The sequence below is a fragment of the Channa argus genome, chromosome 6, assembly GCF_033026475.1.
Source record: "Channa argus isolate prfri chromosome 6, Channa argus male v1.0, whole genome shotgun sequence".
In the NCBI taxonomy this organism is placed as follows: Eukaryota; Metazoa; Chordata; class Actinopteri; order Anabantiformes; family Channidae; genus Channa; species Channa argus.
In genome coordinates, this window is record NC_090202.1 from 4,438,844 (window position 1) to 4,711,499 (window position 272,656).

Consider the following 272,656-nt stretch of genomic DNA (forward strand, 5'->3'; position numbering starts at 1 on the left):
CTTAAAACATTCAATCAAGATAATATTTTGTTGTGAAGAATTAATTACATTTTCTAACTTGATGTAATGATTTGACTTTCACCTATTATTTTGCTTTTCTTGGAAATACTGGCTCATGCTAACATATTAGCATAAACAAAGACTTAGCATCGACACACATTTGTTGGTTGAGTCACTGCACTTTTTTATTTTTTTTATACGTAGCTGCACCTTTTGAACACAGTACAGTGCAGGAAGAACAACACGGCAGGAAGTTAACATCAATGAAGCAACCTCACCACAAAACTAACTGTTAAGGAAGCAGATAAGGATGCTGGAAATAGAAGGCAGCATGGCTGTATGCTCTGATGTTTGATGCTTTGGTGCAGGTACAACCTCTTTTTTTTCAGCAGTCGAAGAGGCCAGACACTCTGCAGAATTTAGTGAGGGGTGGCTGCTCTGCAGGTGAGCAGAACTGACAGTAACTACACGGGGGTATGAATAATGCACCCCCACAGAGATGACGCACAGCTTCAAAATACTGAGTCAAGCCTGAACATCTGATGGCAGGACACTTTCCAACTTCAAGCTAATGTTTCACATAATAATATATTATCATATAATCTTAACAATCTTAACAATGCTAACGCATTAAGATTGTTGTAATAGTTATGCATGTTAATACATGCATAACTATTAAGTTGAGCAATTAAAAGAAAAAATCTCTTAGTCCGTGTATTTAGTAAATAATCAAATCATGTGTCATCTTTCTGTTGTGTTCATTTAACCTTGTCCTGCCTCCCTCAGTGATTCATTACATTTCCAAGAATTACTTCCGACACAGTTCCTGTCTGGACATGTTAAAGCTGCAGAGTTTGGTTTTACTTTAGATAAAGTAAATAGAAAACATTTAGAGCTGATACAGCAAATAGAGAGATTTGAGAACTGATATTTTCTTACTGTGAAAATAGTCATACAATTTGCCCTAAATTTGGGGACAATTGGGGCTGTTATTAAACAAAAAGTTAATAGATTTAGTTCGATTTTTGGATGGATGAAGTACCCACAATAAGCTGATGGTCCTTATTTGTTAATGTTAGAAACTTTCATCAGAGGTGATCTCTACATACTGTGTGATCTACATACAGCAAGAGGCATCACTAAAAAGAAAAACTACATTTTAGATAAATGGATCCTGTTCCACCCTTTGTTTGGGTAAGGTGTGCCATACAGTAAGTGTACAGTACAGCACTGTAATAATCTTATAATTTAAATTAAAACTTTTTCAGTATTGTACAGTGTTTCTCTTTGCTAACATTTAAAAGATTAATTGAATAAGTTGAGCAATGGACATAGAACGTTTGTGTTAATAATGAGAGATTAAAATTTATAATAATTTAATAATTTAAAGGACATTTTAATAAACAGAAGCTAAGCATTGCAAGTTATACCTATATGGTATATTTTGATTTCCTTCTGTATTCACTATTGGTAACTATCATTCAGTATTTAATTAATTACTTTTAAAATTAAAGTATTTTGCATTTTTTTCAACTATGTGATTTATGACTGTAAATAGGTTTTCCATTACCAACTGTTTTAATATGAATGATAAACAGTTATCAGAATTCATATCAGAGTTATTATATATGTATTTTCATACTAAGCACAAACTACATGATCAAATCTTTCAAAAATAATAACAATAAAATCAAAATCTAACAAAATCCATTCTCTGTCCGTTTAACTTTGGTTCACTCTGCCTGTAAATCCATGCTGAGATTTGGCTCATATACGCTGAAGCTCTCTGCAGCTAAAAGTAGGCCAAAAGCCATCTGAGGACAGAGCACAGAGAGAGAAAGGAAGAGAGGCAAGGAGGAAGAGACAGACAGCTAAAGGGAAACTGAATGAATATAAATAATGGAGGACATGAAGAAGGACATTACTTAGATCACTTCGCACCTTCCGACCCTGTTTGACTATTTAACATTTTGTAAGATTACACAGAAGATTAATAGTTTTTTTTTTCTTGTTAATACTGGAACTGACGATTTCTACAAGCTGATTTTAAGTTATATTTGCCATTCCTACTTCTGCCATTTTAAAACAAAACAGCATTGAGACAATAATATGATGAATTGAAATTATGCACAGAAAGAAATTTTAGTAACATTACTTGGGACAGTTCAGGTCTGGAACATTAATCCTAAAGCTGCTCCATAATCTGAACAAATTTAAAATCCCTTGTCCTTATTATTATGGCTTTTAATTTGAAACATATTAAAAACAAGCTTTTATGGGCCTGCATGCAAATTAACTTCTTTAAATGATCTTATCCTCATGCTTTTAAAGGATTCTTTGAAAATTACGCACTTGTTATTTTCTTTAGGCTCAGCAACATATTGTGTAAACAAGGTTGCATTCTCTCACCGTTTTCATATTTTCATCATTTAAATATTGTAGCCTCTCTTTGCCCCCTTAAGGCTTTTCTCTACATGTTTTACCACCAGAATATCTAGATAATTTGCGATCACTGCTTTTCTGTCTGAAGGGGAACTTCTCCTAAACACATCTCTACACAAATCAGACTAATCCTCACATATATATATCAAATAAACTAGAGATCACAACAACAGCTGATTACTGCTGCTAATCTCAGAGTCTTCAAATTGCACAAGAGACATGTTCAAGTCAGCTGAGTTTTTTTAAACTGAACAAAAAATTTTGGTCCTTACTCACTTAAATTTTTCCTAAAAATTAAAACAAACAGTATTACTATACATGAGACATTAATAACAACACTTTGGATTTGACAGTGGAATTATGGGCAGCATAACATCATAACATAACATTTTCATTAAATTCTCTACTTTTCTCTGATGTCCACATTGTTTCCTTAACAGGAAGCAAAGTCTTCATTTTACCTGGTTTTAATTTTACATTCTTCAATTCTGAATTACACCCTAAACTTTTCACTGAATTATAGACATTTTACCTCCTGAAGAGAAACAAAATACTTTAACAAATTTACTTTAATGACTTGAATAAATAAATAAATATACAAAATATGTATTTTTACTTTTACTTATTTTAAGACTGTTTTGCAAGAGTTAAGTAGTGTTTATTCTGACATTCAGAGTTTTAGTAGTTAGGGGAAACCTAAATCATCCTAAAGCCAGTTTGAAATATATATGTATATTTGCAGAACGATTATTCTTTAGTTTCTTTTTTTATGTGTAAATCTGAAACTTTAATAAATGATGAAAACCTTCTCTGGGTATATTAGGTTCTTTCTTTCACAGTGTTAACAATAGTCACCATGATAAGGTTTATGTTAAAGTCAGTGCCTCAGGGACTTTAACATAATGCTTATATGGGAACAGCCCCATCAGTGCTATACTGATGCACCTACATGCCAACTACAAAGTTTTAGGTAAACATGTACATCTAATTAATGTTTTGTGTTGATACAATTTAATTTTGTTTATTGTTATCTTGTATAAAAACTCAGAGTTAACAGGTTCCAATAGAGTCAACTGATCCAGGTTAGGCATGTGTTGCTACAGTACATTGATGTACAGTACAAATTATGTTTTCATATTGGAAGTGCACCAACAGCAACAACATTAAATCCACCTGGTGATTTCAATGTTCAGTGTCAGTTTTCTTTTAATTGGCGACATTCTGTTTCATCTGCTGCCTGAATTGTTCACCTGATGCCTTTTTCTTGGCATTTTAGTTTGCTGCTGCTACTATAGGTAAACTGATTGCAATATGCAGTACATGGATCTTTGTCTTACAAGTTTGGTGACTCTGAGAGCTCGACACACATAGCAATGCAAAAAATAAAAAAAGTGAAATTTTTAGGAAAAAACGTTGCTCATACAGAAATACAAAGAACAACTGCAAATAGCAGAAAACAACAATAGAAATGTTTCTAAATTGAACATCTATATGTATCTATATGTAAATCACAGCATTGGAAGGGAGTGGACAAAAATTTGAAAGACTCAGCTGGGATGAAATTGTTGCTATGGTGAGTTCTCCAAACTTACCCAAGAACTAAGAGTTCTTATAGTTTTAACGTTCTACTCTCTATCAACGAACCCTGAACTCATGGGATAAGGAGGAAGGACAAAAAAAAAAAAAAAAAAAAAAACTCTCTATCATCTGTGTTAATTGCAAATCATTTCTGTATTTTTAACATACTTTATTTTTCTTTTTATTTGTAAATGCTGCACCTGCAGTCAAATTGGTGAAATTGTTATTATGTGCTTGTGTTTTATCTATTTGCATGTGGTTTTATATATATAAGCAGCTGTTCCTCCGCTATCATAAGACCAACAGAAGACATATATTAATGGACCAATAAGACAATGATGCCTCATTGACTAGTGTACAGTTCGACCTACAATAGTCATAATGAAGTCCGTGTAGAGTAGATCCAATGTCAAGCCAATTGTCAGTGTCCACTATTGGTAAAAAAAAAGTCCAACACTTCAGGAGCTGAGGCCAAACAATAGAAGTGTGCTGTGCAGATTACTTTGCAACTTTACATTTTCTTACCCTGACATGGAAACAAAAAAGATCTTGGCAACGCTAATTTTAACTGATCCTGTAGCATTGCACCCAAAAAAAACCACTGGCCTCAGTCAGATCACTGGTGTTGTCATGTGATTCAAGGAGAGCCATCTAAACCCCATTACATTCATTTGACTTCACACATCACTCTTTGCTCCCAAAGGTAAACGGGAGGCCTGACCTCTGTGTCCGTCCCTGCTTCTCTCTTTCTCTTACTCCCTCCCTGAAGTCAGATCCCATCAAAATAAATGATGGTTGAGGATAATAGCCTGCAGTTGCCATAGAAACCAGAGGCAGATCTCGCATTACTCTGCTTTCTCTCTCTCTCTTTCTGTCTCTCTGTGCTGGAAATTGACAGTCAAATGTGAACTCTGTGTCCTTCCTCCACCTCCCTCGCTTCACCTCCCCAGCTCTCCTTTCTCACCCTTTTGCAGCTTTCCTTCCCCTCCCACTGTGATCCTCCTTTTCTTTCACCCTAACATACACACATTCTTTTTCACTTCTATATTTTTTATGTCTCACTCACTTTATCTCTCCCCTTCCCTTCCCTTTCCTCTGTTCCCCATACTAGCTCAGCCCCCACACTGAGTCTCTTCTAATCTTGGCTGGCTGAGAGTGCTGCACATGCAGAAAGCAGGGTCATGTTGAGTTTATGCTTGTGTTTGCGTGCTTGCATTTGCCACCATCATATTCAAGGCATTAGGGCTGAGTAGAATTAATAGTGATTATATGATAACAAAGAATGAAAAAATTCCCCCCACTCCCCTCAAGCCCCCAGCCCTCCAGCTGCTGATGGTATTGTCATGTGGACATTTCTTCTACTGGTTCCTCCATCCAAAACAGCCTGATGGTGTCTGTGTCACTTTTAAGTTTCAGGGGGAACTTTGTGTGTTCCTTCCAGCACCACATAATGTATCATCAAAGCTGGGATTAAAAGGTTTTTTTTCCTCCTTTTTTTGTGGAGGAGCAGCTTTGGCTGCTGGAAGATTTAAGCTTATTAGCTTAAAGAGCAAGGGAAGGGCATTCTATAGCAGACTTCAAAGATTGTTTAATCTATCTGGCTTCCTCTAACTAGCTCAGGGTTTTCTGTTTGTCACTATGTCTATACAGCTGAGATGGCTCTTCCTGCATGTTAACATCATTTCCCCTGGCTAAAACACACTTAAGGTGTTTTAGCTTCTGTGAATGATTTAAGTACAATATGTTTTGATGTACGTAAGACATATTTTGACATTCAGCATATTGCATAAGAGACACCAATTTCTAATGGTGCAAGTGAAAAGCAAAGGCAGCTGGAAGCAAATGCTGTTGTAACCCTAGTAAACATTTATGTATTTTTTCACTCTAATTCTTGTTTTCTATATTTTCCTTTGAAATATTAGTTTAGCTCTGCTTAGACAAGTTAAATAGAAGCTCTGTTGTATCCTATCCCATTATTAAGGCAGTGCTGTTTTCACTTCCCATATTTATTTGTGATTACCACAAACAGCAGATGTTGGCATGATTAATAGCCATCATTATGGATTACAAAGTGAATCCCTGGTAATACACAGTCCCGATTCATCTATGCTTAGCAGGAGACTTTTAATGATCGCTTTTCATGATATATTATGGAGTTTTCCTCTGGATTACTGTGAAGATTAAGGTGCAGAGTTACTTTGCAAACATATGATGATGGGCTATGAGCCGAGAAATTTGTACCTCAGTAGTTTAAGTATGAAAGGTCTTTACACATCTTTGGTTTGATTTAAGTGTAAAACAAAAATCACTGTATGTAATGTTCTGTGATTTAAGCCTGTAGTTAGTTTAAAATATTTCATTTTTGTTTTCATCCATTAAGATGTTTTAAAACTATTTTAGATAAAAATTTAAATAGAAACACTGTAATGTCTTTTAATAAACTGAACTAGTAATAACAGAATTGAAGTTTAAGGACATTTCACACAGCTATTCAATTAAAGTAAAGGGTAGAAGAAAATTTCAATAATTTGAGTTTTGGGATGTAATAGTGACACTGAAAAATAGTAATATGGAAAAATAGGTGGATGTATGGAAGTAGTATAAGTCTGGAAACAAAGTGACGGGGGTGTCGTTGACTGCTAGATGGACTAACCCTAACTCTAACCCATCTCCACGTAGTTGCGGTCGTGATGGTTCATCTGTATTTTACCTGTCAGCAACGATCATTGTGCAGGGTTCCCTCCAATCAAATGTTTCTACATCATACCGCAAGGGAACACCTCCTTTAAGTGCGTATATAGTTTTAAAAAGTAGCCGGGTATTATCCTAACTATTGCTGTTGCTGTTGGTGCATTTAAAAAACTAGCCAGGCATTATAATAGCTTTTGCTGCTGCTGCTGCTGCTAATATTTTTCTATCTCCTTTTGGACATTTTTCCTACGTGATGACATTCTGATCTGCTGGTATGTCTCACGGAGATCTGTCTACTATTGAACCTGTTTTGGATGCAGGAAGTGGGAAGTATAAGAAGTTACAAACAAGATCGAATCATCCAAGGATATATGATATTTGGCGTCATTGAAAACACAGCAATAATAATAATAATAAGCCATATTTGTTAAAATAACATTAGATACTACTAGGTATAAAGCAAAGTATGCATTGAATTTTTTTGTTATAATTGATGTGAAGAAAAAAAGAAAAGAGGCTCTCTATGCGATAGCGGCTGAAATATCATTATGTGATCAATAACTCCATATGATTGTATGTATATGTCATTAACTAAGAAATAAAAAGAGACGTTAAAAGAAGTATTGGTCCATATGTGTTTTCTGAAGCGAACATGGAAAGCTCTCTGCAAAAAATTTATTATGATCCGTCCCACCCCAGAGGCCTTGGAAGTATACAGAATTTATCTAATGCTGCAAGAGCAAACACAGGGGTACAGCCATTGCTCTCAGAAGGCAAACAGTATTTACTGAAACAGGATGCATATACTTTTCACGCCAATGCAGCCAAACATTTTCCAAGAAACAGGATCTTGGTCATCAGTATAGACAAACAGTTTCAAGCTGATTTGGTGAACATGTCTGCTTATTCAGAGGAAAATGACAATGTGAGGTACCTGCTGACATGTATCGATGTTTTCTTCAAGTATGCATGGGTGAGGTGTTACAGACTGGGAGTCTCAAACAAAGGCATTTCGGGACATTCGGAGCGAGAGGCGGATTCCTCAAACTCTGATGACAGATTCAGGTACAGAATTCTATAATAAAGCTTTCCAGAGGATGTTAAAGTCTGTTAAAAGGATGAGTTGCAGAGCAGTTTAATAGAACTTTACGCACTAAAATGTGGCGCTTCTTTTATTCTGTTAATTTACGGCAATACATAGAAATCATACAGGACCTTGTTGGTGCCTATAATAATTCTCACCACAGATCAATAAAGATGGCTCCCATAAATGACTGTAAAGACTAATGAATCTGTGGTTTTTAAAACTCTTTACAAAACAAAGCCCCGGAGCAATCTCCGTTTCAAGTACAATGTGGGGGATACTGTAAGGATATCGAAACCGGATATGAGGATATGAACAGACCTTCAGGAATGATTATTCCACAATATCTGAATGTATAGCACAAGAGCCACAGTGTACAGATTAGTGGACTGTGCTGGTTAAATATAGAGGACATTTTATGAAAAAGTTACAGGGGATGATATTCGATAGTGCTTAACAGAAGGATACGCTACTTTATGTAAGCATTACATAGTGTGCGGCTTTAAGGAGCAGACTTTGTTTAACCATCATGGACAAAAATGGATTTTACAGCATGCTCCCCAGCAACTCATCATCACATATATCACAAGTACCATCATATTCTGAAATAAACAATGGCGCTGATTCACAGCCAGTCACAAGAGTGTATAAAGAGCCATACCCTATATACAGACAACTAATGAGAAATCCACGTATGTTGAAATTCCACCCCTCTGTGCGATCACGTCCAACGGACCTCTGGAATTCTACATTTCATCAAGATAACCTATAAGATTACCTAGACTTAAACAATACATACCTGTACACCAGGTTCAAAATCACTAATCCTGACGGATCAAATATTGCAAATGTGGTATTTGTGAATTATCCGGGAGCATCCCTTTTTTCACAGGTTGATATAACACTGGGGGACATACTTATAGCACAGCCCTTCAACACTTATCCATATAGAGGCATTCTGGAACTGCTTACAAACACATGACATCTACAGACACATGACATCTACACTTAGTTCATCGCCCTATTTTTTTCCGCCAGTTTATCTATCAAAAAAGTAGCAGTGTCTCCCAGTGTGAGACTGGCCCACAGCAGGTTCCTGCAACAGACTCATGCAAAATATGCTATAGACAGAGTGTGTGTAAAAACCTTTTCTGTACCCGCTGGTACAAGAGTGCATAAGCAGGAAAATCTTTTATAGGTCAAATCCCTAAATTTGTCATAATTGCATTGACAACGTGGTTTATATATATGGGTACAACTAACATTCAACTCCCTGCACATTCTTTTTACCAGATCGTATATGTGCGAACCTTTCAAAACCTCCCCATTAACAACAAGCTCCCGCTTACCAGTGCACGAGTTTTTAGCCATGGTGTCTAATATGTGCTGTGCATGTCTCTTATGTTTAACGGGCATGTGTTTTAGAATGTGACAAAGCTAATTGCAAGACGACAAAAACCAAAGGAGTCTACCGAGAAGCCGCCACTAAGGGGGTACTTAGCGTGACCGCTGGCGTCAGCATCACTGACCTGTGCGACATTAGGAAATATACCGCTGCTGTTTTCACCACCAGATAGTGTCAAGGTGATCATACTTTTTTCACGGTCACCCTGTTTCACCAGTGGCAAGTACTGCTGTAGAACACCAGTGTACTTTTTGGCCTTTTCATGAAAATGAGTGACAGGCAGACTAAAAGTATTGGCATTGCTTTATCTAGCTCATTTTCCACCGACTGTCTGATAGACCCTTTATTTGATTCTAGTGATGCTGTTTTAAAGTATCCAGCTGCTCCAGGATAAATCTGCTATAACTGAGGAATATCTGTCTAGCCAATAATGTGATCTGGTATTTGTCACGCAGATTTATTTATTATTTATTTAACACTTGATAGTTTGTATTTATACTGATGGTCCTACTTGAATTACTCTAAATAAAAAGATTCTAAACCAGGTACAAACAGCTAAGAGTTCTATGATGAACATATTTAGTGAAAACCTTTTGTACTTCTACATTGTTGCTGGCATTGTTCATTAAATCATGTATAATTGGTAGATTTGTCCTTATGCACATTGTCATATAAGTAGTCTGGCAGTCCGGTACAAAATGAATTTCTCTTACTGGTCATAAAGGTTGCCAGCACGAATATATGTACACAAAATTATCTATTTCCTCTGAAATTATTGTTCAATAAGAACAAATAAAGTTTATCCACAGTTTGAAGAGCCGCTTACCACTTTACTAGAAGGGTGTTCCAACCTAGGGGTCAAATTTCTACCAGGTCAATAGCCATAAAGGAGGGTTGAATAATCAGGCAGCACTCTCAGCTTAGTGTAAACAACCTGCAAGCAACGGGAAAGTGTCGAATTATTTAGGGCAAAGGCCTTTACAATTATTTCAGATTCAGTGGTCAGGTGATCATTAGAAACCACAATGGCCACAAATGAATTAACAAGACTGGGCAGTGATTGATGTGTGACGACAGATGCATTTAGAGTGATTCCTTCACATTTCACCGGCATCATTTCATCTGCACCACATTTGGTGACCTATGCGTAACACTTAGGACCCCCCTAAACAAACTCCATGATAAAGTCTTCTTCAGGCAGTCCACACACATCACCATCATTTATTTCATCAGTTAGGTCACCCAGATAGGGGCCCAGTGGTGGCAGCTATGCTCGATGTGGGGTTTGACAGCACCCATAGCTGCATAGCTATGGGTGCTGTAGCATAGCATAGTTGCTTCATACAGCCTATTAAAAAAAGTCTCAGAGCACCTACATCTTTTATGACTTTGAAACTAAAATTCATGATGGATAAAAGAATATTATTTAAGATATCTACACACTGAACACAACACAGTGTAAGTGTAAGAAAAATAACCATCCATGCTCTAAATAAGTTGAGAGTAGCAGCGACTGGGTCGTACACACCTGTCGTTATCACACACGCTAATGCCTCACCCACTACGCATCCGAACTGGCCTGTTGAAGGAGGCCTTTAGCAAAACACATTTTTCTTTTCTTATATAAAGAAAAGTAAAATGTGTTATATTCAATGTGTGTTAAATAAAAATCTATACATCTTTTTAAAATATATGCTTAAGTATTAAATTGTAAAATAGATTATAAAAAACACTCACCTGTAATATATGCCATTTTTTCCAAAGGTTTTAAAAATGTAAGGGGATAGAAAAATATAATCATCAGCAACAGCAGCAGCCATATCTAGGATAATATCCGGCTACTTTTTAAAACTATATACGTGGGGGATGTGCAGTGGGGAGGAGTGCCAGGTGAAGTAAAGCTTGAGAGCAGGGCAAAGCAGTGAAGAATAATTCAGTCTCAGATTATGTGTAGCTCTATCTTAAATTGCACACTGTAAATTATTTCTGTAATCATTGATGCAATACAATGTAGGCCAATTTTTAAAGTAGTTTGACAACAGAGGCCTACTTGCTAAGAAACCAATTAACAAAATTATAATTGTATTTATTTTCTTATATTGAGCCTTGTTACCCTGCTGGTAATATTTCATTCATCAATCTTTTTTTTTCTTTATTTAAAAAACTTGTGTCTTTAAACTCCTCTGTACTCTTGATTTTCACCTTAGGAGCACCCAAAAGGCCTTGGATGCTTTGTGAATAATGTTTTTTTACCAGGATCTAGTGTTCAAAATCAACCGCAATGGGACACAAGCCAGTGTCTTCTTGTGCCAGTCCCAAGTTTGGACAAAAGCAGAGGGTTTGTGTCAAAAAGGGCATCTGACGTAAAACACATGCCAAATTAAAAATACCAATCATGACAATGACCTCCATACCGGATCGGTCAGAGCCCGGGTTAAGAACGACTGCCACCGGTGCTGTTTACCTACAGGGTACCGGTGGACATTGGACTACTGTTGGTCGAAGAAGGAGAGGAGGAAGGTGTGTTGGTAGGCAGAGAGAGAAGAGGAAAGCTAAGAATGTAGGACTGACAGTAGGGACTTTGAATGTTGGGACTATGACAGGGAAGGCTAGAGAGTTGATTGACATGATACAGAGAAGGAAGGTGGATATGCTGTGTGTCCAGGAGACCAGGTGGAAAGGTAGCAAGGCTAGAAGCTTAGGAGCAGTTTCAAGTTGTTCTATCATGGGTCAGATAGGAAAAGAAATGGAGTAGGATTTATCCTGAAAGAGGAGTTTGTGAGGAATGTTCTAGAGGTGAAAAGAGTATCAGACAGGTTGATGAGTCTGAAGCTGGAAATTGAAGGGGTGATGTTCAATGTTGTGATTGGTTATGCCCCACAGGTAGGATGTGAGTTAAAAGAGAAGGAGAAATTCTGGAGTGAGTTAGATGAAGTGATGCAGAGCATCCCAGAGGTGAGAGAGTGGTGATTGGTGCAGATTTCAATGGGCATGTAGGTGAAGGCAAGAGAGTTGATAAGAATGTGATGGGCAGGTTTGGTCTTCAGGACAGGAACACAGAAGGACAGATGGTGGTAGACTTTGCAAAGAGGATGGAAATGGCTGTAGTGAACACTTTCTTCCAGAAGAGGCAGGATCGTAGGGTGTCGTATAAGACGGGAGGTAGAAGCGCTCAGGTGGACTACATCTTGTGTAGATGTTGTAATCTGAAAGAAACCAGTGACTGTAAAGTATTGGTAAGGGAGAGAATAGCCAGACAACACAGGATGGTGGTAAAATGACTGTGGTGGCGAGGAAGATGAAGAGGACAAAGGCAGATAAGAGGATGAAGTGGTGGAAGTTGAAAAAGGAAGAATGTCATGTAGTTTTCTGGGAGGAGCTGAGACAGACTCTTGTTTATTCAGGAAGTGCTTCCAGATGACTGGACCACTACAGCTAATGGGATCAGGGAGACAAGTAGGTACTCGGTGTGTCATCTGGAAAGAGGAAAGTGGACAAGGAGACTTGGTGGTGGAACGAGGAAGTTCAGGAGTGTATACAGAGAAAGTATACACTCTAGCTAAGAAGAAGTGGGACAGTGAGAGGACCGAAGAGAGTAGACAGGAGCACAGGGAGATGTATCGTAAGGTGAAGGTAGAGGTGGCAAAGGCGAAACAAAGAGCATGTAAGGACTTGTATGCCAAGTGGGACACTAGAGGGAGAGGTGGATTTGTACAGGTTGGCCAGACAAAGAGATAGAGATGGGAAGGATGTGCAGCAGGTTAGTGTGATTAAAGATGAGGATGGAAATCTATTATGTACAGGTGCCAGGAATGTGATGGGAAGATGGAAGGAGAACTTTGAAAAGTTGATGAATGAGGAAAATGAAAGGGAACAAAGAGTAGAAGAGGTGACTGGTGTGGAGCAGGAAGTAGCAAAGATTAGTAAGAGTGAAGTGAGGAAGATGTTGAAGAGGATGAGGAGTGGAAATGCAGTTTGTCCTGATGACAAACCTGTGGAGGTATGGAAGTGTCTAGGAGAGGTAGCAGTAGAGTTTCTGACTAGTTTGTTTAAGAAGATCTTGGAGACTGAGAGGATGCCCGGGGAACGAAGGAGAAGTGTACTGGTGCCCATTTTTAAGAACAAGAGAGATGAGCAGAGCTGTGGTAACTACAGAGGAATAAAGTTGATGAGCCAGAAAATTAAGTTGTGGGAAAGAGTAGTGGAAGCTCGGCTAAGGGCAGAGGTGAACATTTGTGAGCAGCAATATGGTTTCATGCCTAGAAAGAGTACAACAGATGCAGCATTTGCTTTGAGGATGCTGATGGGAGAAGTACAGAGAAGGTCATAGGGAGTTGCATTTTGAATTTAGGAAAGGTGTTCAAGACGTTGGACATGAAGAGGACATGAAGTTAGTTGGTGTGAGAGAAGAGGATGCAGAGGACAGGGTTAGATGGAGGCACATGACTCGCTGTGGCGACCCCTGTAAGGGAACAGCGGAAAGGAAAAGAAAAAGAAGACCAGGATCTAGTCTTCACTAAGGAGACATTCTTAGAAAACAGCATAACTCTGAGACTTGTATTAGAATTTTGTCCCTAGTAGCAAGTCTTTTTGAATACTGAATAAGCTGATTAGCTTAATTGTTTGTGCCATAGACCTCTCAGTTGACTTACATAAGATTTATTTCTATGTGAATGTACAATATGTTCAGCACTGATATTTGGTACTGAAGCTCTGATCACTTTTACCACAAAGAAAGTTCACTTACTGTTAAACACAGTTCCCAGGTCTACAGGACAACTGTGCACGCTTGTACATGCACTTGTTCTCAGGCTAAATAATTTCTTCTCTCTGTAGCTCTGAGACTAAGTTACAGTTTTCAAAAGAAACTGATTACAGTAAAGCGACTGAGGAATGTACAATATCTTCAACATCATAAAAGCTAACCATTGGAATTTGGACATGAACTTGTGTCTGTGTGTTTGTGTGTGTGTATATGTACTTGTTGGAAGCCAGGGATGGGAATGCTGTGTGTGGCAATTGGACTTCTTTGATCTCGCCCCTCTCCCTTGTCCCATTTCAAAAGAACCCCTTAAGAAAGAAGTGTGTGTGCTGGAGGGGAAGGAAAAAAGGTAGGGGGAGGAAGAAGAGGAGGAGGAGTGAGCGGAGGGGGTGAGGACTACTGAAGTGTGAAGAGTGTGCAACTTTCTGTTCTTTCACTGTCTTTTATTGCTCTCTCTCTCTCTCTCTCTCTCTCCCTCTCTTTCTTCTCAGTTTCTCCATATAGGAAGCTAGTTCCCACAGGTTGAACAATACATTAGCCAAGCAGAGGACCATTGTCTGAGGGAGGATTTGGTGCAACTGAAACTATGCAACCATACAGGAGCTGCCTATGGCTGCAGGGGACATACAGTGAAAGCTCTACAATGAGAGAAACAGCTGATATGCTTTTGAAAAGGTTAAGACTGACTCTACCTGTTAAAGCTAGCAAACTTTCTGACGAAAACACAAAAACAGAAAATACATGTATTCCAAATGTGTGTTCAAACCAAAGTCAATTTGTGTAATCCTCTGTGTGATGATTACACAAAATTGTAATCATCAAAATTATTTTTGTGATGGATACTATTAGTACTATTACTATTTGTGTTTATTTGCCCATACAGAAGATTGCACAAAATAGTACTTACTTAGTAATCGATTACTCTTTCTTTCAAGGACAAGCATACTTATTAGTCAGTACAAAAAGTGATAAATGACTTCACTAATTATATTACTGCTCCTAAAACAAAATGGTGTGTAGTTTATTTCAGATCTACTACATCGACACACAATTAAAACAAAACTAAATCCACTTTAAAAGCAGAGTAAATAACCCTACAGCAAATGTTAATTCAAACTCTGCTTGTCTTTAAAAGTACTACTCATTGATCTAAGGGACTTCAAGTGTCAGTGGTAATATATCACATACGAGCAGTTATATCTTTGGAAGACGTCCAGTGCTGTAGTGATCAGCTTCATAAACATGCAGGACTCCTTTGATTCATTCTGACAAAGCTACAACTTAGTCAAAAGTCAGTAAGATGAATCTGAATCTGTTCTTTATCCCCATATAACCACACAGTATGTGTGCACACATTTGTAGGAGACCCCATTTCAGGACAAACTACAACTCACATTCAAGTAGTAAAGTAATGCAACATTATTTAGAATCCCAGTTTGCATCCCTTATCTGGACATGGCAAAACGAGTAAAACAAAGAATTTGTCTTCATCTTCATAATATTTATTGCATGTTTGGTTTATACAGATATTCCTTTATTGGAAATTAAAGTTACATATTAATTTAACTATTAAGGGGGATGCAAACTTTTGCTCTGGTATTATTTTAATACTTAGAATTTATTAATTATAATATATCATTTTTGTTACTTCTGACAATGAAAGCAACAGCATATATGCCATTTCAATGTATCCCTAATTGTGGCATGAAGGAGAACAAAATGGTTAAGGTAAGTTATAGAATAATAAAAAAAATTATCAGAGGAAAAGTTTGCACCCGCCTTTATAAAATAATTATTAAGTAAATAAATGTTAATGTAAGTTAAATTCTGATGAAGGAACACTTATGCCACAAGCTCTACTTTTTACAAGGTTATCATTTCTTAGTTTTTAAGTTGAAGTTGTCTAAATGACAATTCTATGTGTTTGTTATTATAGAGGAGTCATGAGTGCATATATTAGGAGGTGGGTTTAATGTTTTGCTTTCCCTATTTACAATAATGACGCAAAAAATATTAGAACCACAACTTCATGGCAGAGCTGTACAGGATTGCATTAAATTGTACAGGTGTACCTAATAAAATGACCATTAAGTCTGTATGTATATATAGTAAAATAAAATATGCCCAATACTGCTAGCAACAGATTCAGCAACTGTATATGGGAGAGAAGAAATTTGAGCTCTTTCTGTTATTTCCCTTAGTCTCTTTCATTTTTCCTCTTGTCTCTCGTCATCCACCACATTTGTGTTTCATGATTTATGGTGCTTGTGATCTCACCAGCGCATTTTTTCTTTTGGTCACATATTATGTATCTCTCTCTTATATCTCTCTAGTCAATTTCATTAGATTTTCAGCCTAATGAGTAATTGATGGTAGTAAAAGTTCTTTGCTTCATATTGATGGTTAACAACAACAGGTTCTAAATGCAAAAGCCACACTTGCAATCAGATCTAAACTCTGTTCATTTGTTAAGAATAAAAAACATATATGATGATCTACAAATAAAATATTTGTACACTGTTTATTCAACCAAACCTTAAACGTAAAGCTGAGTCAAACCCATTGTTGTGAACTACAGATCCACAATGGTGCAAAACTGAACTATAGCTCTACAGTACCTTTACTGTTTACCTATTGATCTACTTCTCTATTCATTCTATTCCTTGCACATTTTTACTTTTTAAACATACTGGGTTTTGTTCTTTATATTAAAGACAGGATTTTCAAATCCTAAGAGCAGCATGTGAGGGACCCCCTACTGGCTGCTGTGAATGGAGGGATGCATACCTTGCTGACTGCCATTTGTGCAGCAGCCCATGGCAAAAGAAAGAGCAGAGAATAGTAGAATCACAGGAACAAGAGAGACAGGGAGAGAGGTTGAGGGGAAAGGAGGGAGGGTGAGAGCAGGGAAAAAAACCTGTTCTTCAGCTTGGCTGATAACATCTGTAATTTCCGCTTCCATTGTTCCTCTCTATGTATCAGTCTCGGGCTTATAACTGGCTGGCCCTGCCTCGCTCCTGACCTGGCTGCTGTGAGCCAGAGTGTAATGGAGAGAGTGAGAGAGATGAAAATTGCATTTCTTCCTAAAAGTCTTTGTAAAGAGCTTTCAGGGTGAACCACAGAGCATCATAGTGCTGTTCTATAGCCACCATCGGGTCCTTCATTACAAACCCTATACACTAATATGTAATGCTGAGCCCACAAAACCTTATCACGATAAACAGTATTTTTTCATATTGAATAAAGAGACAGGAAATTTGAATTGAGCAAGTGTAGTCTTTCTGTTTTCCACTTGCCTGTAAATAATTGATGTACTGTAAAAGTATCTGCCAGAAAAAAGCAGACAGAAATGTACAATACAACAATTATTGGCAGGCTAATGAACAAAGATATTAAATATTACTTTTTCTATGAACTATGAACCAGGACGTTCAGTTAGACATTGGATAGCCAGATCTCTGAGTTTGAAGGCTCATCAGACTCCAACTGGATAGTGTTATCTTATTTTGAGGCAGGATTTCACAACTTTTCAATTTGCATTATAAAATGATCCACCAGGAAATTGAACTATCGTGTATTTGACTGCAGCTAGGTTGTGTGTTTCCTTCCCTATTGGTTTTATGTGTGCACTGTCAATTTTTCCACAGCAGCCACCACAACTTCACAAGGACAGGAGCTGGTATTGTGGAGTAAACAATGACTTTTACTCTGAGCTCCAGTTCCACAGAAGGTGTCCCATGGACTGGAATAAGGACAATGCTGACACTGGTCCTTTCTTTATAAAACAAAGTAAGTTAACATTTTTATTATGCCAACTTTTCCAGATAAAATGCAAGGATACTTTAATATGCATATAGTCTACTTTGCTATCAGCATGTACACAGCATGTACATTTTATTGTACTACAAAAAGGTGCAAAAAGTGCAACACTAATGTAGTTAATATATGAAAGTTACTACTATTATTCCCTCTATAGTACTTCTGTGTACTTATAATATAATGAATATAATTATATTAAAATATCATTAAAATAAAATGTTTTCAAGGCACTGCTAAACTGAAAACTGCACACATAGCTGAATAATGTGTTTAAATACTGTGTCCAATACTTGTTGGCAGCCACAAAATATATTTATTTAGTAACTACTACTGCAATAAAAAATATTCACATTAAATGGTCTTAAAGAGTACAAATCTACTTTAAGTTGATCCACATTAGCACACAAAAATGCACTTGACAAACACGAAATACTTAATTGTATTTCGTGTTTGTCAAAAAAGCAAACCAGCAAACAAGTATATCATTACTGTGGCTGCAAATATTTTGCACTTTAATATGCTTTGGCATGCTACAACTTAGGATATATAACATACTGTTTTTATTTCAGGCTTGTAAAAGGATGAACAAATATTTGGGAATTGGAATCATGATAACCTCCCTCGAAATGAGAAAGTGGAATCTCGACGAAGGTATTGTTTGGTCCCAACTAGACTTCTTCTACTGTTCTAACAGAGTGATATATGGTATTTAGTCTTTATGGAATGTGGGTTTTCATATCTTATCTTTCATACCATAAATGGACATTGTCGTCTTCAAGAGTCTGTTGTCTCTAAGATGCAGGTTGTGCTGTGCCTGTGAAGCACTTATTTTGTCTGTGTATCGCTCACTGCCCTGAACTGCATTTACTGCTTTGCTCTGCTTATGCTTGGAGTTCTTGTTACTTTTAGAAGAGGTCAACAGAAAATTATTTTACAAGTGGAGTAAGTTTATCTTTTGATCCTTGTGTATACACCCTATTTCTACACCATAAAAAAAGCATACTCCAACACTCCTGTCTTTTTCATACAGTTTCCAATGTCCTGTTCTTTTCAAGCTTTTTTCATCTCCTTCTAGAGCAGGGGGCCTGGCACTTCTGTGGCCTTGCAGCTGCATTCTGGGCTTTCTTACCAGTTCTCAAGCGACAAATTAAAGCCTATTATATCTTTGAGGGAGGGCCACATTCAGGCTGTCATGCAGACTCTCTGATTAAACACTGCAAACACACACAATCACAGGCTACTACAGTATAAATGAACTCTCAACCAGGTTGTTCAAAAACCTTTTTTTTCCAGATTGGTGAATTTACTTCTGTACAAACTCTCAGAACTGAGTGTGATGTGTAGAATAAGAAAATGTTGTCGCTGAAGTTTTATGTGAAAGCTTGGGGTTGTTCATGTTTAAACTGAGAAAGTGCAGGCTTCCTGTTCATCATCATTCTACAGGCGGGACACAGTTTAAGCCTGCGTTCTCCTGATTTATGACTTATGAATTATTCTCTGTGACACTATAATCATTCATTGAGAAACATAGAGATAGAGAAATTCCCTGTCCATAAGATGCTATGTGCCATTAGAGATATTGTTATGTCTTTTCTTAAATCAGTTACCTATTGATTTGTGTTTGACTTTGTTTCTATTAAAACAGTCTATTTTTAATTTTGACACATACTTCTAGTACATTATTTTATTACCCAAGCCACACGCATAAAAGATGGAACAAACCTATTATAAGGTCAGAACAGTTTGATGTATTTCCAACTTCCTTATCTTACAGCATGAGAAAATTATTCTTCGCAAGCCATCAAACTGTGCTACGTCCTTTCACGTATCATACTGAAGCCAGTACCCTTTGACGTCAGTATTGGTTAAGGCCGAATCATGCTTCTCTGTCAAAATACGTAAACACATGTTCACACATGTTTTTTTTTATACTTGCACAGTACATGTATGTATCCAGAAAAGAGTAGTACCGCATTTAACAAAAAATGAAGAACCAATCCAGAATAGAAATTAAATGTGCATATTATACATTTCACACTCAGAATCTGTGAAGATAAACACAGATTTCAATGACCTGATGATTTTTTTCTAGACTCCTGCAGGAATGGTTCTTTGGCAGGATATTCTGCTAAGGCAGTAGAGAGCAGAAAAATTATTATTAAAGTGTGTGAAGCCTCTGGAGCTCCCTTGTTTTCTGCATTTATTGCTCAGATGAGGATAGGATGTATTTAAATGTTCTGTACTTTGTTATTTTATAAATTTATGAATATTGTGAGAGATATCAAGTCATTTCAAAGACCAAATTGTAAATTGTGAAAGTATTTCAGTTTTTAATAACCAAATAGTTTGTGTCCCATGTGAAGTATAGTACTGCTATCAAACCCAGCGTTTTCTTAGCCTTTTTGGAAATAAAAAGTCATAAGTTGAAATACACATCTCAAGTGGGACCCTGTTCTAATAAAAGTCTATAATAAATATTATATAAATCAATGTGAAAATCTAGACAGGTATGAACGGCTACGCTTCTTCTTCTACTTTTTCGTTCGTCTTTCCAGTCCAATTCCCATTTCTATCCCGACTTTTGACATTATCCAATCAGCTTTTTTATCCCACATCTCCACACAACACATAGTTAATATTTGGGATGTGTGCATGTCGGGGCCTGTCCAAGCCTCTGTGTGCTATAATTACTCATCTTGTGTTCTTGTACCCCTGGAACTGTTACTGAACCAACAAAAAAAGCATCAGAAGCCAAATTAAAATATAAATTACAGGACATTTATGAGACAATTATGTCTCTGTGTTTTATTTACTAGAATGCACTATTATGCCTTATCAGGTTTGAAAAACAAAATTGAATTTACATCATTTTATAAAACCGTTATCTAGTTTTGAATCATTTATTGAATTTGTCTTCAAATGGGAGAATTTGTAGCAAAAGTAAAAAATAACTAAAACACGTTGTATCTGTATTTTTTGTTGATTGAGAAAGCAGAATGAAAAACTACTGATTACAACCTGTGATAAAACCAGAAATAGTGGTTCTCTTCTATCTTTGGCTAAACCTTTGTAGTTTAAATGTTTACATTGACATGGTATGGAGCGTTGACTAGCATGTAAATTCCTTAGTTCGCATTGTTGTTGTTTTTTTGTTTTGTTTTATTCCTGAATTATTTCATCCCGCAATGATTATTGTAATTCAATTTTTACCTGACTGGATTGCTTACAGGTGGTTGAAATTTCTGCAGCTCAGCTCCAAACAAAATCATCTAAAAGGTCCCATGTCATGCATATTATTATTTTGTTAAACTGGCTTCCAGTGTTATTCAAATTCCAGTTTACCAGTGAATACATTTAAAGCCATGCATGGTCAAGCCCCTGCCTACATAACAGAGCTACTGCAGCCATACACCACCAGTAGACATCGCAGGTCCTCTAAATGAGGGATTGTTAGTTGTCCCTCAGTGAAGACTCAAGACAAAAGGAGAAGGAGACAAAAGGTTCTTTTACTCTGAATTTACCACTGTGGATGTCTTTAAAAAGCAGCTAAAAACCAATTTGTTTAGATGTGCATTTGTTTAGCTTTGGTATTTTTTATATGTTTTATTTGTTTTTTTTAATCTTTCATTTTTATGTTTGTTTTATTTGATTGCTTTTTCTCTCCCAGAAGAATAAGTCCTATTCCTCTTCATTAGCTGGTTTTCACTTTTACTTTTGTCCTCCCTTAGGGGCCCTCTACTAGTCTGGGGCCCGAGGCAATTGCCTGCCTTGCCACAGACTGCCTCTGCATCCCTCCATCAATTATCTGTAACTCTGTTCCTGTTCAGGGTCACTGGGGGCTGGAGCCTATCCCAGCTGTTACTGGTGACCCTTGGACAGGTCTCTAGTTAATCTCAGGGCCCACACAGAGAGACATACACAGACAGACAACCATATACATTCACACCTACATACAATAGAATCACCAGTTAATCCAACATATGCATGTGTTTGGACTATGGGAGGAAACCAGAGTACCCAGAGGAAACTCATACAAGTACGGGGAGAACATGCAAACTCCAGACAGTCCACAACCAGGAGGTGGATTCAAACTGGGGACCTTCTAGCTGTGAGGCGCAGTGCTAACCAGTATACCACCATCCTGCCCCATTTTACATGGTATAAATTCTCTTAACTGTCTAGATCTAGACTATTTCCAGGTTTACATAAAATATCAGTGGTTTCTCATATCATCTCAGACACTTTACTGTTAATTAGGTTTAAAAGTACAGGTACTCCAAAAAGAGAACAGGTTATATTTACTGGGCCCATGTTGCTGATCAGACTGGCGTTGGCAATCAAAGTATTGTGGTGTCTCAATTCTGGTTCGGATGTTCATTTCTTCAAGTTTTAAAATAGGTTCAGAGATTCTTTCTATGCAGCATTAGATTCTACACAGACGTTATTTTTTACCAGAATAAAATTAAAATATGAGATCTTGATGATTTTTAAAAAAGCAGTTTGGCTGGTAAACCAATCGTACACCCAGAGATAAACTGAAAAAGAAAAATCACCCTAAATAGATTTAAACTGAAGATATGTGTCTATAACCACTGTCTCTATCTACCATCTTTGCAGTCTGTTTCTTTCACATACTGTTAATCCTCTAGCAGATTTTGTACATTAAGCTATTTGCTATTTTGAATCTGATGTGTCATTTAAATATAAATATAGAAGTTGATTATGTAAGGTGCATTTGTCTCGGTGTCTTACAGTTTAAGTTTGTCGTGTTGATAACAGTTTTAGCAGTGTGACTGTGGCCACCCACATACAAGCCATTCTGTGCAGTAGATGGCTATAGCCAGCTGCCAACTGACATGCTGCAGTCGTCTGCACTTAGTTGCGAATGCTGACTGTTTTCTTTTAGAGAGGTGCTGAGTTGTTTAACGCTCAGATGAACAATGCTGCCGGATACAATTACTTTGTGTATGTACAGCAAAGCAAATCCAGCACCACCAAACCACCAAAAGCCTCAAATTACAAACTATTTATAACCAAATGTGCATAAAAACATAAACAGTCTTTATCATAAGTGTTTTTGTAGCCTTTTTTATCTTAATGTGCCTTTTTAACCAACCCACAAAAAGATAAGTTCAATCCCTTATCATTCATTTGAAAGGAAACACACAGGAACTTTATCCAAACAGCCACTTGGTTACTGCTCATCTGTTATGCCAACAATATAGACTACCATTGTAACAATATTGTTCATTTTACCAAAAAAGATATGAATGGTCTGTAAAATGTACATAATGGACTCCACAAACTTATAATAATTTGCTTTATTCATTTAATTTTATTTTGTTCCCTGGTTTAGTCAAGTATTGTAGATGATTCTGCAGTAACAAACACGTTTAAAGTCTTCTTCTTTTCCTTTCGTCTGTTCCCTTTCAGGGGTTGCTGCAGCGAATCATGTGTCTCTATCTAACCCTGTCCTCTGCATCCTCTTCTCTCACACCAACTAACTTCATGTCCTCTCTCACTACATCTATAAATCTCCTCTTTGGTCTTCCTCTAGACCTCCTGCCTGCCAGCTCCAACTACAGCATCCTTCTACCGATATATTCACAGTCTCTCCTCTGAACATGTCCAAACCACATCAATCTGGCCTCTCTGACTTTATCTCAAAAACATCTAACATGAGCTGTCCCTCTGATGTCCTCATTCCTGATCCTGTCCATCCTTGTCACTCCCAAAGAGAACCTCAACATATTAAGCTCTGCTACCTCCAGCTCTGCCTCCTGTCTTTTCTTCAGTGCCACTGTCTCTAAGCTGAACAACATCGCTGGTCTCACCACCGTCTTGAACACCTTTTCTTTCATTCTCGCTGATACTCTTTTATCGCACAACACACCTGACACTTTTCTCCACCTGTACCAACCTGCTTACACTCGCCTTTTTTTCACACTCTCCGTTGCTCTGAACCGTTGACCCTAAGTGCTTAAAGTCCTGCACTTTCCTCACCTCTGCTCCTTGTAACCTCACCGTTCCACCTGGGTCCCTCTCATTGACACACATGTATTCTGTCTTACTGCGGCTAAGCTTCATTCCTCTGTTTTCTAGAGCAAACCTCCACCTCTCTAGATTTTCCTCTGCTTGCTCCCTGCTCTCACTACAAATCACAAAGTCATCTGCAAACATTATAGTTCACGGAGATTCCTGTCTAACCTAATCTGTCAACCTGTCCATCACCAGAGTAATCAAGAAGGGGCTCCGAGCTGATCCTTGATACAGACCCATCTCCACCTTGAACTCCTCTGTCACACCTACAGCACCTCACCACGGTCTTACAGCTCTCATACATGTCCTGCACCACTCTAACATACTTCTCTGCCAGTCCTCTCACTCTCCAAGTTCTTGTTAAACAAACTAGTCAGAAACTCTACTGCAACCTCTCCTAGACACTTCCATACCTCCACAGGTATGTCATTAGGACCAACTGCCTTTCCACTATTCTTCCTCTTCAACATCTTCCTCACTTCACTCTTACTAATCTTTGCTACTTCCTGCTCCACACCAGTCACCTCATCTACTCTTCGTTCCCTTTCACTTTCCTCATTCATCAACTCTTCAAAGTTCCCCTTTCATCTTCCCATCACACTCCTGGCACCTGTCAATGGATTTCCATCCTTATCTATAATTACACTAACCTGCTGCACATCCTTCCCATCTCTATCTCTTTGTCTGGCCAACCTTTACAAATCCACCTCTCCCTCTTTAGTGTCCAACCTAACATACAAGTCCTCATATGCTCTTTGTTTGGCCTTTGCCACCTCTACCTTCACCTTACGCTGCATCTCCCTGTACTCCTGTCTACTCTCTTCAGTCCTCTCAGTGTCCCACTTCTTCTTAGCTAACCTCTTTCTCTGAATACACTCCTGAACTTCCTTGTTCCACCACCAAGTCTCCTTGTCCACTTTCCTCTTTCCAGATGACACACCGATTACCCTCCTACCTGTCTCCTACCTCCTACCTCCTACCTAATCACATTAGCTGTAGTGGAAGAAGCACTTCCTGACCACACAGAGCCTGTCTCACAGCATTCTTCCTTTTTGAACTTCCACCACTTTGTCCTCTGCTCTGCATTTGTCCTCTTCATCTTCCTTACCGCCAGAGTCATTTTACACACGGCCATCCCCTGTTGCCTGGCTACCTCCGCTCTTATATGTTACCCTATGTTCCTGCCTTTTCAGGAAGAAAGTGTTCACTACAGCCATTTCAATCCTCTTTGCAAAGTCTACCAACATCTGTTCTTCTGCGTTCCTGTCCTGAAGACCAAATCTGTCCATTACATTCTCATTACCTCTGTTCCCTTCATCTACATATCCATTGAAATCTGCACCAATCACCACTCTCTCACTTCTGGGGATGCTCTGAATCACTTCATCTAACTCACTCCAGAATTTCTCCTTTTCTTCTCACTGACAACCTACCTGTGGGGCATAACCACTAATAACAATGAACATCAAAACAATTTCCAGCTTTAGACTCATCAACCTGTCTGATACTCTTTTCACCTCTAGAACGTTCCTCACAAAGTCCTCTTTCAGGATAACTTCTACTCCATTTCTCTTCCTATCTGACCCATGGCAGAGCAACTTGAACCCTGTTCCTAAGCTTCTAGCCTTGCTACCTTTCCACCTGTTCTCCTAGACAGACAGCATATCCACCTTCCTTCTCTGCATCATGTCAATCAACTCTCTAGCCTTCCCTGTCATACTCCCATCATTCAAAGTCCCTACTGTCAGTCCTACATTCTTATCTTTCCTCTTCTCTTTCTGCCTACGAACACACCTTCCTCCTCTTGTTCTTTGACTTTGACCAACAGTAGTCCAATTTCCACCGGTACCCTGTAGGTCAACAGCACCTGTGGCGGTCGTTCTTAACCCTGGCTCTGATCAAGACAGAACAGAACAGCCTTTATAAGGTCTGGATTTATGCTATTCTCACATTTAGGTATAGCTGTCCAAACGTTTTTTACTTCAGTTACCGTAAAATAGCTCTCTTATATGTTCACTTTTTACAAATTTTAACAAACAGGCTGCATACTGTGTACCTACCTGGTGGTCAACATGGCAAATTACCTTAAAACAACAGAACGTGGCTAATTTGCATTAGATGAATTAACTTATAACACTTTTTTAGTGACAACTATAGTGACTGTGACAACTAATTTTATAAACTAATCTCAAATCTTCCTTTTATTGGTAAAAATATTGACATCTGATTTGATTTAGATGAACAATGTTTTTGGACAGATTTACAAATGGTAAATTACCACGTATATAGCACTGTTATCCAAAGCACTGTACAATGTTGATTCCCATTTACCCATTCACACACAGACTCACACATCGATGCAAATGGCTGTCATGGAAGGTGCTCACCTGACCAACCAAGTGCAATCTGGGATTCAGTGTGGTCCCTGTTTTCCATGGACAACTGCTTTACCAACTGAGCTACAGCCGCCCCACTCGCTTTGTGGTTTGACACTGTTAGTTTCCACATTGAAATGGCCTTACACTGTGCAGATGAGTGAGCCTGGGCCAGTCTTTGGAGTTGTCTGGGAAAACTAAATCCTCATGAAGTTCAAGAGGAGCACTGAGTCAAGCATCACTTTCTGACACATGATCCTCTTATCTTTTCATACTCCAGTAGCAACCATTAACTACAAGGTAAAAATGAGAAATGATCTAGTGCTTAAAAGTAGCTTTTGTCAGATGATTAATCATTAAAGTTTTTTTTTTTTCCTTTCGGGTTATCCCGTTAGTTCAGGGTCGCCACAGCGGATCATTATCCGCATGTTGATTTGGCACAGTTTTTACACCGGATGCCCTTCCTGACGCAACCCTCCCCATTTTCTGCCGGGCTTGGATCAGCACTGCACAGCTGGGGATGGGAATGGGCTGTTAGGGTTCAGTGTCCTGCCCAGAGACTCTACATACCCAGAGACACATATAGCCGGGACTGGGGATCAAACCACTGACCCTGTGGTCCTTGGACGACTGCCTTACCAACTGAGATACAGCCCCCCCTTAATCATTCAAGTCATTAATGAAACAAAAAAGCCAAACATTAGCTGCTTCTAGTTTTATTGCTTTGTATGGAGATTTCATAAATGGGAGATAGTACAATAAACCATAGTTGTAATTCTGGTTTATTGTCTCCCATTTATCCCAGGTGCAGTATGTGTTGTGATATAAATGCCATTCAGTAAATTCCATACAATCCTAAAAAAAAAAAAAAAAAAAATTTAATCAATGTTCATAGTCATCAAATGACAAAAATGGCACAGTCATACACAGCTCACTGGATGTGGGAGGCTACATTGATACACACACATATGTAAACCGGGAAAAGCTTATTAGAGTAAATGTTGCCATTTGTACCAGCCAGCAGTACTTAGATAACATTATCAGGAATGATTATGTTATCTATTCAGACAGATCTCTGGGGGTAATATCTGAAGCCATAAACCTGCCTCTACGTGTTTGTATGTGTATCTGCATGTCTGGGTGACATTGCTGAGCGCAAAGAGCCATGGCATCTGATGGCTAATAGTGTAGGGAGAACACATTCCGGAACTGGCCAGCCAATACAAACACTCGACTTGCTATAATGAGCTGTGACTAGGCTGTTCTATTACCATAGAGACCCTCAACAAGCCATTGGCACGTTCCTTCCCCAATGTTTTTTTCTCACTTTTAATTGTCCATGTTTTATTTATGGGCCCAAACAGGGCCCATATAATTTGCAGGGTGGATTAAAGATTTAAGAAGTAAAATAAATTATTTTTTAAATTTCTTTTTGAAAATCATTCTGAAAAATTCTCAAATGCTTTCAAATACAATTGTCAAATGCGAGCTACTTTCTGCTGACAACCACCTGGCAAGGCCCCAATGAGTGGATCGTTCAAACCCCATGTATCCCACAATTCTTTTCACCTGTTAATTCAAGTGCCATTGGTAGCTAGCTAGCTGCTATGCAAACAGTTTTTACAAAACTTAAATTTTCAACTTGCTTTTTATGGCTTAAGTCTAGGGTGTAAATGGAGATTAATGCTTTCAAAATTCCCTCAGACATACCAAAGATAAAATATTTATCTGCTTCTAGCCGAAAAAATCCTCCAGTTGACATCACTCTGAGGAGATTTTTGATTAGTTCATCAGTTCAGATAATGTCATCTGGAGGAGCTCTGGAAAAGCAGGTTGACCATGTTTACAAACTCCATAGTATGAGCAACGAGAAGACATAATCTGAACTGAAGGTTCCTCTAAGTGATAATATATAGGAAAATACGCGGGAAGTTTTATGCCATTTATTTACGTGTACTACCTTAACCAGTAGCAAAATAAGCAGGTTCAAAATCAGTGAAGGCATCCTTTAAGTTACGTGACATTAACAATGTCAGCTAACAAACTCAGGCACTCAGCTGCCCACATCCAATGGAGAACAGCTGGTGATACAAACAGTAAAGAATTTGTGTACCAGATAATCTCATTTTGGTTTGACCTTCACTAAAGTCCTTTTTTTTCTTTACAGAAAGTCAAATACTGGTATCACAGTATTGACAATAATATTCAGTCGTATGGGACTACATACTACATTAAATTATATTACACAAAATAATTTAAACACAACGATTTTTGTTATGCTAGTTTAGACTCGTTTTTATTCTTTTTATGTCTTGTCATGTTGTATCTTTTTTATAATTTCAACCCTTTTAAATGAGCTCTGCTACTTTTAAATCGCAAATATTAACCATCAGATGTATTGGGTGCAAGGGACCTGTGGCGTTTTAGGCCCCTGGGCCTGTGCCCAGTAGATCTACTCAGTGGGCCTTGTTCAGCAAACAATATGTATGCTCAAATAAAATCCAGAAAAGTAAAATAGGTTTCGATCCCAAACAATGTTTGGATCATTGCGACTGGTCTTAATGCTTATATAATTTAATGAATAAATATTTGAATATTATAGACCAGCTTCGGCTCACTGTCCTGATTTGTATGATTTGCATAGTACATCTTTGGCACCTGCTTCAGATATTTCAAGCAGTGCTATTTCTTCCACAGTTTTGACTTGACTCTTCTTGACTCTTCTCATCAATCTTTGTCAGATACATCTAAATTGAACTGATCAAGCCAAGCTACACCAGGATAAGCCAGTGAAAGTTTTATTCCATCAGGTACTGTCCATCCTCTTGGCCAGTCTTGTGTTTATTTCCAAGGAAGGCTTCTTTCCCAGGTCTCTTTTGGCCTCAAAGCAAAGGCTTTTGGCTGAGGTCCATGCTCCACAAAGGGCCCGAGCATTCCAGCTATCTGCCTTTAATCCAGTGTGTCAGCTCGTGTTAATGTTGCAGCGTGAAATCTGAGGCACAAAGCGGCATGGAATATTTACAAGAAAAGACCCATACGAATTCCTCTGCAAAAGGCCACCAAGCATTGAACTAGATGGACTGCTGTCCGCTGGTGGTGCAGTTGATGGCTGGTGTATATGGTAAGTTGGGTATGTGTGTGTTTGTGTGTGTGTAGGTTTAGAAGCTTACCAAGCAGGTGGTAAAAAGGTGACATACAGGAGATATTTCTAAATGGAAGCAGCTAACCCTAATGGAGCGATGCTCGTCTAATCAAAAGGGAAAGAGGGTGCAAAAAAGAGAAGCCCTTGGATAATTTGAGACTAAACCAGCATTTCCGCCTCTCATCGGAACCCCTGGGGTTTGCTCTGACACACAATAGGGGAATGACACGCTTCTGTGGATAGTTAATTATCTCAGACACACACTGACACCCACTTCCACACACAGCACACGTGCATGGATCAAAGACACAAATAGAAGTTTGTATGCATATGCCACAAAAAAGACACACACAAACATCTAAGTTTGTATATGGACATGCACACACCAATAAACATATTTATTTCACACCCCGCCTGTGTTACCTAACTTGCTTCCACCCAAATCCAGCTGCACTCATTGTCATGGTATTTGCTTCGAGCAAATTGACATACACCCAATTGACATACACGCAAGTTGACAGTGCGTGTATGTATGTTTATGTGTGTGTCACTTAGTTATAGACTTGATACATAGATGTAAATAGAAGCCCCATAGAAAACAAAAAATAGACTTGACATGCAAGTTTCTTTCAGGTGACCTCACCAAATCTTGGTGCCACCCACACTGATGTTTTTATTGTCTCCAGTGGCAGTGGCAAAGTTGGATGCTTTAACATTCACATTTGAGACAGAGAATTGACATGTACTTTATTGCAAATAAGGAATAACATTTTCTTTTAAATCCAAATGCAAGGTCGAATATGTAACCATACTATAGATTTGTATAATGACTATCAATTATCCAGAAAAGAGGCAGCTAACAATATATATGTATAAAACCAAAGGTATTCTGCATCTTCTATATGTTGTATATAAATATTTACATTTTTGGAGGTATGTACAATGCCATTTTAGCAGCTCTGTAATGAATTCTACTTTTATGTTTTTTATTTGAAACTGTCAGTGAGAAGATAATTCTGCTATGGATTTATTATTGAGGTCAAAGCGGGTAATGGACTCCTAAACTCCAATATGACTCCAGCCTATTAAGAGGTGGTTCTAACGTTTTGGCCCACTCATTCATTTTAAATAGTGTGGCCACTTTTCCACTGTGCTCATATGATTTGACTAAAAAAAATAAAACTATTTGAGGAGGAGAACGTATGAGACGTTCAGGTGTTTCAGACAGTCTTCCAGGCTAATTAAATTCTTTATTTACAGACATTTGGTTTTCTGATGACATCATTTCTGTGAAAACTTTTTTTCTCTTTCTGTTCTCAAGGACCCACTGGTCAAGGTTGCAGTATCCTCTGTTTTCATCCAAAAACAGATCATACATATAAAGCAGGAGCCATTAATACTAGTTCAAAGTTATGAGACAGCTCCATTATTTGTTTGTGTGATTGGTATAACAATGTCAGGGCAGGTGTTCTGTGTAATGCACACTTCCTAAATATCATCAGTATACTCTTAGGTGTTTAACAGGTTAAGTGCCTGCTCATGCAGCAGAACTCACGTGGCCAGTGCAGAGGAGTTTCATTTCACTGTACAAATGCTTCACTTGAAATATAACGGTGGCCTCATTCCACATCCCTGAATCACTGGCCCGCTTTTTAGAGTTGGTCCAGTCACTCAGAGGTCTAGTGTCACACTGTCAGCAGTACATCCCATAGAATAACTGAGCCAATCAGTGCACAGGGAGGCAGGACTGAGGTCTGTGAAACATCAGGCAGCACCTTAGCGACAGGAGCAAGGGGACTGGTCAGACTTGAAGAAAGGATGAATCCAGCCAAATACAGAGAAGTGCTAGAGGTTAACAGGCTCCATAGTATACACTGTTCTACATTATCACCACCTGGTGGTTTTAACATAAAAAATATGTAATATGAACTAATAAATTCAGATGTATTCCTATGGGTTCCCCACCTGTCAGTACATAAAGTGATGGATAATGAGTCATGCTGACCAATGTCAGCCATGATTTTCTTTTAAGAACACCAGTAAGAATGTTGTAGCCAAATGATGTATGAAAAAAGTACAAATTTAAAAAATACCTGTATGGTTTGTAGTACTAAACAGTGTCAACAGTAAGCACAATACAATAATCCTAACGGGGAAAATTTCAGAAAATTGCAAACAAAGCTGAAGGACAAAGTTGTCACAGTGCTCAAGTGAATGAAGTAAATTTAATGTTGTAAGGCTTTTTAATTATATGGTGGGCAGTTAGTTTGGTAACATATAAAAGCAGAGTAGGTGGAAGAATGCAAAGGTTGTTCAGGTCAATGTTAGACTTCAGAATGTTAGCTTTTGAATACTTGCAGGAGACAGTATATACAATACCAGTATAAAATCATTGTGTAAAATTGTGTAAAAAATAGCAGGAAAAAATAGACATTTGTGCATATTGAGCAAGCACTATTACAGTGTGCTTCCCCTGCATCTCCTTCACCTACTAGCAGGCAGGCTTAATAGACTGCTAATTGAGCATATATGGTTAAGGTAAAGATAGTAGTTAATTAAATGGTTATAGCTGTTCTGTATTGACAGAACAGCTATTGACTTAATATGAACATATCTGCCACTGGCCTGCCTTTGTCACACATTTGTTCTGATTATAGTCTGTTGTCCAAAGGCCCAGTCTAATCTAGGACTTGATTCTACAACAAGAGAAGGAGGTGTGCTGCACCATTGGCATAAAGGATTACATCAGTCATAAATTATATTTTAAACAACCCCTGTAGTGACACAACACATTTTCTCTATTCATGGGTAATGTTTTCATCCTGGTTGCAGCCTTACAAACATCCCACAAGTAGAGTTGTTGCTTTTAGTGTCTGCATGGAAATTGTTAAAAATACAATTCATTTTAGAAATGACAGAAGTAATTCTTTGACAGAAGGTGGGTAGACTGATCTACAAAATATCAATACTGATATGACGTTTTTGTTTTGTTTTTGGTATTGATCATAGTGCCAGTAGCATTGATGCTAAAAAGCAGTCACCATTAGGCACACGCTATAATCAGCTGAACAGCTCTACAGGTGGAGAAGCACCAAAAAGTTACTTCTCTGGTTTTAATAACTTTTCTTTTCTATTCTTTATGTGAACTTTCTTTGCATGATTAAAATTATGGTGACAAGTCCTCTACTAACTTTCACTATTCCTCTTCAAATGGTTGCATTGTACCAAGCACCAGACAGGAGACAGACTATGGATTGAAAACAAATGCACTCTTCATATTGAAGCTTTCAGATTGTAATTCGAGTGTGTGCTGCTGTCGTTCTAAAGCATTTACCACTTAAGACAAATTTTTATTAACAACAATTCACAATAAGTTACTCAAATTATTCTACTAGGTCATTCAGAGGGATATTGGAAGTGTTTCTGTCAGGGATGAATCAATAATGAAATTGTTTGAGATTGATGTGTTATTTATGCTTCATTTTGTGCAGAGAAAAAAAATCGGATCGGATGGTTTCCCTTCTCTCTGAAATTAGTCTAACAAACTGGAGACTAGTCAGACTATTAAGATTTCCCATGTGGATTTGCTTCAGTTTATACCGTGCATATTCTCAGGACGAGCATTCTTTAATATTCATCTGGATGGAGAAGCAAACATTCAGCGCAGGAGAGTGGGGAGCATAGGACAAGGCTGAGCAAGTCAAAATATTTCTACTGTGAAAAAAAGTTTTACCCATTTTAAACAAATAAACTAAACATTTTAAACTAAATTCGGCTATAGTGGGCCACAAAAGTCTAGGTAATTAATGCTAAGCACAGCAGTATAATGTAAAATAAAACAGTTTAAAAGGGCCAAATAATTAAAAAAAAAATGATAAATACCATCTCATTTGCCAATAGGCTGAACACAGCTTTTGTAGACACATTTCTAACTTGTACTACACATTCTTTGATCGCTGCTCTTTTTATAGATGTCAAAACAGAATACAAGCTGGTTTTACACAAAAAAGTACCAAAAAAGTAAATTTCAGGCAAAAATTAAAGCATATCAATCCTTTACATTTTAATATTTATTAATTATTTGTGTTTTCTGTTGTTTCCCTTCCTTTCCTTGATGTCCTTTTTCATCCACTTTGAAGAGCAACTTAAAGTAGTTTCTTTCAAGTTCATACCACCCTCCAGCTCTTTGTGTCCTGAAGGTTAAGAGAACAGCCTCAAAAAGTTTGTTCTTGCACCGTCTGTTATCTGGGCCTCTCATCTCCACCTGAGATGCTATATCCATGCAAGCCAACCTGCTCTGAACAAAATAAAGTAGAAGATGAGGAGTAAAAAAATAAAGAAGGGATGTGGAATGTGAGGGAAAGAAAGAGAGCCAGACAGGACAAAGCTGGGAGTGGGTAGAAACTGAACACAGTGTTTGTTGTGTGTATGAAGGGAGGACTTGGCACAAACACTGGCCTATCTGTAAGAGTATCCTGTGCTGCTCCCTTCTCCATGCCTGCCTCTTCAATACTGCCTTTGTCCTGCCACTGTGCACAGTGACACTGAGAATCCACATAGCAACACCTGGCCCCCTATAATGCTCTGTGTCAAACAGGAAGAGGCAGGACAGATCAGGACAATGTAAGATAAAACAAGATAGCAAAGAACAGGACAGAGTACCAAATACAGGAGACGGTCCTCAACTTTTTCCAACATCTATGTGTATAATTTTTTGATAAGCAATAATGAAAGTAGTAGCATGACCACAACCACATCTATTAGGAGCCCCAGGCATTAGAGATTAATTTAACACGTACCCTACATAGATTTTTTCCCCTTAAATGTTGTTTAAACAAGTTTAGTACATCTGTATTGGCAGAGGGTTATAGATTTATAGATTGTATTAGTTGGATCAATGGGTTTAAAAGAAATGTGCATTATGAAAAGTTGTGCCTCCAGGATTGAGCCTCGTGAACCGCACTGCTAGTGATGACCATGTCTGGACAAAAGTGTTTGAGTTGTTGCTGCAGTCGCAGCAAGACAACAGTAGATATCATCTGTATTTTTTAGACTTCAGTCAGCTCCACACCCATATAAGCAGACAATTTACACCCCTACAATGTTATCTCAGTTTTACATTTGACCAAGATGAGCTGCCTGGTATTTTCAGATATAATACTGCTGTAGGATAAGCAGATCCAACTCCACTCCACTTAAAACTTTCATTTTAAATCAAATCCCTTCAGTGAACTAGTCTGTGGGGCTTGTTTAACTGTGGATTCAAGGCAGTGAAACTTAAAAACTACCTGACCATTCTCATTTGTTGAATGGAAAGTTTGCTAATGGATTCTGGAGGAATGTACAAGGTTAACTTGTATAAGCAATTTTAGGTTTTTCTATAATGCTACCATGCTGTGGAAAAGTGAATTGATTGGAATTAGTAAAAAAAAAAAAACTTTCCACATTACAGGACATAAGCTAAGTAACACTTTGCCAACTATGACATAGCTTCAAAAGTCCACCTCCTGGAAGGGTCTTCCGGCCTTTATGGTAGATGGACTGGATGGAAGTAACTTTAAGTTTTTAAATAGTATTTATAGAACTTGGATTGCACAAGGAAAACATTTTCATCCTTAGATTAAAGTATAAAAACCTCACATCAACTGGCTTAAACCAGTGAAGTAAAGCATAGTTGCAGCATCATATTGCACTTCTCAGGGACAGCAACAGGGGGACAGGACAGACACGAAAGAAGGGTGATTGAAGCCAAATGCAGAAAACTAATTGAATAAAGCAATACTGCAGATAAGACTAGAGTTGTTTGTTGTCTTGCAGTATAACAAATATGCATTCAGCTAAGAATGGTGGAGCTGTTTGGAGTCTCTGACTGTCCTTGAGCCGAGTCAAAGACTTAGCCGCGCTGTGACGAGACTATCCAAACAAGTTGAAGGAACAAACTTTTTTTTCATTTAACAATATTGCAGCTATTCAGAGGAAATTAAGACCAGACATTGGTATTACACAGCTAAAGATCTCGTACACTCAAAAAGTCAAAATCAAATATATTGTCTTCTCATTGTTTAGTTTAATACATGTGCAGATCTCTGCCGAGGCTGCCAGATCTCTGCTAAAAATGTCTAAATTGTGGAGAGATCCCAAGAGCACAGTAGATGCAGACCTGCCTTCAGTTCCTGGTTAAGTCTCTCAGATTGACCGTTTGACAGTGGATGAAAACCGGAGGAGTGGATGACTGAGATTCCCAACAGATGAAAGAAATTGGCTGTGAATTGGGGTCCTCGATCTGAGACAATGTCACGGGGGAGGCCATGGAGAGGATAACATGGGTGAGGAGAATGTCAGCAGTGTCCTTGGAGGTGGGCTGCTTGGGATGGGGTATAAAATGTGCCATTTTTGAGAAATGATCAACAACGGTAAGGATTGTGGTCATGCCATTTAAAAGGGGGAAGTCTAGTAACAAAATCCATGGAAATGTGGGACCAGAGTGTTTTAGGAAGCGGTAAGGGGCAGAGGAAACATTGCTGGATGACGGGGAGAGTCCAGGACACACAAGGGTGAGATGTTAAATTAAATGCATGCAACCAATGAATAATCTTGGAGTGTAGGTTCTCAGGAACATAGAGAAGGTGAGGAGGACAAGCAGGGGTTGCTGGTGCTTGGGTGAGGGGTTAAATGACTTCCTCTTCTAGGTCAACCTTAGCTGCGGCAAGACGAACAGAAGAGGGTATAATGTTGTCGGGACCCTGAGATTGATATCCGGGTTGTGCATGCGGGATAGAGCATCTGCCTTGCAGTTCTTGGAGATGGTATGAAAGGGTGAAGGTGAAGCGACCGAAGAAGATGGGCCTGAAGTGGGTTTAGGCGTTTGGCAGAGGAGAGGTAGTCCAGATTCTTGTGATCCGTTAGAACAAGAAAGGGCTGTCTTGCTCCCTCCAACCACTGTGGCCATTCCTCCAGGGCTAGCTTAACTGCCAAGAGTTCTCTGTTGCCAACATCATAATTCATCTCTGCTGCTGAAAGGTGGAGGGAGAAGAAAGCACTTTATTTTCCTGTGCTGTGACAGTACAGTACAGCCCCAACCCCTGTGTTGGAGGAATCCACCTCAACAATGAATGGGACGTCAGGGTTGGGCAAGGTGAGTATGGGGGCTGTGGTGAAACGTAATTTGAGTTTATCAAAGGCTGTAGAGTGGACTACGTTAACTTGACCTTGGAGGAGGTTAGCCAGTGAAGAGGTGCTGCTCTAGAGCTGTATCGTTTAATGAAGCGGCAGTAAAAGTTGGCGAATGCTAAGAATCTTTGGAGTTGTCATCGGTAGTCAGGTGTTGGTCAATCTTTTACTGCCTGCACCAGAGGTCCGCTCTTACATGGTGGACATGATCTGTCTCAGATCGGGAGAAAAAGAGAATATCATCAAGATATTTGTTCACCATATCTCCCAACACATCACTGACTAGATTTTGAAACAGAGCCGGGGCTTTGTTCAAGCTAAAGGGCATGACCAGGTATTCGTAATGGCCAGCCGGCGTGTTGAAAGCAGTCTTCCATTTGTCACCCTAAAATATTCTCACAAGGTGATAAGTGTTGCGTAAGTCTACTTTGTTGTGGATGGTTGAGACTTGCAGGAGTTCAATAGCTGAGCAAATTAGTGGGAGTGGATATCTGTTCTTGACCGTTATTTTGATGATTCCTCTGTAATCAATGCATGGTCCTAAACCGCCATCTTTCTTGCCCACAAAGAAAAACCCTGGCCCAGCTGGTGAGAATGACAGGCAGATAAAGCCAACGGCCAGTAAATCTGTGATATATTTCTGCATGGCTTGATGTTCTGGGCTTGACAATGAGAAGAGGTGGCCAGCCCAGAATCTTGCCGGTTTGCCAGTCTATGGGGGGTTATGTAATTCTAACCATGGTATGCCAAGGACCAACGGAAGAAGAGGTGAATCAATAAGATGGAACACAAGACTTTTTAAATGGTTATCAACGACTATGGAAACTGGCTTAGACTTAAACTGTACTTGATGTAGTAACTGATTATTGAGTGAACGGACCTGGAGGGGTGGAGGCAATGGGGTGAACTAAAGTTTGAGCTGATGACCCAAGTGTCTGTCAATAAAGTGAAGTCAGCCCCAGAGTCCATTAGACCAGCTACTGGAACTTGGGAACAGGAACAGGCGAGAGCGACCAAGCTGCATGTATATTATTTTTATTATAAAATAATATAGTTGGCAAAGCAGGATGGGGATGTAGTAAGTCCTCCGACTCGCTAGGTTGTGCTGAACTCCTGTCTATGAGCAAGGACAAACAGATGAGTAACTTAGTAATTGTGGGACTTGTGGGATTTGGACTCTAAACATGAAACAAGACTTACTACAGAGACGAGCAGAGTCTGGAGGAGATGCGGGGCTCTTATGGGGAAGAGTGGAGTATGGTCCTGGCAGTGTAGATAGATCCTTAGAATCAGCAAGGATGAGTAACTTGAAGAAAGGGTAGGGAAAGGCTGGGAGGAGTGTCCACTGGGGAAGAGGTAGTGGTCTGTATCTGTAACACAGAGACAGGCCTGGTAGTGCGTGGATTTTAGCCATGGTGAATCTCCAATCACCGATTTGAAAAGAACTCCAAATTCCTCTTAGTTACTCAATATCTAAAAAACTCCAAAATGGAGCCTCCAAAACTCCAAACAAAAGAAGGTGCACTAGGCCAATAATAGTCCTTTAGTTCTGGGCTCCATAATTACCTCTTATGACTTTAAGTTCTTAAATAGTATTGTTTATAATATTGACATACATGACAATCCTTCAGTTAATATTTACTTGGCATTACTGGAGAAGTCCTTGATACAGGTAACCAGAGAATACCTGAACAAGTGGTGGACACTCGAGTCCTGTATAAAGTAGTAAGCAGATAATCACATGGCTTGATAAAAATGTCTGCATGGCATGATAAAAGCATAGACATAGCATGGTAAATCCTTTTCTCCTGCGTTCTCTGCAGCATCCTTCTCCTATTAATGGAGTGGTTACAAATGAATTCAGTGAAGGCTGGAAAGTCACGGTGAGAATGAAGACGGTGTGGCAGGTTGGTAAGGGGAACTGAGGAGGTATATAAGTAGAGTAGTGAGAGCAGGTGAAACTGATTACCAGTGATTAGTGAAGCGGAGTGAATGTGAAGGGACCAGGAACCGGAAGTGGCTGTAAAATAAAAGCCTGAAGGAGGAAGTAAGTTTACTGATCCTGATATTAATTGTATCTGGAACTGCTCATGAGCTGATTTGTTATTTTTTGCATGTCGCAATTATTATACAAGAATTTGATGTCAGATTAGTGATACTCAACCACCAGCTTTGCACTCTACCAATGCATCAGTCCTCACTTTAATGTGTATTACACTTAAGTTAGTGTAAAATAATAATTTGGGTTTTCTTTCTTAACATATATTAAAAAATTTAAGATTTGTTTGTGTTCTTTTTTATTGTAATTATTTCTATCAGAGTAAAGGGTCCCCAGACCATGTATGTCTGGTCTGGTAATGCAGGATGGGCACGTTTACAGCTGGCAGGAGGGTGTACCCTGCTTGCTGATGTGCCCTGATACTGTAAGAAAGTTACCAAAGTAATAACTGAGCAGGGCACAGTGCAGCGAGAGGTTACTCTAAAAGCAGTGACACCCAACTTCACTTTCAATTGGAGAAAGCTGCAGGAGCTCTGCTCTCTTCTTTTATGGGTGTTTGTTGAATGAAGTGCCAATGCTGGGTAAGATGTTACACTGGTGGAGACTATTGCGACTAAACCTTCCCTCTCTCCACAGTATTGACTTATATTCTAGGAAATTAAATCTAGTTCCTATTGGAACAGAAACTCTCATTAAAGGATGCCTACACTGATATTGAACTTGCTTCTCTAAATGAATGCCATTAAACTCCCCACTATATTAAGATATCCATGGTTTTCTAATGAAAAAATTTAGGATAACACCACTTGGAGGAGCCTTCAGTTCAAATGTCAAATCATATGTCATCTCGATGCTCATACTATGGAGGTTGTAATCACGGTCAACCTGCTTTTCCAGAGTTCCTCCAGATGAAATCATTTGAACTCCTAAAGACGAAAAACTCCAAGTGATGTAATTCTGTAGGAGGTTTTTAGCTAAAACAGAAAAAAATTAATATAGGGAAGTCAGAGGGGAGTTTAAATGCATTAATGTACATTTATACCCTAAACTAAAGACATAGAAAGCACTTTGAAAATTGGTGAAGTTGCCCTTTAACAACCATTTTCACCATCAATTTGATTAGTCATTACACTATCTTTTAGCCTAAGAAACAAATTGGTTGAGCCTTTCTTCACAACTACAGGGTCAGTGGTTTGGCTATACCTACAAGTGTCTTAGGGCGAGGCTCTGGACCCTCCAGGTTGCATCCAGTGTGTGTGCTACTCACTTGTAAGTCTCTTTGGATAATAGTGTGATGTAAATTCCTTCTTGTATTTGTAAAATGGGAAGATTTTGATCAGATTTCCTCAATTTTAAAGTTGCATCTTCCATTAATTATTGTTACAGCATTGTTACAGTAAAATGAGCATGTAATGTCCCACAGTTTTTTACCTCTAAACTCAGACAAAACTGAAATCATAGTATATGGGTCCAAAAATCTCAGAAATATGATGTCCAACCATATCGTTACTCTAGATGGCATAAGTCTGGCCACCAGTACTAGGTGTTACTAAGGGTTATTTTTGACCAGGATTTGTCCTTTACCTCATATGAAACAAATCTCTAGAAAAGCCTTCTTCCACCTACGGAACATTGCCAAAATTAGGAGCCTCCTGTCTCGAAATGATGCCGAAAAACTAGTCCATGCATTTGTTACTTCTAGGTTGGACTACTGTAATTCCCTACTTTCAGGATGCCCCAGTAACTCCCTAAAGAGCCTGCAATTAATCCAAAACGCTGCAGCAAGAGTGCTGACTGGAACTAGCAAGCAAGATCATATTTCACCTTCACTAGCTTCTCTCCATTGGCATCACATTAAATTTAGAACAGAATTTAAAACCCTGCTTACATATAAAGCTCTGAATGGTCAGGATCCATCATATATAGAAGACCTCATAGCACCATATCCTCCCAGTAGACCACTTCAATCTCAGAATGCAGGCCAGAATTTCCAAAAGGTAGAATGGGAGGCAGAGCCTTTAGCTATCAAGCTCCTCTCCTGTGGAACTTTACCTGTTGACTTTATTCTGTAAAGTGCCTTGAGATGACTTTGTTGTGAATTGGTGCTACATAAATAAAGTTGAATTGAATTCAATTTAATTGAATGTTTAAAATTTGTCACATAACACTCAGATGGAGAGGCACCTAACCTAATTCGCATAAATTGCAAAAAACTGAGAACATCATACTTTAAGACGATGATTACACAATAAAAGAAACACAAAACCTACTTTTCAGGGGTAGCCACACTATTTCTGTAAATGTAAAGTTTTATTTGTGCTGGAAGACATTTTTTTTTCTCTTTTACTCTTTTACTTTCAGCCACAATTTTACTCTAGAGCAAATTATTTTCACTAAACTGTAGGAAAAGTTGTTATCTTTTTGATGGTGTGCCTTTTAAAGGGAGCACATTTATCTTCTGCAGCCTCCAATGAGCATGTTAGAAAAGGTGTGACTTTTTGGGCAAGAACCTGTTTGGACAGCATTTTGAAATTGTTGGTCTAGCCACAATTTTGCATCCTCAGACACAAAGGCCACTGGCTCTTCAAAAGATTCTCTCTGGAACATTTTTTAATGATTGGAATTACTGTTTTTCCTTGGTCTGCTAAGGTTCATTGGGTGTAATCTTGTAAACGCTGAGTGAGTCAGCTCATTGAAAGCTGTTATTGCCGTGGTCATGTCATCAGTCTCAAAGCTGTGTACAAATACTTTAGTTGACAGTTTTTCTACCGTATGAAACACAGTGGAGACACACACACAAACACCGGCAGAAAGCACATGGAAAAAACAGAGAAACATGCTCAGACAGCAGCAAACTTACTGTGTACTTTTAAGTAACAACAGTGTACCTTTGTTGTTACCTAATAACAATAAGCAAACTTTGGGGAATAACAGGGTAACAATATAGGATGAGAATGAGAAAAATACCTGCAGTGTAGGTATTTTGTAGTTTAGGGGTACTTTTTTAAAATTATTCTTCTGTAGTTCTGCTTAAAAAGCATAGCAGCTCATCAAGCTGCATTGCAATGCAACGTTGCTTTTTCAATTCTATGCTGTGTTTTCTTTCTCATTAAATTGAATAAGAATATAAACTTATTAACCCAACATTTAAATCTGTGAATATTTTATCAATAAGTTATTTAGAATACTAAGTTTAACTGATTTAAATTGGTTTTCTATGCTTTATGGAATACCTCTTCTTATCTATAGTTACACAGTAGTTACATCATACAAGTATTTGCACCCATTATGTGATTTTTAAGTACTCCATAGCTACAAAATACTTGTTGGTAGTTTTCTCATTACACTTAGTACACTTTAAGAGGAACTTATTGCTAAACTGCTGCAGTATGTAGTGGTTATATTACAATAGGGACATGTAGCATGACCTGACATCACTGATCTACAGGATACATGGGGAGCACTCTCTCACATGTAGGACTGACAGTGGGGACTTTGAATTTTGGGACTATGACAGGGAAGGCTGATTGACATGATGCAGAGAAGGAAGGTGGATATGCTGTGTCTCCAGGAGACCAGGTGGAAAGGTAGCAGGGCTAGAAGCTTAGCAGCAGGGTTCAAGTTGTTCTACCATGGGTCAGATAGGAAAAGAAATAGAGTAGGATTTATCCTGAAAGTAGAGTTTGTGAGGAAAGTTCTACAGGTGAAAAGAGTATCAGACAGGTTGATGAGTCTGAAGCTGGAAATTGAAGGCGTGATGTTCATTGTTATTAGTGGTTATGCCCCACAGGTAGGTTGTCAGTTAGAAGAAAAGGAGAAATTCTGGAGTGAGTTAGATGAAGTGATTCAGAGCATCCCCAGAAGTGAGAGTTGGTGATTGGTGCAGATGTCAATGGACATGTGGATGAAGGGAACAGAGGTGATGAGAATGTATTGTCAGATTTGGTCTTCAGGACAGGAACGCAGAAGGACAGATGGTGGTAGACTTTGCAAAGAGGATGGAAATGGCTGTAGTGAACACTTTCTTCCAGAAAAGGCAGGAACATAGGGTGACATATAAGAGTGGAGGTAAAAGCACTCAGGTGGACTAAATATTGTGCAGACGTTGTAATCTGAAAGAGATCAGTGACTGTAAAGGAGAGTGTAGCCAGACAACAGGGGATGGCCATGTGTAAAATGACTCTGGTGGTAAGGAAGATGAAGAGGACAAAGGCAGAGCAGAGGAGGAAGTGGTGGAAGTTCAAAAAGGAAGAATGCTGTGTAGTTTTCAGGGAGGAACTGAGACAGGCTCTGGGTGGTCAGGAAGTGCTTCCAGATGACTGGACCACTACAGCTAATATGATCAGCGAGACAGGTAGGAGGATACTCGGTGTGTCATCTGGAAAGAGGAAAGTGGACAAGGAGACTTGGTGGTGAAAGAGGTTAGCTAAGAAGAAGTGGGACACTGAGAGGACTTAAGAGAGTAGACAGGGGTACAGTGAGATGCAGCCTAAGGTGAAGGTAGAGGTGGCAAAGGCCAAACAAAGAGCATATGAGGACTTGTATGCTAGGTTGGACACTAAAGAGGGAGAGGTGGATTTGTACAGGTGACTGGTGTGGAGCAGAAAGTAACAAAGATTAGTAAGAGTGAAGGAGGACGTTGAAGAAGATGGCAGTTGGTCCTGATGACAAACCTGTGGAGGTATGGAAGTGTCTAGGAGAGGTGGCAGTAGAGTTTCTGACTAGTTTATTTAACAAGATCTTGGAGAGTGAGAGGATGCCAGAGGAATTGAGGAGAAGTGTACTGATGCCCATTTTTTAAGAACAAGGGAGATGTGCAGAGCTGTGGCAACTACAGAGGAATAAAGCTCATGAGCCACACAATAAAATTGTGGGAAAGAGTAGTGGAAGCTAGGCTAAGGGCAGAGGTGAACATTTGTGAGCAGGAATATGGTTTCACAGAGTACAACAGATGCAGCATTTGCTTTGAGGATGCTGATGGAGAAGTACAGAGAGGGTCATAGGGAGTTGCAATGTGTCTTTGTAGATTTAGAGAAAGCGTATGACAGGGTGCCAAGAGAGGAGCTGTGGTATTGTATGAGGACGTCTGGAGTGGCAGAGAAGTATGTTAGAGTGGTGCAGGACATGTATGAGAGCTGTAAGACAGTGGTGAGGTGCTGTAGGTGTGACAGAGGAGTTCAAGGTGGAGGTGGGTCTGCATCAAGGATCGGCTCTGAGCCCCTTCTTGTTTGCTCTGGCGATGGACAGGCTGACAGATGAGGTTAGACAGGAATCTCCATGGACTATGATGTTTGCAGATGACATTGTGATTTGTAGTGAGAGCAGGGAGCAGGTGGAGGAAAATCTAGAGAGGTGGAGGTCTGTTCTGGAAAACAGAGGAATGAAGCTTAGCCGCAGTAAGACAGAATACATGTGTGTCAATGAGAGGGACCCAGGTGGAACGGTGAGGTTACAGGGAGCAGAGGTGAAGAAGGTGCAGGACTTTAAGTACTTAGGGTCAATGGTTCAGAGCAACGAAGAGTGTGGAAAAGAGTTGAAGAGTCGAGTGCAGGCAGGTTGGAACGAGTGGAGAAAAGTGTCGGGTGTGTTGTGTGATAAATCAGCGAGAATGAAAGGAAAGGTGTTCAAGATGGTGGTGAGACCAGAGATGTTGTTCGATTTAGAGACAGTGGCACTGAACACAAGACAGGAGTCAGAGCTGGAGGTAGCAGAGCTTAAGACGTTGAGGTTCTCTTTGGGAGTGACGAGGATGGACAGGATCAGGAATGACTACATCAGAGGGACAGCTCATGTTAGATGTGTTGGAGATAAAGTCAGAGAGGCCAGATTGAGGTGGTTTGGACATGTTCAGAGAAGACATTGTGAATATATCGGTAGAAGGATGCTGTGTTTGGAGCTGTCAGGCAGGAGGTCTAGAGGAAGAACAAAGAGGAGATTTATAGATGTAGTGAGAGAGGACATGAAGTTAGTTAGTGTGAGAGAAGGGGATGCAGAGAATAGGGTTAGATGGAGACACATGATTTACTGTGGGGACCCCTGAAAGGGAACAGACGAAAGGAAAAGAAGAAGAACATATCAAGTTGCTAAAATCATGGCCTCCTTTCTTGTTAGCCCAGTCGTCTTAGTAGCTTTCAATATGGACGTACACAAGGAGAGGCTCGTTCTATTACAGCAGAGACAGAAAGGGTCGCTGACAAAAGAGTGGAGGAAAAAGAGGTCTGCTAAAGTTGTGTGTGTGTGTGTGTGAGAGAGAGAGAGAGAGAGAGAGAGAGAGAGAGAGAGAGTGAGAGAGAGCAAAAGAGAAAGAGAGAGAGAGGGATTGTGGAAGGTAATGAAATGGAAAGTTATTGGCAGGCGGTGATTTTCTTTTAGCAACTTGATCTGAGCCAGGAATGGAGCAGGCGAGATAAAAGGAGAAAGGAGTGTTGTACGAGCCCAGCTACAGGAAAAGGACGATTACAACAGAGCTGGGTATCAGGTATGCAGGCCAGCAATTTCAGCCAATAACACTGCAGACACTGCGGGTACATTAGGGGAGACAGCAGTTTGACTCCAATGCACTAACAGCACCACCACCCCCCAACACTCAGCTTGCCCCACTCACCTTTCATCACTCCAAATGTCCACCTCTCCAAACCCCTCTGTCTCACCCTTGATGTTGCACTTCTCTCTCTTTCCAGTTTTCTGTCCTTTTTTAGCCCATACCTCCTTTCCCGCCCACAGCTCTTTGTGTGTGTCATATTACTGTAGAGTGGTACATTAAAAATCCCTTTCAGAAACCAATAAAAAACAGTTACTACATTCAGACCAGGGTGAAATCATTAATGTTTGGTTTGAACATACTGGGCAAGGCTCACATGCATATAGTAAGTCTACATAACTTGTAAATAAGGAAAGAAAATTACCAAATTAGAAGCAGCTACAGCTGAGAAGACAGTAAATAAAGATACAGCTACATGATTTTTACAGCAAACTTTATTATTTGTACTACTGTAAAAGAAGACACCAGCTGATATGGAAAGTGGCTCCACCACCACAACCTGACATTTTAGGCAAGCTGATAAAATTAAAATCCTTTTGGCACAGACACAGGTGTTTTCCATGCTCCTCTTCCAGGCTTCAGCCACAAATAAGACAGGATTATGTCATTTAGCAGAATAGATCTTTGAAGCGAGCTTTTGCATTGCACATAGAAAGCAGTCCCCATTATCAGGAACGTGTTTACTGCATCCCCCAAGAGCAGCAAGTCATCTGAAGAGCCATTTTCTAGACTAGAATTCTAGAATTCAAATAAATATATAAATACAAATATAAATACAACAGCAGCTTTGATGAACTCATCCTAAAAACAACTAGACTTGTCTATTGTTCAGAAAAGATAAGTTAGAAATGTGAATAAATGATAATGTTACAGTACCTGTGCTAGTGATTTTAGTCAACAGTAGGCCCTCAGCCAGTGCAGTCTGTAAACCAACTGACCAAGACAAATTACTTGTATGTTAAAACCCAAATGGCAATAAACTCATTTCTGAGCCAGATTTTATTTCTGAATATTAATTACTACCACAGCAAATAAAATGTGAGGTACAGTACATTTACATTACATTTACATTTAGTCATTTAGCATTTTATCCAAAGCGACTTACAAGTGAGGTTACATGCAGTACATGCAAAGCTACTGCCAATTTGTCTGTCAGTGGGAAAAGCCAACACAAGGCTTCCACCTGTCTCCTTTCATCTGTATCCTATAAGCCTCAAAACTAATCACATCAACTGAAGTATAATGTGTCTATGGAGACTTGTCTGAGTCCTATGAAACTTTGTAAGGACAAAAGACAATGAGAACCAATAGTGATAAAGAGGTGTACACAGCAACAAAGATGTTTAAAATCTTAGAATCATCATAATTTCCATAAGTAATTCTCAATTTCTGCTTTCTTAACTTTTTAAAAAAAGATTTTTGTTCCTGCATTAATAATTATTTGTTGTACCCATGTCTAGAAACTAAATGCTTTAGCCACTACATCTCCAGACCCAGTTTTGTTTGATCTGACAAGAAAACAAATTACAGCTCTGGATTTACTCTGAATGAGTAAGCCACATGAGCACAGCAACCTGGGTTTCAATCCAGCTCAAGACCTTTGCTGCATGTCAAACCCCCTCTCTTCTGTGTCTGCTCTCTAAAGGTGTCTAATAAAGGTAGAATGCCTAAAAAAAAATCTGTCATCTGTCAAAAATCTATCATTTAACACAGCCCATATGCAATGAACAACTGCAACTACCAAGACCAGCCGTCTTCAGTCGGCTTTTTTGTTTGATTAATGAGTTGAATGATTAAGGGGTGGCTGTAGCTCAGTCGGTAAGGCAGTCAACCATGGACCACAGGGTCAGCTACATGTCAAAGTGTCCTTGGGCAGGACACTGAACCCCAAGTTGCTCCTGGTGGGTCAGGTGAGCACCTTGCATGGCAGCCACTGCCCTCGGTGTGTGAATGGGAAGCAAAATTGTAAAGCGCTATATAAGCGACTATTTTACTGAGGAGGCATTTTCTGGACCTTTACATGCAGGTACCACGGCCAGAAGTTATAAATAAAGGTTTTATAGGTGCTGTGTGTTATTGCATGCTGGCCCTATCAATGTGTCTGATGGGCACAGATGTTTAATAAAGTCAATTTGTTTGGTCACTGCAGGACTGTGTGAAAGTCATGTTGTTTCCAACATAATTGTGTCTATTTCTGTGGTTCTGAGGAAGTCAGAACTGAGGTCTGGCTGGTGCCATGTGAGGCAGTGCAGTCCACCTCAGTTTAACCCGTAACATGCCCAAGAGACCTTTGAGGTACCAGAGCAAGAATAGCCTTCTGACAGGTAATATCATCTCTGCTGTTTGGCTTACTGTGTGATGTGACAAGTCATATCCACCATGAAGTGCAAGTGTTATTCAGCCAATTGATATCTCCAAGTTGTGGATAGGTCTGGCTTTTGCTTTGCAGGAAGGTTTTCACGTTCTATAGAAGTTGCAAACCATTTCAATACCTCCCCTCTGGTGGTTTAAATCGTCATCATTTTTAGTAAACATATTCTAACTCTTACATTACAAATTTTTACAACCGGATTATTTTAAGGATGATTTTACACATGTGACCCCTGACCTAAAGTTATATTTTATCTACTGTTACTTCATTAGCTGTTTTATTCACCTCAATATTCCCTCCACCGACACCTTTAAATAATATTACTGTACACGTTTACATCCTGCCTGCCTTTTACTACACATGTCATTCCCTTCCTTGTACTGATTGTATGTAATACATCCAATAAGTCTTTCATGCCCATAAAGCTCATACTGTATGTGCCTAGGGTAGCAGTAAGAGGACCATTTGTTGAAATAGTGCCCCACCTAGAGTGGTACAGTTCTGTTAAAACTCCACCACTTTTGTCATCAGGCCACAAAATGGCAGATATCCTCCTTTACAATGGTGCCAAAAATGGTGGTCAGTACAATACTTTTTTCAAAGTAAACAGTCAAAAACATGGGATTATAACTGTGCAAACATAGCAGTGTAGTTACTATTAAGCAGAAAGACATCTGGGCCTGTGAATCCACATATGAAGAATGGAGCTCAGGTTAGGTTTAACTCCTGAAAAAATATGAATTTTGCTTAAATTCATTTATTGGTACGTCGCATGACTTGTTACATCATAATACTGGAGCAGAAGTCAAATCTCATGGGTGGAAGTCTTCTGCTTTGCTGACACATCCATCCACACAACCACTTTGTGACAATTCTTTTGTAAAATGCTCTCTGCTGGATTCCTGTTTATCTGTGTGTGTGTGTGTGTGTGTGTGTGTGTGTGTGTGTGTGTGTGTGTGTGTGTGTGTGTGTGTGTGTGTGTGTGTGTGTGTGTGTGTGTGTGTGTGTGTGTGTGTTTGTATTGTGTGTGTTTGTGTGTGTGTGTGTGCTGTGCATGTCTGTCTGGCGGTAGGGCAGTAATGACACCCACCCAATGCCTCCCAGGCTGCATTCACAGGGACTTCGGCAGCCCCCGTAGACTGTGCTGTCAGAGCAAATTGAATGAGCCACAAATCAGTAAAAAGGAAAGAAAAACATGGAGGGGGGGGTGATAGTGAGTCAAGAGCGGGAAGTGGAGGTGAGGGAATGAGGGAATGAAGGAATGATAAAACAGAGACAGAAATTGACGGGGAGATGATATGTGGTTGCAGGTGTACAAATTGAGGACCAATTGTGGCTTGGCTGTGGTTTGTGTTTTGTTTGATGTGGAATGTGTCGGAAGAAGGTTGAAAAGGAAGATGAGTGAATGGGGGCTTAAGAGCAATGGGGAAAATGGAAGAAGTGTAGAGGATATAAAGGAAGGGAGCACAATAGGCTGACATTCAAGTATGTCACCAAGGGGTGATGGGAAGGCATTGTAAATGAGGGAAGACAGAGAGCAGTGTCGTGTCTGGGAGAGAGGGGTGAGCTGGCAGTAGATTTGGCTGGTGGGGACGATGGCGATGTCTAACAGCACGTAATGTTTTAATAACCACAGGGGATTACCAGAGAGGTGGGGCAACTGGCACAGAATATCTAAAATTAATGGTGGGTTGAGGGTTCATCCCTGGGTAGAACTTCCCTAATTGCACAGACAACAACAATAGCTCTCACAAGTGGATCCATTGTTTTGAATCCACAGTGCCAGGTCACACTACCCTGCAGAGCATCCACAGCATCCATCAGCAAGAACACAAGAATGTTTAACCTGCTTTGCTGAGTGGTGGCTACATGACTAAAGTCATGACAAGGCGGGCTAGTTACAGTTGTATGCAAAAGTTTAGGAACCGCTGACAATGTCCATGATTTTCATTTATAAATATTTGGTTGTTTGGATCAGCAATTTCATTTTGATCTATCAAATAACTGAAGGACATAGTAATATTTCAGTAGTGAAATTAGGTTTAGGATTGGATTAACAGAAAATGTGCAAAATGCGCAAATTAGACAGGTGCATAAATTTGGGCACCCTTGTCATTTTGTTGATTTGAATACCTGTAACTACTTAGCACTGATTAATTGGAACACACAATTGGTTTGGTGACTCATTAAGCCTTGAACTTCATAGAAAGGTGCATCCCATCATGGGAAAAGGTATTTGAGGTGGCAAATTGCAAGTTGTTGTTCTCTTTGACTCTCCTCTGAAGAGTGGCAACATGGGGTCTCAAAACAACGCTCAAATGACCTGAAAACAAAGATTGTTCAACATTATGGTTTAGGGGACGGCTACAAAAAGTTATCGCAGAGATATAAGCTGTCCACTGTGAGGAACATAGTGAGGAAATGGAAGACCACAGGCACAGTTCTTGTTAAGGCCAGAAGTGGCAGGCCACATAAAATATTGGAAAGGCACAGGGCAAAGGATGGTGAGAACAGTTAAAAACAGCCCACAGACCACCTCGAAAGACCTACAACATCAGCTTGCTGCCGATGGTGTCACTGTGCATCGTGCAACAATTCAGCGCACTTTGCACAAGGAGAAGCTGTATGGAAGAGTGACGCGAAAAAGTATTTTCTGCACACACGCCACAAATGGAGTCACTTGAAGTATGCAAACGCACATTTTGACAAGCCAGCTTCATTTTGGAGTAAGTTGCTGTGGACTGATGAAACAAAGACTGAGTTATTTGGTCATAATAAGAGCGTTATGCATGGCGGCAAAAGAACACAGCATTCCAAGAAAAACATTTGCTACCCACAGTAAAATTTGGGCGAGGTTCCATCATGCTGTGGGACTGTGTGGCCAGTGACGGTACTGGGAATCTGCTTAAAGTTGAGGGTCACATGGATTCCACTCAATATCAGCAGATTCTTGAGAATAATGTTGAGGAATCAGTCACAAAGTTGAAGTTATGCCGGGGCTGGATATTTCAACAACACAACAACCGAAAACAGTGCTCAAAATCTACTCGGGCATTTATGCAGAGGAACAAGTACAATGTTCTGGAATGGCCATCCCAGTCCCCAGACCTGAATGTCATTGAACATCTGTGGGGTGATTTGAAGCGGGCTGTCCATGCTTGGCAACCATCAAACCTAACTGAACTGGAGATGTCTTGTAAGGAGGAATGGTCCAAAATACATTAATCCAGAATCCAGACACTCATTACAGGGTATAAGAAGCGTCTAGAGGCTGTTATTTCTGCTAAAGGAGGCTCTACTAAATATTGATGTGATTTTTCTGTTAGGGTGCCCAAATTTATGCACCTGTCTAATTTCATTTTGATGCATATTGCGCATTTTCAGTTAATACAATAAACCTCATTTCACTACTGAAAAATTACTGTGTCCTTCAGTTATTTGATAGATCAAAATGAAATTGCTGATCCAAACACCCAAATATTAATAAATGAAAATCATGGACATCCTAAACTTTTGCATATAACTGTAGCTGGCATTCAATTTCTTTGTGAAACAAAGCATGATTTTTACAGTCCTTATGAACAAAGAAATTCATTATAATACAAATATTTCATTAGACCGCCTTTAGCTTTGTATGCAGAGGACATTTGTTATGACATTGTTGCAATGTCAGAACATTTATTTCTATCCAGAATTGAATTTTTGTTTTGACCAAGATGTTGTACTTTGTGATGCCTTTGATTCCCTTTTTCAGAGTTCAAGCCTAAAACATTTTAGCATTGTAATCTTCAAATATATCAGTGCCATCAGGAAAAACAAAATCCATTGATAGAGAAACTTGATCATTCAGTACATTCAGGTATTCCACTACTCATTGCATTAGTTTGGGTTGAATAACTTGTTAATCACTGCAGTAATTATCAAGTGGAAGGATCTTAAACATTTGCAACATTTGTTAAATCCAGGTTTGTGATGAAAGACTAAATACTTCACTTATTTGATGTACCTTCATTTTTTCTCTTCTCTCGTGATTAAACACACATACAGCATGTGTTCATAAATTCTTTGTGAAAATATAGTACTGCACAACTAACATCAACACAATTAAAATAATAGCTAAAACACTGAGACTGAACACCATGTGTGCTGAAATACATTATAATATTTATTAATCTTTAGTAAATGAAAAGATTTTATCTTTGATTAAAAAAACACACACTCATTTTCTGTCGACTTCAGTGATTGCATTTATTCTTGATCCATGAGAAGCACTGATCCGTCTCAGTCTTCCTTCCTCTCTAGTCTCTTATACCAAACTGTAAGCTCTTGTCTGTTTACCTCATTCCAATAAGTCCAGTTTACCAAATTGTAATTACTCTGAAAGTCAACATGCAAACACTTTTGTTTTTACAGTATTTCTTTTACAGTGCAGTATAGTGTTCTGATCTTATAGTCCTACGTTGTTTATACACTTGTGCGTTGTCATTCAGAACATTCCCAAATGATATTGAATGAGCTTCCATGTTACACAGTTGCTATTATCTACTGCTCAACTGCTTCAACTCACACAAATAATTATACTGTAACAGCCATCATAGTGAAGAAGTTACTAGAAGGAATCCAAAGTCAGCACATTCACATGGACAAGTATTAAGGGATATGAAATCAATACCATCACATGAAACAATAATATAATGGGTTGACTGAAACTATTATATGCCTCTATATGTTGAGCCAGCAGCTCTGAGCCTATACTGTACTTGGACAACCCATTCTCATTCCTGTGGTATTATATGCCATTGCTTTGTAGAGATGCACAGGGTCCCTAACACACTCACACATTCCAGCTGTCACTGGGCAAGACGCAGGGTAAACTGGATAGGACTCCAATCTATATCTGACACTTACAGACAATTATATAATTGCCTCAATTATAAAGTCACCAATTAACCTAACATGCATGTCTTTGGACTATGGGAGGAATTCCATGGAAAATAAACACCGAAAGGCTGCAGCTGGCCAGGAATTCAAACTAAGGGCCCTCTAGCTGTGAGGGAGCAGCACTAATCACACCATCTTTTGGGATGTTATGAGTTTCACATGTCAGAATTACATAATTGTGTTTTTTATTTTTCCATCTACATAGTTTCTAACCTGCTCATATTTTCAGGAACATTCTTATCATTGATTATCATTGATATTATCATTGACACAGAACCTGCACAGTATAGTGGTAAATAGCTAAAATGAAATCTACTGTATGTAGTTCAGATGTTTTTAACCTAAATCATCACACCGTGTAAAATAATTTATGGTTTGACCCACCACATTCAGTTCATTCATGCTTTCTAAAACCCCTCAGCTAAATACTGCCACTTCCTTTAGACCTCTGGTGAGTTTGGTCTGTGACATCCATCACACACAGGAAAACATCAAACTGATCAATCACCATCCTGCTTCACACTGCTGCTATTGTCAGAATCAACAAACACATTGACTGCCTCTGTTTGCATCCCTTCTCTGTGCCTTGAACGGCCATATAATTCTCTCTTTGTGCCTCACACCCTTATTGGTGGAATCTGAATATCCGTTGCAAATCTGCTTACATTAACAGTAAAACACTGGCACAACAATGGCTCAAGGTTGAGAACAAATACATCCTTTATGTCCAGTGGAAGCCTTGTCTCCAGAATGGAGCGGAGGAGAGAGGACTGGGATATGTATGAGGGGGGTATTCTCATACTGCAGATGGAAATGAGAATACACACACACAAACACTTGTACAAAGTCATGCACCACTGTGAATTCACATTGACAGCTAGTATCTCTTGGAAGGCCTAGCATTCTGACAGGGATTAAAGGAAGACATGATACACACAAACACACATTAAATAAATTCTGCTCCACCAACATGCAGCAGCAGAGTCCATGCTGTACATCTAGATCTTCAGCTTTGGATGTTGATATCCCCTGCCTCCTCACTGCCAATAAGGGAGTTTTTAAACCTCCCCCTAGTGGCTCCATCCTTCCATCCCTGGGATAGCATCATGGCGGATGATATTGGTTGAAATAGTAGGGGGTCTCTTTAGACACACAGTTTAATCTGTAGGCTGCAACAATGCAATAATTCTATGGGGTTACAGGGAAGCTACACTGACATGTATTTGCTTATTTCTTCAAACATAGTACAGTCACTTTTCCCTTGTTGTGGACTAGTTATTAACAACCTGGTAGCTCAATTGGTAGAATATCCAGTGTTGAGCATCATTTAATTGAGGATGGGAAAACATTTTAAAGTTAATGGTAAATGGTCTGCACTTATGTAGCTCTTATCTACCTATTGGCACTCAAAGCACTTTACACTGCATCTTATTCACCCCTTGGCACTCACACTCACACTCACACACTGATGAGGGAGCTGCTATGAAGCTAGCCCACACTCACTGGGAGCAAATAAGTTGGGGTTCAGTGTCTTGCTCAAGGACACTTCGACATGTGACCGGAGGAGCCGGGGATCAAACCAACAACTGCAGGATTGGTGGACGACCGCTCTACCTTCCTGCGCCACAGTCGTCCAAAGTAATGATATAAGCTTCATGATAGTGGCTAGGAGATTTAGGTGGAGCAGCTGCATATAAAAAATGTTAAATAGCCTTACAATAAAAACAAAAGTGGTGTTGCTGACAGATTGTCTGTTGATGTTGGTGTTTTGATAAAAGAAGACACCAGACAGGAATCAGGCCATTCAATGGGCTCTTTTCAGCCCATATTTATGGGCCTACTAGTTCATGCGCTATGGTGCTCCAGACTGTTGCTGCAGTTACAAAATGAATGCAGAGTTACAGTACAATCTCCTTGGGTGTACGCACTAAATAAGGCAACATTAGCTTTAGGGATTATCAGGGTAGGTTTAGGTTTTTAGGGAAACTATTTACTCTCAGTTTAACATTGGAAGAAAACTACTGTCTCCCTCTGCTTTCAATTCCATCCTTCACTCTTTCACATCCTGACCTCCTCCTGCAGATGTTTTTTGTATTTAAAGTACATCACCAAGTCAATCCTACTTCTGTAATACTTACTAAAGCAGTCACCTCTGTATCACATGTCTGTAATGTACAAGGCTACCTACTGAAGCGTAAATGGGCTGATACGTACTTGATAACACTCCACTGAACAATGAGATAACAATTAAATCTGCTGAGGAAGAAAACAATTGCTCTGAAATTGTAAGGCCATGGACATGAAAATAGGCTGATGACCACTGGGAGCTTAATGTTTGGTCAAATAAAGTCAAAATCAGTGATTTTGGATCAGTTGGTCCAGGATTTTTGGTGTAGACTTGACCAGGACTTGTACAGTGCTGACTGTGAAACATAGAGGTGTGGCTTTATTGATATAAGGCTTAAGTGCATTTGTGTGGGGGAGATGATATTTATAGATCTCATCATAGTTGAACATTTAAAAACTGAAATGTGTTTCATAAGGTGTTAATAAGTTTGACTGGAGAGGAAATTTAGCGGTCCAAGTAGGTGCCAATAACCCCAAACTGCAAAATCCACTCATGACCTGGGCAGGAATGTTGCAATGAATCCAATACAACACCTATTTTTTATCTTATTGATTTTTTTTTTATCCAACAAAGAGCAACTGAAAAGAATCATCTGTGAAAAAAAGGCACAACATCTCTCCACAGAGCCAGGACTGGTATTACCCACACCCAAGAGGATGGAATCTGTCATCGAACATTTAAGTGGAGATACAAAATATTTTAAAAGGTGAAGGAAATATAAGAAAATAATGTATAATTTATTATTATGTGCCTTTTTTTATTAAAAATAGGCTTTATTCATCTTACGCTTTGGCTAAAATGAAATATAATTAGTTATTAGTTCACTGCTTTTATCTCAAAAGCTAAGGCTAAAGAAATTCAATTTCCTAGCTAAAAAAAGACAACAAGTGCAGTCTGTTCTTCAGGGGAATATCCATGCTGCAATATCCATCAAACTCTTTTTTTAAATATTCAAAATCTTTCAAAACCTAAACAAGGCAAAATCACAGACCTCTTAGGGGCTTGAGGGAGAAAAAAAGCTCATTTCTTTTAAGGCTTTTGCTAGTGTCTGTGTATCTGATTACCTGATGAGAAATGAGCAGCATTTCCTCAAGCAGAAGGAGAAGAGTCTGAACTCAGACATTGTCTCAGAGCCTCTATAGTTTCACTACTACGCAGAAATTATGCTGAATAATATTGAGTAAAAGAGACTGTGAGTATGTTAATCCTGTATATATGGTGGAGCTATTCTACTGAACAGTATATTGACATATGCAGTGATAATACTTCCTGTCAAATTCACATTCCGCCTAAAGAATCCTCATGCTTAACAGATCTGTTTTTATGAAGCTGATTGCAAATAAAAACCCAGGAAAAGGAAAACACACATGGATTTGCAACCAACTAACTTGCAATTGTGGAGAAAGGATTTACCAGATAATCCTGGTGCATCACTTCTCAATATGATAAGAGCTGGAGTAGGATGAATATATTTGGCCAATAATGATGACTCACTCTTATCCTCTCCTCTTTGAAGAAAGCCAGGAGGTGGTGAAAGCCTGTTACATGTAGCTTGCTTCTTCACAGGGAGCAGCAGCTGTAGTTCAGCTTGTATCCACAGAAGTATTTTCACATTTGGCTGTAGATCGATGGGCCTCATTCACCAACTGCTCTTAAGAAGAAATTTCTACTTGAAACCTACTTAAGCAGTTTTCACACAGATTCTGACATTGATCAGTGTTTTCTTATTTGTTCTAGGTAAGAACAGAATCTACTCAAGAGCAAATTTATACACTTTTGAGAGCTGCATTTGTGCAAAAATAACTTATTGTGTGTTTTTCAAGTCTACAGTTACATATTTTCAATAATAATACAGTTTTTTAATTAACTTTTAAAGTATTTGCATTATTTTACAAAGCGTTGTGATGTTTTAAAATAATACAGGAAGAAGGAGAAACACAACATTAACATTTCACAATTCACATCTTACATCTTCCCCTAAGGCACCACCACAACACGTGTCCTGACCAATCTGGTAACTATTAAGCAGGCTTCCTATCCAAGTAAATGCCCTTAATTGCTCCCTTTTAAATACTGTAAAAGCTTTAAAATCAATATGACTTTCACAGTGAAATCATTTATTATTTAGACTTAATCTGAAAAATGAAATGCATCACTTAAAAAAAACAAACTACTAACCAATGTTTCCACTGGTGGCCCTGATGTGCAGGTCCTACTTAGCTCAGCACCATATAGACAGATTCTTGATTCTTGTGTGCACACAGCTCTGCAGTCTGTAGCACATAACAAACACTAGTACTTTAAATGGGAACAACTTGAACACATTGAGCATATGACGAATCTGGCAGAGAGTTTTATAAGATTTTCTTAAGAAAAATCATTGCATTCCTCCAAAAACTAGTTACGTTGCAGTCTGCAAGCATATTTGTCGAGGCTCTAATCAGTTTATTCATTATTCAAAGTGAACATTTGTGTCAGATGTAATGAAATTTCCTCCTGGCATTTTTGTGATATAGCATCGATGATAATGGGATGGATGAGAATCATTACCCACATCTAATCAGTTCATCCTTCTGGAAGCTTGTGTCAGATGTAAATAAATTGCCTTAATTCATTCGTACAATCTTATGTATGCAAGAATGGGACAGATGTGATGTGAAATTACATTGAGCTTTGACCACAAAAATGTAATCAGTACATCCTTTAGCCCAAGTGGAAGCTTGTTTTTAAATTGGTTGCTTAAAATGCTAGGGGCACAAGGGAAAGATATGATGTCATGGTGACCATTTTGTTCTTTTTGAGATATTACCCTCTTAAGAATGGACAGACACAAATTTACAGTAAGTTTAACCTTTAACCTCTGGCCAACAATATGTAATCAGTTAATCCTTGAGTGGATGCTTATCCCAGCTTCGAAGAAGTTCCCTTCAGGGGTTCCTAAGATATTGCATTCACAATAATAAGATTTACAGATGTCCGTAAACACGCCAACCAAGAAACATGATGCATCCAGCTGCAACTGTTAAGGAGCATGGGCAAAAAAAAGGATGAAGATATTTGTGAATGGTTTGCACTTATCTAATGCTTTTCTACCTTTTGGCACTTAAAGCACTTTACACTGCTCCTTATTGACCCATTTCCCCACACTCACACACTGATGAGGGAGCTGCTATGCAGCTGGCCAACACTCACCAGGAGCAACTAAGTTGGGGTTCAGTGTCTTGCTCAAGGTTACTCTGACATGTGACTGGAGGAGCCAGGGATCGAACAAACAACTACGAGATTGGAGGATGACCACTCTACCTTCCTGCGCCACGGTTGCCCCACAGTCGTATTTAACTTAGGTCTAAGGTGTTTTAGTGCCACGTTCACTTATGAAGCACCCTAAGCCTGATCATGGTGTTTGAGTGGCGGTGCCCCTGATTAACAAGAATCTATCTGCATTCTGACCAGTTTTAAAAGTTTAGGCTTTAAAGGTTTCGCATTTGAGGTAGTAAAACAAATACAGGCAAGACAAAAGATCTCTTTTAGTTGTCAAACTAACAGGCATTCTAAGGTCACGGCAATTACCTCTAATATTATAAAATATTTTATCTGTATAGTTTGGTCCCACCCCCAAAAAGTATTAATTACTGAAATTATTTCAATTAGAACACATTATATTTCGGAAGACATAACAATCGAGCAACATTGCTTGATGTAGTCATAAAAACTTTTTAAAACAAAGGTTTTTTTGAAATGAAATTTTGTCTTTGTCTAACATGTTCTGTTACTTTCTCTGTTGTTTGTCTTTTTTCTGCTGCTTAGCCAAGCTCAAGATTGATCATCTTAGAGTGTATCAATCCCCGCCAGCACATTATGTTGAGATTCATAAATGAACAGATAACTTAAATACACATGTAAACATTTTTTGCTAAAATGTACATTTTTTAGTTATTACCCTTCAAGCATTGCTTGTTGTCATCAACTTTGGTTACTGTATGTCAAACTTGGACAAACTAAAGACAAACTTGGAGAAAGAACTCTTTGTTCTTTCTTTTTTAAAACATGAAGAGACAAAATGTAAAAATTACAAAGAAATAATTGTATCAACACATCATTTTGATTTTTAAAAAAATCTTAGAACCTTAACATTAAAAGATTTTGTTACTTGTTTGCATTTGTATGTGTTATCCCTGTTTACCATTGCTAACTACTCCATCTTCTGTACCAGCTTCGTCCCAAGCACAGCGCTTTTCAGTGAACGGAGAACCATTTCTGTTCAGAAGCCACAGAAATGGGCAGCACCATTACATCTCAGCAGAGGTTTTGCTTTCAAGGGTTTAGTACACGCCTAGTTGTGTCATCACAAATAAAGTATGGATCCATCAGGTATCTGGATCATGCTGGAAATTTGAATTCCAGATTTGAAACCAACCCATATCTGGTCATAGTGCTCAGAACACAGTTCAAGAACAAGAAATGAACAGGTTCATTGTGGGTTGTGGGTGTAGGTGGGATAGAACAGCTCCAAAATGTACATTCCACAATTTCTGGTAAACATTTGAGCTCCCCAATTCCCAAATAATGATCAAAATACATTTTAATTTGTTGCTGCAATTTCAGATTTTTAAGTTTCTAAGGCCCGACAACTAGTAATTGGTATTTTTGACAAAATGATATAAGTAAACATTTAACATTTCCATACATTCATATTGTATGTCACAACACTAGCAGTCTAATTAAGATTTTAAACATAATTCATTTAATCATCGCACCTGTCACTCACAAGAGGGAGCTGTTTACCAGCTATTATCTGACTTCTCAGCACTTTTAAAGACATGATGATGCTCATTCAAGTGAAAGGAATGAACCTTACTCTCTGCTTTTTCACAAACATCCTAAAGATTCTATAAGGATCACATTAAACAACAATTTCACCCTGGGCAATTCCATCTGTTAAGGAGGGCAACGAGACCTGGAAATATCAAATAAGTGGATCTTTTAACATTTATTTTCCCAAATAAAGAAAGATGTTACCAAATATTTCCCCACTGCCTTTTTAAACAGTTTATAATTAAAAAATATATATATCTGTAGGACTGTCATTTTAAGTTTAGTTGGTTACATTTCACAACCATATTATGGACATATTAATTCATTGATTTGATATCAAAAAGCCTGACATATGTGTTGTCCCTGCAGGAGACAGGGTTGCATCAGAGGGAGACTAGAAAGGTTTTGCGAGCATCTGGAAAACAGTTGAATTTAAGACCTTGATTTTTTTAAGAAAATAAACTGTAAATTAACACTATACCAAATGAAAGATTGTCTTTAAAAAAAAAATATTTCAATAGCTCTTCAGGTGGCATGTGGTGGCCCGACACCTTACTTAAATAATTTTTTTTTTCTTTATCAGCCATCTGAATAATAATTAGAATTTGTATAGATCGGCCACAACATTAATACCACTGGTGTTAATAATATCATGGGTATGCTAGGAGAGGTTTTCAATACTGACCTTTCCATAATGCAAATACTAAATAAATTTACGGTATTGTGAAACAAATAATGACATTTTAGAAAATGAAAACAACTTTAACCATGACCGTTAAATAGTTAACATTCTCTCAGTTGATGAATCAGTAAATTCAATTCAAAATAAAATAGAACTTAAATTACTAGTTTTTAATTCATCATTTAAAATCACCATGGTAATGCTCATATTTATAGATATTTGTACATTAGTGTGGCAGCCTTTTGACTGTAGGGTTGGTGCTTTTTGCCCTGACTCCCCATGAAAACATGCTGAAGTGCCCCTGGGCAAAATACTAAACTCCCAAACCTCAGCTGTTCAGGTGATGCACACCAGTATACATCTGAGCACTGCTTCCAAGCCTGGTAAAAAAATGAGGAAGGTTGCATAATGAAGAGCATTGGGTAAATATATTTTTTAAAAATTGCAATTAAACATACGCTCTAAAATTAATTTAACATCATGCACGATACTAAAGGACTTTCAGGTCATGTGGACACATGTTGTGCTCATGTTTACATTCATATTTTAATACTTTCATCCCACTACATCTTCTATATTCTATTCCTTAATGACAAAACAAAAGGCATCCTCATCTTTTACTAACATTACAAATCTTCCTTCAGTGCATAAAAGAAAAGTCTGGATTTCAGTTTTTGTAACTTTATTTCAGCATAAGTGGTTTTAACAACTCACACTGATTTTGAAAACATCACATTTACCTTGCAACCTCCAAGATAAGCAAGCAAGACATTAACACCTTAAAACATGGCCAAGTCCAACATGAGTAAAGTCCGTGCCAAACAACAATTTGAAGCAAATCATTTAACAAGAGTTGACATTAAGAGAAGTGGGAAGCAAACAGTCACATAAAACCAATAATTATACTTTTTACATGTGTAAAACCTGACTAAAAATAGACTAGTGGCCAGCTGACAGCAGCTGACACAGACAAAAGCAGTGATCTGACAGAATTAACCAAATGCCCTAACAGGAACCCTACTTGTGTACAGGTGACACTGTATATGCATACACTTGTGTTCTATCATTCCAACATTGTAATACATAGTAACCCCATGTGTCTTTAATAAGGCATTATGTGGCAAAAGGTAAAATCAGACAACAGAAACTCCACAGAGCAAAAAACAATATCAATGCCAGAAAATCGGTTTTTAAGGCCAAGAAACTGAATAAAGTGTGTGACAAAAAAATGCATGAAATCAAACTAAAATCTTTAGGAAACTATACATCAGTACAAATACAGTTTAATTATCTCAAGAGGAAAAATGAGATGGAGGAATATGATGCTTAAAATTGGGGAGGGTTGTGAAATTGAGGAGGGTTGCATCAGGAAAATGTGTCAAATCAACATGCGGACAAATGATCCTCTGCGGCAACCCTGAACTCACAGGATAAGCCAAAAGGACAAAGAGAAGGAATATGATGCAATAAACATTTTCACCTGACAAAGACAAGGTTTTTTGCTCTGGGGTAATGGGTTAAGGAATATTTGCCTGGAGAATCCAGTCTACAGAATAACAACACTATCCCCAGTAAAACAGGTGCCACTCAGAGAGGGTGTGTTCACTTCACAGGCGGTGATAAAAGCATAATGAGCTGGGACAATTCCTTAAAAAATACAGATATAAAATACATTCATGAAGACGTTTTCAAAAAAATTATAAAAAAAAAAAAACAAGAAAAGAACCAGTCAACAGAGAGCAGAACACCATCCGTTCAAATGTCTCAAGCCAAGGAGCAACACATGAATCTCAGTTAAAGGACTAAAAAGGTTTTTGCGTTGATATGTGCCTATAGAGAATTTGAAGCTAACATCATTCCGTGTGCCATGTTGTGAGGATTTCCCTGAAGTGTGAAGTTGGGGGCTTTTTTCTGACTTTCTGTTTGGTTTATTTCTGTAGGTCAGCATACAAAATAAAGAATGATCTCCATCAAATTTCAATGATTCAAACAGCTTTTCAGTCAAACAAATGGTATGCAGGTAACCCATTCTACCCACTGTAGCTGGCTGAGCACATAGCTCACAAGATTCCCCCCCATCATCCAACAGTCAACATCGCGTGGGGTTACTTCACATTCTCTGTTAAAAGAAATGGCCTCACCGTCCTTAATGGGGAAACCAAACTGCAAAAATTATCATTATGGAGACTTTACATTAGTTTTATTTCAGATTTTCAGATTTCAGTCCCTGACATTTCAGACTCCACCTCAGTACAGTGGTGGTACTAGAACTCAAAGACATCAACACAAGGAAATCAGAAATTTTCAGTAAGTTTGTCCACATGGGACTTAATTAGTAAAATAACAGCGAGTTAATCATCAAGTTATCGTTGATAATTTATTAAACTAAAACTGCCAAACAACGTGGTTTTGGTCTGTCAAACATACCGTTTTACTTCTTTTATTCTGTTTTTGTACGTTTAATACCTGGGCTTTGACAACTTTTTTTTAAAAGACATCACATTGGAATGTAACATAAAATCAACTCTATGACTAAATGAATAATCCAATACCAATACTCCAAACCAACAATACCAAGTTTGTTAAAAAATACAGAAGCAGCTTGCTGGATTTCTGTTGATTTGTTGAGGCTATAACTGGCTATCCGCTGTTGCGAGCAGAAGGATAAGAGAATGTTTGTAATGTATTAGCCCACTAGCCATACTAGTGTTTACAAGCCTGCACATTTTTCTTTTGGCTCAGTATGTGGATACATTTCATGAGACAAAATGTGGTATAACATTGCAAGAACAAGGATATTATTTTGCTGTGCTGCTGTTTGATTAGACGGGTCAAAAATAGATTTGTTGGGGAGCCCTGGAAGTTTCTACTAGAAATAGACGTGGCTCTCAAAATCTGAGTAATAGATACTGTATCTGAAAACCTGGTCAACTAAAATGAAAGTCTATTAGTACTATTAATACTACTACTACATCTACTATTAATACCCAATATACATAAGACATTTGTTTTTCAGGGTGAAGGTGGGGGGTTAACAATTTAAATCTTTTTGTAAACCAGACAGTCAACCAGTTACTCCACTCACAGCTGATCCAGTACAGTATCTCTTCAAAGACTAGATGGACAGTGCCACCTAAGCCATGGTGGTGATGGTGCTGCTGCACTGGTGTCACATTTCCCTGAGAACACCAAGCACACTTCCTCTATGACTACAGCTATGGCAAATGCTGGGGAATACAATATGTGGTCACAAAAAAAACAACAACATTATTTTACAGAATGGTGCAGCATTACAAGGACAAAACATATTAAAAGCCAATATTTACAATTTATTCTGATCTTGGCTGTGGGGGACTCTACATACAAACAACAGTGAGCTGGTGGTGGAAAATAAAAGTGTCTGTGGGGACACCACATGGTGCCACTGGTTATCCATTCACTGATCTGTTTGGTTGAGCTGAGTGTCCAAGACTTTGTTAATATCTTCTTAATAATCAATAGTTTTCAAAGCAGTGATCAAAGACACGACACATTCAGACTCTTCAAACGAGGAAACACAAACCACAGTTAACTCTTCCAGATCTCTCACACTGGGAACAATGTAACATACACTGCCTTAGTACACACAGTACAATCATCCAATAATGTGACTATTACTGCTCCACTGTTTTTTTTATTTGTACATTTTGTATACAGCATGTCTATATATAGTTTTTGTGTTTCAATGTGTGTACGTGTGTTTTTTTTTTGCATTCTATATTCCAGTCTCTGGTTGCTCTCTAAGTAATGACCGCTCCTATGAATAGTGAGTTTGTATTACAAATAAGGTCTCTGTCCCTGGTGCTTGCCACAAACTCAAATTCTTCACAGTTTGGTTCATGGTGCACGCCCTAATCCCAGTCCTTTTTTGACCCTCTATAGATATATATATGTATGTATATATGTAAAAATATAAGTTATTGCGAATCCAAAAAAGTGCATTGTATATTTGAAAAATATCTCTCTCTCTCTTTACAGGCTCAGGTTTCCTGCTAATCAGGGTGGCTGCCCATCAATGGTTTTGGGGTGTCATCGCAGTGACCACCTGTTCTCTTTTTACTTTGTCGTACTGCGCCATGGATGGGAAGATGGGTAAGAGAGGGAAGTGGGGGGAGGAAGGGAAATAGCAAGAGAGAGAAACAAGTGATGAAAGAATGTGTTGCTATGCGATAACCATGGGAACATCATCTGAGAAGCCGCTAATCATAGGAGCGTCTTCATCATCATCACCTGGAGAGAAAGTGGAGAGAAAAAAGACAATGTAGATAAAAATGTCTAATGGAGTTGCTATAGGAGTCTACGCTTTGTAGTTTAGTGTGTTTAGTGTTTCTCAGCTCATTGTTTCGTTTTTTATCCTACTGCATCTACTGTACTCTCATGAACATCGTAGATGCTTTTAGTGATTACAGAAGACTTTCTTTTCCAACTTGTCGTTTTGTATTTTCAAAATCCAGCCTCTGCTGCAGAGTTTGGCTTGGTATTTCACCCTGATAATGACCACAGTTGGTTATTATGCAAAGAGTTTTGTTCTGATCCGTTTGTTCCATGCTGTACAGCAATTTTTCACTCATAGGAATATTCACCGGAACAGAGCCGTATCGACTTCCTGTGTTTACTTTCTATTTCTGTGTTTCCATCCCAAATCCATTTAATTGGAAAAACTATTCTTGCATGACTTGTAGTGAGGCATTTTGTTTCGCTCTTACTTTTTTTATATGAGAAAGAAAACTAACCCAAGAGATAAGCAGACCAAGTTTACAGAGTAGTTCATTAATTTGAATAAAATCAAACAAACTATAGTTTTGAAAATGACCTTAGCTCAAAGGCAAGAGTCAAACTTTCTTACCCAGTTCATCCCCAGAGGAGAAGATTGCAGAGCCAAGGCGCGAGTTGTAGTGGGAGTTGGCAAAGGCTGTAAAATTATTCTGCAGTCGGCGGTGTCGGAGGTAGAGTACCACCAAGCTGCCACACACTCCAAGTAGCAGCAGGAAGAGGACAGGGACTACAACTGCTGCCATGTCCCCTGAGTGGCCCTCGCTGCGAGAGGCATCAATGGCCCCTGGAAAAGGAGAAGGAACGCTTAAAGTTATATGGTATTACAGCATGCATTTCAACATTATGTGTGTTTGTGTGTGCATGCTCCAGTACCTGCTGTCAGCTGGTTATAGAGTAACAGAGCAGGTTCCCCACACAGCTGACCATTGAGCAGGCAGCGGGCCTGCACAGAAAAAGTGTAGTTGTGTCCTGCCATCAGGCTGGTAATCCGGAAATAGGTCTCCGTGGTGTTTCCCAGGTAGGTCGTCTGGTTGGTCACACTGTCATACTGTCCCACTTCGTAGCCCTGGAAACAGTACTCCAAGAAAGCCAGTAAAAATTCTTTATCAAAAAACAATGAGCTCATGCAAGAACCACTTATACATACATATTTGGTCATAAGGGCCACGGAGGGGCAATTTAGGAGGATTTGTGCCATTCACCAAATTTATCATACTTCATATTTTCTTACAAACCAAAATACAAACACAATTCACAAGATTTAACACAGTCCTGTAAATTAAGATTATGCTCATTACATCTTCTTCATGGCTGGCCAATTTAATTAGAGGTAAAGTCAGCATGGAATATTTTCTACTCTAATATCCCAGTGAATGTTGTCATTTTGACTACATCATGTATATGTATTATTCATAGTGCACTGAAATATGTTTTTTGAATCACACTTCTTGCAGCCTGAACTGATACCTCTTTATTTCTGTCACAGTACAACACTGTGTTGATCACATAAATGAAAGACATACTATTAGCAGCTTCTGCAATTAGCTGACTTTTTAATCATTACAAAATGACAGCAGACTTGAAGCTCAGCTGTGTGACATTCTTATTTTTATTCTTTCTAATGATTGTTATGTTACCTCAAACACAACTAGATATCCAAACCCAACGCTCTATGTAGAGCTGGTCAAGTAGAGGACTGCAGACCACAAGGGAATATTTCAGTATGGTGAAAGAAAAGGTTCTAAAAGTGTATAAAAACATAGGATATTAGGGAGTGGCATCTCACCCTGCTCTCGTTGAAGTCCTTCTCTTTTACAGCCAGACTCTTCCAGAAGAGAATCACGTGGTCTTTCTCTGGTAAAAGCTTCAGGGCCTCAGGAGCTGGAAGTGGAACTACATCAGAGGTGAAAAAACCTGTCTTAATAAGAGGGTTTCCATGACAGCAAGAGTTTAAACTCCAGGGCCACAAGCTGACAACTATAACATTACTTTATGTGTAACCTGTGCTAAGAGTGAAGCTAGCCTCCTTGCTCATGTTGCGCAGGCGGACAGAAATGCTGTATCGTCCTCCGGGCTCCAGGCCTTTTAGCGGGAACTCCACTGTGTTATTCTGTGTGGTCAGTTTGTAATCCCGCTCTAGTTTACGGATCACATCCCGCACGTGGATTGCATATGTCTGCACACAGGATAAACAAAAAAAAGCATTTTAATAGTAGGTAGGTATTTTGTATATTATCACAGTTTGATAAAGTGTTCAGATTGTCCTATCTATCTGCATATAAACAGACTCAAGTTGCTTAGATTTACAGCCTTATTGGTTTTCTGTGTAAAATGCAGTTGCAGGTGGAGACACCTTTCTTCATGTATTTAATATCCCTGAGACACGTGGCAGAGTCATACCAGGGGTGTGCTTGGGGCGTCGTAAGGTGGCTGCCACTTGAGTGTGGCCAGCGTTTTGTCTACTCGCACACGATGGAGGTTTCTGGGTGGTAGTCTTTCATTGGGAATCATCTTTACTACGGCATAGTCAGAGGGAGGACCGAGAAAAGGAAGGACTGCACGGACCTGAAGACAGACAACAGTTTTTCAATTATAGCAGACCGAGGAGCAGGGGATTGAACCAACAACTGCGAGATTGGTGGACAACCGCTCTACCTTCCTGCGCCACAGTTGCCACAATGCCTTCTAGAGCTACAAATATACTCCAAATAAATATACAGAGTTATATAAGAAGCCACATTCTATGTAATTTAGGACATGCTGGAGACCTGATGACATCAGGCGTTGTAAGGGCAGTTAAACGGCGTGAATGAAGGCTACAAGAGAAAGGTGGTGGTATTTTAAAGACTCACCAGGAAAAGATACTGTTCATCACTGTCAACTGTGACTATGAGGCTGAGAGACGTGGTGCGGACCATGCGCGGAATCTGGTACAGTTCCAGGAAGGAGGTGGCATAAAACACACCATACACCTACAAACATGCAAAGGAGATAAAACAAGTGGTTCAGTAAAGGTACTTTTGAAAAGTGCGTGTGGTCCTTCACAACCACATCGACTACAGAAATGGAACAGTCTATTCTTTTCATCCTTCTATGCTCCCTTACTCTCAGACCTATCTCTGGTGGTGAGTACGTCTGGGGATTCTGACCCAAAGGTTAGGAACCACACACAATGTGGAGGCCTTCCACAAACTTTACACAACTCCATGGAGAAACACTGACCCATGCCTCTGGGCTGAGTGCCTTGATGTGGAAATTTTAAATCTCATAGTTTTGTTTGAAAGGTTAAGTGTAGAAGAAATTAAAGTATTTAACGTGTGCGGCACATCTTAGAACATCATTTGACCTCTGTAGTGTAATACAGTGTTTCTCTGGTGTGTGTTTTACCTGTGCAGGGGTCCCACTGATGGTCCAGCTGCAGTCCACAGCTGTCTGATTGAGAGCCCTGGCTTTGAGGAGGGGTCTTTGTGGCTGAGTACCAATAGTCTGATAATGGGACAGGGCAGTGGGACTGTCTCCTATACTGGTGTGAGCCCACACGGCCACCTCATATACAGTTCCTGCTGTCAGGTTTTTAGCTAGAAACAGACAACAGACATCAAATGGCCATTTCAGAAAAAAATGTATTACTTACAGTAAAAGGGCACATACATGTAGAAAAAAACAGTACCTTTTAGAATCCCCTCTCTGACTGTGTAGTTCTGGTTCTCTTTGATGTGGGTGTCAAACTGCCAGGACAGGATCACAATGTACTGTTTAACCTTAAAGAAAAACAAGAGATCCTTTAGCTTTTTTTTTTTTGCTACAGAACATCAGCTTATCAGGCAGCAAAACTGAGGTGTTTCGACGGGGCACTCTTACATTGTATATGGAATTTAATCTGAACAAAAGATTAATGGAGTCGCTGGTGATGCTGTCGGCAGTCACAGAGGGAGGAGGCAGAGCTGCAGCACAGAACAGCAGGACAAAGTGAAATTAAATACAGTAGCTTTTATGAGGTTGTTTTCTCATTAAGGATATTCAGGGGCAGAAGTATAAATGATGGCAGCTTTATTTTGTCTAATGCTTGATTTAACTTTGCTGCTAATACATGTTCAGTGTTTCACATTAAAAGCCTTGGAGATATTTAATTCCCTTCCATTATGTAATGAGGGTATTTAAATGCTAAGTTTTATTATCAGCAGGGTAACACTTTTTAGTACAGTATGGCAAATCACCAGCTTCATTTTGACAATTTATAAGAAAACAGCCACTACAACCAAGAACCAAATGTTAAGTGTCCACCAGCAGGTGGCATTGTTGGGTGGCTTAAGAAGATCTTACCTTTCTTAGGAGTGATAGCTTTAACCTCAGACCAGTTCCCCACACCTCGACTGGTTACAGCTGCCACCTGGGAAACATTACAGCCAACATTGACATTTAGATATAACGTATATAATATCATCCCTGAGATCATCACCATTATTTGTATAATGGTGGTAAAGAAACACCATGTGCATACGCGTGTCTTACCCTGAATCTGTATAGAGAGTCTGGATGCAGCTCCTTCACCTCAGTACTGTTTGTGGTGCATCTCTGTGACATCCAATCAATACTTCCATGTTCACTGTATTCAACCTAGTATGGACACACACACATTGGCCTTTATATTAGTTGTGAGGACACGCACAACCACATCTTAACCCTCAAGTTATTTTTCTCCCTTTCAAACCGCTGCCAACAAAACACAAATTTAGGCCTGAAGAGCAATGATGTGCAGTTTGCCAGCTCAGTCATTTTTTGTCATTAGTTTTATTAACTAGCCTGACATGTCACATGTAAAGGCATTTTATGCAGAGATAAAGGACTTACAATGTACTCCCTGATGAGACCGTGTCCTTTGTCAGGAGGACTCCAGAAAACCTCCACCTTTCCATCCTCACTGTTATCACAAGACAGCTGCAGTTTCCTGGGAGGGTCAGGCACTGTAGATACACATACACTATTTTGCCAAAAGTATTCGCTCACCTGCCTTTAGACCCATATGAACTTTAGTGACATCCCATTCTTAATCCATAGGGTTTAATATGACGTCGGCCCTTTGCAGCTATAACAGCTTCAACTCTTCTGGGGAGGCTTTCCACGAAGTTTAGGAGTGTGTTTATGAAATACATAATACACAGTGCTTCGCTCTGATTCATCCCAAAGGTGTTCTATCGGGGTGAGGTCAGAACTCTGTGCAGGCCAGTCAAGTTCTTCCACACCAAACTCACTCACCCATGTCTTTATGGACCTTGCTTTGTGCACCTGAATTCATTTATTTGGATGGGTGAGCGAATACTTTTGGCAATATAGTGTATATACACAATGACTGTGCAATGTACAGATTCACACTTATAGCTATTAAATGCAACTTGCAAGAAAGTGCTAGCATAAGACTCAGGATCTATTTGTTTGCTCTGCCCATAATTCAGACATTAGTCATAGTTACAATAATCACAACATTAACCAAAACAATAATTCGCATTTATTACAATAAACAAGAAAACAACAAAAGTTAATAATCAAGCATAAATAATAAAAATTCTTTGCCTCTCTCTTTCTTAAAAACCAAAAACCATGAAAAATGGAAAAGAAAGTTGAGCAAGACCTTTTACCAGCAAATTATTAATTCTTCAATGTCAAATTGAAGTTGGCTTCTAGAGACAAAACTAGAGCAATTCACTAGCTTTTTGTGCAAGATAAAACAATTAATTAATACCAATTATTTTCTTGAGGACTAATGACAATACATGACACCATGTAATACTCACGTCCCTCCGGTGTCCTGACTGTGATCACCTCGTTGGTTTTGTGCAGTTTACTGAGACACTGAGTAAGCACCTTTACATGATAAGTGGTGTCTGGCTTGAGGAGAGTCAGTTTGTAGCTGGTTTTGTTGCTATGAGTCTCCATAATGGTCCACTTCTCTGTGCCCACCAGTCTAAGAGACAAGAAAAAATAGAAAATCAGGGCAACAAGAGCCTAAGGTACAGAATATTAATCTTGACAGATCCAGCTGCAATATTAGTGACTGATCCACAGAGAGGAGTTTACCTGTAATTGATGACGAAGTAGCAGGAGTTCTGAGGAAGATTCTTGGGGCGAGACCAGGTCAGAGTAATGGCACCTAAGAAGTCTGGGATCCACTGGAGGTTCTGGACTTTAAAGGCCAAAGTGTCGGCTGGAAAATGAAGCTTTTGTTTGGCTCAGTTTAAATTGCCAGTGCACAACGCGTACTAACAACCAGCAGGTGGCAAAATGGTAACACTTTTAAACCATGCATTGAGCTTGACTAGGTGACTCACACTGTTGATATGTTTAACCAAGCAGTTTTTCTGTTTTACATGTGTGGTTTTTTATTTAAGGCTAATATCATTGGTGCATTTATTGCTTGTCATTCAAACAAACTTCGCTATGGAAAAATGTGATGTGGACCTACAGGTGCAGTTGTCCTCATCACTGTGGTCAGAGCAATCCAGGAAGCCATCGCAAATCTCACTGTCCAGCACACAGGCTTCACCGTCAGAACAACGAGTCCCGTTTACACAGGACAGAGGCCCATGTGTGGCTGAAAAGCCATTGTAGAAAAAACAAAAAGACAAAAGGGAAAAGAGCAGTTTTACATAAGTTAAAATTGGATTATTGTTATCTGAAAAGCTACAATCTACACTTTACTGTTAACTTGTTTTGTTTGCATTAAGTGGTCAGAAAATGTGACCTGATCCTTATCTAAATCACAAGTACAGACAAACAAAATGTGCTATAGCTAATAACACAGAAATTATCTTAGTAACCTAACCGTGTCTTTTTTAAAATACATACAAACATTCTGCTGGTGGATAAAGATAGTGAACCGTTGTATTTAATAATACTTTTGCAGCAATAATGGCAGACGAATATGGTGCGTATGGTTCCCATCAGCTAAACGGACTGAACATATAGTAGCTCCCAGCACAAATGACCACAGTCAAGAGCTGCTTTTTCCCAACTATACTTTGAACCTTTTTAGTCTTCAAAGGAACAACAGAATGATTATTTGTGTTATTAGTTAGATTTACATGTAAGTGACATGACAAGCGAGACTCACGGCAGTTGTTTTCATCAGAGCCATCCTGGCAGTGGAGCTGTCTGTCACAGCGTTGCCAGTCGGGGATGCAGCGTGGGGGTTGGTGACACAGAAACTGACCAAAACTACACTGGCCAGGGGAGGGCGGTGGAGGAGAAGGCTCGGTGGGTACTGGTGCCAACGTCACATTAGCTGCTGTCAAAAACCATTCAATTTCTTAGAACAAATTCATTTTATGCAGACACCTTATTTTAAATTTAGCTTTGTTAAAGTCTTGTAATTAAATGTGATTTAGATTTAATAAAAATTTTAGCCATTTGCTTTTTGATAGTTTTAGACTGGTTTTAGTCAACAAAAACTATAACCATAGAAGTTTAGTCTAGTTTTTGTTCATTGTTGTTTATTCTTATTTTCACTGTGCTTTTAGTATTTATATCTAAACAATAGTATTATACAGACATTTGGAGGCAAAAGCTATCACCATCTTTGATCATGTCACCATGGTTTCAAGTGTTCTTGACTATTGTTTGACAGGGAATGCTAAATGGTTTGATAATACTGGGAGATGTCTTCAGCAAACAAAATGGGAACTAAACTTTAAGAGTCTCATCTCAAGCTGTTTATTAAAGGCAGATTAAATTAATTCATAAATCAGGTAACAATACATTGCAGATAAAGAAAGTTACTGTATGTAAGACTCTTTTTATTACCAGGGATCCAAATGGTGCATATTAATGACTTGCAGAAAAGCAACTGTGAAAAAGGTCACACTCTTCCCTTTCCACTAGGCCCTGTATTCCTTACCATTAACAATATTTGAGTTGAGGTATTGTGTGACATGTAATTTTTTAGTCGATTTTGAGTCGGGTATTTGGTTTGTTTTGGGGACTGGGGTTGGTTGGGAGAAATGTTTCCTGTGTTTCATTGTGGTGTGAAAGCAGGTTTGGATCATTAGGCCCTCTCAACAGTGGCAGGCTCGGCGCTACCAACCTTAGGGAGGACAGGTAGCATCCACTCTAATGGATAAAATTGTTAATTATTATATTATTAGGGATGTAGGTCCTGTCATTGTTATTTGGTAGTGGTTGTACTAAATAAGATATTTAGTCTTTATATTGTCCATTATTTGAAGTAATATGTGTATTTTTATGTAATTGAGTTCACTACATGCTGACCTGTGCAGGTGGTATGGTCTACTTTGGTGAAAGCATATAATGCACAGTATTTCGATGTATAGAGAATTAGAGAATAGTTCCCCCCAAAGTTTGGTTGATTGCCTGGGATTTTAGTTTTTGACAATTGTTGCACTTGTCATTAATGTGTTTTGTTTTTGCACTTATCTCTGACTTGTGTCACCTGTGGGGCATCCAAACTCATCGCTGCCATCAGGACAGTCAGCGTAGCCATCACACACCCAAGTGTTGATGATACAAGCTCCCGAGCCACAGTGGAAGCGATTAGGTGCACAGGTAGAGGGACCAGATGGCAGAGTGTGAGGAGTAACACTATCTACAATGTGGGAAATTCACATTAAATGATGGGTAGTAGGTGAGATGGGATTTTACAAACAGCAAAAAACGCATATCAGACTTCATAAAAAGCCCCATCAATTTAACTGGAACTGTAAAATAGTGACAACAGGGTTCTTGGTGACCTCCCTGAGTCAGGCTCTTATTGTTACTCTTAGCGGTTACTCATTTGACTAAATAATGAATTCTAGGAAGAATCCTTGTACTTCCAAAGCTCTTTATCATCATTATAGGAAGATTCAAACCTTTAAAACTGGCTTTTCAACATCAAAGTAGCATTATTACAGACTATACTATGTACCTGTACACTGGGCCTCATCAGACCAGTCGCCACAGTCGTTCTCCCCGTCACACTTCCACCATGTAGGAATGCAGCGTCCATTTCTGCACTCGTACTGAAAATACCTGGAGCAGCCGGGAACATCAGTAGGAGCAGCTGCAACACAGACCAAATTTGCATCAGATACAGCTGATTTAATAAAGTGTCATTTTTCAGCTGTTGTTGATTAAACCTGTGGTGTGCGTTTCTGTTTTTTTCAATATGGTTCAACAATGAACACTACACTACTGGATTTGATCACAGTAACTGTGCTTCAAATCTCCTTCTCCTTACCACAGTTGGCTTCATCAGAGTAGTCCCCACAGTCATCCATGCCATCACACTTCCACTCCAGACTTACACACACTCTGTTGGCACACTGGAAGGTATAGGCGTCACACACTTTGCTAAATTCAGACGGAGAGGCTGTTAGAAAACAAACAAAACACACAGTTAATCTCTTTTAATTCCATTATTTAAGTTTAGGTCACAAAGTTGGTGTGCTTCACCAGCATTGACATAAAGTACAATTCTATTCCAACTACTAAATATTATGGACAATAGGGAAATCATGATACTAGAATTTAGAACTTCAATAAAATATTGATACAAATATCAATATTATAATATTTATAATGCATTGAAAAATTGACATTCAGGGCTTACATTTGTATTTTACAGATTAATATAACTAGGCTACTCAGAGACCTGATCCAAGCATATGTATTCTGTTACAGCCAGGTTTAGCCCCTTTAGTACCCCTAACGCTTTCAACGTAGGCTGTGAGTGTGTCAGTTTTATTGCACGTTGATCCGCATCACTATCCTCTGAAACAACAATTTAATTAACTCACCTTAGAAATGAAGTAAAGTTGAAGGTAGGCTATGGTGTGTTAAGCACAAAAGCTTCCAAGTTACTATCCCTCTTCAGACATCTAAATCGTCCCCTAATTTCAAAACCTTTTGAGATGTAGTCTGTTACTGATTTGGGTTTCAGGAATAGAATAGAATTTAAACACTGCAATTGAGGAAAAAGTGATTAAGTTAAATTTAGCAAATTTGGATTCTATACATCACTTTAAGCGATTGAATCATAAGAAGACTGCATGCACTGTACATCATTCGGGTCCCTTTCCCCTAAAAACATATTTATATAATTTCTAAAAATCTGATGTGTTATGTATCTAGAAAGTCAAATGATGTTGTGCTTGTGTCCTGCTTTTTAGACTGACTTATTGCTGCAGTTTCCTAAAGACAATCCAGTGTTACTGTACATCCAGATAATATGAAAATAATATAAAAGCAATAAATAATGAGCTTTCACAAGTACAGTAGTATTTGTCCTCACCACATCCAGCATATTTGGCATCTTCATCAGATCCATCTTCACAGTGTTTGATCCCGTCACAAACCAGAGACTGAAACAGACACTGGTCACGATTCTTACACACAAAGTCCATGTAGCGAGTACACAGAGGGTCTGTGGGTGAATGAAATGCCAAATTAGCCATTAGGAGATTCTGTATGCATTATACTGTATATGGTAGTCCAGATATTACAAACTCTGATACTGAAGAAAACATTTGTATGACTTTAGGGGTAATACTACTGTTCCCACCTGGAGTCTGTCTTTCCCTAACAATTCTAAAAGTAGCTTTTGGTGGCTTTTAATTACAATGGAAATTTATAAAATACTAATCTTTGAAATAATATAGTTTTACATTCTTTCATGTACATACAGCTGGCTCTTTGAAACAACATCAGTCTGAAAACATTTAAGTCCAAAGCACTAAATGAGTCTAATTCCGAAAGTGATGACCACAGTGTTAAGTGTTGCATATTAATTAAAGCTAAATCTGAGATGGTACCAACTACATTCAAACATTTGCTAACAGATAAAATTGGACACATTCCCTGTAATTTTTCTCGGGATTGTCTTTAACTTAGTATCCTAGTTTCTTTCATTCCTGAGTCAGTCCAGAGAAAATCATGAGATCAGACAGCAGTCTGTGCAGAACCACATAGCAACAAGCAGTAAAAGATGAAATTGATGTTATGTCTTATGTTTTTGTCACATAACATTAAAACTGCTATTTTATGTCAATTATAATTAGTCTGCATCATCTTAAAATTTTCCATGATAAAAAATTTGACTTTTAAATTTTTTTAATGTCCTTAAATTTTGAAATTCAGACACCCAGAATAAAGACATTCATTTTATGAAACAATTATAATCTTAAAATAAGTTACGCATAGTCTAAAACTATGTAAATCACTTCTGTGTGAAGAAAAGTACAGATAAAAATTACACCCAAAGCATTATATCTCAGCCTCTTTTGCAACACCTCTGCTGAAACACACAGCGTCACTCACCACAGTTGTCCTCATCAGTGCCGTCTGGACACTCCCGGACGCCATTGCAGTGGGCAGTGACTGGCAGGCAGGTGTCGTTAGAACAAAGGAAGCCTTTACACCGAGATCCCTCTGGAAACACACAGCGTCAAATATTACTGCTAACAGAGAACCATTAATCTTTAGTAGTAGCTGTTAATATACAGTATTCATGTTTGTGAAAAATACAAATTTTAGATGGATAATACTAACAGCTGTTGTCTGCAACTTTTACCATTTATAAATCCCACACAATTATATTTAGTGACAGGATGTAAGACCATATGAAAAATGAACCTTTATGTAAAAACATTAGATTTTAGAAGTTTAAGTAGATGAGAATAGAAAATATAACTTAGAAATGTTGCTATAGACACAGTTCAAATAGCTTCTTTTCCTCCAACACAAAATATTCTATAATGTAAATATTATAATAATAATTATAATATAATGTAAATATTATAATATTTCACAATAATATTACACAAAATTATGCTCCATATAGATATTTGACTCTAATAGCTCATTACACTGTCAGTAAAATCTGTGGCTCTACGGTGTTTGGGTTAAAGTCTTCTTTCATCAGACCTATTATTATTGTTTTTTTTAATTTCTTTAAAAAATGTATATGCATGTTGTTGACTTACCACAAAATCGAGGGTCTTCATCTGAGTCATCCTGACAGTCATCATCACCGTCACATGTCCAGCGCTGTGGTATACAGTGACCTGTGTGACACTGGAAGCTGCTAGGTTCACATGTATGGTGGCCCACTAGGGATAAACACATAGAAATTGTCAAAGAAGATAATCCCATGCTTGTCTGATGGCACAGAACAAATCAGATCAGATTTTAAGCCAGGTCGTTATTCAGCAGATGTTCCAGCTCACATTTCACTCTTTGTTCATATGTTCAAGAGCGGGCAAATTTATTATTTTTCAATTAAGATTTTCGGATCATGCACCCATGTGAAGTCTTTAAAAGAGCATTAATGCATTTACCACTGTAAATGATGAACAAGGCAATGGACGTTTATTTCAGTAAGTACATAAACGAGCAGTGTATGTAAAACGTATCATATGGTCAGTAACCTGTGCAGTTGGCCTCATCTGACCAGTCTCTGCAGTCGTTGTCTCCATCACAGCGCCACACCTCACGGATACAAACACCTCGTGCGCATGTGAACTCCCCAGGACCGCACTGGTGAGACTCTGATATCCACAACACAGTAAATGCAGTCAATTTGCAATAACCTTTAATATTAGACACAGGAAAAAACAACAACACTGACTGAGTGTAAGAACTTCTAAAAAGAAAGCACTGATCATTTCCATATTAAAAAAAAAAAAAATAGTAACCTAAAGATCTTATCATAGTCATCTCACAAATGTTTTTAGTTCAATTCCCTGCTTCTCCTAGGCACATGTTCCCAAGTAGTAGTACCTGACCCGACACTGTGCTGATGTGTCTGATGAATTTTATTATTTACAGTTTCTTCCTGCTAAAAGAAAATTATATTTTAAAATTTTTGACTCAGCATATATTAATTTATGAAGCAGGATATTCTTCAAATAATGTTTTGCATAATCACACTCTTCTTTCTGTTTCTTATCTTGATTTGTAAACAAAGCTTTGTTGTTAAATTACAGTACAGTATTTGTCACTGTTAAAATTACTCTGACATATTTTTAAGCTAAGGGTATCAACAGCCGCACAGAAAGTAAATGACAACCAGCAGCAGATCTTACCACAGTGTTGTTCATCACTGTTGTCTCCACAGTCATCTTCATGGTCACATTTGAAGGCCAAGGGGATGCAGGAACCAGAGGCCATACAGCGAAACTGGTTAGATGGGTCACAGGTTGTGGTGGCTAAAAGTTGACAGAACACCAATACAAATATGTTTTTTCAACAGAAGTCGTTATTTTAAATATCTTCATTGCAAGAGGACAGCTGTGGCTGAATACTTACGACACTCTTGTTCATCACTCATGTCTCCACAGTCATTGTCGCTGTCACACTTCCATATGCTGCTGATGCAGCGGCCATTAGAGCAGCGATACTGATGGGGTAAACAGCTGTGCTCTGATTGGTGGAAATAAAGGATCATATGAAACTACTAACTAACCACCACCTGATCATTATAATCCTGTTCTGTTATCTTACCAAACTTCACACAGGTATTGTTTTGGAGCTGGTAGCCAGTGGGGCACTGGCACTGCACCTCACCATTGGGCATGGTTAGAGTTGGAGAACTGTCTGGACAAATGCAGGTGTGACGATGGCCAGGCTGAGGCAGACATAGCAGGCTGCAGGGTTGGTCGGCACACGCATTGTGACCTAGAGGCCCAGAGTTTAAGATTTGAGACAATAATACAGTTTGCCTTACTGCTTTTTGATACTTTCTCTGCAGTAACTTCCATATGTAATGTCAACCAGTATTCTACCATAACACCTATGACCATAATTAAAACAGTGTACAGTGTTTGTTTTAAACTCGGAAACTGAAGTAGACACAATTACTGTAAATAAAATGAAATTTCACTAATTTGATTTCAATTACTCCTGCTAAGCTCCAAGCTTTCTGCCTGCAGTCTTGAATCCCTTACCTCGATTCTTCCCCTTATAGAAAATCTTAAGGTCCATGACTCCTGTTAGTCTACCAATAATCAACTCATTGCTCTGGGAACCAGCTTTTGGGGCTTTGAAGATTCCCATTCGAGACCAGTCATCCCAGTACAAGTCATTCTGAAAAAACACATTCAGTAGAAAAATAATTCTAAATGCAACTACAGACAACTTTCTGTTTATTTTGATTTAAAAATAGTTTTTTAACATGTACATATGAGGGAATGCTGGGCTCACTTTGAAGACAGCGATGGCGTACGGGTGGGGCAACCCCTCCATAAGCACAATTCTGAGGCCTCCAATGAAGTCTGCCCTCTCGATGCGGTCACTGTAGGCTTCGGTCCAGTACAGCCAATGGTCATCGGCTGTGATCCCATTGGGCCAACGGACACCTTCAGACACGATGTGAGACACGTTGGTTCCGTCCATGTAACTGCGGTAAATACCAGCTGCTCGATCTCCCCAGTCAGTCCAGAACATCAGACTGTGGAACAGTTCAATTCAATTTAACTGGAATTTTCACTAAATTCCAATTTGTGTGTAGTTTGTCATTGTGAGTTGAGCAATAATGCAGTCCTGGATATTATCCTTTTTACTATTATCTTTTTATTTCAGGGTGTACAATGTGGAATTATTTCAGTTTACCTGGTCTACAAGCTTTGAGTGAGCCTTTTCTCAGAAACAATGTATGAGAGACAGTGACTTTCTACAATATCTGCCAAATTTTCCTTCTAAAACAAAGTGCACTGAGTCAGAAATAAATAATGTTCTGGCCAAAACAAAAAGGGAACAACGGAAAAGGGAAATGTACTTTGATAATGAGGCCCGTTATGTTCACATACAGGCATGTTTTTGTGTTTGTGTGTATTTTCACCTCTCTCCAGGAATCAAAACCAGTGCCCTGGGATGTTCTAGGATAGAAGAATTGAGCAGAGTGTGGCGCAAGTCGCCATCAGGGTTAGAGACCTTTAAACACAACAGTAAATCTTTTTTTATACTTTTATATCAACATCATTTATCAAGTTATTTTTAAGCTTGTAAACCCCTTATATGGCATCACAAATCAACAATTTGAAGAAATTATATCAGGTTATAGGGTCTTGTGAAAAACTGTAGATCATGAACTTAAAAATTTAAGATAATTTTCTAACTATCATTTGCATGATGATATGCACACATGCGCACATACACACACAGTTTTATACCTCAATTTTTTGCGCTCCAGCATCAATCCAGTAGAGGAGCCTACTGATTGGGTCAAAGGTGAGGGCTTCCACATTCTGCAGGTCTTTCCTCACTACAACCTCCTGACCTGTACTGCCATTTAGACAAAGACGCTGCAGAGGGAAACACTGGCATTAATTGCATATAAAAAAATCCAGGTTGCTGACATCTTAGCAAAATTATATTTGACAAACAAGCTTATGTTGAGTAACTCTTGTCCTTGTGTTTAATCTGTCCCTGCGCTGTTCTTAGTCAAGGAGCCTTTGCTGCTGGTCTGAGGAACTAACCTGTATAGTGTCTAGTGAGATATCAGCCCAGTACAGACAGTTCCTGTCATAATCAAAGTCCAGAGCCACAGCCTCCCTCAGTCCAGCCAGAGGCAGGGCCTGGTCTGCCCCCGTAGCCAGGTCATAACGATGGATTGAATTCCTCACCGCATACAGGATGAACTCGTTACTCTCTGCAAAAACACAGGAGACATGACTAATGAGAGCAGAACTACATACCAATTCACAAGGTTCTGTTCGTGTGGAAGGTGGATGACATAATTATGATTCTGTACAGTGTACCTGCAAGCTTAAGTTGAATCAAAGGCTCTTACACAATTTTCAAACCATATTTTTGATTACATAAACTTGCAATAAAGGCACTCAGTGTGACAATGAAATTTCAAATCCTTGCACCTCAAATATCTGTGTAACACTTATCAGTTTGGTTTTATGGGTTATAAAATGTATTTAAAATCACTGAATGTTTTACAGATAAATGTTTTATTGAAGAATTACTAATTAGGAAATCCAATGAGTCCCAGAACAAAAATCCTACTGACATGCTTTCAGGTATTATAATTGCATATCAGCTATTAAAAAATAAAAACCAAATTATGTACTTATTACTAAACACAATCTAACACATACACACAGTGCAAAAAAACATAAAACATATGACAGAGAAAGCAAAAGCAGGCAAAAGCAACTACTCTATAAAACATTCAATACATAATCTATATAGTGTTAATGCTAACAAATGTGCTAACAAATGCTGTTGCAGTTGTCACACCACTGAAAAACATTGAACCGATAATGTACAAAAAACAAAGCAAAGGGGATAAATGCACTCAAAATGTTGGTTTAATACATTTCTCAGAAAAATTAAAAAACAACTTAAAGAGTGAAATTCTGCACATTTGAGAAAGTACAGGTTTACCTCCAACAGGACATGGCAGCATCTCTCCATTTAACCTGGACTCCACATCTCCTCCACTACAGCTGTCTCCTGGTACCTTCCTGTAGCTGCAGAGGAACAAAAAGTGTTTTCCTCAGTTGGACACTTGGTGGTGCTCTCACCAAACACATGTAATGACAGTAACTTGACGGCTTCAGAAATTTTTCAGACCTTTCCACACATCGTTGTTTGCCTATAAATTCACATTAAGCACTTCACAATGGCAAAGTGAAAATTATTTTAAAATTTTATGTGATAATATATAAACAATCTGAAATCTTTTAGGTAAATTAACCAACCTAGGCTACAGTTAATGGTATAGTTCAGACGACATTAACCTAATAACTAATAAACCATGAAACGTAATTGGTTGCACATGGGTGCACATTGTTGCACTGTAATAGAATGTCAGACAACAGAAGCTTACCCTTTGCTACGGCGATAGCTGGTACCAACTGGACAAGGAACAGGTGGAGCGTAGAGGTCACCTAAGAACTCAGGGTCAGGCACACACACCTGTAGGGATAGGTCTTCACTTAGTTTGAAGCCGTAGTCACTGGAAGGAGGAAGAAGAGGAAGACAACAAAGAAAAAGCAAACACAAAGAAAGTTACTTCTACCTTCTGATGAAATTAGGACTCAGTAATGAATAAGAATGTTATCCACATGTGTGGCTCCCTAACCATTCATAGTCCTGGCGTGTGCAGGAGCAGTTAGAGATTGTGATGGGCCGGTCAAAGTCTTCTCCATTAAAACATGTAGCGTGAGGAGCTCGTCTCTTAAATGTAATCTCTCTGCCCAACAGACATTCGTTACCGTGCTCATCTGATGGAGACCAGCGCTTGTAGTCAGCCTCAGAACACGGTACACCTGGGGAAAGGAAAAGACTGATATAAACATTTATATAGTTAAGGTTAAAGATTTTATAGAGTCACAACTTTTCTGGAAATAGGGGGTTGTAACAAAATAATAATTTGGCAGTCAGGGAATTTGTCCAAACTCCACATAAATTTGAAATATTACTGATCAGCGACAATTTTAATACCACCTGGCGAATTTAATTAAAAAAATGTATGAGTCACTTTGGAATGGAAATATATTGAATTAATAAATGTTGATGCAAAATTATGGGTCAAAAACTTGTCAGCACATAATGTGGTTAAAATCAGCTCCACCTTTACCAACAGCATGTTAATACTTATTTTTCAATACATCACTGTACATGTACACCTTACTTACCATAATCAGTTTTGTTTAAAATGCATTGTTCTCTTAGAGGAGTACTTTTACTTTTGTAATTTTACTCTTGTTATAACAATCATGACAATCCAAATGTGTCCAAAGTTGTTTAGAATGTGTTAACATTAATACCATGAAACTATAAAATAAGTTCTAGTGTGCAATAACATGTGAACATGTTACAATATTTTTTAATACTCAAAAGTCAGTGTTATAGTTATAGTTATTACAGACAACAAAGTTCTTCCATAACATAAGTTTTTTATAGTTTAAGAAACGAGTTTTTCTAAACAATTCTACCTGGGGTCCTTTTAGCTGTAAGGCGACAGCACTAACCATTCCAGCACTGTGCTGCCCTAATTAATTGTCTGAATTAGCTCCAGGCCAGTAAAGAAAAAAATCACTGATCACTTGTAATAAACTTGTTATAAAGTATGTTGTTTTTGTTTGTCACGTTCGGTGGATATGTGGGGGTCAGGCTATATTTTCATAAATATTGGTGTGTATACAGCTTAGAAAACTGGTATAAACTTGCTGAAAGTGGATCTCTAAGATGAGAGCGCTCCACCTCTCTCCCTCTCAGTCCTCCTTCACACTCACCAACCTACCTAGAACATCAGAGGTGTTGACCTGCAGGATGAGCCAGCTATGTCTCTGGTCAGCGTAGGAGCCAAAGATGGTAAAGATGGTGCTCTTCTCCCCAGGCTCTGTCAGAAGCTGGTAAACATACACCTCCCTGTCTGAGAACTTAAAGTCGGCCCAAGTCTCTCCTTCATTGGTGCTGAACCTGAAAAGGATATGGCCAAAATTTAACACGTTCTTGATTTAATCTAGGTGTAATGAAAGGCAAAACCAGGTTACTGAGGAACCAGGGTGAATATGAATATACATATGAATATACTGTGTCACCTGCATATGAATATAAACGGGCTGAAGTGTCACTGTTGGCAAACTATCAAGATCATCCGATATGTACAGTGCATCCAGAAAATATTCACAGCACTTAACTTTTTCTATATTTTTTCTGTTACAGCCTTATTCCAAAATAGATTAAATTAATTATTTTCCTTAAAATTCTAAAAACAATACCCGACAATTACAACGTACAAAAGTCTGTAAAGCCATTTAAAATAAATAAATAAATAAAATCAGTTACTGCACTCTGACTCTGCACACGTTGCACTCTCCAGGCACAGTAAACACTTTTGTTAAGAAAGCTGAGGCATTTTGCTGCTGAGACCCTCCACTGAGGAATTAGTGTTTTGACTTACTTGAGATGTGTGGTGGGGCCTCCTTGTGCGATAGCCATCAGGATACCACCATGGTCACCCCAAGTGTAGAAGTGAGGGCCTGCCAGTGACTGGATTATATGGATGTGAATTAACAGAACATACTGTGTGTAACAGACTAAAATAAATTTCTCTGTGACCTAAAATTTAGAGTAAAATGGTCTGCAAGATCAAATCTAAAGATATTATTATATAATATTAATTCAAATAACACGTTAACCCTTACAAATTGTTTATAATTAATTCTCTCACGAACTTTGACATTAGACTTAAATAAAGAGCATGTCTAACACAGGTGGTTTAAATTATCTAAACTAACAAAACTCTCAGGTAAGTTGCCGAGAGATAGTTTTAGTTTTATGAGCTGTGTTTTTATTATCATCTGTGTTAGATTTTCTACTGACCTCTCTCCACCGAGCTCCAGCGCTGCTGGATACATACACATTAGGTTTGTTGGCAAAGTTTCTGCCTACAGATCCTGCAATCAGAAGACATGAAGGGATTTCACACATGAAACAGCACACACACCCCCTTAATAATACAAATGCAGTGTGGTAAAGTGTGAGAAGACTGGCAGATTATTATGCCCTGTGTCTGCCTTCAACACTTCTGAGCACACAAACACAAGCTTATATCTGCAGACATCAATCCTGTTGGTCAAAACACAACTCAGGGTGCATGACTTCAAGAAGTGCAAATAATAAAGATTAATTAGTAGAGTAAGATGGAAGTCATGTCTCTGTAAAGGGCTCTAACAACGATTGTAAAATTCATTATGCTCAGACTCTGTATCAAATGAGCTAATGGCTTTCATTAATGATCGTCACACATCAGGGCAGAGACACAAAACAATAGACAAACGTCTGCCACATGCAATTAGAAACTAGAAAAAACATGCTATTACTGTGTATGTGCTGATAGCAAATGTGCAAAATAGTCTTTTTAAAAGCTTTTAACTTTGCCAAAGCAGGAGTCATAAGTGGTTCTTTCAGAATGTATATTTTAAGGAGTTTGAATATGGACATATGTAATAGAAATATTTTTGATACATCATGAAGGCCATTTTTTCTGTACTCCTACTCTGAAACATGAAACAATATTGATGTTTTACAGCAAGCTGAAGTGACGATTAAATTACATTTACATTTGTTGTGAATATAACTTTCTCTGTGATTCCTAAGTTGTGTTAAAAACTTGAATCAACATGGAGTGGAAACATGGAATTTTTGCCTCCACAACAAACACACACAGCTCCAATATGTGGGGAAGATCATGTTGATGTTGGAGAAGCAACAAAAACGCTGATCAACATCCGAAGATTGAATCATTTCCACTGGACTTCTTTCTTAGAAACATTAGGTTAGAAATTCTCTACTTGAATGATATGGTAGGAATTCTGAAAAAAAAAAAAAAAAAAGTTTAATAAATGTTTTGTTTAGCTTAGCTTATTAATATTCTATGTTTTATTTGATATGTATTTACTGAATTCTACTAATAAACATAGTAACATCTAATCTTTATTAAAAACAAATGGATTTAATGTGCTACATCAAAGTATCAGGCTAATGGTTTTCTTGTTGCCTGACGTTGCTACAGGCTGTCTGATGTTCTTAGGTTTGTTTTCTAATAATTAGTTCTGATGTTAGTACTAAACGTCTGACTTTCTAATGATTTAGCTGATTTTTATTTTTTTTATTTGTTGTCCTAACGGTTTTTCCGTGTCACGTTGTTTAAGAATAATTTCAAATTACATCTTAGTTGAACACATAGAGCTTGTTGTTTATGTGTCTATATAGTTTGAGTATGCATGGGCCTTCCTGTATTCATGGCAGGGTTTGACCCGCTGAGTGTCCGCTGGGTGCTGCAGCAATAATTAGCCCATCTGTCTGAGAGTGATAACAAAGTGAATTGCACCAGCGAGTGCCAGCCTCCCCACTCCCTACCTTCCTGTCTTTTCATTCCAATTATCTAATAAAATTTTAATTTGAGAGACTGAGTGGGTGCATGGGAAGTAGTCTCCTACACACTGGAGATTATCAACAAATCAATGCTTTCCACCAGCTATGAAGAGGCAAAAAGGTTGGTACTCTCCAGGGTCCAGGAAAATCCTCTTCTTCAGCAGAAAAGCTAGGAAATGGATGAATTGTGTCTGCAACATTTGGAGAGAGTTTCCTTACAGAAGTAAACCTCTAAACAATGACAAACTAAACTAGTTTGTACTTCTTCATAAGGAAAAATCACATTTTCTGTGTTTTGGGCAATTTAGGAATTGGACAATTACAATATGACAGATGACGAGTTATAACCTTGTTCCAAATATATGTGATCAGAACAACAGGAAATTGGTGAAAATGAGACAAACTAGCCTCACACAAGCTCAATCAGTAAGACCATGCCAAGTATACTTATAATGTAAGAACAAATTCAGTCTTTGTTCGTGAACTTGCAATATGAACTAATATGACTCAATCCCATTAATGCTCAGAGGAAATTTGAGCACTTTGAATGTCTTGAAATACTCTCTTATTAGTGAAGTTACTGAGTATTATATCACCTGTGGCCATGATGACTCCGGGTGCAGAGTCCTTGGATAAAATGGACATTCTCCTCAGCTGGATGTTGGACAGCTGGCTCCAGCGCTGGGCCAAGTGAAGGGAGCAACCTTTACTGAGCTGAAGGAAAGAAGCAGAGGAAAAAGACAAATGATGGGGCTTAGTTGTTTGTATCAGCACTCCTCATATCTGATTTATCTCTCAGATACATCATGGGAAGTTTCTGTCTCACCCAACTTAAGTACTAGATAGAATGTGAGGTGAGAAGCAGGGTAGAGAGGAAGCAGAGGAAAACACAGCATCAGGCAAAGTGAAACATTTTGCTTGAGTTGACAACTTTGCTTGTACTTATAAAACTTTTGCAACTACAACTGTATTTGTTAAAAGCTTCCAGTAAAGGAACACATAGGACAAGGGGTAAGTAAACCTAACTAAAACATTAAATGCTAATATCTGTGGAACAGTTTGATCAGTTGTTAGTGCTGCTGACATCACACAAGCTGTAAAGCAATTTTATGGAGCCGATTGCCACAGAATAGCGACTGGCCAACTTAACTTTAAATAAATCAGCAGGTTTAGCTCACAGGGACACCAATGTGCATCTGACAACAATGTTGCAGTTTGAGTGAAATAATTAGGTTAACAACAGAGGACAATGATCTCTTTATGACATGCTTTGAACCAATGGTACCATAAGTACCATAGTAGCTGTTGTAGGCGCTAGAAAATGTGATTTCTCTGGCTATGACTAGGCAGCACCTTACAAGTGTAGTCTAAATGTTAAACAGAAGGATAAGATGAAAGGGAATGCTACACCAACAGCATGTGGAATGCTGGTGGCTGTTTTTGCAGGTGCGACAAAAACCCAAAATAACATATAGAGATAATTTGTTTTGGATTTGAAAATTATATTGCTTTTAAAAACATTAAAGCCATTTTATGAAATGAAGGTTCCATCCCCATCCTGCTGCTAAAATTTGATTCGAAAAATGTAATTTTGAAATTTGGGTATTTTTACCTGTGGTAACGAAATTAGTATTGAGAAAATGTATTGATATAATAATGATTGTTAATTTTTGTGTACACAGAATGCTTGTGTACTTTTCAAACCTCAGTATTGTTCAGTCAACACAGGACTCATCTTTATTTTTTCAGACAATACATTTGTTTTCAGATGGCAACAACTAAAAACTCTAGCATAATTTTCCGTGCACCTGGCAGTCCACCATTCCTCCTAGGCTGTCTGCAGCAGGTGGCTGAAGCAGTTCCCATGTCCCTCCCTTGTCAAAAGTGATGACGGATCGCATGCTGTCCTCACTAAACGAGCCGTTGATGAGTGTGGCAATGTAGACGCCTCGCAGCCCTTCCACGCGGTGCAGGTCTGCAAAAGGTTCATTGGCAAAGTACCTGAAACACAGAAGGGAGACATGATGGCCAAATCAGGGGGATCACAAAAAATAATTTTGCATCAGTGTTCAAATATAGTAAAGAAGTGATTTGTTGTATCAGTTGTAATTTCAGCCCCACCCCATCTGAGAATATGATGGTTGGTTGATTATAGTATTGTTTTTTATTGCTGGCTTTACATGTTCAATTTCACACAGCTCAAAGAGACAAAATATAAGTCAACAAGGCTAAACTGAACACATCAGCAGATTGAAATTTACAGTTGCATGAGGCAGCTTCACACATTTTTTACATCAACTGCTTTCCATCGTACTTAAGCTACACAAACAACAGCTAATTTCATGAAACAGAAGACACAGTGTCAACTATTATTAACACGTACACATGTAAACCAACAGTGCTTATGCCAAAACAACACAGGACCATCCTGATGTGATTATGGAGAAAACCGAACAGAAAACCTGTGAATTCAAAGGTCAGCAGCGCTGTGGCAACAAGTCAATAAATTCTCCATTTTTATAAGAATGCATTGCTTCTGCTGGTGATTGCAGTCTTTTTTTTATAATTAATCCACAACATGGACTTATATTATTAAACATCAAAGTTCATTCTTGATCTTGGAAATACAGCAGGAAGCTGCAAGTCAAGCTTTCTTCTTGAGCTTTAAACTATATCATGAAAAAAATATAAAGAAGTATAATAGCTCAACTGAAGTGTGTTTTTATACAACTTACTGATGGAGCTGGAGCGCCCTTAATTGAACTTGAGTAGCAAAGTGAGCAGGAGTGCCACAGTGGTGTTTGTATATCTGCCTCATCTACTGGCTCTACATCTGCATCTCTAAGAGACTGACTTTTGGTTGTTTTTGTCACTGAGACTACGTCTACATTAAGCTGGGTATGTTCTAAAATGTGTGGACCAAAAACCTTTCACACCTGGTTGTTACTATCAAGCAGATTAAAATAATTTTGGAGTTATGGCTTTGCCACAGAACGAAAAGACAACAGTATCAAGTAACAATATATCATTTATTTTTTCAACTAATCGATTAATCTGCAGATTATTTTCCCTAATTAGTCACTGGATCACCTGTGGGACAAGGACATAATCACCTGAAGCATATCACAAATAAACCAGTCTATCCCGAAAAAAATTTGACACATTATACCTTTATTAGAAAGAAGAAAACCTCACGATACAAATTAGTTCATACTCCGTGAGGCAGTAAATCTTAGGTTTTGTGATGTTTAAAGAGGCACATAGTTATTGAATCCTCAATTTCTTTACACCATTCTCTCCGAATAAATCCAAAGAATAAAATGGTACCCAGCGTTTAGTCTTACAACCATGCAATATCCAAGAGCAAAAGCTTCAAAACCGTTATTCTTCACTGTTCAGTCCTTGCTAAAAATGCTTATTTTTCTTTATTTTCCCAGTTGTTTTGGCCGCATATGAAAAGTAAACACTGGGATGTTGCAACTAGCCAGTTTTCTGGATCAAAACAAGCCCACATCTAAGCATCTCGGACAAGAATTGATCCTTCAGTGAGCCTGTAAACCAATCAAAGCACCCGAACCTTACTCACAATTTAACTTGAACACTTGCTATCAGTGCTGTCTATTTTTTGAGGTACTGATTTTGAACTGTGGTCACCAGAAAGCAAGTCAGATTCTAACAGTCTCATCCAATGACCTAATTGTTTAAATGATCATTAGTTTTAACTACCCCAACGCCAAGAGCATGGAGAAGCAAGAAGGTGAAACCCTGAGTCAGCGACATGAAACAGCAGAGCGAACTGAAAACACTAAATTGGCGTGCCAGCCGAACTCAGCTTTGAGCCAGATGCCAAGAGTCCAGCATATTTACTGGCCAACTCTGATGATGAATGACATAGCTGGAACGTGAAGGTACGCTTAAGGAGCTACTTAACCAATGTGACAACTGGCCTTGTGTCTAGTCCTTAAGTTGAGAATATGTATGCAATCACATGTAGACAAACATGTGACATCATCTTTTTTTAGGAAGCAACCGTACTTAAATCCAAGGTATAGTGGTGACCATGACACAATATCACTTAATGTCAGATGATGTGTGTATGTGAGTGTTTGTGTGGTACCTGATGAGCGTATTACTGCCGGAGCCCTCAGGACTGTAATATAGTACATTCTCTAGCGATAGAGAAAAGGACAGGCCCTGTGTGTCTGAGATGTAGAGATGTGTCACATTGTTCAGGTGGTTCACACAGACAAACACTTGGTCCTCAGATGCGTCTGCTATATAGAACTCCTGTTTGGGGGGGGGGGGGAGAGAGAGAGAGAGAGAGAGAGAAGAGAGAGAGAGAGAGATTTAGGTCTATGTCCTACAGTCTGATCCACCTGACCTGAGGATATAATGGACACAGTGGAAAAACACAGGGTGTAGTGTTGAAAACAAGGACTAGTACATTTACAAGTATCTTCAGATAATGGGCACATCTCTATACTTGTTCTTTTAGGTCTTAGTGCTGCATTTGACAACATTGATCACAACAATAAGGTAACTACACTAGGTTGGTTTAAATCTTACTTATCAGATAGATTCCAATTTGTTCATGTTAATGATTTTTCCACACAGACAAAAGATAGTGTCTCCTTTAGGCAACATCATTAACACTCCATACATTTCCATTGCTATGCTGATGAAACCCAGCTATATCCATCTATTGAAGTACATGAAATAAATCAATTAATCAAGCTTCATGCATGCCTACAGGACATAAAGGCCTAGATGTCCTGCAATTTCCTACTTCTAAACTCAGACAAAACTGAAGTCATAGTATTTGGGCCTAAAAATCTCAAATCTCATCTCTATGCTGTCCAACCATATTTTTGCTGTAGATGGCATAACTCTGGCCAGAGTGACCAGGAATTGTCCTTTACCTCACATATTAACCAAATCTTACACCTACGGAACGTTGCCAAAATTAGGGAGCATCCTGGATCAAAGTGATGTGCAAAAAATGTGTCCTTTGCATTTGTTGCTTCTAGGTTGGATTACTGTAATAAATAAACTTAACCATATTTTCTTCTACTTAAATAAGTTCCATTCAATAAAAGTCATGGGAAGTACTCATATTCTTGTTCTAGTCTTGACACTTGTGTTTCTTTGTCACAGACTGAATTAATTTAGATCTGTTTTACCTATATTTGTCTTAAACCTCAGTTCATGTGTTAATAGTAGGCTCATGTTGTACTTTTTGGCTCTCTGGTACTGGTTGGGGTTTATCAACTAATGCAGTCTACACCTGGATTCTTGTATTTTGCTGCTGCTACAGACACATTTGCAGCACAGATTTTTAACACACAGTCCACCTTCAACATCAATGAATCATTTAATAACTGATTAGATATTCTTAATTCTTTATTCAAGTTTATTAATCAGCTTTTACGATGGAGACTCACTGTGATTGGATGGCGCGTCCTAAACTGGGCAGCTTTCATTGGCTGGCGGTTGTAGGAGACCCACAGCTGAACAGAAGATGGTTCATGGCTGCCTAACAGTTTCTGAAGAGAGAAAGTATGGCTTATTTAATTGCTAATAATTTATAATTAGGCCACTGAAAATGAAGAAAAAGCCCATCTGCTGTGGATTTAGTTTGTCAGCAGCTCCAACGTGGAATTGACATGCAGACATAGAGATTTGCATAATTCTTAATGAAAATCAAACAAAATGTGAAATTTTACTCAATTATGAAAGATAAGTGTCTCTCTAAAGGTCCTTTCTCTTTTAGAGGGCACTGCTGTCACATCTGCATTAAAGCTGGACAGACTGTCCACAGAGAAATGAGGCTGTACATTGACGAAGAGACTTTGGTTATCTGGACTGTCCTGATGATGATTCTTTGTTGCAAAAAGCCAGTTGCATGGTGCCCAACAGCTGAGTCACACAATAGTTACCATTCAGACTTGAGATGGTTCCCAGTGGGGAATAGATGTGGGTGTGTGTGTAAGAAAGACAGAGAGACAGAAGCAGAGCCTAAAAGTCTGAGCAGTCAAATACATTAGAAGTCTGGCTACTGGAAGAAGAAGAGCTGTGATCTTTTATGAATGGCAAGCATGTAGAGTGGAGTGGAAGACCTGAGCATATCTTATTTCTGTCTGCATGTCTGGATGCCTGTACATTCGACTCTGATCAACTGATGTGTGACAGAAATGGAGAGAAACAGACAAATCAACTGATCTGAGTCCTGCGGTTATACTCCTGAATGCTCAGTATATATTCCATAAGTGATTCAGACTGCAGAAAAGAAATTGTGAACATCACCTGGACTCAGTGGAACCTCCAAAAGGTAGCCATGGCCACCTCGACACTCACCCGAACTCTGACTGGTATGAACATACTGTAGTTTTATTTTTTAAAAGAATTTCCACCGTTTGAATGAATATTATTATGGCCAACAATGATTAAACCTAATCTAACCTTATCAGAAAAGTTTTCTAATTGACTAATGAAATGCATTATACGTTCCACAGTAGTGAGTCTTGTCTTATTTCACTTGCAGCCACAGTCATAGTGTGTCATGTAAAAGTTAAGATCCATACTGATGGTTCACAAAATTCTGCTTTCCAATAACAGAAATGGGGAAACACAAATCAAAATAAACATAAGAATAAAAAGAAATTAATACTGACACTATTGTACTTAGAAGCAGTTTGGACAGCTAAGGAGTGTACTCCAGATCGCATCCTTTTTATGTAGCTTAGTTTCATCGCCTCTAAACATTCTGGACAAGGACATTGCTAGAAGTGCCAGGTTTTCAAACCTGATACCACCAGTTCTGTAAACTGTGTTCTCTCCTAGTCTCAACCTTTTTTCAATCTGTTTTAAACCATTAACAGCTGCCTCCAGAAAGAAATGGATATAAATGGTAAAGGGTAAATGATCTGCACTTATATAGCGCTTTTCTACCTATTGGCACTCAAAGCGCTTTACACTGCTTTTTATTCACCCATTCACACACACACACTCATACACCGATGGGGGAGCTGCTATGCAACGCTCACCGGGAGCAACTAAGTTGGGGTTCAGTGTCTTGCTCAAGGACACTTCGACATGTGACTGGAGGAGGTGGGGATTGAACCAACTTGTTCCAAAACACAAAATGCTTAAAAGTTATATCTTTTAAGATAAAAAGTTCGCTTTTATCTTAAAATAGGAATACTAGGAATTGGACTGTAGTTCTCCAGAAAAACAGGTTCTAGTGGATCTTTTACTGTGAGATGACTCATCCATAAGAGTCTGAAGAAAATTCAGTGATAATAAAACTGCAGTGTGTTTTAACCTTGGCTGTAGAGAGTTTTCAAAATTGTCAACGACAGTAGGTTTTGTGCTTTTGCTTTGGAAACATTCTTATAATAAAAGTAGACAAGGATATTGAACAGTATTTAACACATGCCTTTGGTTATCACCATCTGTCAGCATGTCATAGTAGCCTATGAACCCGTGGTCCATGGTTATATTCTATACTGATTTAACCACTATATAAATAAATAATTTCTAAACCTACATTATTTGGAATTAGCAATCATCCACACAGACCACTTACTTCTGAATTTAAATGAACCACCCTTCTCTAACACTTATGTGAATCCTAAATATTATTTTGTAAAACAGAAAAATAGAATGAAAGACCACACAGTAAACAGCTACAAGGTGACATTTGTTAATGACTGGCCCAAAAAAAAAATACATGTCCACTTCTCTCTTTTGAAATTTTATTCTTAAGAAAGGTACCTGCATTGACAGTGAAACAAGCTGGAAATGTCACAAGCCGAACCTCTGAGTCAAAATGCCTTCTGCTTGTTTCACTAAACTGCTGTAGGTCAAATCCCATCAGACCTTTATGTGCTTTACAGTTTTGTCAATGAGGCTCTCTGCTCTATCTAATCCTATACATATTTATGACCCTTTGGCCCAGTGCACATAAGGCAATGCCTTTATTCAGATGAGCTTGTAAAAAAGCCAATATGCCTTTTCTTTTATGTCTGCAATGTCTCTATTCAAAAGGGATCTCAGATGCTTATGAAGATGGTTTTTATGAAGATGAAGTATTTCTGTCCTTTTTTAATGCAAGTGGCATTGTTTAGGACACATGGATAGAAGTACATTTGTGCACTAGAGCACAGCAGTCAGTTCTCAGTAGGTGTAAAGATGTTTCTGTCCTTCCTCAGGTTTGGAAAATGATCGTGGATATTAGGACAGATTCTTAAGGTATCTTAAGGTTTGAAGCTAAACTCTTCAAGCTTGTCCCAAAAATTACTATTATAGGATTATGATGATGGTCCACTACTTATCTCTACCAGCATGTTATTTAATGCACAATTAACTAGTGAAAATGTTCCTTCATCATCTGAAATTTAAAGAAGTGCCAAGAAGTGTTTAAAAGGGTCATAGCAGAACTAAAAAAAGTTAAACAATAAAAATTACACCATTGCAAATTTCCATTGCCTTTATGTATAAGAGGTGGCTGTAGCTCAGTTGGTAAAGGCTCTCTGGGCAAGACACTGAAACCCTAACACCTCATTCCCCTCCCCATCTGTGCAGTGCCGGTAGAAATTGGGGAGGGTTGTGTCAGGAAGGCCATCCGGTGTAAAAAAAACTGTGCCAAGTGGACGTGTGGACAATGATCCGCTGTGGCAACCCTGAACTCACAGGATTAGCCAAAGGGACCAAAAAACAAAATCAAAACAAAACTAGTGCTTTGTATGTCCTCCCTTTGTATTATAACCTCCTCCAACCTCTTTGGGTCCCCTCTGAGCAGTGTTTTTATCCTTTCAAGCATAATATTTAGCTCATTCTTTATTGCTCACATGTTCCTTCTGAGTCTGGGCTGCATTTATTATTCCTTCTACAACCCTAAATACACTAAAACACTAAATAAAAACAGAATGGTATGATTTGCAAATCTCATCAATCCATATTTTATTCAAAATAGACCATAAAACAAATCAGATGTTGGAACTGAGACATTTTTACCATTTCAATATTTTATTTCAATAAAATATTAGCTCATTTTGAATTTAATGGCAGCATCACATCTCAAAAAATTGGAACAGGGAGATGTTAACCATTGTGTAGCATCCCCTCTTTTTAACAACTATCTAAACGTCTGGGAAGTGAGGAGATCAGTTGCTGGAGTTTTAGGAGAGAAATGGTGTCCCATTCTTGTCTGATCCAGGATTCCAGCTGCTCAACAGACCTGGGTCTTTGTTGACGGATTTTTGTTCAAATATTTTCTATTGGTGAAAGGTCTGTAAGGCAGGCAAGTTCAGCACCTGGACTCTTCTCCTGTGAAGCCATGTTGTTGTAATGGTTGCAGTAAGTGATTTAGCATAGTCTTACTAAAATATGCAAAGCCTTCCCTGAAAGAGACGTTGTCTGGATGGGAGCATATGTTGGTCTAAACCCTTTGTGTACTTTTCAGCATTGATGGTGCCTTTCTATATGTGTAAGCTGCCCACACCAAAGGCACATATGCACCCTAATTCGATCAGAGATACTGGCTTTTAAACTGTCCGCTGACAACAAGCTGGATGGTCCCTCTTCTCTTCAGAAAAAAACACTGAACAGTTTTTAAATCTTTCCTCAGACCATTTTAAAAGAGCTTTGGTCCAGAGAACACGTCGTGATCGTGCCTGTTTTCAATGCAGTGCCACCTGAGGGCCCAAAGATCACATGCATTCACTTCTGAATAATTTCTCCTGATTCTCTGAATCTTTTGATGATATTATATACTGTAGATGGTGATACCTTCAACCTCTTCGCAATTTTCTGAAATTGTTCCACAATTTGTTATGGAGCAGTTTGTTGTAGTTTGGTGAACCTCTGCCCATCTTTACATTCGAGAAGCTCTGCCTCTCTGAAATGCTCATTTTATACCCAGTCATGCCAATTAGCCTAATTAGTTGTCAAATGGCCCTCCATTTGTTTTTTTTACAGATTTTCCTTTTTTTTTTTTTAAATTGTGGTTGTACTTGAATCGTGTTCCTCTCCTCATAGATTTTGTCTCACCACACATAACAGTGTGTTTATAACCAAATAATTGAATTAGTCTCATCAGCCCACATAATCTCGTTTTAAAAACTCATTAGGTTTGCTCACATGCTCCTCATTAAAGCTTGCTGCCTTGTGTCTAGAAGAAAGCAATGGCATCCTGTGTACTTTTTCCCTAACAACACAGACTAGGCTTGACTGTGGAGGTGTGGACTTTAATTCTGGTTCCCTCTTTATCAGGTCCCCTGTTGTTTCTTTTATATTCTTATGAGCAAGTTTTCTAGTGCCTCTTTCTGTTATTTTTCTTCAACTTATTGGCTGTGTCCTTAATTACCCTCTACGCACTCACAACTTCCTATATAATGTAAGTATCTAAAGTACAAAAGTACTACTGAGATAGCTGAGAGCAGTTTGAACCACACAACAGTGATTTTAAATGTGGGAGCTTTATATGCCATGGTTTACTACCTTTAGTGTTGCATTGTGGGATAATTTAAGTGCACACAGAGAGAGAGAGAGAGAGAGAGAGAGAGAGAGAGAGAGAGAGAGAGAGAGAGAGAGAGAGAGAGAGAGAGAGAGAGAGAGAGAGAGAGAGAGAGAGAGAGAGAGAGAGAGAGAGAGAGAGAGAGAGAGAGAGAGAGAGAGAGAGAGAGAGAGAGAGAGAGAGAGAGAGAACTCCACACATTTGGATACTGCTATGAAATGGTGAACACACTATATAGTGCACTTAATATATTCAGAGGATGGTGCTGGACACAGCGTGTTTGTCCACATTTCTTCTTCAATTCCTGGATTATGGTCTTAGTATTGGTATCCTTAAATACTTTGAAATATTTTTATATCTCCCTCCATCCTTATGAAGGTTTACAAGTTTCATTTTAAGATCTTCTGAAAGGTGTTTTCCTGATCCCAAGGATTTTGTTGCTCTCAGCAAACTGCTTGAGACTGCCCCAGGAGATCTAACTATTGCAAATTTAAAGTGCAAGTCTAATTTACACCCATCAAGCATCAGTCTTCTGTCAGTCTTTTCTCGTCGCACGTGATTTCACATTTTAATAAATTAGTTTTCCAAGAGGCTGCAAATATTTTGCACTTATATAATTTTCATTAATTTATAACATTATACATTTTTCTAACTTGATAACTGATAAAGAAGGACCATTTGTTGAATGTGCAATAAATATCATGATGATGAAAAATCACTCTTTGTTTTACTCTTTTGCTTTTTTAAGTCAAATGCAAACCTTTTCATTCAACTGCAAAATAAAGTAATGCTTTATGGTTGAGAATCTAGAAATGTGTACTGCACATCCGTCCCTTTATTGATTGAATGTTAGCCTATTATAATCAGAGCAAAATAAAATCCAGACTTAACCTATACTAAACCTAATCCTGTAGAGCACATAAGATCCAAACACGTTTTACCATTCAACTAAAGAGGAACAGCCAAGGATAGGAAAGGTGTGTAAAGCTTATTTGTTTAAGCAGATAACCACAAAAGTCAACCAAACTATGTATTTTTCCAAAATGTCTTATCTGAATTGGGGCACTATTTATTGACTTTAGAGAGTTAATCAAACAGTATTTGAAACAGTATATGAAGAACAGCAAAAAACTAAGAGCTTTAGAAGCCACTAAAAAGTATGCTGCACTCTGATGGAGAGTCATTCTTTAGCAAAACTCCACTTCCTGTTTTTCTCTGTCTGTTGCAGACTTAATAGACGGACAGAATAGAACTATCAGATAACAGGGAAGAGAACAGATAGGCCTTATCAACATCCCCATTACATCTACTAAACAAGTTATTTTCCCCAGATCTTCTCGGTGGGACCAAAGTCTAAAACTTTAAGGTGTAATTAGCACTCTATTCCTAAAGACCTTAATTTTTTAGATAAAAACTCTATTTCTGGCTTTTATTTAGCTTACGCAGGCTTGTGATACTGCATTATTTTAATCCTGTTAGAGCAAGCCAAAGAAAAATGGAGGACAGAAACAAACTGGGCCTAGACTAGAGGAATAATTCTTTTAATAGGTAATACGTTTCCAAGTTTCCTTGCAATGCCATCAGCGAGATGTGCATGCAGGTCGAACATGACCCAAAATGAGTGTATAGGGAGATCAACATAAAAAGTTTTTTATTTAAAGTTTTAGTGCATAATATGGCTTAAGTTATTTTCTAAACTAATCTTATTTCTCCCAATAGAAAAAAAAAATGATGAATTGCCCCTGTAACTGCCACTCTATGAATCAATAGATCAGAAAGAAAGAATATGCTGTATCTTCCTCTCTATGAATATAAGTTTTTCTTATGTTTATTTAGTAAAACTTATTTGTTGGTTACATATAGCATCATCATAGCCTGTGCAGTTCTGTAATAACCTTGAAGGCAATACCTTGAAACTTGAAGGCAATACCACTAAAACAGTCACTGCTTTATCAAGTGTTCCTCTGTTCCTCACATTGGACATTAATTATTGCATCGCAACACTAAACACTGAGATGAGAGGCACCCAGATTTTAGTTAACATTAAGTAAATGTAATGTTGATATCATTGTCTGGATGTCACAGAATTCCTTGCAGTTCAAACAGCACAAAACTGAGATTTTATGTATTGGTTCAAAAGTCTAGAGATGGAAAAAGCTGTGTTACATTTGACTCTGATCTGAAATTTAATTTCCTTTTGGGATTTATTACCAACCAAAGCACAGGAAAACTGCACATGGTGAGGCAGCTTTTAGTGTTTGTGCCGTTGGCAGTCTGAGTGAGCACCGCAGAACAGCTTGAGGTTAATGTTTAAAAACGTAAATTTATTCCTTCTAATCATGTTTTACTTATTGTATTATTTACAATTAAATTATATTTACAAATAACTGCATGACAGTGGTGACCACCACAGTTGTTTCTTGTCCCTTCTTCCTCTCTCTTTCCCTTTCTGCAGGTGTCCCAGGCCTTGGAGCTGTGTGTTTCTAGTGTGCCGCTACTGGTCTTACAAACCTGTCCAGTGTTTTGTTGATGCTTTTTGTTGCTCTTTTATTTTCTCTCTCCACTGTCCACTCACCCAAACCTGTCAAAGCAGATAGCCCACCCTGAGCCTGGTTCTGCTCGAGGTTTCTTCCATTAAAGGGAGTTTTTCCTCTCCACTGATGCCTAGGGCTTATTCAAGGGTACATACTGTATCTGTATAGTCTTGACTTTATTTATGTAAAGTGCCTTGAGTTGTTGTGAATTGGCACTATATAAATAAAGTTGAATTTAATTATTAAAATTTTATGCATTAACCTCAAAATCTTTTCTTCCAAGTTTGTCAATCATCTCTAAACATGTACGGGAAGTGTTATTTATTTGTTTAGGCATTTTTCACACATTTTTGGAATTAATTGAATTAATTTAATATATCCCCCAGCCCTAGTTGTAATATTTATTAGTTTATATTTCAGTCTGAATTTACTAAGTTAACCAAGTCAAATTCAATACAATTTTCAGCCTGAATGTGCAGGAATGCTTTAGGTTTTTGTTGCAAAAAGTTCAATGCATTACAAAATAAGACAGCCTTTTTTCTAAGCTTAACCTGATCTCAGTAATGGTCAGTGTTTACCATTCGTGACACTTCCCACTAACAAACTGTTCTCAATCCAAACAAGTGTTTGTTGTATTATTTAGTCTACTTGTCCCCGTGTGTTCTCTGGCTTTTCCATGTCATTATGTCCCAGATAGATCAGTACAAGGTCACCAACTAATTTGAGAGGCTTCTCCATTTCACATACATTTCTGGATTTTATATAATTTAGGACAATAGTTCTTCTGTGTTGGAAGAGTTTTATGAAATATTCTGAACTTTGTGTTCCCTCATGATTTTGTACATTTCTGTCATATTTCACGAGCCTCATCATCTAATATCACATCACCATACTGATACTATACACTATGCATCTTATTGTCCTTTCTCCTCACTTTTGTTTTCATGGGTGGTTCCCCCCTTGCTGATTGGTTGTTACAGTTTAATTATTAAGAAAATGTGTATTGTTTCAAATTGTCATATCTGACAATTATTGCCAAGGATATTAGATCTCTTTCAGTCTGTTGTTATCTAATGTTGTTGTTTTATCCAACTTACTGAATATTCCAAGAATCCTAATCTCAAAATACTGACTATATTGATATGATGTACTTTAAGTGTGACTAAAATTTAATGATTCACTAATGTTGACTGGTTATTTACTTATACACCCATCCCGCAGTTTCCAAGGCCACTATCTGGCTTAAACCTTGCACATATCAATTTTCTAACATCCTAGGCAGTAAACAGAACCACATTTGATTCTCAAATGTTAACCTGGGTCTTTTTAAACCATGTTAGAATGAAACTAGAACTAAAACCAACACTGAATTGCATCTACTCACATTTAGTGTCTTTCAGTTTCAGCGCAGATAATTAACTTATTCACCTTTGTCATAGACCTCCATTGTTGGTGGGTGACAAGTGTCTGTAAAGTACAGACAAAAAAATACAGCACCAAATAATCGTAATTACTATAACTTTGTACAGCTGTTTAAAGCAAGGATGAGTCAGCAGCACACACCCAATATCTACTGCAAGATTTACTCTTACTCAGCAAAAACACCTTAAAATTGTTAAAAAAAAAAAAGAGTTTTAAGATGAAAACACATGTCCTCCATTTCAGGTGTGTCTGGCTGGTGTGCTTATAAAATTTTCGGACAATAACAGCGGTCAGAAGCACAGATTAATAAAATAATCCAAGTTGCAGTTTTCAATGTCCGTATAGATATTGCAGAAAATAGAATTAATTTGAATAATGACCAAAGTTGTTCTTTAAGGCTTCTGTAGTGTTCAATATTACTAGGTCAGACTTTGTTGCACTAAATGCAGATGGATTAACAAATGAGAACACATATGAACAAATTACTTCCTGTCTGAACATAGTATGTAAATAGCCACTTAATCACAGTTGTGAAAACTTCCTTCCAACAGTAGATACATTAACTTTATGTAACATGCATCTGTTAGCTGATAGTTGATCAGATCAGTTCTGCGCCAACCTCCTTTTATAGTTAACGGTCTCTTAAACGCCGCAGCTACAGGCTGCTGTCTACCCACGCCATTGCCAATATGCAACACAGAAGAAAGCAAATCTGTCCGTGGCAGCCTGTGAAACAAGGGAGGAGGTGAAATCCAAATCACATTCACCATCTGCTCCGCTGCCTGTCTGTTTGCTGCCTAACTGAGGCTTCTACTACACAAACACGGGATACTAACATTATAAACATACAGTGCTTCCTGCTACCAGCTGCCAAATATTGATCTAACATCTGTTAAACTTAGCACTTTATGCTAAAGTGGGAAATAACTGCTTAACTTTGCTGTAATATAATGTGGGTTTTTAAAAATAAATGATGGTGTGCAGGTGCTCGGTAGGAACAGCAGTAAATAGTTTCTAGATGGTTGCTTGAGTCTAGTGTCAGAGGCTACAGTAGACTTCTGTCTTCCGGTTGTGGGTTATAAATAAGACTTGTAACGGCGGAACTGTGTTTATTTATTGTGTTTAGGTTTTTTACTCTCAAAATCCTACAGCCGTTGCTTTTAAGTATCATTATTTAACAATTCAGTCGGAATTTAAGCTTTTACTTTTCATTCAATCTTTCATTTCTTTTACCAAAGCTTTGACCGGTATGCAACAACAGAAGTGAATGTTACTCAACCTTGACAGCTATTCTCAAGGGAACTAAAGCAGAGGCTTGAATCTTAAAATGAACATACTTTAATATTCAATAGTTAAATGCTGAAAAGGTCATTTCAGTGTTTCCTCACAATATACTTTGGTGGGCCAAGAAAATGATGAAATCTGTGATCAGTTAAGTAAAGGACTATTTCCCCTACTCTCATGTATCGATAAGATTAATTTCATGGTTTAAACCGATGACATGTCTGTCTTAGTTTTCTGCAAGTTGGTGGAGAATCATGCTACAACACAACAGTGCTGGCTGTGCCAAACATCTATAGGAGTTCAACAATGTCACTCTGTAACAACTGAATGACCAGCGGACCAAGTAATAGTGGTTAGTCAATTAATTGGACCAATCACTGACATTAATCTGCACTGGCTGATGTCTGCGCTCACACTGCATTTAACAAAAATGTCTGCAAACACATCTGCAGCCTACGCTGCCAGCATTTTACTTGCATATTAACTGTTACTGCACGCACATCAGCTCCAAAAGTGAATAAAAGGCCAATAAAAATAGTATATAAGCAAACATGATGAACAATTAAAATCACAGAATAACAGTAATATCAAATTTGTCTGCAATCTCTTATCCATTGTTGAGTTGTGAGCTTGTTGGCTGATTGTTAATTACCATGAACACATTTACCTGAAAGCTGATTGTATGCAGGCTACTGTACAGTAACCATTTAGTAATTAAACAGGGCTATTTTTTCTATGTTGTTGCATGTACTCTATGTTGCAGATAGTAATTCATTTTTTAGTGTATTAGGGACATCTACAGCTAAAAGAAAGTCAGCCCTATAAATCCTCACTTTATGATGGTAATATTGTTCAATTTGGTTAAAACCACTGTCACACCGTCATTCAGAAAGGTGTTTCTGTACTTAGCATATACCATCATCGATACTCATACAGGTAATTCTGCACATATGAAGCAGTTAAGAAAGAAAATTAGATATTGACATTTTATGAAGAGCAAATTTATCAGAGTGGATTAGATTCAGCTATGTGTTCCAAACTGAGTGTGTGTAATTTATGATTTAAAAACACAGTGAAGTACATTTATCAGATGTTCTTGTTGCTGCTCAACACAACATTTTTAAAAATGTTATTTAGTTCCACCTGCACTAATGCCAGCTATTACACAAATCATCAACACATCTTTCACAACAACCACTTTTCCAACCTCATTCAAGCAGGTCCAGATTATCCCACTGCTCAAGAAGCCTCTCTCGACCCTTCCCTTGTGGAGAATTACCGGCTCTTTCTCTGGCCTACAGGGTGATCAACTCAACAGTTCCCGCTTACCTCAACTCCCTCATTCAGGTCTACAAATCCTCCCATCCACTGCGGTCTGCCAATGAATGATGTCTGGTGATCCCAGCACCGCAAAGAAGACCTCAAGCAAATCTCTTCCGCTCCAATGATCCCACGATGGTAGAACAAGCTACCAAACTCTGCATCCTCAGCAAACTCACTCCCAATATTCAAAAAACCTTTTGCACCTTACTATGCACTTAAATTGATTTTTACTACCTTTCTGCTCTTTCTTGCACTTGCATGTCATGAAATGTAAAAACTTTTCAGATAGGACTTTGCCGTGATGTTTTCTCCTTGACTTAGATTTTTGCTGCCTTGTACCTCACTTGTTGCTTCTGATAAAAGCGTCTGCTAAATGGCTAAATGTAAATGTACCTGTTTATTTAAGGTTAATTGTTTATTTTAATTTATTGACATAATTCAGACATTTTATAGTTTCAATATTCATCAAATGTTCATTAAAGTCCAGGGGGGTACCAGGAGTGGAACAACTAACCTTGTGGTTTGTGGGCAACTTTACTAACTGAGCTACAGCTGACACACTACGATATATTAATATTCATATTCAACTTCAACATATTCAGATCTCGCTCAGCACCACACTGATTTTGGTTATGCAAAAGTATACACTGTTGTACTAAAGAATTTAGAGAATTTTATATGTTAAATAAGGGACTGTAAATTACCTTAAATCACAGTTTTATTACTCTCTATCTAGCATGTGAAGTGACAGGACAGATATAAAAAAAACAAACTGGCCATGGAGTTTAGTTTTAGCCTGACAAATGACGCTGTACAGCAAGATGAGAAAACACTGTGGTATTTGTGTGATGAATCAATGATAAAGTACTTTGTCCAAAGGATCATACAAATAGACTTGTTTAATTTCTACAGTATGGATAGTGACTAGAGACAAACTAAAAAATTATCTATTCATATAACAGAAGCAAACCTGATCATAAATTGATCGATTTAGCACAATATTAACTTGCAACAAAGGCCATCAGTGGGTTTATTACTTACTCGTGTGGTGGTGGCAAACATGTACTTGTCTTGGAGCTGAAAGCTGTCCACCTGTTCCAGGATAACTTTGCGGTTCTGTTCACTCTGGAAGAAGTCAGTGCTGCTGATGATAGTAGAAACCCCCTGGGGCTCATGTCTCTGGACCAGCACTGTGGTGGGATGGTCATAGGGCTCTACACCCCTAGGATGGGGGAGAGGAGAAAATTTTTTTATTACCCCAATTCCAATTTAAGTCCTTATTTTGAGTATCCCCAGATAATTCAGAAAGTAATCATACTGATTCACATTTTGCACACTTTACTTGTTGTAAATGTAATATATATTCAATAAAAGTGAAATTTGTATCTCTTAGTGTTTCCCTTATGCACAACAGCAAGACATTAAATGTTTTAGTTATTTCTCATGCAACACTTTGAGTTGCTACATTCCATGTGATTGTCAATATTCTAAAGAATTTGGGATGAAGTGTAAAATGTAAATAAAAACAGAATGCAATGATTTGTAAATCCATCAAACCGTATATGATTCACAATAGAACATAAACAACATATCAGATTTTAAAATTGAGACATTTTACCATTTCATGGAAGAAGTTAGCTCGTTTTGAATTTGATGGCAGCAACAAATCTGAAAAACGGGCAACAAACGGCTAAAAAAGTAATTGCTGGGAATCTAAATGAAATGGAAGAGCATTTGGCAACTAATTAAGTTAACTGGCAACAGGTCAGTAACATGACTGGGTATAAAAGGACCATTTCAAAGTGGCAGAGCTTTTGAATGTAAAGATGAGCAGAGGTTCACTAATCTGAAACAAACTGCATTTAAAAATTGTGGAACAATTTCAAAAAAACGTTACTCAATGGAAAATTGCGAAGACTTTGATAATATTATACACAGTAGATGGTGGTATCTTCAAAGGACTCTGTGTGCAAGGAACAAGGCCAAGGGTCAAAATTGGATACACATAATCTTTGGGCACTGCATTAAAAACAGGCATGATGCTCTACTGGACATCACTGCCTGGGCTCGGAAACAGTCCACAAATATAACTTAAAGGTGTATCATCCAAAGAAGAAGTCATATGTGAACACAATCCAGAAACACCACCATCTTCTCTGGGCCAAATCTCATTTTGAAAGGTCTGAGGCAAAATGGACTGTTCTGTTGTCAGATTAATCAAATTTGAAATTCTTCTAGGAATCCATGGACGTCGTGTCATGTCCTGCGGACTAAAGAGGAGAGAGACCGTCCAGATTGTTATCAGCGGACAGTTCAAAAGCCTTCATCTCTGATGGTATGGGGGTGCATTAGTGCCTATGCCGTGGGCAGCTTACACACCTGGAAAGGCACCATCAATGCTGAAAAGTACATTGAGGTTTTAGAGCAACATATACTCCCATCCACATAACAGCTATTTCAGGGAAGGCCTTGCATGTTTCAGCAAGACAATGCTAAACCACATGCTGCATCCATCACAAGAGCATAACTTCGCAGAAGAAGAGTCTGGGTGCTGAAGTGGCCTGTCTGCAGTCTAGTAATGATTCTGGCAACAAAGGCCAAGGACTGTTGGGCAGCTAGAATCCTGCATTAGACAAGAATGGGACAAACTTCGTCTACCAAACTCCAGCAACTGGTCTCCTCACTACCCAGATGTTTACAGACAGTTGTTAAAAGAAGAGGGGATGCTAAACAATGGCAAACATCACTCTGTTCCAACTTTTTTGAGATGTGCTGCTGCCATCAAATCTGTCTGATCTGTATGATCATGGGCCACACACACAATCACATATCTGCAGAGCACAGAGAGAGCAGAAAGAAGAAAGGTGCACTTCAGTTGTATTTATACAAAATCCTACTGCAGGGTTGTGTTTAGGCATGACCATGTATTTTTGTCTTTTAGAACATAACCGCTGTTTAACAATCTGAAAAGAACGTTTAATTTCTCAGATTTATGGATTTGTTCTCATTAACCCCACTTCCTCTCTATATTCATTCACTACATGTGTCATATCAGAACACACACAAAAACACCAGCTGCAGACCAGCTAAGCAAAAGATTAAATATTAGGAAGATCCACCTTGTTATAAATCAAAGTCAGACTAAAAAATACATAAAGTGCCTTGGAGACGTATATTTGTTTTAATTAGTGCTGTGAGTCAGTTATGTGCCTTGCTCTTTCCCTTTCTCCCCGTCAGAAAGCATTTTTTTTTTGACACTATACAGTTAAAATCTGTGTCCAATGCTTCCAAAACAAGTCTGAGTTGGAGGAAATATGAGGTTACTTACTACTTAATAGGATGCATGTATACGGAGATTTTCAACAGGTTTCTTTGTGTATGCAGTACGTGTTAACTGTGTTCACCAATTATCTGAGAAAGCTTGTTTCTATGAGTAGTTACTTACTACTTAAGAGTATGTAAACACAGTAAAGGACAGTAGCACAATGGAAAAGAGACTGCAAGGTCCAATCTCCAATAAATCATTGTTCATTCTTTTTTTTCCTCCCGGAAGAAGTAAACAATGTCTGTGCATCACTTGGGTTAATAATGTGCAAGTTATAATTATCCCTTGCTCAGATTACTAGGTTTTGCATGTGACTTTATTCATCCTAAAAAGATGAAGCAACAGTCTTGGTTGTGCCATCACAGCCTGTGCTGAACATCTGGCAACTCCTCATCAGTGCTGGTTCTCCCTGTCCCACTTCTTTTCATGCTGACCAACTAAAAAGGAGCCTTTAACTGATTTTGAACTTGAGTTTCTCTTGGTTTTAGTTTGGGTAGTACGTGTACATAATTGCCATTAAACTCCCCTTTGAATTCCCTATATTAAAATATCTTTTTACTTTTAGCTTAAAAAATGCCTCCAGATTATATCACTCGGAGGAACCATCAGTTCAGGTTATGTCATCTCGCTGCTCACACTATGGAGTTTGTGATCACGGTCAACATGCTTTTCCAGAGCTCCACCAGATGACATAATCTGAGCTCCTAACAATAAAAACTCCTCCAGGTGATGTCATCTGGAGAAGTTTTCCAGATAGAAGGAAAGAAATATTTTAAAATAGGAAAGCCATGTACATGTACACCGTAAACTAAAGTAATAGAAGGCAAGTTGGAAAAAAAATTGGTTCCTGGACATATGCAAGCAGCAGCAGAGTAATCTGAACTTTTTTTAGAAGCTTGGCGTTCAAATTCTAACTGTATAGTGTCAAAAAAACTAGCTTTCTAACTTTTCTTTAATTTGTTTGTTTTTTTACTACCTTCATGTCTTAGCAGCAGGACAGCACACATTGGGAAGAGAAAGGAAAAGAGATGGGAGGGAGACACAGAGGTGAACCAAAGCACAAACTGTCTGAATTTTTTAAAAATCTGCAGGGGAAAGAGACTTATTTAAACTTTTACAAGGCACCCTGTTAATGATCTCTCCCCCATTTAGCCATTCCCTTGTTTCCGTGCAGTGCTATGTTACAAATGTTTATAACAAAGGGCAGCAAAAAGGAGATTAGATATGTGGTGTATGTGGCAAAGAAATTGGCAATATCAGTGTTATCCTGCAGAAATCTGCCTTGAGGAATTGGGTTTCCCTGATCCCCTATCCTGTTTTCAGAAACCAGTTTTCCCGTTTACATGAAACGTAAGAAATTAGCTAGCTAGAATTGAATTCCAGTGTATTGAATTCATAAAAAAGTAAAAAAAATGGATAATGTTTGCACCCTAGTTCTTCCCTAACCCTTACAACTGTCTGGTGTTTTTTAGTCTTTGTGTAATTGTTTATTATTTTTTTCAACCATTCTCAAATATATTCTATGTTGCATTGGAGAAATGTAGTTGTGTGATTTAATACATGTTTAATGACAAATTGAACGCACCATCTTTGGAACTATGCGTTGGCTGTGAGTGGCTAAAAAGTTACCAGTCTAAAACTGCCTGCCACAAGGTGTCTCTGTGCTTAGCACTGTCACCCAACAGCTTTAAGATTCAGATTTTGAATAACTTCCTGGTTAATTCTACGAGTCTGCATGTGGTAGTTTTGTAATTTGGATGAATATTTCATCGCCTATGTGTTGCCCTGCAAGGATATCAAGTTTGGCTTTTGAATGGTTTCAAGAAGTCCTGCTATCCAGTAAGTTAGAGCTTAAATTTAGGAGGACTTTACAAAAAATCGTAGACGTTTCAGTTTCACTCAGACAGTGGGCTGGGAGGCTACTACAATCCCAAAAATATCTTCAGGCCTTGCACTCTGACAAGGACTCCTAGTCATGTTTTGCAACTGCCCAACTTCAACACAATAAAATGTCAGCAAAACACAGAGACCAAAAATATCTATATGTCAACCTTAAAAAATAGCATGGCCAAACTATTTGTGGCCACAAGTGCACAGCAAGGCTGTTCAAAACCATGGCACACACTAGTCTGCCTGAATGAATGAAGGAGTTTCACCGTGTCTTATCGTCTGCCTTCTGAATCAGTGTGTTTTCCTCTAGAGTCTCGAGAGCTAAACAGAGAGGCCAGTGTCTGAGCTTGGCTCTGCCTCTGTGGCATTCTTTCAAAAGGTCCGTGTAAGACTGCTTGACACTGTCTGGGGTGAGAGTGCAGGGAGGGCTATTTGCAGTCTCTGACCGATCCTTTGAATTAATCTCTGCCCCCCTTTTAAACGCTCCCTAAACACTCGTCTTCCCCTGTTTTGACAATTTCAGATTTTCAGCAAGTCCTGTTTGTGATTTCCCAAAAAATCTTTAGGGATTATACCACTATTTTTTTATGAACTATGAACTGAACTATGAATTTTTCTATGAACTGTTTTTATTACATTTTCAAGCCAAACTCTTGTGACTTTTGATATTCTATAAGATGAACATCACTAACCCTATTTTTTACATTTGCAATAACATCTGGCATCTATTAGTCCAACATACCAGTAATGCAGTTGCATTTTACAAACAAATACAACATGCTTTAGCGTCATAATTATGTATTTAAGATTGCTAGTTTTCTCTATTTTAGGGAGCCTGGTGGCTTCAGTGATAGAGCATGGGATTGGGATGCATTGGGTTGGGAAGGCTGTGGGTTCGAATCAGACCCCCCCAGGTGTCTGATTCCCAAGGTCCCCACAACAACTTACATATTATGTTGAGGGACAGTGAAAACATATAGAGCCAACTATCAATGCTCAGTATCAAGGCATTATTGAGAAAGAGACTATGTACGGTAAAAATTGCAATGTCTCTTCGTTTATTTATATAGGTGGTATAGTTGAAGTGAGCATCAGGTTTAAAATCTAACTGCTTTGTTTGATGTTTAATGCTGAAATTATAAAGAATATTGAGAGCCTTTCTTTAACTTTTTTACAGTTAGTGTCTCACTCAACAAACTCCACATGCATCAAACCTGTACAGAAAAACAAGAGTAGCCAATCACAGTTTTTGTGATCACCACATTATTTCTCAGTCAGTGGTGGAAACCTGGCATGTACGTAGTTGAATATTTAAAACAGAAGCTACATTATAATCTTATATAAACTTCTATGTACATAACTTAGGGGCGACTGTGGCGCAGGAAGGTAGAGCGGTTGTCCACCAATCTCACAGTTGTTGGTTCAATCTCCAGCTCCTCTGGTCACATGTCGAAGTGTCCTTGAGCAAGACACTGAACCCCAACTTAGTTGCTCCCGGTGAGTGTTGGCCAGCTGCCTAGCAGCTCCCCCATCGATGTATGAGTGTGTGTGTGAGTGTGAATGGGTGAATAAGAAGCAGTGTAAAGTGCTTTGAATGCCAATAGGTAGAAAACTGCTATTTAGTGGAGAACATTTACCATAACCATCACAGGTTCACCATATTCTCCTAATTTCATTCATTGATTTGCATCAAATGACATATCAAATACTTTCTATTCTACCTTTTAGGTTTTTTTTTTCATTGTAACAAATCAATGGTTGAAACTATAATTCCAATTCTGATATTTCACATGGAAACAATTACCATTTAAGACGATGCAATCACAACAGAAACATAACTATGTATTTAACTAAATTGTTTTTCTACTATTTACACATATAGACAGTATCTGAACAGTTTCAGTCCAAAAGTTTGAGCTTTGTTATGCTTAGTTTTTTAAGTAGGAGATGCTGGATATCAGCTATCCACACTGATATTCATATATAAAAAACATCTTCCTGTTGATGGATTATGTTGTAAACGGAGGCCCATCAGTTCTACTGTATGGTGAACATGATCTGTATAGTTGGGCATGTGACAGTATGGTGTGTATTATCTTCTGACAAAAAAGCAAAACCTATCCAGTACCAGACCAGTACGCATAGTGGGCGATTGCCTGGGGTCCCAAACTAAGACATAAAGGTACTATGATGTTTTCCTGCTTTATAATAATCTTCTTGTTCACAGACATATAAAGCTTCCCGTTCTTACCAAATGTATTCAGAGCACCTCTTTATTCACCCAGCACCTGCACATTTCCAGTTCACTGACTACTCAAATTAAACCCCTGCATCTGCTTATCAAATGTAAGCCCATTTGCTGGTACTGGTGATAAAGCTATGACCATTTGGCATAATAAGAGTCAGCAGCACAGAAGAGCTACATTCAGGGAAAAGGGGGAGAGAAGTAGCAACATGCAGAGCCAGTCGACAGTTGTTGTCAGGCAACAGAAACAAAGAGGAAATACTCCATCCATGGCCACCAGAGCTATATCAAACAAGTAACATCTCACAGTCATGATGGTAGTGTTCTCTTTAATTGTTTATGGGAAATTAAGCATGATGTTTAGGTTCTGTCCCAAGTGCAAATAATGCAGGTTTTTCTATACAACTATTAAGCGTCTTTGAGTGTTTCTCTTATTTTGCATGAGATAGTTTAAAACAGGGTGCAAACTTGACACAGAGCACAAGATGGTGTCACACACTATAACCTTTATTTCTGAAGCAGGTCACATGGAGGTGTTTTTGTTTTTCCAAACATACAAAATTGTACTAATTGCTATGAACAAAGTTTGGGCAGTGCCTCCAAATGTAGCATTAAGCAGCCAGGCCAGGACACAGGCCAATAAACATTTAATAAACACCCTAAGGCCCCTGGCAACCAAGCTGACTTCAAAGAACGTGTATTGTTTAAGACTGACTGATGTATTGCCTCATGTCATCAGCTTCTGTTGAAAGATGGAGTTAAACATTTGTGCGCATTCACACATACTATACGTTGGGATAAATAATAAATAAATAAATAATAAAGTTGGGAGTGTTTGGCTTTTCTCTAGTCTCTGGTTCCGTAGGTGTGTTGTGGTAAACTCGTAATTTACATTTTCTGCTCTGAATAGACTACTTGAAACACTTAACAGTGCATCTAATGAAAACTATTTTGTCATATACACTCAATAAAAACAGGAAACATACATGTTTTCATATATAGACATACGTGTGTGTGTGTGTGTGTGTGTGTGCGCACACATATATGTGTAATAACACACACACACAGACCATATGTGTATGTGTTATTTATTTATTGACACAGTTTTTACGCCAGATGCCCTTCCTGACCCAACCCTCCCCAATTTCTACCGGGCTTGGACCGGTACTGCTGGGCTGTTGAGGGTTCAGTGTCTTGCCACTTCGACATATACCAGGGACCGGGGATCGAACCATTAATCCTGTGGTCTGTGGACGACTGCCTTACCAACTGAGCTACAGTTACAACCTGTGTATGTATGGTAGATTATAAAACATGCTTTCATGTGTTATATACAAACCACAGAGGATAATGAGGATAATGATAATCAAATGGTCACCAACAGAGAACACGTCATGTCACCATGTCACAAGACCAATACCAGCATTGGGAAATTGGGACAACTGAAGTGAACATGCATGTCTGTCTAAACTAAAATTCTTATCAGTTTATCCATGAGTCCAAGTTAAATATTTGAAATAAAATTCCCTACAGGCATTGCGAGTGCTAGTGTATTGAAGAGAACGAGACCTGAGTTCATAGTGAGTTTGATCTTTGACTACCAAAACCTAATCAGTTCATCTTTAAATCCTGGTGGATGCTTGTATCAAATTCGAAAAAAATTCTTGGTTTCCAAAAATGTGATGGATGGCCAGGACATGTGAGGTCACAATGACTGTGACCTTTGACCTCCTCCCCACCAAATGTCGGTTCAGTTCCTTGAGTGCAGTCATTTGTGTTATTATGTGATTGCACAAAAAATTTTAAATAAAATTAAATTTAATTATTCCTGCTTTCACATGCTAAGGTTTAAGTTTTTTTAAGTAGCCAATTTTTTTTTTTGTCCTTTTGGCTTATCCCGTGAGTCCAGGGTCGCCACAGCGGATCATTCTCCGTATGTTGATTTGGCACAGTTTTTGCGTTGAATGCCCTTCCTGACACAACGGGGTTTGGACCGGCACTGCACAGGTGGGGATGGGAAAGGACTGTTGGGGGTCAAGTGTCTTGCCCAAAGAAACTTCGACATATAGCTGAGACCGGGGATCGAATCACTGACCCTGTGGTCCGTGGACAACTGCCTTACCGACTGAGCTTCAGCTGCCCCAATATTCGTTCAATATTCGTACATTCTGCTGCATTTATTTGACAGCGTTAGTTACTTTGATAACGAACAATTTATGTAAATGCCTTTTTAAACTTTCAAACTTAAGCATAAATGTGAAATTAATTCTCAATAAATATTTATTATGTGTAGTTACTATGCAACAATTTCTCTTAGTATTACCTCACTATGTTAAGAATATTTTCCTTGTAGCTTCAACCTACAAGCTCAGACAAAATGTAATTTCTAGTTATACTGGCTTGACAAGGTATTTCCCATAAGCTTTTATCTGCTGCGTCTTCCATGTGCCATTAAATGCAGCGAAGAATTCAGAACATTTCTCACTTACAGCATATATACACTCTTCAGTGCACGGTGTACTTGTCGTGAGCTGAGACAGTGGCTGTCTTACCAAAAGTAGGTCTTCACGTGCTCTTGGATCAACACCCACGTCTCCCCAAAGTCGTCTGATTTCCACAGCTAGGAGGGCAGGCAGGGAGTGAGGAGGAAGGGGAGAGAAAAAGAAGAAGGGGGGTGTACTGTAAAAATGTAGGTCAAGCTCATTCCTTTGCTTTGGCTCTTACACATGCAACAAAAAGAGCATCGGAGAGCCGTCTGGCACTATTGTGCTTAAACTCAAGAAATGAAAACTCAAAAAGCCTACATGCAAAAACTTAATTACCTAATTAGTCTTTGTTACCATGCACAAGCGCTGAAAAATTTAACAGCACAAGAGGAGCAAAACACTTATTATATTGACACATATTTCTATTTATCTAAATCATAAGGAAATAGGAGCAATGCAAACAAGTACATGAATAGAAAGTACCACAATCTAACATACATATTTTTATGCAGTAGCTGTTAGGACTGTGAAAACTTTTAACATAAGAGACCATAATTTCGGTAGATTCAATAAAAATACCATTTATTACAATTTGAATTCTATACTTGATTAAAAAGAATTAATATTTGATTATTTTTTGCTTATAATTTAGGTGCAAATGTTGAATTAGCCACAAAATTTTTGTGACTTTCTTCCATAGATTATCTTAGTACCATATGTCATGATTCTTGCGGCTGCAGGCTTCGCCAATATTTCTCAGAGTAAGGAGGAAGATTTATAGTGTCAAATAGCACAACACTAGAAAAGTTTGCAGTATAAATATATGTAAAAATTTTGGAAAGAAGTTTGACGATATAGCAATTAAAATTCAACTTTAAGTCAGATTAACAGTATACTGGATATTCTTGCGTCATGCCATCACAAAACAATGATTTAGACAACATGAAGGTATGAAGGTTCAGTTGCAGGCAAACTCAGCATTTACCTGTTTGTTCGGGTGAGAGCTGTCATAGCCGAGCACCAGGTTGGATCTTCGGTTGTGGAGCAGTAGGTCTGTTGGTTTGAAGGGGATGGAGAAGCCCTGGACAGTCTTACAGAAGTCAAAGGTGTTCCACAGGTAGCTGTTTGTGGAGTCGACGAAAAGGTACTATGGAAGAGAAATCACACTTATCACAAAAACTAGATATTAGACATCCTCTGGAGGTATTTTAAATAGGATTAGTAAAAAACTAATTTATAATTTCTAAGCTAATTTCTTAGCGATAAATACAGAAATGTATATAAAGTCTTACTTATACACAATTGACCAGAACCTGTATATCTACTGTGCTAATCTCTTTCACTTACTCTCAGCTCACTTTGCTGTGCTACTGTTATTCATAGTAACCTCAAGAATAGAGTAATGGGAGAAATAACACATTATAATAACATACCTAATATTTTGACAGTCTTTAAATAGATGCTCTGGCATTTTAGTACCATATTTCAATAAAGTTAGGTGACTCTCAAGAATAAGATTATAAAAAAGAACCATCAAATACAATGAAGTATTACTGAATTTGTGATAATAAAACTTAAGTTTGGTTTTTTCAGCTGCTCCTTATGATTCTAACACTCTACACAAGCTTCACAACTCAAGCCATTTCATATAAATTTGTCTTCCAGCCCAGAGTAAGATTATACACATGACACCACTAAGACATCAGAGAGTCATTTCCTCACACATGACCAAGCTAATTCAGAGCCACAGCAGATACAACTGTTTTCATATCTAATTGTAAGTTGTAGTTGCCATATAAATAAAGCTATACTCTACAATACACCATGTGTTTATTGTATATTGTTCCTTTTAAAAAAATGTTTTACTAGTGTTTAACCCCCAAAGTTTCCATTGTTGTTGCTATAAGTAAAGGGTCAACTTTTGAACAAAGAAATAAAATGAATATACATGATTTTTTTGAAGTTCAGAGGCCATTCTTTCCCTGAATCTGTACATCAATTCAACATAAAAATATATATAACACATATGCCTTTACAAATAAGATTTCTTCATCTTATCTATAAAGGCATATGTGGAACAAATTTGGACTAGAGATGTACATTCATGTTATCACCAGCATCAGGTTTGTTTTTTTAATTAACTCCTTCATTTTACTTGCACTTTTACTTAAGAATTAAGTTTGTGTACATCTGCCACATATAAAATTGTTGGACTGGTTCTATTATTCCTTCCTTCTAAAAGAGGATTACATACACAAGAAGTACATAAGATGAAATGCATCTATTCAGTGCTTAGAATTTAAAGTACTGATTCTTTAACATAAAGTAACACCGTCACAGTATATTAAAGATCTATCATGTGCAGAATTACATAATTTACTGCTAAAGTGTTCTCAAGTGATATCTGAGGGCAGGGTTCCATTAGACAGCTGAAATGTCAGAGCCATTACATGGAGTGGAGCTTTGCCAATTTACTTTTCATTGGGAACAGTAGTTTATGTGCTCAGAGTATTATACTAAGTAATAGCTATGTCTCAATAAGCAAATTAAACCTGAAGCAGATGGAAAATATTAAAATTTCCTTGTTTAAAATCTATACATTTTTATATGATCATGTAAATTAAATTCACTCACTGTGCAGGGTGGTTACTGTAAGAGCCGACCAGGGTTTCCTCAATTTTTGTTCACGTTGTGTATTGTAAGATTAGATTAAGAAGTGTATGTATAAGTGTAGTGATGATGTAATTAACAACGTCAAATAACGGTCTTTGAAATTGTCTGTGAAGTTTATCTTTTAAGTTTGTTTAAATAGCGGTCGTAGAAACAATGTTATGAAAAGTGTGTTCATGTAGTTCAGCTCCACAAGGTACAGCTATTGGGGATCGTCATACAACAACCTTTGTAGTGGATAATTGTTGGACCACCGGATACAAGTAAGATGACCTCTACTTTAGTAAGAAACCCTCTCTACACTGACTAAACGCATGGATTAATATTCACCGAATAATGGAAGAAATCGATCCAGCTAACGTGGAAAAACAACATGCAAAGACAAGGACATTTCTTTGCAAAGTCAGATAGACCCAAAGAAAGGCAGAGTTGGACCAGCTGGTGAAACAAAAGAGCAAGATACTTTGTTTAATTGATTATGATTGATGCGTCGAGCTTGTGGAAACAAAACAAATGACAGCGTTCAACCGTTTGGTGAGTTTTTTTGGATATAAATACCTCAGTCAAAGAAGTACTCCACAAGCTTAAATCAGAAGAGGAAATGAACAGTGATCACCAATACTGTTTTAAGCCAGGAGCAAGTTTATTTAGAGCATTTTGTGACTATGTTGACAATTGGATAAAGAGGCACACCAGCAAATAAGGCAACTGACGATGTAAGTCCTGAAAACAGTGTCTGTGGTGTCCTCAAGGAGATCCAGGAAATCGAAAACAAGTTTTGTTCAGCTTCCAAAGTATGCCTTAAGGTTGAACTAGAAAGATCAGCTTTATTAACTAAGGCTGAAGCATTAAGGCAAAAGCTCTAGAGGAGCAAGAATAAAGAGTGGATAATTTTTGGACAGCTCCTCTCTTGGCACCCTGTTATATGCTTTCTCTAAATCTACGAAGACACAAAGCAACTCCCTATGACCTTCTCTGTACTACTCCAGCAGCATCCTCAAAACAAATAGTGCATCTGTTGTACTCTTTCTAGGCATGAAACCATATTGCTGCTCACAAATTCTCACCTCTTTCCTTAGCCTAGCTTCCACTACAATGTCGAGACTGGATGTTGTTCATCTGAGTGCTTCTACTTTCACTCTTAAATGTCACCCTATGTTCCTGTCTCTTCTGGAAGAAAGTATTCACTACAGCCATTTCCATCCTTTTTGCAAAGTCTACCACCATCTGTCCTTCTGTGTTCCTGTCCAACTCTGTTCCCTTCTCCAACATGTCTCCAACATATGCAATGTATACCTAAATATTCAGAGTGCCCATAAACAGAACTGTTCACAAAACATGTTTATTCTAAGGAGTATCAGGCTTCATTGTTTTGGGGAAGTAAAACAATATCTGTGGGTGTAGTTGTACAAGCTCTATCTGGTAAGATGTTTGGCTATTGTGTAACTGGATGCATTTTAGTTAATTTTTTGTCTCACTTTACAAATACAATGAACAAGCATATTAGGCGTGTACTGACCTGAAAACAAGAACAGGCACTAGTGTAAATCAAGCCTAATGGACAAAAAGGACATTCTGTCTTTTTCTAGTTCAGTGAAACTAATATTTAAAATGTGTCATCTATAATAGCAATAGAGCAGAGTGATGAAAAACATTAAATGCCTATTGAATGTGCTTCCTTGAGCAGAGCTTCCTTGTATGAGTCCAGGTAGAAATAGCATGGAACCAAAAGCAAGACACTCTGGTTGGTTAGAAGGACACTGTCACTGCTGTCATATTCATTCTGATGATTGGGACAGCTGGAGTGGGTTCAGATAGTTGCATTCTGCAATATCACTGAATGATGCAACTAAATCTTACACACTGAAACACTTTAAGTGACTTCTTCATGCTTTGTATCCATAAGCATGTTACCATACTGTACACCTCTGTCTTCACAAAGTCATATTTTCCAGTCTTTGACTTACCCTTCTGTTGTCTGCAGGGCTGTGGTAGAACTGGGAGATGACCTGCTTCCTGCCTTCCTTTAACTTGGCCCCCAAAAACTGAAATTTGTCTGAGACGAGCACAAAACTGGATCCATAATTATAGGACACATAAACCTGGAGACAAAGAAAAAACATTATCGACCATTATACCAGTAAAGAAACCATATCGAGATCATAGCATGTATATTAAATCACTTTTAAATTAAAAGATATTTACATTTTAATGTAGCATACATTTTATGATTAACAATTTCTTAACAAGCTAAGCAAGTTAATGTTTTTATTAAATTAGAGCCATCTAGGTTGCTTTTTAAACAGAACTTTTGTATTTGGACTTACGCTCATCCGTTCTGTAAAGCTGAAGCAGCCACAGTGTAGAGCTGTACTATTTGATATTCACTTACAATTGCAATAGTATTCTGAATTATACTTTCCTTGAGTCATCCAGCCCTAACAAAGATGCAAAAACACTGACACATGAGGCAATAGTGCTCAATTCCAAAATAAAATCATTCTGTTAATCTGTAAGTAACAAAACGCTTAAGTATGGCCTCGATACCATTCCTCAGGAGACAATTTAAAATTACTCTTTTAAAACATTTGTAGGTGTATGTGTGATAATATAATTGAACAGATGTAATTTTTAAGGCCTTTATGAGCTAATTAATCCTCTGAGATTGTTAGATCAAACAGTGCATGGGTTGGCTGTGTCAGACATTTATAAAAAATTCTTGTAGAAAAACTGAAAATCAGATATGGTTTATTTACAATTATCCACCTCTTACATCATGATATCTCATTACCTCCTTTATCAATTAATGCCATTAATAAAATTCTTTAAGTTCTTAGAAATATGTAACAAAGAAATTGAGAATTTTTTATATAAAACACTGGCACTGAAAAATACACTACTAAAGAGAGTTTCTGCAGGTGGAGCTGGCCAGACAGGGAACCGGAGACAGAAAAAGAATCAGGAGACTTCATTTGTGCAGTGACTGCTTGAGGCTTTCAGCCTTTTGAGTGTGTGGATGTGGAACATTTCATAATGTGAAATGTAATGTGAGGCCATCTCATCACCACAAATACAAAAAACATGTTAAGGAAGTGTGAACGCATACACCATCTGCTTTATTTAGGAAAATTCATAAAGTTTCTGTTTAAAAAGCAACATTAAGACTCCTGGAATCCAATCGTCATCAAATGAGCTTATAGTTATCTGTGGGCAATGAGCAGGCTTCTAAATGAGTTCCTGTATCGCCTCAGCATCGAAGTGTACTCACAGAGCTGGATTTAGGCCCAGTGTCTCCAGCGCTGTCTCGAGCCAAGGCTACAATGACATTGCTCTTCACTCCAGCCCAGTGGACCACCATCTGGTTATGGGAGTCATTCAGGTTGGCCTGCAGAATACAACATTTAGAATGTCATGAAAATAAAAACAAGCAGACTCAGGAAACACTGCTTTTTCAATTGCTTTTGATATTAATGTAAAACTTAAGTTTTAAGAAAGGTAATCACTGTAAAGTAATAGAAACAAAATTAAGCTGCAGAGTTTGCTCAGAAATTAAGGGGCCTGGTGGCTCATTGATAGAGCATTGGGTTGGGATGCAGAAGGCCTTGTGTCTTATCTCACCCCGCCAGGTGTGCCCCCCACCCAGCCACCAAGGGCCACCTTGATGCCGGTCCCAACACTGGATAAAAAAAGAATTTGTGCCAAATCAATGTGGAGAACATGTTTCCAGTGGTGACCGCTATAAAGGGACAAGCCGAAAGCCATTGATCTTTGCTGAGTCTGCTTAGAAATCACGACAGATCACCCTGTGTGAGGAGTCTCCTGTTCAGTGATTAATGAGACTTAAGTCAATCTATTATATTAGCTATTAGTCAAATATTAGAATGGCAGAAATTTAAGGAACGCAGGTATATAATAGTAGATACCCACCGCCTGGGAAAAGGAGGTTTTACCATATGAAAAGTTATAGATCCCTTATGCATCAATGTATAGCTTCAGGTACTTTCAGGCACAATCATGTACATCCTTTACAGCCCTGACCCTAGTCCTTAGGCCAGTTCATCCCCATACGCAACATAAGGACCCCATCAAATCTGCACAAAGCCTGAGGAGAAGCACTGACTTAATGACAAATTCAGGGAATAAATGACACCAGAGCTCAACTACAGATATTGAAAAAGTGAAAACCACCTCAGTGATTATAATGATAACAGTTAGGAGCTCCAGAGACTTTAAGATGAACATTGAGTAAAGTTAGTAATTTAGTTTTGTTTGACCAGGTGAGGAATGTGTTGATCAGTGATATCAGCATGTCAGTGCTGCAATATAACAGTATTTTCCACATAAACATATAAAATCTTTAAAACACGTTTTTAAAAGCTATAATCAGCAAGCTTCTCACTTCCCTTTGCCCTTGTGAACCAAGCACCCAAGGTAACACCATAAATCTTCTTCAGCATTTAAAAGAAGCACCACCAGTCTGTATTTGATGATAAAAAAAAAAATGCATATCCTTCAATCCTTCAACGCATATTTCCATATCCTTCAATAATACATGTACAATATACTTAAGGTATCTACAAGAAAAGTAGCATACTCAAGATTAACTGAAATGTTTTGGAAAATGAATACAAGAGTTAGAGATACACCTGCATTCATTAAGAAAATAAAGGCCTAAAGTCAATATCAACCCCCTATCTTTTTACTTCTTAAGTAAGGGTTAAGGGTTAAGTCTTGGTTTTGCCCTTAGTGTTTTAAGTTTATGTTACGGTTAGGATTAAGGTTGGATTAAGCTGTGGTGGATAAGGTTAGGGTAAAAAGTCAGGAACTGCCAGGAAATTACGTCAATTAATTTCCCCAAAAATACTACTAGCACATCACACCTGACAAAAAAATCTTTCCAAAAAAGCATCCAAAAAAGGCCATCATGTTAGATTCACAAGTAGTTTGTCAAAAAACAAGGTATTTTAAAGAGGACTGTGAGATGAATCAAATCAAATCACCTCTAAATGGCACTGGGTTAATTAATTGTAAATCAAATCACAATGTACACTATATTGCCAAAAGTATTCGCTCACTTGCCTTTAGACCCATATGAACTTTAGTGACATCCCATTCTTAATCCATAGGGTTTAATATGACGTCGGCCCACCCTTTGCAGCTATAACAGCTTCAACTCTTCTGGGAAGGCTTTCCACGAGGTTTAGGAGTGCGTTTATGGGAATTTTTGACCATTCTTCCAGAAGTGCATTTGTAAGGTAAGACATGACTGATGTTGGACAAGAAGGCCTGGCTCGCAGTCTTCGCTCTAATTAATCCCAAAGGTTTTCTATCGGGTTGAGGTCAGGACTCTGTGCAGGCCAGTCAGGTTCTTCCACACCAAACTCACTCATCCATGTCTTTATGGACCTTGCTTTGTGCACTGGTGTGCAGTCATGTTGGAACAGGAAGGGGCCATCCCCAAACTGTTCCCACAAAGTTGGAAGCATGGAATGTCCAAAATCTCTTGGTATACTGAAACATTCAGAGTTCCTCTCACTGAACCTAAAGGGCCACACCCAGCTCCTGAAAGACAACACCACACCATAATCCCCCCTCCACCAAACTTTACAGTTGGCACAATGCAGTCAGACAAGTTCCGCACTATGCGCCTCAGCATCCGCTGACCCCGCTCTGTCATTTTACATGGCCTACCACTTCGTGGCTGAGTTGCTGTCATTCCCGATCGCTTCCACTTTATTATAATACCACTGACAAGTTGACTGTGGAAGGGAAATTTCACCACTGGACTTGCACAGGTGGCATCCTATCTCAGTACAATGCTGGAATTCACTGAGCTCCTGAGAGCGGCCCATTCTTTCACAAATGTTTGTCGAAGCAGTCTGCATGCCTAGGTGCTTCATTTTATACACCTGTGGCCATGGAAGTGATTGGAACACCTGAATTCAATTATTTGGATGGGTGAGTTAATACTTTTGGCAATATAGTGTATATTTTGTATTGTTTTGAATGAGGCATTGATGTTTGTCTTTTTATAGCAGATCAATATTTATCCCCATTAGTTTATTAAGTTATGCTAAGTTATTAAGTTATTAAGTAAATACAGTAGAGCTGCAAGTACAATGTTTCCCTCTTGAGTAACAGTTGTCATTATGAGTACATGTACCTTTAACATAAATATAGAATGGTCATTTTACATCACATTTACATTAGACAGTTTCTACAGCCACAGAAGTTAAAGGTGGCTAGGTAACGTGAAAAGTGGTGGCTTGGATCCCACTGGGCACATATATTGATAAAAATAATTTCATTTCCACTGTCTCTTACTGCTTTTTCCATTATATTTCATTGATGATTCTGTGAGTGGTAGAGCTATGAGAGGCCTCTTTTCTTGCACGTTCTCAGTAGCTCACACTGTGGAGTAAACAGCAAATATCTCAGCTGCCCCTGTCAACTGTGATCAACCCTATAACCTTTACCCTCACAATAGTGATGTGGATGTGAGAACCAAAACATTGTCACTGTGAAATCGTGAGGAACTGGAGTTTTGAAAAAATTTCAATAGTTGCCAGCAGTGCAGCATTGAGTGCTGTTATGTTGTAAACATCAAGATATGGATTTACCACGCAAAACATTATATTGAAGAAAAGGCTAAAGCCGTCATGTACTCACCCACAGAGGCCTCACAGAGCCACTGCATAAACCAAAATTTTTGCGAGGGTGAGTGATAATGGGACATTAAGGAGTAGACTGCAAATAAAATTATAAAACACAGATTGAATATATAGAGGGTGAGTTTGCGCTTTAATATGTTGGTGCTATTGCCAGAAATTGCCAAAGCCAACATCCTGCAGGAGTAGACTATGTATTGCCAGCAGGACATAAATTTAACCTTTTCCTCATGCAACTTTCAACAAAGGGATGACAATGAGCCACTGTAATGAAGCCAGCTTTACTGATACACAACATGCCCTTCCATCTCTTGCATCAGCCCTCTCACTGCACCTCCACCTCCTCGTCCTCTTCTTCCCAGTCTGCCTACTTCACAGTTGCCTCAGAAAAAGCCAGGCCTGTGTCTCAGCCCAAGGTGTTGCAGCAGTAAACCCGGGCATTTCAGGCCTCATTGAGCACCGTACCAAGCAGCCCAAGAAGATGCCAGTGACTCTGCAGACTGACACAGCTGAATTTAGTTTCTGCCCACAGACCATAGACATGCACGTTAGGTTAATTGGGGACTCTAAATTGCCAGTAGGTATGAATGTGAGCCCTGAGATTCGAGACCTCCTCACCTCTCAACCAATGACAGCCGGGACAGCCCCCTTTTACTCTGAAAAGGATAAGTGGTAAACATAATGGAGGAATGGATGGATGGATGGATGGATGGATGTTTTGTTTTGCTACTATTCATTCCACACTCACCATGCTGACTCTATAAGCCGCAGAGAGATATTCTTTATCTGCTGTCTGTATTATGTGCAAATGCATAATGCATTCTATCTCACCAGAAGCTATCTTAAGCAAACCCTTCAGACCCAGTAGTGCGGCCAGGCTTCAGTCAACCCTGCAGACCAGTCACAGAGTGCAGCGAAGAAAGGATTTTTCTCTTTTTATGAGGGGTTGATTCACAGTCAGAGCTTGAGAGCTAACGGACTGAAACAGCAAGTTTATTACCAGTTTAATAGTTCCACACAACCTCTGTGGTATGAAGGATGCAAGATTTATATCAGCACTGCAACATCATGCCACTGCACAATAATCTGTCAGTAACAAAATGTTACTTTTAGACCTCAGTAGAATTGATCATTTTCTGGAAGCGGACTAAAAGGGAGAGGGACCATCCAGCTTGTTATCAGCAGATAGTTCAAAAGCCTGCATCTCTGATGGCACGGGGATACATTAGTGCCTATAGCGTGGTCAGCTTACACATCTGAAAAGGCACCGTCAATGCTGAAAAGTACATAGAGGATTTAGAGCAACATATGCTCCCATCCAGACAACATCTCTTTCATGGAAATCCTTGCATATTTCAGCAAGACAATGCTAAACAACATACTGCATCCATCACAACAGCAAGGCTTCATTGGGATGCTACACATCGCCTTGTTCCAACTTTTTTGACATGTGTTGCTGCCATCAAATTCAAAACGAGCTACCATTGTCTATGAAATGGTAAAATATCTCAGTTTTAACATCAGATATTTTCTATTGTGAATGAAATATGGGTTGATGAGATTTGCAAATTATTGCATCCTGTTTTTATTTAACTTTTACACATCATCCCAACTTTTTTTTAATTGGGGTTGTAACAAAATGTACAAAATATTTGTGTACTTGTGGGCCTCATCCAAATATTATATGTATAATGTTTAACATGATTCTTGAGTAGGTGGTAGTAGAATCAGTCTGTCCGAAGCAAAGGGCTCTGTTGGAACACATAAGCTACAGGCTCTACTACTTTTTTCCCCAAATTAGGAAAAAGATTTGCATAATTCTGTTTTAATTTACATTTTGAAGAGTTTGAAGATCATCAAACACATAGAATAGTCAAAGTTGTTGCTGTTGTATTGATTTATGGTCAGTTGACTGAGCCACAAAGTGAACTGATGCATTGAGTAATATGTAATATAACATTCCACCTTAAGAGTTTCCATTAGCCTTTCAGCAGCTGTCTTTTACCTAGTAAAAAGAGAAATGAAAGTTTTGATAGATGACCATTACCACTGCACTGCACCCTTTCCTCATGCTGTTAATGCATTGCTTGGCATAGGCTAAGTAGATTGAATCTTTTAAAACAAAACTACTTGTATTTATTTACCTTCGCTTTCTTCCATGTGTGTTCCTACCCTACAGTATTGGTGTCATGTGGAAGAAAGCTGCCTCGCCCTGCAAAATGAGTTTAACAAGTAGGCTATTATAAAATACCATACTCTTAATATTAAATCTAATCCTAAATAGATGCCCACAGTACAGAATATTTATTTCTAATTCTATGCTTTTTTTTTTTCTAAAATCACTCCGGAAAAAGCATGGGAAACACAGTATGTATGTCTATTGATTATTTCGGATGGGACTAGCGCCAGCTCCCACCAAACATTTTTGCAGTCTTTAGCAGTCCCAAAGAATATTAAATGCCATAGCAAAGTGTATATATAAAGGAAAGCTACGGGTCTGGGTAGCTAATACAAAAAAACAGCATCTTTCAACATTAGTGATCCTGATCAGACCAGCACAGGGCAGATCTTGTCAGTGAATTAGCAACAAGTTAAACTTCGTCACTAGACTTCAATGAATTAGAAAATGCTGTTACAGTATATTGTGGCTCAGAGTGTATCTGTGCCTGTCTCTAACAATGACATCATCTCTGCAGGACTGGCAGGCAATGAAGGTTGGCTGCACCCGCACCAGGCACCGAGCATTCCCCAGCTTGTATGTGTGAGTTAGGCCTCTGCTGTTAGCAACAAGCATATTTCTAACTACAGAGAAACAACAGTGAGACAACAGATTTAGATTAGCCTTGATTTAAAGACAGCCTATGACAAAATAAAACTTAAAAAGATGCATATGAAATGGCCAATGCAGTTGAAACTGAATGTTTACAAGGTTCTAATGCAGCGCTTGTTGTTGTGGGGAATGGAGACACTCAAATGAAAATGTTAAATATTTTATTCAAGTTCTTCTTTCAGGCTGAATGAGAAGTGGGCTAAAGTGGTTCCAGAGCAAGAACACTCTGCTTGAAATGTCTTGACAGCAGCTGCACAAACTCAAAGACAAAAGCTAATAAAGATGTTTCCATACTGGAGCTAAGTGCTGCTGGGTCACATCAGAGTGAGAGTCTTTGATGAATTTTAAGAAGAAAAATCAGCACACAAACATTAAGGGTAAATATGCAAGTGTTGTGAAGGTGTGTCTAAGGGAGTGTGCATGGTGGGGATGCAGCCTCTGGGAGATTGATGCTGCTATAAACTCAGCTCTAGCTCTGGGTGATTTACTGTCATTCAGTTGAGCTTTACACAGGCTCAAATGCAGTACTCATTCACTCAAACATACACACATCACTCACATAGAGTGGGAGTCTGCAAATGTTTGTGTTTTGTAATTTTTTTCTAGCTTTTGTGGCAAAATGAAGGTTTGACACTGAACTTTCCAAAGCTAACTGTTTGCAATGGTAACACTTGAATTATATGTGAGTAAAATGACAATGGATGGTATTTGTATAAAAACAATGGATCACATGACTCTTTTGTGAGGGGGTGGCTAATAGTGTTGTACCTATTAGGAATTGTCACCAAATTCCACATTTCCCCTCAGCTTTATTGAGCTTTGAGGCAAAACTCACTTCTTCGCGGACTGAGTAAGGTCAGATAAATAAATCCCAAAGGGGCTATGAATAAAATGTATGTGGTGTTTGTCACAGTTAAGGCCCTGGCCGTATGTATTGTTTTTGTTTTGTTGTTTTTATAGGTGCCCTGCCTGATTGGCCGAATTGGGGGGCAGTACCGGAAGCTGATTGGTCCATCCTACACTTCCTGGAGTTTTAAAAGTACGGTTCCCAACAGCCAGCGGGGGGGCTTTTTCTGGGAGCAGCACCTGTTCGCTGTTCTTGGTTTCCAAACCTTATTTAGCATTTTTGAATTGTTAGGCTTTGTGCTGTGGTTTTGTATATAAATTGTATATTTTGTAAATAGTATTAAATCTGTAGGGGTGAACTGCAATTTTCGTTTGATTGTTTTCTCTTGTTTTCACATTAGGGAGTTAGGGTTAGCGATCTATCAGGCTAGCTAGCACTTTCTTTGGGAAATAGCTTTTTTTGTTTATTATGTTGGCCTTGGTTCACCCTGAGTTGTAGTGTCATGTTTTGTTTGACACTTTCTTTAGTTTAAAATAAATATCTTTCTGTTGGAACATCTTGATCCTGGATTTTGGTTTGGGGAATGGAGAGGGAACAGCCTAATTTATCTTTGTATGTTGCACCTCTACCCCCTAGACAGGGGCGTAACATACAGTGGGGGCTCGTCCGGGATATTTTCCTTTTCTTCTCATCGTCGCTCAGCGTTTTGTTTGGTAAGCTATTTTGTCTTTACCTTTGGTTGGCAGTTTTATTGTATGTGTGGGGTTATAGTATGGAGTTTAACATGGATGAGTTTACAATAAACCCAACCATTGAGAAGTTGCAGCAATGCACCGAGGCAGATTTGTTTTTAATTGCCAGTTTTTTTGATGTCTCTGTAGCCAGGAAGGCAGAGGTTAGGGCTATTTTGTCAGAGAAGTTACTTGAGGAGGGGGTGGTCACTATGCCCAAGCCTAATCAGAAGGTCATGACACCTGAGAGGTTGCAAGCGGGTATGGAAGCGATGGCTGCCATGGCCCAGTCAGCCTTCAGTAGTCCGGTGGCTGGGGAAGCGAAGGCTCCCACACGTTCTCCTGCTGTCTGTGTAGACCCCTTAAGCTTGTTGCAGGCTGGTGTGGATAAAGAGGAGCTAAATCTTGCTCTGCACCTTAAAGAGCTGGACTTGGAGACCAAAACCCGTGAGGTGGAGCTCATGCACCTCAGAATAAGGGTTTTGGAGATAGAGAAGGCCACTGAGGCCTCTACTCCCAGTAGAGTGCGTTCCCCGTCTACAACATCTTCTGACCAGTTTGATGTTAGTGGACACATTGCTTTAGTTCCTCCCTTTAGAGAGACGGAAGTAGATTGTTACTTCAATGCTTTTGAGCGCATTGCGGCAACTTTAAAGTGGCCAAAATATGTCTGGAGTTTGCTATTACAGTGCAAATTGGTGGGAAAAGCCCAGGAAGTGCCCCGTGCCTATGAGCTTGTTCCTGAGGCATATCGGCAAAGGTTTAGATCCTGTGAAAAATCTGCCAACCAAGTTGAGTTTGCACGGCAGGAATCTGTTCTATATTCACAGCCAGTAAAGTGACAGAATTTGAACAACTCCGTGAATTGATGTTGCTGGAAGAATTTAAGACATGTCTTCCTGAGAGAATTGTGGTTTATTTGAATGAACAGAAAGTGGACTTTCTGTCCAAAGCTGCGGTGCTGGCAGATGAACTTGTCCTAACTCATCGTGTTGTGTTTCCCTATGTTCACAGCGAAAATAAGCTGACTGGTAGCCCAGACAAAAAAAAATAAGTTATCTTCAAAAACGCCACAATACCCCAATCCTAGTTTCTCTGAGGGCCGGGAATGCTACTATTGTCACAAATCCGGTCATCTCATTGCCTCCTGTCCTGTACTTCAAAGAAAGGAGCTGAGTAAAAGTGCAAGAGGTCCCAAAACTTTTGGTTTCATACGATCTGCTCCTGCTACTATACAGTACCTGTTCATTCACTCCCCGAGAAAACTGGCTCAGACAGCCATAGAGCTGATGAGAGCTACAAGCCTTTTATCTTAGAAGGTTTAGTCTCCCTCACAGGGGGTGAAAAGGATCAGGTACCCGTTACTATTTTACGGGATACTGGAGCATCACAGTCGCTTATTTCATCAAACGTTTTGCCGTTTTCCAGTGACTCATTTTGTGTCTCAGATGCGCTCATTTGGGGTATTAAAATGTGCGTTAGAGAGCTCCTTTGCACACTGTCTTTTTAAGCGCTCCGTTGTTTTCTGGTTCAGTAAAACTTGGAGTTTTGCCAAGCTTACCCGTACAGGGAGTAGTTGTAATTCTCGGGAATGATTTGGCAGGGGAGTTTTTCCCACTCCCAAGGTTGTTGAAAACCCCGTTGCAGACTCGTCTTTTTTGGCTCCCGCTGCTGTCAGCTCGCCCGCTGTTTTTCCTGCTTGTGCTGTTATGCACGCACAGATGCGCAAGTTTGATGATATGATGGATTTGTCTGATGCTGCCTTGTTTGTCGTGGGTCCTAAGAAAGTAGAGCCACGCTTAGATAGCTGTGAAAAGCCTGTAACTGCCAACTTACTGCCTACTGCTGCTGATCTGTCTTTTGCTGTTAACAAAACCGAGCTTATTCACGAGCAACAGACCGACCCATCTCTGGCTACCTGTCTATCCTCTGTCACCAGCTCTGACAAAAGAGGTCCCTGTGCGTATAACTTTGAAAATAGTGTGTTAATGCGTTATTGGCATCCTCCTCTGACTGGTGATTTAGGTTACAATTCAGTTCAGCAGATTGTTGTGCCAGCAAAATTTCGTTCTCAGGTACTCAGCTTTGCCCATAATAGAGTTTCGGGTCATTTAGGGATAAGGAAAACTTATCAACGCATTTTGCGTTATTTCTTTTGGCCAGGCTTAAAAGCCAATGTTGCCAGGTTTTGCCGCACCTGCCATGTCTGTCAGCTTTGTGGAAAACCAAATCAGGTTATTCCTCCCGCTCCACTGCATCCTACTCCAGTAATAGGAGAACTATTTGAACATATAATCCTCGATTGTGTTGGCCCACTACCAAAAACAAAATCCGGTCATCAGTACCTTCTGACCTTGATGTGCGCAGCAACCCGTTATCCTGAGGCCATTCCATTACGGACACTCAAGACCAAAGCTGTTGTGAAGGCCCTCATAAATTTCTTCTCCACTTTCGGCCTACCAAGGTCCATTCAAACTGATCAAGGTTCAAACTTCATGTCAAAACTGTTTGCTCAAGTCATGTCTGAATTGTCTGTAAAACATCATAAATCCAGTGCTTACCATCCACAGTCCCAAGGTGCACTTGAGCGTTTCCACCAAACCTTGAAGTCCATGTTAAAGAAATATTGTTTGGAGTCAGGAAAAGAATGGGATGAGGGATTACCGTTCCTTGTCCTTGCCACATGTGAAAGTGTCCAGGAGTCCACTGGTTTTAGCCCTGCAGATTTAGGGTTTGGTCACACTGTGCATGGTCCTCTGAGAGTATTGAAAGAAAGTTTTTTGTCAGAAGTCACAACCCCTACTACAAATGTGCTAGATTATGTGAGCTCATTTCGAGAGCGTCTGCACAAAGCCTGTGACTTTGTGCAGATGCACAAAGAGTAAAGCCTTACTGTGTGAGTAAAGCCTTACTTCGCTCGTAAAGCTGCTGCTGCTTCGTCCTTCGTCGCGCCCTCTGCTGTGTCCACTGTTGCAGTTGTTACTCCCTCCCAGTATTGTCCCGAGAGTGATGGCCTCTGCCTCAGTGGCAAGGAACCCTGCTCCCGTCTCCAAAATTCAAACATTCTAGAGGATTTAGAAACCGATGTGCCACTTAGACAACTCGGCTAGGAGCGATGTTATGGAGCTGATTAAAAATAATCCTACCGTTTTTTCAGCTACGCCATCCCGCACAAGCGTTCTCTCTCATGACATTGATGTCGCTGACCATTCGCCAATCAAGCACCATGCTTACTGGGTAAACCCGACAAAGCGTGCTCTGCTCCAGCAGGAAGTTATCTACTTGTTGGAGAATGGTTTAGCTGTCCCTAGTTCCAGTGCATGGCGTCCCCATGTCTGCTTGTGCCCAAACCTGACAAAACCCCACGTTTCTGTACTGATTTTCGGAAGTTAAATGCAATAACCAAACCAGACTCGTATCCTCTGCCCAGAATGGAAGATTGTGTGGACCGCGTTGGTTCCGCTAAGTTTGTTACAAAGCTGGACCTGTTGAAAGGATATTGGCAAGTTCCTTTAACTCCACATGCTTCTGAAATTTCTGCTTTCGTCACCCCCCATAGTTTCTTACAGTACACAGTCATGCCATTTGGTCTTAGAAATGCACCTGCTACGTTTCAGCGCTTGATGCACCTTGCTGATGTTAACCACTGTGAGGTATATCTAGATGATATTCTTGCATATTCAAGTACATGGCCTGAGCACATGGAAACATTAAAAACAATATTTGCACGACTAACCTTCTCTTCACTTGAATCTGGCGAAATGTGACTTTGGTAGAGCCACAGTGACATATTTAGGGAAGGTAGTGGGCCAAGGTCAGGTGCGTGTGCTTACTGCAAAAACCAAACTATCTTGGATTACCCTATACCTAAAACCAAACGTGAGCTCCGCCGGTTCCTGGGCATGGCTGGGTACTATAGAGGATTCTGCAGAAACTTTGCTGATATTGTTGCTCCCCTCACCAGTCTCACTAGTGTTACCAGACCTTTTGTCTGGTCTTCTTCATGTGAAAATGCTTTCCATTCGGTCAAGGCTCTCCTGTGCAGCACACCTATTTTAGCAGCACCTAAATTTGCCTGCCCCTGTAAACTGGAGGTAGATGCCAGTGCCAGTGGTGCCGGTGCAGTGCTGCTGCAAGAGGATGGGCAGGGGGTTGATCATCCCATCTGTTACTTCTCCAAGAAATTCAACCAACACCAGTTAAAATACAGCACAATTCAAAAGGAAGCCCTCTCATTACTTTTGGCCCTCCAACACTTTGAGGTTTATGTTGGCTCCAGCTCATTACCAGTTGCTGCATTTACTGATCACAACCCTCTTGTGTTCTTAGGACGAATGCAAAACTCAAATCAGAGATTAGTTCCCAACAGCCAGCGGGGGGGCTTTTTCTGGCAGCAGCACCTGTTCGCTGTTCTTGGTTTCCAAACCTTATTTAGCATTTTTGAATTGTTAGGCTTCGTGCTGTGGTTTTGTATATAAATTGTATATTTTGTAAATAGTATTAAATCTGTAGGGGTGAACTGCCATTTTCTTTTAATTGTTTTCTCTTGTTTTCACATTAGGGAGTTAGGGTTAGCGATCTATCAGGCTAGCTAGCACTTTCTTTGGGAAATAGCTTTTTTGTTTATTATGTTGGCCTTGGTTCACCCTGAGTTGTAGTGTCATGTTTTGTTTGACACTTTCTTTAGTTTAAAATAAATATCTTTCTGTGGGAACATCTCGATCCTGGATTTTGGTTTTTGGGAACAGCCCAATTTATCTTTGTATATTGCACCCCTACCCCCTAGACAGGGGCGTAACAGTCACGTTATGGATTGGTCAACACTAACGACATAAAGTCATAATCATAACCAATGTCATGTTTTATTATAAGTCAGCATACCATTGCTATTTAGCAGTTAATTGACACAATAGTTGTTCTTCAGTAAAATCAAAAACCTTCAGATAGAGTGACAGTATCTGCTTTAGCACCACTTTCAATGTGCTAAATAACGTTTGCCTGCATGAGATTACAAAATGTTGGCAGAAATCAATATAAACACAGTACTAATATTGTTCCATGTTGGATGTTTAAAGGTGTAACTACTATAGCAGGTCAGTTATAATAAATTTATAAGTGATAACGTTTTAAATAGAAAAGATTACCATTTTTGTCGATCGATTTACACACAATAAGCGAAAGTGAAAATGCATTGAAAGAAAATTTGGCAACTAGATTTGAAATCCAAAACGGACACTTCATTTATATAGGTATTCACAGCCTGTATTGAGTACTGCATAAAAGCCCCTTCGCACAACAGCTTTGAGTTTTCTTGGTTATTTTATACAAACTTTAGTTTATCCCACTCATCCCAACAGATCCTCTCAAGCACCATCAAACTGGATGGGAAGAATCTGTAAACTGTCATCTTCAGGTTTCTCCACATAATTTGTAAGGGGATTTCGGAACAAGGACAATTTTGTCCAAAGCCAGTTTCATGTTATCTTGGCTGTATGCTTCAGGTCATTGTTGTGTTGAACAGTGAAACCTCAATAAACAAGTCTAGGGCCTCAGACACACTGGAACAGGTTTTCTTCTGCTCTAGAGGATTTGTTCAAAGACTTTGTATTTGGCTCCATTCATCATTCACTGAACAAATAAATTCAGACGAGTTCAAAACCAGTTCTTGGTCTCTCCCTGGCCAGAGCACTCTGGTTACTTAGTTTGGCAACATGGCCAACTGACTCCAAAAGAAGTCTTGGGGGAGGAAAAAAAAAAAAAAAAAAAAAAAAAAAACACGTTCTAAACTGCAGTCAGAAAATGTCCAGCCAATCATTTGAGTTAGGTAGACTCAAGACTCAAACACGTCATTGTTGGTGAAAAAAAAACACCAGCTCAGCAGCCACATCTCTGAAAAGGAAATAAATAAGATAAAAGAAATGTATGTGGTGTGGAGGTACTTTGTCTACTTAAATGCAACAGAGCTGTGCATTGCAAACTGTGCAGGAAATGCACACCAGCTAAAACTGAAAACAAGCCTACTACAAAGTTGTTTCCCATGCAAAATCTAAATGCTTACAGTCTAACACTGGGAATGTCAAACCCATACTATGAACAACAAGGAAGTAACCCAAGAATATACCCCAGGAACAAACTATACTGTGGTTTTCAAGTTTGACACTCTACAACACAAAAAGACACAAACATCACATATGCTGCTGCTTTCTACACTGCAAAAGACAAAATGTCAAAATGCTGCTGCTTTCTACACTGCAAAAGACAAAATGTCAATAGGGACAGGTGACAGTGAGAGATCTGAGATTTAGGAATTATGACAAAATTTAAGCTGAGTAAGATTCATTTATTAAAGTGAATCTGCTTAAATGCCAGTTAAAGAAAGTGCAGTCCAAAAATGCAATAATAGAAAAAGACTTATTAGCTAGAGATGAAATATGTGTGTTATTGATGTGCAATTTAAAAAATTCAATTTTGGGGTGTATATTCACACACACACATATACATACATACATACATATACACACACACACACACACACACATATATATACATATACATACATATACACACACACACACATATATATACATATACATATATATACATACACACACACACACACATATACATATATACACACACACACACACACACACATATATATATAAAAAACAGAAGTCATGAACTCCAGCTTAGTTGCTCCCGGTGAGTGTTGGACAGCTGGATAGCAGCTCCCCCATCGGTGTGTGATTGTGAGTGCGAATAGGTGAATAAGAAGTAGTGTAAAGTGCGTTGAGTGCCAATAGGTAGAAAAGCACTAGATAAGTTCAGACCATTTATAACCATTTTACATTTGCTGTGGTGTCGTTACCATTAGCCCATGCACTGTCACAACATTTATTTCTGTCCAGAGTTGCAATAATGTTTTACCAACATCTTCTATTGACAATGTGAAAGTTGGACCACTGCATAAAATGTCTCTCTACCACATTCTAAAGTGCTAGAGTGCTAACATCTCAGTGGGGTTAAACTGGCTAATCAATGTGTGAAAATGATGTCTCATGCTCCCCTGAACGTCTCCTGCACAATTTGAGGCCAACGAATCCTGAGCTGTCATCTTGAAATATCCCTGTGCCATCATGAAAAAAAACATAAATGAAAGAACCTGATGATTCAGTATATTCAGGCAGTCCGCTGACCTGATTTTTGGGGACATAACATTGCTGAGCCTAGACCTGAAGAAATGAAGCATCCCCAGATCACAACACTGCTCCCATGGGCTTGTAAAAGGCAGGCACTTGGCATGATGGGTGCATCACCTTATCTGTGTCTCTACCTACCCTGATGCACCCATCACTCTGGAACAGGGTAAATCTGGACTCATCAAATCACATTGCCCTTCAATTGCTCTTTCTGCTTTCAGAGCTGTTTGGTCCCGGTCCTTACGTTGTGTTTGCATTGATGATGTAGAAATGCTAATACTTTGACTTCTAAACATACTGCTGCCATGGGTTATACTGTTAATTTCTGTTTGATTTCATCAAATGTTTTAGTGATCTCCAATCCCAATCATTCAAGAATTTTTTCTGGCATTTCTTTCTCAGAGATGATGATGGTTTACTACTATCCTTCCAGGTTTTAATAATGCAACAGTCCTTAACCCAATTTTAGCTTTTTCAGCATTCTTGGGTGGTCTCTTTGCTTGATGGAGGCCACTAATTTAACCTTTCTGAAACAGAGTTACATCTTTTCCATGACCATGAGATACAGTACATCTTTCCACATAGTTGATTAAGAAATGAGATGCTAACTTATTGCATCACTCAGGGATGAAGAACTTGTTGCCAGCACTGCGGTAATAATCAAATGGAAGGCTCTTATCTATTTGCTCAGGTAAATTGCGCCAGTGGAGGCTGCCGTTGAACTGTAATGGAGACAGAAGATTTTATTTAGCCAGTCCTCACTGATATATCAAATGGTGTGGAGAAAATAATAGAAAAACAGTTTTATGACATGCAATTCCCAGATTATTAAATATTCCTAATATCAGGTTCTACTGTAGTCAATCATTTTTATGCTCCTGATTTTACAGCTAACACTCCAGCTCTGCAGATGTCGGAACAGGTAATTGTCAGCACAAAGTGATATAGAAATCTGCTTACAAAATGAATATGAATTTAAAATGTCAAACTAATAATTTAGCTCTTAAAGTATGTAAACTAAAGAAAACTAAACTGTTTATTCTGTATTCCCATTCTATATACAATGAATTTCCATTACATTGTATATGTATAGAGTAAAAATGATGATATAGTTGAGTTTAGCAGAACTTTGATGGTGAGATACTGATTGTGCATCAGTACAATCCTTCAGTAAAGCCTTCACTTTTGGCCAGTTGTCCTGGCCCATGGTTCAAGACTCATTTCATTTAACCAATGTTTACTTAATCCTGTCTTCAACCTGTTCCATCATTCATCACAGTTCCTATTCAGCAGATGCTGCTCACATATTTTATCCTCAATAAACTCTTCCTTCCTTATTTGAGTGTTTGATTCTTGCTCATGAAACTTTAGTGAATCTGAAACTTTAAAAAATGAATGAAAAAAATAAAGTTCCGTGGCCTCATAAAGCATTAGTTGGCCAATTAGCATTACACTGTATATTGATGAAATAATGATTATATTTGTCCAACCTTTAACAGGTTAGTGACGACACTAAAATGATTACTACTGTTACGTAGCGGATGGATTTTCTTTAATGTAATGTTGAGTAATATAACTTTATATTAAAAAAAAAGCTTCAACTCAAACTGCAGTTTTTACATATGTAGCTGGCATTTGCTGGTTTGCTATTTCACTGTTTTTATCTTCATGCTTGTGTTAGTGTGTGAGTAGGTACCTCACAATAGACATATATACTACTAACCACCAATGTGATAACACAGGGACCAGATAATAATGAAAGACTATAAACAGACACAGCAAACAGTTTGCAAAATCATCAGGCCTGTGTTTACATAACACACTTCCTGTGTGTTACTTCTTCTATTTCTATTCCAGAAGAGTAGATCCTGTTTTTCTCTGAAATGTAGTTTTCTGGGCTGACATCACTGCTTGAACTTGCAATAACAAATACAACAGGCAGTGCTCTCATTGTAATTTCATAGTAAAGAGTGACAAGTGTGACAGAGTTGGACCAGAAAACGTTACGTCTAAATTAACAAGTAGATTATCTCTGACTACAGTTGAATACTGGGTAGATTCTACTCCTTTCGGTCTGTCCCTGCTGGGGAGCTGACACTGGCTTTCTGCAGGTATCAGGATGATGGTCTGTCAGTGCAGATGAATTTGCACAGATGTGCACAGACAAAGCGATAATAAAATTTGACAGTCTACATATAGCTCTGTATGTGTGTGTTTCTAAAACAGGACAAGCACATTTTCCTGTCACAACCACACTTCATCATGACAGTTACTGCATGGCTGATCATTGCACAGCATATGACGGCTGTTTAGCTTTTTAGATTTCCAAGTACTTATAACCGGTGAGTTTTTTTGCTTTTCGTTGTTGTAGGGCTTTTCTTCTCTTTCTATGGAGCAGAGATCAGCAGTAACAAGGCAAAGTAATTTTCCTTTTGGCATAATAAAATTGTTTCAATCTTGAATCTTCTGAGAAGAGCTTTGTGCACTATTGGAGTACATCTCGTGAAAACAAATTATTACAAATTGAATCAAGCTAAATCAAATTAAAATCAACAGAATCAGGAGATTCAGAAATGCCAATATCCAGTCCTTTTTGTGTGTTTAGTGAGGGAAGGGGGCTGGGAAGAAGTAGAATTTTGATCATAAAAAAATAAAGGAATGGCCGCTGGTAGTGATAACAAGAGGCAGGTAATGAATACATCTATTGGTTGCCTTGGTGATGGCTATTTTGGACTCCTCTGATTCAGCATAAGAGCCCTTTAAAGCTGCAAATATGATTTGTGAACTAACACTGTAGAAAACAAATTCAACCATAGAGGAAGGATGTGGAAATCACCTTGTAAATACAACACAAAGTGCCAAAAAGCACCCAGAGTTAAACATAGGTTCATTTTAACCTAGCTCCTAATATCCTGAGTCACAATCAAGCCTCATACCATGTCAGTTACCAATACATGACAACAACAGATGTATGATTATGCATGGAAAGAGTAACCTGCTCAGTCTGAGCCATTATCTAGAATTCCAACACCCCTTTGAGAGCTTCCTAAATACTCCAGTCACAAACTACAGGTCCAAGGGAACAACAGCAGTAGAACAAAAACTTGCGAAGCATTTAACAATGCCCACGCCCCAACCACCCTACCCCACACCAAACGACCTGTCGCATCTTTAACAAATGGTGAAACCTGATCCTGATCTGACACTCTGGAGACCATTTGTCCTGTTTGCTGTGTTCGGACTGTGGGTGTCACCAGACAAGGAAGTAGCAGCCAGCATGAGACAGCAGGCTTATGACACATGAGATGAGACCCTCTGCTCACATCCACACTGTCTGTGATTTTATGCCGTCTTTTGCACAAAGGTCATTTCAACCTGTTCTATTGTTGCTTTGGCATATTTCAAAATTTAAACACTGAAGGCATTTTTCAGATTTGCATGATCATGTTTTTTTAATGTGTATATTATTATGACTGGGTATGATGTGCTCAAAACCCTGGTTTTTTGGCTCTGCATGTGGAATTATAGTTTTTTTATATATATATATATTAATTTGGATAGTTACAATGTTTTTTTTTAAAGTAGTTTTGCAGTTTTACACGCTTTGGCATGCACAAATACTAATGACTAATGCTAGCAATTTCTACTTAGTTTAAAAAAGTGCCAGACAGACTGTTTTTAACCGACTAGAAGCGAAAGCAGCGAAGTCATTGAAGCATATGTGAACTACAGCAAAGTGTGTTGCTTTGAGTTTAATCGAGGCACCTCTGTGCCCTGTTCTCTCGACACAATGAACACAATCGGGTACCTCAGCATAAGGTGCAGCTGCAAGAAAGGCAGCTAAAAACAGCGGGGCTTGCGTAATTTCCTAAAGACATCCTTGGGAATGGGAACCTAAGGTGATGCACAGCGTCCCCATGTAAGCAGGCAGTATCACCGGGATGCACTACATTACCTGTCCGTACACCTTTGGCACGGCTGCTTCCCCCGTGCTCCGGCGGCTTCGATAACGCGGGTAGACGTCGGAATCCGAGTCGGCTTGAGCAGTTCTACGAGCCCCCAGAGGGAGCCGCGGAGCCGCGGCGACTGCTCCATGTACGTCTCGTAAATCCTCGTTCGCGTCTACGATGAAAAATCCTCTGTTCTGACTCAGTTTGTGGCGCTGCTCAGGGTGAGCGCGGAGGGTCGACGAATTAATTCCAGCAACTCCGAGGGCTAATAAACATAACGAAGACCGAAGAGCGGACAGCATCCTAGCCGTCCGCGGTATCGCCATGTTTGTGTACCTTCTGCTTCTGTGTGAGGTAGAGCTCCTTCTGCTGGTAAAAAATATTTGTGGCATTTTTAGACCTTTTTTTTTTTTTTTTTTTTTTTTTGGACCATATTAAAATAATAGCTTCTGTTTTTGGCTAATCTAGCAAATTTTATACCTACCACGTCAAAGTACTTAAGCATATTGAAGTAAAGCATATTGCCTTAAATGCTTACTTTTACTCACTCACATTATTTGTTGCCGCAATGGCCTAATGATATCTTGAGGGCATATTTGTTGTGGCATAATAATCACAATCTGAATTTACTAAATTATGCATACATCATAGCTGCCTATATCATTAAACCGCCCTGTGAGTTGTTTAGGGAGCTCTTCACGATTCAGTTTGGGGGGTCTAGGATAGAGGCTGTTGTTTTAAGTGGATAAAGTGTATTGTTGTTATGTTCAATTCTGTTTATTGGTTGTATTATTTTTAATTTTGTCTGGAAAACTGGGAAATCTGAATTTCCTGATTAAATAAAGTGTATCTGAATACACTAACTAACTGCAGTAATTGAGACATATGGTTATATTCAGCTATAGAGCAAATAATGATGCTTTTAACCTGGCCCACCACTTCACACTACATCATCTGGACCCTCCAGGAAGCTACACTAGGATGATAAAGTATTTGTCGATTTTAGCTCTTCATCTTAGTTAGGGAGGGTTGCATCAGGAAGGGCATCTGGCATAAAAACCAAATCAACATGCGGACAAATGATTCACTGTTACTGTGGTGACCCAGAACTCACCGGATAAACCAAAAATAAAAAACAAATCTTAGCCCTACTACAGGACAAGCTTCTCCACAGACTTCCTCGCTGACTGAAAACAGCACATGAATTTGGAAAACATGCCTCTGACCCTCTAACCATCAGCACCACCCCACAAAGCTGCGTTATTCCTCCCTTACTCTTCTCCCTGTAGAACAGCTACAACTCAAGCCACTAGTCTGTCAGGGTCCTAGACTTTACAGGGGACAGATTCACCCTCACTGGGCTCATCTCTGAGGGAGATGAGTGTCAGTGGAAGATTTACCATTGGGTGACCTGTGACCTCATTTACAGTAGGGCAAAAAGGTATTTAGTCAGCCACCGATTGTGCAAGTTCTCCCGCTTAAAATGATGACAGAGGTCTGTAATTTTCATCATAGGTACACTTTAACTGTGAGAGACAGAATGTGGCATAAAATAAGTATTTGGTCAATAACAAAAGTTCAACACAATACTTTGTAATATAACCTTTGTTGACAATGACAGAGGTCTAACGTTTCCTGTAGGTCTTCACCAGGTTTGCACACACTGTAGCTTGTATTTTGGCCCATTCTTCCATGCAGATCTCTAGAGCAGTGATGTTTTGGGGCTGTCGCTGGGCAACACAGGCTTTCAACTCCCTCCACAGATTTCCTATAGGGTTGAGGTCTGGAGACTGGCTAGGCCAGTCCAGGACCTTGACATGCTTCTTACGGAGCCACTCCTTCATTGCCCGGTCGGTGTGTTTGGGATCATTGTCATGCTGGAAGACCCAGCCACGTCTCATCTTCAATGCTCTTGCTGATGTCTGCAATTTTGCTCCTGGTGTCCTTCGACAGCTTTTTGGTCTTGGCCATGGTGGAGTTTTGAGTCTGATAATTTGAGGCTGTGGTCAGTTGTCTTTTATACAGATAACAAGTTCAAACAGGTGCCATTAATACAGGTAACAAGAGGAGGACAGAAGAGAAACTTAAAGAAGAAGTTACAGGTTTGCGAGAGCCAGAAATCTTGCTTGTTTGTAGGTGACCAAATACTTATTTTACGCAGGAATTTATAAATAAATTCTTTAAAAATCGGATTTCCTGGATTTTTTTTCCACATTCTGTCTCTCACAGTTGAAGTGTACCTATGATGAAAATTACAGACCTCTGTCATCATTTTAAGAGGGAGAACTTGCACAATTGGTGGCTGACTGTATTACTATTATTTATTTATTTTATTTTTTTGTCCTTTCAGCTTATCCCATGAGTTCAGGGTCGCCACAGCGGATCATTGTCCGCATGTTGATTTGGCACAGTTATTACGCCGGGTGCCCTTCCTGACACAACCCTCCCCAGTTTCTACTGGGCTTGGACAGGTACTGCACAGCCAGGGTCGGGGGTTGAGCCACTGACCCTGTGGTCTGTGGACGACTGCCTTTACCAGCTGAGCTACAGCCTCCCTCCCCGGTCGCTGACTGTTTAAAACTGTACATAGAATCAATACTAACATATTATATGTATATGGTAAATTGGCTGCACTTATATAGCACTTTTCAATGTATTTGTACTCAAAGTGCTTTACACTGCTTTTCATTCACCCATTTACACTCACAATCTCACACACACACTGATGGGGGAAATGCTATGCAGCTGGCCTACACTCACTGGGACCAACTAAGTTAGGGTTCAGGGTCTTGCTCAAGAACACTTTGACATGTGACTGGAGGAGTCGGGGTTTTTCTGCTTATCTTTGTTAGATGTATATGGCCTGTTGTTGTAACATTAGTGTCATACCTTCGATTTTGTTATTTGTCCAACAAATTTCTAGATTAGGTAGGTTCTTGGGATAAAAAAACTAAACACCTCTTCAACAAATGCAGGCACTCTAAGTAGAGAGAGGACAGATAGGGGAATATATTAGTCTGGAAGCTCCACTGATCTTTTGGAACACTGCAGGGAAAACTCAGCAGATTTTTACTCCCAATATGCAGCTAATGAATTGACATCAGCTTTTAGTTACCTTGGGACAGTTCCTTGATGAATTTAACTCATCTGCAGAGAAACTCAGATGTGAACTGTGTATATCTAACCGTCATTTTAATTAACAGTGCCCCCGGAGGCCAGACAGTGATGGGACTGGCCTTGTACCTTTCATACCAAACATGAAAAAAACCTTGAAAAAAAGAAGCATACGTTCCTGTAATAAAATAGATGGGATGGAGGCAGAAAAAGACAAGGGACATAAAATGAGAAGTAGCCAAGATCAGAGCAAAAGCCATCACTGGAGAGAACAACAAATGAAGGAGGGACCTCAGGGACAGACATCATACCAGATAAGAGGTGGAACGGTCTGTTGCTCAACATTCAGTCACAACCAAAGTCAATAAGCTGCACCCGAAGGACATCATAGGTGGTATGGCTGCCTCCACCAGCTGCTTCATGATGATCTGAAACTGAAGAGTTAGTGCAGTGAAGAAAGGACTCTGAGGTGCTGCTAACTCTTTCCAACCAAAAAAGTCGACTGGAGGTTACAGAGGATCCGACAGAGTGGTTCCTTAGCACTTTAAAGACTCCGCTTAGGTCCAGAAGACTTTCTTTACACTGGTCCACAGACCACAGGCTTAGGTCCAGAAGACTTTCTTTATACTGGTCCACAGACCACAGGGTCAGTGGTTCAATCCCCGGTCCCGGCTATATGTCAAAGTTTCTCTGGGCAAGATAGTGAACCCCTACAGCCCATTCCCATCCCTAGCTGTGCAGTGCCGGTCCAAGCCCGGTAGAAATTGGGGAGGGTTGAGTCATCAGGTGTAAAATCTGTGCCAAATCAACATGCAGAGTACAGAGTAATTATCCAAAAGGGGCTAGACACATCAGTGGACAACCCCCAAAAGATATTGCTTGAATGATTGTGAAATGTCAAGATAAAAGTGTGTTAAAACCTAAAATATATCAACAAAAAATTGTTTACATATTAGGTGAAACTGTACAGTTAAAAACAAAGGATCTATTAAAAAAACATATGTATTTGAAAGTTTTTAAATTACAAAAAACAAAAATTGTATTAATATAGATCAAACTTTTTCCTGAAAAATTCTAAAAACTCTAATATAAAAATCCTCATTCAAACCTCTTGGATAGAGGCCTTTTAACCATTTTATACATAGTGGTCACTACAGAGGACAGCTATTCAAAAACTGTTCTCATAGCTGTCCTCTTGTATATGAATGGGTTTTGGATTTTTTTCCAAGGCTGCCTCCCACCTTTTTCAAAAATCTTTATTAATAATAATCTGATAAGCAAAAAGTTCAACGTCCATGAGACTTAATTACATGCTTTGTTCATGTAGACATACCCAGAGACAAAATCACATCTCAATACAAAAAACAATATTATATTTTGGGAGACATTAATCCAGTATCAAAGTAATGTACAGAGGAAATTAAAAATACATGAATTAAAAATAAACATAATGTATTTGCATATCAGCCAACATATTGGATCCTAGTGCGTGATCCCATACACTGCCATCTATTGGCCAATCGTGATAAGTGCTTTTTCTAAACCCAAATCCAAGATTGCCGACAGAAATGCCGAATAAAGCAGGAATATTATTTTATAGCAGGAAAAAAACATAGCATCAAGCAACATCTAAGGATTAATATAATTGTTAAAATCTCCAGATATTTATATTATATATTGAGAAATGTGAAATACGCAATGACTCAAATAGACTTCATGCATCACTGGCTATATTTTTAAATGCAATTTATACTATTACTGTAACTTTGCTATTACAGCCCTGATCCACAGTGACTTTTTTGTGTTAATCAATTCATAACCAATGGAAATGCATTACATGTCCTTCTGTGACCCAAATCTGTATTGAATTAACAGTGTAAACAAAGTAAAACACGTTTCCAGCTGATAATTGCAAAATAGCTGCTGCCTGAACCTCATATGAAACTTGATTCAGTAAAGATGAATCACTCTGAATGACATGCATGGTGATGGGGTCTCTACACAAGGCAACCTAGGGAGCTAACAAAGTCAGAGCTTATATAATTATAAAATTAAGCACCTGGTACCTTTAACAATGGTAAATTATTGTAAATATTTTTAAAATTTTTTTAAGTATTTAGTAATTTAGCACACACCTCTCTTATTAAAAGTGATTTTAAGGCTTTAAAAGTCAAGCCCGTGGGGTTGTATGACCTTTAATGAATATCTAAAGCTATTCCATACATAACTTTGTCCTGCTGAGCGTCCATACTGTTTTCAATACTCTATATGTCTAGCTTGTATGCATGACACCTACTGCATGCCTGTCATCTGTTGGTCGTTCTAAGGTGTTTCAAACATTTTTGGTTTGGAAGGCTATTGGAGAGTGGAGAGTGTTTTTTACTCCTGCAGATCGGTGCTGCCTGAAATTACGAGGAACCTCAAACGCAGCATCGGTGCTGTCTGAAATTACGGGGAGCCTTAACGCAGCATGTAAAAGATTTAAAACCCCACGAGCCAAATTTTTAAACTTCACTTTAAATAAAACTATAGTGATTTTAGCAAGTTACTTAACCCTCAGGTTGTCATCGGTTGGATAATTTAATATTTAACAATTCCATACGGACCCTGTATATCTCGTAAGCAGCAGTAAGTTAACATTCTCTAGTTTTTAAATCTATTTGCTAGTTGCTAGTAGCAAGTAGCTACTAGCTTAGATACTTAGGTTACTAGCAAATTTAAATGTTCTTAGTTTCTGTTAGCTGTAGCCTTATGTTTGCTAGCTACCCCAGTGGCAGTCGTAGGATATTAAACAAGAAGACTCCAAAGGCTTAATGTTATTTCAGAAAGAAACATTATTTCATAATCCTCCGATATCATTTTAACTAAACCTAAGTTAGCATGATATCTTACTCAGTGAATCTAACCTACTTGCAGCTTTTCGTTAACAACACAAATGCCCTTCAACAAAGTGTTTCTACTCTCTCCTTATGCAGATTGGGGGGGGGGGGGGATTATGTCCCTTTCATCATAGCATAAGTTTTTAATACTAAGTCAGATATCAAAGGTCTGTAAATAAATGTCCTTTATGTTGCCATCAGGTTACAGCTGATAGGTCTGTAACAAGCAGTAGGATTCCAGCATTTTAGGTAGACTATGCAGAATAAAATAAAATTAAAATTAAAATGACAGGAATACTAAGATGAATATATATTAAACAGCAACAAGCATCATATTAGTTAATATATCAATGGCAAATCTTTATTAGACAGATGACAGTGTTGCTCAAACTCAGTCTATTGTAATTGTCCAAGGAACGGCTAATAATAATATAGGTAGGTAACAATGTAGCATATTAGATCCGTAAAAGACTGATACAAAAGCAGCATAAACAACAGTGTATTGACTAGGGTCCACTTTAACAGTAACCAGTTTTATAGATATTCATTTGAAACATGCTGTATAGTACCAAAAAGGACTAACCGGCATTTCCAATAAATAAACTAAAGTCAGGTTATTAGCATATATTCTTTTGTTTGCAGCAACATCACATCACAATAAAAGAAGCAACACCGACAGAAGAGACTGATTTCACCAGCATTTAACAAGAGGGCAGTGCACAACAACAACAAAGGGTCTGTATATACACAACATCTCAAAAGGTAAGAAGACATTCTTAGACTTTCATTATTCAGGAGGAAAGGTTAAGCATGTACTAAAAAGGATAGTGGATATAAATAATTTATGTTCCCATGCATTCCAGACGTTGCGTCTTTGCAAGACGGCATACAAGTAGATCACTGCAGTTTATTGTGAAATCCCCTTCAAAAATACCTTAAATGACCTTTCAAAAATACAGAATTTCAGTAATTACTTACTGAATGTGGTGTAATTCCAGAGTTTTTTTTTTATTTCTTAGTTCTCTTTTTACTATGATAAAAATAAGAGAAAATACAAAACAAAAGATGGTTAAAAACTGTGTTCTATTATTCAAATTTAAGAATTTTCAATGTATAAATAATGTTTTAGTGCAACCAGTCATTTCACCAATGTAACAGATGGATCATCTACCTGCTAATCATGAAAAATCTCCACCAAAAAAGAAAATGCCTCCCTCTAAGCCATCCACTTTGGAGTCACCAGATGTATTGGAGGCTATAGCTGCAGGTATGTGCAGTGCATATAGGTGGTTTTAAATCAAACAGGAAAGAAGCAACAAACAATCTGCATCCATGCATCTAGCAACAGAACAGGAAGTTAGAATGAAGTATCCAATAATTGTGCATGTGAGAGGTGTGCAATGGAAACAGCATTTGTCAATGTACCTGTAAACAAAATTTTTTCAGATGAATTGTGTAACTCTTATTGCAAATTCACTGCACTAACTCGTCACAGTCACATAGTCTGCTGGTCAAACAAGTAACTTTATGATAACATGTTAGACTATTGAGTGAAATTAGCTGGTTCTGCTACAGGTGCAAATGGGGAGGTCAATATGCTGTTTTCAAAATTTGCTGAAGTGTTAAGGTAGGTCATTTAACTAGTACATTTCAGTTATATAGATGTATACTTGCTTGATCTATTCTTGATTATCTATTATAAATAGATAAATTGTTGCATAAATTGTTCACATAAATTGTTACACTGGAGAAAAGAAACTGAATTCTAATGCTCTGCTCACTTTTGATCTACCACCATAAAGTTATGCTTTGCTTAAACTAATGGCCAATATCTGAAATGCCTGCACTTTGAGGTCAACACTAAAAAAGTATTCAAAATGTTTACAGGTGAGAAAATGTTGTACATATAATTATGTCATTCTGCATAAAGTTTATCTTCTGACATTGATTTTGCTGCTACAAGAATATTTCACTCTTCTGCTAAACCCAAACAGATCATTAACAGCAATCATCTTTGCAGCACCATGTTGTCGGCCTTTATTAATCTAAGATAGTATTTTTTTAAGAGTGCTACTTTTGATAGTGTTGACCACCGCATTTGTATTGAGGAAGCAATAACACACTAGGTTTTCAACTGTTGTGTACATCTGCAACTATGTACATAACAGTTAAAAAAAAATAACATTAAAGTAGGGCAACTACAAAACACGTACACATTTCATAGTTGCACTAATTTAATGTCTGCATTTGTGTTTTGTTCAGGGAGAGAGCTGCAGTAGACACCTCTCAGATGAAAGAGTTGGAGAATATTTTGATAGAAGCTCGAAACTTTGAGGACTACTTAAGAGAGAAAAAAAAACATCTGAGGCAGACATTGACTCTGATTTCTGATAAGCTGCAGGGTTAAACATTGACTATTCCCTACATATGAAGCATGAGGTAGAGCTGTTTCTTTTACTGACTAGTAGCTTCTTTTAGTGAAAAAGCTTTGTTTCTAAACTGTACACGTGACTTATATAACTAATACACATTTACAGTAATTTTTTTTTTGTTATGACATTTAGTAAAAACTAATTTTGAATTGGAATTGTTATCCATTTCACATCAATAAAAACTTCAGTGTTATTATTCATTCTTTGTATCAGGCTTACATTTTGTGATATAATCTAAATATTAATGGCAAAACTTCTTTAGTTCAAGAACAAAAAATATTAATGAGTTTACTGTTGTATGAAGAGTATTAAAGAATAAAAGTAAAGACAATTTTTATCTTGTCATTGATAGTAAGCTTATTAAGCGATTAAAGCCAATTCAAACACCCCAAAGCACACACCATAGAAAATACAAATGGAGAAACACCAACTATGAAAGAAAACATTGAAAAAGAAATGTTTTTGCAAAAGTTGCACTTCCATTTTCCTTTAAATGACTTTTTTTATTTTATTTTTATTTTTTTGTCCTTTCGGCTTATCCCGTGAGTTCAGGGTCGCCACAGCAGATCATTGTCCCCATGTGGATTTGGCGCCATTTTTTTTTTACGCCGGATGCCCTTCCCGACGCAGCCATCTCCAATTTCTACTGGGCTTGGACCAGCACTGCACACCAGAGGATAGGAATGGGCTGTTGGGGGTTCAGTGTTTTGCCCAGAGACACTTTGACAAATAGCCGGGACCAGGGATCAAACCACTAACCCTGTTGTCCCTGAGTGACTGCCTTACCAATTGATTTAGTCTGCAATATTATGACATTTACTGTGTTGTGGAGATGTCTGGTCAGCAGAGGGAGCAAGTGCACCATATGTTTAGCTGCTAAAATCTTAAATTGACATTACCAAGTATTTTATTAACATTGAATATTTAGAATCACTATGATGGAAAGTGGGGGTTTTTTTTAGCAAATATTACAAATATATTTATCAGATTTTAGTTCCAAGGAGTAAAACTAGATGTTTTAAGAACAGCTTTGTTCCTGCTGCTGTTACAGTAATGAACAAGCAGTTACTTAGCTACATTTTTAATTGAGTTCTACATACTTACTTAAATTGGTATTTCTTAAATTTCTTGTTGTTTATCCTCATATGCAATAGCACTCTTAATCTATGTAGCGTAAATGTTTGATTTTGAAAAAGCACTAGAGCACTTTAATTGTTCCATTGATTATTATTTATTATACATTTTAATTGCTGTAGTTGCTTTGGTTCCAAAGGGTCGGGAATGGCTCAGTTGGGAGAGTGGCTGCCTGACGACCATAGGGTAGGAGGTTTGTGCCCCGCTCTTCCCGACCACATGTCAGGGTGTCCCTGGGCAAGAAAATATCAATCGTACTTATTTTTACTTAAGTCGAAATGTCAGTGGGTGCACACTTTTCCATTACTTTATTATTAATTTAACATTTACTCAAGTACACTTTGTGTACTTCATCCTCCACTGAGCAAATCTACCTACAGGTACAAATAAAGTATCCTGGACCTGATGTATTTGCAAAACTTGAACTGAACCGTAACATTTTCAGTTGCAAGATGATTTATTGCAGCCAGAGTTAGTATAAAGATCTACAGGAAGGATACAGACTTGCTACAGCCAGATAAGAGAATTATTTGTTTTCTGCTCAAATGCTCTGGCATTGCATGTCCCATGAAAAGTATTGTTAACAGGCAGCACGGCCCTGCCCAAGTCGTTTTTGGCATCTGAAACAATTTTTTTTCACCTGCCTTTTAAAATTAAGTGCAAGAGGAAAAAAAAAAAGATTTTCAGTTCGCACATTAACCTTTAGCTTTGATGCAGTGCCTCCAATCCCACAGTATCCTCCAATTGCACTGCTGATATAACCAACTGCTCTTTGACTTATTTGTATTTGCATAAGCTACAGGAAGAAATTGTGACTCCATGAATTAGAGTTGGGTAAAATTTCAAGCCAAATATAAAGGTAATATTAATATAGTTTTTCCCAAAACTTGGAACCTGACCTTATTTGCAGGGGATTTCTGTGAGGGTCGTGTAAGAGAGCTCAGGGTACATGTGAGATTGTTTAATGTTACAGGGAAACACAGATAAATAAGAGGGATTTAGCAAACTAATTTTCACAGTACCAAAGTCCAATATCCAAAATCCAAGTTCCAATATGCACAATACAAGAGCAAAATCACTTTCCTTAGCCATGTCCAATGACATGTCAAAGCTGCTGAGATCCAGTTTTAGCAATCCAGCAATCAACTAGTCGTGCGGGACGTACGACACGGAGTGCGCAGTACCGGAAACCAAGTTGAGCCTGGTGGTAGTGCATCACAGAAAGGTAGACAGGTTATCAGGCAACAGATCTAGCAGACAGACTTTCAGGAAGATTAACAGACAGAGGCAGATAAGGAGTAATAGGCAAACAGATTACCAAGGTCCAAGGCTCGAAGCAGAAAACAGATAGAAGACTCACTGTAGACATGCATACAGACAAATTAGCAGAACTGTGGTGAGAGCTGGCTTTAAATAGGATGGTGAACAGGTGAAAACAATCAGGACTGTTGATGAGTGGTAAAGCTGCCAGAATGAACTATGAAACCGGAAATGAGGCAGAGGAACGAAAGAGGTTCTGTTACAGCATTTAAACTAAAGGTAACTGAACTGTTTACTAAGGAAATGTAACTTGAATGGAACAAGCTCTTCTTATTAGACTCCATGTTATTCGCTAAAACAAAGATCAGCAGTTAAGACTGGCCTATTTTTGGGGGAGGAATAATGCCCTGGAGTGCATACTGAATTATATATAAATAAAAATGACTGAGTAATTAAATGTTTTAATTTTAGAAAATTAATTGTTAGGTTATGTTATTATTTTATGTTATATTATTGTATTATTATATGGGGCGGCTGTAGCTCAGTTGGTAAAGGCAGTTGTCTGTGGACCACAGGGTCATTGGTTCAATCTCCAGTCCCTGCTATATGCCAAAGTGTCTCTGGGCAAGAAAATATATATAGTATTATATATATTATATTATAAATTAATTGAAAAAAAAACATTGGGTGCAATTTTATTACTGTAACATGTTACAAATAAATTATATTTACTTGATTTGATCAGATGCCGAATTGATACAGCTGCAAATCTGTTTGAGTGCAGGGAGAAACCTATTTGGAGTTTGGAGACCATTTTTGGGTTCTAAAGGGTGAGAAAGTCATTAATGTTACAATGTGCCTGCTTGAATCTGGAATCCTGACTGGGGAGGAGAAAGAGGAACATTAGTAGTGATATATAGAACAATGAGGGATTTTTATTATGAGTGTAATGTATATAGAACGGCAGCTATTAGACTATGATTTGAGGCTTTTAGAACAACTTAGTTGATATGAAGAAACCACATTAAAGCTTAGAAAGTCCCTGAATTATTTTTCCAAAATAAAGATTTTAGAGGATGTATTGCCTGCCAAAGGTCTGTTCGAACAATGCTTGGAATGTCAGGGAGGAGCTGGAAACTTTAGAAGGGATGTCTACATGTGTTCCAGCAGTTACCCATTCAAAAATGACATCTCCAAGAAAGTGAAGTAGACCTGTCAGTGTTGTAAGGAATCAATAGTAGGGTCACAGATGATCTGCCCTGTTCAATAGCTGTTTTAAAATCTGTTTAAATCATTTCAGTGTATAATCAATGAAAGACATATAATGATCTCTGACTCCGAATTGAATTTTAAGGCTCATTTGGGATCTGTCAAGAAATCTGCTTTTTATCCCCTCACACATATTGCTAAGCAACACAGAGAAACCAATGCACACTTTTTTATGCATCAGACTGCTCCCCTCTCTAGTTGACCCAAATACCTCATAAACCATCTACAGTTGATTTAGAACTCTCCAGCCCAAGTCCTGACAAGTGCGTTACACCTGTGTCCTTACACTTGTTGCCTTTCAGCTTCCTTGATAATTTTAAAATTCTTTTACTTGTTTTTAAAACACTTCTAACACCTTCATCAGGTGAGATGAAGGTTCTTTATCTGGCACCAGCTTACAGTACCTGTCTGACATGAAACAGTCTGTGCTCTCAGATCCCTTGGCACAAGTCTTAGATGTTCCAAAGTGCAGAAAAAACTTTTGATGTGACAGCTTTTAGATTTCACTTTAACAAAAAAATGTGGAGATTAAGGGCAGAAAAACAACGTGTGTGTATATATACACACACACACACACACCTTTATGTTTACAAAGTTATCATTTCTAACGTTTTCAAGTTGAAACTGTCAGAAATATAATAATTCTACTGTGTGTTTATTATCGTCATAGTGGGTAGTGGAGCCATACTGGAGGGCATTATAATAATACCTGGTTAGAATTTTTGGCCTCCTGATTAATTTTAAGTAGAGTGGCCAAAACATTAGGACCAGTACAACTTCACCACCCACTGGTGAAGTGAAGTTTCTGTTTTATTGCTTGGTAAGCTTGTTCATTTTTTTCAATAATCTATACAGCACCTTAAATTGCATCAATCTACATAAAAAGGTCTTATATAAACAGTTTGATTGATTAATTGGTTTATTTAGTAATTCATTGATTGGATTATTGATTGACTCATTGATTCATTCATTTAAGTACATGGTGGATGGATAAGCTGCTCATTAAGGAACAGTTTAGAAAGATTTGCCTAGAAAAATGTTTTGTTAGTTAGTTAGTCTCTAATACTACTCAAATAATACTTAATGTCTAGGACCATAATAAGACTTTGAAGATCATCTTGCTCTGAGTTTTCTTTGCTCTCTTGTCATTTTGTATTTCATTCAGGGACCCTAAAAAGCACTAAAATTACTCAGTCGGTATTTGACTTGTTGTGATTGCCGTGGTCACACAAGAAGAGTTGAACATCACAGAGCTGAATTTTACATAAGACATTTATTATAACATATAAAACATAAACATAAATTCTGTACTGCTACTAAATACTGACATTTTATACCAGAAAGTGATCATGAAACAAAATCAGCACAAAAGCAAATCAAGCACATAAATTCTAAAAGAGCACTTAACCCTAAAAACACTAACATTTATCTGCTTTTACATGTCTTGGTTAGAGTGTGGTTAGTTTTTTGACTGACATAACACAATGTGTTGCAACTGCCAACATACAAAACACTTGTTTCTGCATTGAATACATATTTTAAACACTGACAGTGAAAGCTGGAAAAATATATGAGCAGTGTCAACTTATGACATCGGAAAAAGTATGAGTTAACAAACCAGGAATCAAAACAATAATTAATCAGTAAGTCAAATCAGATTTTGGATGTGAGTCAGAGCTACTTTTTTTTTTTTTAAAGAAGTCTAAAACATTCTGCTTGCTATTGTCAAGAAGCATCTCATAAAGAGGTGTCAGAAGATCTCAGAGGAGACACAATCAAGAAATGAGTGTATTAATTTGAGAGGTCAACAGACAACATTGTGGAAGTATTTTTGTTTTTGATTAAACTGACCACAGTTTTAAACTCCTTCAGCAATTATAATTATAACGTTTCACTATAATCTTTCATTCTGAATGAAATAAAATAAAGCGTTATATATTTGCAAAGGCATTACCTTTTTATATTAGTTACAAAATAAGTCCTTTCTTCTGTTTTTCACAAAAAAGCTAATTTAGTATTGGTTCAAAACTCGCACCACATATGTGCATCAGACCTCTGCTTGCTTTCTTCTTAACCCTGCCAATCCAGCCCTGCATGACACATCCACCTGAAAATTAAAGTTACAACAATGGCATCCGACAAAGACAGATTCCTCCCACTCCACATTCATTACGTGTGCCAGCATTAGTGCAAAAGATTCACTAGTTGTTCAGATGTGGACCATGACATACCTGATCTCTGTTCTGAGTGTTTTAGTACTGCATTTCACAGATTCCAGTTATATCTTTATTCCATTATTTTTTTCCTAGCAGGATAGGGTGTAGTTGCTAAATGCTTAACTAGACTGACAAGCTGCTGGTGAACTGTGACTGCTGCTGGACAAATACAGTAGCATACAATCTTTTTTTTAGAGTTGATTTACTGCATGCTGCTGCTAAAAAAGGCTGATTAGATTGATGCAAATACAATTAAAGAGTAAATTAGCAGATCAGAAAACCAACACAGTTAATTTATTAAACAGCTCTAGTTTCAGAGTCAGATGTGAGGTGGTGGATGAAAAATATTCTAAAACCTTTAAAAAAAACTCTAAAAACAAGTACAGTACATTAAGTCTTTGTTGATTTGATTACACTCACTAAAACAAAACTTTGATAATTGAACAAATGCACTTTTTTAATAGTTTAAACCTTAGTAGCCTTATTGTACTCTAGGTGCACATCACATTTATTCATTTCTCACTGCCTTACATCATCTTCTTCAGAGAATAGTCACTCTATACATCTTAAAGTGTCAGCCCTACATGTCTCTCCATACCGTTTTTCTTCATATTTGTAGAAGAGTGACATTTTTAATTCAATTGAATTTATTTAGTGCCAAATAAAAACTTTAGTTACATTAAGGCGTTGTGTTTAGTAACCCCAAGACCTTACAGACGTTTAGAAAAAGTCCAATATAGCCTTGAACAAAATACCTCCGACATGTAAAAGGGCTCAGGGTTGGCGGTCACCTGCCTGAATTTGTAGATTGTACTAAACTGAACTCTAAACTGAAGGCGTTTCGGTGCGTTTGTGCACCTATGATTCCACACGTGTGGGAAAATGAAATCCAAAACACTTGTATTCAAGGGTAATATTTCTATTAGTTAGAAGGTGTTTGCAATTTTATGTCTCCCAAACATTTTTGTCATTTTCCCAACAGCTTGTTTTGGCCCTCTGGTGGCAGATAGTTTCTCTACATGGTCAGAGCCATCCAACCAAATTCATAAAAAAAATTATATTATTTAGGAAATCATGTTTCATTTTCACTATATAAATGAAAACCTGTGTTTTTGTCAGATGCAGCAACTAGCACAGATGAACATTTAGTTTTTAAACACATTTTCAACTACAGTAGTCATACACAAGTCAAAAAGATGTTTTTATGTTAAAAACATGTATTTTTAAGCAGAACAAAAGCAGACCAGGCTTAATGGAAGAAGAGCACATTTTTTCATTTTGTGGAAAATGAAACCGGAATGAATTTTTTTACAAAAGCAACTTCTGACTCTTGCATTTTCACTTCCATCTCAGCGCTGGGAACTTTGATTCTTTTGTAGTATTCACTATATTCACTATTTTAATATTTTAGTATTAACTTGAAATAAGTGCCATGTGCTTATTTGTGTAATAATGTTTTTTCTAGTGGCTGGAATCAAGGGAAAATAAAGTCTTAGTGGATATAGTATAAGAAAGTATTTAATAACCTGTGGTTTGCCTATATTTTCCATAGTGATGTATGTTCACTGAAATAAAAGTCCTGCCTTGACTTATTGTTAACTGATTAAAAAAAATATTTTAGATCTAAAACAAGGAATAAATGCAGTATGCACTATGCATGACAGAGACAAAAGAACTTCTGGGATCTGACGTGAAAAGCTGAAAAAAGTTCAACTTTATGCAAATATGCTATGTTGTAGTTCAGTGAGTAATTACCCAACATGAATGACTTTAATAAAATCGAGGAAAATCTGATCTCCACAGACACAGTTTCCTGATTATTTTCTACACGTTTGCATGTAATGTTGTTTGATGTGTTACCTGGTTATTAAAAAAGACGTATGAAAACAAATCACAGATTTAGAAAATAACTAAAGCTACACATTTTTACACATTTTACCACACAATTTACTGCTTCAACCATTGAAGAGTCACACACACATTTTCATAAAGGTGGCCTGTACTAGGCAAATGTTCTGCACTTATATAGTGCTTTTCTACCTATTGGCACTCAAAGCTCTTTACACTGATTGGGGTTAAGTGTCTTGCTCAAGGACAATGTGACCGGAGGAGTCGGGGATCAAACCAACAACTGCGGCATTGCTGGACTACTGCTCTACCTTCCTGCTCCTCTGTCAGTTTTTTTTTTTTTTTTGGCAATTTATGCAGCTTGTAGTTTATTTAAAAAAGGGGTATAGGAAGGGAAATGTGAAAGCTTTTCAGTGCAGCATAGAGCTATTTTAGAATCAGGACCATAATCAGCTTTGGCAAATGTACTAACACACACACACACACAGAATTTCCTCTGGTTGTTGATAGCTCTCCAAGAGTAAACTTACAGACACTATAACAATGACAACAACAGAAAGAAAATAATAGAAGCAAACACAAAATGAGTAGCAAAGCTACAGGCCAGGTTTAGTGTTTCTGCTAGTTCCAACACGTTTACTTGTAAACCAAAAGTGCAGTGTGTGCTTAGATATTGTGTGGGGTCATAGTGGTTGTTTACTATCCACACCACAGTGTATAGCAGCAATGCAACATTATGAGGTCAGCGGTTAATGAGTATAGTGGCCTTTCTAGTTATTTTGCAGAAATCCACAATATTCATTTTGAATAAATTGAGGATGTGCATATCTGAAACTGAAAGCCCATTATACAAGCATGGAAAAGGGATGTCTACTACATTTCTTAATTTGACTGTGTTGTGGCTTATTGCAGTATGCTTCTCAATGCTGCGCCTATGCTGTCAAATTGAAGAAGTTACTTTTTTTATTTGCCTGTGTTTTGTCTATGTGCAAGTGTTTTCTCAATATGCACAGCTGTGACCACCATAGAAAACAGTACACATGCTGTGCTACATAGAGTGTCTGAATTGGTCCAGTCTAAATGAACAGCTGATTTAAAAAAAAAAAAAAGCTTAGGTGTAGTCTCTTTTTAATCTCTAATAAAATTGATAAATGTATTTTTTGTCCATGTGTAATGACTGATGAAGTCACACCTTTACAGTGTTTTAAAGTTTTGTTGTTTGATGAATCAATTTGCTTTTGTTGCACGTTTTTAATCTTTTGTTAATGTGAAAACATTTTGCAAACAAAATGTGTCATTCAGTGAAGTGAGCTTGAGTTTCATCTTGCGTGGTAACTGTTTTGAAAATGTGATTCTGGGTTAACCCTAAATGTATAAGCATAGCAGAAATACCGTAATAAGAGCGCTCGTCGTACTCGCTGGTTTGTCATGTGATATAACGTCTTGACGTCACTGTTCCCCAATGTTAGGCACTAACGTCCACCCCCAGCCTACAGCTAATGTGTGCAGATCTCATTCCGAGGCGCATCGGAGAGCAGGTAATTGAAAAACACAGGGTTTACATTTTTTTTTCAGTAATTAAAACATGTTAGATTGTGATTAAACTGTTTTAAAAACACACCCATAGAAATAACGTGCAGACCAACTTTACTTTGGCGGGTTCTACGGGAAGTTTGTGTAGGTGAAAAGGCAGCGTGCTTTGTGAGGGAAGAGAGAAAACCACTGATTCCATCGCATTTGTTAAGGTAAGGGAAACCTCGTTCCTCTCATCTTCAACTTGTCCAACCAGTTACCTGACTGTGCCTGTAGTAGCATGTAAAGCCTGTAGTAGTAGAGCGTAGCGTTCAATTCAATCGTCTGGAAAAGCAAAGCAAAGCTTGTTTGCCAATGTTAACGTGGTTTTTCCCTCTGGTTGTATAGAAAATTAAAGCCAATGGAAATTCCGAAACTTATTTACTCACAACGTTTTAGTGAGTCTTCAACAGAGAAATCAAAGGCGGCGTTTCACCAAAGTTGATTAATCAGATCAACCCTCATATTTTACCACAGTATCTAATTCTCATAGATAATGGTGAAACACGCTCATTTATGTTGAATTTAAAAAGCAGACGCTCAGTTTGACACAACGTTTTTTTTAGACATTACTGAACAGTAATGTCTAAAAAGAACGTTGTGTCACGAATATTGTTTAGCGAGAGCGATCTAGAAGAACACGCTTCGTCCGTTTGGAGCTCCGGGGCGGATTGTGCACGCGCAGTGTCAGTTCTTATGTGAACCTCCTTTCTTATACATTTACTACTATTCACACTTACTACAACATATGTTTTTCCTTTTTTCCCAGGTCGTACTGATGGCTGCCTTAGGTTGTTCCAGTGTTTTATTTTTTGATACATGTAGCAATGGGTTCTACTTTGAAATGGGTAAAGATGAATTCATACTTGATTCATTTTTAATATGTTAATTATGTAAGACTAATATGTTACGTCATATACATGCTTGTATTTCTCATAATACCATCTCTATTCTTTTTTTATTTGAATCTTGGGATCCTTTGCTGTATTCCACTTTCCAGAGCCTGCAGGTAAAGCATTTATCATATATAACAATTTTTTCCTTCCTCACCAGTCTATCTCAGGGCCACAGAGAGACATGCACAGACAAGACAACCATTCATAATCACATTCACACCTAGGGACGATTATAGATTCACCAATTAGCCTAACATGCATGTTCTGGACTGTGGGAGGACGCCAGAGTACCCGGAGGAAGCCCATGCAAGCATGGGGAGAACATGCAAACTCCATACAAAACTCCACACAGAACGGCCAGAGCCAGCCAGCCGGGGTGTGACCCGCAGCGCAGCACTCATAGGGTCATGCTCCATACTGAATAATGCATTCCAGCATGACTCCACTATCCACTGTGACCTCATATAAACACAGAGTATAATTATTGCTTTCTGACAACTTAAAAATTGGGAAATTATAATATTGTAGAATTCATGGCAGAGTTTCTGTATTGGATTGCTTTATATTGTAAATGTATACTGTAATAAATTGGTCAATGGGTTTATATTTAATACACAATCTTAAGACATTGCATTTGGATCTAGTTTATTTCTTTACTTTAATGCTTTGCCCTGTATACGTCTTTTCCTGATGCTATTATGTTTTTCTTCAGATTCTTCAAATTCAGATGTGTATGAGGACGCGTTTAACATTTCCACTCAGTGCCCAAAATGTCTGATCAAAAGCAAGGACAACAAATTCTTGCTTTTAAAGGAAGACCAATTTCAAGCACAAAATTTAACTACAACGGAGTCCGGTAATATACACCAAAATACAGATTAATATACTTTAATTTGTCATTTGTAGATTGAGCTTTATAAACAACTAATGTGTGCTGATGTGTGGTGCAGCAAACACATTGTCTTCTAATTTAATGGACTGACTTCTGATATTCTAGATCTCTAAAATAAGATAATTGCTGGAAATTTGTTTTTATTACAAAATTTGAACAATGTGTAGTACTTTTTACAAAATGCTTATTTCTCCTCTCAGGTTGTAGTTTCCACATCCAGATCTACAAAAACAATGAATTAGGAGGAGACAAGGGCAGGCCCGTCATACTTTATGCCAATAAAGATGGGAAGAAGATGGTGGTATGTTGCAATGAGAAGGAGGAAATATGTCCTGTGGCAATGGTGAGCATAAACAAGTTAAAAATGTTTGCTTAGGATATTTACACTAGTGTATGTTTGTGTAAACACATAAGAGGACTTTGAAAAGCTCCATCAGTCTGGGAAGAGTTACAGAGCGATTTTTGAGGTTCTGGGGTTACACACTTGCAATTCTACATGCATTCAGCTCTTAGACCTTCCTGAAGGACAGCATTGGGTCGTCTGTGAGTTTAAGCTCAGGTGCAACTAGGTTATGCAGTAAAGTAATGATCCTTAACATAAGAGTAAGTCGAGGGTTGTGATTTTATTCACATTGGTGATTAAGATACTCGATAAAGTTTTTGCTTTGATAAATACAATTATCATTAATAAAAGTATTTTGTGTTTGCCCAGGTTGACTTTTTTTTATGTTCAATTTAGTTTGAAGATCTGAAACTGTTTAGTATGATCGGCACACAAAAAGAGAAGGAATCAGGGGGGCGTTGATTGTTTTTTTAGTGTTGTAACTGAACAGTGAGTTTCTTTTTTTTACACTTAGTGTTACAGGAAAACAAACACACTTCCTTTTCTGATTAGGAAGTTTCCTAGATAACAAATCCACTATGAAAAGAATACAAAACCCTAAACAGAATTATAACCTTAATTCCAAAAAAGTTGAAGGTGTAAAACTAAATAAAAACAGAATGCAATGATTTGCAAATCTCATCAACTCATATTTTATTCGCGACAGAACATAAACAACATATCTGATGTTGAAACTGAGATATTTGACCATTTCATGGAAAATATTAGCTCATTTCAAATTAGATGGCAGCAACACATTTCAAAAAAGGGGTGTTAAAACTTTTTGACAATATCCCCAGTTTTGAGGTGTGCTGCTGCCAACAAATTCAACTTTCTTGGAACTGTACAGAGATACGGATCCTGCAGTTACACAGCCCCATACACAGCAAAATGCCGAAGGTGGTAGAACAAAAACTCACTAAGGAAAAGTGTAATTATTGGCCTAAAAAATTCTCCATTGCGAGGATCAAATTAAATATTTTGCACAAGTGAAATTACTAGGCAGAATATCTACATTTTACTTCTTTAAGGTACATAAGTAAATGTAATTCACTCAAATTAGCACTGTATTTTAAACAATAATGATTATAGTATTTATGGCACAACATGAACAGTTGGGCTGTTGTTAAATGTGGAGCTGATTTTAATAACTTGTGCTGACAGGCAGTTAACCCGTAATAATGCATCAGCATTTATTAGTTCATAATGTTGTTATAAAAACATATAATACTTACTTAATAAAACCACCAGGTGGTATTAATGTTGTGGCTGATCAATGTCTACTTAAATCAGGGGATTTAAGCACTAGTGAAATTCACCTGTTATAAAGTTTTCCATCATAATCTATATATATGATGTATAATTAATAATATATTGTATTGTTATTGTGCCTGCTGTGTTGTAAATATGATGTTTTGACTTTTACAGGATCTTCCAAATAACATTGTGGAAACGTCACACAAAGCCGTTTTCTACTTAACCGATCTCAAAGCTTCTAACATGTTCTTGTTTGAGTCCTCTGTGTATCAGTATAAATTCCTGGGATTTGAGCCTGATGAACATAGGCCATTTCTGAGCAAACTGGTCTTGCAAGAGAAAAATTACGATGAAGTTGTTGACTCTTGTGAGATAACCATAAGCAATTTAATGTCATAAAAAAAAAAAAAAAAAAAAAAAAAGCAACAATAAAATGCCACAAACAACTTATGGTGCAGCTTGTCTACAAAGCTTTCTCACTGTATTACTTCAATCTACAGGCACATCATAGATTGCTTATACAAAGACCTGTGCAGTGCCACTGACACAGCAGAGTGTAATTACTGCAACTTTAATAAAACAAAGAAGCATGACAGTGTATAAAAAACAGCTAAATCGTTATATCATTTTGTATTTTGAATGAGTAACAACTTACTTTGAAGCATATAAAACCCCCCGTGTTCAATATTATAAAAGTTTAATTTATTATAATAACTTGAAGTAATCTGTCATTACTAAAATCTAATGACCCTTTTGGGGGGGGGGGGGTCGAATTCATATCCACTTCAATAATTAAAGATTGAAAACTGTGGGCCTCCATAGAAGCAGCTTTGGAGTGTTCTCAATTATATTTGCCAAATCAGTAAAATGCTGATTGGATTGGATGGGCTGAATTTGAATAACCAAACACCAGAAATTAGCCTGTAAAATAAATTAGTTCACTTACTATATTTGACTTCATATCATCTCTGTGTCATTTATATCTCTGAGAGGGTAGTGTTATATTTTTGTATCTATTACTTCAATTTGATTTTATAGTTTTATATCATGCATGTAAATGTGCACGTCTGAAGGAGTTATTGCTACAGCATGGACCTTAACTACATTGCAGACCTGTACTTTTTATTTCAGTAAGAAGTTTTTTTATATCTTCTGTTCTCCTCTGTCATTGTATGGAAATGTCTAAATATAAGGGTATCTGTAAATCTCATTTTGTTTATAATCTTTTCCTTACTGTAATAATGTAATATGCAGAGCAATAGCAATCTCATAAGTGCAAATTTTTTCACCCAGAATTCTGTTAAAATGTTTTTTTTTTTTGTTAAAGTGAGATTTCAAATAAACTTTTCATAATGGCTCTAATCCTATTATTGTAGTAATACTCATGTCAGGGGTACAACAATAACTGCTTGTATTCTAAATTGGATGAAACAGCTGTGTGTGTGCTAAATATATTTCATGGGTAAATCTTCAAATATATAACAGTTTAAATTACAATAAATGTAATTACTTTTTATTTTGAAAATGTTTATTTTAGTAATTGGAGTTGGTGAAAAGAATTTGAAATTCATACATTATGTTCAAGTCATTACGGAAGGTACTTAAAAGACAGAAATTTGCAGCTCTTAATTTCTGACGTTGCTGTATATTATACAGTTAGCTGTATATGTTAGATGTGTGACTGTGGTGCAGGAAGGTAGAGCGGTTGTCCACCAATCTCACAGTTGTTGCTTCAATCCCCGGCTCCTCTGGTCACATGTTGAAGTGTCCTTGAGCAAGACACTGAACCCCAACTTAGTTGCTCCCGGTGAGCATTGCATAGCAGCTCCCCCACCGGTGTGTGTGATTGTGAGTGTGAATGGGTGAATAAGAAGCAGTGTAAAGTGCTTTGAGTGCCAATAGGTAGAAAAGCGCTATATAAGTGCAGATCATTTACCATTTAGCTGACAAAATGTTTGTACACTGACACACTTTATTAGATGCACACAGGTACACAGGCTGAGAATTGCTGAATGGTTTGAGTTGATTCATTTCAGATACAATTTCCCTTACTCTTCAATAGAGGAGCAGAGCTGATCTGGAGAAAACAAATTGATGCTTGCAAGCGGCATGTGCTCCTGTCAGTTAGGATGCCCAGAACTTATGATGTTAACACTGCTCAAATCTGTAGCACTGTCTTTTTATTCCTGATGCATTCAGAAGCAAAAGTTATATACACAAACAAAAACTGCTGCAAAAGGACCCAAACATGAACATATTTAATTAGATTTTGTAAGACCTTATGGAAAGTATTGACTTTTTTGCTGATAATATTTTGCTATTAAATATGTTATTTATATATCAGGATACATCTTCTTAGCAGAATGAGTAGTGATATTTAATAGCTGGACATGTTGCTTATGATCAAACTCTACAGGGGAGCACAGCTTTAATTTAGTCCACACTGAACATAAATAGAAGTTCATCTACCTACCACACAAAGGAAAACTGATTCAAATAACCTAATGATTACTGTAACTGAAGGAGACCAATCCTGAGCTGAGCAGTTATAACAATTACACACCTGTGAATCACTGTAATATTGTAAAAATTGTACATTTATAAGAATTTACATGTAAGCCAGGACAAGAAGGTTCGCATCCCAGCTTCGAGTCCACAGTCCTATTCATTTACTCCAGAGCAGGGCAATGGCTTTGCAGATGCCAACATCATTGTAGTTGAAGTAGCAAAGACCACAGAAGGTGACGGAGGACAGCAAGAAGAGACCTGCCTTTGCAATCTTGAACTTTGTTTCCCCGTGAACGTAGTCCCTTAAAACCTGTTCGATACCCCTAGACAAAAACAATATGTAAATGTAGAAAAGTTGAGCAGTCAGTGACAAATGCAACAGTTTTCAAAATGAAAGCACAATCAAGACCATAGAATGGTGCAAATAACTTAGTTGAACAACATAAAAAGGTAGTACTCATGTGGTCACCAGGTTCATTTTTTACCGTGATTGAAATTTTTTAACAATATCCCCAGTTAACATCAAAATATGAGAGGGTTGTAAATACTACACCTATGAGCCTTAGATGCTCTTGCTTTGTACTGTAGAAGAAACTATTCATTAATTCAAAGTACTTTGTTACTCCAGTTTGGAGATGACCACTAAACAAAACTAAAAATGTAATTGATGATTTAAAAAGTAATTAAAAAAAAAATATATCTCATTGCTTCATAATCTTCTCCCATTAGACAGATGGATATTGTTGTCTAGATTTGCTAAATGTTTTCAAAAATGGGCATTTATTGTCAAGTTTCAGAAGTTGTTTGTGTTTTTTGTCTATTTGCAGGGCTTTGAGCTCTCAGGGCAATTCCAGGGAACACACAAGTTACTTCAGTGAATACACTACTGTGATGTTTATCCGAAGTTTGAATCATGTCACGTGGACCTCATACTTCTTTTCTACTTATCCAAGCAGCTTCTTTGGCTAGGGAACCCATTTATATCCTCTAGAGTAGGTCTTGTTTCTCACCGGGCCTAAACATGCTTGTTAGATGGATAATAGGGGAATAGAAGAGGCCGGACTCATAGGGATGTAATGTTTACAACTCTAAACACTCTAATCCACTACGTTAGGTATGGCCTCCTTGGTGGATTATGTGAAGTGGTTGTGCCTGGTATCCTTTAATGTGACAACCCTCTTCCCCACCACCGATGCACTGACAATCATTTAGAAGAAGGTTAGAAGAGTACAACACCCTGCACATCAGAAGCAACCTCAACCTGGAACAGGTCTGTGCCCTCCTGGACTTGTGTCTGAATACCAAATATTTCACCTAATGAGGCGACTTCTAAAGGCAGAAACACAACTCTACAATAGCGTCCTCACTGTTACCTATTGTTGCCAAACTATACATGGGACAATTGGAGAACTCCAGCAATGACCCACTGGCTCAGATATGTAGTTGAAGATCAAGATCCAGGAGGTACAGGCTTTAACAGACCACATAAATGTAGTGGACATTAACATCAAGTTCACCAAAGAGGAGACCAATGAAAACACATTGGCGCTCCAGGACTGTGCAGTTAGTGTTGGGACTTGTGGCAACCTAGAAATAGAGATCTACACGCAACCCACACACGCCAACCATTATCTGCAGTTTGACTCAGGATCCTGCATCATAGGACAGTAAAACATTCCCACCTCCATGGAAGCCAAAAAGAAGAAAGATGGACATCTGAAGACAGCTCAAGGCCTGTGATTACCCTAAGTAGGCCTTGCATCCAAATCCAGCAAAATAAGAATGAACAGAGAAGAGAATCAAAGGAAAAACCTGCTGATTCCTTATATGACTGGAGTGGCAGAAAAGTTAAAAGCATTTTCGGAAAACAACACTTACTTGTTTACTAACAACAACCTACTAACACACTGAGACAAAGACTCGTTCAAGACCAAACACCAAAACACAAGAGCAACATAGTGTGTGCAGTCCAGTGCAGGGAAGAGTGTTGTGGCCTAAGACAGTAGAAACAACTTCAGGATCAGCAGCAGTGTACCTACAACTAAAGGACAAAGGACAATTGTTTGAGGGTACCAATGTTTACATTTTGGACAGAGAAGAGAAATTATATGAGCGAAGTGACAAACATAGCCTATTTTGGAGGATAAAACTTGGTCCCCTAGCCAAATTTCCCTCAAACTAAAGAAGCTGCTTTCCCCTCAAACTAAATAGTGAAATATTTGCTACAAAGAAGAAAGAGGTCCCGTTGACATGACTCAACCTTTGTTGAACTAATTAGATGATTCACTTCCCTGGCAGTTCTGCCACCTTCGTTCAAAAAGCTTAAATTTCCTAGTGAAGTCATGTTCATCAGACTTGAATAAGTCCCAACATTCTTTACTCCTATACAAATCTTGTTAGGCATTTCCCCACAACCAGCTGGAAAGAGAAGGTTTGCAACCTCCTTCTTCAGCCCATGGTGATGTAGATGCCAGGTGACATGGGAGCATTCATCTGAGTGCTTCTGGTCAAAGAGGACATAGCTTAACACTTGGAGATGCCCACCTCCCCCAAAAGCTGTTACTTAAGGAGACTTATCACTAGTTATGACTGGGATTTGAGGCCTCCACCTGCCATGTAGTTTAGTCTGCATTCTAACTGATGGATGAGCACAATGCTGTGATGTTAGCCTACAGCCACCTTTTAAAGACTGCAAATATAGCCAGAACTAACCAAGGGCAAATTAATACCTGCTGACAGTTACACTGAGGCCAGGAGCCTGTAAAATAAAAGGAATTTAGCCACTGTCATTTTCCCATGACTGGTGAGGTCTGTGTATCACTCACATTTATTGGACATTTTTAATGCAATAGTTGTGATACTGTTAAAATAAATTCATACTAAGAAGTGCCAATATTCAATGTAATCTAATTAATACAAAACAGAATTGACAACATATTGGAAACCCCTCTCAGCCCCAAAATTTCCATAAAGTTCCACAGGGAGAAAACAGTGTAACTGAAAGTGAACAGGAACTAAAACTGAAACTTCATCATAAGCGCTTGAATATATTTTGTAGTATTCTTGTCTTCAGACCTAATGAAACCACAGTTCACGTTAGTTTGCTTGTCTTACCAGTGGCCATGCAGTGTCAGGGCAGCAGCAAGGGACAAATCCATGACAGGACCAGGGTTAAAATAAGCAACAGGCCCCATGGCCAGCAAAAGCACACTCAGCGCTCGCTCTGATGTCCAGTGCAGGGAGGCAGTTTTGGAACCAGAGCCTGGTGTAGAGCGTGCTGTAGAGCAAGACAAACAGCAGATTGTCAGCAGACTTCATTATCTGCATGGTAAAAACACAAACAGTGGCCCTCAACAAGCTGGACCTTTAATAAGATCCTGACATGGATTCCCTTTAGCTGGTTGGAAGACAGTCAAAAATTCATATACCCTTTCAGAGTTGTAAAGTAATAGCTCAACAGTTCCTTATAAGCCCTTCTTGCTGATTTAGACCAGAAGACTTTCATTTCTGCAATGTCGAGATTATTAGACAGTAGCTTCCAGACTGAAACTGCATTTACATAGTCATGTTACAGTATGTGTCTTTGTTAAGCAGCTAGCCTGACACACAAATCTACTGACAGCACTCATCTACTAAGGTAATTTCCTGATTAGGCAATACAAATAAAAAAAAGGTGAAATGATGTAATATTTTCAAGAACTTCCTTAACATACATATCGCTTTCTCAGTCATCAACACTGCTAGGTCTTGTTGAGAAAAATAGTTCTCGAGTTTGACATCAACAGAATGCTGCTGAATGAATCCTTCTCCATAAAGATACTATCCAGAGAGTACAGAGGGTCTCTGAAGGAACTCAAAGGGATTTAAGCTTTCACAAAAAGGAGTTTAAGAAAGTCTGTGCCACATTTGATTTCTGACTGAATAATTCAGAATTTTCTGCCAATATTCTCTAAACACGAACAATTTAAAACAGTAAAAGTATATTGACTGATAATTTGCTTAAGAATCAACTAAGCCATGCCAACTTTTAGTATTGACACATATACGTGGCTTTCTACATAAAGCCTACACCCTTCCGGTACCCTACATGATCCACTAACCCAAATATTGGGTCAGGGTGAGCGAAACCTACAAGCATTAAGTTGACTTTACATATAGCTGGGGTCAAAATACTGTCACCACTCTACTATTTTAGTATTTGAGGTAATAGATCAAGACTGTAAAACACCAGTGATATACCACAAAGCTGTCAGCTACCTGCTATGGTGTCAGACTGGAAGAGCAACTTGTGTGTGCAGAGGGGGAGGTGAAAGTGAGCTAAAGTGAAAGAATTGCTAGAACTGCTAAAAAAATTTTTTAAAATAAGTACACAAGGTTTTGCCCATTTGGACACATCACTACCACCAATATTACATTATGCAATGATAGTTTGATTGAACAAAACTTGATTTGAGGTTCCCTTATAATATTTTGCAGAAAGAATGTAGTTCAGTTAAAGTGAAAAAGGTGTCACTTTTCATATTCATTTAGTTGGTGAAACTGTGTCAGATATTTATTGAAAACTGTGGTCTACCACTGTGAACTGGTTATTCACCCAGCACTTACTGTATAGTATAAACTGTTTATACGTTTGTTTCCCCTAGAACATTTTTTAAGCACAGTCGCAAGAGGATAATTTTTACACACACAAAAAATTTTTTTTCTCATGCAGCACCTTTGGTTGGTAAACTCCATGTAAGGGGTCAAGTAAAACAAAGTGAATATTAATAAGATGTATTTATTACATCCAAATAATTTCACCTGTATTTCTTAATGGGGGCCTCAATTAAAGCCCTCTTTTCACAGGCTGTTTATTATGATGGCATAAATGACAGAATATTCCTGCCAATCCTGCCAGTTATAGAAGACAATGTTAAAAAGTGCTATTTCCATAAATACTGCCTTTAAAATAAACTGAATTATAATTAAAATAAGTTATGCGTTCACTAAAAAAAGAGAGGAGTGGATGTAGGAGAAGAAAAAAGAAGTGGGTTTGTTGTGAACGTTATCATCATTAGAAAAATGCTTTTTTGCATGTTGTGTAAGCATGGTGGGTGGTCTCATATGCCGCCATGCTTGTACCAATGTAGTGGAAACACTGTATACCACTGCTTACTTCAACCTTTGGTCACCCACCGTTCAGAGCCTGAGAAGCATGAATCCTCGCTGTTAGCAGGGGGGGCCGTTCCTGGTATTTGTAAGGTACAACCACCGGACTGGAAAGCAGAGTGCTTTGGTAGAACAGAGCTGAAGAGAAAGGATAAAAAGTTGTGTATTTTCGAACAGCCACAAGTTATTACATTTTAACACAACTTACCCAGAATGAGTCTTAAACCACTAATTATACTGTAATACACTTTTATGAAATATAACTAACATATTCTTCTCGCTTCCTACTACCCCATACTTCAAAAATACACAATTGAGTGTTTTAAGATTGTTAATTTTACCAAAAAAATTGAAACAAAACCACAACAAAGTTCAATTTAACTAATTTTCACCTCACCAATTTAACAGAAAATAAGTTAATGAAAGCCTTACTGTAATGTTTTATTCATATCAATTAATATTGAAATTTATGATATTGTTTAGGTCGTTATTCTTTAATGATACTGATAAACCATTCTGAATCAAAGAATACTGGTGTTGTTGCTCGAGCATTTGCCATATTTTCCTTTTTATATTGATAGTGCTCACTAGCAACATAAATCCCATAGTCTAGATCACCATACAGGCAAACATGTTACATAACGGAACATTGCCAAAATTAGGAGCATCCTGTCTCAAAGTGATGCCGAAAAACTGGTCCATGCATTTGTTACCTCTAGGTTGGACTACTGTAATTCCCTACTTTCAGGATGTCCCAGTAACTCCCTAAAGAGCCTGCAATTAATCCAAAATGCTGCAGCAAGAGTGCTGACTGGAACTAGCAAGAGAGATCATATTTCACCTTCACTAGCTTCTCTCCATTGGCTTCCCATAAAATGTAGAATAGAATTTAAAACCCTGCTTCTTACATATAAAGCTCTGAATAGTCAGGCTCCATCATATATAGAAGACCTCATAGCACCATATCATCCCAGTAGACCACTTCGCTCTCAGAATGCAGGCCTACTTGTGGTTCCCAGAATTTCCAAAAGTAGAATGGGAGGTAGAGCCTTTAGCTATCAAGCTCCTCTCTTGTGGAACCAGCTCCCAGTTCAGATTCGGGAAGCAGACACCCTCTCTACTTTTAGGTCTAGGCTTAAAACCTTCCTCTTTAATAAAGCATATAGTTAGTTATAGTTATGCTGCCATAGGCTTAGACTGCTGGGGGACCCACCCCCCAATGCACTGAGCTCCTTTCCTCCTCTTGACCATCTCTCCTCTCCTTTCATCCCGCAATTGTCACCACTGTATGTCATTAACTCTGTGTGTTCTCTCCCGTAGTTGTCTTTGTCCTCCTCTGTCCCCCTCTCTCTGTCCCTTTCTGCAGGTGTCCCCGGCTTTGAAGCTGTGTGTCTTCCAGCGTGCAGCTACTGGTCCTACCAATCTGCCCGATGTTTTGTTGTTGCTCTGTTCTTTTCTCTCTCCCCTTTCCACTCACCCCAACCGGTCGAGGCAGATGGCCGTCCACCCTGAGCCTGTTTCTGCTGGAGGTTTCTTCCGTTAAAGGGAGTTTTTCCTCTCCACTGTTGCCTATGGCTTGCTCCAGGGGGAATTGTTGGGTTCTCTTTATATATTTTTATAATCTTGACTTTATTCTGTAAAGTGCCCTGAGATGACTTTGTTGTGAATTGGCGCTATATAAATAAAGTTGAATTGAATTGAATTGAATAAGCTTTCTGATGGTCATCTTACTGCCAATCCTCCGTTTCTTTCCACTGCTGATAGACTACCTATAGTCTGCAATTTAAATCTACAGTATGGGAAGGTGAAATATATACCTGCAGCATTTACTCCTCAGTCAGTGCCCTTGACAGTCAAGCTCAGTGTACAAAATACTCAGGTAGAACCTTCTCATTTGAGAAGCTTCATAACTGCACAGAGAAATCAACTGCCATACAGTACATACTTGTTACTTTCCCATTTGGCTTGTTTAGCTGATGTACTTAGACAGCTGACACTAATTCCTCCCAGTGGACAGTTACTGCCATGCAACAGAAAAATACCCATGTTAACCAAAAGATAATAACTTTGCTTGTAGACAAATAAAAGAGATGTCTGTAAAATTGGACAGGAGTACAAAAGTGTCTATAAACTGAGTGAAGGTAACACTAACCCAGATGTGCATGGAACTGCATGAAATTTTGAAATTAATTTGTAGCTCATATGCCAGATTGTTAATCAAGTGAGTGAGCTTCATCTTTGAATCCAGTTCTCATTAATACAACCATGACAAATACAGACAAGAACACTTTGAGATCAGGCCCCACAGTTGGCTCTGCACGGATTCCGATACCTAGGAGCATATAGGAAAGGACACAACTGGCTCTCTCCAGCCTAAGCGTCAGATGTTGAATGAACATTTTATATAAACATGTCCTTTCTTGTTTAATAGGGGATATGCTGTACCCTGTACAACACAGCCTTGTTTAGCAGCCATAGGAAGTAAAATGTAGCAGCAGTGCTACAGTGTAATCCATCTGTTATTGAGGTAAATAGATCACTAGCTTGTATTGCTGTTACTCCATGTTCACCACTTAATATAATTAAAATTCAGTCATTTGACACACGCTTTTTTCCAAAAGCGACGTACAAGACAAGAAAAAATCTACGTCAAGGAGACAACCTTTTTTGTTCAGAGGGAGTTGTGGAAGAGTTCTGTTTTTTTAAAAATGTATGACTAAGGCTGCTGAGCATGTAGAGTTTGGTAGCCCATTCCTCCACTGTAGGACCACTAAGCTGAAGAATTTTGCTAATGATCTTATTTGTTGGCAGAGTGCAGTAGGCGGGAGGGATTGTAGACTTGAACGAGGGAGCAGACATAAAAAGAAAAATGCACGGGACAAGAGCTGCACCAGTTTTGTCTAGGTTCATTACCTCTTCAAGGTTGGTAGTCTATACCGTTAAGTTATTATTTAAGCCATTTTAATTCATTTGTAAAATTTTTATCCAGGCCTAATATAAATTTGTGCTAAAAGCTTTTTTTTTTTTTTAATTACATACTACATTTTAAACCATAGACCTCAACACTTGATTAACATTAACAACAAAATGCCTCCAGTGTGGTGACTTGTCCATTTGCATTTGGTTTGTGCACGCAAGACTTAAACATTAGCATTTCATGTAAGGTAAATATGATCTAAACTGAAACAAAACACGGTTGTTTGTTCTGCTAGCACAAAATAAAAAAGAGCAACGAAAACCCCTTAGAGTTCTATTACATTTTTAATATTTATTATATCTTTCGAGCACAAAATTTAACTGTGAGCACAAATAACCGGAAATTGTTGTATCGATAACCTGATTAGATTGATCGCCATCCTCAGGGAGGAGCAATAGTTTCCCGACAGACGACTTTATTTCTCTATACCGTTATCTCTGTTTATTTTTCTTATTAAATTTGTTTGTTTAAACATATTTAAACAAAACAAAACTATTACCAGACTATGCTGCACTTTACTCACTACTGCGTTGAAGCCAACGGACCCACATATGACGTCACTGCAATTTAACTCAGACTGATTACTGTCGTGATCTTGAACATAACTGGCGTTTTTGCCAGACGTGATTTATTCATACAAAGGTGTGTTTCACCTCTCTCGTTTGTCGTAACGTCCTGCTATCACCTGCCATACTCAAATAAACACATACAGGAAAAAAATCAATACTAAACAGAAGCAAGTTACTTACGTGTAACGCCTCTGCGACAAATAGAACCCAACCTGAAGACAGCCGCCATGATGTACTAACCAAGGTCACCACGGTTACCCGGATGTAGTTATGTCGGTGTAAGATTTTTTTAAATAACTTTATTATAACGCAGGGTTTGAACAATGCTTGTACCAATGTACTTAACAAGCTTTTTAAAATACCACTTCTGTAACTGTAACGGTGCTTACACTTTGCATTCTAATTTCAAAAATTAAAATAGATGGCTCATCATTAGAGAGCTCTAAATTATGGCAATGAAAAGTGGCTTTTAATAACATCAAACATCAGATTTACAATTAACTATATTTTCTTTTACAGAAGAAGAAGACATTGTAAAATTGTAAAACCAAACATTAATATTTCAAAAAAAGAAAACAAAGCCAACATTTTGAGTAATAAATGCATTGAGATTATTCCAAAACGTATAAAAATGGAAACATATTCAGTAACCTGATTAGATTAATCGCCATCCTCAGGGAGGAGCATTGCGTCACAGCGGCTCATGTTGTCTGCTTGGAAAAAGACTTCTTCTGTGTTTTTTTTTCTCCGATAAGCTGACTGCACCAACCTATATGGCACCTCACTTAACTTTTTGGTTTTTGAAAGGACACTCATCATGACATCATGTTTTTTTTGTTTGTTTGGTTGTTTGTTTTTGCATGTGTGGAAAATACAGAGGGCCCCAATCAAGTTTGTTATTTTAATTTTTAAGACACCCTATTCTGCACTTTTTGTGTTATAGCAAAGGCATTTGTCTAATTTCATTTCAGGAATAAGAAATACATTTTTAATTGTGAAGGGGAACCCATGAGGAGACTTTATTTAAAAACTATCAAACACAATATCAGGGCATGTTGCTCGGATTTTCTCGTGACTTAGACAGCTATTACACATTTTATGGCTTCTGGATGGCTACTTTTCCACTTAATCAAACAAACATTAAGGAACACAACAAATCTGTAGTTTGAGGTGAAAAAAAGAAAAAGAAAAGTCAAAACTGCTTCACATTTACTGATTTACATGCTTCTGTTTACAGAGTGCTGCATTGTTTTGATTTACCTCTGTATGCAAAAACAACTTAATGAATATGAAATGTGGCTAATCACAGAATTACTAAAAAAAGTATATATATTTGCTTTCTCATAGGATTTATTTTGAAACCAAAGAGCACATTTTCAAAAGACAGGACAAAATCAGGCTAAATAAATGTAATGATTAAAGCTGACGTGGTTGCAAAATAAATGTGAATAGGTATTTTTAGAAAAAAAAACAGATGACACATCTCACAAAATGATGAATGAATCTTTGAGTCTTTGTAGAAAGACCATACAGGGAGCCAGAGGTACAACATTTCACTCCATCACAGTCCACTACAGTATAGGTCTGTGCATTTTTTGGAATGACAATAAAGTTTTGTGAATCTTGAATCGGAATGTGCTTGTGGGTTTGTCTGTCAGTTGAATCTTCCTCCAATCTGCAGCGCTCATTTGCAGTAAACCTAAAGGTAACCTTGCCACCTTGTCAGCAGGAATACTGTGTTCCATAACTGTCTCAACCGAAATGGACAGTTTGGACAATTTAAGTGGGGCGGAGAAAGCAGAAGCGGCGGAGCTTCAGCGTATGATCGCTGTAGAGCAACAGAAAGCACAGTTCCAGGCCCAGGTTTGTATGCTAACTGTGCTAACTAGCGTCTAGCGCTTTAGCCACATGTCGGTGTGTTTCTCCTGTGGTGGGATTTCAGACTCCCATTGAGATATGACCGGTCGCATCAAATCGTCAGATTAAGTTACAGTTCGGCATAACCGTGTCTCAGTACAAGGCGTGTCGTACTGCATTTATAATCAATAAAATATAACGTTATATCAAGTTAAATCTACACGAGGTATCTTAACTGTCTTTACACAACCGGTGAGTAAAGAAAGATAAATAAAATGTATTGTGCTTCCTTGAGATTACTTTTATGTGCATTGGCACTATATAAATAAAGTTGAATAAAATTGGTTGCAAATCACTTATTAGTATCAAATGCATCAAGCCTGGGACTTCGTAACATCACCAAATGGTTGGTTTCTTAATTTAACATGCTTTTTCAGGCATTTACTGCAACTTTCTTCAGATGTTAATTTTAGTTGCTAAGTTTTTTTTTTTTTCAGTTGCTAATTTTAATACAAACCTTTCCTCAGATGTCTGCATAGGAAACATTTAATGCAAACCATGATTCACAGGAGTCAGAACACGCAGTCTATCACACAGACCAGTCAGAGTGCAGATGATCAACCCTATTCCCCACAATATCTATTTGCACAGGTTTTTGTTATGTGTTTAAAAGTGATTCACTAAATTACTAATTCCACCTTTTATATAGATCAGTTCTCAATCATGTTTTAAATTCTGATTCTAGGTACACACTTTCACAGACATCTGCTGGGACAAGTGTGTGGACAGCCCAGGCTCCAAGCTGGACTACAGGACAGAGCAATGCCTGGTGAGCTGTGTGGAGCGATTCATTGACACCACCCTAACCATAACCAACCGCTTTACACAGATGGTGCAGAAGGGCGCTCATTAACAATGGATTATAAATGCCAACAGAACTGTGTGATGACATGAAATATTTCTGTATTACTGTCATGTTGATGAAACATAACATGTAAAAGTCAAGTGACCATTAAGTCATTCCTCCTTCCATCTATAGAGGATGTTTGAGCTATCTTGTGTGTGTTTGGAGGAGAGAGGAAATGTGGACAAAAACATTATGTTTCATCAAAGCATTTTATTAAAAAGAAAACTCCGAACACTGCAGCTGGAAAATCCCAACCAATTGTGAATTACCAGTAATTTAAAATGATTGAAATTTGAGATGTGTTAATAAAGTGTAAAACAACTTCTATTTATCATAAGATATCTTTTTGGTAACTTTGCTCATTACAAACTGCATTATGAATAAGATTACAGAGTGAGGAAAAGTGTTGTTTTATTAGTATTAGAATTAGAAACATCTTAAACTTTAGACTTTGTAAAGTAGGAAGTCCCTGTTTTACCACCAATTTAAAGAATTACCATGTTCCTTAAAACATATACATTGTACTACTATTTAAAATTTTAGGCAGCCACAACCACACTGGTTTATAACAGATTGTTTTATTGTATTTATTTATGATTAAAACCAAACATAAATGTACATTCTTCACCAAAAAAGACACTGCAGTCTACAGTCATGCTGGTGATAGTGCTTTAGCATTAGGTACTGTGTGACGAGGGGAGGGAGGTGTTTTTTGATGTTTTAATTTTAAGAACAGTTATTGTATTTTACAAACTTTACAAAATCCCAAAAATAGATTTATGAATTGAAATGAAAACCTTACACTATGAAGGCTAAAACTGAAATAAATATATTTTTTTAAAAAGTAACAAAAACTAAAATAGATTTATGGACTATAAAACAAAAATGTCTGGGACATTACATGAAGTCATCAGTCAAGTTCTTAAGAGCTGTGGAAGCTGTTTATGCCAAGTTACTTTACCCAGTGTGTATCTCTAATTACTGAGATCTGTAGAAAAAATATACATACCTAAAATATTTTTTATAGAATCAGAACTAGGCTGGAAACACAGGAGAACAGAAGCTGTATCCAAAGGTCCTCAGCCATACTCACACCTGGGATTCTGTGCTAACATGGCATCTGCTCAAACCATTCAGCCAGAACTAGATTTTTTTGAAAACATAACCAACAAACCTAGTCTCCAAAAATCAACTTAAATCCTTTTGAAGAGAAAATAAAAAACCTTAACCAAAATCGAAGCCAGGGTAATACTATGTTGTCTAATAGATGCATTTGTGTGCATTGTGGGTATAAAGGTGTAATGTGCTGGTATGCAGGCTCCCACCACAACCAACAATAACTGGTTAGATCTTTATATAAATAAACAATGTTAAATTGCTGGTAACCCCTGTGACATTTTACCACTAAACCAGTTGTCTCGTTAGGGATCACTGTGTTAACACTACTACACTTGTTACATGCCTACATATCTTAAACATTTTAAAACCAAAGATACCCTAAATATACAGCACATGATGTAGTGTAACATAGAACATTGTGTCAGAGTGGGCTTGTGCTAATAGACCAATACAGTTGCCTTCAGAACCAGAACTGAAGACATACAGAGGTAGAACTTCACCAGCCATTCTTCTCTACATATTTAACCCTTATATGTTGTTGGCAGGGTTATTGATACCTAGGCAGAGGCTTTAAGTTCTTCCAGGAAGCTAATGCAAACATTTACCCCCCCCCCCCCCCCCCCCCCCCCCCGCTAGTTAATTAGATATACATGGTTGTTAAATGTAATTCTTTAAAGATTTTCTTAATGATTTTACTACACCACTGGGCTAATTATGTAATTTTCACCAAAGGGCACTTATGTGTTATTTCATTGAATGAAGAACTTTTCCACACAAATCATCCAGCTCATCCAATTACAAGGACAACACTGCATTACATCTCCTTCATTTAAAGGGCACTTTGTCTTATTTTTTTCTCACACTATCACGGGGCACTATCACCTTTTCTAACATAGAAAGCCCACTGATTAGGGCACTTAATTCCATGCTATCAGATATACTGTAGAGTAAGACACTTCATGCTGATTTACCCATAACCAACTTCCCCTCTGCTATATCTAATCCAATGTTTTGGATAATGTAAACCAGAAAGAACATTTATAAAAACATATATTTTTTTTTACCAATGAAACTAAACTGTAAGGCTATTAATATTTTTAGCTGCCCTAATTGCTGACTTCATGGCAGTTTCAATCCACCCATGAGGTGTAGCTGTGTGTTCTCCGGCAAAGTGCACTCGTCCCTCACTCTGGAACAGTTCTCTTGAATAGTGTCCCTGCTGGTAAGGTGTGAACAAGGCAAAAGCTCCCAGACTATAAGGATCCAAGCCCCATTTCTTAACAAGTCCCCCAGTCCACTGATGCCTGATTTTCTCTCCATGTATCTTGATCAAGTCCTCCAGGACCACAGCCATGAGCTCCTCCTCTCTCATTCCTTGGAAGAGAGTGGAATCGTCCGAACATGTGTAAGATGCCAGGAGGGCCCCTGCTGCTGTTTCTGGGAAGCTGTGGCTTGGGTAGTAAATGAAGCGGGATGGCTGATCTGTGATGCTCTTCCCTCCTCTGATGCCCTCGTTTTCCCAGAACCGCTCACTGAAGCTGAGTATCACCTTGGTGGAGCTGGCGTAATGAACTGAACGCAGGGCCTCCATCTTGTCCCCAGAGAGAGGGGGCTGGAAGTCAATAAAGAGGGTGGCCTTTGCTGTTGTTGTAACCACAACGTAGTCAACTGTTAGGTTGATCAGGGAACCAGAATTATCCTGAGATGTTACAGTCACATTTCTGCCACCTGTTTGACTGATCAGCTTAACTTTAGAGTTAAGTAGGATCGTGGCATTTAACACTCCAAAGAAAGCCCTTGGGAGATGCTCAAAGCCATCCGTCACTTCAAAGTACCTGAAAAATAAAAACACTTTGTGAGGCATCTTAAGACAAATTCATTGTTTCCTTGTTTGTAAGTTTTTCTACCCATGATGGAAATTTGTCACCATCCTATTTGTGGGGGTTGGCATGGCCTCTCTACAGACATCCAAGAGGACTGTCTGCAGGCTTAGTGCTTAGACATGCACGTGTGAGAAAAGTAAAGTAGAATGTTGTTTCAAACATCAAGTGTGGGTTATGGGTATGGTTCAGGGATACAAACCCTGACTCTGTGAATGCCCCTCAGCTTTTGTAAACATTTTGGTGTAACGGCAAAACACTTTGCTGTTTCACTTTCATCACTATCATTGTCTCCCCACCCCCCAAAAAATGTAATCATTAAATAGGCTTGACTACAAACTTTTTCTCTGATGTCTTTGTTGGTTGATAACCATGAGTCATCTCTTCACATTAAAGCCAGTGTGGGTATCAAAAGAAAAGTGGAGATTAGTCTGTCAGTATTATTGAAGCCATAATTTGTTTCAAATCAATCCACTCTACTGAAAAATTTCCCCTACATGGCATTTTGCTCAGTGTCGTCTCTCTGACCTCACTATTCACTTGCATTCAACCCAATTTAACTGTCTATCACTTTAAATAAAAGCACCTGCCAGAAACTAAATGCATGTGTAAACAGCAGTTCAATGCTGTAGTTTCATTAGGTGATTTAAAATACTTTACTTTATTTCATTATCTGTGTCATATTTTAGTCACATTAATTGTGTGGCTATGTCTGAATCTGGTGTAGCGACTGTTAGAACAGTATAGTCGGGGAAAATATAGAACATACTTTGCACTCTTATGTATTAGCACAGTAAAGTAAAACAGATCCAACCTGTACAGTACAAGGAAACCTGCTGTATGTTCACATAAGGCTAAAAACCAATCTCGACAGCATGTTAGCAGCACATTAGCAGAGCAACAGCAGACTGTTTGTTGCATCTGTCCCTTTAATTTATCCTATGCAAATCAGCGTACCTGTAATATGTCAAGTGAAAATTTTTAATTTAACCACTGTGATTATCTCCACAGGCTGCGTGTTGACAAACTCAAGGATTGCAAATTGAATATTTCTTACTCAGTTTTGTCATTGATGTCTGACTGTATGTACAGCATCTCAGTCAGTGATGTGTAGAAGAGGCTGTTTTCATTCAGGAGGTCTCCGATCATCTTCAGGGCACCCCGACTGAGGTTGCCTTCCTTCACCAGATATTCCTGATAGTAATCAGATGCTAAATGTTATTTATATGGTGCATTGTGTCATTCAAATACAGTCTACGGCTCTGTGACAGTCGGAAATGTCAGTGTAAATTAATCTTTACCTTCACAGTGTAGGAGTCATATTTATCTAGCATGGCACTGCAGCCGAGTGTCTTCAGGTCATCCTTCACCTGTGCAATCATTATAGTTCTTACTAATATATGTCTCTGTCCAATACAAAAACATGTTTTTATTTTTACTAAATGATAATGAGATACACTGTAAGCAGACCTTCCACAACGCCTGACTGAAGAGCTGAGCAGCTGACATCCCCCTCTCTCGTTCATTTAAACTGTAGTTGAGCACACCAGGGTTGTTTTCCACAGCATAGGTTTTGTGCAGCACTCTGTCTATCAAGTAGTAGGTGTTTATGTCTTCTTGGATGAAGGGGTTTAGGGGAATTTGTAATTTGGAGATAAAGGAGAGCAGAATCCTGTGGAATTGATACGAGATATGAATACTATACAGGTAGTGTATGCGGCTCTATTGCTGTCACTGTATATCCCTGTGTAGCTACTTCTGCTTCTGCAAATTAATTAATGGGACAAATAACATTGTCTTGTCTTATCTTATTAAACCTTTCCAAACTTGTACATTTTTAAATAAAACATAGTTAAAACACTCAATAACAGGTTTTGCACCAGAGTAGAATTGTATTTGCATTGCATGTGGATGGAAGATTATTGGACCGTTGAAGGTCTATAGTAAGGAACATTTAGTACCTTCCACAACATGGCTTTGGTTTTTGTCCCCAAGCACTTAAAGTAAGGTGCTTTCCACTATTGAGTGACACAAAGAAGTACAGAGCTGACTCAGCCAGGCTATTCTAGTTACCCCTGTGTATTTGTTGGTACCACTGTTATTATAATTAGGTGATTCTGCAACTGAAACTAAGACAAACTTCCAAAAGCTATTAACTGAAAATAAAATTAAAACCTAATTCACTCTAAAGAATAAAAAAAAAACTAAACCAAATATCTCTTTTTTTATAACTGAAAGTGAAATCACAAAAACATCAACACAATGAAACAAAAGTGAAAACAGAGTCTTTTGGGAGACTATTTAAACTAAATTAGTTCCTGTGCCACTTCACTTCACAATGCAGAATAAATCTACACATTTCAAAATATAAACACATTTTTAAAAACTTTTGTTACAAACTAAAATAAAATTTAAAACTAGATTTCTCAAAACCGAGATGAAACAACAACAAACCCAGACTCCAGACAAAATAAAACTAAGCCTAATAATATAAAGTGAAAGAATAAATGACACACTAATAACTATATAAACCACAAATACTGATCAAACAAGGAGCCTGGTGTGACTGTGTCAAATTTTATGTCTGAGCTGATATTTAAATGTGACAAACAAATAATTTCATTACGTACTTATGAAAGCTTGGGATCCTCATGGCACCCAACTCTGCATACCAACGCTCCTGTCTGTTCCTGTGAGTCTCCACACGGCCTCCAATACGGTTGCTGGCTTCTATAATGGTCACCTTGTGGCCCATGGGGATACATAATTGCCTATTAAATATACTTAAGTGTGGGTAGCACATGTATTACAAGACAATTTTAAAGTTTGTTCAAAAATGAAATGCCACCAGTGTTATTTCTACGCATTCACAATTTTGGCTTTGAGACAGTGGTTGTTCCCAGTGAACTTATTATCTCTCAGTAATGTGCTTGTTCTGTTGCCCCTGTACTCACAGTAGCAATGGTAAAAAAATACTTCGTCTTATAGGCAATGATGGTCTCCCACACCTGGTAATGGTTAATTCCCAAGCTACCCATCAGTCAGTAAAGTCTTTAAATTATTAAGTTTGATCTTATGATCTTCAAAACAGTATATAAGGCTAATAAAATCAGCTCAATAGTTACCAGCTGCAACATTAAAGTGATGAACACATTAATATATCAGTGTAATCCAAAAACATAATATTTATTGACAATTCAAACGTACTCTTACTTTTTGTAATTTAAGTGTTTTCTGAGCTAATTACATTTGTACTTTTGTTCACGTATATGAATACAGGACTTTAGTATCATAAAGAGTATTACTACACAGTGCTATTGCTACTTTTATTTAAGTAAATGAGCTAAGTATTTCTACTACTGCAAGAGGGTTAGTGTAGTTCTAGTACTGTATGTGAGTGTTTTTCAGTCCTGCTTCTGGAGGCAGTTAGAGTTTTTCATATCTTGCTCTGCTAATTGCCTTCAGCTTTCAGCTTTACTGAGCTAACGAGAAGTTAGACTAGCCAGATGTGCAAGGACAGGGAGAGATAGAAAAAGAGGGTGATATGCTTCATCACAAAGGTGCTGTTTTCCTCATTTTATTAATTATCATTCAATATTTAGAAACATTGTCCATGCAGCCCTTTAACCAAACATGCATGATTGTTGTCTGCTAAAAAAGGCTCACCAACTGTATCAGATGGAATATTTTTTCACCCCCTGATCTGCAAATAGTGTCAGTTACAACTCTGCTCATGCTGCGTCCTGTCCCATGCTTTATTCTGGTTACAACAAAAGAGTACATTCCACTAGCAGGCTGTCTCTGACTGTTTGTTTTTTGGTTTGTTTTTTTGCACTGGAGGAACTGCTTCTCCTTCTATCAGCTCAGTGTGAAATGTGACTGCAAGAAAATAGGTGAAATCCAGATTAAACAATTTGGTAACAAATATAACAAGGAAAATATAGAGTTGTGATTAAATCAACATGTGCACTTTGGGACCAAATAGTTACTATCCACTGAGGAGCTTTTAAAGGAACTACAAAACTGTTATGTAAGTTAGCTGACTGACTGTATGTATTCATATTTTAATTTGTAGTTAATATCCAGTCTTTTGTAATATCCAATTACACACATTTTTTTCAACTTTCCCTTTAGAAAGACTGGCAGCAATTCATCGTATTTCAGGTCAGCTTTTATCTTTTATAAGACATTATGGGTGTTTTCTCAAATGATACAAAACTTAATAAAGTGGCATAAAAGCAGTCCTAGAATAAAAATTATACCAGCTTTGAACCTGGACCTATCAGCATACGTTTATGTCACTCATGGTTCCTATTCTGCTGGCTGGGAGAGTACCTCTTTTGAAGTACAAACTAAAAATTCCCTCAAAATGTTCTTAGAACTTTTATTGTATTGTAGTTCCTGTCTGGAAAAACAAAATGTGAAAAACTTCTACCAATATCTCTAAAAACTACGAAAGAATACCTCTGGTATAAAGTGAGAGGTCAAAACTGTCTGACAGATCTGACTCTAATATAATTTCAGTTTATTCAGAAGATGCCTTCAAGTTGAAATCATAATTTCCTCACAATAAATAAATGCACCTTATGGCCGGCATCTTCTAGAAGCTTTGCAGTGGTCAGTCCAGCAATGCCCCCACCGATGACTGCTACGTGACGAGGCATCTTGGTGGCAGGAAGACCTTTATCCACAATGTCAAGTAGCTCTGCATAGTCTGTGTCTTGGAGGCAGTCATATAGAGGGTCTCCAAAGATCCCACTCACAGCAAACACCACAGCCCCCACTACAACCAGAGGAACTGAAGCAGACAGAAATATAATAAATCAGTAAATAATTTCAGTATGTTTAGACTTTATTTCTTATTAAATTCTTATTCATTTGATTATAACTAAAGAACAGTCCACTAGTAATTTGTGGGCTGTCCAATTTCTGTTTCCTTTCTTCACTGCTGAGATTTTAAACATGACCAAATCACATCTCTAAGCAGAACATACATATAACTGATACCCTAAAAATAGGTTGTAGTCCAGGTTTTACTGCATATTCACTGTTATTCTTTATGCTGGTATTCACTACACAATTAGATTTTATTCTTATTACTCAATAACTTATTTACATTAATATAGTATTATTCATTACTCCCTATAGTAGCTCAAAATTTTAACTGCTAAATAAATGTGTTAAGTAATAAAAATGTTAATACTTACAGAATTTACAAAGTGCCATGTGAGGAATCATCTTGAGGATGGAATTCCACAGTGTGGATTTCTTGCTTCTGCTGTTGATGTTGATGTGTGGAGAAGAAAAAGAAACCTACCAAACACAATTATTATATAAGCTTATTGGAGGGACTTCCCTTGTACAAGCATGAAAGTTTAAGCTTCCAGTGAACTAATTAACTTTTGTTTAAAGTGAAATGCTCTTTTTCTAAAATCCCTAAAATAATGAACTAAGTTTGTTATAAACAATTATGATATAAACCAAGTGTGGGAGAGGCGCAGTATCAGCATGAACAAGTAGAAGTTTACAATACTCTAAAGGACTACATGTGTTCGAATTAAAACTGTTTTCCAAAAACACACAAAATACACACAAGTTTGACACAGACAAGTAGTTAAATAATACAAATGGATAAGTGAATTTTCTAAAACGAAACAAAAAAATACTCGTTGGTTACATCCAACTCACCTTTAGCAGTGGTAATGTCTCGTCGATTGTTGTGAGCCGATACATGACTGAGGAAAACTGACGAGACCTAGATCATGCTAAACTTTTAATGCTGTGCTTCTCCCTATGGAATTGGCCTCGAAATTGTCCACAACCTAATTTTAATGATGTGGCTCCTCTTCTAGAAATATTTTCCCACACCAGCTCGAGAGTCAACCACACTGAACAAATCAGATTAGTGAGGTTGTACTAGTCATCTGTCTACCTCATTTCCTCTATATTCAGTCATTTCAATACCTGACCTGAAATTGCTCATTCAGTGTGGTCAAAAAATGCTTAAGTCAAATTTAAAATTGCATTCAGACTTTAAGCTGCATTTTGCTACATATTACCCATGTAACGCAAAATAGCAAATTTTTATTCTTTTTCGAGTCAGTGAACTAAACTGTCTGGCATTATACAGATAATGCATAGTTGAATACAGCGTTGTTGTGGGTCAGATAATTTCATTACAGATTTTTAGAAGTATAAGATAAAACACCCAGGTCACTGAACTAATGAGCATTTCTGGAAGAAAGTGCACTGTGAATGGTTCAGTGCTGAAATGCTGCTCTAAGGACCACTGAAAGTGGCAGAAACTTCAAATACATTGCTCAAACAAACTAAAAGGTATCATTTCTTAGTTGGAATTGGAAGTTATAAGAGCTGAAAGGCATTATTGGAATTGTGTTGTCGGTGAAAGTGTGCAAAAGCAGTTGAAGTTAAAGAAGAATTGAAAATTACCATTATAACGTTTAAAGAATGGTATAAAAAAGTAGAAATCGCTGGAAACAGGTGAATTGTGGCTAAAACCTCAAAAATATTGCTGTCTCAAATTGAAATGTAAAATGTTACAGTTTAAATTGGAGTCTAAGTGTTGAAAAACATTACTGAAACTTTTTTTTTACAAAAGTACAGTAGCTAGCCTTGAAAAGGATTTGAACATTCACATTATACATTTTGAAGAAAGGCAGACAAAGTAGAAGTGGCTGGAAGACAGTTGTGACTTGTTCAGTGGAAGTTTGAACAAAGCAGAGCTAAATAAAAATGGAAGAATGTATTTGTTAGGTGGACAGTTATATGTTCAGTATGTGTAAGTATAAGTCAGTGTTTACTCATATATCAATGTTTTAATGTACTGTATGTCAGCATTATGTTTAAAGATTGTTGCACTCCAGCCAAGTGGTCAGAAATGTATCTTTTAGCATTTTAGCATGTTTCATCTGTGTTTGTTTGGGAGGTGGGAATTAAATTCACAAGCACAATACAGAGTAATTATAACAAATCGTACAAATGAGACAGCAGATAATGTGTTAAACCTGACAGAAGCCAAAGTAACTGCATATAGAACTCAGGGTTAACACAGAGAGACATACACAGATAGACAACCATTCAAACTCCTTGGTGTGAGAGAAGAGGATGCAGAGGACAGGGTTAGATGGAGGCACATGATACGCTGTGGCGACTCCTGAAAGGGAACAGCCGAAAGGAAAAGAAGAAGAAGGCATTTTAGAGTCACAACTTAACCTAGAGGAAGAGGAAACTGGAGTATCTGGAGGAAACCCACACAATAATAACAATAATACTTTTTATTTATAAAGCACTTTACAACACAAGCGCACTGTGAAAACATGCAAACTCCACATGGGAATGCAACAACAGGCCGTCAGGGATTCGAACTTATAGATGTGAGGTGACACCACTACACCAGCATGATGTCAGTAAAAAGTGATATTCATAACAAAGTAGTATTAAACAGCACGCAGTATTTACAGTATGTACAGCAGTATTTTTAGGAAAATTAGGTCATCATTCGTCTGTCTACTTTATATATCAATCCGTATTTTTGCATCTCAGAAACAGTGACCCTGCGTTGGGTCGTTCTCATGTGAACCTACGTCATGATACCGGAAGTAAGCAAAACAGAATGGTTATGAAGAAGCTCACAAGATCTCCCAGTTTAAGCGATGATAGCTCGTGTATGTAAAATGTTTTTGTCGTTTATTTAGTAAAATAGCTTGGTTTTATCTTCAAAAGTGCGACACTAACATATTATACAGTGCAGGATTTAGATGAAGTGGTATTTAGCTAGCTAAATGAAAGCCTAAAGCTACGCTGCGGACTTCCAGCCCAAAAGATTGTAATTTATGGTTTGTTTGCATATCAGCAAATTATCACAAAATGCTGGACATTTTTGCATTCTTCCCATAAAACAATAGCACCTTGCCTTCTTTTCGGCATATAAGCAATACATCAAGGAGGTATTTTGTTTCTAATATTTCGACGTGTGTCCCCTCAGCTTTTAATATCTGGTCGTCCTCCGCTCCTAACGTCATTAGTTAACGATAATAATTCAGACCTAGACGGTCTTGTTGCTTATTACGCTGTTATTCTAATGTTGAAATGTCGTATAATTTGTATAGAAAGTTGTTGAGTCTAACGTTAATGGAGTAAACATTTTAACCCAATTGCGTAGGCATAAACAATTAAGCGAGGTTTGGTTTCGCGTTGTCTTTAAAGAGCCGACAACGGTTTGTATCTGGACTATATTTGCCGGTTGATGCTAACGTTATTAAAATCGATATATACGGATCAGCTAATAACACCGGAACAAGGTCTGTGCAAATATTAGGCGAGTAATCATTAAACTCTAATACATTCATGGTAAACACGTGCAACCCATTTTTAGTAGCTGTGCTTTACTAATGTGACCTCTAAAAATTATCAGCTAAATTAGTTGTTTATAGGCTAGCCTCAGAATATTAAAAGTAAGCCGTGTTTAATAAGCACTACAATATATACAAAAGAGTTTGGAGGAAAATTAGGTCAGTACGGGCCCAGAAGTTCATTTCTGTCTCTGGCCCTATTTTGCAGCTTTTTCAATGTTTCTATCACTAACACTGCTTTGTAGTTTGTTTTGACCCTAAGCTGTAATCTGCATTGATTTTGTTTTTCAAGGAATGATTTTGCTCCAGCATGTGTGATCTCCGCAGTCTTCCTGAGGTTGTCAAGCCAGATACTAAACCCTGCACTTCCATGACTGAGGTTTTGGGAAAAAGGAGCTTATTGGGCTTTGGTGTAGTTTTGGCATGGCTGGTGCTGTTTCATCTGCTGGTCAATATCTGGCTGCTGTGTGTGTTTACCAGCTTGCTGGTGGTGCTTGGTGGTTGGCTTGGCTCTCAAGCAGTCCTGGAATCCAACAATGTTGTTCACCTGGAGAGATTTATTACATTTGAGCAGGTAAATGTATAGTTTCCTGTGGTTAGTTTTGTATTAACAAAAATATTTTATTTGCGTTTTACTGGACTAACATGATCTGATTTATTAAATGGTTTTGGTAAAAAGGAGCACATACCTTGTTCCAGTGTTGTATTTACATTAATTTTGTCCTTACTGAATTTCAGATTCCACGCTCTGTGGAGGATGAGCATCGCTTGGACCAGGAGATCCACAACACAGTGCGAAAAATCATTAGGGACTTTGTCACTTCCTGGTACTCCACTGTGTCCTCTGAGAGAGCTTTTGAAACAGATGTTCAAGAGGCCATGATCTCTATGGCTATGGAGCTGAAAATGCGGGGAAGACAAGTAGATAGGAAGGTAATATGATTCAAAGACCTCAGTTTTGTAGTGTTGCAGCGCATTTACATATGTTTGTGTCTGCCATACCCTGACAGCCTAAATGTAATGGAAATTGGAAAAGGTGTCTTTTAGTTTGAATAAGTGTTTCAGTGAAACACCTACCCACCCACCCACCACCTAGCTACTTCTGGTAAAAAGGATAACCTATAAATACATATTACTCAAATTTGTTACTTGTAAAGTACAGTAAGCTACTCACTAGTTTATTCATAGGCATTAAAAGAATGGAACTATCCTTTAGATATGCAGTTGTTTTTTTCAAATATATCACTGTGCACTATAACAGGGGATGGGTTTTCAAATATCGGATTGATATTCCAATGAACTTTACTGACTGGTGTTATACAAGGATTAAATGTGTTATCAATTTTGTATATAGGCAGATGTGCAAAAAAGAAGATACTTATAGTTCGAAAGATGTTACTGTCAAAATGTTTGTTTACATTACATTTAAATTGACTTTACATAAAAGACTTTTTCCCTGTAGGAGCTGACACAGAGGATTTTGAATCTTATTGGCTGCCACCTTCAAGACTACATCAGAGCCAAAGAACTGGTGATGGAGCAACAGACAGCACTTAGAGTAAAGTGGACTTGCGAGAGCGAAGCATTATGGAAAGCCTATTCTAGTGTTACCACACCTCATCTGGCCATGGCCAGTGATAACCTGGAACTCAACTACACTGGAGCAGTTGTAGATTTGTTGCTGCATGTTTTAGTCCCATCGCCACACTTGGAGACCCGCACAGGACGTTTTGTTGTGGGAAAGCTTATTACTTGCAATGTCTTTCTACCTCTTATTGCAAAGCTCTCTGACCCTGACTGCTTAAACCTCCTCATGATTGAAATATTTGGCAACTTCACCAAACAAGAGCCAGATGTGACAGAACAATTGACTTCTTCAGCACCACTGACACCACCACATAATGAATCAGAGATTGCTCTTCAACAAGACACGACACCAGTACCCCAGAATAATACTGATGCCCCACCAAAAAGAGCAGAGACTGAAATAATCCCTGAGAAAGAGACAACTGAGCTTGCTGCTTATGTATTTGATTCCAAGGAGGCGCACTGTCCTCAGAGCAACGGTGAAGATGAAGTAACTCAACCTTTTTTGAAGAATTACATGAAAGCAAACAAATCAAACTCATTTTACCAGGAAAGTGACTCTGACCTGGATTCTCCTTGCACTGATTATAAACAGAACTCTATTGATTCCCTGGTCATGATAGGCCAAGGGGAGGGTCTCTGTGACAGACAGAAAGACTGCACCACATCTGCTGAAAACAACAATGGTCTGAACTTGGAAAAAGTTTGCCCCTGTCCAAAGGATAGCTCTTGCCCTAAAGTTTTAGTGAATTTAGAACCAGTAGAACATCCCAACAGCAGTGGCTTGTCATTAGCTGGGGCAACAGAGGGGACTTCCAGCATCAACCTGGATCCAGAGAGAGAGGGCAGTTCATCATCAGTGTACCCAAACAAAGACCTTGGTCTGCATGTAGACCAGACTGGGTTAGGGAACTCAGATGAGCTGATTGTAGTCAGCCCAGGGTTACAGGTTTCTTCACCAATGCCATCATTCAGTTTTGAGCCCCTCAGCAGCCCTGATGGACCAGTCATCATCCAGAACCTCCGCATCACTGGTACCATCACTGCTAAGGAACACAGAGGCACAGGCTCACACCCCTACACACTCTACACCATCAAAGTAAGTACATGACTTGATCCAGCCGCTTACATGATTTGTCAAGCTAATCATTCTATTGTGCTCATGTGTGAGCCTGAAGTGCCACCCTTCAGCAAGAAAAATTTAAATAATACTGTTTATGGAAATCTGTGAACTTTTGGACTACTAGTAGTGGTCCCCAATTTGCATGTTTCTTGTGCATGAGCACATGGGTGGCATAGTATTTACATTGTTTAGTTGTTTTTTGGCCATTCCCCTGTTTCTCGCTTGGACTTTTTGTCTGTCTGTGACGACAAATCTCTGTCTGTGCTAGTTATGGATATGTATGTTCATCTATGTTCAACTGTAGCTCAGTTGGTAAAGGCCACTGACCAAAGACAGGGTCAGTGGTTCGATCCCCGGTTCTGGCTATATGTCGAAGTGTCTCTGGGCAAGACACTGAACCCCTAACAGCCCGTTCCCATCCCCAGCTGTGCAATGCCGGTCCAAGCCTGGTAAAAATTGGGAGGGTTGTGTCAGGAAGGGCAAAAACTGTGCCAAAGCAACATGCGGACAATGATCCGCTGTGGCGACCCTGAACTCAAGGGATAAGCCAAGAGGACAAAAAAAAAAAAAGTTCATCTTTTAAACGTTTGAGTGGGCAATATAGTTCCATCCTTTCTTTAGATTAAATGGCTAGCTTGCATCTCTGCTCTGCTTCACTGCTCTCAACACTTTCTTAGTTCCCATCGTGCTTTATTTTTTACAGAGTCAGTCATCCGGACTCAACTGAAAATCTAGTGGCATGATGGCATAACTCAGATACCTGTATTGGCTCTGCTTTGCTACTGCCTTTCTCTTTGTGGTTGTGTTTTCTGCATTTGCAGGTTTTTGTGTGTTGCACACAATACAAATTATGATAGGATTCAACAATATATGGCAAGCCTTACAGTTAATTGAATTGGTTTTCAGTACGAGACAGCAATGGGTTGTGAAAACCCAGGCAACATCCAGCCAGGCTCTGAGGATGCTGAAATTTTACAGACCAGCTGGGAGAATCCATCTCCCATGCAGCAGGTAGCCTATCACACGGTCAACAGAAGATACAGCGAGTTCCTTAACCTGCAAACACGATTGGAAGAAAAAACAGAACTACGGAAGCTTGTCAAAGGTAGAACAGCGGAATTTTGTGTCAGTTAACACATATGTTGTGTATTTAAAACTTTGCATCCTCATACATTGAAATGGCAAAATAAGTGAAACAAAGAATGTATTTTTACTAACATAATATTTAATGGACATTCAACTATTACAAATGTTCCTCACTATCAGAAGTAACAAAATTAGGCTAGGAGTTTATAAAAAGACAAAAAAGCAAAACATTTCTAATGTTCTGTGTTTTACTGTTTTTGCCATTTTGGTGTATGGGGGTGCACACTATTTCACTCATCTTTATGTTGCAGTGTGTACTGTGTCCTAGTTAGCATCAGTCTAAATTAGAAACATTACTGAGTGAGCCTAAATACACACTTCAATCTGTTTTTTAACACTTGAACATTGCTTAGAAGATCCAGGATGATTTACATTTAGTATCTTCTTTTAATATAACTGTGTTTTAGGTGTGAAAGGTCCAAAGAAAGTCTTTCCAGACATGCCGTTTGGAAACATGGACAGTGATAAGATAGAGGCCCGGAAAGGATTGCTGGAGACTTTTTTGAAGGTTTGTGGATTAATATGTTTTTACATTATTTGTTATTTTACTTTTTAACATTTTAAATAGTGTTGATCTTTAAGGATGTATGCTAACACTCTGTCCACTTTTTTTTTAGCAACTCTGTGCCATTCCTGAAATAGCTAATAGTGAAGAGATGCAGGAGTTTCTGGCTCTCAACACAGATGCCAGAATTGCCTTTGTCAAGAAACCTTTCATTGTGTCACGCATAGACAAGGTTTGTTTTCTGAATTTGTCATTAGCCACAGTTAAATAATATATTACTTCATGATTAGCACTGTGATTACTAATTACAAAGATATTCTAGTTAATATAGTCTAAATAGAATTAACATAACCTGCTGGTGGTAATGTTGCTGGACAAGGGACAGCACAGGAAAAAATGTATTGTGAAAATTATTGACACTTTCTGGATCTTATTTTTATATGGCTGTTTCTTTGCATGGGTGAGTTTTAACTTAAAATTGTTGATGCAGAGACAAACTGCGTGGTTTTCAGAGGTATTCCTTAAGCCTATGCAGCAATTTGTACTACTTCATCTGTTTTGAATGCAGTGCTGCATGATGACCCAAAAATCACAGCCATTCAGTATAAGTTTATGGCCTCTTCCCTTGCCTATTTTTGTTTAAATGATAATATGTACAGTGGATGGTGAAATTCTTTAATTCTTACTTTATACCCAATCATGACACTGACTTGTTGCCAATTAACCTCATTAGTAACCAGATATTTCACCAGGTGTTTTTTTAAACATTACACAACTTGTCCATTGTTGGGCGAAGCATTGTATGTCTAAGCCCCTGTTGGATTCATAGTTGATTTGAAATGCAGTAAACATGTATATTTGTTTATGTAGATAGTGGTGAATGCCATCGTTGACACCCTGAAAACAGCATTTCCTCGTTCAGAACTACAGAGCCCCACAGAGGACAATGACCCAGAAACTGATGGATGGAAGATGAATGTCGACAAGAAGAGCAAGTATGATTGCTCATGATTTGTTTGTCAGCCTGGTCAGCTTTGTTTTTTTAATCTGGTAACAGCAAGAACAGTTTTATTCTGGCTTGTAGGGGAGCAGTAATTGAGCAACTTAAGTTAAAATTTACTAAGAACTCCAGTGGGTAAGCTTTAACAGAAGCCATTGCAAAAGACAATAGTATGAAAATTGTAACAATCACAGCTTTAAATGAATATTTTTCTTTCCAGCACTCTGGGAATTGCGTTACTACAGAAAATAAGTGCAGTCTTAGGAAAGAAATGTGATTGTAAGTTATATAAGGACTAATCCTTCTGACTATACTCATAGGTGAGGGAGCAGCGTGATGGGTGCATGATGGATGTTTTAATTCTATGTATTATGTTGGTGAAGATTATCGGTCATCCAGGTTTGGTTATCCGAAGATTGAATCATGTCAACTGTACTTCTTTCTTCTTGGTTAGAAACGTTTTGCTACTTATCCAAACAGCTTCTTCAATTTTTATTGCAAGTATAGGTAGCGAGTCCAGTTGACATAATTCAATGTTCGGAATGCCAAGTAAAGTTATTGTTGGATTGTTTGTATAAGTCTATAGATTTCTTTATGCACTTGTAGGTCTCGTCTGAAGTTCTCCAGTAAAAACGTTACGTTTATGAATGGCTCAGACATAAGACCTCCGGTTTTGTTCAGTTTGGAGCAAAATAGCACAGTAAGTAACCTACATTTGCCCTAGCAATATTTATCATTGGTTCTAATCCACATTAATCACTAATGTAAGCGGATTTTATCCATACGTGCACAAAAAAAATATTTTTTTTGTTTGCTGCTCATCAAGTCTTAGTCACAGAGCTGACTTCATTACTTTATTCTCTTTTAATCTTCTCCTATTCTCAAAGATGTTTAATGGGATGTCTTTGGAAGATTTGCAAGCTTTTATCACTGAACAAGAAAAACTGGCAACGAGAGCTGAGACAGACTTTGTGGACAGTCCAGCAATCGGAGAATCTAGAGGTTGTCTGGATGACAGTTTGAGCGGAAGTCAAAGTCAAGAACTTGGTAAGTGTGGGGCAAGTGGAAACAGTAATACTTTACCCCTATTCACTTGGATTGATGTCAAGTTCAGGAAGTGCAATCACTTTCATAGTCTGTGGTGGGTAGAGGCTACTGCACATGCTCAACAACATACTATTTGCTTTTTTAAATTGTATGAACTTATAGCTGGATAGCTGTCTGGAGCACCAAATTATTCCTCCATGCTAGTAGCTCTCTGTTTTTCTTTTTTCATCTGAATACTCAAGCTCCTACAAGTTTTGTTTTATTTTGGTCAAATCGCCTTATCCCATGACTTCAGGATCACCACAGTGCATCATTTGTCTGCATGTTGATTCCGCACGTTTTACCCTCCCCAATTTCTACCGAGCTTGGGACCAGCAACATAGTTGTATGAATCCATAACCTCAGTCCAACAAATTCAAGTACAGTCAAATAATTGTATTGATGTTGGTAAATAAGTTTGAAACTCAGTAGGCTATTAATATGTATACACTTATTTCATTAACACTTATATATGTTCTTGTGCTATGTAGTGGACAGTATATTTATTTTTACTGTGTATACTGTATATTTGAGGATAAATTCCATTCAATATGATCTTATGTTCAAGTTATAGCGGCAGTTTGAGAACATTAATAAGCCTGCCACTGAAATCTTTGCACATCTACAGATTTTTTGTTCAGTCTGCTAATCATCCAGGCATGATGTGATGTGAGATAACATAACAATTCTTTCATGAATGGATATTTCTGTTACTTTCATCTACCAAGTGCAAGTTTATTGAAACCTGTATTTGGTTTATTTAAACCCCCTGGAAAGTCTTAAAAGGTGTTTAAATGCCATGTATTTATTGAAATTTCTTTTCTAAAATATGTTGTTAAAAGGGTTTGCTTGAGCCAATGCAAAGCACTGCCTGTGTCTGTGTTCCCATGATCACGCGCACAAACTAATTTTGAGCTAGGAAAAACCCTGCAAATGTGTGAACTCATCATGTCTGCTTGTCTGAGTCACTCTGTTTTCTGCTTTCATTTTCCCATGTCTCTGGTTAGCTCACTGTCTAACTTCCTATTTTGTAAGTTTCACTCCTCCACTTTCCATTCAGTATTTCTCCATAATTAAAGCAGGACCATCCGGTGTAAAGTAAGCTCTTCCATATTACAGTCACTGATTAATTTCATTGGAAAGTTTAAATGGTTGGCCAAAGAGACAAAACAATGATGGTATTATTGGGCTAAATAATTTTAATTTACACGTGTAAAAATTTATTGGGTGTTTGTAAAAAGTAGAAAGTCAATTGTGTCAATACAACCAAATTCCAAATAAGTTGGGACGATGTGTGAAACCTAAATAAAAACAGAATGCAATGATTTGCAAATCTCATCAACCCATATTTTATTCACAATAGAACAGAAACTAAACTAAGACATTAGGACATTTTATCATTTCATAGAAGATTTTAGCTCATTTTGAATTTAATGGCAGCAACATATCTCAAACAGAACAGGGTGACAATTGTGTAGCATTCCTTCTTCTTTTAACAACTCTCTGTAAATGGCTGGGAAGTGGGGAGACCAGTTGCTCGAGGATTGCTGTCCAATTCTTGTCTGATGCAGGTTCTAGCTGCTCAACAGTCATGGGCCTTTGTTGTCGGATCTTTTGTTTTATGGTGCACCAAATTGTCTTCTATTAGTGAAAGGTCTGGACTGCAAATAGGCCAGTTCAGCACCCGGACTCTTCTCCTGTGAAGCCAGGCTGTTGTGGTGGATGCAGTATGTGGTTTAGCATTGTCTTGCTGAAATATGCAAGGGCTTCCATGTAAGAGACGTTGTCTGGATGGGAGCATATGTTGCTCTAAAACCTCTATGTACTTTTCAGCATTGATGCTGCCTTTCCAGATGTGCAAGCGGCCCACGCCATAGGTACTAATGCACTCCCATACCATCAGAAATACAGGCTTTTGAACCATCAAAAGCTGATTACAACCTGAATGGTCCCTCTTTAGTCCGCAGGACACAGTATCCATGGTTTCCAAAACTTATTTTGGAATATAAATTTTTGATTAATCTGAGTTTTCCATTTTAAGACCATTTTAAATTGGCTTTGGCCCAGAGAACAGTGTAGCATTTCTGGATCCTTTTCACAAATGGCTTCTACTTTGCATGTGACAGCTTTAACTAACATTTGTGGATTGCACAGTGAACCGTGTTCACAGATAGTGATTTCAGGAAGTGTTACTGAGCCCATGCAATGAAGTCCAGTCGAGAATTATGCCTGTAATGTTCCCTTTAAACCAAGTTATATTACTGAGCGTTTGCTAATTACCACAATTAGTTGTCAAATGCTCCTCCATTTGTTTTTGTTTTGCGGAATTTACTTTTCCAGACTTTTGTTGCGCCTGTTCAAACTTCTTTGAGATGTGTTGCTGCCATCAAATTCAAAACCAGCTAATATTTTCAACATCTGATATGTTATTTATGTTATATTGTGAATAAAATATGGGTTGATAAGATTTGCAAATTATTTCATTCTGTTTTTATTTAGGTTTTACACATTATCCCAAGTTCTTTGAAATTGGGGTTGTACATTGAGGTTTAAATGTTCTATAATTCCTCATAGGAAGACACAGTTTGGGAGAATGGGCAAACAGGAGTAAACATGAAAAGTGAAACTGAAAGTCAAAACATGTTTCGTAAAATATAAGTATAATAAGAAAGTTTCAAATAAAATGAATTCAGACTCCAGATAGGTGGTTTCTAGAGTAAAATAATATGCTGCTGTAAACTCTGTGATATTTCAATTCCAAATAAAGAGAAAATCCATCATTTACATTCACAATAAATCTAAATATAATTTTAACGAGAACTCTTACATAAAGTCAATCATTTCAGTAACAAACACTCTTCCTTTGTAGACTTGGTAGTGTTGTTATTGGAGAACAACTTATGATCTGTTCCAGTCAAATTTGTGAAAAGGATTAAGCTGTAAACATCTGAGATATAAAGACAACACAGAAGTGATTAATTATTGATCTTTAGAGGGTTTTTTGTGGCCAGTTGATTTCTGATGCCATCATGGTATTTTGTGTTTTGTCACTCTTAAATATATACGTAACCAATATAACATTCTAAATGAAGTGATTAAAGAAGAAGCATTTGGGTGGAAAAAAACATAAAACATGCAGCTGTTCAGTAGTAAAACATGAAAAACTATAGAGTTGCAGAAAAAAAATAAACAGACGCATTCTGTGGAACCACCAGCATCTGACCACATGAGGGCAATGTTGATAAATGGTGTAAAGTACTTATGTGACTGCTGACCAACATGTTCATCAGATGCAGACAGAAAAAATCTATAATTAGAAAACATAATGTTTGGCTGTTTTTTTTTTTTTTTTACATTTAAATGTCTTTCTGTCAGAGCTGCCCTTACTGCAATGTGCTTTTAATAGATTTTCATTGCATGTCTCTTGTAGTATGTCATAGAAAGTTGTGTTTTTAATGTGTGTGTGTCCTGCATGTTGTAGACACAGCATCTGAGACAGGGCTGGATGAGGTGGTTCTGAACATCCTGTGTCTGCTCATGAAGGAACAGTGGAGCTGGCTGTGCACTGAAAATATTCAGAAGACCATCAAGCTGCTGTTTGGGACTCTCATTAACAGGTGACATGTAGTTGTTGGATGCAACAAAATTAAATGTTTGGCAAAATCATGATCAATTATTATACATAACAGTGAATCTTCAACTGTAGACTAGAGGTTTAGACATCTTGAAGAGGCCATATTTTGCTTTTCTGTATTTTCAGCTGTAGCTTTACTGTTGTCACGGTGGGTATCTATATTAAGGCTTGAATGCCAACCCTTGAAAAGTATTTCAGTAGAGCCCTAGAATAAAAACGTCAGCTTGAAATTATGCATAATATAGCCTCTGCAACAAAGTTGCTCCAGTGATGGTGATTGCCAGGAATCCCTTTATCTCATCAGCTGTCACACTTTATAACACATTTACATGAATTACACCACTGGGGGTCAAGTGCAAACATACGCTAGTCGACATAAAACATAACTGAACATGAAACTCTGCATACATTTCATATGTGCATGACAGTAAGCAATGTGTAATCCAAAATCATTGTGTACACAGTGCCAAGCAAGTGTGGAAACAATTAATATAATCATTTACTAAAACAAGTAATCAAAATATTCTAAATGCTAGCATGTTAGCTAGTGGTACTATACAACTGCAATAAGGTAATATTTAGCTGACAGACCTTTAGCTTGTACTAATGAAAGTAATAATGAAATTAATTAAGCAATGAAAACTGAGCTCATCATAGCTTTTTGATTTGCACACTAGTGTTAAATGGTCGTACATCAGCTCCATAGTTTTGTTGTACTGTAATAGGTCTGTTTGTTATCTGAGTTGGAATGGCAGCCAAAGTTACCAGAAGTACTTGTGTTAAAATTAAATTATTGAAATTGTGCATATTTTCTCACCCTTTTCCAGCTGGTCAGTCATTGCATGAAATGGGTGGGATACAGTGTTTCTGTTACTGTTACAGTTAATTTAATTTCAAAATCAGAATATTATGATGGAAGAGCGGAATTAGAGACTGTCTGACATTTCAGTGTAATGACACCTTCACAATGTATGGAAGGGAATTCATTTTGATCTCTTCATTATCTTTCTGTTCTACAGGCCAGGCATGAAACAGCTTCACCACAACAGACCTATACAAATAGATGTAGGCAGTACAGATTTAAAGTTGTATCATGATATTTTAAAATATTTGTGCAGCAACAATAAAAATGATGATATCATAGTACAACTAAACAGTAACTTTCTGTCCACAAGTCACAAGACACTTACTCCACATAATAAAACATCAAGTGGCATGAAATTAGACCATGAATGAGTGATATTTGTGGTCTATATATATTAGCACTCATTGCAAACACTTCATCAAATAGAGTAGTGATATTGTAGTCATGTCATTGCATAGAGGAACTATGACGATATATTGTGGACAAGATGATATGGCACATCTCTACATACAATGGCCAATGCTACAAATTTATCTTAATACTGAAATACTTATTTGTCCTGTAATACAACTCAGTCTAACACAAAAATGGGAAATCCACTATTCTTTATGTGAATTTATTTTGTATGGTTAAGATTATGGAAACGAGTCTTTTCTTAAGTTCTGCACGTTTGACAGGTTTCATTTATACATGGGGGAAGTATACTTTACACAGCTGACATATTCACATTTGGAGTTTCTCTATACAACTACAGTCCTCTACTGTCTTCCCCAAGAAGTAACCAATTGCAAGTAAATTCACCTTTGCTTGGCTGCAGGTCATCTCTAGCAGAGACTTTAGTACCTTGCTCAGTTGTGTTTGAAACTGAATTTTTAACAGGAGGAGCTGCTCATTTTCATTCAACTTCCACCTGGCTCATGCTGTCACAATGATGCAAATTATTTCTTATCTCTATTTACTGATTGCACATGATGGTCTTTCTAAAGAGATCACACAAGCTTTTCTGCATGAGACACATGATGGAAACTTCTAGACTCTAGACATAGCCAGGTCACTTTTGGAAATTCCACAGAGATACTGTTTATGAGGTGGAAAGGGGACTAACATACAGTCAAGACAGATATTTTAGAGTTCTATCAACCAACTATGAGAAACATACCCAGAGGCTTTGGCAACTGGAATAGTATGAAGCTGTTTTACCATTACCTTGGAAAATATACAAGTTCATGTGCATACATGCATGCCTGCACTCTTTGGCCATCAAGAGAATGCCTGACATCCACCCTCAAAGCATTTGTCACAGATAGGTATAGCTCCTACTGCCAGTAAACTGAACACACCAACAGTGTTCTCACGTTGTTGTGTTTGTGCTGTTAATGCTGTGACCTAATGTTCCCTTGAGTGTCAGTACCAGAATATTGTTGATCTATTTTAAGATGTTCCACTAGACAACTATGAAAGGTCTGCTGCTTTTGTTTGGCCTTGTCTAAATTAGGGAGCACTCTGTCAACAATGCAGTGACAGCTCTCAGTGTAGCAGATATCTCCTCTAACCACATAGTTTCTCTTTGCAGAGGACGCAATATGTTTCAGCTGTGAACTGCTGTTAATCAAAACACAGTTTTTCTTTTACAAAAGTGGTCATATGCAATAGTACAGTTGATGCATATACTAAAAAAATCACTACTAAAAGTAGAAGGGATTGAAAATGCATGATTAATTTTTAATTGTTAGTGTAGTATGTCTGGGCTGCAGCATTTGGTCTAGCTAGGGGTGTGCTATATTGTAAAGAAATTGGTGTTGTGTTGATGATGATTAGAGATATTTTGAATCTTTTAAAAACTTGTAAAAGTCATATATTATACTAGCTTACTCATTAAATAATTTACATTATATATAGATAATATTACTTGTTGCTTACCAATGAAATTGCACATATTTAGAGAGGCACTAGAGCATATTTTTTGGTACTGTTTAAATAATTACATACAACCCCAATTCCAAAGAAGTTGTAAAACGGGCAATGTGTACAATGCAAATAAAAACAGAATGCAATGATTTGCAAATCTGATCAACCCATATTTTTTTCAGAATACAACACAAACAACATATCAGATGTTGAAAATGAGACATTTACCATATCATGAAAAATATTAGCTCATTTTGAATTTGATGGCAGCAACACATCTCATAAAAGCTGGAAGAGGGCAACAAATGGCTGGAAAAGTACAGTAATTGCTGCAAATCAAAAACAAATGGAGGAGCATTTGACAACTAATTAGGTTAATTGGCAACAGGTCATTAACATGACTGGGTATAAAAGGAGCATTTGAGAGAGGCAGATCCTTTCAAATGTAAAGATGGGCAGAGGTTCACCACTCTCTGACAAACTGCATCTAAAAATTGTGGAAATTCTTATTGGAAACCATGAACGCCGTGTCCTGTGGACTTAAAAAGGAGAGGGACCATCCAAGTCGCTCTGTTACAATTTTTTTGAAATGTGGTGCTGCAATCGAATTCAAAATGAGCTAATATTTTCCATTAAATAGTAAAGTGTTTCAATGTTTCAACATCTGATACTTTGTTTGTGTTTTATTGTGAATAAAATGTTCCCTGACATCTATCCTGATGATGTGTCTGTGTGTAGCTCTCATGTAAAACCCATCCAACTTGCACATGCACATATGCACATGCTTCAGATCGCTAAGGTTGCAAAGGTTAAGGTTATGTACATGTATTTTATGTATAGTTTTTTCTTGTGAGTTGTTGTTAATTAACAGATCCACAATTTTTTTTAAATCTCACATAGAGCTGACATGATATGTGTGGACATTTTGTTTTTAATAAGATCTGACATATGTTTAGTGGGAGGCAAATGGAAGGCTTGTAAAACAAAGCTTTTTTTTTTAATTTACGAAATAAGCTTTTCTTTTAAATTACCATAATATTTCTCTATCTGGACGTCCTTAAATCATAAATGACTACCCTTGTGTTCAGTTGAGCTTCCACCCTAAATTTGCAAAGAGGTAGATCTCCACAGTCTCAAGCAGTTTGCTGAGAGGAACAAAAACAATGGGGAATCAGGAAAACAGCTTTCAGAAGACCTATAACTGAAAATGGTAAACCTTCATAAAGCTGGAGAGGGATATAAAAACATTTCAAAGCATTTAGAGATACCAGTACCAACTGTGAAGAAATGGAAGAAATAGAAAACTTGTGGTCATACTGTACAATATTTTTATACATAGCAAGAGAAATAAGAGATAGTTGCAGTGTGTTGAGGGTTTGAATGCTGAAAGCTGTTAATAAGTCTGGTGGTTTGTACAATAGCAGAAGATTTTAAAGCAAAGCATCCTACTATCAGTCAAAAAGCTAAAAATGAAGAGGCAATGTGTCCATCAACAAGACCTTCAACCAAAGCTCGTAGCAAAGCCAATACAGGAATGGTTTAAAAAGAATAATGTGGATGTTTTACCATGGACTTCCCAGTCTCCAGACTCAAATTGAAAATCTGAATAGGTTTGAATATCTGAATATGGCAGTCAATGAAGCAATCTCACCTTTATGTCAGACACGAATTTGGTAGTCTGAAGTGTGTGTTAAAGATAAAACCAGAATCCAACAGGCCAAATCTGGGCCTCTGTAATGTGGGACAGCTCTGGCTGGAAAAGATTGCTCTCTGCTCCTATAAATGGGATCCAAGGCGAGGCTCTGGTTTGGGAGATGTCTGATTTTTATGGACTGGAAAGAGGGAAAGTTTAAGATGAATATAGCCTCTTTTTCTTAGACAGCAGTCTAAATGGAAAATCCAGCTGGAGCCAGATTGTTGAAATGGTTAGGTGTACTGTAGGTATACAGTGTGCAGCCACTTTATGTTAACATCTAAAGCCTGAATACTGTTCTCAAGTCAACTCACATTTATTACTGCATGTTTAAAATGTATATCATTGTAGATAAGTTCAGATGCAGCAGCATGGTGGGCTATAAGGATGTCTTTTCTCAGAATGACCAAAACCAAAAATAATTTTACAATGGACCTGATGATGGAAAATAAAGATTGACATAGTGAGGTGTAACATAATGCCTTGGTTTGCATTAAAGCTTTTTTGTATTGTATAGTTGATACATTGTTTATGCTTGGAGCCGGGGCCCCTCCAAATACAGATGTTTTGCCTTGTCCAACTACCTCAGACTGAACGCTATAGAAAATATCAGCTGTACATCACTCCTGTAATTTCTGTACTATACAATTACACACTGCCTATTGATTTCCCACTTGCCAACTGTTATCACACAAACTATATCACACTAAAACACTAAAATGGCCCCAGAAACACATTCAGACATCTAAATAAAATAATAATAATAATAGTTTGTGGACCAACATTTCAGACCCTTGTAATACCCCTGGAGAGAGTGTTACAGACCTGAAGCTCTAGCTTAAGTTAATTTTTCAATAATTACCCATAATCTAGTTGTATTTTCCAAGTTCTTATAGACTCTTCTTAATGTCGAGGTAAATTAAAAGGCTGGTTGGCGGTGAATTCCAATATTTACACAAGTTTAAGATTAATATTTCCAAACTGTGTTTTAGAAATGTTGCCATATACTTATTGGTTATCAACAGTTTATTTCTCTTATGTGTAAGAATGTAATAGATGAGAGGTACAAGCTTGGAATACAGACCTGCAGTATCTGTTTCCATTGTCACGTAATCATAGTTAATATTAGCATTACCACCGCGGCCTGTATGTAACTGGTTTGTTAGCTAGGTGTAGATAAGTGTAGTGCTACGGGTAGGCTATAACATACATTTGAATTGTTAACCACAGGAGTGGTGTTAGATAACCATTAGCCTCTATGATAACCATTTTTTCATCATTATCCAAACTTCCTTTGGATGAAGTCATCACGACAGGAAAATTTTGTATTCCAAAATCATTCAGGTGTCATTACTTCTGCCAAAATGGCAGTGTTGCCAATTCTAGGATTGTGTGACATCATCTCATGAACTCTTTGTACAATGTACAATAAATGTATTGAAATAGTACCTTTTCAGCTCCATGTTCACTTCACTCAACTAAAACAGATACTAGCTTTGAAAGCAATTCCAAGCCAAAGTGGCCATACAAGCAGAATCATGGGTGTAGCCTTAGAGGCACTGTGTTCATTTAATTCAGTTCTTGTTAGTGTCTTGTTGGAAATATGCAAAACATATGCTTTGTTGTGCCTGGTAATAAGGTACAAATTTAGAAAATAATTACATGTTCGCTAATAAAGTTGACTAGTTTAAAGACTTTTTCTACCGGTGAAATACCCCTTTATCAGCACAAATTCTCTTAATAGTGGAATATTGGCAGGACAGATTAGCAGTTGTTTATATGTGGAAAACTCACTGTCTTTTCTCTTGGTTGTTGTCCTTCACACAGCCTGTATTCCTGCCATATCTTGTCAATGAGAGTTTTTTCCCAAGGGAAACGATTTTTTTGTCATCCATCACAGTTGTTTTCCTTGATCCTCTAGGCCTGTCAGTGTTTCTAACATCGCCATTATTTTCTATTAGAAGAAATATACTTTTGAATATTGCCAGTATGAGTGAATAGCTACGTGCCTGACTTGACAAATTTTAGTCTAGTTCTGACTTAAATATCTGCTCTTCCTAGAATTTATTTTTGTGGACATAGTGTTTCTTTTGGCACATCTGCCTCACTTTACAAGTGTCAGAGTTCTTTTTTTTAAATAATTTATTAAAATAACAGAAGACATAATGATTCTTGATGACAGTGACATGTGGAAAACAGGGACATTAGTGTAATTCTTGACAGATTAGAGAGAAGTTAATATCTACTGTCGTCAGGAATTCATTCTGAGTGTTTCTGGAGCTACTTGGGTGGGCCATACATGACCAATTTGGTATTCACGGTAATAATTGGAAATCATATTAGATGTTTGTTGCATAATGAAGTCAGCTGTCTTTGATTCTTGTACGGTGGAAGATGTGTAACGTCCCTGGACATGCTGTTCCAGAGATGAAATAAATTCTGACACACTCCTCAAAGTAGTTTCTGGCTGTGAGAGTGGTAACTCTCATCCTGAGTTCCAGTTAGAAGTTAACCTTATGTCATGTCTTTGGCACGTTTGTTTAGGACTTTGTTCCATTAATACATTTGCAGGCATTTCTGAACTCTAAATATTGTATTATGTTACAGGCTGATAGTAATCAGAAGAAGTGCATTCCTATTCCTACAGACCTATGTAATCATCTCAAGGGACATCATAGATCAAATACCTAAGTCATGTCTTGTGAAGGCTATACAACACCATTATACCCCAACCCCATCATCAGTTAAAGCTTGCCTGCCTTTGTCCTTTTATCCTTTATTAGTGTTGGAGAATTGTAGCGACATTGAAATCTTCCATTAGCCGAACATGAAAGATAATATGGCTCATTATTATTCACACTCCTGACTAAGTTAATGAGTGATAAACACTGTCTTAAATAGGAACAGGAGTCGGATGATGCTCTCTAATGACCCTGGGGTCTGAGATGTGGCTCCAAAGTCATGGTTAATCTTCTGTCTCCTGAGACATACTTGGGCAATGACATTTTCCCTGCTGAAAACTGGGTGTGGGCTTATTTTAGCTCAAATATGACCTGGTTATACAAGTCAGTATTTACCATAAATGGTAACAAAAATAAAACCAAGTGGGGTGCATTAAATACGGTTGGGTGCAAAGGTTTATTTCAAAATGGCAAAAAGAATAATTTTTTATCAACTTAATATTTAATGCACAGTGCACTGATTGTACAAACTTTCTTAAACATAATTTAAAGTTTAAACAAATTTTGCACTTACATATATTTTTTTATTTTATTATAGCATTTTATGCATTCATTCACCATTTTGCTATATTTAATTTTTTTAAATATAAAAAGAACTTATATTTTTATATATTTTTTAAATTCTGTTATTAGTTTCCTCCCAAGTTTTCTGTTGTTATTGATTATGACAGGTTATTATTGAAGTAGAGCCCAATAGTTCAGTTCAGGTACCCTCGAGCTTGTGGGTGTAACTGGCAAAATATTGCTACCTACAATTAGCTCCTTGCAGTTCAAATGCTCAAATTGCTCAAATTGCTCAAGTTGTAAACAATGTAGCTAAGCTAATGAAGCTAATTACTCTACAACTCTACTGAGTAGAATGCAGACAACCACACTGGACCAATGACTGGTCAGTGACAATTAGAATTTCTGGAGGTAGACGAGCCCTCAAATCCTGTGTGATTGGAAATTCTCACATGTTCAAAACAAATCGAGTGTTAAAAAAGTCTCAAGATAGCATATATAAGTGCAGACCATTTACCATTTACTTGTATGTTTTTTTTTCGTTTTTGTTTGAGATTTACCTGCTGCTCTTCAATTATGTCATCAGGTTGTGACCTCTGTTTCGGCAGTGTTGTTTTTGTTTTTGGCATTACCAGATGTTTACCTCCCTGTCCTCAACCTGATAGTTGCATTAAGGGAGTTGATGCAGTAATCACTAGCAGAGAGAACTGCTGGCAAGCTCCCTGTGCTCTGTAATGCGAGCGTTGTGATGTTCACCCCAGCCTTGGCTCATCTATAAACATCACTTCTTGTGTACAACACTGGTAAATCAGCCTCTTGGTCTAATAATCCCGCATCTATCTTTTCTTCAGGATCCATACCATATAAAACACAATGAGGAGTAAAACCTCTATAAGGAGTTTGCAGGCAGACAGGCTAAACAAGTTTCACCAACAAATATTTTCCTGATGGATCTAGACTTGGCACTTAGAAAAATGTTAATACAGATAAACAACAAGTTTTGTGTAATTTAGGCCCCGTTCTTCTTTCGAGCAAAACATTAATTGGTCATTTAAAAAATAGCTTTTTGATTTAGTGCTGATAGAAAACGAATATGTTGGTTTTCCTGGTAGCATTTAGACTTCACACTCCAAGACTTGGAATTACTTTGCATTTGTCAGCTCAAATTGGCTGAAAGGTGCAGGGTCTAAATCTTTGTTTAGGAAAAGTCATCTCTTTTGTGGTCGCCATAAGACTGCAATGATGATGACAGCAAAGACTTACGTTGGATAAATTGTGTTGTATCATAGGCACAGAGCTTGATGTTTGTGTGTGTCTGCGCGTGCATGCTTGTGTGTGTCTGTGTGTGTGTATGATGTTTGCATGACTGACCTGTTTCAGTGTTTTTCTGTATGTTTATTAATATGACATAAATAGAACACAGATGATTAATACAAATCTGGGCAACATGTAATTAAATTTTGTCTCAAAGCCATAACTAAAGTTTTTCTTGACCAGGCATTGAAAACAAGGGACCACAGCATATAAAACTAGTTCCAGCACATACATGTACATGCACAGAGAAGCAGAATGGACTTGGCTATAAGATGACACTGTGGCCTGAGTGGAAGAGGTTATGTGAGCCCTGAACAAATAGACAAGTAGAATATGAATAAAATATTTCCTTCACGGCATAATCTGCGCTTTATTTCCATCATTTCCATTAATCCATCCTTGTCAGCAGTTTGTATTCGTCATTTTTTATGGCTCAGTTATTCACCATGCATTTTCTGTTATTACAACAGATATTATGTAAACATCATCACACAACTATATCGTTAATATCCCAAAATGGAAGTGTTGCTTATGTAGCTGGATGGTGCATAAATTATATGATATGGAACAAGAACATTTTACCTAGTTAGCTAAATTATGCTAACAGGCCAGGCATAACAATCAAGTTATGTTAAACTTAATGCGAAACATTAGGTGATCGCTTTCTTCTTAATGTAACACTATAACCACTTCACATTTCTGCCTGTAAAAAATACTTTTTAGCAGCTGGATATCAGCAGATACTATCCATCACACCTGCCAATCGGTGCCCACATTGTTTTATTCAATGTTCAAATCCTAGAGCACATTATCCGGAATTACCAGCTGAGTACTTAGACAGCCCAAGTAACAGAACCCCAAAGAAAAAAGATATTAAAGATTAAAAATTCTATCAGTTCAAGATATGCCTGCTGTCATTTACCATCACAGCTTCTAGTCGCAAGAGATGACATGGTGTGTTCATATTAAGCAGCTCTGTGGTGTCCTTTTGCTTTTAGTCAAGAATTCTTTGTTCATGGCCTTGGACAAAGTTGATCTCCACATGACTCCTGTTTGCCCTCATTACCCTGCCTATATTATGGCTGGTTATTCTTTCTCATTGGTCACAGACTGCAGATGAATGATTTCATCTTTGGGGGATGTAAGCTGTTTTCATCATGTCCATGTTCTCCTGCTGTTGCACTCTCTGATGTAAGACTTTTTACTGACAATATTACCCTTTAATGGGAACCAGGGAAAACAAAATGCACATCTGTCACGGTTCACTGCTCACCTGAGGACTGAAGTCAGTTAAGGACAGTTCTAGAACACTGACAGAAAAGAGTAATTGCCTATTGATTGATTTTATTTATGAAATTTACCTCCATAAATTGATATTTATTGTATCAGTTAACAGAAAAATATATACAAGCCTTGGCTATAACTAACTACTTTATAAAGTGGACTTTTTACAGACTTTTTAAATGTTATCATATTTTACATTTTATATTGAGAGGCTGTGTAAAATGTAAATAAAATGCAATGGCTTGCAAATAATTTGAAACTTATTTTATTTTAAATCATAGAGTCAACATATCAAATATTAAATCTGTGAACAATTACACTTATTTTAGGTTTGAAAGAAAATATTTTCCCATTTTTACTTGGAATAGTATTTCAACTACTAAACAGCTTAGGGCCTCCTAAATCATAATTACTTGCCCCACAAAGTGCCAAATGATGACCTGTTGCCTCACCTGTATGACACTGAGTAGGATTGACTGATTAGCAGCATTTTATTTGCTGATATTGAACTTGCTTATTTTGGGTCTAGTTTGAGTAGTACATATAAATACATGCCATTAAACTTCCCGTTGACTTTTTCACATTAAAATATCTCTCTGCTTTTAGCTATAAAATGCCTCCAGATGACATCACTTATAGGAAATTTTACTTAAGATTATGCCATCTTGTTGCTCATACTACGGAATTTGTTATCATGGTCAACCTTCATTTCCTAGAGCACAGATGACATTATCTTAACTCCTATTAATGAAAAACTATGCGTGATGTCATCTGGAAGAGTTTTTCAACAAAAAGCATAAATCTACATTTACAACTAAACTTAAGCTTTAGAAGGCAAGTTAAAAATTGGTGAAGTTGTCCTTTAATAAATAAACACCTTTCAAACTTTTATTTTGTGTTTGCTCAGGTTGCCTTTGTGTTATGTCACAGTTTAGTATGAGATATACACAGAGCAAGAAGAAAGGTGAGGGTCAGCTGTTTTTTTACAGCACTTGTAGGACTAAATTATCATAAATTATGAGAAGCCTTTATAGTAAAATAATACAAGTGTTTTATATTTTCTGCTGTGCAGCATGACTATCTTTTCTCATCTGTAGTAGGGAGAGATTAGATGTGAAAAATACAGTTCTATTATTGAAAGGTTTGCCACTTTAAAGCCAAAGATGTACTGTACAGCTCTGGAAAACTTGAAAGAACACATCAGAAATTAGTGGATGTGAATCGAAATAAGTTGTATAAAATGTTTGGAAAAGTATATTTTTTCCATAAACTAAATATTTTTACATCACATTTGATGTAGCTGCAACCCTATTTTAGAACACTGAGTGAAATTTGTTGTTCAGCTTTAGGGCCAACAAGGCTTTAAGTGTTCACCCTGGGCCTGAGGCTTTTATGAGCAGGAGAATACTGTACCCATGAGCCTTTCTTTAGCTTAAACATGTGGATTCAATTTATGATACCAGACTTGTCCATGTGAGTGGTGATGTACTTACTTAGACCACAGACATGTTGTTTTTGACTCACATCCTGTTTCAGTACTAAGAAAACATACCAAGATTGAGTGGCAGGGTGTCCAGTCATGCTAAAACCATATTATACTAACTGACAAATAGAAACCGAGTTTATCATTCAGGCTACAAGAATAACTTGATGGCGAATAGTTATTCAGTCTGTTGCAGGTTATGATGTATTGTTGTTTCCTTTTGGTCTTGTCCATAACCTCTTGAATTTACACAATCACAATTGCAATAGACTGTCAGCTTACAGTAATTTAAGGATATAAGAGGTATTATTATTAGAGGTTTAAGAGATTTTGTATTGGTGTATTGAATACAAATATGGAATTGCCTTCAGCTTTGCCTTCAATATTTTATTTTTCTAATAATTTATTGAGAATATTTCACTTTGCCTTAAATTTTGAGTTGGTTTCACAGTATTTTTGGTCCATTATCCACCTGCTCTGTGAAGAGCTGTCCATTAATTTTTGAAGCATTTGGCAACATTATCATTGTTTTCAGTTTTTTATTTTTTAAGCACAACCATGATCCCAATTAAACTGAGAATCATATGAAAACAAAGAAGAACAAAGTAGAACAAATTAGATATACAAAGTATATCTAATTAATAAAATGGTAAATGGCCTCACACACACAAACACACCTATGGCAGTGGCTGACATGCAAAGTGCTCACGTGACCCACAGGGAGCAATTTGGGGTTCAGTGTCTTGCCCAAGGACACTTCGACATGTAGCCGGGAACGGGGATAGAACCACTGACCCTGTGGTCCGTGGACGACTGCCTTACCAATCTCACTGAATTATGGTTGAAATAAAATTTTTGCAGCTGAGCCTTATGTACAAAACTTTCATAGTAAATAATAATCTTGGATGATACCAACAAATAAGTGGTCTACACTCAAAGCACTTTATACTGCTTTTTATTCACCCATTCACCAATAAGGACCGGGAGCAACTAAGCTGGGGTTCAGTGTCTTGGTTAAGGACACTTTTTCATGTGATCGGAAGAGCCAGGGATCGAACCAACAAATGGGGGGATGGGTGGACAACTGGTCTACCTTGCTCTGTTTTGTTCTATATTTTATTTTAAAATGATTGCCGTTAAAAAAGAACTAATACCTAAAGCCCAGTTTATGACATTGCTTGGTTTTTATGAGCAATAGTCAAAAATCAATAGGTTTATTTTAAATATTAGAATCTTTGACATTTTCAATTTGAAAACTGATCTTGACTAAAACATATGGACCAAACAGTGGGCAGGCCTCTTGAATAAATTATCTTTTCAGTGTCTCCCACACCTGCTATGCATTTGCGGCTGCACAGCTTAAAAAATCTGAAATACCATCACTAGTAAGGATTTAGTAGCTATTGCGCTGTTTGGAAATACTAGTGAATAAAAGTATTTTAATAGTGGAAACCAATACTGGTGGTTACAACAACTTCCATAGCTTCCCTTGCTGCAGTTCTGCAGAGCGATATCCACCCAGAATAAGCTTATGAAAAAACTTCATTAGGGCAAGCGAATGAAGCAGAACGTCAGGTCCAGACAGTAGTAGTTCTTTTTAACACAGCTCTGAGGTTTTGAACAATGTTGCATACCAGAATCTGCATCGTCTTTTACATTCTAGAATTACTTTTACAGGATCCGAATTATTGCTAGGCTTTAAAAGGTTGGAAACACTGTGACTTTAATAACTATTATGATTTAGACCACTAACACGTAGCTATTATCAGCTACAAACTTTACTTACAAAGTGACTGACACATTGATGTTGTTTTTAAGCTTTTACTTTGGCCTTTAAATAACCACCTAAACCAGTCTGGATGGCAACTCGCTCTGTTTTCCCCCTCATATGGTAAATCTTATGTGAAAAGGGTCAAGTCAGGAACAAATGATCAGACTTTCCCACCTACACAGAGTCTATTCAAAATACTTGTCACAAGACCTTTAATCTTGTACTTGTCTGATGACTATTCATTCAGGTAATCCGTTCAGTTATCCACTGAATAATCCATTCATTGGACAAAACCTATTTTTTCCATAAAGTCAGTTTTAAACATGTCCTGTATGGGACATGTAAATTGTAAGGAGAAACAGCCTCAGATTGCCTTAAGTGTAAGACCTTGACAGACCGGCTTTCCCTGCTGAAACTTTCAAAATCTGTGTGGCAGTGCAAATAGCCTTGGATTCCATTCCAAGTTTGGTCAGGTCAGGCATGATGAAAAGGTTACAATTGACTGATCTTACTGATCAGAATCGTGGGACCTCAAACTCAGATCCCCAGTTGCAGTGAAGTTTCTTTGAAACTTTCAAGACATGTTGCTTTCTGGATTAAGATGTTAAAAATTTTATAAAAGGGGTTTCTAAAACCCACAAGTGTTGATCAATCAAAAACCACAACATCTTAAGGTTGTGTGCAACTCCATTGTCCAGACCTTCCATGTATGAAATTTGCTGAAGAAACAAATTTGAAAGCTTTTGGACAGAAATGTAAATGGCAGAGAGTCACATGTGAGCGGTTTCCTATTTGTGATCTATGTGAAAAGATCCCTAGTATTTGGAAAATAAAGAATTGTGTTTGTAGCTTGTGTGGTTGTCCGTTTTTTCCCTTGTGAATAGTGGGTAAATCTTTGGCAAGGTTTGTCAAGATAAGAGTCTCCCAGGCTGTACAATGAATGTTGGTACTAATTTGAAATAATTGATTAATGTCTGTAAATTTCAGGTGGCTTGATGTCAGTGTAGCCAACCTGATGTGCACCAGTTACTGGGTGGTTTACCTGCAGGTCATTCAGGAGGCTGTATGGCCAGGTGGAGCTCTGCGAACTGCCCCTGAACCAGAACGCAGTAAGGAGCAGAAGGACAACACCAGGCAACAAGCCTTACATTGTCTGATGAGAGTCCTACCAGGTACATATAGTTACAGATGCACATTAATGTCACTCTTTCTACACTTCAGCATGTATAATATGATTGGACCATTTAACCTTAACATAAATATGAATAAATGCTATCTAATTCTCCTGGTGTTTGCGATTTCAGATTTAGTCTCAGATATGTTGGGGTCAGATAAGTATAAACATAGTTGGCAGACTGCATTGGACTCTCTTCAAGACCCCTACATTAACAGGTGAGTAGGCAGTACGTCATACCATACTGTACTATTATACTTTGTTGCTATTAATAGTAAAGGCAACACATGCAGTTTCCTTGGGTGAAAGAATGAAACAATAGTTTGAAACATTGAGTACTGCTCAGGACAGGCATGATGAAAAAGTCATAGTGCAGAGACACACTTGAAAAGTGGGGCTGAAGATGTAGCCCCCAAAACATTATGGTCTGTGTCATTCCCGAAAAGAAATCTGAAATGAAAAACACGAGTCATGCCAAATTTATTAATATAAGCTTGTTCAATCAGTAATCATTTAGCCATGTTAGCAGTATGGCTTTAGTGATTGCAGTGGAAAGGTCAGTGAGTCAGTCCAGCTATTGGATTGATCATCGTTAGATTTTTTTGAACAGAAATGTTTGGTTCACAGAGGAAGAATCCTTAAGACTTTCATCATCTTCTGAGTTTTCCTTTAGCCTCATTGGATACTAATTAATTTAGAATGTAGATAGCCATTACTGACCTGATCTATGAAACCTCAAAGAATTAAAACCATTTATTCATGCTATTTATTATTCTTTGTTCTTGATTCATGATACATTTCAGATCAAGTTTCCATAGTTTCCATAGTCATTCCGCCAGTGAGTATGTGGTCTGATTTTATGCTTGCAGAGCTGGACTGCATGTTCTTTTCCTTATCACACATTGTCAGCAAACACTACACAGTTTAGAGCACAACAGTATAAGCAAATGGGAATAATTTGGAAATGCCCCCTCTAAAAACAATAATGACACCACATCATTGACTTACCTCACATGTTATGTCTAATGTTAAAAGTACATGATGATCTTTAATCTGCCTGCACGCTCCATATATACGCCGTGTATACTCAGACCGCAACCACATGGTCTGCTGTTTAGAGGCGCTGCTTTGTGGTAATAAGCAAGTGGATGTAATCAAGTGGTCACAGAATGAAAATGCTTACTTGCACATACTAAAATACACATAAGCACAGATGCCCACCTGGAATTACACAGATTTTCCCCAAATAATAATTAAACAACAGCTGAAGAGGTGTGTAAAAGATATAGAAAAAGCCATGGTACGGCTGTGATGTGGTACTGACTGATTCTAACCAAGCTTGAGGTAACTTTTCACTTTTCCCAGGTTTAGTTTTATTAGAAACTGGATTTACTATTACATTTCATCAAGATCCTTCAGAAATTGATTCAAATTCCATACAAATTATGTCAATAAAGACTGGTTGTGTTTTCTTAGGCACCTAGTCTACTGTATATTTGACCTTCTGTTGGAGTTCATGGTTCCTGAAATATCCAAGGCAGACTTCCAGAGATGCCTGCTGCAGACCCTCAATAAAAACCCAGAAAAGTTACTGGCATAAGGAGACAACTCATAAAAGCCCCTGCAACTGCACCCAACTGCTCATTTACCGCTGACGAATTGCTGAGAAGCAATGTGACAGCAAAGCTGTTCCCGTTCAGCTAATGTTCTGCAATGTATAGTGTAGAAAAGTGTAAGTAAAAGACTGTGGTAAGACTGATTCTCTCTGTCTGTTACACTTTCTAATCCTGAGCTCAGTTCTTGCTAAATGTACCTGTTAATGTACTAAGACACTTAAACATCTTGTTCTTTACACATAGGCACACATTTAATCACACTCTACAATTGAGTCAGCTTTGATAACATGAGAGTACCTGGTTTGTGTTTGACTTCAAAAAAATATGTTTAGCACAGAAATCCAAATTTGGTAAAGCCTCTGATTCTCCACATCTAGCCTCTTCCTGCTTACTAAGTCCCCCAGTTTGGACTAAAGTCATTTATCTGTTTCGTGAATGTCTAAATTTGATTCACAACAAGGCTCCACAAAGGCAGGAATAGGAAGGATATCTGCATGGTTTTAGGCCATGAAGAGGAAGTCATGAAGCTGAGTAACTGCTATCTGTCTTCCAGTTACTGTAGAAGCCATCTAAGGAGAGCACACTTACCCAATTTGTTGAATCTTTTGCACAAATTTAGTATCTTATTGCTTTTACGGTGGCAACACAACTATCTGATTTTTTTTTCCCAGTTGAATAAAAACAATCAACAGAAAAAAGTTTTATTTTACTCAAAAACACGTATATCCATGTATTTTTCAACACATATGATTATTTGTAATTAGTATAAAATGTGATACTTAAGAAAAATCGCAGTCAGATTTTGACACTACTATTGTTACAGTGTTTTGCACGTACACTCCCTGCTCATTGGTCTCATTCCTGTCTTAAATGTATTATTAAATTGTGATTCTGTCTATTTAATAGCCTATTTATTAGCTTAAATTATTTATTTGGTCTATAAAATGAAGGAAAGAGGATGCAGTGCAGTGAAAATAATGTTTTCAGACTTTTGCTTTTACTGAGAGGTGGCAGCAAATTAGGCCAACTGTACATTATGCTGTTGGCAGTTGTGGATTTAGGCTGTCTGAAGGCCAGGGGCAAAACATGCCAAGGCCACCTGGTACTTTAAATGGTCCCTTTTACACATATTGTGATGGAGCAAAAAAGATAAAAGATTACGTTATACAGGAGTTTATGTCGAACGGCAGTGTTTTTCAGTCCCGATCTTGAAGGCACATGTCCAGCATGTTTTCCATCTCTCCCTTCTCTAGCACATCTGCCTCAAATTAGTGTACTATTATGTATATATTTAATAAATAATTATATTAATAATAGAATTGGAGAAAAATATAAACGTACATTTATAACTATGTATACTTATATATTATATACAGTATATGGTGTGACCAGTTTAAACAAATAGCCTGTGGGGTGTGCCACAGCAACAGCAAAATCACAAATTGCTAGTGATTTTAAACATGACATACTAGAATGACTTCGACATAAAGGACATAGTCAAGGGCATGATTATTATTGTAGTTCAGTTACGCTGCCGTTGTAGCCATTGACTATACATAAGCACCGAGAACATAATATATATTGAGAACATAAGCACCAAGTCCCAGCTCTCTGTAATAATACATACTGCATGCATGTTTTATTGTGTCAGATTGTGCTAAAGCAGCCCTAATGTTGGAGATGATTAGATTTGCTTGTGTATTCTTCTGAAGGATTTCAATGCACTGTATGTTATACTGAAACTGTGTAATGAATCAGCACACAATCACTTGCTTATCTACTATTGTATATTGCTGCCACGGCGATAATACAATTGCTCATTATAACAATATTTCTTGTTTTAACAAGATCCTTTACATGTTGTGACATATTTCTATGTCTATATCTGTCATGTTAACATTATGTTTTTATTTTGATCACATTTTAATTTCATTACAAATATGATGATTTTGTGAACACATAGCTTTAATAATGTCATCATAACTTGGTTTTGTCCATACAACACTCACCTAAATGCCCTTTTTTTTAAAACAAGTTTTTATATAGTTTTTTCCATCTAAACTACTGAAGTCCTCCCTAGCCCACTGTCATTACAACTATACAGTTTAGCCATAACGTTAAAACCAGTGAGAGGTGAAGTGAATAATGTTGATTTACTTGTTGTTACTTGTTGCTTTATGGTTGGGTCTGAAAACTAAACTTACATTTTGTTGATCAGTAGTAAATGATAAGTTTTACATTTTACAGCAGTGCTGTGAGAACATGACAACATAGACTGTTAAGTAATATATGACATACTAAAGATCCACGGTTCCACTTGTACAAGATCTTCACCCTTCTGTCATAAATAATATTAAACAAAGTTAAACCAACAATGACTTATTGGAACTGTACTGTGATCTGTGCAGGCATTGTTACCCTCAGAGGTTCGGGTTAGGTTTAGTTGGTAAATGCTTGATCATTAAATAACTGGGGTCAGGGAATTTAAATGCAAAGGCTGTAACAGCTTGATTTACTGTATATACAATGTGTCCTGGAGTATAACAGCACTATTGTATATTTCTCCCTGTGGAAAATGATCCAAAACAGACGAGAAACCAAACTCTGAAGTGGTGGTTTGGCAGGTGACCGTTAAGGAGAAGGGCTACACTGAGATCCTTAACTGCCTTTAAATAAAGAAACGGTCGAATCCCTCAAAACAAAAATAGATAATTGAATTGAATACATTTCTCGAGACATTCACAGGGACAGAGCATGATGACAAAGACAGATTTGCTTATTTTTCTAGATTACTGGAACTGCTGCTCTGCATTGACTTCACTTTTTCTGAACTGAAAGCACCACTTGTCGGACTCCTTTTGCTGTGCACGGCCGGGGCAGTGTTTAAGTGAATACTGCCACCCTCGTGACCTGACCCACTCACCCTGTCGCTGTGGCAACTGCACCTATAGGGGGGTAGAAGCTGGTGAACACAGTTGCTATGGTGACAACCTACCTCCCATAAAGAGAGAGGACTAAGGTAGACTGTAGCCACATGGACAAACTTGACACATAGGTTGTATTTTAGTTGAAATTGTTAGAATCTCAACTCTCACCTCATTTGGTAGCTTCTTTGGAGCTTTCCATGATTTTACATCTCCGTTAGCAGCTGGGCTCAGTTATCAAAAGATCCTAGATTTATTGCTTTTAGATACTCAACTCTAAGCTAAAAGGAAGGCATTTTTAAAACCCCCAAAGGCAACAACCAATTTTCAAACTAATCTTTTAACTAACTGCAATTAACAAATTCCCACACAAAGAACTTGGGCCCCCTGAAGAGCTGGGGGCCCTGTGGCAGTTACAGCTTTGCAAAGCTGGTAATCCAGCTTTAGTCAATCATATATATTTTACCTACTACCTTTTGTTGGCACATTGCTGCATTTAGTTAGTTTTACCTCATGTTCATCACATCAGGAGTTGAGTGACCCACCTGCACGTTAGTCCTCGGGTTTGTGCAGGAGAAAGGGACCCACTGCTCCACAGCCCACACAGGGTCGGCTTATCTGGTGCCATTCTGTCACCTCCACACTGTGTCGGATTAAAACAGCATTTACAGTAACTAATTTGTAATGTACCAAATGGGTTTTAGAGTTAAACTGTCTTGTTAATAGACTTGTCTAACAAAATATTGTATTTGTGAGCTGTAGTTTGTTGGATTGGCACTAAAATGGGAAAACTAGCAAACACCAATTCCCACTTTAAATAAGTCTATATGCAATCAACCGTGACAGCAGTGGAGACTCCAGGCAAAGAACCAGAGTGGCGCTTTCTGCTGCAGCCCTCACACATGTTCTTGACCAGCAGCACGCAGTCCCAGTTGTTTCCCAGAAAGTAAATTAGGCAAAAATGTTACACATCAGTGTCTGCAGCACAGGCAAATGTACATGGAAATTCTCCGTCTTTGACACATTACACAATGTCTTAATCGTCACGTCCCAGTCTCGGGTTTTAAAAAAGAAATTATTGGAGAAACATTCCAGCTTCTGCTCTCTATCTAAATCCTGTTTTCTTTCTTTCATAATGAAATGCACGCACACACACACACCGCACTCAATGCTGCAGCTCTGAGTACATACAGTACATGTTGGAGCTGTCTGTCCATTAAAGGACAAAACCTTAGGCAGAACCCCAAAAGTATTTTTACTGACCTGTACTAATGTCTATTTTTGGAAGCCTGGTGGTGTGGGGCTGTTTTTCTAAAAGAAAAACATCTTTAATGCCACTGGAGACATTTAGACCAGTTCGTTTTACAGCCCCATTTAGGTTTTAACATCTTAATTACAAAAATAAGCCTTAAACACTGTGCCTGCCAAGAAAAAATATTTGCAAAATGCCAATAAATAAATAAAATACAAAATTACTTTTGGGGGTCTTAAGACACTATTGGACAATCAGAGCAATTAAAAGAGGAAAATATTTTCATCTGTTATACCAGACCATGTCACATTTCTGATGTTACAATGAAGAAACATCCGCTCCTGAGTGAGCAGCACCCTGAGCTTTCCTCTCTGCTGCATCTCTGCTTCCCTTTCAGAGCACTAACAGGTTGATCTCTCTGTGAATAATAAGCAAATGGAACAAACTCTGTATCGTAACATATTTCAAATCCAAAGGCAAGTCATGCTTTACATAATGTGAAAATGCATTAGAATTGAAAGTAAAGCACACTATAAATAAGTAGGTCCGTCAGTATAAAATCACTTATATCTAGTTTAAAAACAGCTGTTCTCCTTGTTCTGTTATTTTTTGTTAACATTTTGTTTTCTTTTTGTCACCTTGTTTTACGTTTCTGACAGAATTTTTACTTGGAGAAACTTAATGAAAGACTAACTTTGACTATAAGTCAAAATATAGCACATTTAAATTATAGAAAAGTAAGGCACAAAGAGGTCTATTCTAGTTAAATAATGTACAATAAAAACAACAAGAAAATAATAAGATGAGCTCTTTATTAAACCATGTCCACATGTCTTTAGTGCAGTCTTCTAAGGTTTAGGTAAAATAACTTAAAAAGCAACTGACTTTCAACTGATTAAAATCCATAAAATGGTGAATGTAGTTTCTAACTCTCACACAAACTTCAGCAAACCAATGAGAGAACGTGTGATTTGCGTGTCTTAATTCTTCACCTCTAGATGGCACCACAACCCAACTGTTGACACTGAGTTTCCATTTGTAAAGCGACCATCAGGTGATGCTACAGCCTGTGGTAATTTATCAGAGAACCTCCTGTTAGTGTTCTGAAAGGGAAGCAGAGATGCAGCAGAGACTAAAGTTCAGGGTGCTGCTCTCTCAGTATCGGATGTTTACCGTACGAAAAGTGAGAAAAAGAATAATGTGTTGGAGATTGGGCTTAGTTTCATTAGAAACATCAGAAGAGAATTTTCAACACTGATAATAATACAATGCCAGATGTTTCAGGTGTAAGAGAGCTGCTTCAGTTTCTACATAAAACAAAACAAACAAAAAAGGGAACAAAAGCAGCAACACACCTGTCTTTTAAAGAAATGCTTGAAGAAATGGATGAGGGAATTAATTCTATTCTCACGTATATACAGAGGCATTTAGGTTAACATAAAAACTGGAACTGATCTTATACAAATTACTGCTCTGTGGTTTGATTATTAATGAACAAGAGTAAATAAATTTTGCGATGTGAATTCTTGATATCATAACCCAAAACACAGATAATGACTAGACATGTTTTTCATTGCCATCCTGATGTTTAGACTGTTTTTTTTTTTATAATTTCATAATAACCATATTTTCTTTTTTCTCTGGCATGTTTATTTGTAGCACTTTCTGTAAAAACATTTCTTTAGTGTTCAGACGAACATGTTTGAGCATGAAAACACAAGAGTCTGAACAAACCACTTTCTCATAGTCTCTGATAAACTCCACCATACGGCAGCCACACATGTTCTGCATAACTCTCCCAAGGGACTTATTGTTTTGCTTGCTCTAGCGGTTCCTTGACTTCTTCAAAGCGCTTTACACCACTTCCTATGGTTAATGGTCTGCACCTATATAGAGCTTTTCTACCCCAAGGTAGAATGGGTGAATAAGAAGCAGTGTAAAGCGCTTTGAGTGCCACAATCACACACACACACCAATGGGGGAGCTGCTATTCAGCTGGCCGACTCTCACCGGGAGCAACTAAGTTGGGATTTATTTTCTTGCTCAAGGACACTTTGATGTGACCAGAGGAGCCAGGGATTGAATCAACAACTGCGAGATTGGTGGACAACCACTCTACCCTCCTGTGCCACAGTCGCCCCATTCGAAGTAAAGCTATGATTCAGGTTTTGTGTTTTGATGGATAGATTGCCATAAAATATCGTCTTGTTTTTAATCTGTGGCCATCAGTGGGACATTTCTTGTTTGTTTAGTACTTCGTTTGCCGGTTAAAGTAATGCTGGTACCATTGGCTGGATTGACATGTATTACTGTATCACACTAACCCATGGTAAACAATACAAATGCATAGCATCATAATATCATATAGTTATCAGCATTGTGAGAACGCTTGTTAGATGTTGGCATTGAGCTAAGGCCATTGCAGTGAAATTCAGTCTTACAGAGCTGCTGGTATAGCTGTAGTCTCTAGTCTCATTTATAGGTACTGTAAGTTTAGGCCCTCACAGCATATGGTTACATTTAGGGAAAGATGGTGTTCTGGACTAATAATTTAAAAATCACACAGGAACCTTATCCTGGAGACATGTTTACTTTGTCAGGCCCTTTCCCTGGTGTCCTCCTGTATCCACGTTTATCCAGCAGAGGTAGATCTACAGGGATTCAAAAGGCACAGCCGCCCTTTTTCTTACTATAAGACATATCCATGTATCCAACAATAAAGAGTTTTGCTTTGGATTTTTTGTGTCGTGGTGAAAATACCAGACGCATTTGTTGGCAGAGTGCAGTGGGCGGGAGGAATTAATGCTGCTGTCTTTATTCTCTGTATATATAATTTCTAGTTATATAATAATTTACAGGTGGGTACAAACGTTTGCTTATCTCTACATTTAAATGCAAACTTAACTTTAAACTTAACACAATAAGAGTACACATTCAGCTGGTACTAATGTCTTTTTTCATTGAAAGTAAGAAAAATAGTCAAAGATTGTTTATAAAAACTTTTTGAATTATTAAATTATGAATATTAAAAAAACTGTGCCAAATCAACATGCGGACAATGATCCGCTGTGGCGACCCTGAACTCACGGGATAAGACGAAAGACCCTAAACACATTTTTGCATCCCCCTTAATGAAATAAATTAAAATTAATTTTTAAATAATTTCTGATTAAGGACATTTGTACTAGCTCAATAGGCATTAAATATTATGTTGAAGTAAAATATTTGCTTTCCTCTTTTTACTATTTCAAAATAAGGGGATGCAAACATTGTACCAAACTGTCGTTCACACAACTTGATTTTATTTATTGTCCACATTTGTTGCATTATGTGCATTTATCAAATAAGTGTTGGTACACATAGAGTATTAACTTTTAAACAATCCATGCTGGGAAGTATATTTTGTATCTTGAATTAATGAGTAAAACTCTCATCGCCTCAAGTCTAAAAACCTAAAGTCCGAACACTTCAAGTTTTGAAGTAAGATAAATTAACTTCAAATTAAGAAAGCATGCATATTTACATTAGCTTAACAAAAAACATTGAATTAAATTCCCCACCCCTGAAACCACTATTAGCTTTTTTTGTGTGTTTAAAACTGGTAAACATGTAAAGTATTGTTCAAAATAATAGCACTACAATGTGACTAACCAGAATAATCCAGGTTTTTAGTTTATTTTTTATTGCTACATGGCAAACAAGTTACCAGTAGGTGCAGTAGATTCTCAAAAAACAAACAAGACCCAGCATTTATGATATTCGCGCTCTTTAGGCTGCGCGATTGGGCAATTAGTTGAAAGGGGTGTGTTCAAAAAATAGCAGTGTGACATACAATCACTGAGGTCATCAATTTTGTGAAAAAACAGGTGTGAATCAGGTGGCACCTATTTAAGGATGAGGCCAGCACTTGTTGAACATGCATTTGAAAGCCTTAGACAAATGGGTCGTTCAAAACATTGTTCCGAAGAACAGCGTACTTTAATTAAAACGTTGATTGGAGAGGGGAAAACCTATAAAGAGGTGCAAAAAATTATAGGCTGTTCAGCCAAAATGATCTCCAATGCCTTAAAATGGAGAGCAAAACCAGAGAGACGTGGAAGAAAACGGAAGACAACCATCAAAATTGGATCGAAGAATAACCAGAATGGCAAAGGCTCAGCCAATGATCAGCTCCAGGATGATCAAACACAGTCTGGAGTTACCTGTAAGTACTGTGACAGTTAGAAGACGTCTGTGTGAAGCAAATCTATTTTCAACAATCCCCCGCAAAGTTCCTCTGTTAAAAAAAAGGCATGTGCGGAAGAGGTTACAATTTGCCAAAGAACACATCAACTGGCCTAAAGAGAAATGGAGGAACAGTTTGTGGACTGATGTGAGTAAAATTGTTCTTTTCGGTTCCAAGGGCCACAGACAGTTTGTGAAACGACCCCCAAACTCTGAATTCAAGCCACAGTACACAGTGAAGACAGTGAAGCCTGGTGGTGCCAGCATCATGATATGGGCATGTTTCTCCTACTATGGTGTTGGGCCTATTTATCGCATACCAGGGATCATGGATCAGTTTGCAAAGAGGTCATGTTGCCTTATGCTGAAGAGGACATGACCTGAAATGGTTGTTTCATCAAGACAATGACCCCAAACACACTAGTAAATGAGAAAAGTCTTGGTTCCGAACCAACAAAATGAATGTTATGGAGTTGCCAGCCCAATCCCTGGACCTTAATCCCTGGACCTTAATCCAATCGAGAACTTGTGGGGTGACATCAAAAATGCTGTTTCTGAAGCAAAACCAAGAAATGTAAATAAATTGTGGAATGTTTTTAAAGAATCATGGAGTGAAATAACAGCTGAGAGGTGCAACAAGTTGGTTGACTCCATGCCACACAGATGTGACGCAGTTTAAAAAAACTGTGGTCATACAACTAAATGTTAGTTTAGTGATTCACAGGATGCTAAATCCCAGAAACAAAAACCTTTGTACAAAATAGTTTTGAGTTTGTACAGTCAACAGCAGACACTGCTATTTTTTTGAACACACCCCTTTCAACTAATTGCCCAATTGCACAGTCTTACGAGCGAGCATATCATGAATGCTGGGTCTTTGTTTTCTGAGAATCCACTGCACCTACTGGTAACTTGTTTGCCATGTAGCAATAAAAAATAAACTAAACACCTGGATTATTCTGGTTAGTCACATTGTACTGCTATTATTTTGAACAATAATGTAACATCCTGCAAGTTTCCACCTGCTAAATGCTTTTATTTAGAGACAGCCTGTATTTAATGTTTAATTTGCAAGGGCCCGGTGCAGCATGACCCCATGTCTCAGTGTAAAGTCAGCAGGGTTCACTTAGTTGCCGCATTTTCAGATTTTTTTAGGTGAAAAGAAAATGTGACGCATCTTCACACTCTGTTAGGGTACTGGTAGGGTGTCTGTGAACCACATACAGACACACATGAATTGAGCAATCCTCCAAAAGTGCAAATTAAATATGTGCTCTGGCTCTGTGTATGCAGTGTGAACTTCAGGTGACCGTGTGCTCGTCACATGGGGATATCTGCAAAGATAAAGGACTCCACACATCTTATTTTCTCTTCCTGTCATTCAGAGACACACACTTCTCTGGAGGCTGTTACCATCAATTCCAAACACGCTTTTCTCTTATTTGTAGAGGAGGGTTCACAGAAGAGGTGAATGGGAGGTTAACTGACTGTTGGTCAAACCTCAGGGAAATTATTTCACCTGATGACCTGATTCAGCCCTGGGGGGCCAACAGCACATAGCTGAGTTCAACACTGATTTACATCACAGGTACAGATTTCAAAACAAGGAATTCCTGTTCTCATTAATTTATATTACTCTCATATTTAGAAGTGAAATACAGATTCAGTATACAGTTAAGAACTTATGGACACAAGTTATTATAATATAAACTCCTGACTTGAAATTATAAAATCACTAAATTGTCTCTGAAAGTTCACTTAACTCATTATATTATCTTTTGGCGAATTATAATGACACCATAGGTAAATTTTGCATAACTTTTGAATGATCCAGGAACACGAGAATTTGACAACTTTACATACACATAAAACTGCATTAGTGTTAAGGGAAAAAACTTCAAGTTTACATAACATTAAGAGACAGCATCCATTAGGGTTTGGCACTAAAACCTCAGGGAAGGTTAGGTTACAAGATAAACTACATAAAAACAAAATGCCATATACAGGGAAAATGTCACATATGTACTTCCTTATAGTAACAACGTGCATCAGGTACTACATCATTACTTTAGGCGTCAAACGTTTACGTACTGGGGATCCATTGTACTTCACTGAAAGTTAACCAGCGCGAATAGGTACCTAAAGTCTCCACATTTAACACAAGAAGACTAGACAAAGGGGCACAACTGATGACTCTGGAATGGTATAGGCTGTTTTTTTTATTGTTGCAAATAGTTACAAACTCTAGATTACAACTTTGCAAACATACCAGATTACTATGTTGCTCCCCAGTGAACACAGTGGAGTCTGTTTAATTCTGTTTGCCTTTGTGCTTGTTCATTTGCAATGTAATGATCCCTCTGTCTTCTTTCCTCCGCAACAATGAGGAAGCTCTCTCATTTCAGCCTGGCTACACTAACTAAACTTAAGGCCGCAGCTGGTTTTAAGAGACCTAATTATTCAAAGCAGAATTGAACATGTTGCTGTTCTGATTTGAAATGTTCAGATTAGATAACTGGCTTTGAAGAAAGACCAGACCACCCATTCAATCACCCATCTCTCTATCTGTACACAGATGGGGTCAGGGCTTGAATGGAAGCACATGTTTTCATCCCCCTAGCTATTAAAAATGCTTGATATTCAAGAGCGTGAACAGAATGAGATTTTGTGGGATCTCTATCCAATCATCAGTATAATTTGTGCAAAACACAAGAGAATTCTGTGATCCTTCGGCTTCTTTTTAAATAAGAGACAAAGAAGCAAATGTCATAAGGAGGAGGTTGATCCTGTGATGATTCTGCAGAATAACACAATATGACCTTTAAAAGTGCTAAACCTTTTCTGTAACTTTTTTGTTTTAGAACCACAGGCCTCACACAAACCAGGTTATGATGTGTGAAGGCTAATGAACATGTTGGGTTTGAACATCCCATTGCTGGCCAACTTTTTTGTCATATAGTGCAGCAGATGTTTTATAGCCTCTGTGGTTGGAAACACTCCATCAAATGTTTAAAGGGCAGGTTAAGAATTGTTCAAATTAGTTTTAAAGTTCAGGTATACTTGCACACACTGACAACGGTTTTGTCATTTGTAGCATTGTTCATGTATGTATGTCTGGAGGATTTAGTCACAAGGGAACAAACTCAGGCCTAATCATCCTTGACTGACATCATTTCTTTCTCATGAACTTCTGCTTTTTCTACAATATAAACAAGAACCCTGGAAACACTCAGGGTTAATTTAAAGGTTAATTTTTAGGTCATGGAAGTTTTTTCCCAAAACTTTTCACTATTATTGTTGTGACTACAAGCTGGAACTAAGATCTTCTTATTCTGTCTAACTGGCAATATGCAATATTGCAGCTTGTGTATACATAGTGTTAATTTCTGACGAAGTGCACAAATGATGCTCCAAATTAATGCAGTTTATGTGAGAATGCCAATACGCATAAGTATACACATAGTTAACTGCAAGTATACCTTACCCCTCAACGAGAGCCCGAGCCATTTTCAGTGCTAATGTGGGCACATGGCAGCTTTTAAGAGAGACTTGGAAACTGATACCTTAATTTGTAGGGATGTCCCAATACCACTTTTTCCCCGATTGAGTACAAGTACTTACATTTGAGTACTTGCCAATAGTGAGTACTAATACAAGTACTAAACTACTTTGCTCTATAGTATGAGTTGTTGGACTGTAAAATCCTCATAAATCGATTGCAGATAAGCAAGTCTTGCGCATTCTTCTGCCAAAACAAATATGGAAGTGACTGGTGTTTAATAAATAAAGCAACTTTTACTGAAAAGAACAAAAAAATCTATAAAAAAACTAAGCACGGCTTTATGGTTAGCTCCTGTCTAAATAAGTACAGATAACATGTAGAGTCTACAGAGGAATATGAAGGTAAAATATCTTTGTTAAACAAGGTGAACTTCAGGTAGAGTTACTGTACATATATTCATGGCCATAAATGTCGACACCCTTGCAATTATGTAAGAAATGCAACCCTTCTCTGACAAACTTTATCCAGTTGCCAAATCTTTTGTTTTTCACATGCTTATTGTATTTGTTTGCACTGGAACACAAAAAACAGAGAAAGAGAAGTCAAACTTGATAAAAATGCATACAGAACTCAAAAATGGACTGTACAAAATTATTGGCACCCTTAACTTAACATTTGATAGCACCCCCTTTGGAAAATATAACTGAAATCAATCACCTCCTGCAACCATGAACAAGTTTCTTACACCTGGAATTTTGGACCACTTTTTTGAGATCTCTCCACAGGTGTTCTATGGGATTCAGATCTGGACTCATTGCTGGCCATTTCAGAACTCTCCAGCGCTTTGTAACCGATTCTGAGTGCTTTTTGAAGTGTGTTTCGAGTCATTGTCCTACTGGAAGACCCATGTCCGCTGGTGGAGATGCAGCTTTCTGACATCGACCACTACATTGTACCCCAAAATTCTTTGGTGATCATCAGATTTCATGATACTGTTCACACAGTCAAGGCATCCAGTGCCTGAAGCAGCAAAGCAACCCCCAAAACATCTTTGAACCTCTACCATGTTTGACTGTAGGGACTGTGTTCTTTTCTTTGTAGGCCTCATTTCTTTTTCTGTAAACAGTGCCATGATGTCCTTTACCAAAAAGCTCTATTTCTGTAAGTAGGATTGTGATTTTGTCAGATACGTTTTGGCAAAATCCAGTCTTTTGCTTTTTTTTATGCCTTTGTGTCTCTAGTGGATAATGCGAGCTGACACTGTTGTACCCTGTGTCTGCAGATCAGCTTGAATTTGTTTGGAAGTTAATCTGGGTTCTTTATTCACCATTCGAACAATCCTTCGAAGTGTAAAGCACATGATGATATTGCGCACACAGGAACATTAACATCTCTGGAGATTTTGATCAAGTTTGACTTTTCTTCTCAGTTTTTTTTTTTTGTGTGTGTGTTGTTCCAGTACAATCAAAACAATAAGCAGGCGAATACCAAAACATTTGCAATTGGAACAATTTTCTGAAAAAAGGGTTGCATTTTCAGATAGAATTGCTAGTGTGCCGATATTATCCATATGGATATTATCCTCTTCACATGCCCTTTAAAGGACAACTGGGTTGTTTAGGCTAATTCAACAGCCATACCACAGTTGCTGAGGTCAGTCGCAAAAAATAAACATGTTTAAAATATTCTTGAGAAACATGAGTATGACTGTTAGCACAGCAGAGTTTGCATTTAGCGTTCCTCCTTTAGCGTCATCATAAGCTCTAAACCAGGGACATTTTTCCTAACCCTAAACCTACCTGTAGAGGATAACATGGTATCAGGCAGAAAATTTGAGAGGTTTTATGAGTGCAAGTACAATTTCATAAGGACAGGATTGGACCCGATGCCTGATACTGGCATCAGCATCAGCAGTTCACCCTGTGTGCCTGTTGTCCATGTTATTGCCAGGGCTACCGATGGCTATCATTGGAAAGATGCAAACAGAATAAACTCTTCTAAGTGCTGGGATTAACAGAAATAAACGTATGTAAATATAAATGAATAAAAAAGTCTAATTTTAAGTATCCAATTCTTATTCTCTGATGTCTACTGTTAGTTTTATGGTCTGGCTCACAAATATTGCATTCTTTAATTAGATAAGATCACTGTGGGGCCTTAAGGCAGATCTGAAGCAACACAAACAGAGGTCACAAAGACATGAAGAATATTTATGATCTTTCAGCATCAATAATTTACACCGCAGTCATCCTGAGACGTTAGTACAATAACCATGACACAGAACATTACTGAGTAGATTAGTGGTCAACGTTTAGCATCTCCACTTTAACACAGAACAGCATATTTATTACTGTAATATCAATCACTTAACACAAAAACAACTGTTTTTTGTTTTCTTTCGCTGTTCCTAAAACTAATGAGGTGAAATGACAGTTTACATTTTGCATTATTAGATTACATTAAGCCATCTAGCTATGTGTCTCACTAACATTTCGGCAGCACAGTATACTGCCGTCATGCTGGGCAGTCAACCAATATTTTCATTGTGATATCTGGCGATGGTACGACCGAGGATGAAGCAAACAGACACTGATATAATTTCTTGGACTTGTTGGTTTGCAGCTTCTGTGATTGATATAAGCTGATGAGATGTGTTGCTGGTAAATAATTAAAATGAGCAAATATTTCTCAGATAGAAGTTTCAACATCTAAAATGTTTTGTAGTTATTGCAATCAAAAACAGAGTAAAATGATGTGCAAACTATTGCATGGTCTTTTTTTTTTTTTTACATAGTGTCTAGATATAGGATTTGTGTATTATATTGTTACCACTTGTTTCCATTATTTTTGGTAAATGAGCCACCAAACGCTCAATGACCAATGTTCTGTGGGAAACGCAGTGTATCTGATCTGTTCACAAGCATATCACACCGATCAACACTTACATAACATGTTTAGATTATCATTCAGAAAGGGAGCTGTGTTTAAGCTTCAACTGGTTCCAGCTTCAATTTCACCATTGCTGTGAGAGAACAATTAAGGAAGATGGATGAGGAGACAGCAGCAGGAGAAGGGAGCAAGGGGAGACATTAGACAAAGGAACAGACGCTGAGCTCAGGTAATAATCCTTTATGTTCTTAAACCAAACAACACCTCCCAGAAGTGACAATGATAAGGAAAAAACTGCTTTACATTTCAGACTTTATTTTAGAGCATGTATTGACATTTGGCAAATCAAGAAGACTGGTGAGGCCAACCATGCATTCCTCTTGGAAATCAAATTTAAAAATTGGAAACTCATCTGGCGCAATTTAATGATAAACACAAAACACAATGTAATGGAAAAAAATCTGGGTAAAATATAGTTTGTCTCTTACAGTTTAGCATGTCTTAAATGATTTGTACTGACCCTAAAACAAGCAGCAGCATTTCTCAGAAATATGTGATTCCATTGCAATTCATGTTTCACCGTTATTCAGTTGGTTTTGACAGCGATAAGCTCCGGCACTCAGAGAGGTTTCTCAGTCTATAAAACATGATATACAGTACTTCATCCAGTCACCACTATCTCCATGTTCAGCTTGTCAGTTCTTTGGTTTTCTTAAAGCAACACAGTATTTTTGTTCGTTCCCAGTGTTGTCACCCTGAAACTCAACAGGGGTCTGTCTAAACGGTCTGTCTAAACTTCTACATCACAAAAAGACCTGGACATGAACCTGTACATGTACAGTAGGTCTGCAAGTTTGCTTGTCTTCATGTTCTGTCTGTCTAGAGTTGGAGATATTGGAGAGCCCAGTTATGTCTTTAACCAGATCATAGTAGATCAAAACGAGGCCTTAGAAAACACGACTTACAAAACAAATCTTTTTGTTCATCCTCATACAAGTGTAACCTTGTCCCCTAAAAATGATGTTCCTGTGTTTAATTGTTTGAGCCTTTTCACATGAAGTCCAATGAATTTTAGTGGGTCAGCATGTACAGATAGAAATCTACATGATAGAAAAAGTATGATTTATGGAACACCAAACCATGCATCAAAAAAAGAAGGAAAAAAGCCAAGGCACTCACATGACGCAAACTTTGTCGATATGTCCAACTGCTTGCTATAAATTCTCTGAAATTTTGGGAAACAGCAGCATGCTCCACATACAAACTCACACACACATAATCCAGACTTTGTATCGCGGGGCTCATAGGAAAAACTTTGGGAAATCTCTGGAGCATCTCGCTCAGACATTTGCATTGTCTTGCATTTGCAAGTCCAGAGAAGATCAGGATTCCACCACATGTGTAAAAGAATCTTGTGATCACCTTTCTTTGTTGTTTGTCTTGCACAACTGTTGCATTGGAGACCAGAGTAAAACTCCAAAGTCCTGTTTGTGAGAGGTTTAGGACAGAAAAGCATTTTGGTTTGGTTAAGATTATAGAATGATTGTGATTTTGTTTAGGAGACAGGGTTGACAAATGACATCACAGTTTACAAATGTCAGTTAGAAATTTCAATTTTATTAGAAAATCTTTCTCTTCAGCTAGTTTTATGTTAAAAAATGATAAAAAAAAGCATCACCCAGACACAATAGACTTGGTCATAGTTCTGAAAATTTTTCACCGTTCATCCGAAAGGTTTTAATATTTCTGACCCACTGGCTCACAGAGGCAGCTCTACTAAAGGCGGACCATGGTCCAGGTCGGGACCATGATTTTGTCCTTTCCGGATCCAGAGCCAGAACCGGCATATCATTGAGTTTTTCTTCCACTTTGGTGGAGATTACATCTCGAATGGCAACTCTTTTCTGACTTTGTTTCTACACCGCTACTCAGCAACAGGGACATCCTATTCAATTCAATTCAATTCAATTCAACTTTATTTATATAGCGCCAATTCACAACAAAGTCATCTCAGGGCACTTTACAGAATAAAGTCAAGATTATAAAGATATATAAAGAGAACCCAACAATTCCCCCTGGAGCAAACCATAGGCAACAGTGGAGAGGAAAAACTCCCTTTAACGGAAGAAACCTCCAGCAGAACCAGGCTCAGGTTGGACGGCCATCTGCCTCGACCGGTTGGGGTGAGTGGAAAGGGGAGAGAGAAAAGAACAGAGCAACAAAAGCAACAACAAAACATCTGGCAGATTGGTAGGATCAGTAGCTTCACGCTGGAAGACACACAGCTTCAAAGCCGGGGGACACCTGCAGAAAGGGACAGAGAGAGGGGGACAGAGGAGGACAAAGACAACTACGGGAGAGAACACACAGAGTTAATGACATACAGTGGTGACAATTGCTGGATGAGAGGAGAGGAGAGATGGTCAAGAGGAGGAAAGGAGCTCAGTGCATTGGGGGGTGGGTCCCCCAGCAGTCTAAGCCTATAGCAGCATAACTATAACTAACTATATGCTTTATTAAAAAGGAAGGTTTTAAGCCTAGACTTAAAAGTAGAGAGGGTGTCTGCTTCCCGAATCTGAACTGGGAGCTGGTTCCACAGGAGAGGAGCTTGATAGGTAAAGGCTCTACCTCCCATTCTACTTTTGGAAATTCTGGGAACCACAAGTAGGCCTGCATTCTGAGAGCGAAGTGGTCTACTGGGATGATATGGTGCTATGAGGTCTTCTAAATATGATGGAGCCTGACCATTCAGAGCTTTATATGTAAGAAGCAGGGTTTTAAATTCTATTCTACATTTAATGGGAAGCCAATGGAGAGAAGCTAGTGAAGGTGAAATATGATCTCTCTTGCTAGTTCCAGTCAGCATTCTTGCTGCAGCATTTTGGATTAATTGCAGGCTCTTTAGGGAGTTACTGGGACATCCTGAAAGTAGGGAATTACAGTAGTCCAACCTAGAGGTAACAAATGCATGGACCAGTTTTTCGGCATCACTTTGAGACAGGATGCTCCTAATTTTGGCAATGTTCCGTAGGTGGAAGAAGGCTGTTCTAGAGATTTGTTTTATATGTGAGTTAAAGGATAGATCCTGATCAAAAATAACTCCAAGGTTCCTTGCAGTAGTACTGGAGGCCAGACTTATGCCATCTAGTGTGACAATATGGTTGGACATCATATCTCTGAGATTTTTGGGCCCAAATACTATGACTTCAGTTTTGTCTGAGTTTAAAAGTAAAAAATTGTGGGACATCCAGGCCTTGATGTCTTGTAGGCATGAAGCTTTATTAACTGATTATTTTCATCTGGTTCCATAGATAAATATAGCTGGGTATCATCAGCATAACATTGGAAATTTATGGAGTGTTTTCTAATAATGTTGCCTAAAGGAGACATATATAAAGTAAAAAGTATTGGTCCTATCACAGAGCCTTGTGGAACTCCATAGCTAACCTTTGTGTGCATGGAGGATTCATCATTAACATGAACAAATTGAAATCTATCAGATAGATAAGATTTAAACCAACCTAGTGCAGTTCCTGTAATTCCATTTTCATGTTCCAGTCTCTGTAATAAAATGTTATGATCAATGGTATCAAATGCAGCACTAAGATCTAACAGAACAAGTATAGAGATGAGTCCAGTATCTGAGGCCATGAGAAGATCGTTGGTGACTTTTACCAGTGCTGTTTCTGTACTATGATGAACTCTAAATCCTGACTGAAAGTCTTCATACAAATTATTCCTATGAAGGTGATCACATAATTGTTTTGCGACTACTTTTTCAATTATTTTAGAAATAAAGGGGAGATTAGATATTGGTCTGTAATTGGCTAAAACACCTGGGTCAAGACAGGGTTTTTTAAGTAATGGTTTAATTACAGCTACCTTATAGGCCTGTGGTACATAGCCTGTTTCTAAAGCTAGATTTATGATATCTAATATGAATGTATCTATTAAGGGTAAAGCTTCCTTGAGCAGCTTAGTTGGAATAGGGTCTAGCAGACAGGTTGTTGGTTTAGATGAGGTAATAATTGAAGTTAGCTCAGAGAGATCTATGGGTAAAAAGCAGTCTAACAGGGATTGGGGCCTTATCGATGACTCTAGCACTGTTGAACATGAAGATCTATCTGTAATTTTTGGGGGGAGGATCTGGTGAATTCGTTCTCTAATAGCTACAATTTTATTCATAAAGAAGCTCATGAAGTCATTGCTGCTCAAAGTTAAGGGAATAGTAGGCTCAACAGAACTATGGCTCTTAGTCAGCCTGGCTACAGTGCTGAACAGAAACCGGGGGTTGTTCTTGTTTTCTTCTATTAATGATGAATAATATGCTGTTCTGGCATCACTGAGAGCTTTTTTGTACATTTTTAAACTATTTTTCCAGGCTAAATGAGATTCTTCTAGCTTTCTGGAACGCCACTTCCTTTCTAACTTTCGTGTTTCCTGTTTTAAGTTGCGTGTTTGTGAACTATACCATGGAGATCGCCTCTGCTGGTTTACTGCCTTCTTTTTTAGAGGGGCAACACTATCGAGTATTGTACGTAGTGAGATGGCAGAATTGTCAACAAGATAATCTACTTGTGGAGGAGTAACATTAAGGAGACTACTTTCCATTGTATTAACATATGCTGAAGCAAATGATGAAAGAATAATTTCTTTAAATTTGTTGACAGCTTTTTCACTTAAGCATCTGCTATAGTGGAATTTTTCCCTAACTGCTATATAGTCTGTTATTGTAAATTCAAATGTTATTAAAAAATGGTCAGACAGAAGAGAGTCGTGAGGAAATATGGTTAAATTATCTGCTTCAATTCCATAAGTAAGGACAAGGTCTAACGTGTGACTAAAACAGTGAGTGGGTTTATTTACATTTTGGGAAAAACCAATTGAATCTAATAATGAATTAAACGCAGTGCTCAGGCAGTTACTGTCAGCATCTACATGGATGTTAAAGTCACCCACTATAATGACTTTATCTGTACTAAGCACTAAATCAGATAGAAAATCAGAAAATTCAACCAAAAACTCTGAGTAAGGGACTGGAGGACGGTACACGATAACAAATAATAGTGGTTTTTGAGTTTTCCAGTTTGGGTGTGAAAGGCTAAGAGTAAGGCTCTCAAATGAGTTATAACTATGTTTAGGTCTAGGGTTTATTGATAAGCTACAATGGAAGATTGCTGCTACTCCTCCACCTCGGCCTGTGCTTCTAGGAACATGATAATTAATATGACTTGGGGGGGTTGACTCATTTAAACTGACATATTCTTCCTGCTGCAACCAAGTTTCAGTGAGACAGAATAAATCGAATTGATGATCACTTATTAAGTCATTTACTAACAGAGATTTAGAAGAGAGAGATCTGATATTTAATAATCCACATTTAATAGTTTTGGGGTTTTGTTCTGTAAGAGGAGTAGTCTTAACTTTTATTAGGTTATTATGATTAACTCCTCTTGTTGTCATATATTGTCCTACCTGTCTCTGATTAGCTATTACTCGTTGCCATCGGTTTAGCATGAGGACAGACACTGCTAGAGGGGAGAATATCGGCCAATCACAGACAGAGTAGGTTGGGCCTTCACTGAATAGATGTAGGGAAAACCTGCATTCCAAGTGAAAACAGTGACAGGGAGAGAAAAATATAAAGTAAAAAGATCAACAGCTTTAGGGTTTAGGCTTCAGGGGTTGATTTGGCATGAGCTTTTACGCCAGATGCCCTTCCTGCCACAAACCTCCCATTTCATCTTGGATGAGGTTAGGGCACCGGGGTTACCCTTGGTGTCTGGGCCAAATGGCAAAAGACACATCCGACCTATGTTAAGCTTGAAACTGCTGTCTTTCATCTGCTCTGAGACAATGGCAGTGGTTAAAAGTGGGAATGTAAAATGCCAATACGAGAAAAATTACCCACTAAATTAGGCATTTCACCAACTAGATTCCAGAGTTTCACAGACAATACATATTGTTGAAATGGCAAGAATTATAACTTTCTTCACACTGTGCAGATGTTGAAACAATGACAGTGCTACTTCAATATATATAGATGTATTGTAATGTATAACTAAATTAACTTGAATCTTCAGACCTTTACATGAGGACATTTTCTCTATCTGGATCTCCACAAATCATAAGACTACCCTTGCTCTAACGTGTAACCCAGTGTCAGCCAAACAGACCTGGCCTAACTCATATTTATGGCTCTATAGTGGCAGGCTAATGTTTGTTACTGGCTTTAATCAGTCCTGAATGTTTAAGTTAAAGAAAGTTTGGCTCAAATATGTACAAATGATTGTTTTTTTGTTTTTGTTTTTGTTTTGTTTTTTGCTATGTGTTTAGCTTTTGGGCAGAAAAAAAAACATCAAAATAACATGTAAACAAATCTTTTTTTATTGCCATACATGATGCACTTGATATTTTTGCATTATTGCACCTAATGTGTTAAAGCAAAGTGTAAAAGTGATGATGAAACAAGTCCACTTGGACTGTATTGTAGATTAAATGATTAGGTTGTAAATAATGTCAGTCAAATAATTTCTTTAATTAAAACTTAGTTCATTTCATTGCATTACCATTGATAAATACCAGGATCTAGTCTGTTGGTTCAAGCATCATAAAACATTTAGAACATCTTGTAATGCTGAGGTTTCTGGTGCCTCATGGATAAGGAGAATCTATCCTGAGAACAGCTGAGATCTCTTTATTCTACATGGATAAGAGCCAAATGGAGAAAAAAGGTGAAATGTTCCCAGTGGGAGAGGAGCAGTGTAGAGTTTTCCTCTTGCACAATTCCTCTTAGTGAGAGGGGGATTAGTTAATCAGCTGCACCTGTTGCAGGCTTTGGGACTGCTTGGTGGGAGTACACACAAACACACACACTAAGACGTAGACGTAGACGTGGGAACATGCCTGTGTGATTGGTAAGCCTCCCTCTGGAGATGGCTATGGTCAAGTGTTATGCAGTGGTTGTGATCATTGCTTTCACATCTCACCAGAAACACAGGGACTTTCCACCGCAGCGAGCTCCAACACAAAATGGTTTATGCATTCATGATGTCATCTTTCAGTGTGTCATAGCACATTTGAAAGATGTTAATACCTACACTGTGCTGCAGCCCAGGTTCAGCACATGCACAACATTGCTCAAGCGCATATTCTAATTGCCTATTTGTGTTTCTATAAAAGATTTATAGATATGATTGCCAAGGTCGCTTGAAAGAGCCCGCTTTGGCCAGTGCAGAAGCTTTTTGTAATGATTCGCTTGGGCTCAAGCCACATGACAACAGCCCATAGGAGGAATAGAGCAGGCATATAAATTTTGATGATAATATCTCCAAACAGTTGTGTGTTTGTTCATACTCAGCCCGAAGGGCTAATCCAATTATATCATTGGTCATTGTAGTATGTCCCTCGTGAGATTAACATTCCTCTTCTGTTTGACTTGATTATCACCATCAGTTCTGGTTAATGAATCAGCCAAAGGACAGAGAAATTTCTTACAATGACATTGAAATGTCCAAGGCTGGGAAAAGAGGTTCTGTTGTCAGCGAATGGCCCCAGAAGGCAAGATGTGTATGTGAACTATAGCATTATGTAATAAGGTCTGTGGATGGAAAGTCAGTATAAAACTGAAGCAATAGTAACAAATATAATTTAATATAATGTAACAATAGCTTAGTCTATTTCTTATATTGTATGCAGCCATGCCGAGTTTCAACATAAGGATGTCTCCACCCACTTGGAGCACTAGTTAGTGCAGATGCTAATGCAGTACAGCTGCTTTTGCTCAGGCTCTGCACTCAGCCAATGACACACTGGAAACATCACCAAGTTTACCAAAGACCACTGTGCAAATGGGGTGAGAGCATTGCATCTATATTTGCAGATCCAGAGAACTGTCAGCATAAATGAGGTCAGGTCTATAGTAAGTGACTTTCTGTCACTCGATCTTTGTATGCAGTCATACCTGGGACCTGCAGAATGAGAATAATGCAGAGCCAGGGGGGACATGGACACGGGGTGGGGTGATGGTGTCTGACTGAACATAAAACTTACTGAGACGTTTCAGCTGGTAGTATTGGCCACCACATTGTGTGTTTACTAACAAAATTTGTGGGTCTGCCTCAAGGGGAGAATACCCTCTCTCACACACCACACACACACAAAATAAGAGCAAAAGTGGAAGATAAACCCAGTTCATTGTTTTAAATAATTTAGCAAAGCTTAGAAAAGCTAGTTACTAGTTACAAGCTGTAATTAAGGTCAAATGTATATATGTTATACTGTAGATAGTTTAGTTATAACACATGATCCTCTGATAAATTTGGTCTCTTTGATCCAGTGTAATTTGGTATGAATGCAGTCTAAGTACAAGTACAGCATTTTTATCAGTACATCCAATCGGAATCTTAAATGTATCTTGCTCGTTAGTCACTAAATATTCCACTGTGCTCACCAGCTAGCAGCTAAATTTGTCTAATAGTTATTTCTTGCTGGACTTACTGAGCTGAGAGACACCAAACACCACAGGGAGAGTGGTGGAACTATAAAATCATATAGTCTATTTATGGTCTGTTTTTAAATTTAAAAACACAGTTAACTGAATTTGAGAAAAAAAAACATCTGTCAAAAGTAAATGTAGAGGCTAAAAACTGCTGTTAGTTGATTACCAGGAACAATTAAAGACCTTATGAACTTTTCGAAAACATAAACAGCATCAATATTTATTCCATATCTATTCCGTTTTAAAATAAAACCTTGAATACAGTACCCCAAAAACTGTATATAAGTGTAAAAAACCTACTGAAATTCCCTTTAATTCGGAGGCAGCATTTCCATTTAAGGTGATATTGTTTGATAAGTCACATTTCCTTATTTCTGTGAATGAAAGCTCTCCACTGTTTCCATGTTCTTTGGGATAAAGCCTCAGCAATTCTAAACATTGTTCGCTGTCCAGTGATTGGCAACGAAACACTATTTATTTGATCAGGGTGTGTGAACAGAATTTAGCTGAGGTGATTATAATGTAAACACATGATACTCATGATACTTCATTTCCAGAGTGAATATTTCGGCACTATTTTTGTGTCTGGGGGCTTTTGAAGAAAGGCTGATGTACACAGCAAGCGTGAACTTTTGTGTGTGTTTATCTGATTTGTTATGTGTTTTTCATGGAGGGTTGTGTAAAAGCTTTAGTGTGTCTTATTTTGTAGCACGTGGATGAAGCATGGACCACATCATTAACTTGTGTTTAGACAGCTGACTTAAAATAGACACTCTCTCTCTTTCTGGCTGACTTCATGTGATTGACTGCTCTGCACATAGCTGTGCATGTTGGTTTCTATTGAGCTTGACATGTTCACAGCAAAGAGTTCTGGCAAAGGCGCCTGTCATCTCAAACATCATGAACATTATAATAGCTCCATCTTTTGACGTTTCAAGTAGTTCAGCCACGTCAAACTCTGCCTCAAACCCAGCTTTTAAGTGCATTACTGAAGCGAATAGCGCCAACGTACTTGAATGAGTAGACATTATTAAAAACAAAGTTCAATTTCATTTAGTTTTAATCAAAATAATTGACAAAATCCCCTGGTAGACCCACTGCTTCTAGTGTAGGAAGCTTAACTGATAGAATATAAAAGTTTTTAGACCATCATATAAAAGATTTCAGTTTCTAATTTAACTTGGAGAACCAATTAATCCAGATATATTTTTGTGCACACTGGATATTGAGCTCCTATATACAAACATAAACTTGATACATTGGAGCATTTTCTTAACACCAAAACAATAAAAATGCCTTTCACACCTTCAAATCTGTGCAATTGCAATGAGAACTGAAATGTCCCCCAGGTTTCTATTTGTAGGCCACCTACAAAAACTATGTATAAACCCTCCACAAAAAAACTACACTTCTCAATTACATTTGTTAATTATTTCAATTTTTTTTGTTGTTTGTTTCTTGGAGGAGTTATATTGATGATGTGAGAAATGATGAGGAAGATTGGCTTTGGTTTGTAGAAAACAGGGTGGATTCGGAAAACCATGAAACAAGTCTAAACCACACCTTGTTGACTATTACATTCATTCCAAGAACAAAGAATATCAAAGATTATTCCAAAACACTGGCACATTTCACAAAGTGACTTAAGTCTAAAAGACAATTTGATACCCCTGATAAACTTTAGAGGAAGAAGAAAAATTAGGAATAGAGTTGTCATTATGAAACATTATTTGAGGAAACTTTAAATTTGGGAACCTGCATATACTGTCAATACACAAAAAATCTGAATGCTTTTAATCGTCATGAACACATGATTCATATCAAACATTGTAGTACCAGAAAAGAGAATGAATGTAAAATGTAATCTTCATGATACAATGTCCATATATATACATGGGGAGACATTACTAACCTTTTTGCTAGACAAGTTTAAACACTGTTTGTCATAATTTTATTTTCACAGTATTTTATATACACATTGAAATATGTTTTTAGAAAGAAGAAAGAGGCGTTTCTGTTTTTTTATATGAATTAAGCAGCATAAAGCAGGTATCAGGAAAATTAGAAAGGAGGTGGCGTTCCATTAATTTAGAAGAATCCCTTTTAAACTGTTTATTCATGTATAAAAAAGCCCTACTTAACACAGCATATTATTCTTCACTAATTGGGAACGATAAGAACATCCCTTGGTTTCGTTTCAGTACTGTAGCCAGGCTGACTAGGAGCCATAATTCTGTTGAGCCTAGTATTGGCCTAGCTCTGAGCAGCAATGACTTTATGACTTTCTTTGCAAAAAAAAATAGTAGCAATTAGGGAAAAAAATTAATGAGAAAAAGCTTAAAGATGTTTTTCCTTTAATAGACACATTCATATTACATTTTATCAATCTATCTTTAGAAACTGGCTATGTACCAAAGGCCTATAAAGTTGCTGTAATCAAACCTACTTAAAAAATCTTGTCTTGATCCAGGTGATTTAGCTAATTATACACCAATATTCAATCCCCCGTTTATTTCTAAAATCCTTGAAAACTTAGTTTCAAAGCAATTATGTGACCACCTGTGTAGGAATAACCTGTTTGAAGATTTCAGTCAGGATTTAGACATTACAGTACAGAAAGAGCACTAGTGGAAGTCACCAACAACCTTCTCTTGGCTTTAGGTAATGGACTTGTGTCTATACTAGACCTAAGTGCCGCATTTGACATTTTGGATTAAAGGAACGTAGATTTTGGATTAAAGGAGCTGCACTGTGTTGGTTTGAATCTTATTTGTCAGAGAGATTTTAATTGGTTTGTGTTAATAATGAATATTCTATATGTACAAAAGCTACTTATGGAGTTCCACGGAGCTCTGTGTTAGGACCAATACTTTTTACTCTGTATATGTCACCTCTAGACAACATTATCTGGAAACATTCCATAAACTTCCACTGCTGTGCAGATGATACTCAGCTATATTTATCTGTGAAAACAGTAGATATTAGTCAAACTTCAAGCATGCCTAAAAGACATAAAGGCCTGAATGTCCTATAATTTCCTACTTCTAAATTCAGACAAAACCGAAATTATTGTGTTTAGGCCTAAAAATATGAGAAATGCTGACTAACAATTGACATATAGTCATTTAGCGAGTGAGGTGCAAAGCAAGCAAAAATCTAAGTCAAATAGAAAACATCAATGCAAAGTCCTATCAGAAAAGTGTTTTTATAGATTTAAGTGCATAGGAATGTGTTGAATAGTTCTGTGTTGGTTGTTTTTTTAATACTGGGAGTGAGTTTGCTAAGGGTGCAAAGTTTGGTAGCACGTTCCACTATTGTGGGATCTCTGAGCTAAAGAGTTTTGCTTGATGTCTTTTGTGCAGGGCTGGGACCACCAGATGTCGTTCATTGGCACAGCGCAGTGGACAGGAGGGATTGTAGACCTGAATGAGGAAGCCAGTGTAGAGATCTGAAAAGTTGTGTGACATTAAAAATGAGGCATGCTGCTGCATTTTGGATCATCAGCAAGGGTTTGATTGTGCATACTGGAAACCCCATTGACAGAGCATTGGAGTAATGAAGATGAGATATGACCAGTACAATGAGTTGGGTTGTATATTCCGTGAGGTAGGGTCTGATCTTTCTGATGTTGAAGAGGGCAAACCGGCATGATCTAGAGACTGAGGAGATGTGGTCCTTAAAGCTCAACTGCTCGTCGATGATGACCCTCAGAATACTGGCTGACTTAGGGGAGACCCTAAGACACACAGATTGAGACATACAAGTCAAAGTACACACGCACAAATCTCTGTACACATGCAAATAATTTTGCTACTATTCTACTTCCATACATTTGTCCTTTTTTCACATCATCATTTAGTTCTTTTTTGTTGAAACTGTAAACATTTTTATTTATATTTTTATATATTTTTCTCTCATTTATAATCAAAATTGATCATCACCAAATATTTTCTCATAGTTTCCATTAATGACATTAGCACTGATTAAAAAGTGTCCACTGATGGAAAACATGTTTTCATTGTTTTGTATTAGTCATCATTAATGTCTAAGCAATTCATCTGATTTGACTGGGAACATGGAGAAGGTAGTTTTTCTGCCTCCTGAGCAGCAGCAAATCATATCAGATTCAGACTTTCATATTGTATAAAAAAGGCCACGGGCTCCCACTTTTATCAATGCAGCTCTCTACAGTACACAGCCTGGCAGGTGGTCTGGGTATCTGGTGTGTGTTCTTTGGCAGTTATGAGGCCGAAGTTGACAGTATTAAAGTAAAAAATAAAAAATAAAAATAAAATATTAAATAAGCTGTGTGAATTTACATCCCATTAGCAAGCGGCTAATGGGATCCTAACTGCCTGCTAGCTTTTATGCCTTTTTTAAAAACTTTTAAACTTCTTCCCTTTCGGGATAGTAGCTACTTGCAAACTTGTTGTGGTGTTTATTTCTAATTTGACCAGGTATCCGCTGTAATCTAAAATTATAATTTTCTCTTGAATCTAACCTGCTTTTTTCCTCGTAAATGTTTTAATCATGCAGCAGCAGCAGCAGATCAAAAGTGAGTGAAGACACAGAGGTCAAAAGATCATCTGCTCGGCTTGTCCCTATAGGGATCGCCACAGCAGAACATGAACCGCATGTTGAGTTGGCAAAGGTTTTTATGCCGGATGCCCTTCCTACCTCATACATTGCTTTGTTATTTTTGTTAGCTCTTTCATTCATCAGTTGGAAGCACAATATCTAAACAAATATCTACAGAGCATCTGGACCCAAATTAATTTATTATCCCATTTAAGTTTTACAACTCCAGTCTTGTATTGTATTTTAATTTGCTGCTTGTCTAATTCCAAGCTTCAATCCAGACAAAATGACCAGGTCAAATATGCAGAAGAGAGTACAAGAACATTTTGTGATCATTAAACATCTCTTGGAGAACAGTAAATCTTTATTTAGTAACTGAAGGAATATGGCACATGTATAAACCTGCCAAGAGAAGGACCTCCTCAAAAAGTGACATTCCTACAGTATGACTCATACAATATGATAACTTTAAAAAATAATTCACAACATTATTATTTAGCATTTGCATATAGTCAAAAAGTGTATGCCCAAACAGTGCAGAGCATGTAAATAACAGGCTAGAGGCCATAACATTGCAGCCGTATGTTTTATGCCCAGTAAGAGTAAAAGTGTAAAGATTAAAAAGCATAAGCTTCTTTGTCAAGAGATCCAGCTCAACAGCAGTGTACGCCCCCACAGATCAAGAGACACTCAACAGGAACCCAGCTAAAGGGGAAAGTTGTGAAAAGCTCAACTTTGATGCAGTGAGAACCAATCATAATCATCTTGATTTGAGCATGATTGCATAGCATAGGGTAGGTTTACACCCCGTAATGGATTTACTGTATTAACACAGAGAAATTGTTGCTGTCTTTGTTTCCTGATAACATACAAAACATGCAACATATTTTTTCTTTACCCAGCTGAAAATTTTCCTTGGGTCCCACACCAATGGCCCAAAGTATGTCACATACAGCAACAGTTGTGCCTACATTTAACAAATAAAAAAAAACATGTCATGGATGGAAGGAGTATGAAAACTAGTCTCTTTAGCTCCTGTGCACTTGTACACATTCCTAAAATGCCTATTTCTTCTCACACATTAGTTACTTTCTGGGTTCTGCCATTTAATCTGCCTCTGTATAGGAGTTATAATTCATTCTTGAGAAAGGCAGATGCGTGCAGATGAGATTCTGTGTAAAGACTAAAGAGCCGGAAAGCAATTGTTTTAGGAGTTTAAGGCTGCAGAATAAATTGATAAACCATTTCTGTATGTTATGTTAAATTAAACTGAATTGAACGGAACTGAATTGTGTCAAGTGAGAGTAGAAAACCTGAAGTGGAATTATTGAAGTTGGATTATTCCCTGTGTTTTGTTGAACTGGTTGATCACTGAGCTTTTTGGTGGGGTCAGTGTAAATATATGGACTTTCCAATTTCAAAACTTGTATCAGTTGTCCTTGTTTTGATGGACATTTTTTTGTTCATTTATTATGATTACAGGGTGTATTTGCAGGGTTTTGTCTTTTACTATGAACTGACATCTTAAATCTTAAAGGGAAGGACAGAGATGTGGCTGGTATTCCATACAAAAGACAAGGAATTCAGTCAAACTGCAATAAGTTCAATAAGGAGAGGGAACTTCAACATTTGAGTCTGAAAAGAGTGAAAGCCAGAGTGAAGTTAAACAACAGCTTCTGCAAAGTGATTAGGTCAAGGAAAGCGGGGGAACTGGTTATTGGTGAAAGGTAAGATAAGAGAAAACTTTATCCAGATCCCACAATTGGGAAATTCCAATGTCTGATAGATAAAGCTTAGAAATTAATAAAAGGAAAGAGTCGGTTTCGGAGGAATTCCCAACAAAAAAGAGGTCAAATGTTGTCGTTACTGAGCATTTGTCCAAGTTTGATTAGTTGGTAGAGACCACAAACAGAGCGAATAGAGGGAGTATTTTGGACTTGAATGAATGATAGTGGTATTTTAATTAGTAGCCATTACTCATTCGTTTGTAACTGTAATGATCAGAATGACAGCATGTCTGAGAAAGACTGAAAATGAAGCTTTTTCTCTCTTATATTCTGTTTCGAGGAGGCTTAATTGGTTAAGAACATGACAAACATTGCAATACACTGAGCAAGCAGTCTTGCTAATGTACACCGATACACAAACTGAGTGAATCTACACAAATGTTACAGGAATATCTTCTATTCTAGGTTTATTGGGGCTTTTAGGCTGTAGGTTTTACATCTGTATTAATGAAACAGAAAAGATCATATTTTGGACCATTTTAGTGTAACACTGAAGGATTACAGAGGTGAAAAAAATGAAAGAACCGTGTTTGACCATGCAGTCACGATGTTGGGGCAACTATGACAGTTTTTGGTTCGAAACCTGGCTACTCCCATCAAAGTGTCCTTGAGCAAGACACTGAACCCCTACTTAGCTGCTCCTTTTGAGCATTGGCTGGCTGCATAGCATCTCCCCCAACGGTGTGTGAATGAGAAGCAGTGTGAAGCGCTTTGGGTACCAATTGGTAGAAAAGTGCTATATAAGTGCAGACCATTCACTATTTCATTAGATATAGTCTGTTTGTATTTGTATTAAGCCTAATGACCAAAATATGTCACAGCCTGTGGATAGTGAACATAAAATGAACTCATGTTACTCCTATGTTTTTGTTTTTTCGAAATGGGATTCAGAACTTTAGAGCCCACCTTGACTCATATGACTGAAATCTTGTTGTAACCCGATGCTCTATGAAACATTGGGTAAATGTTTTGTCAGACATGTTAATGTCTCTCATGTGTAGGTAAATTAGATTGACGGACACATTGTGCTGTACTGACCATTACTCATCCAACCAACAGCTCATCGAAAATCACTTTCACCCAAATCCCTGTATCACAAGACATTTAGTTGTCACACACTTGTTAATCCTATAGTTCATGAATGCCCAAAATGTTCAGTCCACAAAGAGTTCAGATATTTCTGTCTGGATGAAAATGGTGGATTAACCATAATAAAACCCTCCCTTGATTCAAATCCAGTATGATAGCTAAAAAGCAACATCTTTGGTCTTCCTCTGGACCTCCTGCCTGGCAGCTCCTGGCATCTCGATCTGGCTGCTCTGACTTTAACTCAGAAACATCTAACTTGTGCTGCCCTCTGATGCACTCATTCCTTATCTTATCCATCCTGGTCACTCCCAAAGAGAACCTCAACATATTAAGCTCTGCTACCTCCAGCTCTGCCTCCTGTCTTTTCTTCAGTGCCACTGTCTCTAAGCCGAACAACATCTCTGGTCTCACCCCCGTCTCGAACACCTTTCCTTTTATTTTGGCTGATACTCTTTTACCACACAACACACCTGACACTTCCTCCACCCGTTCTAAACTGTGATGAAAAGCAGCATCTTGGTCTAAATGTTGGTCCTATATTATAGGACATATTTTTTCTGTGCTTCTTAGCATTAATTCTTCTTTTCTTCTGGAGGGGTGAAAGGCATTCAAAAAAGCTATGAGTCTTGTAAACTGCAATTATTGACTTTATGGCTCTGGGTTAACTGGCCCTGACATACTCCATGACAGGATACCACTGTGACCCAGTATGAGCAGAGTGAGAATTGACAGGATTGCAGAGCAGGCAGCAGACTAAACATGTTGGGGCCCAAGTTGCAACCAAGTGTTAAACTGTGAACGTAGCAGCTGGAATGCATCTCTGTGTGCTCTTACATCCCTGCACATACACAAAATACGATTGAGCCAATCATAGCTACACTTATGGTCAGTCAGGTAAGACTGTTGGTCTTACCCCAGGTTACATTTGTGCTGTGAAAACTAATAAATTCTATTCAAAAAGTTGGTGATATTCTTAATGTGGACAAAAAAGATAAACATACCTTTACTTTTTGTGGTTCTACAGTTAAAGGATAACAAGAAGGAGGGAAGAATAATAAGCCTGCAGGCATTGTGCTGACATTACTGTTGGTCTGTCGCCAGCTATTTTTCGTTTTACATCACAGAAGGAGTTAGAAAACAATATGAGCCATGATGTAAAATATATCGCTTGAATGCCCTTAAAACATGCTCAGTCTCATTTCTAACATATATTACGGCAGCAGCCATGCAAAAAATTAGAACTGGAACTGCTCACACTGCAAGACAATTCACCAAAAATCCCAGAAATTCAACTGATCATGCAGTAGCAGGATCGTTAGTTTTTCAGACTGGACACTAGCTCATATGGGTATCAAATGACAACACCTCAGGTTGAAATACAGGCCAATTCTGAATTAATTTAGCCATGACTGAATCAGGGCTAAAATCTGTAAATTATTTTAAATTATGCTTTGCTATGCAACAAGCAACAGGTTGCTTAAAGGTCTGTTTGTTTTCTTTTCCTCTCCATGTTTAGTTTGATAGGGCATCTTATAAACGGACAGATACTTTGCAGTTGTGGCAAAAGTTCTCTGTTAAAAATCTCAATTGAAAATCTTCAAAATTCTGTGGATCTGTCACCAACAGACAAATGCAGAATGAGGTTGCAAACCCATATCACTGAAAAAGAGCTGGAAAGTTATCGAAAAGTAGTATATCAAAATCTAATTAGGACATGCAGGCTATGAAAAGAATAATAATAAGGCAAAGAGGATGAAATTCATAAACACTGTTCCTGTGACAGCAAATCTAAACTTAATTGTCATGAGATTAAAGTATAAGAGCAGGATGTACAACTCTTAACTCTGTAATATCTTCCATGTGACACCAACTAGAAAAAAATTATTATATATTACTATTATATATTACTGGAATAATTAATATCAAATGAAAAAAAGTTAAATCTCATAACTCTGGAAACAGCTATGTTTTCCAAATGTGCAATTCTGCTTTGAACACAGTTTAAAGCGCAGGCTGTGATATCCAGCCATGGGTTTTGTGGAGATGGAAAAACCAGAGGATTTAGGGTGATTCAGCATGTGTAACTGTATAACTTTCTTTTTTCTCTCGCGTGTTGTTTGCTTAGAGAGCAGTCAGGAAATGTAGAAGAGTACATGTGCATGCTGTGCAGCTTCACACTGTGTGTACTCCAGATGATCTAAGTCTGTTCACCATATGAGAATCTTTACAGGAGTGGTGCCACATGGCAATCACACACAGCCGGAGTCATTTGTTATATTTGGTAGTACGTCTTCACAGCTTAGGCATTACAGTGCTTATTAAAACATCTTGATAAAAACTCTACATAACACTCGTTGGGGGGCATGAACATATTTAATTTACTTACTAAAAACATTTTTTTTTTCTTTTTACGATCAAGGATGGTAAAGATTCATTGCGGCCAGCTCATCTCTTGGAGTTTTGGAGAATGCAGATGCACAGCTTCACTGGTGTCAGTGTTATCCACATTTTTGCATTTCGGTTCTGATTGACTTCAACTTTGCCAGCAGAAAGAATCTGAGTTGTGCTTGGAAATCTTGGATGCTGTGCCCTTCATACCCAGGGAGAGGGACTATCTTACTTATCAGTTCACACTTCTAAACCCAGCAACTGTGATGGTAAAGAATGATACTTTTAATGATACAGTTTTTTAAACAACAAATGCATATTCAGATATCTTTCTGAGAAGGACTTATTTCAGGAACACAATGCCAAACCACATTCCACATGTGTTACAGCAGCATGGCTCAATAGTCAGCTTTTGAAAAAAATTTGGATCATTATGAAGTGGAAAATACAACAAAGAGACCCAAACAGCTGAAATCTTTTATCAAGCAAGAACGGGAAAACATTTGCAACAAAAACATTTTAAAAATTCAGTTACATCATTTCAGTGTGTTTATATTATTTCCAAATGATTTGCAAATCTGCTGCTCACACTGTTCTGTTCACGGAAACCTACTGTATGTCATAGAATCAAAAAGTACCGATTAGTTATTAGCTGTGAAATTGAGTAACAACTAGAAACACATGGTTGATTTTGTGTAAGGATGACTTTTGTTGCTTCTATATTAAAAAGCAAATGCTACTTACATTAGTATAGTCAAGACTTTAGTAATTTAGTGCTTAGTGACTGTTTTTTCAATTATAACCAAGTAATCTACATTTTGCAATACATCATTACAGGTTAAATAATATAATCTAACCATGAGAATATGATTATTCAAATTTCTAAGAATTCTGCAGTTTTTTGATAAACAAAACACACAGAACTGAACAAATATGCTTGACTCATGATGACGACTAAATGAAATACACGATAAACACACCCTTGCATATAAAAGTACAAACAATGGCTGACTTTCATGGAACATTACCATTACCAGACCATTCCATATTATCATCTCAACAGAGTTATTTTAAACTACTCTACTCTACTATGATTTATAAAAAAAAATTGTCATATCAGCCCCACCAGTGAGCTTCCATTCTTTGAGTTAATGGTGAGGTTGTAGAGCAGTCTACCTTTGGCCTATAAGGAGCAGGTGTTAGTTGTAAATTTGTTTGTACAAAGTAACAATACAGCATCAAAATAGTTGACTCCCTGGGAACTTCAGATTGATTTATGCATATGTGTTTTCTAAGTAAGGGTTATTTGTTCTGATATTTTGTGGTACTTCTATATATTTTGCTAAGGAATAAAATGTTCATTGGGACTGACTTGGTGCATAACCAGTTACAATTCTCTTTTGCGATTCAATGACTGGAAAGATGTTTTCTGATCTGCCACCAGATCACCAGACTAACAACGTCAGCAATTAGTTTTTATATATCGTTTTTTATTCTGTCCAGGTAACTTACATTTCAAACCGGGTTAAATTAAAACATTAAATAATCAGTTTCTTCTGTTTTGTTTAAAATTAATTCCTGTTTGGCAGTAAACTCATTTTCTGCTAGAGTCAAGTCCTGATTGGCATATTTTCATAAAGTTAAGCTTTCTTCAAACTTTTCCTTTAAAGGGTTGTTTGTCTGGTGTACTGAGCGACTGTTGGGTTTCAAATTACAAGAAATTTTTGCTGTCCCATTCATCTTCAGTAGCCTAAGGCTACTGCGGAAGCAGAAAGTAGGAGAAACCAAATGTGACAGTCTGTGTTGAAACTCTTCTTGTTTCTGTGTGCAAATACTGTAATGCATGTGTCCTGTTGCATCCATGCTCTTTAGTCTTTATAAACTCATTGATTATCTTATTATTTTAGAATTTTTTAATAGTATTTTTAAGAGTTATGTGCCGGGTCTATACCCACAGTTACACAATTTAACAGGTTTAAGGGCATGCATGGGTTTTTGTGGAGCCTCTAAAGAGATAGCAGAACCTCTCAGAAACAATAGCAGCACCACTCAATCAATTAGGCCTTTATGGTAGCTAGACAGGAGGCACCAGGAGACTATTGAGGTTTGCCCAAAGTAATTTAAGGACATTGAGAGCATAAAGAAATTAAACTTCTGAGACAATAACCAAAATGGACAGAATGAGAACTGTCTCATTTCTTTCATGTTTGTGTTGAGTGTATAAACACTGTGAATCTTTTCAATGAGGTGCTGTCTGAAATGTGCTCCATTATCGCCATTTGTGAAAAACTGGAAGCCCTTTAAGTGAACTGGCTTTCAGTACTGTTTTCCATCATGGGATTGTAATATTAAACGCTAATGTGTGTAACATGGATAAAAAACCATTTTAAAGTAAGGATTACAAGTAAAACACAGGATTATGACGGGCAAACAAATAGTATAACCTTTATCCAGTATCTTAAAATGCAATCGCAAGTCCTTATTATTGAGCTTAAAGAACTAAAAGATTACAAGATTCTAAATGCACTGATACAGTATGGCCAAACATTCCTGCATGTAAAAGTCACCACTAAGAGACAACCAGACCCAGAAATTTTGTTTATCCAGAAAGAAAATAAGAAAGGTCTATAAAAAAACCAATAAAATTATGACTAAAGGTACACACAATTGTTTCAGACAGGCATTACAATTATTAAACAGCTCTGAAATGCTCGAAGTAACTTTGCTATGAAGTAACAGATCCTGTCCAAAGGAAGAAGAGGGGGCAGGGGGGAGGCTTGTGTTTGTAGCAGAGGAACTGAGTTTTTCCAGAGTCTAAAGTTTGCAAGGAGATACTTTTATAAAAGCAGCATATTTCTCCTTTTGGCTTCACAGTCGAGTGAAGCTGTTGTCACCACTGTCCCCATACAGTTGTCCAGTCACTACACATACACCCTCATAAGATTATTAGAGGACACACCTGTATTTTTTCTACTGAAATAGAATTAGGAGTCTTGTAGAGATCTTGTGAAGTATGCAAGTAATCCATCAGTGCCTGTCGGGGCTGGACTTCCTCTCATATCCCTCCTTTCCCTACAGCCAACACATTCTACATAAAGAATCTGGAAAGTGTGAGACAGTCAGACACTCCTGTCATGCCCACGCTTCTTAATCTCTGCTACTTGTAGGATCCTCACAAAAGGAGACAAAATTGACTTTGTATTAAATAAACTTTGGTTCTTGTGTTTGGCTAAAATTTGGATATACCTGGCAACAAATAGATGAAAGCCAAACTACCTCTGCACCACCCATAACTTTCTACAAGAGAGCTGGAGAATACTGTGATGTTCTGTTTGACCACCTGCAATCTAGTGTAAACTTAGAAAGTAGCTGCAAGAAATTATGGCTGAATGCATTGAGATTTCCATTTGCTGGCTTTAAAGCTACCTTTTGTGTTTATTAGACTATATGTAATAGATCACATGCAGAATGGACACAATAAACTCAAAAACGGAATAAAAACGTATAATTTTGTTCTCCAACGAGGGTCAAGTGGGCAAAGACAATGTAAACTGTTATCTTCCAGCTTTTTATTCACTGAACACACCTGATCGAGGCAATGATCAGTGGGTAGTTGGAAAACTATCCTGCTCTACCCACTGGGGAGGCAGCTTCATTTAAACATAGATGATTGCTTGTTGTGTGTGTGTGCACCTAAGATGATTGGCTGGGATTAACATTTTGTCAAAGAAAAAATTCCCAGCATCTTGCGTTCTGAACAAATACAGATTAACTTCAAACTTGGATATATTGAAATAAACATACAAACTTGATTATGTATTTTTATAACACAGATTTAATTACGGTACATTTACATAACCTCAGATTTATTCTTTTCAGTGAGGTAATGTTGACAAAGATGAGATGTGAAATCATTTAAACTATATTTTATTTTGAAACAAGCTAAATTGAACTTGTAAATGAATCTGCAGGCTGGATGTGCCCTGATATAAAGTGTGTCAACAAGCCTACATTTTTCACTTCAGTCAAAATGTTTTATTGTTCTTGTTCTTTTTTCTTGCCCATTGGCAATAAACAATAAAATCAGAATTAGGCACTCAAACACAGCACTTATAGCACTTATATTCTGTGCCTGCCTGAGGGAATATAACTATATAGCCTCTTGACTTTGTTGTTTGCTTGCTTTCATTTGATTAGTTTTTTTTTGTGCTTCATTTTTAGTTTTTTGTTTTTTTTTGGTCATGTGAACTGATTTGGTAAACTTCCAAAAGCCAATCAGAGTGGTCTCTCTCTTTCTGTCAACAGGGGTCTGACAAGTGTCAACAGTGAGGGACACACTGCAAAAACTAGGGTGACACAACTTTACTGCCTTTTACACTGACCCAAAAACAATAACACAATGTCAAGCTTTATAACACACATTTAGGGCCTAGCACAATATGGGGGGCTCCACTAAAACAACACAGCGACATTAAAAAAAGTAAAAAAAAAAATGTTTTTGAGGCAAACCTGAAGTTTGAAACAACACACCCCCACCATTTAACTTTTATCTTATTTTAACATAGGACAAACGTCCGTCTGAAAGTAACCGAACTCCACTGTAAGAGCATCGTGTTGTCTCTGATCTCAACAGTTTAAAGTAGAAAATAATCCAGATGCTCCATTAAAAACCTTGTAATGTAACCACACACTGCTTTTAGAAAGACCTGCTCCAACAGCATTGTTATGACTGCCCAATAGAGGTCTGGTGAACTATACCCAAGTGGACTTCATTGTGGTTTCCACATCACAATGAATAAAGCTGATGGATTTGAAGCTGGAAGCAGTTAAAGCAGTCTGATTGATGCACAACTCAGCTACTTGCACTGTAGTGAAATCCCAGTTCGAAAATGTAAATAGATCAGGAAATGACCTACAATCAATAATGACAAATGATATGATGATTGTGTTGTTTTTTTAGATACTGGACCAGTTTATACACTGAGATGTATTACTACTAAACAGTTATAGGCCACCTAAATGCTGACTATCGATGCCTGTAACACAGCTGACTTGGGTTAACATTTAGAATATTATTGTTAGAATAATTTGCTCAGACTGAGATTACTGTCATGGTTCTAATCTTAGGTTTTTAGTTTCCCCCACTCACTAACTCTCGAGCCCCAATTCCTTTGTCAGTTTTACCTCCATTAACCTGCCATTCATTGCCTGCAATCATGCACAGTATTTAAAACTGCAGCTTTCACTCACACTGTGATGGATTGTTCTACTTGGATCTACTCTTGCTTTGGACCTTTCTGCTGTTTCTTACAGTTTATACTGGATTCATTCCTTCCAGATAATATACCCCATTCTTCGTTTTTTGTTGACAATTTAACATGATCCCAGATGTGTTTGTTTATGTCAAGCTTGTTGTCCTAGCAACAGATCCAAAGTCTCAGAACTAATTAGGAGCTGTTTTTTTCTCAGGTTTAGTCAATTTGAACAAGAAAACCTATCAGATTTGAATGGTGTTGGACCAGGAAGTTCACCCAGCTGTGGATGTGCAGTATAGAGGCCTGATGTTACTTTCTGTTTCTGCTTTTGCTCTTACTCTGGAGGTCTGCTTTAACTCCCTTTAACTCCCTTTAATTTTCTCCTAATATTTTCTGTTACCTTGACATTATTGGCTCTCATTAAACTCTTTAACTTACCTTTATATGCTCTGTCAAGTGTCTGTCCACTTACCTGATTGTACCAATTTCCCTTTAAACTTGAGATGTAAACGATGTGTGTGTGTGTGGGTGAGGACAAGTGCACATGAATGCATGTCCATCTACATGTGTGTGGAGGTCTAAAGGTTACCCCTTCATCATTCCACTGCAGCTGAGCACCTTCCATGGCAGCCACCACCATGGGTGTGTTGTGTGAATGGGTGAATGAGAAGCTACATTGTGATGCGCTTTGGATAAAAGTGCTATATAGTGGTCATTTACCATTTACTTCACCTGGGACCCATCAACTGTGCATAAACCTTTGCTGAATATTAGCAAATGTGGATATTTGTCAGAATAGTTTTTCAAAGATTAAAATATTGAAGCTGCTAGAATAACTTGAGATAAACCAGTGCACCCATACATAGCCTAACTCTACCCTTCACTGCCCACTGCTTGTTATTGTGACACAACTGGAAATAACCATGAATGTCAATCTTATGAAATGTGGTTTAAAAAAGCTTCATGTTTCTAATTGCCCCTTCCACAAAATTCTAAAACACATTTCATTGTGATTTTGTCCAAAATACCTTACAAACCAAGTGCATTTTACTTTTACAAGTTGAAAACTTAAGCTGACACCCACCTCACCACTCAGAACAAAAGCCAGACCTGATCCATTATTTATTTTGTATGAAGTAAAGCCACAGAAATGCATGTGCAAATGCCATGCTGAACATCTGGTGCAACCCGCTTATATGATATCATCCAACAGCCATGCTTATAAGTAGAGGTGTACAAAGAAAATACAACTCTAGTAAAATTCTGAGAAGCAACTTTAGCCTTCTTAATCATTTCTGATAAAAGCCTGTGGCATTATCAGGGTTCACTATTTAGTGTGTACAAAATGCTGCCAAGAAATTCTTATTTTTAAGTTGGTATACAGTGGGTGCTACTCCGTACAACAGTACATGTTGGTGAAAAAACGTTTATACCTTTATAGTTGTTTGTAGACCTGCTGACACATTTAAATAGCACAACACAACACACAACTTTTACTCTAAAAGATGAATTATACTTTGTACGTACACCAGACGAGACCACTTAGGAGCTTCATGTTCACTAGAACCTGTGCATTGTCCACATTGTCTTATAGTCTGATACTTTTATGTGTCTTTATCTTGTGTGGTTTTTGCTTATACACCTTTTTCAAATTTCAACCATCTGTAAAGGAATTTCAATTGCAGTATCTGTATGAAAGTTGCTATATAAATAAAATTTTCATTGGTTGATTTCATCTGGTGTTGTACAAATTGTACCATTTAGCTGTTTGTACGTACTGTGGATATTTTTATATACATTATTAACTGAAAAACAAAATCTACAATAAATGTGTCCAAATATGCAGTATGGAACAGGAATGCAGTTACACATTTCTGTGGGTTATTTTATAGTATTGTGGTTAATTTGGGTGCATCATAAGAGGTAATACCATAAGGATTAAGTCATTCTGTATGCCATGGCTCTGTGGGAATGTTGCTGTTAACATAAATGTTGGAACGCAGGCTTAATGACAACCTGAAAGAGTTTGACAAAAAAAAGTCACAAAGTGAAGCTGGAGACTCACGACCTCCTGTTTTTGTCAATTAAAGCTCGTACAGTTCAGAAAGCAGACAGACACATTGTGAAAAACTGCAGAGTTTCTGTATGGGGAGTGACAACCATGATATCATCCTGCATCTCCAGTCTATGTAAAATATCTTGGTGTGGGGGGGTGCATTTCACCGCAGGTCCTAAAGAAGTATCCCAAGCTGGTGCAAAAAAAAAAACAAAACTTGGTTCTGGCTGTTGTTCTTATTATAGGGCTAAATCTACAGATACTTCTCATTTCTAAGTGAAATGAGTCAAAGTGTCTCTCTAGTCTTTACTGTTACATGACCTCCATATATGCCAAATGTCAGATGTCCAAATTCCAACCAGTGTAAATGGAACTGAGTTGTCACACTAAATGGTAAATAGTTGTTTATATAGTGCTCTTACTAGTGGAGAGGTCATAACACAAAACACATACTTTCTTACTATAGTAACAACATGAGTGTGAAACGATCATCAATAAAGCACCAGAGTAGATCCCTGGTTTCCTGTGGAAAAGTCCTGTGACCATCTGCCAGCCCTTCAACCTCCCTATAAAACTTTTTCTCTTCATATTTTACGTCATTGCTTTTGGGTATCAGATTTTTAGGTGTCGGAGTTTCCAGTTAACCACACTGAAATCTCTCAGCGCCATTCACTGATGTGAGCGGGTACCCAAAGCATCAGCATCTAGCACAGAAGGGACTGGACAAAGCGACACTTTGTGACGCCTCAGAAATGAGAACAGGCTAAAATGACATATGTTTTACAAAATATTGTACATTCTGATGAAATACAGCAGTTTAAGTAATGTCATTGATGTGATGCATTTATTTATAAATGTAGAAAAAAATAAGAAGTAAAGGCTTCTCTAATTCCTAATTATAACCATCTGTGTATTTTGTAAATACTGTAAACACAGACAGAAGTCTCCATCTACTGACACATGAGGTCAGTGACGCCAAGTTTTATGTTAAAGGTTTCTGCTTAATTCAGCAAGCAGACAGATCAACCATGCAAGAGAATAATTTTAAGTCATCCACTCCTGTGGTTATCTCATTATATGAAATCTGAGTTCTGTTGTGGTCACAGTATTGGCTTGAATTCTTTGGACCACCACTGTTTCCCATTTCTTTAGAGACAGAACCTCTTGTTGCTGTACAGCCTTTGTGGTTTACCACAATCCCTTAACACAAATCCCTGCCTCATTTTAAGAAATCAAATGCTGCTAGAATATGTCAAATGTACATGGTTCGAGCTTTGCTGCAGTGTAACATATTCCTATTTAATATTACTGTAGCTTTGATTAGCAATTTGTTGCACACGTACACACATGCACATTCTCTACTCTCTTCATGTAGATTGGCAATGTGTATAGTGTAGAAGCAAATTGTATCCCAGTCAAATGATGAAAGAAAGAGGCACTTATTAGTTCCATGCACATTCACAGAGGACAAGGTCTTGATGTTCCTAAAGCGTTAGCATGTTTCACAAAGGTCTCAAGGTCTCTTTTCACGTGCATACTTCCAGTTATACATGGAAGGTTTCATTGTATAGTATGTGCGTATGATTAATGGTTCAAAGTGATGCTGCCATGAATACTGGTGATGTAAAACTGGAGATTTGTGTTATACTAGTGCAGTTCTTCTTTATGAAATGTTTCTTAGTGGTAATTTTACGTCTCAGTTGATTACATAAAGGATAATGTCAACAGCTATAGAACAGGCATATCCAGGTTGCAGACTGACAGACACCGAATATGGGTAGAGGCAATTCATTGTTGGTTTTGATGTAAGTATAGGAATTTAAATTTAATAAATAAAACGTAGTCCTGGCTGCACAGTGAAGCTAAATGATAAAAACTCCTAAATATAGGGTTTTTTTTGACAAGCTATTAATAGGTTAGCTTGTACCCACAGCCATACAAGATAAATCCTCCCTTTATGTGTGTGGAGGTGTTATGTGTCCTATATATATATATATATATATATATATATATATATATGTGTGTGTGTGTCTTTGGGCCAGGAAACACCAATATCAAAGGAAATCCAGTCATGGATGACTGTTACTGTGTATGGTTTTGTTTTGGATCCCTCTCAGTTCCCATCCAAGCTGAGCTAAGAAGTCCAGTGTTTAAGTGTGTGAGATTCCAGCACACATGGGGATGCAAGTGTAGGTACAGGATATAAAACAAATAGAAAACACTCACTACAAAAGGCAGGAGGAATAACTAACATTTAAAAGAAAAAAAAGGCTCACTACAGAAAGTAGGAGGAATAGCTAACAATTTATAAAACAACACACTCACTACAAAAGGCAGGAAAACAATAGAAATTAAAGTCCTTATAAAACAAGAATAGATGACTTATATGAATCAGGTGTGTTGACCGGTGCCAGAGAAGGAACGGAAAACCAAGAGGGACTGGAGACAGACTGAGGTGGAACAGAGTGATGGGAAGCCTCAGCTGGTGGGGAGGAGAACTGCAGGGACACATACAAACACAAGATATAGCAACAAAAGACACAGGAACAAATTAAATCTAACCAAAAAAAATGAAAAACCTAACTTGTTATCCTAACGTGTAATCTCGAAATACGTCAGTGATTAATATCTGTGCAGGTTACATCAGTTTTTGTTTCTCTCTTCCTCTTCTCAACATGACCCATAATACCTTGTGAAATCATGAAGTCCCCCGCCAACATCATCAGAGTCTAGTGTTTCATATCTTTTCCAATGGTGCTTTTTCATCCAGCACTGTCACATTGAAAACAGATGCTGTAGTTAGCGTGAGAGCACCTGTCATAACAAGTGCCTTTTACTGCTTGTGCAAATGCAGGCTTGACCACATGTTTTCCTCACTACACTCTGTTGTTAAAATGCTATAACACAAACACACACATACACACACACACTCATGCCTGTACACAGCCATTTTATGAGCATGGCTATACTGGTTGCACATGTTTCCTGAAAGCATTATGTAATACAGCTCAACCCTGTGATTTAGTGGTGTTCTTAGTTGTTGGCAAAGCAGAGAAAGCAAAATCACTTCCCTTTACCAGTAGCTAAATTATTGGCCAGATTTGAGCTGTAGATAATTATCTGGACTGAATGGTTAAAAAAACTAGAACTAAGCTTGGTAAATCTCTGCTTTCTCAGTCTAAATTCATTACCAAATGACTAGATGGAAATGGCACAGTTACAGTTTTAAACTACCTAAGTGCAACAAAACAAAGATTGAATCTTAATATGAAAACAACCTCTCCTTTATTTCTGTCTGTATTTTTCTGTGTGTGAATGTGTGTGTGTGTGTGTGTGTGTGTGTATGTGAGTGTTTGTGTGTGTGCGCGGGCGGGCGCGCGCGTGTGTCTTTAAAATTGTCTCTGCTCCGTCTGACTGACTTGCTGAGAGATTGTCCTCTGAAACGCTTCCTCCTCAGACAGGCTCATCAGTTGCGGCTGACGCGAACCACTGTAGTGTGAAGTTGTTAAACAAACACTGTGGTTTCTGATTAAAATCACATTGACCAAGTTCACTTACAAGATTTTTTTCTTTTGCAAATGCCTCCCTGTTTCCTCTCTGGCTTTCCTCTGCAGTAAGTCCAGCTCTCAGTTTGACCATTCTATTGCTATTGGCCAGAGCAGAGACTCTTGGCTTCTCCAGCAGATTGCTGCCATTTATCCATTTCATCTTTCTCACATAAAAATTAGTGTTTGTTGTAATAGAGTAAGCAAACATTTAAAATGCAGTCTGTGCAGCCAAGAGAAGTTAGACGTTAGTCATTGTTAGTGTTTTTAGCAGGACAGCAGATGGTGGGGTCCTACTCTCACCTTTTCACCTACCTTTCTGACCATTGGGATTCAGTATATATACACCACAACACTAAAGTCACCATTTGGAGATCAGGAAAAAACCACCAGGAATCAATCAGGATCAAAAATGATATGTGATGTATCTTTAGGTTGCATTAGAGGGCAGCACGGTGGTGGAGTGGTTAGTGCTGCCTGAAGGAAATGCAATTTTGATTCTAACCCCTCCGTCCTTTCGCCGTGATTCGTCCTTCTTCATTTCCTAACAACTCTTGCATCAAAGTAATTCAATAAATATAAAGAAGGGCACAATATTTTGGGCTTACTGTAAAGCAGTGTTTTACAAACCATTAGTTGTTTGCCAACTAAGTTGCAAATTTACATTACTGACTGTTTAAAATGTCTGATTGAATATGCAGGTTTTTAGGATTTAATAAAAAAGATTCATTATTGAACTATTAAATGTATGAAAATAATGAAATAAAACTGTCATTGTACAAACTGGAATTTATATATTTATTAATTGAGTTTTACCTTGTCGTGTCATCGACAATGTTACATACACGGATTTATATTTTTGACTAAATTAATCGTTTAAGTATTTGATCACCATTTATTTATTTGTGAATTGTAACCAGCATGTCACGGGTGGTATTAATGTAGTGGCTTACAGGTGTATATTGAGCCACTCACCTCTATAAAGTTTACTGTATTGCAAGGCTGCAGCTACATGAAGTAAACCATCACTTTTGGAAAAGCTTGTAAAAACCATGTAGTCTGCACTCAGATTTGTCCAACTGTAAAACTGTTACAGACATAAAAACTATAAAACTAAAAGGACTGTAAATACTGGAAAGGCCTGCTGCTTTTCATTACATCCATGATGCTGCAACATTAGGTGAGTAGTTAAACAAAGCCCAGCCCTTATTTTGAAAAGCTTCCATGGCAACCTTAATACATGTAGATGCTGGAAAACCCCTATTTAGTCCTCAATATGTTTTTTTTTTTTCAGTGAGGGGCATAGAGGAGGAAAATGTGAGAGAAATTGATTGTTATCTTGAAGACAGAACAGAGTGGACAGGGCTGGGTTAATATGATCCTTTAATTAAAATGCCTTAAGTTTTTACATTTACATTTAGTCATTTGGCAAACACTTTTATCCAAAAGCGACCTACAAATGAGGTACAAGGCAAGCAAAAATCTAAGTCAAGAAGTAAACATCAAAGCAAAGTCAAAAGTGTGGTCAAGCACCAAACTAGGGCAGGACATATACTGGACAAATAAGTGCTGTTTGAAAATTTTTTTTGGTTTCAGAGGTAGCTGAATTTCTGTCATTTCTCTTGAGTCTGTTTTTATCAGGTAGAAAGTTTGACATAACAAAGGCACACATTAGTCCGGTTCCAAAGAGGGAGTGGTTTTAGCTGTAGCCAATTAAAACCATATATGAGGTACCTGTGGGCTGGAGTGTCAGCACAGGCCCTTGTGTTCCAGCATCCTCGTGTAAAGACCAGCGAGTCTACCTGCACATTTCCACCGAGCGAGGACATTAAAACATGCTTTATTTCCAATTTTCTTTACATCTTCTGTTTGTTTACTTGGTTTACATTACCTCTTTCTACTCTAGAAAGCCAGTTTCTTTGTTTTTACCATGTGGTTTCAGCAGATCCCCCAGAGATGCAGGACATGGCGTCCTACTAGAAGAAGACATAATTCCCACCTGTGCGCTTTGTCACCAGCCTCTTTTTCCTCTTGCCCTATGGAACTGCTAGTCTGCAGTGAACAAGGCTGACTTCATTCCAGCCTTTGCTACACATTGAGCTGTTTAAATGGTCTGCACTGCACTTATATAGCACTTTTCTACCTATTGGCACTCAAAGCGCTTTACACTGCTTCTTATTTACCTATTCACACACACATTCACACACAAACTCATACACCGATGGGGGAGCTGATATGCAGCTGGCCAACATTCACTGGGAGCAACTAAGTTGGGGTTCAGTGTCTTGCTCAAGGACACTTCGACACGTGACCAGAGGAGCCAGGGATTGAACCAACAACTGTGAGATTGGTGGACAACCACTCTACCTTCCTGCACCACAGTCGCACAGCAGTTAAATGAGTCGCACAATCCTCCTCTCTGACCCTCTGACAACCTGCTCTCTGGGATTTCTTCGATCCCTTCCACTCTCCTTCAAGCAGTTGCACCCGCACTAATGCAAGCTATTACACAAATTATCAACACATATCTCACAGCAGGCACTTTTCCAACCTCATTCAAGCATCCCAGTGGGGTACACTGCCTAAGAAGTCTTCTCTTGATCCCTCCCTTGTGGAGAATTACCAACCTATATCTCAATCCACTCTCAGACTTTCTTTTCAAGAACAACTTCCTCCATGTCAACCAGTCTGTCTTCAAGAGGGGTCTGGATCAGCTCTAGCCTGGCTTCGGTCTTACCTATCGGGACGAACCTTCAACGTATCCTGGCAGGGGCATGTTTCTCACTCTTATAGCCTCTCTACCGGTGTGCCGCAGGGTTCAGTTCTTGGTCCTCTTCTTTTTTCTGTCTATACTACATGCCTGGGTTCTATCATCTGCTCACATGGCCTTTCCTATGACTGCTATGATGATCACATACAGCTCTTCCTGTCCTTTCCACTGGACGACTCCTCTGTGTCATCACGCATTTCTTCCTGTCTCTCTGACATCTCTGCCTGGATGAGTGACTAAAGGTAAATATTTCCATTTCATGAGAGGCAAGTGAAAGAAACCGGAGAAAGTAAGTTTTTTTTAAATAATAGATTTAAGTGAATAGGAAGGTGCGGAAGAATTCTGTTGTCAGCTGTTGGTAGTGAGGTTGCTGAGCGTGCTGAGCGAGTTTGGTAGCTCGTTCGACCATCCTGGGACCACGAGCTGAAGACTTTTGCTTGGAGTCTTCTGTGCTGTGCTGGGACCACCAGACTTCGTTCATTGGCAGAGAGCAGTGGATGGGAGGGACTGTAGACTGTAGTTTAGTTTTTATTGGACAGTGTCACCTTATAACAGAAAGACCAATGATTTAAAGGTGAACAGAGGTAGTTATTTTTTTGTAGGACATGTTTGAAGTCTAACTCACAAACTCACATTTTTTTGGGAATAGGACTTATATTTATAGTATTGAATTATTTATAATGTATACATTTTTCTTTAAATCATAAACAAATGCTTTTACTTTCCATATCTACTACTACTCTCCTTTCGGCTTATCCCATGAGTTCAGGGTCGCCACAGCGGATCATTGTCCGCATGTTGATTTGGCACAGTTTTTACGCCGGATGCCCTTCCTGATGCAACCCTCCCCAATTTCTACCGGGCTTGGACCGGCACTGCATCGCTGGGGAGGGGGAATGGGCTGTTAGGGGTTCAGGGTCTTGCCCAGGGATACTTCGACATATAGCCAGGGCCGGGGATTGAACCACCCACCCTGCGGTCCTTAAGCCACTGCCTTTACCAACTGAGCTATAGCCCCCCCTAAATACATTTTGGATCTGGTCTAATTTTACCTTTGTCTCTTAGGTTTGTAAATAGGACATAATTAAAACCAAGCACTACTAAAATCACACATAGGACTGAGTGTAAATTACATTATGCAATCATTTGAGGACACTCGGTCCTCACATAAAACAAGATTGGTATAAGGACATCAGACTGCCAGTAAATTCTTTTGCACAAAGTCTTCGATCCGTTAGATTTACTGATCTAAACCTCAGTCTCCACTCCTCCAGAGGAAGGAGTCCTGTCTGACCTGAGCCAAGAATTCAACTTGACAACACAGGCGCCAGTGAAATGAACTAAAGGTGTTTGTTTTGACTTTGAAGCCCCAGCTGCAAGCCCTGCTGTATCACATAAGGATGCCATAAACAAATAGATAAATCACGAGGAAATATCCAAGCATCACTTCAGTTGGAATGTCAAAGTCACTTAATGTTTTAAAACCATATGGCTCCGCCACCACAAAATGACTCAGAGTAAAGAGTAGTAAACATTAGCTGTGTGACACTTGGTCCCATTTACATATAAGACAGAATAATGTTGTTTAAGTAATGGTCTCTCCAAAGAGTAAAAGGTAATCCTTTGTTTGTCTGTCTGCTGTTTTTATGCTAGTGTCAGACAACATCTATTCCACTCAGGAAAGTTGTGCATTTTTATTTACTGTACATAATTTGGAAAGCCACTTGTGACTTTTCCTGAAGACAATTAAACTTCTGCTTTGTTTGTAGTCGAGTCAGGCTGAATAAAAGCCATACTGTAGTTCTGTTGAGCCTACTATTCCCTTAATTCTAAACAGCAGTGACTTCATGGCTTTCTTTATGAATAAAATTGTGGCAATTAGAGAAAGAATTCACCAGACCATCCCCCCAAATATTACAGATAAATCTTCACATACAACAGTGTTAGAATCATCAATAAGGCCCCTAATCCCCTTAGATAGATTTTTACCCATAGATCTCGCTGAGCTTACTTTAATTATTATTACCTCATCTAAACCAACCACCTGTCTGCTAGACCCTATTTCAACTAGACTGCTCAAGGAAGCTTTACCTTTAATAGTTATGTTCGTATTAGATACTGTATCATCAATCTATCTTTAGGAACAGGCTATGTCCCACTCCTATAAGGTAGCTGTAATTAAACCACTACTTAAAAAACCCTGTCTGCACCCAGGTGTTTTAGCCAATTACAGACCAATATCTAATCTCCCCTTTATTTCTAAAATAATTGAAAAAGGACTTGCAAAACAATTATGTGACCAACTTTATAGGAATAATTTGTATAAAGACTTTCACTCAAGATTTAGAGTTCATCATAGTACAGACACAACACTGTTAAAAGTCACCAACGATCTTCTAATGGCATCAGATAATGGACTCGTCTCTATACTTGTTGTGTTAGATCTTAGTGCTGCATTTGATACCATTGATCACAACATTTTATTACAGCAACTGGAACATGAAATTGGGATTAAACGAACTGTACTAGGTTCATTTAAATCTTATCTATCTGATAAACTTAAAAGAAAGGGCGTTCCACAAGGTTCTGTGTTAGCTCTGTTTTACTTTATATACAGTATGTCTCCTTTAGGCAACATTATTAGAAAACACTCCATAAATTTCCATTGCTTTGCTGATGATACCCACCAGATGAAAAAAATAGTTAATCAAGCTTCAAGCATGCCTACAAGACAATAATGCCTAGATGTCCCACAATTTTTTATTTCTTAACACAGACAAAACTGAAGTCATAGTATTTGGACTCAAAAAACTGTGAAATATGATGTCCAACCATATTGTTAGTTCAGATGACATAAGTCTGGCCTCCAGTACTACTGCAAGGAACCTTGGAGCTATTTTTGACCAGGATTTGTCCTTTACCTCACATATAAAACAAATCTCTTGTCACAGCATCCGCCCTTCTATCCTCCCCTTCCCTCCTGCTCTCTCTCTCTCTCTCTCTCTCTCCCTGATTGTTTTCTTTCTCCCAGAGCACCTGGACTGCAGCGGCGGCCACACCTGCAAGCAATCACTCATCCTGATGACAGCAGTTCATATACCGGTCTCCTCCACGCCACAAGTTGCCAAATCGTCACAGTAACCTCCTTGGTACTCGTGTACATTAGGCTCTTGGTAAAACCCGTTAGTTTGTAACAGCTAACCTGATCTTTGTCTCCCTGCCCTCAGATCCTCCGGCCACCCTGCTGTGTTCAGTGACCCCCTCTGCTCCCCGTCTCCACGGCTCCTTCTCCCGCGGTCACCATTCATCCTCCACCTGCGACTCGCCGCCCAATCGCTCCCCCCCGCACAAGGCATCGAGCTCCTCGGACCAGCCTCTCCGTTCTCCGGACATCGCCTCCCGGCAGCGCTCCCCTTTTCCCCCGACCCAATCCACTGTACCTTCCCCTAAATAAACATTCACGCCCTCCTAACCGCCTGGTTCCGTCTCTCTTTCTGGGTCCGCAAAACATTAAATACACATCAGAGTGTGACAGAACGATTTGGCCACTAAATGGACCCAGCAGACGCGAGCCACCTGCAGCACGCGGTCTCCAGCAAGGGGTCTCTCCTGGCCCAGCATGACCACCGGATGCGGCGGATCGAGGAGGCCTTGGACCGGAATTCCCAGCAGCTCTCACAGGTGACGGACACACTTAGGATTCAGTGCTCCATGTCGGCCTCTTCCGCCGAGCCTGCTCCACCGCCCCAGCCGCCTACCGCTCCCGCGGTCCGCGAGTCATACGTGCCTCCCCCCGAGCCCTTCTCCGGCGACCTGGATAAGTGTCGGGGCTTCCTCCTCCAGTGTCATCTGGTGTTCGCCCAGCAGCCCCAAACCTACGCCTCAGATGCCGCGAAGGTCGCCTATGTTGTCAGGCTGCTCCGAGGACGAGCTCTCGAGTGGGCGGAGGCAAAGCTGGGTAGCTCGTTTCTGATTCCTTTCCACACATTTGTCGAGGAATTAAGAAAAATTTTTGATCACCCGGCGCGTTCGAAGAACGCAGCCGACAGGCTTCTCTCTCTCCGCCAGGGCTTTCGTAGTGTGGTGGATTTCTCGGTGGAGTTCCGGGTGCTCGCTACGGAGGCCCAATGGGACGACGCCGCTCTGCGGACTGTTTTTCGCCACGGACTGTCCGACCCGGTGAAGGATGAGCTGACACACCGGGATCCTCCCGACTCCCTGGACGAGCTAATTGAGCAGCATCTGTTCCCCAGGGCCTGCGCACTCCCCCCCTTAAGAGTCTCGTTTCTCCGGTATCCAGTGCTTCAGCCTCTTCTGGATCCCTGCGGAACCCATGGAACTGGCTCGTGTACGTCTTTCGCCCACGGAGCGACAACGCCGGCTTCAGGCTGGTGAGTGCATTTACTGTGGTTCCACCAGACATTTCATTGCACAGTGTCCCTCACGACCAAAAGGGGGAGCTCGTCAGGGAGACTGGGGGCCCTGATGAGCGGAGCCGTTTTCCCCGACAAGCCCCAAACCCAGCCAACAGTGTCCACAACCCTCTCTTACCAGTCAGTCTCCCTCGCCCTATTGGCACTGGTAGACTCTGGGGCAGAGCATAGTCTACTAGATGCCTCCCTAGCCAAACAGTGGTCTTTTCCCCTTATTCCCCTGGATCAGCCTTTGAAGGTCAGAACCCTTGATGGATCAGTGGTCACGGAGATTTCACACAAAACAGCCCCTCTGACATGTCCTTTTTCCTTATGCATTCGCCTGACAATCCCCTGGTTCTGGGCTACTCCTGGCTAAGGAAACATAATCCCCACATTGATTGGTTCTCCAATAAAATAATTGGCTGGGGAATCCCTTGCCACAACTCTTGTCTCCTTTCAGCACCATTCCCTGGTCGCCACTCTCCTCCCGTGGACACTTCCCCCACACCGGATATGTCCCTCATTCCCCCAGCCTATCATGACCTCGTCCCAGTCTTCAATAAAGATCAAGCCCTGTCACTCCCTCCCCACCACCCGTTTGACTGTGCTATTGATCTCCAGCCTGGGGCACCGTTACCCACCGGTCGCCTGTACAACCTCTCTCGCCCCGAAAGGGAGGCCATGGAGAAATACATCCGGGAGTCCCTACAAGCCGGTCTCATCCGTCCGTCTTCCTCCCCTGTCGCTGCAGGTTTTTTTGTTTGTCAGTAAGAAGGATAAGACTCTCCGCCCATGTATAGATTACCGGGGGTTAAACAACATTACGGTTAAGAACAAATACCCTCTCCCCCTGCTTAACTCTGCTTTTGAGTCCTTACAGGGAGCAACCATCTTCACCAAGCTGGATCTCCGTAACGCCTACCATCTGGTCCGAATCCGCGAGGGGGATGAGTGGAAGACAGCGTTCAACACACCACTGGGCCAGTTCGAGTATTTGGTAATGCCTTTTGGTTTAACTAATGCTCCAGCGGTTTTTCAGTCTCTGATCAACAGTGTGCTCCGTGACTTCATCAACCGGTTTGTTTTTGTTTACCTGGACAACATATTAATTTTTTCACGCAATCTTCACGATCACCAACAACATGTTAGACTGGTATTACAGAGGCTACTGGAGAACAGACTCATTGTTAAGGCGGAGAAGTGTGAATTTTATGTTTCCACTGTGTCGTTCCTAGGATTCCTTATTGGTGAGGGTGAGGTGAAGCCTGACCCCGAGAAGACACGCGCAGTCACGGAATGGCCCAGACCTGGGACCAGGAAGCAGTTGCAACGCTTTCTAGGCTTCGCCAATTTCTATCGCAGATTCATCAAGAACAACAGCACAATCGCCGCCCCCCTGACAAAACTAACATCTCCCATTGCCCCATTCCGCTGGACAGATAAAGCCGAGGGAGCGTTCATCCAACTTAAGGAGCAGTTCACCTCTCCTCCCATCCTGTCTCAGCCCGACACCTCTCGCCAGTTTGTAGTTGAGGTGGATGCCTCAGAGGTTGGCGTGGATGCCGTCCTTTCCCAGCACAGTGAGGGCGACCAGAAGCTGCGGCCCTGCGCCTTCTTCTCACGCCAGTTGTTCCCTGCCGAGAGGAACTATTCTGTGGGTGATCGTGAGCTCCTGGCAATTAAGCTGGCACTGGAGGAGTGGCGCCATTGGCTAGAGGGGGTACCACAACCATTTATCATCTGGACTGACCATAAAAACCTCGCTCATCTCAGGACCGCCAAGCGACTCAATTCCCGCCAAGCCCGATGGTCCCTTTTCTTTGACCGCTTCAATTTTTCCCTCACCTACCGCCCCGGGTCTAAGAACATCAAACCCGACGCTTTGTCCCGCATCCACGCCCCTGAGACATCCCCCCACGATCCCGAACCCATTCTCCACCCGTCATGTGTACTGGGGGCCCTCACCTGGGAAATCCAACGAACTGTGCGCACGGCCCAGCAGCAGGAGCCCAATCCCGGCACCGGACCTCCTGGTCTCCTTTTCGTTCCTTCTCGGGTTCGTTCCCAGGTCCTCCAGTGGGCCCACTGCTCCAAGTTCTCCTGTCACCCCGGGGCAGACCGTTCCATACACCTCCTCCGGAGACACTTCTGGTGGCCGTCTCTGGTTAAGGACACCCGGGAGTTTGTGGCGGCCTGCGCCACCTGTGCCCGGGGAAAAACTCCCAAGAAACCACCAGATGGCCTCCTTCAACCCCTTCCTATACCCAGTCGCCCATGGTCACACATTGCCCTGGACTTCGTCACAGGACTTCCACCATCTCATGGAAATACCACTGTCCTTACCATCATCGACCGCTTCTCCAAAGCTGTCCACTTTGTCCCCCTGCCAAAATTACCTACAGCCACTGAAACAGCTGAGCTTCTCACCCAGCATGTTCTCCGTCTCCATGGAATCCCTCGCGATATTGTTTTGGACCGTGGCCCACAGTTTGTCTCCCAGGTTTGGAAGGCCTTCTGTAAGGCTCTGGGGGCAACCGTCAGTTTGTCTTCCGGGTTCCACCCCCAATCCAATGGCCAGACTGAGCGTGCAAACCAGAGTCTGGAAACCGCCCTAAGATGCGTCACCTCATCTAACCCCGCCACCTGGAGTTCATTCATTCCATGGATTGAATATGCTCATAACTCTCTCACTTCCTCTGCCACAGGTCTCTCGCCTTTTATGTGCTCTTTAGGGTACCAACTGCCAATGTTCACAAATCAGGAGACGGAGATCGCAGTTCCGTCGGTCAACGCACACATCCGCCGTTGCCGTCGGCTATGGAAAGAGGCCCGGGCAGCCCTCCTCCGGACGACACAAAGGAACAAGTGCCTCGCCGATCGTCGGAGAACCCCGGCCCCCACCTATACACCAGGTCAGACTGTCTATCTGTCCACTCAAAATATTCCTCTGCATATCGAATCTCGTAAATTAGCCCCCAGATATATTGGCCCCTTCCCTGTTGTAAGAATAATTAACCCATCCGCTGTACAGCTCAAACTCCCCAGAAGTATGAGAGTGCATCCCGTGTTCCACGTCTCTCAGTTAAAACCAGTCTCTTCCAGTCCTTTGTCCAGTCCATTAGGCTCTTGGTAAAACCCGTTAGTTTGTAACAGCTAACCTGATCTTTGTCTCCCTGCCCTCAGATCCTCCGGCCGCCCTGCTGTGTTCAGCGACCCCCTCGGCTCCCCGTCTCCACGGCTCCTTCTCCCGCGGTCACCATTCATCCTCCACCTGCGACTCGCCGCCCAATCGCTCCCCCCCGCACAAGGCATCGAGCTCCTCGGACCAGCCTCTCCGTTCTCCGGACATCGCCTCCCGGCAGCGCTCCCCTTTTCCCCCCGACCCAATCCACTGTACCTTCCCCTAAATAAACATTCACGCCCTCCTAACCGCCTGGTTTCGTCTCTCTTTCTGGGTCCGCAAAACATTAAATACACATCAGAGTGTGACATCTCTACAACAGCCTTCTTCCACATAAGGAACACTGCCAAAATTAGAATCGTCCTGTCTCAAAGTGATGCTGAAAAACTGGTCCATGCATTTGTTACCTCTAAGTTGGACTAGCTAATTCCCTACTTTCAGGTAGGGAAACTCCCTAAAGAGGCTGCAATTAATCCAAAATGCTTAGACTGCTGACTGGAATTAGCAAGAGAGATCATATTTCACCTTCACTAGCTTCTCTCTATTGGCTTCCCGTTAAAGCTAGAATAGAATTTAAAATCCTGCTTCTTACATATAAAGCTCTGAACGGTCAGGCTCCATCATATATACAAGACCTCATAGCACCATATCATCCCATTAGACCACTTCGATCTCAGAATGCAGGCCTACTTGTGGTTCCCAGAATTTACAAAAGTTGAATGGGAGGCAGAGCCTTTAGCTATCAAGTTCCTCTCCTGTGTAACCAGCTCCCAGTTCATATTTGGGAAGCAGACACCCTCTCTACTTTTATGTCTAGGCTTTTAAGTCTACCTTCCTCTATGATAAAGCTTATAGTTAGTTATTGTCATGCTGATGCACTGAGCTCCTTTCCTCCTCTTGACCCTCTCTCCTCTCCACTTACCCCACAATTGTCACCACTGTATGACATTAACTCTGTGTCTTTTCTCGAGTAGTTGTCTGTCTCCTTCTCTGTCTCCCTCTCTCTGTCTTTTTGCAGGTGTCCGCGAGCTTTGAAGCTGTGTGTTTTCCAGTGTGCAGCTACTGGTCCTACCAAATGGTAAATCGTAAATAGTCTGCAATTATAAAGCGCTTTTCTACCTATTGGCACTCAATTACACTGCTTCTTATTCACCCATTGACACTCACTATCACACACACACACTCATACACCAGCTATGCAGCTGGCCAACACTCACAGGGAGCAACTAAGTTGGGGTTCAGTGTCTTGCTCAAGGACACTTCGACATGTGACTTTGTTGCTCTTTTTCTTTTCTCTATTCACTTTCCACTCACCCCAACCGGTCAAGGCAGATGGCTGCCCACCCTGAGTCTGGTTCTGCTGGAGGTTTCTTCCGTTAAAGGGAGTTTTTTTCACTCCACTGTTGCCTATGGCTTGCTCAAGGGGGAATTGTTGGGTTCTCTCTATTCATCTTTATAGTCTTGACTTAATTCAATTCAACTTTATTTATATAGCGCCAATTCACAACAAAGTTATCTCAAGGCACTTTAGAAAATAGAATTGAATACACAAGTTGTGACACTGATTAGACTATAAATAAAAATATTATCCAATGATTTGCAAGTTATTTTAAACCTTTGGCATTTTGTGAATTTGATGGCAGCAACACATGTAATAAAGTTGAAACAGTTCAACAAATGAATGTTATCGTTGTGTAATTCTGAGAAATATCTGGTGGAACATCTAACAACTGATGAGGTTGGTGAGATAAGGATGGTGTGAGGTTCGTCACAAAGAGTCCATGTGGAGTTCAACAACTTGGAAAAAAAGTAATGTTGAAATTCATTTGGGGATTTCATCATACATCGTAAACAATATCATGAAAAGATTTGGAGATTCCAAAGAAATTTTTGTGTGCATGGACAAGGCCAAAACTAAAAATTGAGTGGGGTTTTTTTGGCCCTCAGGCAGCACTGCATGAAAAATAGACATGTTTCTCAACTGGAAATCACTACATGAGCTCAGGAATACCTCTCTAACCATTGTCACTGACCAACGTTTGTCTCTGCTTCCACAACTGTCACGTTAAAACTCTACCATGTAAAAAAAACAACAACCTTATATAAACAAAAATTTAAAATAGACTGAGGTGAAGACAAAAACTGCTGTTAGCTTACAAAAGTAAAAATTAAAAATTCTTTTTGAAAATCATAGGGGTGCATTTGTGCACACAGAGTTACCTGAACATTTGTGAATGCTTCATCAGTGCTGTATAATACTGTAATGCTGTATTACTTTGCTTAATATAGAAAGTATAACAGAATCTGAGTTACTAGTTATAACTAAAGTTTCTTTTGGTCTCTGTGTAGCACCTTACATGGCATACTTCACTGTAAGTGAATTGTACTGTAGTTAATATTACTTTTCCTTCACAAAAAGCCTCCGGTAAACATGTGGTGATATATCTCCCAGTGCTTTGGTTTAGCAAATGAACCTCACATCCATTCAGTTATTTACAGCCTTCTACAGACATTTACTTCTGCAGCGCTGGTCATTCTGACTTTGCAACTCAGTCAATGTAATGACAGGCCAAATAAAAGCTTCAGAGTTTCTTATGGACAGGGAAACGTTAACCCTTCATGGTCATAATCCATACGAGCAGGGTCTGAATACGTGGACAGGCCTCCGATTGAATAGGTGGGGGGGAGGAGTAGGAGGGGGATGGCAAATCAAAATCTATTCAGCTCCTGGCAGAAGCCAGTATTAACTGTTGTGGGGCTGTGGAAAGTAGATAATGTGATTTCTGGAGTAGCACACTTTTCACACCTTTGTGCAGCAGCAGCCCATTGTGAGGAAAGATACCAGAGGGTGATTTTCTAAATAACTGGACCAGATCTCACATCCATGAGAGCCTGATCTGGCCTGATCTTGTCAGGATTCTACAGAAAGCAGCAGAACCAAGTCCTGACCCATTAAAGACTCAGACAGTGTTGACACAAGACTAGGATCCTTCACTTTTCAATGCAGGACTGTGTGAGATTCATAAAATAGGTGGAGGGACTGTGAAGACTAATGGCTAATGGTTTTTAACCGGGCTGATTTAACTTCAAGATACAATCAAATCAAACATTTTATTAACACACAAGTGTATTTCTTATGCCTCTCCATGAACAAGCTCCATATCACACATTGATTGTTTTCATTATTACGTGTCGTTCAAACTATTTGTGTGAAAGATGCCTCTATGGACCTACTATATGAACTTTACCCTGCCTTATCTGTCACCATTATCCATCATGTGTGACCTCAAGGTTAGAGAAGCAAGCTTCAGTATAGTATAGTAAGCAAAATGTTGTTAAGTTACCTTGACCAGCAGGATTAAAATCGACTGAAGTGAAAAAACAGCACTTTCCCCCTCCCAGCACAATTTCAGTGCTGTTTAGCAATCCATAAACTCCAGCTGTTTCAGAAGAGCTGTTGTGTGGCCAGCAGATCAGGCTGTGGGTGTACTTGGCAGCCTACATATCTGCGTTTTTGTGACTGTGTACATGTAATCAGGGCGTTGCTGTAAAACTGAGGTTAAATACATTAAACACATTACTCAGCTAAATGTTGTCCACACTCTTGTAACTAAAATTCTTATAGTTTACAGAAATGTGTCCTACTTATTTACAAAATGGAAAAATGCAACAACTACTTGTAGACATGACTGAATTTTCTATTATTGTAATGCTCCAACTCCAAAGGAAAACAATCTTAAATGAAGTGAAGTCTCTATTCTCTGGTTGGGGGGTAGGGGGTGGGGGTCGAGGCGGGGTCTCAATAGACTTGAGTTCCAAGTCTATTGAGACCCCCCAGGAGCTAGTTGGGGCTTCACTTAGGCTTCGGGATGATTTTGTGGCAGGGATGGTGTACTTCAGGGACCCCTTTTCCCAATTTAGGTTCTCTAGCTATTAAAAAAAATGTAACAATTTATAAAGCAGTTAAACCCACACAACGCAATATGATGTAAAATACTCAAGTCCACTAAGATAGAGTTCCACAATTGAGGATATACAACCTCAAAAGCATGGACTCCTTTTGTCTTCACCTGAAGCAACGAACAATTAAGAAGCCCTGATCAACTAGCCCACTCTTATTCCAGAGGCAACAAAAAGTGTTGCTTTGTCAAGACCTTCTGCATTACATACTGATGCTTAAGGTACCCGTTTGTGACTGTGATTAACGCTCATAGCTTTCAGTGTAGTTAAATAAAAACCTCAGCATTTTGAAATTTGACACCTAAAACAATGAGGTAAAATATGAACCGAAAAAGGCTCATAGGGAGTTGGAAGGGGTGGTGGATTGTACAACAAGACAGGAACAACACAGGAGACCAGGGGTTGAGATGTTATGTGCTTTATTATTTATATTTTTTATTATCTAACTTACCTCACCCTGAAGTTTTTGTGCCTGACCCTAACTTTTTTTTCTTAGCATAACATTACCCTGAAGTTATTTTTCCTAACCCTAATGTAGTTTTTTAGTCTATATAAAGTCTTGACTGTGGCGTCATAAGGTGATGCTCGTGGAGGGTCCAATCCCAACACCAAAGTGTAACTGCAGCATCAATACTGGACGCAGTTTTTCCCAGGGCATGAAAAGGGGCAGTCCAGGAGCTACTAAGCAGCAGAATTTGACAGCTTTGGAAGCACCAATATCTGATGCTGTGGGGTGAGAAGGTGTTGGATCAACCCTGCCAAAGTGATTACGGTTTTGTAGCAAACTTAATCATTATGTTTCTATGCAACATATTTTTTGAATGAACAAAATTACATTTTAATGAACGGAAAAGGAGCTGCCAGGAGGTGGTTGGGGCAGATGGCAAGTGTGCAAAGCATAGGATAGTCAAGCCAAAGACCCAAGTTCAGTTCTTGAGTCGTGTGTCTAGTTAGGTTCAGGCAAAAAACAACTGATGTTAGGGTTAGAGAAAAACATTTATGACAATTAGTAATTATTTCCAATTCAGTTTGGGACACAGTTGGCCTGCGCTTTGCATGGAACAAGCTGGTAAAGGAGACCGAATAAAGCAATTTATCGTACCTGCTGTTCAAGGCTTATTGACTGGTCTAGATAAACACCTAAATTACAGAGATTCATTTAAATAGAAAATAAAAGAAAACCAGGACCATTCTTTCACTAACGAAAAGAACTGACGCCAAAATAAAACTTAGTTTTTTCAGAGTTAACTTCAAAAAATATAAGCCATCCAATTTTTTAATAGAGTTGAGGCAGTTGTGTAAATCACACATTTTGGGGTTTAAACAACAAATATAATTTACTGTTGAAAATAAAATTTTTATACTATCACTATAAAATACTATAATAATAATACTGACTTAATATCTGCCCAATGGGTAACACATGCACGAGCAACCCCACGACTCACATTAAATGAACATCTAAAACCAAAGATGAAACTCATAATTAGAGCTCAGTAAGAAAAACTAACTACGCTAAACACAAAAACCCTATTGTTACAGATTTGAATTGGCTTGAAATGTGTGAAACACAAGTCTGTTTATATTGCGCTTTTATCCAGTGTTGCTTCTATTTCACGCATTCACACAAATAGATTTATCTATCTTTCTGTGAGAGACATTTTCCTACAAATGCAAAATGCCTGTTTATGGTGACCAAATGCTACATTCGCACCTCAGCAGACCTTCTGCCTGCACTGTCTTTAGACCAGAGCTTCATCAGGAAGCTGTCCCAGCAGGGAACACATAGGAGACGAGTAGTCTCAGATACTTGCTAATTAGTTTGCTGACCACTGTGTGCATGTTCTGAAAGGTTGATTTGCATTGAGTCATTCCTTTGTGCTTTTATGTAAATTCAGCTGCTGAGCTGAGTGGTTAAAAGAAAGCCATAACCTATAAAACCTTGTCAATCTGATTGACCCACCCATGAGTGTAGTTCTGTTCTGGTCTGCATGTTTCTCTGTCTTGCTGATTAAACTCACCATAACAAAGACTGTGAGCTGCCTTTTGCCTCCTAAACGTGCCTTACAGTTTTGCCACGACACTTTCCACCTTTAAATTGATCTTTTTTCCAGTTGAGTTCTACCAATCTCAGTTGTTTGTCTCTAGAAACCATTGAGGGACATATACTTTACCATCTCTCTTCTGGTATCTATCTCTTTGCTAACCCTGCTGTGGTAGCTCTGTGTGTAATGGGCTGCATTGAAAGCATTTCTGTTTGGCTGAGTGAGTGCTTATGTGAGTGTGTGCCTGGTTTGCTCTAGGGTAAAAAAACGATGGCCTCTCCAGCTTTTGTGTGGTCTTCGTCTAGCTAGCCAGCAGGCATACTGTGCTCCACACTTTTATAAAAAACACTGTACAGTTGAGTCCAAAACATTGTAAAAATATCAAAAACAAGATTTATTTTCATCAACATAATATATAATGTACTTTACTATATGATATTTGATATAATTGAAAAAGTTTGCACCCCTCTTTTACCTTGTAGGTCCTCCTTTTGCCCTTATAACCTTCTCAGACCTCTTTGGGTACACTAGGTGTGCTGACTTATGTCTAAATATAAGCAATAACTTCCTGTGTGCTTCTCTCCCAAACTATGCAGACTTGTGCAGACTTGACTGTGGATGTGTGGACTTTTATTCTAGTTCCCTCAAAGGACTTCCCTGCTTTTTGTTTTTTAATCTTACAACCCCAATTCATAAAAATTGGGATGATGTGTAAAGCCTAAACAAAACATAATGTGATGATTTGCAAATCCCATCAACTTATGATTTATTCACAATTGAACATAAACAACATATCAGGTATTGTGTTGTGTTGCTGCCATCGAATTCAAAACGAGCTAATATTTTCCATGAAATGGTAAAATGTCTCAGTTTGCATCGGATATGTTGGTTATGTTCTATTGTAAACAAAATATGGGTTGATGAGATTTGCAAATCATTGCATTCAGTTTCAGTGAATTCAATTTATGTTTTACACATCGTCCCAACTTTTTAATTGGGGTTGCACTTTGTCACGTTTAGGTTAAGGGAGGACCCAAGTGAAGAGACTGTAAGAGGGATTGCAAATAACGAGGGGCTTTATTGAAGGATGTAAATAGTAAACAGAGGTCGCTCCTAACAGGAGGATACTAGGAACCGGCTACAGAACAAGAAAACTCAGACTAACCAAAGGGACCAGAACATGAGGGGGATTAACTTAACAGATAGTAAGAAGGTAACTTAGGACAACATAACTTAGGACAACAGGGTCAGGAAACAAATAAGACTCGGATAAACATAAACTCTAATAACAGGTAAGTACACGGAGGGGGACTAAGGAAAACAGATAACCAGAGGGAAACCAGATAAATAAGGCACAGACAAACAAAAATCACTACACAGGAAAACAACGAGGAAGTCTAAGGAAACTAACTGACAGATAAAACTAAATTAACAAGACACGGGAAAACAAAACAGCAAGCAGGCACATCACCAAAACTCAGACCAAAGGGGAAAGCTGCACAGGGTCCCAAAAACAAAAGTCCAGAAGAAACAAGAGTCCCGAATGCAAGAGTCCATAAAATACACTATCAGCTTTTACCTAGAGTCCAGAGCCTGATGGGTTTGTGAGGGTAATAATGATTACAATGATGACCACGAGGAAGACAGTGACCACGATGGCAGAGACCACATTAACAATGACAAGGATCTGGCAGGGGAGTGAAGGGAAGACTGAACTTAAATAGAGGGTGGAACAGGTGCAAACAATGAGGGACAGGAAGTAAGGAGAAGGGGCCACAAAATAAAAGTCCAGGGACAGGAAGCGCAACAAGATCCTGACACTTTTCTCTTAAACAAGTTTCTTAGTATCACTCTTTGTTTTTCACTAATTGGAAGAATCTAAGTTTGTCCACTTTGGATTATGGTCTTCAGAGTTCGTTCTGGTATCCCTAAACATAATTGTTGATATCCCTCTCTAGCTTTATGAAGATTATTCACGAAGACCATTTTCATTTAAAGGTCTTCTGAAAGCTGTTTTCCTTATTCCACATTGTTTTTGTCTCTCTCAGCAAAAGGCTTGATCCACTTACTAGCTACTTTATTTCAGAATTTTTGCATAACCTTTTAATATTAATCTTAAAATGCCTCTGGATATAAAGTTTGGTCTGCTCATCTTTTACTACTGGTAATGTTAGACCGTCACATCATTCAAATCCTAGGGTTGAGGGTGTCCAAGTCTGAAGGACGTTTTGTCTAAACATTTGCCAGACTTACTGGGCAGGTGGTGGGTA

At 38.4% G+C, this 272,656-nt stretch overlaps 7 protein-coding genes across 14 annotated transcripts; 4 read left to right on the forward strand and 3 right to left on the reverse strand.

Moving 5' to 3' along the window:
• Positions 1-60,649: 60,649 nt before the first annotated feature.
• On the reverse strand, positions 60,650-137,460 carry sorl1 (sortilin-related receptor, L(DLR class) A repeats containing). Of its 2 annotated transcripts, none has more exons than XM_067507237.1 (48): positions 137,110-137,460; positions 118,148-118,264; positions 116,847-116,981; positions 113,195-113,356; positions 112,276-112,343; positions 103,305-103,485; positions 90,626-90,727; positions 89,302-89,471; positions 86,993-87,185; positions 85,781-85,898; positions 83,631-83,704; positions 83,209-83,297; positions 82,546-82,724; positions 81,382-81,568; positions 81,127-81,255; positions 80,682-80,767; positions 79,763-79,935; positions 79,457-79,588; positions 79,126-79,217; positions 78,489-78,735; positions 78,233-78,371; positions 77,790-77,963; positions 77,595-77,708; positions 77,372-77,494; positions 76,715-76,834; positions 76,271-76,396; positions 75,606-75,716; positions 74,581-74,712; positions 73,528-73,659; positions 73,216-73,350; positions 72,742-72,894; positions 71,407-71,577; positions 70,759-70,887; positions 70,374-70,500; positions 70,091-70,260; positions 69,150-69,262; positions 68,811-68,915; positions 68,622-68,688; positions 68,160-68,242; positions 67,969-68,059; positions 67,686-67,876; positions 67,151-67,270; positions 66,699-66,863; positions 66,300-66,474; positions 66,085-66,191; positions 65,172-65,364; positions 64,870-65,082; positions 60,650-64,253 (listed from the first exon to the last, which is right to left on the reverse strand). In XM_067507237.1, exons 1-48 carry the CDS (start codon positions 137,428-137,430, stop codon positions 64,186-64,188), a joined length of 6,702 nt encoding a protein of 2,233 aa, XP_067363338.1. In that variant the 5' UTR covers positions 137,431-137,460; the 3' UTR covers positions 60,650-64,185. The 2 variants fall into 2 exon arrangements, with proteins under 2 accessions (XP_067363338.1, XP_067363337.1); XM_067507236.1 differs by having other exon boundaries at positions 71,407-71,580.
• Positions 137,461-142,628: 5,168 nt separating this feature from the next.
• Positions 142,629-154,794, forward strand: LOC137128741 (testis-expressed protein 12-like). Of its 3 annotated transcripts, none has more exons than XM_067507217.1 (6): positions 142,629-142,836; positions 143,740-143,859; positions 144,256-144,364; positions 144,673-144,724; positions 145,360-145,536; positions 154,726-154,794. In XM_067507217.1, exons 3-5 carry the CDS (start codon positions 144,256-144,258, stop codon positions 145,502-145,504), a joined length of 306 nt encoding a protein of 101 aa, XP_067363318.1. In that variant the 5' UTR covers positions 142,629-142,836; positions 143,740-143,859; the 3' UTR covers positions 145,505-145,536; positions 154,726-154,794. The 3 variants fall into 3 exon arrangements, with proteins under 3 accessions (XP_067363318.1, XP_067363319.1, XP_067363317.1); XM_067507218.1 differs by having other exon boundaries at positions 142,643-142,846; positions 146,082-154,794; XM_067507216.1 differs by having other exon boundaries at positions 142,643-142,846.
• A 261-nt stretch (positions 154,795-155,055) lies between these two features.
• LOC137128742 (interleukin-18-like) lies at positions 155,056-158,689 on the forward strand. The gene is made up of 5 exons (XM_067507219.1): positions 155,056-155,676; positions 155,829-155,837; positions 156,452-156,580; positions 156,817-156,959; positions 158,427-158,689. Exons 1-5 carry the CDS (start codon positions 155,577-155,579, stop codon positions 158,652-158,654), a joined length of 609 nt encoding a protein of 202 aa, XP_067363320.1. The 5' UTR covers positions 155,056-155,576; the 3' UTR covers positions 158,655-158,689.
• Positions 158,690-160,207: 1,518 nt separating this feature from the next.
• Positions 160,208-169,753, reverse strand: LOC137128740 (succinate dehydrogenase [ubiquinone] cytochrome b small subunit B, mitochondrial-like). The gene is made up of 4 exons (XM_067507215.1): positions 169,638-169,753; positions 165,939-166,049; positions 163,878-164,040; positions 160,208-161,086 (listed from the first exon to the last, which is right to left on the reverse strand). The coding sequence occupies exons 1-4, from the start codon at positions 169,684-169,686 to the stop codon at positions 160,921-160,923; spliced, it is 489 nt and encodes a 162-aa protein (XP_067363316.1). The 5' UTR covers positions 169,687-169,753; the 3' UTR covers positions 160,208-160,920.
• A 1,333-nt stretch (positions 169,754-171,086) lies between these two features.
• timm8b (translocase of inner mitochondrial membrane 8 homolog B (yeast)) lies at positions 171,087-172,543 on the forward strand. The gene is made up of 2 exons (XM_067508434.1): positions 171,087-171,320; positions 172,060-172,543. Exons 1-2 carry the CDS (start codon positions 171,219-171,221, stop codon positions 172,225-172,227), a joined length of 270 nt encoding a protein of 89 aa, XP_067364535.1. The 5' UTR covers positions 171,087-171,218; the 3' UTR covers positions 172,228-172,543.
• Positions 172,544-172,635: 92 nt separating this feature from the next.
• Positions 172,636-181,091, reverse strand: il4i1 (interleukin 4 induced 1). Its single transcript, XM_067508433.1, has 8 exons — positions 180,909-181,091; positions 180,428-180,533; positions 179,804-180,018; positions 177,851-177,963; positions 176,691-176,892; positions 176,522-176,590; positions 176,278-176,414; positions 172,636-175,175 (listed from the first exon to the last, which is right to left on the reverse strand). Exons 1-8 carry the CDS (start codon positions 180,951-180,953, stop codon positions 174,413-174,415), a joined length of 1,650 nt encoding a protein of 549 aa, XP_067364534.1. The 5' UTR covers positions 180,954-181,091; the 3' UTR covers positions 172,636-174,412.
• A 1,732-nt stretch (positions 181,092-182,823) lies between these two features.
• Positions 182,824-211,857, forward strand: snx19b (sorting nexin 19b). Of its 5 annotated transcripts, none has more exons than XR_010914648.1 (15): positions 182,824-182,905; positions 183,885-184,166; positions 184,331-184,525; positions 185,055-186,278; positions 187,209-187,407; positions 187,856-187,956; positions 188,066-188,185; positions 188,824-188,948; positions 189,560-189,653; positions 189,841-190,000; positions 193,521-193,656; positions 208,224-208,408; positions 208,541-208,628; positions 209,214-209,754; positions 209,887-211,857. XR_010914648.1 is itself a non-coding variant. In XM_067507439.1 (15 exons), exons 2-15 carry the CDS (start codon positions 183,903-183,905, stop codon positions 209,892-209,894), a joined length of 2,934 nt encoding a protein of 977 aa, XP_067363540.1. In that variant the 5' UTR covers positions 182,824-182,905; positions 183,885-183,902; the 3' UTR covers positions 209,895-210,016. The 5 variants fall into 5 exon arrangements, 4 of the variants coding, with proteins under 4 accessions (XP_067363540.1, XP_067363539.1, XP_067363541.1 ...); XM_067507439.1 differs by having other exon boundaries at positions 209,214-209,248; positions 209,887-210,016; XM_067507438.1 differs by lacking the exon at positions 209,214-209,754.
• Positions 211,858-272,656: the final 60,799 nt, after the last annotated feature.

Coding starts and splice junctions, on each gene's coding strand:
- sorl1 (XM_067507236.1), bottom strand. CDS start 137,430: ATGGCGATACCGCGGACGGCTAGGATGCTGTCCGCTCTTCGGTCTTCG. Junction 77,709..77,789: donor CAATACCTGTGTGAAGTTTG/GTAAGATAACAG, acceptor TCCACCAATCAG/AGCACAGCTGTTTACCCCAT. Junction 70,888..71,406: donor CTCTGATGAAAACAACTGCC/GTGAGTCTCGCT, acceptor ATGGCTTTTCAG/CCACACATGGGCCTCTGTCC.
- LOC137128741 (XM_067507217.1), top strand. CDS start 144,256: ATGGATCATCTACCTGCTAATCATGAAAAATCTCCACCAAAAAAGAAA. Junction 144,365..144,672: donor ATTGGAGGCTATAGCTGCAG/GTATGTGCAGTG, acceptor GTTCTGCTACAG/GTGCAAATGGGGAGGTCAAT. Junction 144,725..145,359: donor AAATTTGCTGAAGTGTTAAG/GTAGGTCATTTA, acceptor TGTTTTGTTCAG/GGAGAGAGCTGCAGTAGACA.
- LOC137128742 (XM_067507219.1), top strand. CDS start 155,577: ATGTTTTTCCTTTTTTCCCAGGTCGTACTGATGGCTGCCTTAGGTTGT. Junction 156,581..156,816: donor TTTAACTACAACGGAGTCCG/GTAATATACACC, acceptor TTCTCCTCTCAG/GTTGTAGTTTCCACATCCAG. Junction 156,960..158,426: donor AAATATGTCCTGTGGCAATG/GTGAGCATAAAC, acceptor TGACTTTTACAG/GATCTTCCAAATAACATTGT.
- LOC137128740 (XM_067507215.1), bottom strand. CDS start 169,686: ATGGCGGCTGTCTTCAGGTTGGGTTCTATTTGTCGCAGAGGCGTTACA. Junction 166,050..169,637: donor TTGTCGCAGAGGCGTTACAC/GTAAGTAACTTG, acceptor CTTTCTCTTCAG/CTCTGTTCTACCAAAGCACT. Junction 161,087..163,877: donor CTGACACTGCATGGCCACTG/GTAAGACAAGCA, acceptor GTTTTTGTCTAG/GGGTATCGAACAGGTTTTAA.
- timm8b (XM_067508434.1), top strand. CDS start 171,219: ATGGACAGTTTGGACAATTTAAGTGGGGCGGAGAAAGCAGAAGCGGCG. Junction 171,321..172,059: donor AAGCACAGTTCCAGGCCCAG/GTTTGTATGCTA, acceptor TTCTGATTCTAG/GTACACACTTTCACAGACAT.
- il4i1 (XM_067508433.1), bottom strand. CDS start 180,953: ATGTATCGGCTCACAACAATCGACGAGACATTACCACTGCTAAAG. Junction 180,019..180,427: donor CATGGCACTTTGTAAATTCT/GTAAGTATTAAC, acceptor TGTCTGCTTCAG/TTCCTCTGGTTGTAGTGGGG. Junction 176,415..176,521: donor ATGACTCCTACACTGTGAAG/GTAAAGATTAAT, acceptor GATTACTATCAG/GAATATCTGGTGAAGGAAGG.
- snx19b (XM_067507438.1), top strand. CDS start 183,903: ATGTGTGATCTCCGCAGTCTTCCTGAGGTTGTCAAGCCAGATACTAAA. Junction 187,957..188,065: donor TGCTGGAGACTTTTTTGAAG/GTTTGTGGATTA, acceptor CTTTTTTTTTAG/CAACTCTGTGCCATTCCTGA. Junction 188,186..188,823: donor TTGTGTCACGCATAGACAAG/GTTTGTTTTCTG, acceptor TTGTTTATGTAG/ATAGTGGTGAATGCCATCGT.